Below are 240352 nucleotides of genomic sequence, written 5' to 3' on the forward strand. Positions count from 1 at the left end.
ATCGTAATCTTAAACCATACAGGATGTTCAAAATTCTACGCCAAACTTTCTAAAATATAAAATAATTTTTCTTCGTTTTTCTTAAATGGAACGCTCAGTATATATTTTTTTCAATAGATGGAGAATTAAAAAATGATTTTTCCTTTTTTTAAAATATTTCAGAATTTTTAATGGTTTCGAAGATATTCGCGGTTTTGTTTTATATTTCATATATTTCATTTTGAAAATAAAATTCCACAGTAAATTTTTATCAAAGCCACCAAATGATTTTTCTCGCGTAGTTCACCGTTGCAAAAATTACAAAAAATATTAATTTTTTAACTATTCATCTAATAAAAAAGTCATATACAATGTGTTCTATTTAAAAAACCAAAGAAAAATTATTTTATATTTTAGAAAGTTTAGAGTAGAATTTTGAACACCCTGTATGGTTTAAGATTACGATATTTATAGCAAAGTTAAGTATAGACCATCTAAAGTAAGTACCTAACATAGTTTTGATTTCAGGACATTTTGTATTTGTAATATTTTTTAAGTAATGAGGTTAAAAAATAAGTATTTTTTATTTATTTATTAATATCTCTGTGAAATTATCGAAATATATTAACTTATAACTTGTGATTGATTGTGTAAAAAAAAGAAAGCCAAAAATGCAATAATATACAGGGTGTTCCATTTAAAAAAAAAATCATCCCTATCCACTCACATTTTTTTAATCCATCCTATAGACGTTAAAATATACCTGCTCTAGCAGTTAGACCAAGACCAGAACTACTTATTCTACTGCAAGACCAAAGAAGTCTTACGGCCGTATTCATAGTCAATCGCCAGCCGCCCGCTGGCGGGAGCTTTCCCGAAATTCTTCGTTCTTATTTCAGAGTCGAGCGCTCTCCGAGTAACGCGTGCGCACATCCGTCATATAGAGTAACCGCTCTCTCGCCGGCGGGCGCACAGTGGAACGAGCTTATGGGAGCGGTTGGACATGAGGTTTTCTTCTCAACACTTTTAATCCAAAGGACGAAAAAATGATTTTTATATACCGTAATAATGTATAAACAGAACAATTTTAAATTTTAATGAAAGAAAGTGGTTGACTCATTACAAACCATCTACAGGGTGACCTAAAAATATAGTATGTTTTGGAAAAATCTTAGAATTTTTAAATGCTAATAAACTTTGCCAAACTGTCGTGAAATGTTTTAGTTTGGATTCTTTTAAAAAGAAATATCTTTAGATTTTACCACTGAAATCTAGGATTACTGATACCGTATTATAAAAATATGACGCATATATTTATGTGTATATGGTACACTGCTTATATTTTCCTATTTAATATAATTTTGCTAATATCTTCGGTTTGAAAGATATCAAGATGCGGTTTTCACTGACTTTTTAAGCTTTCATTACTCTTTACTGTCAGCTAAAATTACATATACCATCGCATTTAATTTTTTTGAAAAAACGCGCAATGTTTGTTAAATTGTAAGATAGCGCCCCCTAGCGTCTACGTTCAAAAGCTTACTATTTGTTTATATGGTATAATATAGAGTAAGAAACGCTCTTTTAAACGAGCCCCCATTAGTTGGATTCTGTCCATTCAGTCCGGAGTTATTAATATTTAAATAAAAACAGATCTAACCTTCCCCCACCACTTTATTTTGGCAGGTAGGGGAAAATGGTTCTAACAAATAATATTCAGAATTTACTGAAGATTATGAAGCTATTCTTTATAGTACCACTTATCTAGGCAAAATTGTGTAAAAACTCCATTTTCTTATTTTTCTATAGCAGTTCACCCTCTAGCGGCCATTCTACAAACTTGAAAATAATTTCCAGCAATTTCTCATAGCCTCTTTAGTTATGAATATTTTTTTCCGCAGGCCTCACGGCTAATACTTTCCGAGATATAGCCGAGAGCTATTCTTAGTGGGACACCCTGTACACTAACTTTATTATAAGCAAAGAATATAACAGTAAATCTACGCACTAGAATATTTTTAACACAAACAAAAAAGCTCAACGCTGCACTTTAACCCTTTTTCTTTTTCCAATAGTTTATAAGTTTTCCATATATTTGTAGCACCCTGTATCTGTTTTTGATTTAAGCGTCATTTTGTATTTATCCAATTAATAATTAAATATTAATAAATTTATAAGAAAATAAAGATAATTTGACTCTTGATAAAGATAATTTGATTTATTGGAATTGAAAAGGTTTTTGATTTTAGTATAGCATGTATTAGTAATATATTAAATGGAAATTTTTAGAGGGGGGCAAGCTGGGGCAAGATATTAAATTAGTTTCGTTATTAGAAAGGCTTAATCTACCTTGTGACATATATAAAGTATTGGCCAACTTGGCCATTTTTTTTTTTTTCTACATACATACATTTTTTTGCTACTAAATCTAGTATTTAGTAGCAAAAAAAAATGTTTATGTGTCTCTTATATACAATAATTGTTCTCCCAAACTTTTGTGACAATATATATCTTTTATTTTAAAGTGAAAACAATCGTTTGCACTAATATATGTATGGTTAAAAAAATTATTAATGTCTTTGCAACTTTTTATAAAACTAGGTTGTTTCACAAGAAATGAATACCATAATTAAGTCAGTGTAATATCTTCAATTGAAACTTTTCAAACAGACATATAATTAAAAATATTTTTTTGAGTTGGATAAAATATAACGGTCTGGACTTTAAGTAATTAAAATCTTCTACCAAAATTATTTAATTTAAAATTTTATTTTTAAGTCAATGTCCAACATTTTATATTGTGTCTTTCCACCGTGGGGCGGTTGGATATGCATTTTTTTTCCGTTTCATAGTCGATCTCCAGGCGAAGAACACTTGCGCAGTTTAAACCCCATCCGGTGATTTTCGGCCGGCGACTGGAGCATGTCCTTACCATCTCCGGACGGCCCGCCAGTTTAGTCTGGTTTATTTCTCTAGTTGAAAGAAGCACCAAGCAAACTGAATTAATTATGGATATTTATAATATTGTGACGGTTAACGAGAACGATGACATTCGTATTTTTGAGGCCATTACTCATTACATTTGAGGCATATGAATTCCGTCCGTCTATTTGACCATTTAAATGTTTTATCGTTTTGTTTTGTTATGTTTATGATTTTTTATTTTCCTATTGTTTTTACTTTTATTACATTAATTCTCTTTGTAATTTACACAAACTGGAAAAAATATACCAAATTCACAAAACATCAGTCATCTACACAAAACAAAAATAGAGCCAATTTAAAATATAAATTACTTCTACTCTGGTCATATTTTCCCTTAAAATAATTTTAAAATCCTTAACAGAGCATCAATAGGTTAAGGTCTATAAAAATTTATAAACGTAATAAAACGAATCCATAAAACTTTCAAATAACCGAACAGACCTATGGAATTCCCCATTATGTAAATTATTAACTTAAAATCCTTTTTATTATGACCCAAAAATACACCTAGCCAAAAAAATATGTATATAAAAAATTGTAAATCTTTTTACTATAAGTGAAGAATTACGAAGATATTATTCATTACTTTAAAACGAATTATAACAAAATAATAGACACATCAATAAAATATTTAAATTACCCAATATCAATAAAATATTTAAATTATTAATATTTAAATATTTAGAGAATGTTAAAGTTCGTATAACCGATTTTGTGTAGAAAAAGGAAGAAAACATGTTCCCTGTTGTTAAAACCCTCCACCCGAAGTGAAATTTTGTCGGCGACGCGCCGTCATTTTCGCCAGCCAGCGCACAGTGCTTCGAACATATGGCTCTAGAGGACAAAAATCCAAAACTTCTCTTTTATTGTAAGCAATTTATTCAAACTAGGTTTATTTGACACAAATGATGAGTACTCTCATTGTACTAAATGATGATGTTCTTAGTCCCACGTTTATGAAAAAAAATCTTATAAATAATAAAAATATTGGAGCTGTGTTCCATCTAAGCAAATAATAATTTATAGTATGAAAACGGTGTAAGTATTAAATAAATTCCTGTGATAAAAAAGAATTGAAATAACATTAGAACATGATTCCTACAATATAAGCCTAATACGTAAGATAAGATAAAAATGTTTTTGTTTAATGAAAAAGAAACATTAATGTTATATTTAATTAAAAAAAAAACTTAAGATACTATAAATTTACTTTAGGACAACAAAATGCATAGATCGTAACTACTTTGATTCAGAAGAATTACTGCTGACAGAATCTTCCAAATTTATAGTATCCAAATCAGGTAGATGAAGTATCCTCACATATAAGATATTTCTGTACATCATTTTCTAATATGTTACTTTTTCGCGTTGTTACTGTTCATTTTGTCGCTATGAGGGGTTCGGATGTTAATAGTTACCTCTTTAATACAGCATATCCATATATTATTTTTTCCTTTTCTTGGGTATGAGATTATATAATAAATTGAAAGATGGACACTTTTTTTATGCGACGTTTCGCTCCAACATAGTGGACTTTTTCAGGCACCAGTGGTGTCTCATTTGACTGGAAGGTTCATCAATATCTAATAAGAACATATTTTTTGAAATACAAATAATTTTGAGTTCTTGTCTTTATGATCAAGCCAAGTATTAGCCAGATCGGCATTGCTTATCAATTTTACTCCATCTGAAAAGTATTATAAAATAAAGTTCGTCGCAAGCAGACGCAGGTGAACTATACAAAAATTAAAAGTGTATGAATATGGGAACAAAAATATTCAATAAATACGATATGTTTTGATATGTTTTTTTTAAATGCCTTTTTGAAGTTTGAAAACGTAAAATTTTTATACCCATTTAAGAATCATCTTAAAAAATAAATAAGAACTAAACAATCACGAACTTGTTTAGAAATAAATTTAAAGTACATACCTTGTTTAACAATATCCATAGTGGCTTTCAATTAAGTACATACCCGTTTAACTTCATAATATACAGAACTACTATGAATGTTATTCTTTTCACTGATGAGATAATGATCGCAAAATTTATTTTTAGTGAAAATATTTGCTAACAAAAACGCTGTTTATGAAAAATAATATACAGGATGGTTATACATTGCTATAAGTATAAAATTATATATTCAGATATTAGTAAATTTTAACTTATTTTTTGATTTTTGTCCATGGGACGAAGCACTGTGCGGCGGGCGCACAGTGGAACGAGCTTATGGGAGCGGTTGGACATGAGGTTTTCTTCTCAACACTTTTAATCCAAAGGACGAAAAAATGATTTTTATATACCGTAATAATGTATAAACAGAACAATTTTAAATTTTAATGAAAGAAAGTGGTTGACTCATTACAAACCATCTACAGGGTGACCTAAAAATATAGTATGTTTTGGAAAAATCTTAGAATTTTTAAATGCTAATGAACTTTGCCAAACTGTCGTGAAATGTTTTAGTTTTGATTCTTTTAAAAATAAATATCTTTAGATTTTACCACTGAAATCTAGGACTACTGATACCGTATTATAAAAATATGACGCATATATTTATGTGTATATGGTACACTGCTTATATTTTCCTATTTAATATAATTTTACTAATATCTTCGGTTTGAAAGAAGATATCAAGATGCGGTTTTCACTGACTTTTTAAGCTTTCGTTACTCTTTACTGTCAGCTAAAATTACATATACCATCGCATTTAATTTTTTTGAAAAAACGCTCAATGTTTGTTAAATTGTAAGACAGCGCCCCCTAGCGTCTACGTTCAAAAGCTTACTATTATTGTTTATATGGTATAATATAGAGTAAGAAACGCTCTTTTAAACGAGCCCCCGTTAGTTGGATTCTGTCCATTCAGTCCGGAGTTATTAATATTTAAATAAAAACAGATCTCAGGGGAAAATGGTTCTAACAAATAATATTCAGAATTTACTGAAGATTATGAAGCTATTATTTATAGTACCACTTATCTAGGCAAAATTGTGTAAAAACTCCATTTTCTTATTTTTCTATAGCAGTTGCGCCCTCTAGCGGCCATTCTACAAACTTGAAAATAATTTCCAGCAACTTCTCATAGCCTCTTTAGTTATGAATATTTTTTTTCCGCAGGCCTCACGGCTAATACTTTCCGAGATATAGCCGAGAGGCTATTCTTAGTGGGACACCCTGTACACTAACTTTATTATAAGCAAAGAATATAACAGTAAATCTACGCACTAGAATATTTTTAACACAAACAAAAAAGCTCAACGCTGCACTTTAACCCTTTTTCTTTTTCCAATAGTTTATAAGTTTTCCATATATTTGTAGCACCCTGTATCTGTTTTTGATTTAAGCGTCATTTTGTATTTATCCAATTAATAATTAAATATTAATAAATTTATAAAAAAATAAGATAATTTGACTCTTGATAAAGATAATTTGATTTATTGGAATTGAAAAGGTTTTTGATTTTAGTATAGCATGTATTAGTAATGTATTAAATGGAAATTTTTAGAGGGGGGCAAGCTGGGGCAAGATATTAAATTAGTTTCGTTATTAGAAAGGCTTAATCTACCTTGTGACATATATAAAGTATTGGCCAACTTTGGCCATTTTTTTGTTTTTTCTATTATTACATATTTTTTTGCTACTAAATCTAGTATTTAGTAGCAAAAAAATGTTTATGTGTCTCTTATATACAATAATTGTTCTCCCAAACTTTTGTGACAATATATATCTTTTATTTTAAAGTGAAAACAATCGTTTGCACTAATATATGTATGGTTAAAAAAATTATTAATGTCTTTGCCACTTTTTATAAAACTAGGTTGTTTCACAAGAAATGAATACCATAATTAAGTCAGTGTAATATCTTCATTTGAAACTTTTCAAACAGACATTAAAAATATTTTTTTGAGTTGGATAAAATATAACGGTCTGGACTTTAAGCAATTAAAATCTTCTACCAAAATTATTTAATTTAAAATTTTATTTTTAAGTCAATGTCCAACGTTTTATATTGTGTCTTTCCACCGTGGGGCGGTTGGATATGCATTTTTTTTCCGTTTCATAGTCGATCTCCAGGCGAAGAACACTTGCGCAGTTTAAACCCCATCCGGTGATTTTCGGCCGGCGACTGGAGCATGTCCTTACCATCTCCGGGCGGCCCGCCAGTTTAGTCTGGTTTATTTCTCTAGTTGAAAGAAGCACCAAGCAATGAATTAATTATGGATATTTATAATATTGTGACGGTTAACGAGAACGATGACATTCGTATTTTTGAGGCCATTACTCATTACATTTGAGGCATATGAATTCCGTCCGTCTATTTGACCATTTAAATGTTTTATCGTTTTGTTTTGTTATGTTTATGATTTTTTATTTTTCCTATTGTTTTTACGTTTATTACATTAATTCTCTTTGTAATTTACACAAACTGGAAAAAATATACCAAATTCACAAAACATCAGTCATCTACACAAAACAAAAATAGAGCCAATTTAAAAATATAGATTACTTCTACTCTGGTCATATTTTCCCTTAAAATAATTTTAAAATCCTTAACACAGCATCAATAGGTTAAGGTCTATAAAAATTTATAAACGTAATAAAAACGAATCCATAAAACTTTCAAATAACCGAACAGACCTATGGAATTCCCCATTATGTAAATTATTAACTTAAAATCCTTTTTATTATGACCCAAAAATATACCTAGCCAAAAAAATATGTATATAAAAAATTGTAAATCTTTTTACTATAAGTGAAGGATTACGAAGATATTATTCATTACTTTAAAACGAATTATAACAAAATAATAGACACATCAATAAAATATTTAAATTACCCAATATCAATAAAATATTTAATTATTAATATTTAAATATTTAGAGAATGTTAAAGTTCGTATAACCGATTTTGTGTAGAAAAAGGAAGAAAACATGTTCCCTGTTGTTAAAACCCTCCACCCGAAGTGAAATTTTGTCGGCGACGCGCCGTCATTTTCGCCAGCCAGCGGTGCGCTGGCGGCCGACTATGAAAGAGCTTTTTTTCTCTCCCAATATCGAAGCGCTCGCCGAAGAAATCTTCGGCGAGCGCTTCTTTTCGGCGGGGGGCTGGCGCTCGACTATGAATACGGCCGTTAGTCTTGCTTTGCTCATCACTAATATAGGATCTGAAGGAAAAAAAATAAAACAAATTCCTAAGCATTTTATTTTTTACAGGTAAGTACAATAATTTTTAATTTTATCTAATTCAAGTACACACATAAAAGGTTTTTAAAAAATAAAGTTTACCAGGTGGATAAAAATACACTTGTTTTTTCAGCTGTTCCATATTGGTCTAAAATATCTTAATAACTCGGAAAGAGTAAAATTATAAATTAACCTAACTTTTTTAAACATAACAAAACAGAATTCTTATTTACATCGATAATATAAAAAATAGACTATATTTTGGAATGTTTGAGGTAAGGGAAGAAGGAAGCCTTGATTTGCTTCAGTTATAACTCTTTTTCGGGCCTGCTCTCTTCTTGCGTTTCTGACAGGTAACTACAGTAATACAATAAACAGCAATATGTTAAAAAAATATTCTTAAAAATCAACATATACGAGACGTAAACACATATAAGAAAAAAATCAGATCTTTGACGTTATCACATTACAGAAAATTAAGAAGAAACTATTGGTTTACTGACATATGGAGATATTCAACAAGGAATATCCTCAGGATTTTGTCCATATCCTCCACGGCGTTTATGTCTATGATGTTTCTGTTATCCATTGGTGTGTGCCATTCTTTCGGAAATGGCATAGGAATCAAATGTAAAATTGGAACATCTGTAACAAATAAACGTAATAAAATTATTGTACAAATAATATCAAAAAAAAAGGTTAACGTAGCGCAAAGTACGATAGAGTAGTCTGAACTATATTGAATAAAAATAACTTGAAGAGTAAGGGGAAAAAACAACAATGTCCATTTTATGGGCTTGGTGCATTTCAGTTGATCGGGTAGTAAAAATTAAACCAAAACATTTTTTAAAAATATAGAGAGTTCTACAGGGTGTCCCCAAAAAAAGTTACATATCAACGTTGTGTTTTTTGTAATGATTAGGTTGTAATATAGGAACACCCTATATATATTAATTGATTTTAGGATTCGGGGAGAAAAATAAAGGTGAGTTTTATAAGAGAAGTATATGACTAAAATGTAAGGTTTTTGACATATTTAACATTTTCTAGAAATAAAGAACAATTTTTAAATTACAATAAAACCTACCTAAATTGGAATTAACCCGGTATAGCCTAATATATAGTTAAATTAACTATTGTACTTTAAATCAAATTAAAACTTCCAATCCATCCAAAAAGTTCTACAGGATGAAACCAAATTAATATTGAACATTGGTCACCTTTAAAAGCATGTTACTCTTTTATTTTAAATGGAACACCCAGTATATTATTCCGATATTCAATGGAGAATTCATGTCTCTTCAAAATACTATTAATGTTGCCTACCCCTCAAACAAAGATTTTCCTAGATATTTTCATTTATATGATTTGATCTGAGTAGATCTTTATTATTTGATAAAATCTAGCTGGCTGTGATATGTCTGACGTTACTTCAACATAGCTGTCTAATTAGTCCAACTTTAACAACTAGCTTTAACTACCAACCATCATGCATTTTGTGTCATTTACAACAAAAAAAAATTCTCAGAAATTTGCCGAAAATGCAAACTTATCCTACATCAGAGAGAATGGATATGATTCTATATTAGTTGGTGAATGCATTGTATGTTAAATATTAATGGTTATTTACATGTTCTTTGACATAAAGATGAATAAATTAAGAACTGTGAGGGTGAAGGTGATTTGACATAATTTTTGCAAGAATTTTTCCTCCGATAGCCAATAGTGAAATTCCCCGGTAATTTCCGCAGTCTGGTGCACTTCCTTTGTTCTTAAATATATTCACTATATTCGCGTTGCAAAAGTCCTGAGGTACCTCTCCGCTTTCCCATATGACATCGAAGAGAGCCTTAAGATAACCAAAAAGTTCTTTACTTGCACACTTATAGATTTCCGCCGGGATCGCGCCACAGCCAGCTGATTTGTTGTTTTTAAGCTGTTTTATGGATGACATTATTTCCTGTTCTGTTATTGTAGGGGCATCCCTTAGTATCTTCCGTTATTGTAGGTAGGTTATTGTAGGTACCTTCCGTTATTGTAGGCGCATCCCTTAGTATCTAATACATCGAGGCTGTTATACTGAGGTATTGTGTTTAGTGCTTCCATATTGGGGTTGTTTTCTTGGTTAAGGATATGGCTGTAATGCTCTTTCCAGCGGTTTCTAATTTGCTCTTCCTCTTTTAGAAGTTCGCCATTTTGTGCCATGATTGGACAGCTTACCTTCCTGGTTGGGCCGTATACTTCTTTAACAGCCTCAAAGAATTTACCATAATCGTGATGCGTGGCGTACTCTTGAATCTGATTAGCCTTTGGTGACCACCAAAGCGCAGGTGGTTTACTTAGCGCAGATTTCTTCGAAGCGCGTTGTTGGCTGCTTTAAAGTTGTCTACCAGCCTTGGATTGTGTGGATCTGCAGTAACTGCTTGATGCGCTCTGTGCTTTTGTTCCAAGAAGGTCTGTATACGAGGTTGATTTTCGTTAAACCAATCTGGTTGTTTCTTTTTGTTGGACTTGCCCAGTACTGCTTCGCTAGTTTTATGAATCGCATCCCTTAATTGTGTCCAGCCTTGTTCAGCTTCCAAGATTGAGATTGAAGTTATCGGTGGAAGTGATTCTTTGATGGCTTCCCGGAGGGGGACGGCGGTATTTTTTGTCTCTAGACCCCGTACGTTCAATCGTCATGTTATTTTGCTTTTTACAGTGTGGATGTTTGGGTTTTAACTGGATTTTAATTTTTGAAATTAAAAGTCGGTGGTCAGTGCCGCATTCGGCATCTATTCTGGCTTTTGTGAGTCTGACATCTTTTAGATGCGTCCTTCGAACGATTACGTGGTCCAATTGATGCCAGTGACCTGATCTGGGATGTTTCCAGGTACCTTTAAACTTGTCCTTCAACATGAACCACGTGTTGGTGATGCATAGATTATCCTCTGTGCATGTTGTTAATAAGCGTTCACCATTGCTATTTACGTTTCCTATTCCATGTTTTCCCAATACGTCAGGCCATAGTTCGTGTTGTCTACCGATACGAGCATTAAAGTCACCTAGCAAAATGATTCGTTCGTGCTTTGGAATTCGTTGGAGAGCATTTTGTAGGGCTTGGTAAAATTTATCCTTTTCCTCAATTTTAGCGTCTAGGGTGGGAGCGTAGGCACTAATGGTGTTGCCCTAAGATTTATCTCATATGGGGTACCTTAGGGTCATAAGACGTTCGGAGACACCAATAGGTACTTCTGTTAATTTAGTGGCGATTTTGTTTTTGATTGCAATGCCTACGCCATGAATTCTCCTGTGTGTTGCGGGGTGACCTTTCCAAAAGAAGGTGTAATGCTCCCCAGTGAGACTACCCTCATCCGCGAAGCGGGTTTCGCTAAGAGCGGCAACATCTATATTTAGTCGGTGGAGTTCCTGAGAGACCAGTGCTGTTCTTCTCTCTGGTCGATTTGAATTTATCTTGTCCAGTAGAGTGCGGACGTTCCACGCCGCAAACGTGAAACATTGATGTTTTTTGTTTCTCCGATGATACGCTCGAGTAGGCACCCCCTCCCGGAGATCCGATTGAGGGGGTATTTTACCTCCGGATGATGATTGTGTCCCACTCGAATGTTCCATCATTGTTGTGTGTTAGCTGCGTGAAAAGGTTAAACTGTAACGGTTACGCTGCCGCACAGTTTTGGCTGCAACTGTAGCACGGGATGACTATGGCACAGTACTGTTTGACCAGCGGATCTGAAGCTACGGAAGGAATGCGAGAAAAAAAAATCGATATTGCCACGTTTATCTATAAAATTGTAAAATTGCCAGACATGAACTATAAATTTAATATATTTTTATTATATATAATGTGTTTAGCATATATTCTGACGTATATTACTAAGGAATTTTAACATAGTTCATATTTTTCGATATATTTTATTTAATAACTTATTTCTTTCATTCTGTATAATCTGCTTATTATGAAAGTTGAAAATTTTTCAACGATATCATTGGCAAACCGGCACCGCCGCGCATGGCCGCCTATTCATCGAACATGATTGGCGAGAGTATGTCACAGGATTTGTTACCAGGCAGTTGCCATGGCTTTTACGCCTTTCCTATTCGCTTGCTTTATCCCCAACTTCACGGTCTCTTCTGAAAAGAGTAGGAATATTGAATACTATTGAAATATCCAGTGGCGGTGTCATTTTTTTGATCATTATTACTTTATTTCATTATTTTATACCGGTTATCCTAAACTTTATTCCTAAATTTTTCGTATATTTGATAGTTAAGTTGTGTTTTATTGTTTTGTTATCTTGTTATAATGTTTTTCGTTCGTAGTTTTTAATTATTAATATCAAATTTGATCGTATATTTGTGTTTTAAAATGAATAAATTTGTTAAGGGTAAGACACTACATAGTCAGACAAGAGAAATAATAGCTAATTTGTATAGGTAAGTTAATAATAACGTGGATGAAATCTCATTTGGTTTATTTCATTGTGTTCATAATAGGGTTTGCGATGAAGCTACAGAGAGTTCGCTTAAGTTGCCGTTTAAACGTAAACTTGAGCGGATATTTCTTCAAACTCGTCCCCACAATTAGAAAGCTTTTGCAAAAATTGCAGGAAGAATCGAATTTTCCTTTTGCAGGGAAACGCTTAAGGGGTTATTAAAATCAAATGAATTTTTTTGGCGTAAATGTCAAAATAACTGATAAATATTAATGGAGCGGCCCATTATATTGCAGAGAGAGATATAAATATATACGCGAAATTCGAGAATATAGCCAAGTACCGTATGATCGAAAAAAAACGGCGTCCAGTTGGCTTGGAAATGACGATCGATGACATTTCCCATATAATTTTACATATAAAATGACAGCGATCTTCATTTCATAGCCATCGTTGACGCCGTTTTTATTCGATCATACGGTATTATCTATTTGGATGAAACACATAGACAATGACCTAACCTTTAAAAACTGCTGGCGGAGCGATACCATATCTGGTGTAATAGGCAATATTGGATCTATTGGTGAGTAAAATTATGTTTTGTTTGCGCTTCCAAAGTTAACTATTTTCAAGATTTTTTTGTTGGAAATAGTTATATCTATTATGTATTATAGAAAAAAATATAGTTAGTACAGATATATAAATAAATATACCTCAAGACTCAGTCTTGATCATCTGCTGATGGCAGACATGGTTAGCGAAACGTGCGTCCAGTGTAAAATTAAAAGTGTTTTGGTGTATTGTACTGATTTAGTGTTTTATTTTGGTGTGTAACACCAAAGGTTCCAACCCCCAGCTGTAATTATTTCTTCTATTATATTAACAACACAATAATAAAATGATTCAAAATATTTAAGGGAGCTTTAATAAAAGCTTCTAGTGTTTATCTGCTAACTCAACAGTAACGATTCAAACAGCATAAAGTTTTTTGAAAAAAATTATTAATCTGAGTATTATATTTATGATACACATTATTTTCATATAACACCGTACGCCCATGCCTATTTTATGAATGAAATTGGGCGTGTTTTGTTTACAACTGCGTTCCCCTGCCGATACCCCGTAGCTACAGATCCGTTGGTCACACTATAAGTAAGAGGACCGCGACAATAGTTCCCTTGAGCTACGTTCTCGGCCGGCTAGGAGTAGTTTACTACTCCACTACTCCTCTTCCCCAGAAAGATGGTAGGTCTGAGGATTGTAAAAGGTTATACCGCCTATACTCGGACGTCAGAGCCTCGTTTGTGTAAACAGGGTGCACCGCGTGAAGGTGAGATTGACTTTTGGGTAAAGTAGTCTATATGTATCGCTTCACTACCCCTTGCACCCCAATTGTTAGTATACCTATTATAAGAAGCTGCCAAAGAAGAAAGTGTTTTATTTATTCTTTAACTATAATCCCTATAATAATATACTTACTTCTTTTTAAGAAAGGTATGTGATCATCCTCTATACGACCATTAAAAAAGTTGGTTCTGATAAAGTATCTTGATGATTTCTGATTTAATAAGTTTAATTGGTGAAGCTTGTCCTCGATATCCGCCATTTTTGTGTGCCTGTAAAAAGCAGAAATATAAAAAAGCCGTATTTAAAGACTACATAAATATACAGAGTGAGTGTTAAATAAGTGCAAACATTTACAAAGCTGGTAAATCTCGATAAAAGAAACATATTTTCTCTTTACCGTTTTTCAAATAAGTCCAAAAAATATGTCGGTTAATATTTTACTTTGAAAATTAACAAAATAATGATTTTTCGTTTAAATTTTAAGAACCACTGTATCTTTTCTGGGTATTCTTTCTTGTAAATTTAGTCTACCCTCTAAAAATTAAAAAAAAATTCTAAAAAAAGTCCATATTTTCAATTTTTTTTCGCGAAAAAAACATCATAGTTGTAATAGGTTTAAATATACTACCCTTAAATATATTTGCACTTATTTAAGACTCGCCCTGTATATGTTTAGTGAACCTTTTTGCTAATTTAAACATATTTCTCTTACCACTGTCCAGTTTCTCTGAAGAAGTTGTAGAAATTCATGTTGCTAAAGCCCAGCAAATCCAACAAAACTAGCATGTCGATCTTTTGTATCTCTGAAACGTTTTCACCGGTAGATCGCACCACTGTCTTAGACTGTGAGTATTTTTTGGCCAAATGTCGAGCTCCGTAGATAGAGTCTTTGGGGCCCCAATTCTCGAAAGCTTCCTCTCCATCAAAGAACACCAGTTTTAGGCTTAAATCTGAATTAGATTTAAACACATCCAGGTCTTTTTTGAGTACTTTCGCCAGATTGAGCATCATTGCGCAGGGTACTGCGGAGTCAATTGCACCTGAAAAGAACAAATTATTATGATCTATCATACAAAAAAAATTAAAAATGTCAAAAAAAGTTGTTTTTATATGGCACGTGGCGTAACTACCGGTGTTCAAACGTGTTTAATGGAAAACGGACCTGGGCCCGCGGGAGGTCTGTTGCAAACCCTACAAATCCAGATTGAACAATATATTTACTGTAAAATACGAACTACAACCAAAGAGTAGAGATTTGCGACAACTACATATCTACATATATAAAATGCTAATGTTTATCTGTGTCGTCTCTACTGAAGTAACGACTTGCTCTAGAAAGCTGCTTTTTTACTAAAATATAGCTAATTGGCTCTTCTAAAAACTGTCGTCGCCGGATCTTTTGTTTTTCATTTAGTTAAAAAAAATAAAAAGTATTTTTTTTCCTGTCGTGACGGATGCGCCAGGCTTCAACTAGTATGTTAATATTTTCGTTATTCTAACTGTGCGACATTATACTAAATGGATTATAAAACTGTATTTTTGTTAATTTCCTTACTTCTTACTTCTTACTACATAAAAAATATTGTGCTGCTCAGAATCTTAATTTGGTTTCAAATAGCAGGAAGTGTCTCTGAAATTAGTAACTTTTTTGATTTTTGAAACAAATTTATGTAAATTTTATTACGAGGTGTTGAGTACGTATACCGGGTGCGTCTCAAAAGTGGCTCACCCCTAAGTATAACTTTTTTATTTTTTCAGATAAAAAACGAGATTTGGTATGTTAGTATATGACATAAATTAGGATTGATTGACGTATTCAATTGTTTTTGGTCACTTCCTGTTTCACCGGAAATGACTAAAACTTTTGATTTTTAAATGGCACCCTCGTATTTTTTTACTTTATTCGATAGAAAATGGCATTCTGAATAGAATGACATATTATTTTAAATTTCAATCTAGACTGCCATGGCTATGTTAAACAGTATAATTCTTAATCAAGGAGCCTTGGAAAAATAGCTTGGACGCCCAATGTTTCTAGTGTCTTGTCCTGGCCAAGACACTAAAAATCGTATTTTTGATCACATTTCAGTTTTTTTAAAATAGAACAAGGGTGGCTCATTAGCATATTTGGAAAAAGCATTTTTTACGAATAATTTGATACCACACACTTGGTATTTCGAGTCAAATTTTCGTTACGAACCGCAAGTTACAACATTTCAAATAAACCATACGCGAAAATGTCAAAAGTTGACATATGATATGTCATTCTATTCAGAGTGTTATTTTCTATCGAATAAAGTAAAAAAATACTGAGGGTGCCCTTTAAAAATTAAAAGCTTTAGTAATTTCCGGTGAAACAGGAAGTGACCGAAAACAATTGAATACCTCAATCAATCCTAATTTATGTCATATCCTAACATACCAAACCTCATTTTTTTAACTGAAAAAATAAAAAAGTTGTAGGGGTGAACCACTTTTGAGACGCACCCGGTATATATTCTTATAAACTTAAAATTTTTAAATTAACAGGAGATTTTCCGGTCTATAGGAAGTGGAAAGTAACTTTAAAATTTTAACGAAATATGTACTTTCAAACTATTCCGATGCAGGATTGGGACAGGAAGAAAAGATGCTTCAGAAGAAATATCATGAAGACATATCAGTAAAATTTCCAAAATATGTTTATATTTAGTGTGCATGTCATTTTTACCTATATGTTTTATGTTTACCTATATGTTATAATATAATAAACATTCTCTTCTTATTAAAAAATTAGAACAAAATTATTATTTGTTGAGGGCGCAAGGGGCCAAAAAAATATTTGAACACGGGCCCGCGACTTCATATTTCAGATGTTTTAGAAGTAAGTCAAAGTCAGTTTTGCAATAAATATTTACAGTACAGATTATCACATATTTTGCAAATGGAATATAAATTAACAATTTTAAAATGCCTACACGAAATGACATGATGCTGATGAATGCTGAGAGGAGAGAAAACATTTGCCTAAAATTTAATATTTTTTTATTATTAGATATAAATAACAATTACTTGATATTTTTTAACAGTTATTTATTATTTTAGCTGTTGTGATAATTTCTAGTGCTTATTAGTATTAACAATATACAGGGTATTTCTGATAAAATGAGGTAACGATTGCACCTAAATATGGTGACGATTTTCGAAAAACTTTTATTGCAAACTATAGGTATTCATAGCTACCCACTTAGCTTTACCAAGTTTCTAATTATTCAACCATATATTATAGTAACATATTTCTTTAAAGAGGAAATTGCAAGTATCCAATCCCTCATTACCAAAATTATATGCTTTCCCAAAAATTCATAAACCGGACAAGTCTATGCGCCCAATTGTTTCGGCTGTAGGTTCTCCGACTTATAATTTGGCAAAATGGTTATCATGAGAGTTCGAAAATTTACCTGATCATGAACCTTCTTTCGCAAGTAAAAATAATATTGAATTCATTAACAAAATTAAAGATATAACATTGCATGAAGGTGAAATTTTGGTCTCCTTTGATGTATCTTCGTTGTTCCCAAGTGTGCCAATTCCACATACTTTAGGCTACTTGAAGGAATTATTGAACGCAAATGGTCCCGACAACAAAACTGTGACTGAATATATTGAGCTTACATCGTTATGTATGAAACAAAATTGTTTTCAATTTAATAACAACTTTTTTGAACAGCGGGAAGGTACAGCAATGGGTATCCATTGTTTCCATTTTTGGCTAATTTATTCATGAGCAGGTTTGAAGTGGAGGCTAAGAATCAGTTTGACTATTTTCCAAGAGTATAGTTTAGGTATGTGGATGATATTTTTGCTGTTTTTGACACACATTCAGACACCATAGATAATTTTATTTCTAAGTTAAATAATCGTTTTCCTTCCATTAAATTTACGCATGAAATTGATAACAACGACAGATTACCATTTCTAGATGTATTAGTTATTAGAAATACTAATAATTGCCTGGAATTTAATATCTATAGGAAAAATACGACCACACGCAGATATATTCCTAATGAATCACATCATAGTGTTGAACATAAAATGGCTAGTTTAAATTTCCTAGTTCATAGATAACTTAGTTTCCCACTTTCCAAAGAAAGATATGAAATAGAAAGAGATTACATTAGGAATGTAGCTGAGTGTAATGGATATTCTCCTTCACTAGTTGATAAATTAATTAGAAAACGTAGGTATAGGTTAATGATTTCTGAAAATTCGACTTTTCAAGTGGAGAAAGACACGTCTAAATATTTTTCGATGCCGTTTGATAGAGAGTTATCCCGTGGTCTAAAAGGAATTTTGAAGAATGTAAATTATAAACTTGTGTATAGTGCTAATAATAAATTACAACAATTATTAGGTAATCCAAAGGATAAAACACCTCCACTGGAAAGGTCGGGTATTTATGAAATTTCTTGTAAAGATTGTAATCAGAAATATGTTGGGCAAACTAGAAAATCAATATTAACTAGATTTAAAGAACATTTAGCTCAGATAAGATATGGTAGACCGGATAAATCTTGCGTTGCCGAACATATTGTTGATAAAGAACATTGTATAGATCTTAATAATTTAAAATTAATTAAACAAGTCTCAAATTACAGGCAATTAGATGCATATGAAAGCATCAGAATTAATAAATGTAAAGATGGTATGAACAGAGACAACGGTCCAATTCCTTCAAGTTCTTTGTTCCTACTACTCTAGTGGCGGAAATCTAACTGTTACGCTCAGTGGGTTCTGACTCGGTTGGCTAGATTTTGCCACGGGCGAGTATATAAACGCTCAACTTGTAGATTGTACTTTAGTTTATAATCATCTGCTGATGATGCTAACATGGTTAGCGAAACGCGCGTCCAGTGTAAAAGTAAAAGTGTTTTGGTGTATTGTGGTGATTTAGTGTTTTTAATTTGATATTTCTTTAAAAACACTGAATTGCATTTTTTCCGGCTCCAATTAAAATTGATAAAGCTGGTTTTTGCCGTGTAGTCTTCAAACGATGTTGTTTTGGAATTTATGGATTTATACGAAAATGAGCCCTATGGATTATGGCCAAACATAAAGAACCTAGAAATCGTATTACAGTGTACAGGGTGGGTCAAATTCGACGCTTTTAAATGGAAACACCCTTCTCTATAGGAGATAGACGAAAACTAATATCGGTGTCTGGAGCTCAATTTTCATCAAAAATATGATGGTGAAAACCGCATATCAATATCTGTTACCGTTTCGGAGTTACGGGGTGTTTTTCAAAAATGTGCATTTTTAACAAATCGCTGTAACTTTTTTGTTATGGAAAATTTTGTATTTTTATGAAAACATTTCCAAAGCACCTTTTTACGTAGAATTTAATGGTTTAAGTATATTTTTTTTAAAATTAATAATTTAAGAATTATCAAAAGAAAATTTGATTTTTTATATGGGACACCCTGTATATTTTTAATTTATTGAAAAGGATTTAAAATTACCTTTCCAAAAATATAACATACTTGATATTTTGCTCGATTCCTCTTCGAGATATAGAGTATATAAAAAGTCGCCTGCTTTAAATAAGTAGGGTAGTGAATAAGTAAAAAAATTCTAGCTGTGAGCATCAATTAAAACGAAAATAATATTTGCTATGAGAGGTGCAGAATTTTATAATAATTTAAAATATATTTAACCAACATCAACACATTTAAACTATATCTAATAACAATAAAAATAAATAGCAAACCAAGACATGAGATTTTGCTACAGGTGTTCGACATATTAACCTTATATCTGTTATGGACAGACGGGGCAGTTTTTGAACATTCCTCGCGGAATTCATTAACTCACTGGGGGTGAAAGATACCCTTTCATAACTGCTAAGTATTTTTAATTCTTGTCTAGATTATACGGATGAATAAAGAACCTTTATTCGCAAATATATCCATAGGATTAGATCCATGGGCTCTAAGTCAGGCGGCCTCGACGGCCAACGGCTGGGATCTTGGTTAGCTATCCAATTATTCTTGAATTTGGCCGCAAAAATTTGCTAATAACTTTAGCGTTCAGAGGCGGTGCGTCGTCTTGCTGGAAAAATATGTTTTCGAGTTCCATTAAGGGCATATCATCAATAAGGGGTTCAAAGCCTACTAATTAAAAGTGGCGAACTTTTAAAAACTCTGTATTTCGAAGGGGATTATAACAAAATATCAAGTGTGCTATATTTTTGGAAAGGTAATTTTAAATTCTTTTCAGTTAATTAAAAATATAGAGGGTGTCCCAAATAAAAAATCAATTTTTCTGTTGATAACTCTTAAATTATTAATGTTAAAAAAATTATACTTAAACCATTAAATTCTACGTAAAAAGGTGCTTTGGCAATATTTTCATAGAAATACAACATTTTCCATAACAAAAAAGTTACAGCGATTTGTTAAAAATGCACATTTTTGAAAAACACCCCGTAACTCCGAAACGGTAACAGATATTGATATGCGGTTTTCACCATCATATTTTTGATGAAAATTGAGCTTCAGACACCGATATTAGTTTTCGTCTATCTCCTATAGAAAAGGGTGTTTCCATTTAAAAGCGTCGAATTTGACCCACCCTGTACAGTAAAAGAGCTTAAAAAGAAAAAAGAACCATTAGCAACGACAATTTCGGGACGACCGGTATCCATGGATGCGACTATACTGTTTACTTGCCAAGGATTTAAACAATGTTTGTGCTGGCGTACTTGTTAAAATGGGCACGTCGCGTCATGTGAGCGCCATACTTGCCAATGTTGTTTATAAAGTGGGAATACTTGCCAAGTACTCAAATATCAGCGTACTTTCCAAGTAGATGAGTCGTAAGAGTCTGTCTTAAGATACAACGGCGAATGCAGATTCTGTGGAGAAAATAGGGAAACACTAGAACATCTCATTACTGAGTGCGCCGAGAAGACAACCATTCATTTTCCCCTTCCCATACAATCTACATCTAAGTTAACTTACCTACGAATACTTCATTTTTGAAATATTTGCTATCGTAGTGACAGGCTAACACCAAAAACCTGTCAGCATCTGGGTTTAGAGTACCAACGATATTTTTAAACGTCAACCGACCAAAATTGGGTGCCGTATCTTGAAACTCATCTACTTCTACATCCCAGCCTAACTTTCTCAACTCCGTTGAGATGTATTTGAATACTTTTTCGTGGTTTTTGCTGCCTACTACTCTAGGAACAAGTATATTGTCTAGGACTTCATTGAAGTACTTCACGTTGGATAGACCTGCTAAGTATTTGTATTCGCCATTAGAGAGTTGTTGTGGAGTGTGATTTAGCTAAAAGATTATAAACATTTTACATTCTCCTTGTACAGGGTGAGTCAACGATAGAGTAAAGTCCATTATCTCATTCGTTTCGAGGTTTACAAAAAAATATTAAATATAAAAGTTATAGAGATGGTTAAGATACATATTTTAAAATTATTATACAGTATACAGGGTGCTTCCAAAAAGTGTGGCGAATATAACATATGTTTTTTTTTAAATGCAACACACTATTTTTTATTTTATTTTTAGATTCCGCGTAAAATTCCATAACTTTTTTATATATAACGTTATATACCTAAAATTAATAGTTTTTGTTATATTTAAATTTGTTTAAACAAATGTTAGAATGCAGTGGGTTAAAAAATTGTCAATGATGGCATTGATTCTGAAGTTGGACAACTAAAATTTGGTAGGAGAATTTTATAGAGATATAGAAAAAGACCTATGTAAAGATATTTTAGTTAGATGTTACAAGGTGTTCAAAATATATTTAGGAATTTCAACTACTTAAAATTAAGGAATTTCAATTTTTTTAAATGGTATACCCTATATATTATCATTTTTTCTGACAGATTTTACCAAACTCTTCAACTTTTATTAAGAATGTCATATACCTATTTTTATTAGTTTGCGATTTATTCCAATTTTTACCCATATTTTTAATACAATAACATCATAGTTGCCATGACAAAAAGTAATAATTATCACAATTTCATGTCTGTTAAGCAAGTTAAGAACAAAATTTGAATTGTAGTTTTATTTGTTGTAATAAGTATAAATGGTAGAGATAATAGTTACAGATTTTCTTGAAATGAATTAGTCAATGTGATTGATATACACGGACAAGCTTAGAAAACTACATTTTTTGGTTCAGTACTATATATTATATAGTACTATATATTATATAGTACTTTGCTAAGTACTATAAGAATAGATGTATATTATCTAGAAAACATCTTCAGTGTGTAATGGGACGGTTTCGCGGCAGTAGTAATATTGGCTTTACCAAATGAATTATAAACCAGAATTACTACGAGAAAAAACTTTACTGTATATTGAAGAAAATTCATCAGTAGTCTTCAGCAATTAGGTAATCTAGTATTACCCTAATCTGTGGCTATTCGCCCGACGAAAAATCCCAAGTGTCATTTTTCATAATATAGAAATACACCAAGAAATTCACTACTGCGATTTAGTTTATTTGAGTAAAGTTAATTAACTTTAACTAATACCAGCAATTGTAACTAATTATGAAGCTACTTGTTAAAGGTAAGTAATAAATAGTTTTGTTTTGTCATGGCAACTATGATTTTATAGGCTAATTGTATTGAAAATATGGGTAAAAATAGAAAAAATGGGAATAAATCGCAAACTATTAAAAATAGTGGAAACAATACATACTTATGCTTATGAAGTCGATCGGCTGACTATTTGATTGCATGTGAGTGCGGCTCCATAAGAATATATTGGTTAGACAGATGCAACTAAAAACTGCCGATTAAAAATTGCCTGTCAGCGCATAGCCTAGGCTACGCAATGTAATTCCATAAGAATGTATTGTTTTCACTTTTGCTAAACTAAATAATCGGGCGACTAAAAATTACATGTCAGTAGTCAGTGCGTACCCTAAAAACTCACAAGAGAAAGGCAGAAAAATATATGATTCATTTAGAAATATGTAATAATTATTTTTATTCAAATATGCGATAATTGTTTTGAGTAGTGTATTAGATGAATTTTTATAAAAATTTAAGCAGTGTAAGACAAGTTCTGAAAGACACCAGAAAGAAGTAACAAAAATTTATAAAAAATATATGTACTGACGCTGAAAAATATTCAGTTTTCATTTGCTCTGCAAATGTCTTTTTTGACATAAATTGGAATTATTTCAGAAACTAATCAACTTAGGTATATAATTTTATACATAAAATAGAATTGCATGTAGAATTAAAAAATCGAGAAATATAGGGGGTGCTCCATTTAAAATTAGCAAATAAACGCCATTTTTTGGTTAAACCGGAAGTGCCAGAAAGTTGAAAATAAAGATAACTACCTACACCCGGAAAATACCTTGACAATTATATAATATTCTTTGCCTCGACTTAAAATATTCAAATTCAAATCTGTATCTAAATTAGGTCCTAAAAAATAATATAGAAAATTTAATTTCTGTTAATATCGTCCTTAATAAAACCATATAATTTTATTTTCCTACAACATAATTCCTTTAATTTTATTTAAATGCCTTAATAAAAATACAACCAATAAATTAAAATCATTTTAGTTATGACAGAGTACACATTTTAATTTTGTAATAAATATTGTCCTTGTAAAAAAAACAATGTGAAATTTTAAAACAATATTGTTTTGTCCTACTTTACCTGTCGTCTTTTCAATTCACTAGCACAATGTACGTTAACAACAAATATCACAGCCAAAAACCTGGTTAAAATAGGTGACATATTAATTGAAAATAAACGAAATAAACAATAATATCAATATTTTATCTAGACATAACCACAAACTGGCAGCTTTCCTGCGAAGCGAAAACTGTCCACAAAACAAACTAAAAATCAGTTGTTCCTGCTGCCGCAGGAGTGAGCGTTGCAACGTTGCCAGATTTAATTTTATTCGGTGTTATACACTGACCAGTATGAAAAATGGACACCTGAAAATTTTCATGTAAGTTAAAGTTCAATATATTTTCTCCTACTGGACCGATTTTGATGATTTTTTAAGGAATTTGTAGCTAAATTATTTGACTTTTTAGCCTCTTTTCAATTTAAAAATTAAAGTTCCCGTCCGTGTTATACGAGGGAAAATGAAATGTTATTAAAAAATGTCTATACCTATGTGGCGGATTCATCTCCCCAAAAAATCCTATATGGGTAAACAAACATATATGGGTAAAAAAAAATATATATATATATATATATGGGTAAAAAAAAATAAATAAAAACACTAAATCACCACAATACACCAAAACACTTTTACTTTTACACTGGACGCGCGTTTCGCTAACCATGTTAGCATCATCAGCAGATGATTATAATGTACAATCTACAAGTTGAGCGTATATATACTCGCTCAGTGGGCACCGAGTGGGCGTGGCAAAATCTAACCAACCGAGTCAGAGCCCACTGAACGTAAGAGTTAGATTTCCGTCACTAGAGTAGTAGGAATAAAGAACTTGAAGGAATTGGACCGTTGTCTCTGTTCATACTCTTTTTACATTTATTAATTCTGATGCTTTCATATGCATCTAATTGCCTGTAATTTGAGATTTGTTTAATTAATTTTAAATTAATAAGATCTATACAATGTTCTTTATCAACAATATGTTCCGCAACGCAAGATTTATCCTGTCTACCATATCTTATCTGAGCTAAATGTTCTTTAAATCTAGTTAATATTGATCTTCTAGTTTGCCCAACATATTTCTGATTACAATCTTTACAAGAAATTTAATAAATACCCGACCTTTCCAGTGGAGGTGTTTTATCCTTTGGATTACCTAATAATTGTTGTAATTTATTATTAGCACTATACACAAGTTTATAATTGACATTCTTAAAAATTCCTTTTAGACCACGGGATAACTCTTTATCGAAAAATATTTAGACGTATCTTTCTCCACTCGAAACTTCGAGCAGGTTTGAAGTGGAAGCTAAGAATCAGTTTGAGTATTTTCCAAGGGTATGGTTTAGGTATGTGGATGATATTTTTGCTGTTTTTAGCACACATTCAGACACCATAGATAATTTTATTTCTAAGTTAAATAATCGTTTTCCTTCCATTAAATTTACGCATGAAATTGCGAACAACGACAGATTACTATTTCTAGATATATTAGTTATTAGAAATACTAATAATTGCCTGGAATTTGATATCTATAGGAAAAATTCGACCACACGCAGATATATTCCTAATGAATCACATCATAGTGTTGAACATAAAATGGCTAGTTTAAATTTCTTAGTTCATAGATTACTTAGTTTCCCACTTTCCGAAAAAAAAGATATGATATAGAAATCTCTAGTCTCAATATTTTTCGATACCGTTTGATAAAGAGTTATCCCGTGGTCTAAAAGGAATTTTTAAGAATGTCAATTATAAACATGTGTATAGTGCTAATAATAAATTACAACAATTATTAGGTAACCTAAAGGATAAAACACCTCCACTGGAAAGCTCGGGTATTTATGAAATTTCTTGTAAAGATTGTAATCAGAAATATGTTGGGCAAACTAGAAGATCAATATTAACTAGATTTAAAGAACATTTAGCTCAGATAAGATATGGTAGACCGGATAAATCTTGCGTTGCCGAACATATTGTTGATAAAGAACATTGCATAGATCTTAATAATTTAAAATTAATGAAACAAGTCTCAAATTACAGGCAATTAGATGCATATGAAAGCATCAGAATTAATAAATGTAAAGAGAGTATGAACAGAGACAACGGTCCAATTCCTTCAAGTTCTTTGTTCCTACTACTCTAGTGGCGGAAATCTGTTACGCTCAGTGGGCTCTGACTCGGTTGGCTAGATTTTGCCACGCCCACTCGGTGCCCACTGAGCGAGTATATATACGCTCAACTTGTAGATTGTACTTTAGTTTATAATCATCTGCTGATGATGCTAACATGGTTAGCGAAACGCGCGTCCAGTGTAAAAGTAAAAGTGTTTTGGTGTATTGTGGTGATTTAGTGTTTTTATTTTGCTTTATTCTATGTATTTTTTTTTGCTTCCGACGACGACGGAAAGAGATAAAATTTCCGAAATAACGTTAAGCATTTTTTTGTTCGTTAGGCAAATTTGTATATCTGTTTTAGCAAATTTGTATATTTGATCTTAAGATTTGGACTGTGCGATCAAATCGTTGTCTGTAGGGCTAATATTTCTATTTAAAGATTTGCAAAACAGATACTGGAAAAATCTAACATTGCAAGAGTAATTGTTACTACTGGCAACACTGTTTTTTTAAGGTAATTCCTGCTCGTGACGTGATAGAAACGGAGAATGACGTTATTTTATTAAGTTTCTGCACGAATTCCTTCTCCCATTCTTCTCTTTACGAGGTCTTAAAAAACAAACCCACCATTTCATATTGTCTTATTTAATTTTCTTTATTTTTTACTTTACGAAAATGAAGAGCTAGCCGGGTCTAAATTAGATTTTAAGATGCGGAGGTTTCGCTAAAAAGAAAACGTCTAGCGTAGGTGTCGGAGTAAATTTGTTTTTCCCTAGATTTTTGATAGAAACCATTTTCTTCAAGTTTTCTTTTTTGTCCTTGCGTAAATATAGTCCATTAAAATTCATTAGATTTTTTTCTGGCATGGTAAATTCAATACACTTACAGTGTAAAAATAAATATATGAGCACAAAATATTCAGAGTTCTGAATTCTTTCTTTCTTTCTTATATATTTCTTTGTTATAAATTTAATCTACTACCTATGTTGCCATATTATCAATAAATTATGTTTTTTAACTAAAAACTAAACAAATTTCCCATAAAATTTCCAAAATGTTTTTCAAAAAAATCCAAATTTTCAAAAAATAATTTTTGGTGAAAAAACCTCATATGTAATCCTATTTCTGGGGTCGAAATATACTACCCCTAAAAATACTTGCACATATTTAAGACTCACCCTGTATACAAGCTGGCGCATCTCATTCGACTCGGTTGATTATACGACCCTTTTATACGAAAACGGAAAGATGGTAGAAACAAAATATTTTGTGGGAGTATGTGGGGAGGCAATGTGCACAATTTAAAATTATTTTGAAATATACAGGGCGTTTCAGAACTAAGATCCATACCAAAGTTATATTTTTTCTTATGGAACACCCGGTATTTTATTTCATTTTTGGATTCTTGGGTCCAAAAAAGGCATTTATTATTAGGGTTAAATACCGTATGATCGAGAAAAAACGGCGTCAGCGATGGCTATGAAATGAAGATCGCTGTCATTTTATATATAAATTTATATGGGAAATGTCATCGATCGTCATTTCCCAGCCAACTGGACGCCGTTTTTTTTCGATCATACGGTATGTTTACAGTACGTCTGTCCGTTCTGTAGCTATGGGGTATCCGTGAGAGGGGAAACGATATATTCTCTCGATGTTTTTCGTAAAAAATTAGACGACGAGTCCCATCAATAAAAATTCGACAAATTTGCAAGTAGCCAATAAAATGAGTGGGCGGAGCAAATATATTGCTGCTTATTTAAATGTTTTTTGTGCGCATTCCTTTCATAGACACAGATCCAGCAGACATACTGTAAAATCTTTGGTTTTTGAGATATTTAAAAATATTTAAATTTACATGCTGCAATAGAATAGATTATTAACACCCTGTACATTACTTTTCAGAATTAATTCTTGTGCTGAGTTTAAAGGCAAAGAAATATATAAACTTTACTGAAAAAGACTTGCTAAATATACACCAAAAAACAACATGAGATATTATCTAGTACAATTTAAATAGAAGTGGCAAATAAACAAATATTTACGTATTTTTCTCACGTTTGTGTCACTAATTTTACTTTTTAATTAATTCAAAACGTTGTTTGAAGGTCAGAAAATAGCTTAAAATTATATTTTATCGATATTTAGATTTATCGGTATTTCTGCAACAACCCTATATTTAATATTTTGACATTTCAAAATATACCTTTGATCTATGGACATTTTTTGACAAGTCGACCAAACATTTATCAGGAAAGTTTTGTTTGTTAATTTTTTACATAATTATTTAATAAAAGCATTCTTTTTCGTATCAAAATGAGTCCAGAACCGAGGAAAGTTGATCGTAAAATTGTATGTATCGTTTTTATTTCGATTATTGCCTTTTTATTACATAGGATCAGTTCGGTGACATTGAACAATGAAACCTCGCACTTATCCTAGTTATTAACATATTCTATTTGTTTTTGAGAGATTATAAAATGATTTTTCAAATTTTTAAGGCCAATGTTATAATTATTTACTATTTTAGGCACCTTTATCTCCTCCTCCTATCATTGATATATCTGATGATGAACTGGTCTCAATCTCGGTGAGAGATCTCAACAGGACCTTAAAATTGAGAGGTCTCTCAAGAGAAGAAATTGTTAGAATGAAACAGCGACGAAGAACATTGAAAAATAGAGGTATTAGTGTACTTATTAATAGCAAAAAAAAAAGATTATGGTGATATTTTTATATTAGGATACGCTGCATCCTGTCGAATTAAGAGAATTGAACAAAAAGATGAGCTGGAGGTTGAAAAAACACAAGAATGGAGAGACTCACAGGTAATGAGAGATGAGTTACAGAGCATGAACGAAGAGATGGCTGGAATAAGAACTCGTTACGAGGCTTTGAAAAGATTTGCAGCTAATAATAAAATCCTTCTTCCCCCTGAACTAGAAACTTTATGATTGAACTAGAGAGTAACTTGTATATAAACTAAGTTTTTAAGGTAATACAGTGAACTATTTTCGCTATATAAAGCATTATTTTACAGAATTTTATTTAGTTAATGTAGCTCAGTACATTTTTATATTTGTGCACGTTGGTGTAAAGTATTATACATTCCTACAAATTTTCATATATTAAGAATAAAATAAGTATATTTTAATTTAGCAATACTGCAGTTTTTATTAAAAATTTACCTTAAAATTTCTAAAGATTCTGGCTGAATAAATTAAACATATAGGTTTCTAATAGTTTTATTAAATACGATACAACTTTGACATTTATACTATTACCTAGAACCATGTATTTTTGTTTATTACTAATATCAGAAGGGAAAGAGAATTTTTCAGGAAACTGCATCAACCTCGATATTTCTTTTGGAGTGAAAAATCTTAATTTTAGTGAACGAGCAAGGTCCAAATATTCGTCTTCATTATGTAATTCCTTTAATTGGGCTAATTTATTTTTAACATCGATTCTATTGATGCTTGTAAACACACTTCCAGTGCCCTCTGTAAATAAGTATATTTAATTATAATAAAAACATGTTTTTTTATATATTACCTATGTATCTTCCATAGGCTTTTGTAAAACAACAAGTCATTTTTGAGTCCAAATAGCAAATGTCCAATATATTAATTCTTTTCAGTAAAATACTGTCTGATAGTTTGTAAGTTTCAAAATCTAATTCATCCTCTAATATGTCTTTGATTTCAATATTAGTTGGTTCTTTGGACAAACTTGATGGTAGTGGTAAAGCCTCCATCTAAAATATGAGTAATAAAAAGTGAAATTGATATTAAGACAAAAAGTTGGCAGGTCTAGGAAATTTTCCTTAGGTTTAGGGATAATTTTCTATATAGACTAAATTAAATCTTACCAATGATGATGTTCTATTAAACTTAAAATTGTTTGGTTTTCTTTTAGCTAGGCAGTAATACCGATGACGACAGTTTGGTATACCGAATTGTGAAGGAGATAAAATAAATTCCTGATAAATAAAATCACACTCTTCCAAGACGTTTACCAAAATACTTCTCATTTCGGATACTTCAAACCCTTTCACATTTTCAATTAGTATATTTTCTATTTTACTTAATTTGGGTAAAAGACTTAGAAAATGTCTAAAAGAGTCTGTTCTAGAATCCTTAACATCGTTCCTGTTCCCGTTCCTCGTAAAGGGTTGGCAAGGAGGAGACATCAGTACGGTGTTCACATTGAACTTGTTTACTATATTTTCACTTAGGCCTTCTATGTTTAAATTAAGTAATGTTGTGTCAGGAAAATTGTATTTATATATACTATTTGCCACATTATTTATTTCAATTGCTGCTTTAACTTCACCTATTAAACCGCTTTCTGAAAATAAAGTCTTCAAAAATAATAAGTAAAATAAGTTAGTTGTATTTTTAGAAGATATGTTACCAGTAAAGGCCATATGCATGCCCCCAATACCACTATATAGCTCTAAAATATTCATTGTATAATTTGTTATGTGTACAGTAAATATATGTTAAATGTTCTATTAAAAATTACAAAGTTTCTAAATAAAAATTTGCTTCCAGCTGGAGGATTTTAAAATAAAGTTTGGTTAGAAATTTGTAAACATTAAAAAAAGATACCTGCATTTGAAATGGTGAAGTCTCCAAATCGTTAAATATTAGCATCGAAAAGGACCGATAGATGGAAGAAAACTATTTATTTTTGTGCAAAATTCCCCTAAATCTAGGGACTTTACTAGACATTATCGCTTAAGAATGGTATTTAGATAGAAAATATCGATATCGATAAATATAGAGGAAATACATTTTTCGATATTTTAATAATGGCGATTGTAACGAATAATTGATTAAGTATTTCGTATAATTTATTGAATATAAAGAAGGAAGAAAATTTAGGTTTATCAGTGGCGTTCTATTTTTTTTTAGTTAAAGTCCGCAGACTTTGCCTGTGACAGGCTTGGTCCGCCATAGACTATGTCTGGCCCACAAACGTAAAGATTTCATCCGGAGACCAAGTCGGAAGAACAAATCCGCAGGCCAAATCTTTTGGTGTATGGGGAGCTAATGAATTTGAGACCAGAAAAATACTGTGAAATAGTAAGTTGTGCATGTTACAGTGCACAGTGCAGTGTTTGATAAAAGCTTTTGCCTTTTCTGTAATGGACGTTCGAAAAGAAGGTAAAAAGAACTGTTTTATCCTTTTTGCACTTAATTAAACCTAAGTAATATTAGTTTATGGCAATTTATTTGAAGGTAACAAAAATAGTATTTTTACATTTTTGCTTGTCACTCTTTAAGACTTTTAACTACTTTCCCTTTCAAATCCTCTTAAACGGCATGAAAATACTTGTTATATATTAGTTATATTAGCATTCATCCTATCATCGCAACGAATCTTAAACCGAGACATAACTGTCGTACGGCAAAACCGTTACGTGTGTGGGTACATTTAGGCGCGCTGCTATCGCCGATTCCTTTTACACAGTGGTCCGCCTACTTTTTCTTGTCCTCGCGATCAACAAGACCTGCCTAATTCGGTAAATACGCAATGAATCAGCTTTGCCGCATTTTATTTAATGCTTTTTATCACTTAACTTAGTTCTGTCGATGCTGGTACTAACACCAGTTCACCATAATTGTACCCGTTTTCGTTGTTACAACTTTTTTAACATCTTCCAAACAAGACGCGCGCGTTTTTTTGTGTGAAAAATTACTAAAAACCAAAAACATTGCGATTGTTGTGTATTTTTTTTTTGGATATTACGTGAATAAAAGAAATTATAGAAGATATCTAAAGAATTTTAAGTGATATTTAATTGATATAATGTCGGTTTTACTGAACAATGTGACTAATTGCATTTGTTTGGCCTTTGAGTCGTTGCAGCAGGATCAGCTTGGATTTGTCAACAAGTCGAAACTTAAGGTTAATTTTTAGTTTTATTATTTTTATTTGTACATATTTAAACAATTTGTTCTTATATTTTTATTCTTTTTTTTAACTATTACTTTTATTATAAATAAATCAATAAACAAGCATCTGTACATAATGAATAACTAAATAATCTGTCATTTTGTCAAACGCATTCATTCATTAACTTATACTTTTTTGAGTGTAAAAAAAATATAAATCAATACATGAAGCTTGAACATTTTTCATACCCATTTTATTTTATCCCCTAAATAGTCAATTTTACCTGTGATTTTACCCTCTAAATGTTTCTAGTGCTCAATAAAGTCATTATTTAATATTTCATTTTTCTTGACTCCGATGTATCGAATTTTCGTATAATTTTTATACCCTGTCTCCATTTTGTCTCCCTAATAAGAGATTATTTAAAAAAATATTCTATTCTTAGTATTTTTACTGCCAGAACCATCGTGAACATTTCGACAACACTTCTAGACCAAAAAATAACCCATTTTTATACAAAATTTTATTTCCCATTTTACACTTGTGGCTAACAAAAGTGGCTCACTCCTATAACTTTTTTATTTTTTCAGATAAAAAATCGAGATGTAGTATGTTAGTATATAACATAAATTACGATTGATTGACATATTTAATTGTTTTCGGTCACTTCCTGTTTCACCGGAAATGACTATGATTTTTGAATGGCATCCACAGTATTTTGTTACATTATTCGATAGAAAATGACACTCTGAATAGAATGATATATTATAGTCAAATTTTCACATGACTTATTTGAAATTACAACATGTCATTCATAACGACTCCAAATACCAAGTGTGTGGTACCAAATTATCCGTTAAAAATATTTTTTTTCTAAATATGCTAATGAGCCACCCTCGTTCCATTTGAAAAAAAGAGATATGATTAAAAATACGATTTGGGTATCTTTTAACCGATCAGAACAAGAGACTAAGAACATTAGACGATCAAATCTATTTTACCCAAAGACATTTATGATTTTACCAAAGCTCCTTGTATAAAAATTAGTGGTTTTAACACAGCCATGGCACTCTAGACTGAAATTTAAAATACAATTTTGTTTAAAGCGAAAATTTCAAAAGTTGACATATGGTATGTCATTCTATTCAGAATATCATTTTCTATCGAATAAAGTAAAAAAAAAATACGGTGGCTGACATTTAAAAATCAAAAGTTGCAGTCATTTCCGGTGAAATAGGAAGTAGTCGAAAAGAATTGAATATGTGAGTCAATCCTAATTTATGTCATATACCAAATTACCAAATCTCGTTTTTATTTATCTGAAAAAATAAAAAGTTATAGGGGTGAGCCACTTTTGAGACGCACCCGGTATAAACTTATTATACACCCTTGCTTGGCTTAAAAGATGCGTTGCTCAAATTTTTATGCTTTTAACGCCAGCGCCAGCGGTTACGAAGTTTTTTCAATATGTTTTCAATAATATTCAACATACCTACTGTATTATCCGCGATACAGTAGACATATTGCTTTGTTTATAATTAATCGTTATTGTTTAAAAAAAAGTAGAAATAACATTTTCGGTCCCACGTCTAGTTCATGACATACTTTTCGTATATTATTATTATTCGGAAAATGATATTATTTAAACTATACAAATTAATAAGTCATTGTCCTGAATATATTAATGTGAATATCTTGTACAGGGTATATCAATGAGAGAAATTGTTAAAAAAAATAGAACGCAGTTTTTTGTGTTAAATTTTGCATTTTTCTGCAAAATCATGCCACAAAGTAGACCTCAAGTTTATTTCGATATGTCATAATATACAGGTTATTCAGAGAGCTGAACTAATTTTGAAATAAAAAAATCTAGCATAAATTTAGCAATTTCCGATAACTATTATCGCCCTTTCCGTAGCATTGAACTAAATAAATTTTGTGCTTCTTTAACATTTTAAAACAGCAAATAATATGAAGTTAATTTAACTTCTATATACAGGGTGTTTCAAAACAAATGCGAAAAATTTCAGGGGGCGATTCCTTGTTAAAAATAAAGGGTAGTTTGCTTTATAAACGTTGGGTCAAAAGTCAACCATTAGGGAGATATCGCGGTACAAAGATGGCGGAAAAATAATGATTTTATTTTTTATCTTGAAAACGAAAAGAGATAGACCAATGAAATTTTATGGAAGCATTACTGTTATGAAAACACACTTTCTGGTTATTTTTTCACTTTTTTAAAATGAGTGGAAGGGGTTGAAATAAACTACCCCTATCATTCTTGCTAACGAAATTTAAAGAAAAATATTATTAAAGACATGCAAAAAAATTAATTTGGATAGATTGGTTCATTTAGAAACTTTTTTATCTCTTGTGTTTTTTTGATAAAACTCACCGATTTGAAATTAAAAAATAAAATGTAAAGCATGACATGTCAAAACAAAAAAACATTTTTAGATGAAGAAAAAAGGCTTCGGAATAATTAATTGATCGTAAGATAATAACTTATTTCAGTAGAGTAATGTCAAATAAAATAATATTAGAAACTAATCCTAAAAAGTAACGGCGGCGTCTAGATTTTTTCCAAAAAAAATTACAGCAGCCCACTAGATTCTTTATCTAAAAATGTTTTTGTCCTGACATGTAGTGCTTTACATTTTATTTTTTAATTTCAAATCGGTGAGTTTTATCAAAAATACACAAGAGATAAAAAAGTTTCTAAACAAACTATACTATCCAAATTAATTTTTTTACATGTGTTTGATAAGATTTTTCTTTAAATTCCTTTAACAAGAATGATAGGGGTAGTTTATTTCAACCCCTTCCACTCATTTTAAAAAAGTGAAAAAATTACCAGAAAGTGTGTTTTCATAACAGTAATGCTTCCATAAAATTTCATTGGTCTATTTCTTTTCGTTTTCAAAATAAAAAATAAAAACTTTATTTTTCCGTCATCTTTGTACCGCGATATCTCCCTAATGGTTGACTTTTGACCCAACGTTTATAAAGCAAACTACCCTTTATTTTAAACAAGGAATCACCCCCTGAAGTTTTTCGCATTTGTTTTGAAACACCCTGTATATAAATATCTAAGTCCTGACTGATCACTGACTCATCAACGCCCAGACCAAACCCTTGACCCTAGAAAGCTGAAATTTTGCACAGGGGTTCCTTTTATGATGTTTACTTGAGATAAGAAAGGATTTTTTAAAATTCATCCCCTAAGGGGGTAAAAAGAGGAGTGGAATATTACTATATTTTTTATTTAAAAAACGGTTAAGTTTCCGAAAAAACGCTTAAACACGTATATTTTATTTTCTTTTTTTTACATATTTTAAGATTTTTTAAAAATGTATACAGGGTGTTTCGAAAAATCTGATAATTGATTAATCACGATCCTGCTTAAAGCGCTTGACATAAAAAGCTGATTTTTGGAAAACGGATTGACTTTAGGGTGTAGAGGTTCGATAAGAAGGTATTTTTCGAAACTCGAATTCTAAGGGGGTGAAACCACCCCTCAAATATTAGAATATTTTTTATTTAAAATCCGGTGAGTTTTTCGGAAAAATTCTTAAACACGTATATTTTATTTTGTTGTTTTACATATTTTAAGATTTTTTAAAAATGTATACAGGGTGTTTCGAAAAATCTGATCATTGATTAATCACGATCCTGCTTAAAGCGCTTGACATAAAAAGCTGATTTTTGGAAAACGGATTGACTTTAGGGTGTAGAGGTTCGATAAGAAGGGACTTTTCGAAACTCGAATTCTAAGGGGGTGAAACAACCCCTTAAATATTAGAATATTTTTTATTTAAAAACCGGTGAGTTTTTAGGAAAAACTCTTAAACACGTATATTTAATTTTGTTGTTTTACATATTTTAAGATTTTTTAAAAATGTATACAGGGTGTTTCATAAAATATGGCCATTGAGTAATCACGATTCTGCTTAAACTGCTTGACGTTTAAAGCTGATTTTTGGCAAACGGATTGACTGTGTGGTGTAGAGGTTCGATAAGGAGGGGTTTCTCGAATCTCAAATTCCAAGAGGGTGAAAACGCCCCTCAAATAATCTATACTAATATATAAAATTCTTAAGTGACTCACTGATTAATCACGATCCTGCTCAAACCACTCAACGTAAGAAGCTCAATTTTGGCATACAGGCTGATTCTAGGATGTAGTGGTTCGATAAGAAGGGATTTTTCGAAATCCCAGTTCCAAGAGGGTGAAACCACCTCTCAAGTATTACCATATTTTTTATTTAAAAAACGATCATGTTTCCGAAAAAACGCTTGAACACGTATATTTTATTTTGTTTTTTACATATTTTAAGACTTTTTAAAAATGTATACCAGTGTTTCGAAAAATCTTGTCATTGATTAATCACGATCCTGCTTAAAGCGCTTGACGTAAAAAGCTAATTTTTGGAAAACGGATTGACTTTAGGGTGTAGAGGTTCGATAAGAAGGTATTTTTCGAAACTCGAATTCTAAGGGGGTGAAACCACCCCTCAAATATTAGAATATTTTTTATTTAAAATCCGGTGAGTTTTTCGGAAAAATTCTTAAACACGTATATTTTATTTTGTTGTTTTACATATTTTAAGATTTTTTAAAAATTTATACAGGGTGTTTCATAACATATGACCATTGAGTAATCACGATTCTGCTTAAGCTGCTTGACGTTTAATGCTGATTTTGGCAAACGGATTGACTGTCGAGTGTAGAGGTTCGATAAGGAAGGGTTTCTCGAAACTCAAATTCCAAGAGGGTGAAAACGCCCCTAAAATATTACAATATTTGTTATTTAAAAAACGGTTCTAAGTCTTTCGGGAAAACGCTTGGACACGTATAATTTATTTTGTTTTTTACATATTTTGAAATTTTTTAAAAAATCATACAGGGTGTTCCAAAAAGTTGGGCAATTGATTAACCACGATTCTGCTCCAGTTTGTATGTTAATGGAAATTCTTGCTTTGCTTTATCATATCACCATTACAAATGATTAATTCGACGCGAACGAAGTCGCGGGTACATGCTAGTCTACCAATAAAAATGTAACAAAGAATGAAAACGAAATTATATTACAATAGAAAAAGCCTTTTGATATTTAGGACTTTTTAGAAAATTCAACTATATTTTTATTGTTTTCTATAATTTTCTCTCACACGGGTATGGATATTTGGAAAAGTATAAACGGAATTAACCATTTTAGAACAAGCAAATTTTTTTTATCAAAAATGCAATTTTCTCGAAATGTCAATAATAAAAATGTTTTTCCTCTTGTAAAGACAATCCCTGGACATAGTGTATATATTATAAGTATATGACGTTATAGTAAAACGTCAAATGAAAAGATTTTGTATAAAAAACTCTACTGAATTTTTAAAAAGTGTTTTTTTAATTTTAATTTTTTTCTCAATTATTAATTTTTACCCTGTATATAGATTTACAATCTTTAAATAAAATGTCTACATGTTTATAGTTGTTTTTTTTCTAATGAGAATAATAATGACTAATTTAAAAAAGGGAGTGCATTTAGATGTTAAAAGTAATAAAAATTAGTGAAATAAATAAATAATATAGTATATAATTCTATATAACTTGTTTAACTAGTCATTCTCTTTTAAGAAATAGTTATTTAAATTTTTATTTAATAAACTGTGGTTTTTGACTCATTTTGCTATCCTAAATCAGAAAGTAAACTATTTTAAGGCAGTTAGATTTTTTCTATTAATAAATAATATTTATTTTAAACTAATTTACGATGTATACTCACTTATTAACACCTTAACATTTTTAATTAAATAAAATTATTGATAAAAACATGACTTTTTCTTTAATTTGCTATTAAATAAATCTTCTGTATTTTATAAAGGCGCCATGCCAGTGGCCTCAAGAAGGTTGTAATTTATTTTCATATTGATTAAAAATGATTTTTTAATGGTGTGTAGTTTAAAATTCTACAATTTTTTTTTGGAAGTAGATTTGTGTGTGTCTGGAAACTTTCTATCCTTTTTTAATCATTGTATAATCAGTGTTTTTTTTGACAAGTTTTATCTCAATTTTCAACTGACGTCTAGAGATTGACCTCGCCAAAATTATTATCGATTGTCATTCCCAGCCATTTTTGACGCCGTTTTTTTTGATCATACGATATAATTCACATAAGAATTGAAATACAGATGTCACTGTCATGTATTCCTTCATTGGAGCGACTATGTGTTATTTTTTGTTATTATCATTAAATAACTTTATTTATTATTATTCTTAAAATGTAAAAAAAATCTTTAATCAAATGAAACAGAATTGGAAACCGTATAGTATAGAGAACCAGTCTTAAAAAAGAATACCTTATATAGAACGATTTGATTTAAAAATAAAATCTCTCCTTATTCAAGAACAGAATTTTACAAAGGTGTTCTTGTGTTTATGTCAAGGTATATAACAGAATTGGAAGGTTAGCAATAAGAAGAAAAAACGAGATCTTGATTGTAAATACCTATACGTAAATAAAATACAAGAAGTAATACAGTTTTAATAAGCAAATCGTTGCATTATTTAATAATGTGTCAATGTATAATATGTGAGGCGTGTATTAGTTAAAGACAATTTACTGTTATTTTTAAAGAGAAAAATATGTATTGAAGAATTTAAATTGTGTTCTATTTATATACCTGTATATGCATAATAATTAAAATATTTTAAGTATAGATATCTATCAAAAAATATCATCATTAACTAAAATATGTGGGCTGTGGTAGGGGTCGTAGGGCCCATTTTAAAATATTTCTGTCATTATACAGATACAGTGTTATATTATTTTCTTAGTTAATAGGATTTGCCTATTAAGTTCTAATATCCTAAAAATATCACACAGAAAAAACTGAAATTTTCTAAAAGAACTTCTGATATTATATTATTAATCTTTTTAACAACTGTTTCCCTATTTGCTTTCGAATCAATCTTCTTTATTTTTTTTATTACATAAAGTTATATACAGGGTGACAATTTGAAAACGAACATTATTTAATATTGCCTCTACCGATGATAGTATGAAAATTTGGCGAAACACTTCAATTTACATATCAAGGGGGACAATTTTTGAGGCATTTGTTGTCGTGTTACTTTCAACTCTTTGACCCCCAGGGCACCTACCCCTAAAATTTTAAATGGCAACCCCTATTTCTTTTACAATTTTTGTGTTCCTTATAAAATTCTCAAAAAAATTATGCAGTTTAAGTAGAATTCTATAAGAAACACAAAAATGGTAGAAGAAATAGGGGTTGCTATTTAAAATTTTAGGGTTAGGTGCCCTGGGGGTCAAAGAGTTGAAAGTAACACGACAACAAATGCCTCAAAAATTGTCCCCCTTGATATGTAAATTGACGTGTTTCGCCAAATTTTCATACTATCATCGGTAGAGGCAATATTAAATACTGTTCGTTTTCAACTTGTCACCCTGTATATTCATAAGCTGTGGATTTTTTTTTCTTATTTTTTATTTTCCGTAATGCATAATTTTATTTAGTTCAATACCGGGTGCGTCAAAGTGGCTCACCCTATAACTTTTTTATTTTTTCATATTACAGAACGAGATTTGGTATGTTAGTATATGACATAAATTAGGATTGATTGAAGTATTCAATTGTTTTCGGTCATTTCCTGTTTCATCGGAAATGACTAAAACTTTTCATTTTTAAATGGCTTTATCGATATTTTGTTACTTTATTCGATAGATAATGGCACTCTGAATAGAATGACTTATCATATGTCAACTATTGATATTTTCGAATATGGTTTATTTAAAATTGCAACATGCGGTTCATAACGACAATTTGACTCGAAATACCAAGTGTGTGGTACCAAATTATTCGTAAAAAAATGCCTTTTCCAAATATTGTAATGAGCCACCCTCGTTCCATTTGAAAAAAATTAGATATGATTAAAAATACGATTTGGTCATATTTTAACCGGTCAGGACAAGATACTAAAAACATAAGACGAAAATTATTAAGAAGAAAATTAGTGTTTTTTACACAGCCATGGCACTCTAGATTGAAATTTAAAATACAATTTTGTTTTAAGTTGACATATGATGTGTCACTTTATTCAGAGTTTGATTTTCTATCAAATAAAGTAAAAAAATACCGAGGGTGTTAATTAAAAACCAAAAGTTGTAGTCATTTCCGGTGAAACAGGAAGTGACCGAAAACAATTGAATACGTCAATGAATCCTAATTTATGTCATATACTAACATATCAAATCTTGTTTTTTTTATCTGAAAAAATAAACAAGTTATAGGGGTGAACCATTTTGAGACACATCCGGTATATTAGTATAAAAACTCTTTACTACAAAGCGGCATTTTTTATACATTTAATAATAGACTCAACATTATCTAATAAATTAAAACATCTTATTGTTATTTATAGGTCTTGACAGCCAATATTGGAACATTTCTTGACCTCTATGGCGTCGAAAAAGGTTTGGAGCACTTCAAAAGCACACCTCAGCTCAACTTCGACCAGTACAAGTACTACTTACAAAATGAAGTGTTTTCTTCATTGCCCGACAAATTACCCATGCCTGAGTTGAGAGAATACGAAAATAAGATTGCAGAGGTATATCAACTTATTATATACCCTGTATCTCCCTCAGACTAGATTGTAGAGTTATTATTAGATATTTTGATATTGTTGTTTTAGGTTTGCTGGCTAGTTTGTAAGAAAAAATACCTCCAAAGGGAAACCAAGTTGTTTAGTGAAGAAGCGATATTTCAAATATTTCGGATATTCTGCGTTTTAGCTGAAATGTCTTCGGATAGTATGGAGCATAGTTACCAAGTGTTTCTTCATCCATCAGAGGTATGTCGCCAAAATTTAGATATAATTTAAGTAACAGAAAAGTTCTCTTCAGTTTGTAGTTAATAACTGCATTGGTGAGTCACCTGGCGGTTTATATTATATTTATTTCTACCTCAGTAGTTATAGTGTCTAATATATTTTTCAGGTTAGTATTATAGCTCAAGCTTTAGCTAGCTCAGTTGGTTGTATATTTGACGAGGAAGATTTTAACAATTTGAGTATCTCTATGGGGAATTTTCGATTAGCTCCTTTTATAGCAGTGCTAGAATCTAGATGTATACCTACTGTGAAGGAAGATATAGCTATTAAGGAAGCAATCACGGACATATATCAGAGAATTGTTGAGGACGTCATCAAAAAAGGGTAAACATTTTCTTATTAGAAAATTATTCGGCAAAATTTTTAATATTGATCCTACACAGACTGCGCCAATATACCTACCAACTACTATCTATCTAAACGCTATTTTTTACATGTACATTTTTCAGTACATGAATTCGTCGCACTATTTGTTTGGTTTTCATTTCCTACTTAGTACAGTTAATACCAGTGGCGGTACGTGATCTTATACTTTAGGGTGCAGACCCTTAGCAGGGTCCTTTTTTAAAAGGTCCCTACTGCACAACTGCCCCACTTTGCCCCATCTGGGCTACGCCCATGGTTAATATAATCATGTTTTTAGCTATCTATCGAAGAAGGGGTACATTTTTCCCACAATGAAGGAATACTGGTTCGTACTGCGACCTTCTGAACTGACATACTACAAAACTAGATCAGAAAAAGATAAATGCGACACGTTAGTGATACAGAAAGGAAGCAGAATTGAACCGTTATCGACAGGATACAAATTTATCTTGCATACTCCAGCAGAAAAGCATTTTGAATTAGGTAAAGAAACTGCATTTATTTTTCATTTTTAAGCTTTGTCAGAGAATATTATAAATTTTAATAAAAGTTAAAACATTCTTTGAATTTGTTTATCAAGAGACAAATCAACATTTGAAAAATAATTCATACATTTAGGAAATACTCTTTATAAAGATGCCTTTGAAAGTTTTAAATATAGTTTGTAAACAAATCAATTAACATTTATTTAGAAAACAAATTCAAATAAAAACCTCTAAAGAAGATCGTACACTGTTAAAATTTAAAATACATTGTTGTGTAGATTTCCAACAAATAATATTTACATATATAAATATCAATATTTTTTTATATACAGGGTGAGTCTTCAATATGTGCAATTATTTTCAGGACTGGTATCTCGATAAAAAATATTTAAAAAATTGATTTGTTGATTAAATTTTGAAAATTTTTTCTGTTTTTTTTTCCTTCCTCTAAATATCTAAAAAAATATTCTACTACATAATATGTTGACATATTATCAAGATATTTTATTTTTAACTATTTTTGTTATGAAAACAACCTCATAGGCGTGTTCCTAGGGTCGAAATATACAATCACTAAAAATATTTGCACTTATCTAAGACTCACCTTATATATAGCGACCCATTGTTATGCAAAATCTCTATATTAGATTTCTGGTTTGAGATTTTGCTTTCAATCATTTTTTATTAGATAGTTAGAAACCACTCGGTATAGAATATGACATTCATTATATTATAATATTCTTGGTATGGGAATTTAATGATAAATCCACTGAGAATAATAAACAACTTTGGTTTGAAAATATCTTGAATCACCCTGTATATTGAGAAAACTATTTTTAAAATGTTGGCCATTGTCCAAATATGTTATAGAAAAGATTGCAGTAAAGATGTTAAACCAGAAACCTGATATACAGCTTTTTGGAACACCCTGTATCAAATATACAGAGTACTGCCACAGTCCCTGATTTCTGAGTTCACTTGTCCAGAATTTCCAAAAGCCTTAATGAAAAACCTATACCGGGTGCGTCTCTAAAGTGGCTCACCCCTATAACTTTTTTATTTTTTTTTTAGATAAAACAACGAGAGTTGATATGTTAGTATATGACATAAATTAGAATTGACTGACATATTCGATCCGGTTTCACCGGAAATGACTACAACTTTTGATTTTTAAATGGCACCCTCGGTATTTTTTACTTTATTCGATAGAAAATGACACTCTGAATAGAATGACATATCATATGTCAACTTTTGACATTTTAACGTATGGTTTATTTGAAATTACAACATGCGGTTCATAACGACAATTTGACTCGAAATACCAAGTGTGTGGTATCAAATTATTGGTAAAAAAATGCTTTTACCAAATATGCTAATGAGCCACCCTCGTTCCATTTGAAATAATTGAGATGTGATTAAAAATACGATTTGGTCATCTTTGAACCAACCAGGACAAGACACTAAAAACATTGGACGATATTTTTGTAGGCTCCTTGATTAAAAATTAGTATTTTTAACACAGCCATGGCACTCCAGATTGAAATCTAAAATACAACTTGTTTTTGAGCGAATATGTCAAAAGTTGACATATGATATGTCACTCGATTCAGAGTGTCATTTTCTATGGAATAAAGTAAAAAAATACCGAGGGTGCCATTTAAAACTCAACAGTAGTAGTCATTTCCGGTGAAACAGGAAGTGACTGAAAACAATTGAATACGTCAATTAATCCTAATGTATGTCATATACTAACACACCAAATCTCGTTTTTCTATCTGAAAAAATAAAAAAGTTATAGGGGTGAGCCACTTTTGAGACGCACCCGGTATAGTCTTGTATATTATTTTTCGTTTAAATATACAGAATTAAACAAATCAATATTTTTGGTATTTAAAAAGTAATTAGGATTTTGTTAACGGTTTTGGAGATACTCTTTATGCATATTATACCTTATGATAGAAAAAAAACAGCGTCTAGTTGGCTTTGAACGATCGATGACATTCCCCATATAAAATGACAGCGACCTTCATTTCAAAGCCATCACTGACGCCGCTTTTTTTCGATCATAGTGCCTTACGTATTGAAAAAAAATTGATTTTTTTCTAATAATTATACAGGTGCGCCAGATCACATGACTCGGTTGCAATGGATTTCATCCCTACAACTGGCCATAGATCACTCAGATCAAGTTCAAAGCTATCAAAGACTTCAAGCGTCTAAAAGACGTCTTCAAAGACAGGGAAGGATTCAAGAAATGATGAGAGCAAGGTAAAATTCTTTAAATAACATAGACGATCTATAGAAAATATGTTTTTGTTAAAGGGCTCAGTTGCAAGAAGAAAGAAATGCCAGACAGTTAGCTGAAGGGCAAGCCAAGGAATTGGAAGCTGTTGTTCGGGAAGACTCCAAGAAATTGTCTGAATTGTTGGATGTTAAAATTAAACTGGAAAAATTGTTGGAAGAAGAGACACAAGCCAAAAGGTGAGTTAATAAAAACCAGTGACTAAAGAATACAAGGACACGTAATGCCCATATACGGGCTGCAGCAGAATTTGTGATGTTAGATGCCATTTTTTTGGTTGTAAGTCATCAGCGACAATTTTAAATTTTAATATTTGTTCGATTTATTATACAGGGTCCGGCAATAGTGCGTCGGGCATCTGTAGCTCCTAGAATAAAAAACCTGAGAATTTTGTTTAAGTGCAAACCTAAAATGTGTACCAGGATGTATTTCAGGAAAATATTTTAACTTCTATAGGGTGGCTCAAAAAAGTGTGAGTGGTCCTGGATGATTTTTTTTAAATGAAACACCCTGTATATTATTCCATTTTTGGCTTCCTTTCAGATCACTTAACATAACCAAAGTTTACAGAATAAAATATAAGTTCGGTCACTTAGCATCGGCACTTTGAAAATCGCGTATCAAAAGCCAGAAGCCGCCTCGTCCGATACGCCGGATTTCGATGAAAAGAGGAGTGGAAGCCGGGGTAAATAGAAGCCGCATTTTTACCGATCGCAATGTGCGACAAGGTGCAGGGGAACGTGGGGTATTTCAAAAATACCTAATAGTAAATCTACAAAAGAAAAAATATACTATCAGTTTATTGGTGTTACATATAAATTTAAATTTATACTGTTACATATAAATATTTAGACATGGCAAGATAAAAAAAGATATAGCAAAAATAAAATAAATTTTAAAAACAAACACAAAAAATAAAGCTACACAGTATCAACAGTAAATAATGTAAAAGTATATTACGTAACGAGTGTTTTGGAAAAAATAATATTACGCACGAGCAGGGTTCGGAAAACTACATGTTACTTTTAAAAACTACATAAACTACATTACTTGTAGTTAATGTAGTTTATGTAGAGGGTGTAGTTTATGTAACCTATGTATTTTACCTTCAAATATCAAAGGTTTGAGGTGAGGTTGTAATAAGTTGAAGCTTTAAAAACACATAATGTATTTAATAAAACAGAAGAAATATGGTTTTAAATATAATATTTACATCATATTATCTCTATTACACCTCATACAAAGGAAAATTATTCATAATATCAATACATAGTTTATTAACGTAGTTTTCATGTAGTTAATGAACGGGAACAGACGTAGTTTTTGAAGAAAAACTACACGTAGTTAATCAGGTAAATTACGTCTTAATTAAGTACTTCCAAACCCTGCGCACGAGTGTAGTATTCCATGAGTGCGTAATATGGTTTTCCAACACGAATTACGTACACTATAAAATTCAAAGCTGAAACTATTAAATGTCAACAACTTTTGATGTTTAAATGGTATCCTCGGTATTTTTTTACGTTATTCGATAGAAAATGATACTCTGAGTAGAAAGACATATCATATGTCAGCTTTTAAGAGTTTCACATATGATTTATTTGAAAGTGTAACACGCGGTTTATAACGACAATTTGACTCGAAATACCAAGTGTGTGGCATGAAATTATTCGTAAAAAAATACTTTTTCCAAATATACTAATGAGCCACCCTCCTTCCATTTGAAAAAAAATAAGATATGGTTAAAAATACCATTTAGCTATGACACTCAATATTGAAATTTTAAAAGTTTTTTTTAAGCTAGAATGCCAAAAGTTGACATATGATATGTCATTCTATTCAGAGTGTCATTTTTTATCGAATAAAGTAGAAAAATGCCGAGGTTGCCGTTTAAAATTAAAAGTTGTAGTCATTTTCGGTGAAACCGGAAGTGACCGAAAAAAAATTGAAAACGTTAATCAATCCTAATTTAGGTCATATACTAACACACCAAATCTCGTTTTTTATCAGAAAAAATAAAAAGTTATAGGGATAAGCCACTTTTGAGACACACCCAGTATATGTTTTTTCATGTAAAAATAAAGTGTTCTTGAATAATTCTAATTAGATATTTTAAATAATTTTTTTTCCAGTGGCGAAAAACTCAATATTATTTTTAAGAAATAATAAAAATAATTATGCTTTTTTATAATAAACTAATAAATAATTAGCTAAGGCTAATGTGATCAGTAACACTTTGCAATGAAAATTAAATAACCACTTGAAAAATAATTCCATATGCATGCGAGACCACTCTGTAATAACGCCAAAATCAGAGTAATACGCCGAACGTGATCCGCCGTGTACGCTGGGTCCAAAGTCCACACACCAGGAATACACTGGGAAACACGTGCGTGAAGCGGCTTTTGATACCTGCCGCCGGCACAAGTGACGGAACTTATATTTTATTCTGTAAACTTTGACATAACCCTAAGATATGAATAAATATATTTCGATAGTTTCAGAGATATTAAAAAATAAATCAAAAATATATATTTTTCAGCCCTTCTTAAAAAAATTATTAAAATACAAGAACTGTTCTGAAATCAAAACTATATGAGGTATTTACTTTAGTCATGGTCTGTTCTTACTTTGCTATAAATATGGTAATCGTATATCAGACAGGATGTTCAATATTCAACGCCAAACTTTCTAAAATATAAAATAATTTTTCTTTGTTTTTTTAAATGGAACACCCTGTATATTATTTTTTTATTAAATGGAGAGTTTAAAGATGAACATTTTTTGTATTTAGAGTATTTCAAAATTTTAAACGGTTTCGCAGATACACGCAGTATTATTTCATATGGCGCTTTCAATGGTAAAATACGAGAGAAAAATCATTGGGTGGCTTTGATAAAAATTTACTGTGGAAAATGCCATATGAAATATAAAACCGCAAATATCTGCGAAACCGTTAAAAATTTTGAAATACTCTAAATACAATAAATGTTCATTTTTTAATTCTCCATCTATTGAAAAAATAATATACAGGGTGTTCCATTTAAAAAAACGAAGAAAAATTATTTTATATTTTAGAAAGTTTGGCGTAGAATTTTGAACATCCTGTATAATTTAAGATTTTCATATTTATAACAAAGTAAGTACAGACCATCTAAAGTAAATACTTAGTATAGTTTTGATTTCAGAACAGTTCTTGTATTTCTAATATTTTTTTATACAGATGCCCGACGCACTATTGCCGGACCCTGTATATTCACCAGGGACGTGCATATTCACCAGGGACGTGCATATGGGAATATCACTGGAATATTTTTCTAAAAAAGCAACAAACAAATGTGGCAACGGCCCAGCTATGGGCCAGCTACGTCGACACCGGTTCCCATTAGAACACCGAAGTTAAGCGACGTAAGGCGATACTAGTGGATGGATGGGTGACCGGTTCCAAACTCTGTATCGTGCTGTTGTCCAAAAAAAATGGCAAAAGTGTAAAATCTATTGACACACACTGCTCATTCACGCCGGTTCGAGGCCGGATGAGATCGGATATCTCGTGAGTAAGAGTCGATTTAGACACTTGTCAAGTCGGTAGGCCATTGACCATGGATATAATGGCCGAGGACCGCGGTTCAGATTCCGCGTAAACAAAGTAGGCCCCGTCCAGATTAGCCCTGGCAGCAAAAAGAAGATGTTAATTGAAATCTTTACTTTTAAAGTAAAGTAAAGATTTAAAAAATCAAAAGGCATTAAAAAGCATGTACGCCACTGACTTTTTTTCTCTTGTTTTATTATTAACTTGCGAAAGTTTTAAATAAGTACTCATTGATTCCTCATCAAAAAATATGAAAAAAAGTTCCTATAAACATGGGTATGGAAATGTATAGTTTTAGAGTTACAGGATGTTAAAAACTTTTTAAAATTGAGCGTCCGGATTGCACAACGACCTTAGCGCGTGGCCGCGGGCAGCCCAGTAGGCAGGCGAGACAGCGACGCGTTGTTGCGCGCCGATTTAACAAAATAAATAATTTTAAACCTGCCGTCATTTCGTTAATACTTATCGTATCGTGCTGATTTTTGCATAGAAATACTCATGAGTCTTTAGCGCTTCCGACAAGCCTAAATAACTGGATTATTTTTTATATTTTTGACTTGTTTACATTGCCCAAGCATATTATAACTTTGAGATAAAAATCTCTGTTATAAATTTTAAAACTGACAAATATGAATACTATTTAATAATAATCATTTAATTAGTTATACATTTAGTTACAACATATTCAAAATTTAGGTCTATCGGTTTATGCTAGCAGTAATAACGAGTATAAATAAAAAAATGGTCAGTACAACGCTTTTTTTAGCGCACGTTCAGCTTTGGTTTTAGTTTTAGCGCTATTTTTACAGAAATAAATTCTGAACTTTGATCAAATGACAAGAACATTATCATTGCCGATATCTTCTGGTTATAATGTAGTTCTTTTTTTAAAATATTGCATTGTTTTAGCTTAAAAAAACTTGAATTATCCGGCTTTTTTGCGAGAGCTACCGGCGCTGCTTTAATAAAGAGATGGCTATGTACGTCAATCGAAAGACAGTATTTGCGATAGTCTTTTGTTTACACGGAGTATAGAAAATTTTTGTCACCGCTTGTTTACTACCAGTAGTATTTTTGCGTTTTTTTAAATTATTTATTATTAAATAGAGGGAAATGCGACCGAAAAGAAAGGTCAAAAGTTAGTAGAAATTCGGATAAATGGAAGTGCAATATTTCCAAAAAATCTCGTGAAGAGGCAAAATTACAGTCTATTGTGGCTATGATTGACGTACATAGCCATCTCTTTATTAACGCAGCTCCGGTAGCTCTCGCAAAAAAGCCGCATAATTCAAGTTTTTTTAAGCTAAAACAATGCAATATTTTGAAAAAAGAACTACATTATAACCAGGAGATATCGGTAATGATAATGTTCTTGTCATTTGATCAAAGTTCAGAATTTATTTTCTGTAAAAATATTACTTAAACTAAACCCAAAAAGCAGAACGTGCGCTAAAAACGGCGAGCGTTGTATTGACCATTTTTTTAGTTATATTCGTTATTACTGCTAGCATAAACCGATAAACCTAAATTTTGAATATGTTGTAACTAAATGTATAACTAATTAAATGATAGTATTCATATTTGTCAGTTTTAAAATTTATAACAGGGATTTTTATCTCAAAGTTATAATATGCTCGGGGAAAGTAAACAAATCGAAAATATAAAAAATAATCCAGTTATTTAAGCTTGTCGGAAGCGTTAAAGACTCATGAGTATACGATAGATAATTATTAATGAAATGACGGCAGGTTTAAATTTATTTATTTTGTTAAATCGGCGCGCAACAACGCGTCGCTGTCTTGCTTGTCTGCTGGGCTGCCCGTGGCCACGCGCTAAGGTCGTTGTGCAATCCGGACGCTCAATTAGGTATTTGGTAATTATCTTATATACCATTATTTTGTTATTTGAAATTGCTGTAGGTTGGACTAATAGTAATAATATTAAATAATAAATTAGAGGCAAAATATATAATTTATTAATTGTGATTAATAAAATTGCTTTTATCTCATCAAGGAGGTCGAATTCGACAAAATATCAAGAGATAACTTTTAATTGGCATTAAACGGCCTACACAATTTTATGTGTTTTATATTTTTTTAGCATTAAAATATGTACCACTTATAGTAACTTTTACCCTCAAAATTTCATTCGAATCGCTAAAAGTAATTGGAAGAAAATTATAATAAATCTAAAGATTATTAATACTTTAACACCCTGTAGCTACGAAACAACGCAGAATCGATCCCTATGTTGATATAAAAATAAATCTTATTTTTACGCGAGGAATCTACCAACGAGAGATGGCACATGGTTTTTTGAAACACCCTGTATACGCAAATACTTAACAAAATAAAATATCTAAATTTAATTTTTAATTTTACAGGGATGAAGAGATTGTGAGAGCTTTGCAAGCGAGAGTTTTGGCAGAAGAATGGGAAAAGCGTGAAGAATTGGAACGGTTGCAGGAAGAACAACATAAGATACTCGAAGAAGAGAGAAAAAGACGCAAACAGTATGAAGAACGACAAAAAGAAAACGAAAAAGAACTGCAAAGTAAAGACCCTTACATTTGTAACTTTTTTTGTAAAGTGATACCGTATGATCGAAAAAAAAACGAGAGGGGGGGATTAATCTCCGCGACCTTGTAGATTTACTGGGTTGTAAATTCCTTGCTATTCAATTTTTTAATGACATTTTTTTCAAAGATTTCTTTAAAATAACTTCTAGGTGCTGCGAGTAAATTGGCAGAATTGGAAACCGAAAAGGAGTCTTTAGATGTGGAGCTCAGAAACGCTAGAGAAAAAATCGTGTTATCAGAAGGAAAAAAAGAGCTCTTGGAAACACAACTTAATCAGTATGCTTCCATATCTAGAAGTGGTAAGTTGGAAATTAATTCTCTTAAAACTGTCTAAAATAAATAGGCAATCAAAAATGTCTAAAACAATGTAATAAAATATTTTATTCTCCCTGTTTGACTTTAATTTTTTACGATAAAAATCAAGATACAAATTTTGAAAATAATTTTTATTTTAAGAGAAGTCAGTGGTGTACCACTTTTTTCTCCAAAAATATTCAATGTAAAATCCATATGGGCGGCACTGATTGAAATAAATAAAATTCTTTGTACACCAAAAAAGGTATTTTGATGCATAGAAGACGTGTATCAAGTTTAATAAAGATATCTGTAATAAAATCAGAGTTACTATGAAAAAGTTTTTTTTCTTAACATTTAACACCCTGTATCTCAGAAATTAAGATGTTTAGGACGTACATTCATATGAAGTTTTCTCTTAGAATAGGTCCAAGAATCACGTCCTTAAATATTAGCATGTCTCTAAAGAACACCTTGTAAATATCTACAGGGTGTCCCTCTCTTAAGATGGATACAAGCCAATATCTTGATTGTTTGTTGAGCGCAGAGGGCGTGGTTTGCTTGTGATCGCTGGTGAAGGGACGTTTTATTTCTGTATTATCGATGGAAGTAGAGAAGGACACACAACTAGCCTTCTTGGATGTACTAGTCAACAGACGACAAGACCTAAGTTTGGGATACAAGGTGTATCGGAAAAACACCCATACCGATCGTTACCTGCACAATAATTCAAATCACCATCCCGGTCAAAAAGGAGGGGTCATAAAAACACTTGTTGACAGAGCCCGCCAAAGAACCAAACCTCTACACATCACTGAGGAATTACAATACCTAGACAGAGCCTTACAAGCCAATGGATACCGAGAGCAGACGATCAGACGAGCCATAAGACCTAGGAAACCTGTTGAAAGGCAAGAGGAAAAAAATACACCTCCCAGTGGGGTAGCATTTCTTCCATACATCAGAGGGGTCACTGACCGCATTGGAAAATTATTAAGAAAGAGGAACATAAAACCGATCCTCAAACCCACTCGAAAAATACAATGTTGGTACTACGAAACGTAGTATTAATACACGTTTGACTGAGCACAAAAGATCTTCCTGTCTCGGACAAACAGAGAAATCAGCCCTGGCCGAACACACAATAACACAGGAAGATCATCAAATTCTGTTCAATAATATGGAAGTCCTTTCAACAGGGAATCACTACTTTGCAAGACTACATCGTGAAGCGATTGAAATCCACAAACATAAAAATAATTTCAACAGAAAAGAAGAAGGGCTTCACGTTAAAAAAAATATGGTACACGCTGCTCGATAATACAGAAATAATACAGCCTCCTGCCAAAAATGAAAAAGATCGCTCAACAAACAATCAAGATATTGGTTTGTATCCATCTTAAGTGGGACACCCTGTATAAGTTTTACGGTATATTTAATATAGTTTGCTACTATTGAAAAAATATGGAAATATGATTTTCTTTAAATTATAGGTGATGGGGTGAGAAGAGCACATTCGTTTATGCCCAGCACGAAAGAAAAACCAATTTTTCTAGAAGTTCGACCTTCAACATTAAAAAGACCAATAAAAAAATAACAGTGCCTGATATTTACTTAATTATTACAACATTTTTTATAGAAACTCCCATTATAAAACAAACTAAGGTTTAGAACTTTGTACAGGACATATACTGGATATGTGTAAATCAGCCTACTAAAAGAGTTATTGTTAACTTTAATTATACAAAGTTCTAAGCCTTGATGGTCTTCCCATGGATCACCCAATATAATCTGAAATATAAATGGATTATCTCTCTGTTTCTCCATACTTTGTAACTCTTTAATTCGATTTGTGATGACATACTTTATTTAATATTTATATTTTTAATAAAAGAAAATTTAAAAATAGTTCTAGTTATTTTTTAATTCCCATTTACAAACAAAAAGACTTTAGCAACTATTTTGTAAAAAAGTCTGCTGTATATCAATTAAACTTTCAGTTACGTAATCGAGGGCGCAATTTTTAAATCCATTGTTGCCAACTATAGTATATTCGTCGCCGAGCTGACTAATTGGAACTTAAATTTCGCGCTGGGAATTCAGGTGGTAGCACTGCTGTAAAAAATGTCAAGTTGCCGCAATCACTTATTTATTTCCTGACACTGTCATTCGTTTTGACACTTTAGTTTTGTATTGCGAGTTTTTGGTTTGGTTAAATTATTAAAAATCGGTTGAAATACACCAAGCCTATACTCAGTAGGCAGGTAGGTTAAACAAAATAAAACAACAATTTCTTGCTAACTTTTTTTATTCAAAGGCGATGACAAATGGTTGGACAAACTGTACAATAAATATGAACTAGAAATTTTAAATTAAAAAAGAAACATAATTAAAAAGGTACATGAAAATATTTAAACATTATTCAAATGAAAACATAACTAAAAGACACACATCAAATTGAAATGATGTTGTGTAATAAGTTACTTAGGTATGGCATCGAAACTATGTAGTTATTACTAAAATACTGTAACAGATTAAAATACTATATAAAAATAATTATATAAAATATATGTACAATAAATAAAGTGGAAATAATAATTAAAAATCAAATAACAAAGAAAATTCGTTATAATGTATACACACATGAAAAATGAAAACCAATTAAAACTACAGTTGCATACAAATTCCTTCAATTTTGAACTAAAATATAGCAAAAAACAAACTCATTTTGATTAAAAAGTTTTAATAAATTCTTATCAAATTTTTATATAATTTAATTAGAGAAATTATATACAATTAGATATACCATAACGTTCAGACAATATTATTTTTTACACAAATTAAAAGAAAAAAGTAAATTATTAATAAATTAAATAATTGTAGTGAATTCAGTTTGCACCACAATACTTATACAGAGAGTTAGTATATCATTAAAAACTTAAAATGCTTATAAATCAAATTTGGATAAAAAAATATGCTTAAATATACTTAGAGAAATTATTTACAGTTAATAGGCCCGTCTATAAAGTGAATCAATAGTATTTTTACACAAATTAAAAGAAAAAAAGTAAATTATCAATTGTACACACTATTTTAGTGAATTCGTTTTTTTATAATTTAAATTTGGATAAAAAATATAAATCAAATTTGGATAAAAAAATATGCTTAAATATACTTAGAAAAATTATTTACAGTCAATAGGCCCGTCTATAAAGTGAATCAATAGTATTTTTACACAAATTAAAAGAAAAAAAATAAATTATCAATTGTACACACTATTGTAGTGAATTCGTTTTTTTATGATTTAAATTTGGATAAAAAATATAAATCAAATTTGGATAAAAAAAATATGCTTAAATATACTTAGAGAAATTATTTACAGTTAATAGGTCTGTCTATAAAGTGAATCAATAGTATTTTTACACAAATTAAAAGAAAAAAAGTAAATTATCAATTGTACACACTATTGTAGTGAATTCGTTTTTTTATAATTTAAATTTGGATAAAAAATATAAATCGAATTTGGATTAAAAAGAATATGCTTAAATATACTTAGAGAAATTATTTACAGTTAATAAATCCGTCTATAAAATGTATCAATATTATTTTTACACAAATTAAAAGAAAAAAAGTAAATTATCAATTGTACACACTATTGTAGTCAATTCGTTTTTTTATAATTTAAATTTGGATAAAAAATATAAATCAAATTTGGATAAAAAATATATGCTTAAATATACTTAGAGAAATTATTTACAGTTAATAAATCCGTCTATAAAATGTATCAATATTATTTTTACACAAATTAAAAGAAAAAAAGTATATTATCAATTGTACACACTATTGTAGTGAATTCGTTTTTTTATAATTTAAATTTGGATAAAAAATACAAATCGAATTTGGATAAAAAAGAATATGCTTAAATATACTTAGAGAAATTATTTACAGTTAATAAATCCGTCTATAAAATGTATCAATATTATTTTTACACAAATTAAAAGAAAAAAAGTAAATTATCAATTGTAGACACTATTGTAGTGAATTCGTTTTTTTATAATTTAAATTTGGATAAAAAATATAAATCAAATTTGGATAAAAAAAATATGCTTAAATATACTTAGAGAAATTATTTACAGTTAATAGGTCCGTCTATAAAGTGAATCAATAGTATTTTTACGCAAATTAAAAGAAAAAAAGTAAATTATCAATTGTACACACTATTGTAGTGAATTCGTTTTTTTATAATTTAAATTTGAATAAAAAATATAAATCAAATTTGGATAGAAAAAATATGCTTAAATATACTTAGAGAAATTATTTACAGTTAATAGGTCCATCTATAAAGTGAATCAATAGTATTTTTACACAAATTAAAAGAAAAAAAGTAAATTATCAATTGTACACACTATTGTAGTGAATTCGTTTTTTTATAATTTAAATTTGGATAAAAAATATAAATCAAATTTGGATAAAAAAAATACGCTTAAATATACTTAGAGAAATTATTTACAGTTAATAGGTCCGTCTATAAAGTGAATCAATAGTATTTTTACACAAATTAAAAGAAAAAAAGTAAATTATCAATTGTACACACTATTGTAGCGAATTCGTTTTTTTATAATTTAAATTTGGATAAAAAATATAAATCAAATTTGGATAAAAAAATATGCATAAATATACTTAGAGAAATTATTTACAGTTAATAGGTCCGTCTATAAAGTGAATCAATAGTATTTTTACACAAATTAAAAGAAAAAAAGTAAATTATCAATTGTACACACTATTGTAGTGAATTCGTTCTTTTATAATTTAAATTTGGATAAAAAATATAAATCAAATTTGGATAAAAAATATGCTTAAATATACTTAGAGAAATTATTTACAGTTAATAGGTCTGTCTATAAAATGTATCAATATTATTTTTACACAAATTAAAAGAAAAAAAGTAAATTATCAATTGTACACACTATTGTAGTGAATTCGTTTTTTTTATAATTTAAATTTGGATAAAAAATATAAATCAAATTTGGATAAAAAATATGCTTAAATATACTTAGAGAAATTATTTACAGTTAATAGATCCGTCTATAAAATGTATCAATATTATTTTTACACAAATTAAAAGAAAAAAAGTAAATTATCAATTGTACACACTATTGTAGTGAATTCGTTTTTTTATAATTTAAATTTGAATAAAAAATATAAATCAAATTTGGATAAAAAAAAATATGCTTAAATATACTTAGAGAAATTATTTACAGTTAATAGGTCCGTCTATAAAGTGAATCAATATTATTTTTACACAAATTAAAAGAAAAAAAGTAAATTATCAATTGTACACACTATTGTAGTGAATTCGGTTTTTTATAATTTATGGGTATTCATCAAATATATGTATAACTACCGTTTCATACAAATTTCTGCAATTCAGAACTTAAATGAAGCACAAAAGACACTTTTTGAATTAAAATTTATAATATAGCTTGTATCAAAAATTTGCTAGAAAAATATGTATAATAATTTGCTAGTAAAAACTATGTATAATTTGAAAAATTACCTATTTTTATTAGCACGTCTTCTATAAACTTCATCAATATTATTTTTAGACAAATTAAATACAGTGAATTACTAATAAATGAAATAATTGTAGTGAATTTAGTTTGCACTACAATATTTATGCAGATATTTATTTATAATTAAAATTTTATAATGCCTATATCAAATTTTGTTAAAAATATCTTTAAATATACTTAAAGAAATTATTTACAGTTATACCCCAGGTCTATAAAGTTCATCAGTATTATTTTTACAAATATTGAAAGAAAAAGTTAATGATCAATAAGTGAAATAATTGTAGTAAATAAGTAATATTGAAAAAGTAGAGATTTTACTTTTTTTACTAAAAGTTTTCAAAATTATACTTAAATATCATTAAAAGAAATTATGTACGTTAGAGGGTCTGCCAGAAAGTTCATCAATATTATTTTTACACAAATTAACAGAAAAAAGTAATTATTAATATATTAAATAATTGTAGTGAATTCAGTTTTTCACTACAATATTTATGCAGAAATGTAATTATCATTAAAATTTTATATTACCTATTCATCAAATTTTGCTAAAAAAAAATATGCTTAAATATACTTAGAAAAGCAGTTTATAAAATTCATCAATATTAACCTATTGTATGTAATGTAATAAAATAATAAATAACTGTAATAAATTAAATTATTGTGGTGAATGCGTTTTTTTATAATTTATATACATACATGAAAAATGAAGAATAAAAACTACAATTTTATATAAATTCCTTCAATTTAGAACTTAAAGGAAACAAAAAACAAACACTTTTTGAATAAAAATTTATAATAAAGCTTATATCAAAATATTTGCTAGAAAAGTATACCTAAATATAATTAGAAAAATATTTATTTACATTAGTAGGCTGCATATAAACTTCAGTCAATATTATTTTTACATAAATTAAAAGAAAAAAGTAAAATATTAATACATTAGTTAATCAACTGTAGTAAATTCAGTTTACACCACAAGATATATGGAATAAAAATTATCATTAAAAATTTATAATATATAAATAAATATACATTAGCCTCGGTTGATTATACGAAAATGGAAAGATGTAGAAACCAAATTTTTTATGGGTATATGTACAGAGTCAATGTGCATAATTTAAAATTATTTTCAAATGTACAGGGTGTGTCAGAACTTAGATCCATACCAAAGTTATATTTTCTCTTATGGAACACGTATTTTATTTAATTTTTGGATTCTTGGGCATAAAACAAGTCATTTATTATAAGGGTTTAATATGTTTAACTGCTTTGGTTTTTGAGATATTTAAATATGCATGCTATAATAAAAAGTTTGTCAAGACCCTGTACATTACTTTTCAGAGTTAATTATTGTGCTGACTTTGAAGCCAGAAAAATAAACTTTACTAAAATATTTTATTGCTTCTTTAAATGTATACAGGGGTGTCAAAAATTGCTGGTCTATTTTAAATGTTTATTTTACATAGAAACTTATTATTTCAAATACAACAGTATTTATTTTTTTAAATAAATCGAAGCAGATTCAAATGCTCTTTCGAACTATATTACGCTTTCCTATACCTATCTAGCTCAGATTTTGAATAAAAAGCGATTTTTTAATAAAACAGTAATCAAGATGGCTGGTGTCGCCATGGCAATTTGCTAGTGAGAGTACACAGAGTACACATTTCAAAATAATTTTAAATTATGCACATTGCCTTCTCACATACATATATGCCCATAAAATATTTTGTTTCTACGTCTTTCCGTTTTCGTATAATCAACCGAGACCACCCTGTATATGGTGCGCCAACCTGTATATTAAATTCTACTCAAAAAATATGCTTTAATGTACTTAATTAGAGAAATTATTTACATTGGTAGTTGGTGAAATAGGTCTATGTGTTTCATCAATGTTATATTTACACTTATTTAAGACTCACCCTATATATCAAATTCTGCTAAAAATATGCTTAAAAATACAATTAGAGATACTATTTACATTGTAAGAGTTGTTTCATTAGGATTTTTTCGGATTACTTCATCAATAGTATATTTACACAAATTAAAAGAAAAAAGTAATGTATTAGTAAATTATATAATTGTAGTTGACACTACAATGCTTATAATAAAATGTCAATTTGTCTTAATATTTGTTACAATTATATTTTATAGCCTTGAAGGAAGACATGTTAAAATATTGTCTTGTTATGAACAAACAACTTTTAAAATTTATTGAACTACCTACAGGTAAACTTCGGAAGATTGTGTTGCTGAATGCATTGAAGACATTTTGGTAAAGTTATAGGTAGTAGTTGATATTAAAGAAAAATATCAAATATTTAGGGCCATGAATGTTTCATATTTTAAGCTTCATTCATAACCTCTAAATTAGTAGAATAAGTTAATGGTATCAATTATCGTAAATATAAAGTATATTTAAAACCATTCATTCTTTCTCTTTCGGTTCTGATAAAGCTTAGAACTTTGATAATTTACCTTTTCCCTAAAATAATTAGGTCAGTGATACATCTGAGCAAAACGTTGTGTTAAGTCCGAAATTACTTTAGTAACAATACGGAGACAGACAACATTGGTTAAAACACAGATTATACAGATTATAAACTTTGTTTTTTCTTTATTGTTTTTCGTGGTTCCAATTTTCGTAATCGGGCACTAGTTAGGTTACTGGTTTGCGCACATAGCACGCCCACTTATAGCCTCTAAAATTGTACACAGCGCCTGACCGGCACAGTTATTAGAGAGATATCGGAAAACCGAATAGCGTCATGCAGTATTTACGCATACCTTATCATGGTTACGATATGCGCGAGTCAATTTTTAACGCAACACCCGCTAATAACGTTACCGCCTGACGTAATTTGCGGATCAATTACATCAAGCGCTATTTCTAAATAACGTTTAAAAATTGCTTAAATGGGTATGTGCGGGTATTTGACAATCGGGGCCGGCCGGCGAGATCTTTTATTTTAGGTTATGTTTGAATTGTTTTGAATTATTACTTTAGTTTTATTAGGTAATTTGATATTTAAGTAGCTGGGATTAGTTTTAATTAAATAAATATGGCCCAAAATATGGATTCCACCTCTTCCAATATTAAAGAACCTATAAAGAGGCTGAGGTTTACAGCAGATGACGACTTAGCCGTTCTAAGAGAATTTGTTGCTTGTTGCCCTAAACCCACTGGCAGACGTTGAACAATAAAGCACTGGAAATAAGCACTTTAGCCCTTTAGTTTTAAAATACCTAGTAAACAAAACAATTTCAAAGTTAGGTTAAGTTTAAATAGCGGACGCGACGCGAACAGAATTCTTTCCGATCCGATAACTATAAATGAAGAGAGTTAATACCATCTCACGTAAAGGAAATAACACCTGGCCTTATTAACGTCCATGCACGCTATTCGGTTTAGCGATATCTCTCTATTACGCTGTTTATTGTTATTTTACGCGAGTTTATTTTTGCACACAGGAAATTTTACTCGTTTGCACATCGTCATAAAAAACAATTTTCGTACCACGAATTAGGGATAAGATTTTTATCTGTATACTTATAGGATACCTAATCTGGGGTTAAAATATATCTGAACACACTATAGAATCTTATAAAACGCATAAAAATATTTGTAAAAAATTTCTCATTTGTGAATATTCTAATATATTATCGTTAACTAATTCCCAATATTAGTTAGCATCAAAACAGATAACTGTCAATTTTATAATTATCATACTGTATTTAATGTAGTTAACTCTCTGTATAAGTCTTAAAATATATTAAGTAACAATGTACATTGGAAATGAGGTATATGTACTCGGAACTTAAAACTTAGCTGCCATTTTAAAAACCAAGCTTACCAAATTACGATGAGCTAAAACGACATGTGAATAATATGTACAGATTTAAAAGGCACTTATTTACGCACCTAATATATTATGTATGTATGTATATTTTTAATAATAAAATTTATTATGGTCACCAGCAAAGTTCGTATGCAATAATCTTTTCTTCAAAATAATTTTTTAATTTTCTAAAATTTTAAAAGATATGTCCAAATATTAGCCCCCATTGATTTTACAGCAAAGTCGTAAATAAGGTTTTTAAAGGTTTAGGTTTACTGAAATCACACGTCAAACTTGAACAATTTTGGGCAAGCCGTGTTTAACTAATTTAAGAAAAACTGTATCTTTTTTAAATAAAACTGAACCTAGGTAACAATGCAAAACAAAGGCAAAAAAAGGCCAACATACCTTAAGAGTCCATTTCACTAGTCCGAAAAAGTAGCAAAATAAGCGTTCGGCATTTAACGTTTTATGTAAAACTGGCTACGTATTTTAAGATAAAGGATTATACTATATCCGTATTGTGACACATTTTTAGATAACTTTTTTATTTTTAAGATTTTGATGGCCAAATTATGTTTGGACTAAATTTTCTCGAAAATAAAGACATAATTTAAAATTCCGTTACAATACGGAAATAGATTGAAGTTTTGTGATTACAATGATATATAATTTATATGGTTTTGTAACAAATTGCTCGTTATTTTATGGCAAATGCTGAAGCTCTGCAAACCGTAATCAAACCTTAATCAAAGCACGTGTGTTTGGAATTTTGGGTGTGGCTTAACACGACAGGATCGGGCTAAGCCTTAGCCCACGGCCACACAGAAAGCGTTTTTAGCGTTTTGCGTTTTTTGCGTCTCAAGCGGTTTTTGCGATTTTACCGTTTGAAGCGTTTTTTTCGATTTGTGTCCATTAAAAACACGCAAAAGACGCGGCAGGTCGATGTCACAAGATATCAGTTAGTAACTTCGCAAGCTCGTAAATTCCCGGCCCGTTCAACAATCAATCCTGTGAGAAAGAGATAGGCGAGATCGGCGCGGTTAGCGTTGAAGAGACGAAGAAAAAAGAGGTGGTGTGTGTAAAAATAATAATTATTATTTGCCATTTATTTTACGAATTTTAGATTATATTATGTGTATAATTTTTTATGTTGTAGTGTTGTGGTTACTTGTTATAATTATAATATAATATAATAAATAATTATAATTATATAATTGAATAGTAAATATTACTAGATGCTAATGCAATTTTAGGACATGGTTTATGAAAAAAACCATTTGTTACACGTAAAAAACTATTTTATAATCATACTATTTATATAAACATTATATTAACACTATAGTATAATCATACTATTTGTTACACGTAAAAAACTAATTTTTAAGCGTCAAAACTTATTGTTTCTGGTAAAAAACCTTTTTTACGCAAAAAAAATATTTTTTACGTGTAAAAAACTATTTGTTACGTGTAAAAATCTATTTGTTACACGTAAATAACTATTTTTTTACGCGTCAAAAACTTATTGTTTCTGGTAAAAGAACTTTTTTACGCCAAAAAATATTTTTTAAGTGTAAAAAACTATTTGTTACACGTCAAAACTAATTTTTACGCGTCAAAACTTATTGTTTCTGGTAAAAAACCTTTTTTACGCAAAAAAATATTTTTTACGTGTAAAAAACTATTTGTTATGTGTAAAAATCTATTTGTTACACGTAAATAACTCTTTTTATACCCGTCAAAAACTTAATTGTTTCTGGTAAAAAAACTTTTTTACGCCAAAAAATATTTCTTACGTGTAAAAAACTATTTGTTACGCGTAAAGAACTTAATTTATACGCGTCAAAAACTTATTGTTTCTGGTAAAAAACTTTTTTTACAGAAAAAAAATTACGTGTAAAAAACTATTTGTTACACGTAAAAAACTATTTGTTTCTGTGTTTTACGCCTTTTTTATGCAGAAAAAAAAACTTTTAGAAAATATTCCTTTAATTTATTACTTTTTCAAACTACATTTTTTCAAAGATTTCCTTCAAATATTTGAATTTAATAGAATCTTCCTAAACAGAGAGAGTTGATGTTCTTTATAAAAATATTTTTAGATAATATCCTAAAATGAAAAAAAAATCATACTATTTAATTTATTTTTATTGTATTGTTAAATATTACGTCCGCTTATGACGGGGTCTCATAGAAAACGCTAAAGATGCTACAGAAAACAACTTGATTTGTTTTCATTTGCGTTTTTTGCGAGACACGCCGAACGCTAGACGCTTTTGGTGGGGCCACTCCTATAAGCAGATTTCTGAAATATAATATATATTTCCTTCGGCGGCACGCCCGCTTTACCCGACCCCTGAGAGCGACCCGAAAGTACAGCGTAATAGACTCTTCAGTTGTCAACTTACAATTTGGTTAATGTCAAATTATATTTCCTAAACCTTAGGCTTTTGTTTAATTTGAACAAGTATTAAATTACAAAAATGCATATCGAGCACACTAACCTGTAGACAGCACAACAAATTGCATCATAGGTTGCATATGTATCATAAGTTGATACCTGAAGGTATGTCGACATTTGCCTGGTTTAGCATTGTTATCTGTTCAATTTTAATTTAAAAATAAATGCAGTCTTTCTTAAATTAGTTAAAAACAGCTTGTATAAAAAGTTTCAAATTTGACATGTGTATTTAGTAAATATATTTTAAAACTTCGCTATAAAATCAATAGCTAAGCCAATATTTAAAGTCCTCAAAATTTGCATTTGGTTTCCTATGTTTCCAATACCCGAACTTTATAGGTGACAATCTACAGGGTGTCCAAAAATTAAGAAAACCGTTTTTTTTTTCATTATATAGTAGTCTAAGAGCTTGCAACGTTTTCGAGAATGTATTTTAAGACGTCTGGCTCTTTGATATATCTTTTACTATGCTCTCTGGAACAGCATGCGGCCCGTCTGGCTGCCGATAACCGTTGCGTTCACTACTGCGCATCGGAAAAATATCCTATATTTTTTATTAATTTAGTCCTATAAATTCTAGTATTGAATATAAATCGAACATGTCTCCATAGCGCAGTGCGTAGAGTTTCCGACCACGAACAGATGATTCAGAGTTCGAATCCGGGTCAGGGCAAAGACTTTTTTATTTTATTTTCGTTTATATTCTGATAGTAAAATATTAAACAATTCTGGTAATTTAAAAAAATAAATATTTAATACTTTAATATCAGAATATAAACAAAAATAAAATAAAAAAGTCTTTGCCCTGACCCGGATTCGAACTCTGAATCATCTGTTCGTGGTCGGAAACTCTACGCACTGCGCTGTGGAGACATGTTCGATTTATATTCAGTACTAGAATTTAAATAACTAATAAAAATATAGGATCTTCTTTCAATGCGCAGTAGGGAACGCAACATTTACCGGCAGCAAGACGGGCCGCATGCTGTTCTAGAGAGCATAGTAAAAGATATATCAAAGAGCCAGACGTCTAAAAATACTTGTTTTTCCGACGTTGCTAGCTCTCGTAGTATAGCATGAGAGAAAATAACCATATTTTGTCACAGACTTCTTTAGTTCTTTACTTTTGTTGTTTTACTGTCAATAAGAAAAATTACATAATCAGATCTGTAGAATTGTATATCATTTACAAATGAATAAAAAAAAACATTCAAAAACAAAAAATACACAGAAAAGTGTTCTAAGCTTCAACCTTAGTGTATTATTAAAATCTAATATTATTGCTGTAGTTTGGTCAACGCTTTTATATATCATTAGATAGAAAATGTCCTAACGTTATTAGACATTATGTTTTATAGTAAAAAACATAACAAAAGGTTGAATTTACTAGATTATTAAATCGATGAAAGAACAAACACAAAAATAAAACTCAAAATATTGTTATTCTTAAAGGTTTGGGTATTGCTAAATTCAAAATTAAATTTATATATTATTTTTTTTTATAAAAATCCTTATTAAAGCTTAAAAACATTTCCTGTGATCCCTTACCTGTGTCCAGCATACAAGGTTTTCAAAATTTCCACACACTCATTTTAACGTTGTGATGTATGGTATAAAGTTTCAAAAAGTCTTAGAAATTAAAATCAACATCTTCAACAGGAGTGGTTTGAATTTTAAACACCCCGTATATACAGATCTGCAAAAACGATGGTTCAAGATTTAACAGAGCATAAGAAAACATTTTTTAACATACAAAAACTTGAATAAAGACATATTTAATATGCTCTAATTAAATTTTGACAATCCCTGAAAAAAATCCTCATTTTTTGTACTTCTAAATTGCCATTTATTTTTTTTCTTTTGAAAATTAGGGCCTTTGGCTAAATATATAAAAAATAGATCTTAAATTGCTTTTGTGTACATTCCTAACCACAACAAAATTCAAGCAAATGTTCTTCAGTGTCACACAATTTTGATGTATCTAAACAAGATTTTTCCCAAAGCTTTAAATTTTGCAAGAAACAGATTTTTCAAAATTTATTTTTGAAGTATGAACACTGGTTGACACTAAAATAAGATCACTTTAAAACAATTTCAAAAAAGAAACTATTTAGAGTGAAATAAAATTTCATATAAACTGGTTTTAGATTTTCTTTAGCCTCAGCTGAAAATGTTATGGTAGGAGTTTTATTTTTTTTCCAAAATCAACCTAAAATATTAATCAACTAGTAATTTCTTACTATAATAACTTTCAAAAAAGAAAATGGCTTTATATTTTGCAGAGGATCCATCTCTAATTTCCTTAAAATACGAATGAAATGAAAGGTGAAGCTTAAAAATATAGTTTTTAAAGCCTAAACGCTTAAAAAATCTCTTAATATTATAGGTACAAAACAGAATAAATTAGGGAAATAAATGTTTTAAAATAACAAAAACTTACGTAACTAAATAAGTGTTCCAGCTGTATTAGTATTTTCATACAAACGAGAACGTCTAAACACAGTTTAAAATAAATAACTTAAAACTAGAAATTTCTTATTGATAAAATCAGTTTTTTCTCAGTAAAATCATTAGTAGTTTAAAACTATTACAGACATTATTGCAAATTACTTAAAATAATAAGTAAAGAAAAATTACTTGGTCGTACTAAATCGTTTTGGTTACTTATATTGATAAAATTTCAACAATAATAAGTCTAAAAAATTATTTTTATCATTAATATATTGGCGCAGTCTGTAGGATCATCCTTATGCAATGTTATTTGTCTAGTATTTTTATATTTTCTGAAAAGTATAGCAATGCTGCCAAATTCAAACGCGATTAAATGCTTGAAAATTAAGAAACTTTTACTAGGTTGCCACACAAATCAATATGTCTATAGTGTTTATTATACTTTTTCCATGATATTAAATGATTACAATGAAAATATCCATAAGTTGCTTTGGAAAGCTCTGTCAATTTATATCTAAAGTTAAACGTTGAATGTCAGACTTTGAATAACAGATTAAATCTCTTACTCAGACAAATTTTACATCATTAATATATTGGCGCAGTCTGTAGGATCGTATATCTATACGTATTTTCCAATAGCTTTTATATTTCCTGAAAAGTATGGCAATAATACAACTTTGCTCAAAACATTTATTAGGTTTATTTTTTATTTTCGTTGTTGAACTCAAACTATTAATGATTTGTACTAAGAAAAAGACCGTATCTAAAAAACGAACTCATTTTTGTGTTGTAGACGATCGTTTGCATGCGTTTTTAGCCGGTCGGTTAGTAACTTAAAATAAAAACAAATAATATCAGTCGATCGGCTTAACTTGAGCCATTATTTTACCCTCGTACAGAGGTATTATATCGTTGTCGCTGCTGATTTCCTCCTGAATAACTTGGTTGCCAAGTTCTTCGCACACTGTTTTAAAGAAATACCTGCAAGAGAAGTAAACTTTGTAGGTTGGTTGGATTATGGGAAGAGAAAAAGTAAAAAAATGGTGTGTACTATGTGCGCATAATTCAAGTGAAACTTTTTACTAACAGCTATTAAACTGAAGGATTTGAATGATATATATTTTTTATGAATTTTCAAAAAAATTAGAGTTAATATAAAACCGTATACTATTCTAGCTTTATAATTTTATGTTTTTTTAATTTTTATTAATTTTTTAAATTTTATCACCTGGCCGGATAGCCCTGGCAGCTGTGGCCATTAAACCAAAATACTACTACACCTATATCTCTGACTACTACTAACTGCTACTAACCCAAGGACTGTATATTCTAAAGGACTATTCGATCGCGTCAAATCGCCGCTGTCGTAGTGGCTGTGGAATGCTACGTCATGCGCTGACCAGCGCTCCACAGTGCGGCGGATGGTTATTCTAGCGGGACAAAATCTCAAGAGCAATGTTTGGGACTTAAAATCTAAGAACGTAGCAAATGGTCTAATATATAGCAACTATATGGTTCAATTTATTTATTTATTAACAACTTAATTTATTAATAAATAAATACAAGATAATAAAACTATGATATTATTCGTACATGACACACAAAAACCGTATTGTAAACTATTGCCAAATACATAAAATTATGATATCAAAAAACTCTTTAGCAGTTTTTTTTTAATTAATTTGTAACCTTGTGACACCCTCTATAATATATTTTAAAAAAATATATTTTATTTGGAAAATAATAAATAAGATAGATATTTTAATTTTAATTTTAACACTCGGTAATTGTAAATTCATATATAGTAAGTATCTAAGACAATTTTTTAAACTCAGTGCCTTTTGATGGAGTTGTTTTGTTTTTATACTATCCGACTGAAATGAATCTTTTTGGGCATTCACCTGTTAAGATTGAACTCCCTGTGACTGTGACTACCTGTGTTGGTAACTATTGGTAACTCAAAAGATCTACATCATTCAATATATCGATATTTGAAAAAAAGTGAAAGTTTGATATCTGCAGAACAAAGGCACGAAGGATTTTAACAAATAATATATGTACAGTAGAAAAGTACATACCTTTGGCAATCTTCAACATAATTTGGCTTTCTAATAAAATGTATAAGCACTTGTAAATATTTTGTTTTCGTATGATCTCTGCCTTGCTGAGCAGAAAACGACCAAATTTGGTTGATAAAAATGTATCGAAATACAAAGAATATTCAAGCATTTTTGTATCAATTGGAATGTCTACTATTTATTCTTATCAGTATACATTTTTTGGCTTATTTCTAACCAAACGCTTTTGTCCCGCTAAATTTATCTTCCAACGCACTGTGCGCTCGTCCGTCAAATGCAAAAATAACTGTCTAAAATCTTTAGCGCCAACTTCAACTCGGTCAGTAGATGACGTAAAAAACTGACAGTGCAGGAAGATAGGAATCGAACTATCCTTATCTCTATAGTATCCTTGCTACTAACCAACAATTTATTTTGCGTGGTCTGTGGTCTGTTTTGTTTAAATATTTTGTTCATTATTCATGTTGGGATTTATTTTTAAATTAATGTTAATCGTTAGGCAAATAGAATATTATTTTATATAACCAAATTGTCAGTCTAAATTACTGTCTTTTTTAGACAGATGTCACTTGTCCTGTCATTATTCAATTCATTATTCGAATTCTCAGAATGTTGTTAACAAAAGTTTCATCTTAAAATAAAATTTTAATCAATCACAATTGTTTATCTCCATCATTTACCGGATTAATAATACAGAAATTACAGTTCAATTACAAACAATTTATTATTTATAGTGATTTACAGTAATTATATTAAACTATACGAATATACTCGTTGATTATTGGTTTGAAATAAATATGACAGTGTCCTCCAATGAAAATGAGAGTTACTAACTCTAAATTCTAATTCTGAGGTAGCAAATGAGCTAAATGCTTTACCTAGACCGTTATTCAGAAGCTACAAACCTATCGATGAAAATATGCATGAAAATTTACTTCCTAGCAAACAACCAGACCATTGGTACACATCAAGGTTGGTACAATATCAAGTTTATTATAGTGATTTTCTTAGCTGCGTATGGCACAGATTATTTTTATAGCGGTGTTAAATTGTTTTACAAAGGGGTAGATTTACCCTGAATGGGGTAGCTGTGGTAACACCGAAAAAAGAAGTTTCATTTCAATCAAGTATTTTAAGTTAACGTCTCATTTTTGCTGCTAAATATAGTATGCGATACAAAGTAATCTTACCTGTAATTTCCTTTTTTTGGCAAGTAATCCTTGAACTGCTTCAAGGTAATCTGCGACCCGGGTATCTTCGTCCGGTAAGGGAACTGTTCGTCGCAGAACGAGAAAACCACCGTGGTCAGTTCTTCGGCGGTCGTCGCTTGCGTGATCGGCAGGCTAGGCCTCTGCGCCCTCTGGGACTTCCTGAGAGTGGACTGGCTACTCTGCGTGAGGTCAGGATAATGTCGATTGGAAGACGACCTGAAAAAATAGACAAACGTTTTTTTTTTCATTGAAAGCTTCACTCAGAAAGAGGAATTAGTGTGGTCAATTATACTTCATGCTTAAAAGTGTACGATCATTCACCAAGCAACAGTTTGCTCTAGTCACTAGTCAGTTATATCTATAGAAAAAGCCTAATAATTAGCTTATGAACTTTGAATAAGAAGACTAAGGAAGGAGCATATCAAAAATCTTAGGTACACCGCGATGGGCCTCAAATATGGCCGACTTAAATTCCGGTTTATCAGTGTCGTTCTAATTTTATTTAAAAAATGTAAAACTATGATGTAGGGTAGACGTGGGGTAGACTCAATAATTTGTTGTTTTATTTTACGTTGTGAATAAATGTTGGTAGTTATTAAAATTGTTATAAAAATATATAATTCTAATAAAAATAAATAAGTTATAATAATTATTTATTAACACTAACATCCGATACGCTACTGAAGCAGGTAAGTCAAACTGACGTATCTAAATTCTTTGACATCTAATCTTTGACAAGTAATAAATAAAAGCTAAAATTCAAGAAAAATATATAATGTAGTTAATTTAAGTGAATTTCATAAATGATCGGTTTACTACACGTATGTATATTATATAGTTACTTACTAGCGAAAAGTTGTTCCATTATTTCACTCGATTTTTGCCGAGATCTACCGCACGCTACACAACCAACTATTTTAGAGTCTTTTTCGATTAATCGCGATAGTGTCACTGTTAATTTAAGTGCTGCCACAATTTCCATCTAGATTTACTACCTTTATACAACTATCAGTAGTAGAATAAATAATAAATAACATAAAATAAGCTCCGTAAAGACTGACAAATCCACAAAATTTCAAATCAAATTCAAATGTGTCAAATGAATCGGCAAACAGAACTGTCAAGGATCCCCACCCTAGAGTGCTTTTATGGCGCTTTTTCCGCCCACCATGCATGAATTCATGGATAGCATTATGCTCCTTCCTTAGTCTTCTTATTCAAAGCTTATGAACAATAACATTTTCTTTTTAATCACAATTTCTCTTGACGGATGAAAATGAAAGGCATTAGTCACAAATTTTGAAGTAAATTAGTGGCAACTACTAACTGAGAATTAAGCTTCAGTCAGAACCTGGCAATTAGTGGAATAATTTAGTGGTTTCAATTAGTAGAAAAAGTTATCAAGTTTTTGACATTTCCACTAATTATACTTCAAAATTTGCGACAAATGTCATTTTGGCCTTTGATTATCTTCCGTCAAGAGAAATTGTGGTTAGAAATCAAAAGTTGATTGTTTTATAAGCTAAATATTAGGCTTTCTCTATGGATACAACTGACTAATGCAAGCTGTTGCTAGGATCTTCTACTAATTTTAATTGTGTTTTTAACATTGTGAATGATCGTGAACTAAAAAGTATAAAATGTAATTGAAACCACTAACTGCGAGGTTCTGAATGAAGCTTTACTACCACTAACAACTTTTATGCTAATTAAAACCAATAATTTGTTCCACTAATTTTAATTAAAGACAATGAAAGTCCGAAATTCACTTAATATTGTTGCGGACCCATGTGGACTCGGCATAACCTAACTAACTAATATGTTCCGCCCCCATATGACTTTAATATCGCATTAAAGAATAGACACCGTCATGATTCATTTGAACGTTCGAGAACAATCGAGTTTCACTGGAATGGAGGAGTACATACGAGAACATTCTAAACCTTCTCTATGCACCTAATGATCTAACGTCTAACGGATTATTCGAGAACTGTTTAGCTGTGGGTATACCGTGCTGGCAACTGTTACTTTTGGGTCGGCATTTACATGGGTGGAAGTAAATCGCATAGGAATCTTATTAAGTCGGAGTGAGAGAAATGCGACCGACCGAGGCGACGCGCGACGGTGTGCTGTTGCGGCGTTGCCAATACGCCTTTCCCTATTAAGTAAAGTAAAATCACGATCGCAAACCGCTTATTTTTAAAAGACTTTTTTTTCAAGAGATAACTAGATAAAATCATTAGACATGGTTCTGAGCATCTGAAATGGAATTGTAAGGATATCGTTAGGGTGTCATTTTTTTATAACGAGAAAACGCCAGTAATCGCGAAAATTTAAAAACTCAACTTTTTTAACAGGCCATAACAGGCCAACACATAACAGGCCATAACTCAAGAACCACTTTAGATATTGAACCTTTTTTTTATTTTCAAGATCGGATATTTTACAATATGTTTACATAAGAAAAATTCGATAAGGAGCTTTTAGAGCATAGCAATTTTCAGCAATCGTGTAATTTTTTTATTGATAAAGATTTTCACATACTGTCTACAAAGAAAATACAGCAGAAAAAACCAAACAAAGTTCTTGGAAAAAACTACAATCTATTATTTCTAATAGATTTCGAGATATCGATTTTTGAATTCAGAGTTCTAATAGCGCGACCACTATCGAACACCCATTCAATTCCACTTATTTTTACCAAAAATGCAAGTGTTTCTAGCTTGCCCTTAAAAAAAATCAAGCTATAGGGAAAATTACAACGATTCGTTAATAAATGAACAAATTAAGTATCACGAAACGTAATTAAATCGTGAAGCTGTACGCATGACGTACACCTTTCCCTAGAACTTTAAGTACTGACAGAGGTATTGATTGGGTCGACCGGTCAACTGCGAGAAATCTGCTTATCCCCTTCCACGTCTCTTAGCGATGTGCACAGTTTCTCGGTTTATTTCATATGTTTAGCAACGTGTTTATTGTTCTCTCTTTGTTCAGTACATTATAAACGCATTGTACTCTTCTTACATACGGAAATCTCGACCCAAGACTAACCTTTGCCAGCCCTTAGTATAAGCCGACGCCTGGGGCCTGAGGAGGACAGAAATAAATAGACGAGAACAGTTGCCGCGCTAAATTCAAAATAAATTCTTTCTAGATAAATAGTTATAAATAGTTTGTAAATAGTCTGTTATCGTTATTGTTTTTGTTACATAGTGTAGAATAAATTGTGTTTAAATAAATTGTGACTTTCTATCCACACGGAACCGATGAAAAACGTAACAATATCTACCTCTACAACATTACAAGAATTTTCTATAAATAATTTATAGAAAATAATTAATTATTTATAGTTAAGTTAACTCAAAACAACTCAATATACCTGGATTTTTTCCTAACATCATCCTCCAGCCTTCTTCTCGCTTCCTCTAGCTGCGCCACTGTGTTGGGAATGGGCAAAGGCGGCATGGATGGATCAGCAACAAATGGTTGCGCAGGACTTACGGTGGCACCAGTAACGCTATTCCTCTCCACGGAACTAGACCTCGATCCAAAACCTGTAAAAAAGCATGACTTTAATTTAAACTGCATAGTACAGTAATAACAGGGTACTAAAAGGGGTAAATTAAGTAAAGTTAAAATAGAAAAAAGTAGAAAAATTAACAGTTGGCGCAGTGTGTGGGATAAAGAGTATAAATGTTTTTAAAAACTGAACTTTTAATGCAAAACATTCCCCGAAATGTAGCAGATGAGTTAGAAGTTAGCACTGCCTATAGTATTAAGAATAAAATCGTCTAAATGAAGCTTTAATCACTTAACACGATGTTTTTTTGATGATTTTTTATTACATTGCTTCAGTGTCATTTCCAGAGAATGTTAATTCAATTAATAAAATCAAAAAATCTGTCGATTATTTAGTAAACGTAGTAAGTAGGTATATTGGCGCAGTCGATAGGATCAACAATAAATAACCTTACCTTTCTTATGCCTATTTGAAATGGGAGACGTCGCGCTACTGGTCCTGTAACTACTGCTACGCTGTTTGATGGACATGTCGTTGTGACCCGACATCAACCAAGTCAAAACGCGGCTATCTTTCGACATGGCCACCGAAGGTACAGAGTCCGATACAACCGATACACCACTATCCGTAAGATCGGGTACCGCCTTTTTTGAGGAAGACCTGTAAAGTGAGAATAATAAGAATTATATAAAAATCGGTATATAAAAAACAAATATACAATCAAAAAATAAAATGCAACAATATAACAAACTAAATACAACGATACAGAAGAATATATATTTGGGAAAACTAAACTCAGCTCAGGATCTCTACTACCAGAAATCAACAAAGCAAGTCAAGCTCAAACACTCACACGGCACGTGGGGCGCTTATGGGCCCAAAGATATAAGTATTTGTTTCTGGTGTTTATCAACGACATTGCAAATCTAGACATTAGCGCATAAAATCTGCCTATTTGCGGACAATACTAGTTTCACTTGGAGCGGCCCAGATGTTACGGTACTATATAATACTATATCCAGTATTATATAGCAGCACCAATTTAACTTTTTAAACTAAATTCAACTTTTACACTGAACTATATACAAGTAATCACCAACAAACATACAACAGTCAACAACGTCTGTGCAAAAAGATAGTTAACCAGGGATCAGAGGATATACCGGAAATAACTACAGAAGAAATCAGAAACTCTTTAAAAGAAATGAAAAATAACAAAGCCCCGGGCGAGGACGGCATAGTGATTCAGGCTGTAAAACTCGGAGGAGGAACACTATTAAAATGGATTAAAGACTTATTTAATCTATGCCTTGAAAAAGGAGTAATCCCGTCTCAATGGAACAACGCCATAACGATACTTCTCCATAAAAAGGGCGATATCACCGAGCTTGAAAATTATAGACCAATAAGCCTTCTTTGTCACTTGTATAAGCTGTTTACCAAAATCATTGCCAAACGTCTCGAACGTAAACTAGATTTCTATCAACCAAGAGAACAGGCAGGCTTTAGGAAAGGTTATGGAACAAACGATCATCTTCAAGTAATTAAAGTCCTGATAGAAAAATCTGTGGAATACAACAGGCCCCTAGCATTGGTGTTCGTTGATTTCCAGAAAGCATTTGACACATAGAATTAACATCAATAATAGCAGCATTGGAGCAGGGAAGAGTAGATTATAGGTATACAAGGCTTATAGAATACATATATAGTAATGCCACCAACTGTAAAACTTCACGAAACAACAGATAAAATTGAGGTAGGCAGAGGAGTTCGACAAGGGGATACTATTTCGCCTAAAGTTTTTACAGCTGTCCTTGAATACGCAATGAAATCACTCTCTTGGGAGAATAGGGGCATAAATATCGATGGTGAAAGGTTGACACATCTATTCGCAGATAACATCGTCCTTGTCTCACATAACATCGGAGATTAAAGCAGATGCTCGAAGAATTAGTGCAGGCCTCATTAAAAGTCGGTCTCCGTTTAAATACGAGTAAAACGCAAATAATGACAAACTTAGTGCTGACACAGAACATCAGAATAAGTGACGCCGACATAAAAGAAACACATATATACAAATATCTCGGGCACGAAATACAAATCGGAAAGAACAACCAAACACACGAGATACAGCGCAGAATAGGTTTGGGTTAGGCTGCTTTTGGCAAACTGCGGGAGACCTTTAAAAGTGATATACCTATATGCTTGAAGAGGAAAGTTTATGAACAATGCGTCTTGCCGGTAATTACATATGGAGCGGAAACTCTAACATTAACGAAAAAGTCAGCAGAAAGTTTAAGAGTAGCCCAGAGAGCCATGGAGAGAGCCATGCTTGGAATAACTAAAAGAGACAAAATTCCTAATAACACTATCAGACAAAAAACCAAAATTAAAGACATAGTGGAACACGTAACTCGAATGAAATGGAGATGGGCAGGTCATGTGGCGAGAACATCTAAAGATAGGTGGACTAGAAGATTGTTAGAATGGCGACCTCGAGCAGATAAACGTAGCAGAGGCAGACCACCGACACGCTGGACCGATGATGTAAAGAGGATTGCTGGAAATTGGATGATGACGGCCCAAAATCGAGAGACATGGAGAAATATGGAGGAGGCCTACGTTCAGCAGTGGACAACGATGGCTACATGATGATGATGATGATGATAGCAGCACCATTAAATCTTGGTGCGATACTAATCTCCTATGCCTCAACCTATCAAAAACTAAAGTTTTGTCATATAAAAGTACCCAGATATACAACCTTTTGTACTTAATAACACCACTATTAACGTCGTGGACTCTGTGAAATTCTTAGGACTTGTTGTAGACAACTCGTTAAAATAGGACTTGCACATCGAAGCTTTATCAAAGAAACTAAGCGCTGCCTGTTTTGCGCTAATATCAGTTTCTAAAGAACTTAATTTAACAACCTCTAGAATAGTCTATTATGCCCTTTTTGAGTCGCATCTTCATTATGCCCTTCCATTCTGAGGTACTTGCTGCGCAACAAAATTTGATCGTATTTTCAAACTTCAAAAGAGAGCAGTTAAACTAAACCGTAGAACTCACAGCCAGAATTTCTTTTAAAATTTCAAAATATTGACTCTTCCTTCTTTATTCATTTTTGAATCCGTTTGCTTAATTCGCAAGCACATATCTGCTATTCCCGAAAGGCCATCTCACAACTATCCACTTAGGAATGCGGAACACGATCTTTATCTGCCAACCCCGAGCTCAGAACTAGTTAAAGGCTCAATACTCTACAATGCCAAAAAAATGTACAATCATCTACCTTTGAATATCAAGTCGCTTTCATTCTTTCCCGCATTTCGGAACGCTCTGAAATCATACTTATTGGAGAGAGCCCTATATGCGGTAAACGACTTTTTTGTTGATGTTTAATCATGGACAATTTTAAATTTTAAAATTTTGATCACCTCACACACTGGCTAAAAGTCTAGAATTTAATATTTTATGACTCTTAAATGATTATATTCATTTACAATTTTCCTATTGTAAAATTTTATTGATACGCCTTTTTTTGTGTTGTGCAATGTCCATGTATTAATGTAGTAATTTTAATGACGCAATTTTTTTTGAATTGTCTGATTTGTATTGTGTGATATTTTTTACGATTTGTATATTTTTTGTGTTTTTGTTTGTTTTGTAAATGCTTTGTCGATGAAGCTATTTTGTTTTTTTGTACAATAAAGAGTTATTTATTATTATTATTAAAGGTATCGGCGAGACTCGTCTGGGAATGCCTAGGTAAACAGGGAGCTCTGGCATAAAGGAACAGAATTAAATTATTTTGGATGCCGAGCCACAGCGGCATCAAAGGCAACGAAAAGCCGATGAGCTAGCTAGGCAAAGATCATCGGCATCCTATCTTGGTCCAGAGCCAGTACTGGGAATACTCAAATATATGGCCGTAGTGTATGTACTAAAACTCGGCATCAGGGAAAAGCAGAATGTCCACTGAAGAAACAGACAGGGACAGAGGCACAGCAAGGCTTTTATCCAAGGACCTAGCTCTAAAACCACAAAAGAACTGCTAATGCTTAGCAGGAATAAAGTGCGGATTATAACAGGCCTCTTGACAGCACGCATGGCTGTCAAGTGTTACCTGAACAAGCTCAACCTGTATCAAGGAAGTCTTTGCTGCAGACTCTGCGATAAAGATCCTGAAACAGCGGAGCACATAATATGTCACTGCGAGGCTCTGGATCGTAAGCGACATTTTTTATTCGGGATAGCTAGGCTAGAACCGAAGGAACTGTGCTCTCATCCTATCAAAGACTTGCATAAGTTAGTGCAGGGTACAAGGGATAGAAGAATGGGTGCAGATGTAAAAAAGGAACAAACACAACAGGCCTCCCAGGTCGCAGTGTTTCCGGCAGAGGACGACCCCTTGTTATTGAAAAAAAAACTAAAATGGGACCATGATATTAGGAAATTAGCACGGATAACTTGGGTCCGCATAATCAATAATAGATTACAAAGAGGTTATCTAAATACGTGAGTGAGGCTACATCATAATCGAAAATCGTTGAATAAAAAATATAAATACCTTCTTCCAACGCCTCCACGAAGGAATCGATCATCCTGGTACTCCGGCATGCTTTTTGACTTCACCATTCCCATTCGATGTTCCGAACCTTCGGCAAAATCATGGACGTTACCAGAATCGCAACTGAAAATGGACCCATCCTTTCTTCGACGTGAACTCTGACTATGACTAAATGGAAAATAAATTAAAATCAGATTCATCGCTAATAAGGTTGCACAAAATAACTCACCGTGTCCTGTGAGGCGTGGTGATACCTGGAGACCTGCCAGGCGTATCGGGAAACACGAGCGAGACGTGATCGTCTAGAATGGATTGATCATTTTCGTCGTCCAGTAGAAGCTTTTCTCTGATGTTCTGATTGTTTATTGAGGCTAACGTATCGCTCTGGAAAAAAATAAAATCATAATTAAATTAAATAAAAACAACACAGTTCATCAACGCAACACAATTCAATAAAAACAGCATCAGTTAAAATAGCCACTAGTTTCGGAGCTAAATAACTAAAATCAATTGATATAAAACATAGACATGTTTAGAAGATAGACTAAACATATGCCGCGTTGACAAGCCTCTTTCTTGGGCGGGTATTTACATGTGTGGAAGTAAATTGTTCTAGGAGCTAAGTCGGGGAGAGAAAAATGCGACGGTGTTTGTACCCTGTGCTGTTGCGTTGTCATCATTAGATATGATTGTGACAAATCGAGTGATATTTATAAACATCGCTAAAACATAGACAATACTATACCGTGCTGGCAACTGTTACTTTTTGGTTGGTATTTACATGTGTGGAAGTAAATCGCATAGGGGCTCTTATTAAGTCGGAGTGAGAGAAATGCGACGGCGTGCTGTTGCGGCGTTGCCGGTATGCCTTTCCCTATCAAGTAAAGTAAAATCACGATCACAAACCGCTTATTTTTAAGACTTTTTTTTCGAAAAGATAACTAGATAAAATCATTAGATATGTTTCTGATCATCTGAAATGGAATTTTAAGGATATCGTTAGGGTATCCATTTTTTTAAAACGAGAAAACGTCAGTAATCGCGATAATTTAAAAATTCAACTTTTTAACACATAACACGCCATAACTTAAGAACCACTTTAGAAACTTTTTTTTATTTTGAAGATCGGATCTTTTACAATATGTTTAAATAAGAAAAATTTGACAAGGTTGCTCTTTTCCATTCAAAATTTTTAAATAACCCATCCATTTACTTTTAGTGCATAGCAATTTTCAGCAATCGTGTAACTTTTTTATTTATAAAGATTTTCACATACGACGAAAATATAGCAGAAGTATTAAGAAAGTTTTTGAAAAAAACTACAATAATTTATTTCTAATAGATTTCGAGATATTAATTTTTGAATTCAGAGTTCTAATAGCGCAATCACTGTCGAACACTAACTCAATTCCACTTATTTTTACCAAAAATGCAAGTGTTTCTAACTTGCACTTAAAAATTTTTAAGCTATAGGGAAAATTACAAGAACTCGTTAATAAATAAACAAATAAAATGTCATAAGACAATCGTAAAACTGAACGCATGATGTACGCCTTTCCCTAGAACTTTAAGTACTGACAGAGGTACTGATTGGGTCGACCGGTCAATTGCGACAAATCTGATATATCCCCTTCCACATCTCTTAGCAATGTGTACAGTTTCTCGGTTTATTTCATACGTTTGGAAACGTGTTTACAGTTCTCTCTTTGTTCAGTACATTATAAACGCATTGTAGGTACTCGTCTTACATACGGAAATCTCGACCCAAGACGCATAGCCCTTTGCCAGCCCTTAGTATACTACTGCTATAGAGTTATTTTTAACCAATACTTACATCTTTTAACTTCTTCTCTAAGAGTTCGTGGGCATCCTGTTGTTTTTTGACAGCCTCTAATTTTTCAGTAAGTATAGCGGCAAACTGCATAGGATCCATCGGCTGACACTGTACTTTATCAACCCTCTGCGTCCTAGGGATCACTATTTGGTTCATTTGCGATTCTCTATTTAATGCCGCTTGTCGCCTAGTCCTTCTGACAGCTGATCTCCCATCGCTAAAATCATATTTATTGATTTTTTTTCAATTTAAACTAGTATAGTAAAAATTATAGGACTTGCCTTTGATTAGACGCTTAATATAATATACCAATCTAGTCATTGTAAAAGCGTGGTCTGGATTTTAACGTGTAAGACAGTGATGTAGACAGCGTAATGGAAAATCAAGTGTATTAACAAGAGATAAAGATATGGCTGATATATTTCTTCTATGCGGTATTGCCGAATTTTACATCAAAATTTCAAAGCGCACGAGTAGACGTTTATGAAAAATGTGGCATAGGGTCGGAATTTTATTTTTCATAATTAGTTAGTAATTTTACTACAGCTGTAATATAATTAGCTTAGATATATTATTTTCATTTCAGTAGTGTACATGAAAGTTATTAAAATAGTTTATTTTTTCTACACACATCTTCCTACACTCGTAAAAACCAGCAACACTGTATTCCGCTTTTTATTTTGTCTCTCTGTCTGTTAACCTGTCATTTATATTTATATCTATCGCATGTATTAAATTTGCGATAACTACAAACCACGCAAATGAAGTGTCCAGGACGGTATAGTGGTATAAATATACTTAGCCAAAAGGAATAAGTACGTACTCTGGTAGGTACTGTTTTGGAGTCCCTTATTTAAAACTCTTAAAATTATATCTGAAATTTGTACCAAATCAGCAGTTACCATTTATATCTTAATGTGTATCTCTTCAAAGGAGCCGAAGTCTGACGACACCTTTGTATGTCACTTTGTCAACTATTTTTATTAAGTCGTCTGTAAGTTTTGTAATCTTTGTAATCCATCCACTTCATTTTTTGTTTAATAAATACTTATAACGTAAACACTACAAAGAGTTTTTATTTAACAAAAACATATTAACTTGAATGAATATACATTAATCTTTTTTATTTAACCTATTTTAAACCTTTAGTTTTTTTGTGCCACATCGCTACTTTTTATTAAGTACAATTAGCAATATTTTAGGCTAGCTTTATAGGTTAAAATCCAGACCACCGATTTAAGATGACTAGGTCTGTATATTTTAATTAGTTCATATAATTCTTTCGTTACCACTTGGTATACAAAAACTCACTGTGAATACCCACGATTACAAAATTCATTTCTATATGTTAAAAAAAATAAGTACATATCAGTATTACAGAGGTCAGAAATTTGTCTAACGATACTTGTTTGTAAATATAACAATAATAAATAATCTAATAATAAATATTCAACTAGTCGTTAATATCTAAATATTAGTTGTAATAAATACCCAATAAATATTTCTATTAATTTTGTTAACTCAATGTTTACATAATTTAATTTAATAATTAATATCAATCAAGTTTTTTTTAATATCATTGCCAATTAATCTAGTATACCTTTTTTAGAAAATACATTGCAAATATTAATACAAAAAATTAAACGCATACAAAAGTGTAATGTTTGCATGTTTACTAATAAAAACTACATTAGGCATAACTAAATTTAAGCTTCAAAACAACATGCATTAAAATTAGTAAAAAATTAAATTAAATTAACAAATGATAAAAAGAGCAGCATGCTTAGTAATACAATACCTTTTCGATTTAGTATAATAGTAGTACGCTATATCACTGTGTTAAAAATAAATCTATGTACTTTTGATCAAAACCGTTGAACTACTGGAGCTGAGATTTATTGTTCAATTAACTTATCTGATATTGAGATTATTAAACGTGATAATAATCCTTTAATAACTTATAATGCAGTTAGTCAACAAAATTGCAAAGTAGGAGTGATATATACTTTTCATGAATGTCTCTATATTTAATCATAAAGATATCTAGTATTTTTCTATTTAGATATTTAGTTTCAATTATCAATCTTAAGGTTGTGTGCCGGTGTTTAATTAGTAACCACTCCATATTGGACCATTTTATAAAAATGATAAAACTTATACAATGTCTTATTTAAAATATTTAACATACAGAGTAATCAGCTCCCTGTTAAAAAAATGCTCTCTATTAGGTTTCTAGTCTGAGATTTTCACACCATTATTTTTTTATAAAATTATACTGGCCTATATTAAAGTGGGATATAAGTGTAGTGCATATTTTAAAAATATTTTGCCAATACGCAGGTTGATTCAAATATATTTTGAAATAGGGTTCAGAACCGGGAAATCCCGGTTCTTTTGACACATCAGACTCGGCATTATTAATTCCCGGTTCTTTCGGTACTTTCGGGACTCGGTAATAACAATTGAAGATATTTTTTGTTACGTGCGAAAGACTTTTGATACTATCTAGCGGTCGAAATCAAATTCTTCTAGATAAGTAATGATAGCTATTTCTTATTGTTCTTGCTTCTTTTCTCTTTTGAAGTTCCTATAAGATTTATTATGTTATGTTTTAATAGATATTAGCATTTTTAATTCAATATTTTAAGGCTTTTGTCTCAAATTCAGTTAAGGTTAATGTTGTTTGATGTGAAATATAAGTTACCGTTACTTTTTATTATGTGAAATATAAGTTACCGATTACTTAATAATTTGATATTATTTTCATTAAAAATCTCAGTTTTTTATCCGTTTTACTTTGAAAAACCATCCCTGGTTTTCAAATAATTGATGAAGTGCACCACCATTGAACAAAAATTAGTCAGTACCAATAGTACCCAAAAAACCGGGAAATCCCGGTTCCTAAGAGGTACGGTACCGAAATTCCCGGTTCCGAAAAACGGTTCCGGTTCCGGAAACCCTATTTTGAAACAATTAAAAACGTTTTATATTTTTAAATGGAATGTGTAACAAATAAAACATTCTACGGTCTCTTGCCAGTATAGTAGTCTAACCTAACCTAACCTGACCATCCAAAGGTGTTGTTGCGTATTAGTAGATTCTGAAACTCTTTTTTATCACATGTATAACCCGTTATTATTATTATCTCTTTTATTTCACTATTGTATTTGGCGCCCTATTATATTTGGCGCCCAACGTGGGGCAAGTCAGAATTGACGAATCGATAAAAATATAGATTTTAAAAGAGATAACGTCGGCAATTTCGACTCTTCCAAGCCCATCTGAACATTCGAAAATATTTAGGATCCTGAAATTATATTATTACGATTGTCTGATTATTATAATTAGTCAGTACCAATAGTACCCAAAAAAACGGGAAATCCCGGTTCCTAAGAGGTGCGGTACCGAAATTCCCGGTTCCGAAAAACAGTTCCGGTTCCGGAAACCCTATTTTGAACAATTAAAAAAGTTTTATATTTTTAAATGGAATGTGTAACAAATAAAACATTCTACCGTCTCTTGCCAGTATAGTAGTCTAACCTAACCTAACCTGACCATCCAAAGGTGTTGTTGCGTATTAGTAGATTCTGAAACTCTTTTTTATCACATGTATAACCCGTTATTATTATTATCTCTTTTATTTCACTATTGTATTTGGCGCCCTATTATATTTGGCGCCCAACGTGGGGCAAGTCAGAATTGACGAATCGATAAAAATATAGATTTTAAAAAAGATAACGTCGGCAATTTCGACTCTTCCAAGCCCATCTGAACATTTGAAAATATTCAGGGTCCTGAAATTATATTATTACGATTGTCTGTATACTTACACTGAACTGTCAGTTAGCGACATGGTATCCGACTCCGTCCTGGCATCCGAATGACTACTGAGACTGTGCAGTTCGCTATCCTGGCGCGAGACTGGATTGTACGAACTGTAGGCAGCATGCACGCCTAGTCCGGCGCGATAAACGAACATACTATTCGCACGCCAAAAATAAACAGAAAATCAAATACGTAACGAAAGAAAATCAAATAAAAATAAGGCGAGTACGCGATTTGAAAAAGAGAATACCTTAAGCTCATTTTTCAATATCAAATATGTAAGTAGGTAGCTCTAATATAGGGTGGACCAATTTTTAATACCGGGAATTTTACAAATTCGATTTATATAAAGACAGATCATCAGAACGTCAAGGTTAAAGAAATGTATCTGTGAAAAAAATAAATAAATTTGTGTTTTTTGACAAATATGTAATCTGTGCAGAAAAGTTAACTGAGAGGTTAAAACCCAGAGATTCTGTTTGCAGCATATTTTGCAGTTACTACTTAAAATGTCTTTATCACGTATATCTTTATCATGTCACGATCTCTATATCTATTTTCTTTTTCAAATCGCATTTTTCTCTTTGTACTACAAAATAAAGAACTATGCAAGCTGAAAAACAGCCGCAAAGCATGGTAAAAATCAAACTTATTTAATTCTTACTTGGCAAAAGTTTCCGATTTTGATCGGTCTACCGCTCGCCGACTTTGAGACATGAGCAGCACATCTTTGGTTAATCTTACTGGAGGACCACCTATGTTAGGTGTATGGTATCCCGTACTCATAGTTCCTGTTCAAAAGAAAAACTAAATTAAACGGACCATGTAATAAAATAATATACAGGGTATCCCATTTAAAAAAAAAACATAAGTTTGACTCCTATTTAAAAAATGACAGCTTCCAGCGAAAATCTAGTTACGCCACTGAATTCTACGTGGAAAACTCTATAGAATTCAGTTTTCGCCTTTTCGATAAGTTATAAGATAACTTATACTGGGTGCGTCTAAAAAGTGGCTCACCCCTACAACTTTTTTAATTTTTCAGATAAAAAAATGAGATTTGGTACGTTAGTACATGACATAAATTAGGATTGATTGACGTATTCAACTGTTTTTGGTCACTTCCTGTTTCACCGAAAATGACCAAAACTTTTGATTTATAAAATTTTTGAAATGGCACTCTCGGTATTTTTTTACTTTATCCGATAGAAAATGACGTTCTGAATAGAATGACATATCATATGTCAACTTTTGACATTCTCGCTTAAAAAATCCTATTTTAAAATTCAATCTAGAGTGGTTATGTTAAAAACACTAATTCATAATCAAGGAGCCTTGGAAAAATAGATTTGTTCGTCTAATGTTTTTAGTGTCTTGTCCTGGCCAGTTAGAAAATGCCCAAATCGTATTTTTAATCATATCTCAATTTTTTCAAATGGAACGAGGGTGGCTCATTAGCATATTTAGAAAAAGCATTTTTTTCGAATAATTTGATACCACACACTTGGTATTTCGAGTCAAATTTTCGTTACAAACCGCAAGTTATAATTTCAAATCAACCATAAATATGCCAAAACGAAAGTTGATATATGATGTCATTCTATTTAGAGTGTCATTTTCTATCGAATAAAGTAAAAAAATACCGAGGGTGTCATTTAAAAATCAAAAGTTGTAGTCATTTCCGGTGAAACAGGAAGTGACCGAAAACAATTGAATACGTCAATCAATCCTAATTTATGTCATATACTAACATACCAAATCTCGTGTTTTAACTGAAAAAATAAAAAAAGTTATAGGGGTGAGCTACAAAGGAGGTCGAAAAATTCAACATTTTCAAATTCGTCTTGTATTACAGGAACTAAAAGGGCTAGAACAAATCTGTGTAGCATCTTTAGCTTCATAAAAAAATAGCACATTAATGTGAAAACCGCATCTTTGTACCTCTACGCATAAGCGAGAAATCCTGTAAAACACACGAAAATAGGACACCCTGTACACTAAAGGGGAAGTACGAAACAATTTGCCAATCTAATTCCTGAAAAAAAAACGCGTATTAAAGATCGCGCACACTATACCTACACGGACCAGTACGTACCAGCACAGCACAAACCTGCATCCTGCATGACGTCGCACACTTTACCGCCACAGACCAGCAACATAAGCGAGAGTTTCGAAAAAAGTACAGTTGTCAAGGCTCAACTACTAGAGCGTGCAACATAGAAGTATTGAAAATGAGTAGTTCAGACGAAGAAATTATTATTTTAGCCATGTTGTGTGAAGAAGAGGAGGAAGAGAAGGAAGCTAAGAAAAACAGAAGATTTTGGGTTCACCCTATAAATCAAAAGAGAAAGCAATATGGCGAATTTCATCATTTGTTTCCTGAATTAAAAAGATTCGAAGAAAAGTTTTTCCAATATTTTCGAATGTCACAAATCAAATTTGATTATTTTTTTTGCTATCGACTCCCATATTGCATCTTTTCTTTCTTGGTCTCTATATATAAAATGCTTGGCTCGTATCGCACAGCTCTGGATACTTTTGTACCAGTAAAATAAGCTTTTCTTCATTAATATTTAAAACGATTTAAATGTTCGAACTAAAATAAACGAAATCTAAGCTACATCATGCGACTTGAGCCAGCTAGGGTACTCGAAATACTGACGAACCCTTCAATATTTGCATGTTTGTGGAGGTGTGCTGGTTCGCCGGTGCGCACATTAGGTCGGACCAGCACGACCAGGCATAAATATTGCCGGTCATATTTGTCCCTGACCGACACGACCTGTTTTGACGGTCGTGGCTTGTGGCGGTACGTGCTGGTACTGGTCTAGTGTGCTCTACTCTATTAAATAACACGGTCACCTTCACCGGTAGATTTTACTGGTCTGGTCCGTGCTGGTCCGTGTAGGTATAGTGTGCGCGATCTTTTATAAGCTATAGCTAACGGTAGTTACCTGACGCGTGGCTGATATAATTTGGTGGATTCATTATCAACTCCATATCTTCATGAACTGTGGGCAGTGGATCTAGAGCGCTAGCCATATTAGATATGTCATTACTGAAATCACTACTATCACTACTACTAGACGTTTGCGTATTCTAAAACAATATCAAACAGGTTTATTAAATTTGTTTCAAAATGTTTGGGTACAGTGGGTATATCAATACACCTGTTCTAATGAAATACAACACCTCAGTTGCATAGAAAACAAGAAGCTTTAATAACTCTTTTATTTTTAAACACTACCTTGTATTATGTTACCTATGGGATATTTGAAATAAACTTCCAGTTCCCTTTGAAGTCTGTCCATCGAGTTGGAAGATTTCAACAAACGACATTGAAAAAATACAGAATAATACATTTTATCTAAAACGAAAGACAGAACTGTCACTGTCATGTATTCTCTTGATTATTGTCATGTATTCTCTTGATTTATTTATTTATATATAAACGTGACTAAATAAAATTTCGGCAAAAATGTTTAAATTTGTTGTACAATCTAAGATACCGAGCAGCTCTTCATTTTACTTTATAGAGCAAATGATTGTAACATATATTTTACTTCGATTAAAACTGCAAAAATTAGTTTAAACCATAGACTTAAAATAAAATATAGACTGAGCATCTCATTCATAAATAGCTGGAACATGCGGTCAGACAATATCTTGTTATTATTGTGTTATTGTTTCAGGTTATAACGAGTGCGACACGAGCGATAGATAGGTAGTCTCTGTCGTAACGTTCGTTCCCTGACGACTCTGCCGAGAAACACAACACTGTCTTTCGTTTCTCAAGTACACCTGAACTCTCCGTATCATAGCCGGGTAAATTTTTTATTTTAATGAAGCTATAATTAAATTAAAAATATATCGTATTTAAACTTTTTTATATTTTATTAAGATTTAGGACAGGTTTTTTAAATAAAATTTTTTAGAAAAAAACGTCTTAGAGTCCAAAAAGGATAAAAATAATAAAATACACGTTATAGAAGAAATTTTATAATCGAAATTACGTAATTTTTGAAATTAATAATAAATTATTAATTTTAGTCAAACATTTACAACCCCTAATATTAATCAAAACAGGATCTATTCCACAGATATAATAGAATCGGCGACAGGGAGAGAAAAAAAAAAAATGATTGTTGTAATTTTTTCTGGTTAAGTGATGTCTTATTATGTAAATTAGAGAAAACATAAATCTGTTCCATTAAAGCAAGGAAGGTGATAGGAAGTGGATAAAATGAAAACTACATTTATTTAACTCGGTACTGTCTTTATTATACCGGGTGCGTCCCAAAAGTGGCTCATCCCCATAATTTTTTTATATTTTCAAATAAAAAAACAAGATTTAGTATGTTAGTATATGACATAAATTAGGATTGATTGACGCATTCAATTGTTTTTGGTTACTTCCTGTTTCACCGGAAATGACTATAACTTTTTATTTTTAAACGGCACCCTCGGTATATGTCTACTTTATTCGATAGAAAATGACACTCTGAATAGAATGACATATCATGTGTCAACTTTTGACATTTTCGCATATGGTTTAATTGTAATTGTTAATACGCAGTTCATAACGACAATTTGACTCGAAATACCAAGTGTGTGGTATCAATATATTCTAAAAAAAATGCTTTTTTCAAATATGCTAATGAGTCACCCTTGTTCCATTTGAAAAAATTGACATATGTATGATTAAAAATACGATTTGTGCATCTTTTAACCGGCCTAGACAAGACACGAAACCCATTAGACGATCAAAACTATTTTTCCAAGGCTCCTTGATTAAAACTTAGTGTTTTTAACAACACCATGGTACCCTGGATTGAAATTTAAAAGTTGACATATGATATGTCATTCTATTCAGAGTGTCATTTTTTATCGAATAAAGTAGCAATATACCGAGGGTGCCTTTAAAAATCAAAAGATGTAATCATTTCGATGAAACAGGAAGAGACCAAAAACAATTGAATACGTCAATAAATCCTAATTTATGTCATATACAGTACGTCTGCTAGATCTGTGTCTATGAAAGGAATGCGGACAAAAAACATTTAAATAAACAGCAATATATTTTATACGTCGACTTGACGAGTACGTCACCGCAAATAGCTCCGCCCACTCATTTTATTGGCTATTTGCAAATTTGTCGAATTTTTATTGATGGGACGCGTCGTTTAATTTTTTACGAAAAACATTGAGAGAATATTGTTTCCTCTCTCACGGATACACCGTAGCTACAGAACGGACAGACGTACTGTACTGTACCTACTAACATACAAATCTGTTTTTTTATCTGAAAAAATAAAAAAATTATAGAGGTGAGCCACTTTTGAGACGACCCGGTATATTAAAAAATATTGTTTCATAATGTAAAATCATTTTAAAATTCTTGTATGTTATTTTAGATTCTGAAGATAATTTTAGAATAAACCGGAATATATTTTTAATAAAAACATTATTAATTATTAACAGGGTTATAATTATGATTTTGTTACAATGTAAGTAAGTAAATAATTTAATGTAAGAGAAAAAATTCAGATTTTACATTTTACTAAAATATTATCTAAATAAGCGCCTTTCTACAACGCCACTGACCCCCAATGGGTAAATTGAGAGTTGCCTAACGGTCGAAAGTCGTTTCAAGACTTAAATGGATTATTTAAGCCAAATTTCTTGCAAATTTGGCACTGGCGAACCATATTTTATAGTTCTTGAACAGAACAAGTAAATAAAATAAACATTTAAGGACTACAAGCTAAGAAAATGCGTTAATACAGCCGGGGACATAGCGGCAACAAAGCTTTACCGCACACGTGCGACGCGTACTACAAGGTAATAAATGAATGAATAGGCTCCCTCGCCTCTAATCGGTGTTGTCATATTGTAAAGAACTTATCCTTTTTAAACAGTATCCGACTTATAATTTAGTAGTATAAGGACTATTTAATATATCTATGGAATATTAAAACCTACTTTATTAAAACTGTAATATTAATATCTCAATATATGTGTATAACAAGAAAAAAAATATTGATAATATTAAAGACGTGACAACATAGGCTGGATGAGGAAGGCTCGGTCGACTGTACCCAGAAGTAAACATGTGTACAAAAAAGCTTGTTTGACCGCGTTGAGATGTAAATAGTGTAGTCTATATTTTATTTTAAGTCTATGGTTTAAACCGAATTTTATTATCGCTATGTTGGTCACATTGCGCCGTGTTCAGCAATGTCCTTTATTATTTGACAATTATCCTAGTGTCAGTCATTATTTTGTTTAATATCGTGTTGTTGTTGAATCTTTGTGAGTAATTCTCGTTTTTTGCCTATTTTCATAGTTTTTTTTAAATTGTACTTTTAAGCACAAAAGGTTCTTTTAAGAACTAAATTTTCGAGTTTTTGTATAGCATTTCTTGAAATTGTGTGTTGAAAATATGCTGAAGCACAGGGGCGCGCCGACCCCTGGCAGCGCCTGTGTGCGAAGCCTATAAAGCGCCTTTTTTGTCGTCGTTATTCGACATGATTATTTTTTTTATTTTTCAAATTTGGACCGAAAGATGTTCTCCAGTTTTATATAACTTTTAGATATAGTATTTTCCTAAATAGTTAAAAACGGTTCGCTTCCGCTTGTCAATTACTACCATTTATAGTACTGCCATCGTGTTCATAATCAACACTTGTCGCCAACACAGCGCGCCACTTGAATAGATAATCGTACAGAAGGCTAGAAAATACCTATTTTAAACTTTTTAGTTTCTGTGTTAAAATTGACAAATCTTATGATGTTGCAAATTTGCTCTAGATAAATTTGAAAAATAAATATCAATTCGAAATAAAATTTGGAATTACATAATAACCCATATAATAATCTTCATAATGAACTAGTTTTTGCCAATAATAAGTAAAATAAGCTATAAAACTAATAAATCAATTAATCACTAAAATATTAGTTATTAAATTAAAAATAAAACGTAAAACTCTTTAAAAAATGATATAATAAATATGTTGTTTGTCAATTTTAAATTAAGATTCATCTCATAAATCCATCACAATCTGGCAGCGCTGTCGCCATCGCTTGTCACTCAAAGTAGAACACGTGCATCGGAAATTGTTTTGCCATTACTTTGAATAGGAAGACTAAGGAAGGAGCATATCAAAAATCTTAGGTCCACCGCGATGGGACTCAAATATGGCCGACTTAAATTCCGGTTTATCAGTGCCGTTCTAATTTTATTTAAAAAATGTAAAACTATAATGTAGGATAGACGTGGGGTAGACGCAATTTTTTTTTTATTTTATGTTGTGAATAAATGTTGGTAGTTATTAAAATTGTTATAAAAACATACTATTATAATAAAAATAGATAACTTTTAATAATTATTTATTAACACAAACATCCGATAAGCTACTGAAGCAGGTGAGTCAAATTGACGTATCTAAAATTTTTGACATCTAATCTTTGACAAGTAGTAAATAAAAGCAAAAATGCAAGAAAAAATATATAATCAGTTAATTTAAGTGAATTTCATAAATGATCGGTTTACTACACGTATGTATATTATATAGTCACTTACTAACGAAAAGTTGTTCCATTATTTCACTCGATTTTTGCCGAGATCTACCGCACACTGCACAACCAACTATTTTAGAGTCTTTTTCGATAAATCGCGATAGTGTCACTGTTAATTTAAGTTCTGCCACAATTTCCATCTAGATTTACTACCTTACAGCACTAAAAAAAATCAAAATTTTAAGAATACAAATGAGGTATTCCATTTGAAACAGGCGTACTGAAACACCCGGGAGATGAAGGTACTTACCTCTAAATATTGCAGGTACATATCACTTTTAAGAAAATTGGGGTAAGTCGTGGTTACGATTAGATTCTCGATTTGCGCTTGCGCTTTGTCGTAGAGAGTTACTGGAGGCTCAAGGCACTGGGAAGACTTAAATAATTCTCCGATTTCTCTTCGTAACTCATCGCTTATTGGAAGAGCGGACTTCACAAAATATTGCCTAAGATAATAAGAAATATAGTTTACAAACAAGAACCTCTTGCAATGTTAAGCTGCGTCCACATTGCTCGCGAGCAGGCCTAACGAACACGTGAAACACGAAAAACATGGCAAACAGTCGGAGCGAGATGTTCGCGGCGCTCGCGGATCCTATGAAATGCCTGTTTCGACTGTTCGGCTCTGTCGCGGTACATCAAAGAGACGCTTTGGAGCTATGCGAGCATACTTCACGGCGCACAGTGGTTTCGGCAATGGAAAAAACGACTCAAAAAAGAGGGTGTTAAATCGGGTTTAAATTATCCTATCTTACATCGAGTTAGTTCAAAGACAATATAATAATATTACTTTTTTAATTTAATTACTAGTTTTGAATTTACAACACCTCCTTTTAGACCATTTTCTTAATATACAAAACGCGCAAAAGTAAAGCGAAAACAAGTAATATTTTACAGCCCTTCTTTTAATTCCTAAAAATCGGTATTACCCAGGAACTGTTTCGTTTATCCATGGGCATTAAAAGTAAAAATCATATATATATATATATATAATATACCGTGCCTTTGATGCAGTTTAGTTTGAATCTATTTCTAATAAAATTACTTTACTTCTTACTTTAATCAGACTAGCACAAAAAAGTTTTACCGAGCTTTGGTCTTGGATTAATGTGACTAAAAAAAGCAACTGTTAAAGTAGTGATTCTATAAATTTTATCGCCACATTCGGCCACGTTTGTTAAAAATTTAAAATAAAAGATAAAGAGTGTGGAAAAAAATGAAAACTACATTCTTCATTTTTGCGGATGCCGATGAATTCATTTAATATAATTTACTTTTTTTGCCACTTAAAACTATATAAATATCATTATATTGTATAAGATTTAAATGTTATAAATTATAATAATTTGAACCACAGTGTAACTAAACTGAGCATCAATTGAAGCGTAAAGTGCAAATTTTTGCATTAAGTTTAACTTCTTGTATTTTTTTAAACTTTTGAAGGGATTTTGAATTTGCCAGCCAGATTCTAAAACATTGTTTTATGGACTATCGAACCGTTCTTTGTAGTTTTCTTCAATTATTGGTTTTCAACCCACAATACAGGGTAAAACAAAAATGCGCGCATTTTTAACAAAATTTTAAGTGAGCCTCATTTTGTGGAGGTATGGAGAAGATCCATTTTTTGTGGGTGAAGTAGGTGTTTTATACCTCGGGACGTTTATGAGTTTTTTTGGCTATCGCTCTCCATTGCGATGTTTTCGATATTCTTATGATTGTCGGTAGAGTTTTAATACTAACAATTTTATCCCATTTTGAAATGAAGATATCGTATTTTTAAGCATTATGCATTTTAATGTATAATTAAATAAAGCAAACAAATAATTTTATAAAACTAAAAAGTGTTACAGTTATACAGGGCGTTAAAATTTATCTAGCTGGTATATTTAAATTATATGAACATTTTTTATTATGTATCTTGGCATAACAAAAAAAGCATTTAACACTTTTTCATTAACGATACAGTATAATCACTTAGTATAATTATTAGTTAATACGCATAATACTAAAAAATACAATATATTAATTTTATAATAAGATAAATTTATTAGAATTAAAACCTTACCGAAAATCATAAAAAACGGAAAACATCGCAATGGAGAGCGATACCCCAAAAAAACTCAAAAACGTCCCAAGGTATAAAACAGCTCTTTTAAAATACCCACAAATAATGAAAATCCTCCATCCCCCCACAAAATAGAGGTCACTTAAAATTTTGTAAAATTGCACGCATTTTTACCCTACGTTTTACCCTCTATTATGGGTATTGGCCAATAATTAAATAAACTGCAAAGAAAGGCTCGACAGTCGATAAAAAAGCGTTTCGGAATCTGGCTAGCAATTCAAAACGTCTTCAATAGTTCAGAAAATACAAGAAGTTCACTTGATGCAAAAATTTTCACTTTACGTCTCAATTGGTGCTCAGTTTACTTTTAAATAAATTTATTAAACTATGTTATTTGATGTATTTTAGTAAGCTGAATCGAATAAAATCCGTCCCAAAGCAATTGGATTAACGGTTTAGGAAATATAGGGTTTTTTCGTTATATTATCAGTTTCACGCGACTGTGCGACGGCGGCGGTTTGAAGCGCTCGAACTGTTTACGTTGTTTGTTAAGTTTTTAGTTTGGTTTCATAGAATTCGGTATTTACTGCAGTATGATGACACTACCATGATTTTTCTTATTTTATTTTGTTCAGAATTACAAATATTTTTGTTTTGTTCTTGGATTAGTATTAAATATACCTTTAATAAAATATAACTCTCACTATATTTATAGTGCCTACCTATCTTAATCTGATCTTTGAGAACTTTATTTATATTTTGACATACGCCTGGTATTATTTTTGAAATGCTTTGCTTGGAAACTTTGAATAAATAATCCAAACTGGTATGTGAGTCTCTAGTTGCAAAGAATCTTAATGTTATGGCCAATCTTTATTTAACTCTTTCTTTAACCGGAATACACTTCCTAAAAGTTGTATTTTTCCTTTCTATGCGGGGGCCAACTAAGTTAATAAGTCTCTCAAAATCGGTAGAGGACATGCGATAAAAAATATTAAAAAACATTATGTATGTTTGTAAATCACGTAGATGTTTACTTACACTGTGCTGGGATCTACTTTTGAAATTATTAGACATCCAACACCGCCTTTTTTCTCTTTGTCTACTTCGTTTTGCAATAACGATCGCACTAGTAGCCGCTATTAAAAATACTTGGGTATCATCCAAGTCCGAACAGCACGAACGCAAGCACTACATTACAATGTGAACGCCGCGCCGTTGCTTGCGAGCCGGAAGATCTTGAGAAACACGACAAACAGGAAGCGCAAGCAACGCAAGCACAATCAGAAGCAAGAGCGCGAGCAGGACCACGACCATTGTGGACGCACCTTTACATTTGAGAAGAGTATCGGTTGAATAAAATTTAATAAATATGATTTGCTTACCTATAAATTACTTTAACAAGTTGCATAATTTTATCTGATCCCTGCTGTTTTCGTAGCCCTTCGCATGCGAACCAGAAGTCCAGAGTGTCAGCATGCTGTTTACCTTCCGAATGAAGGTACTGTAATAAAGAAAATGTAACATTAACAATGCAATATGGAATAAAATATCCACTAAGACTGATAATACTTAATATTTGATATCATTTAACCTTTTAGTTTTGTTGATGTAAATAATAACTATTTATACAGGGTTATTCACCACATACGACACGGAGTATTGTAGCTAAACGATTAGATTTTTACAAATTATAAGTTTTGGGTTCGTTGAAGGACTATTAGAGCTACAATTTAAAAATATTTTTACAATACACAGGGTGTCCCAAATAAATAAAAAAATATCAAAGTTGTATTTTTTAAACGGAACACCCTATATATTATTACATTTTTAGTTTCTACGATTAAAATAAAGGTAAATTTGATTAAGGTTTATCACACTTAAACCTTACCGTTTTTGAAATATTTACAATTTTGTGAAATTGCAGTAAAAATTTTAAGGCTTCATTTCTCCAAGGACATCAAAAAGTTTTTAAGACTAAATATTTACTGAAGTTTAATTATTGCTCAGTGATTGTGTCGCAATAACAAAAATAATATTACCTCATACAGAGTGTATAAAAATTTATTTTAAAAAATTTCTAGCTTTAAACGGCAATAACTTGTTTAATTTAAATGGAACACCCTATATATTTTAGGAGAATCAGAAGCACAATTTAATTGTCTATCAAATTGTATTATACCATTTTTACCTATCCCTACAAGCACAGAATATCTAGCTACGCAACAGAAGCCTCGTTACATGTATAAAATTGTAGGTAGCAAAAGGAGACAGGCTTTAAAAGCCTGTCTCCAAATCAGATATTTTGATGTGGTAGTTTCGCTACTACATAATAGAGGGCAATAAATTTAAAAGAAAACAATTTTCTACAAACAAAATTTAAAAGAATTTTGTGCAGTGTTGCCATTGTGTAATTCATATCGTAATACTTCCTGATAAAGCCTACCTTCAAATTTGCTACATCATTTAAACATATTAAAATAGATCAGAGCTGTTTTTTTCAATTTGTCATGTTAGTTGGAATTAAATCTTATGAGCTAAATTACAATCACTTCCTGACGTTTGATTGTATAATTGAATCCTGAATTTTCATTGTAATTCGGCGACAATATAATAAGTATTGTTCTACTATTATGATACCACTTCCTGACGTTCAATTGTGTTCTTACCAAGTTCATATCGTATAATCGGGAAAAAACGGTTCGATAGCTATGAAATGAATATCGCTGTCATTTTATATGTAAATTTATATGGGAAATGTCATCGATCGTCCTTTTTCAGCCAACTGGACGCCGTTTTTTTCAGAAGCATATCAAGTGATACCATAATATAGTACTATATTACGATACATGGCGTTCGATTGGGCTTAAACTTGGTATACTATATCTTCAGTGACATTGTAATATCATGGTACCATGGAGCATATAAAGTGGTACCTTCTATAGTACCATATTTGATGACATAGCAATATTAGGTACATGGCGGCAATAGGGCTTAAACTTGGTATACTACGTATTTTCAGTGATATTGTAATATTATGGTACCATGGAGCATAATACGAGGTACCATAATATAGTACCATATTACCATGCCATTTCCTGGCGTTCGATTGGGCTTAAACTTGTTATACTACGTATCTTCGGTTACATTGTAATATGATGGTACTATGATGCATATAAAGTGGTACCTTAATATAGTACCATATTTCAATACCATTTCCTGGCGTTCGATTGAGCTCATATTTGATATATACTTGCGTATTTTTGATGACATTGCATTATTATGGTACCATGAAGCATATCAACTGGTACCATAATATAGTACTATATTAGGTACATGGAGTTCGATTGGGCTTAAACTTGGGATACTACGTATTTTCGGTGACATTGTAATATGATGGTACTATGATGCATATAAAGTGGTACCTTAATATAGTACCATATTACGATACCATTTCCTGGCGTTCGATTGGGCTCAAACTTGGTATACTACGTATCTTGGGTTACATTGTAATATGATTGAACTATGATGTATATAAAGTGGTACCTTAATATAGTACCATATTACGATACCATGTCATGGCGTTCGATTGTTCTTAAATTTGGTATACTACGGATCTTCGGTGACATTGCAATATTATGGTACCTTAAAGCATATCGAGTGGTACCATAATATAGTACACTATTATGATATTATTTCCTGGAGTTCGATTGGGCCCCAAATTTGGTATACTTGCGTTTCTTTATAAAGATTTGTTTAATTAATAATTTTAATTTATTTTACGAATTTTAATTTATTTTAATTTATTGTTCGATGTCGTGACAGCAACTTTTATGCCGAACTAATATATTATTAATTGTACCTGTGTCACTTTTTAAAATCTACCTAGGTCTATATAAATAACGTGGCAAACGGAAGAAATTTGTTATTATAGTATTTTTTAGTCAGTTAACATTTTTTGTACTGCATTTTAATAAATTATTTCCATTATTATTAAACTTATATTTCATTACTAACGTTCCAGCATTAATAAATATCACTATCAATCGCCCTGTCTATTATTAATTTTAAAGGTAATTAAAGGTATTTTCTTAGTTAACATTATAAGGTAGTGTATATAAAAAATGTATATGTTTTGTAATAATATACTTAAAACTATTTTAATAGCCAAAGGAATAATTAATATAAGTGTATCAGACAAGAAAAGATGAATAGAAAGAAACACATACTGCATTATACATAATAAAAAGAATGGGATGCCAATTCAAGTCTTTTTGAATCTGGCAACTGTGCATATTTAGCCGAGCTATAAGGCCGTCGACGAGCCGTCGATCCAAAACCGAAAGTTCAAAATTTCTAATTATATTCTGATTATGACATTGTCGCGCCATCTAGTATTTTATTTGTGCAATTTTAGCTCTTTCATTTCGAGTATTTTTCTGTTGCGTAGCTAGATATTCTGTGCTACAAGTTTTCGTAGAAAGAACATTTTCTCATTTATGACCTCATTTATCAATATCTCTCATGACCTCATTTATCAATATACCCATGGAATATTGACATTTTAGTTTGTTTTTAGAGCAATAAATGTACAAAATATACAGGTGCTAATAACGACAATATTACTAGTCCATTTGTATAAAAAAAGAAAACTATTTAAATCTTTATAAAAGAGTATAACATTAATTAAATATACCACCATTATTTCCGCCCAAATATTAATTAATTACATACTTAATTGTGTTAGTTAATAAATTATTCTAAATATATGTAAATTTGAATCAGAAATAAATATAATAATAAGTTATGACAATGAACATCTCTGCTGTTATAAATAAGCATTCTTCAAAAAATAAAATAAAATTTTTAAGGTGTTACTTTTTACCACACTGTCTAATACACATACAAAATTCAGTTTTTTAGTATTTGAAGCTATTATTATTAATCAACGCAAACAGTTAATTAATGTAGTTTGAATACTGGGATCATATTAATTTTTTCTCTTTAACAAATATTTAAACAGTTTTTTTTTATTTTTTAATTAAATAAACGAACTATATCGACAATATTTTAAAAATAATCCAAAATGTCAATATTCCATTGGTGTATTGATAAATGAGGTTTAGATTAAAATGCGGTAAACCTTAATCAAATTTACCTTTATTTTAATCGTAGAAACTAAAAATGTAAAAATATACAGGATGTTCCATTTAAAAAAATACAGCTTTGATATGTGGATTTATTTGGGACACTCTGTATCTTGTAAAAATATTTTTAAATTGTAGCTCAAATAGTCCTTCAACGAACCCAAAACTTAAAATTTGTAAAAATCTAATCTTTACCTACAATACTCCGTGTCGTATGTGGTGAACAACCCAACCCTGTATAGTTATAATTAATTTCTTTGTTTTCTAAAATATTTTAATTAAAAGAAAATATATAAAAGTGGCAACGCTGTGCCGGTCAAACTTAATCACGTGACTAAAAGTTGTTTGGTATCAAGAACAGTTAACCTAGTAGGACTGCCCATTCAGCCAAAAGTGTCTGCCAGATGCATGCAAAAACTCCTCGCTTTGTGACGTCATTGTAGTCCTTGTCATGGTTATTCAATGGTTATTAGTCCTTATCCGGCAACCAATAATACACACACGTGCATTATTGGTTGCCGGATGCAAAATGTTCATTATTTAGTTTATTTATTTAAACACCTTATATGTATGCAGTATAGAAAATTAACTGTATAAATTGTATTAAATACTCGGATAATGCATTTTTAAGAACAGCATCACCTTTTGCAGTCATTCTTTTTAGAGTACTTCCATAATTTGCCTTAAAATAATTAATAAACAATATTGTAGGCACTTAGTAAGCACTTTGTCACAATCCACAACACAAAATGAACGTATTTATACACTCTATAGCTCTAAAAACTTTAAAAACACCTTTTTCACATTTAAAATTGACAAAATAATTAACTCAAAATTTCTCAGCTGTTATTTTTATAAGTTTACCATAGGCAACTAATAATACACACTATCATGACAAGGACTACAATGACGTCACAACTGTCAGCTGAAGCGCGGGAAGAGGCGAACGTACGTCTTATGAGGATGAGCAATCCTATTAGTTTATCGTTCTTGATTTGATATGAACTGTATATTTAATTTTGGAATTTTACACAATGTTTCTCTTATCAAGTACAAACTAAATAAGTCCAAGCAAGTCTTAAATAAGTCCAAATATTTTCAAGGCTGGTAGATCTCGATAAAAGAAACATATTTTCTCTTTACCATTTTTCAAATAAGCCCAACATAACCGAGTTATTTTATTTTGAAAATTTCCAAAAAAAAATGTTTTCTGCTTAAATTTTGAGAACCAGTGGATTTTTTTCTGGGGTTTCTTTCTTGTAAATTTAATCTACTACCTATGTTGCCATATTATCAAGAAATTATGTTTTTTAACTAAAAAAAATAAAACAAGCTTACCTGTCTAAACAGCTTGACCCCGTCGCCATCTTGCAGCAAGGCGTGCAGTGAGTTTGCCCACCGCAAGCAAGATGGCGGCGACTTGCTGCCCGCCTGAGTTTCTGTCGTTTTTTCCATGACACGGTTGGAGGAGCAGGCACCATCGTGAGCTGTGGAAGAAGCCGACATGGACACTGCAAAAGATAAAAAAATGCTTAGTCTACAGTATGTCCCCGGATTGTCTTTACAAGAGAAAGCGCTTTTTTATTATTGACATTTTGAGGAAAATGCATTCTAACCTAGTTCATAATTCTAAACTAGTTCATATACAGGAAAACACTTTACTTTTTTTAAAACATATACGTCTAAAAAAACCGTTGACGTTCTGTTAAAATGACATTATATCAAGTTAAACTTCAAAATTAACAATTACTACCTGATAACAATTACTTATAAGATAAAACCAAAAAGATTCAAACTTTCTGTATGATTATTTTTAATTTGTTTTTAATTTTTACGTATGTTATGTTCTTTAAAATCAAAGGAGTGTTTGCCATACATAACTAACATCTACAGATGCATGAGCAATACATTTATTTTTATTAAATTGTATTAAAAAAGCCTCTTTTATTTTTCTTTTAGAGGCTATCGCTTCTTTCATTATAATTTTGGCGTGGTTAAAATTTATTCTGTGCCCTGTGTCCCATGAGTACTGACAAATCTTAGATTTCTGAAAATCTCCCTTTTTAAATAATCTTTATGTTCTTTAATTCGAACATTTAATGGTATAGATGTTTCACCAATGTAAAATTTATCGCATTCACATGGTATTTTGTATATTACATTTTTTGTTTGTTGTTCAGTATTCATTGGTTTAGTGTGTGATAAAATGGATCTATGTAAGTGTATTTTGTGTTTTGAATGATGTTTATTCGTATTTTATATTGTTTTCCTACCCTTCTTATTTTAACATCTTATCAATATTATCTTATCAAAAAATAACTATGTTATTTTGTAGATTTTCTTGCAGTGGCGAAATCCGAAATACCCATATATGATTTTTTGGAGAGATGAATCCGCCATATAGATAGGTATAGACATTTTTTAAAATAATTAATTACTATTTACCATTCTGGAAAGTGGAATTCCTTTTGGTGGTTGGGGAGTAGGGCCTGGCGAACTTGCCCCCCTCCACCTGTGCCTGCTCCCCATCCCAGTCGGACACGTAGTGCCTCTTCTCCTCGCCGGGGATGGGCGGTCTCGGAGTCGTATGGTCGAAGGAGACCCCATGGACGTGGTGCTCCTTGTTACTCATAATGGAACAAATACTGGCCCGCGGGCTGAGGCTGGAACGCTATTTGAACAACACGGCGAATGCTTACTGGGCGAGAGCATTGTTTCTCCACCTGCAACACCAAGAAAAACAATTGTGAAGGAAGATCGAAAGAAAATTTATTTAAAAAAAATTATGACGTCTCTTCTACACTTATATTTTATAATTTCTTTTTTATCAAGTTTAACAATACAAGAACAATATTGATCGATATTAAGTTTTAATTTAATATATTTGTAGTTTATTCCAGCATACATAATTATACAGGGTGTTCCAAAAAACATGTGCCATCTGTCGTGGGGAGATTCCTCACGTAAAATTAAGATTTATTTTTCATAGCAACATAGATCCGATTCTGCTTTTATTTGTAGCTACAGGGTGTTAAAATCTTAATATTTTTTCGATTTATTATAATTTTCTTCCAAGTACTTTTAGCGTTTCGAATAAAATTTTGAGGGTAAAAGTTATTATAAATGCGACATATTTTAAAGCCAAAAAAGTGTCGACATGTTCTCCAGGGACGTGCATATGGGTTATCACTGGAATATTTTTCTAAAAAAAGCATGTACGCCACTGACTTTATTTTCTCTTGTTAGCGAAATAGTATAAGCAGTTTAATGCCAATTAGAAGTTGTATCTTGATTTTTTTCCGATTTCGGCCTCCTTGATGAGATAAACGCAATTTTATTAATTTGCCTTGGTCCAAGTCTAATAACAACCTTTAAAAAATGTAATATTTTTAACTTGCGAAAGTTTTAAATAAGTACTTATTGGTTCCTCATCAAAAAATATGAAAAAAAATGTCTATAAACATGGGCATAAAAATGCATAGTTTTACAGGATGTTAAAACTTTTTAAAATTAGGTATTTTGCAATTATCTTAAATACCATTATTTTTTTATTTTAAATAGCTGTAGGTTGGACTAATAGTAATATAATAACTAATAGTAATAATATTTAATAATAAATTCAGTAAAATATATAATAATTAATTAATTTTATTTTTATTTCAGTTTTATTAATTGTGATTAATAAAATTGCGTTTATTACATCAAGGAGGCTAAATTCGACATAATATCAAGAGATAATTTTTAATTGGCATTAAACGGCCTACACAATTTTGATATCAAAAGGAAAAAAGTCAGTGGCGCAAAGTTATTATTATTATTATTATATGCTTCCACAGGTAGATAATTTGAAAACCACAATTTAAATATAATAACACAATAGTTTTAAAATATAATCAGTATTAACTATAACACAAAAATTTGTACTGCACAAAAATTTAAAAAAATTGGTATCATATTTTAATCAATTATGAAGACATTCACAAAAAAGTATGTATCTAAAGCTAATACAATAAATTTATTAATCCCCCTAATTCCAATTCAGATTTAGAACCCCAAGACCTCTCCGTAAGCCATATTCCACTCCGATCAATAAAAAGTCTGACTCACACAAAGAGTGCTTCGAAGGCTTGCGTACTATGCCCATCAACTTCTATATTGATTACGGGCAAACAAAAGAAAGAAAAATAAATTTGAGAACCTCATAACATTATTAAGTCAAAATCTTAAAAATTAATACAGGCCCAGGTAAAAATTCTCTACATGTACCTATAATATTACATGGAGTACAATGGGCTTAGGCAAACTCACTGAGGTGGAAAATCTGAACAATACCATCAAAAATATGAGCAAAAATAACGTTAGGCATGCTTTTAATATATCTAAACACACACACATATTAGTTTTATATATCTAAAAGAAAATAACTCGAAACACATAACGTACCCTCTAGCAGTGTACCCCATGGTAGAGCCCGGTGAACAAAGAGAATATAAAAAATGAAGATACTGGGATATAATGGGTATTATTTTTTACTGATGAATTATGAAAAGCTGTCAGTTTTAATAACTGAGATGTTTGATGATAGACAGTCGAATAGGAAGTAAGCGAAATGCGTAGTGAGAGAAACCGAAAGCTCTTCGATCGAAGTCTGAATACTGCAGTGGGGGTTTAGGGCTTTTGTTAGACCTGGGGTTATATAAAATCAATCATTTGGTGATTTAGAAAGCAAATTACAATTCAAGAAAGAAAAAAAAGAAAAAAATTTGAAAAAAAAATTACACAAATTATTAAAAATACCAGCAGAAATTATGAAAAAAAGCACTAAAGAAGTAATTTTAAAACAATCAGATTCCTTAAAAAAATAATAGAATTTTTTTATAAGACAATTTTAAAAAAGCAAGTATTTTTGCAAAGTAATTTATTAAAAAATCATATCAAATCCAATTCTAAGATATCAAATTCATTTTATAAAAAATAAATTATATTGTATAAAAGGATTTAATAACCGTTTTGATTTAATATGTATAGACAAAAAATATTATAAAACAATATAAATATTTTATATATAAAAATTAAAATCAGCGCATTCGCCAAAACGTCAAGAAATGTTGTATATGTGACGAAACAACTCTTAACAGAATTTTATTTATTTTGTAAATCAATATTTCTGTACTTTTTGAACTAAAATGGTTGTAACTAGTGCTGAGCAAATACAAGACTCAAGACCAAGACCAACATTACCTACCTCAACTGTAATCTTGGCCTTGGTCTTTCTCAAGTCTTGAAGTTTTTTAAAGAGATTTTGACTAGAGGCACATTCTACATAGAAAATATTTAAATAAATATTATTTCTAGTAATTTGTTACAAATAATAAATATAGTAAAAGTAAAATATAAATTATTAGTTCACAATTATATATGAAAAAATTCAATGAGAAAATTAAAAAGAAACTTCAATACAAAGACCATAATATAAGATATTTTCTAATATACATAAAGATAATCTAATTTTGCAATAGTGTAAAATACCTACAATTAATCAACAATTAACAATTACAAAATTAATGAAAGACATGTTTCATTCATTCATGCAAATTAATACAAAATACAAGCGTATCAATAAAAAATCAAGTTTTATATAAATAAAATGACTAATAAATGTCAACATAGAAAAAAAAAATAAACACGTACGAAATAAAGCATTAAAAATAATAAAAAATAAAATAAATATTGAATATCAATAGTAATATTATTTAAACAATTCTAAATAAGCAATAAAAATTATAAGATATGAAGAACAATGACAAAAACACATACAACACAATAAAAAATAATAAAAGGTATTAAAAAATTAAAAAGAATATATTCATAGTTCATTGAAAGGGCATCAACAAATATAATTCAAAAAATTATTTTATTCATTTAAAGTCATTCAAATTAGCGGTAAAAACTAGAAATAACTGCAAAAATTTATAAAGAAAAAGAAAGAAAAAAATGACACCATACAAAATCATAAAAAGTAATATAAATGCTGAAACGAAAAATAATGTATTCTTCATTTCCTTCAATTAATATGTTCATATTAAAGATGTTAATAAATATAAGGTAAAAATTTTAGCAATAAAACACCTGACAAACCTACAATAAAAAAAATTATTAAATTATAAAGAATTTAACTTTATACATTCTTTCAAATAAATAAAAAATAATGCAAAATATTGCAAAATATTTATATATTAAAATATAAATTAAAAAAAAATAAAATAAACAACACAAAGAAAAAAATATGTAAATACCTACAATGCAACTAAAAATTTAATATAAATTATTAAATTAAAAAGTGCAATAATAAATATATTAAACTTTTTAATTTAATAAATTATATTTATTCCTTCAAATAAATATAGGCAAATTAACAAAAATTAAAAAAAAAACAAAGAAAATAGTGCATAAAATTAATAATAAAAGTGAATTAGCTGCCTAAACTATAAACAATAAAAACAAAAAATATACATATACAAACATTTAGAAATAAAAGTAATAAAAATGATAATACTATTAGAAAATAATACATTCAATAATATAATAAATTAATAAAAACTTAAAAAAAATAAAAATATAAATGTACAAAGTTTTAAAAATAGAAACAAAAATAGCAGTGCATACCGACGCCATACAATGTAATTAAAAAAATAGCAATAGCATAACCTACCCATAAAATGTAATTAAAGAAATAATAACGATCGTTTAATTACACATAATAAATCACAGTATAGTAAAAATTATTAAATTACACAGAAGATACTCTTCATTTATTACTTATTCATTTAAATAAAGAAAGCCAACACAAATATTGTTTAAACTATTTCTATTAAGCCAAAGAACTAAAAATCAAAACCCAGAATTTTTGAAAAATAAATGGAAGAAAATTTGATACCAAGAAAAAACAACAAAAATGCAATAACGTAGAATGCATAAAAAATTAAGAAAAATAATAAAATTAACGACGAAGAAAAAATGAAAAAAGACAACACGATAAAAAAATACTTCAAATTAAGAACGAAAAAAAATATTTCTAATGAGCACAATACAAAAAACTTACGACTTGACATTTCAATTTAAACGCAAAGTCACCCACCTCATGATTGAGAGTATTCCAATATGGAAATGTCTGGCGTGTTATGTAACGTGAAAGCTTCAGACAATACAAGAAAACTGCATTAGAAAAGTCCCGAAAATTCAATTTGGCGTTTTTCTTGCGCACGGATTCAAATCCCAAACCCTTAGAGAATAGAACGGTTTTCGATCTACCGGGTGTAATAGTCCAAATTAAATATTTAAAAGCAGGAATTTAAGGATATACAGGGTATGAGTGCATTAGAAAATTAAATTGCTAAAAAAATAAATGATATATATAATATTTCAGAAATCTGCCTAAGACTTATCCGAATCCTGTCGTGTTAAGCCACACCCAAAATTCTAAACATACGTGCTTTGATTAAGGCTTGATTAAGGTTTGCAGAGCTTCAGCATTTGCCATAAAATAGTGAGCAATTTGTTATAAAACCATATAAATTATATATCGCTGTAATCACAAAACTACAATCTATTTCCGTATTGTAACGGAATTTTAAATTATGTCTTTATTTTCGAGAAAATTTAGTCCAAACATAAGGAATATTTTTTTGATGTTTGACCATCAAAATCTTAAAAATAAAGAAGTTGACTAAAAATGTGCCACAAGCCACAATACGAATATACACACATGACCAAAATTATTGCATATAACCATATTTTTATTTTATTTTGGACCTAATATGATTCTTTTTATACTTTTGGAGATATTGGCTTACTACACGACTAACTAATATAAAATTAAAAATCTAAGTGCAACTAGACTGTTATTATAATTTTATTTCATAACGACTGAAAATCCACAAAAACAAATTTCATTCTAAACAAGAAATATTTAAAACAATTTTAATTATTTCTCACAGCTAATAGTCTGTATTGCCTCCTCGAGCCTCAATGCAAGCTGTGAGACGACGTAGCATGCTCTCAATTAAGTTGTCCAGAAGATGTTAAGGAATGGCTTCCCATGTTTCGCGCGCAGCAATTTTCAATTAATTTGAGGTACGGGAGGGGGGGGGGCGTTTTAGCATGTCCCAAGCATGCTCGATCACATTTATATCTGGAGACATCGGTGGCCACCACAGTTTTCTTATACCCTCTTCCTCACAAAATTCGCGAACCGCTAAATTGCGATGGGGAGGAGCATTATCGTCCATATAAACAAATTCATCCCCCATTGCCCCTCGAAATGGACGCACAATAGGCTCTAAAACGTCTCTAAGAATTGAGGCACCTGTCATTGTGCCATCAATAAAAACAAGAGGAGTTCGAGGTCCATGCATTATACCTACCCATACCATAATGCTTCCACCTTGAAACGGGACACGGGGTTGAGCTGCATTCAAGCGTGCTGGTCTTCCAGATGCTCTCCAGACCAAAGTTCATCGCGAGTCTGAGAGACACTCTAGGCCTATTCTTGTTTCATCACTAAACATCACGAAATTCCAGTTAGGTCCATTTGCTCTCATCACCTCAGCACATTGTAGTCGAGTAATTTTGTGCTGTAAATTAAGCTTCGGAACACGTAGAGGCCTCTTTAAATATAATCCTCTGTCATGGAGTCTTCTTGCTATATGGTCTTTCTTGAAACATTTACTTCCTTCAATGCGAGCTAACTCATTTTTAATAGCAGTACTAGAAAGTAGGGAATTGCGTCGTGCAATTAGGGATATTTGACGGTCTTGCACAGCAGTAGCACAGGTTAGATATCCTATAAGTATACAGATAAAAATCTTGTCCCTAATTGCCCAGCAGTTAAATGTGACCAAACGAGTCAAATTTCCTAATGCTTCAAAAACCAACTCGCGTAAAATAATCGGGTGTTAGGGTAATAGAGAGATAATTACGCTAAACCGAATAGCGTGCATGGACGTTAATACAGGCCAGAAATTTACGCTTTCGAGAGGTGGTATTAACTCTCTTCATTTATAACTATCGTTATCGGCATAGTTATCGGATCGGAAAGAATCAAGCGCGCGTCCCCGATTTAAACTTAACCTAACTTTCAATTTAAAATTGGTCAAATTGTTTGTTTAATAGGCTTTTTTAAAACTAAAGGGCTAAAGTGCTTATTTCCAGTGCTTTATTGTTCAACGTCTGCCAGTGAGTTTAGGGCAACAAGCAACAAATTCTAGCTAGAAGGGCTAAGCAGACGAACACTCTGCTAACTGGAAACCAGAAGCCTCTTTATAGGTTCTTTAATATGGTAAGAGGGCGGAACTCCATATTTTGGGCCATATTTATTTACTCATCACTGAGTGCGCCGAGACGACAACCATTCGTGCCATGATGTTTTGGTACGACTGATATTGGAGATGGAGAACTACCCTCTCATAAAAACCGTCCCAGATACTGGCTTTTGTCAAAGCCCTGGGACTGTATGATGAGTTATGATTCAAGAAAGGGGGACACAATGGATCTGTAAGGTCGAAGTGATTAAAACTAGTGTTCGACCATTGGCTTTTTAAAAAATACCGATAATCGGCCGATATCGATATGTTTCTTGCCGATCCCTATATATCGTGATCGGGAAATTTTCTTTTATTGCCTTAAAAACGAGATAAATTTCCAGTCTTTTGATATTTAATAGCAATAAAAAAAACAATGGATTATTCTTATTAGTTAATATTAACTAAACCGAATAGAGTCTGGTTTTTATTTATTCCAGGTGTTTATCTTTTTTACGTTATTTTAAGGAAATCGTCCGGTTTGTAGTTATCGGCAAAGCTTTTTTACGGATTTAAGGAAAGAATTTTTTCGCGTTTTTGTTTTAGTTAATTTTAACTGTTTATTATTTTAAAACTCCGAAAGTTGTGTTCATATATGTTTAATAAAGTTGTTCCTAAAAAATCAAGGGCTAAGTTAATTTTTTTGATTCCTTTTTCGTGAATAATCAATAAAATAAAATATCGGCCGATATACAAATGTATATCGGTCGATACCGATAATCGGCAAGATGGCCGATATTTTCATATCGGTATCGGTATCGGTCGATCACTAATTAAAACTAATCCCAGCTACTTAAATATCAAATTACCTAATAAAACTAAAGTAATAATTCAAAACAATTCAAACATAACCTAAAATAAAAGATCTCGCCGGCCGGCCCCGATTGTCAAATACCCGCACATGCTCATTTAAGCAATTTTTAAACGTTATTTAGAAATAGCGCTTGGTGTAATTGATCCGCGAATTACGTCAGGCGGTAACGTTATTAGCGGGTGTTGCGTTAAAAATTGACTCGCGCATATCGTAACCATGATAAGGTACGCGTAAATACTTCATGACGCTATTCGGTTTTCGGATATCTCTCTAATAACTTAGAGGCCATATAAGTGATAAGTGGGCGTGCTATGTGCGCAAACTAGTAACCTAACTAGTGCCCGATACCGAAAATTGGAACCACGAAAAACTATAAAGAAAAAACAAAGTTTATAATTTGTATGATCATTGGCAGCAGTAACTCTCTTTCTACCTCTTCCAGACCGGTCTGTAACCTCGTTTGTCTCCCTAATTTTTTTTAATATTCGCGAAACATCGCTTCGGTTAACTCCTACAATTTCAGTTATTGCAACTTGCCGGTAGCCCTGTTGAGACAGTGTTACTATTCTGACTCTATTAAACTGTGAAATAATGTTTTTAGGCATTATAAGTCCAAAACAATGGTCAAATTTCTTCTTAAACCCAAGAGACCACAAATCGAAATGTGCAAGAATTTGTAATAGTATTGGGTCTGAACGATAAACACTGTTTACCATATCCATTTTAACAAAAAAAATGTTTATTACAGATTATCAAAGCTATGTATAAAAAAAGATTCTTTAAATTCCTTTCCGTATATTTTTAAATGATATATGCAATAATTTTGGCCATGTGTGTAGTATAATCCTTTATCTTTAATTTCCTTCTTCATTTGTGTAAAAATAGCTAGCCAGTTTTACATAAAACAATAAATGCCGAACGCTTATTTTGCTACTTTTTCGGACTAGTGAAACGGACTCTTAAATAGAATCATCCATATTTACGAAATAACCCCAGCAGATTCCAATTATCTTCTTCGCATGACTTCCCCCGTGTAATAGATACATTTCTTCCGAAAATTACATTGCAATTATTCCCAAGACTAGACCATTTCGAATGGTATTTCTTCTCTTCTTGTCGGTCTCTTCGCCCGCCCCGTTTCAGTACCTGAAAACGGTTTCTAGAACCCAGAAATCTCGAACCGCCGCAGTACCGAGAAAATCGGTACCTGGAAGAGCTTCGGTCGGACGCAGGTAGCCCGAGGAGCCCGAAGATCGACCGTCGCTGTTAGTAGGGATGGCAAAAAGAACCGGAGTATCGATATACGATATACAATAATACAGTTTCAATTATTAATATATCAAAATGCGATATCGTTGTATTCGGAATATCGCGTAGCGAAAATATGTATAGATATGTAGAAAAGATTTAGACTAATCATATAGGCTTGGGGTATTTCAGTTGATTTCAACCACAGACTTAAAATAAAATATAGACTACACTATTTACATCTCAACGCGGTCAAACAATATTTTTTGTACACATGTTTACTTCTGGGTACAGTCGACCGAGCCTTCCTCGTCCAGCCTATGTTGTCACATCTTTATTATTATCAATATTTTTTTTCTTGTTATACACATATATTGAGATATTAATACTACAGTTTAATAAAGTAGGTTTTAATATTCCGTAGATGTATTAAATAGTCCTTATACTACTAAATTATAAGTCGGATACTGTTTAAAAAGGATAAGTTCTTTACAATATGACAACACCGATTACAGGCAAGGGAGCCTATTCATTCGTTTATTACCTTGTAGTACGCGTCGCACGTGTGCGGTAAAGCTTTGTTGCCGCTATGTCCCCGGCTGTATTAACGCATTTTCTTAGCTTGTAGTCCTTAAGTGTTTATTTTATTGACTTTTTCTGTTCAAGAACTATAAAATATGGTTCGCCAGTGCCAAATTTGCAAGAACTTTGACTTAAATAATCCATTTAAGTCTTGAAACGACTCTCGACCGGTAGGCAACTCTCAATTTACCCATTGGGAGTCAGTGGCGTTGTTGCACTTATTTAGATAATATTTTAGTAAAATGTAAAATCTGAATTTTTTCTCTTACATTACATTATTTACTTACTTACATTGTAACAAAATCATAATTAACCCTGTTAATAATTAATAATGTTTTTATTAAAAATATATTTCGGTTTATTCTAAAATTATCTTCAGAATCTAAAATAACATACAAGAATTTTAAAATGATATTACATTATGAAACAATATTTTTTAATATACCGGGTCGTCTCAAAAGTGGCTCACCCCTATAACTTTTTTATTTTTTCAGATAAAAAAAAACAGATTTGTATGTTAGTAGGTATATGACATAAATTAGGATTTATTGACGTATTCAATTGTTTTTGGTCTCTTCCTGTTTCACCGAAATGATTACATCTTTTGATTTTTAAAGGCACCCTCGGTATATTGCTACTTTATTCGATAAAAAATGACACTCTGAATAGAATGACATATCATATGTCAACTTTTGACACTGTCGTTTAAAAACAAATCGTATTTTAAATTTCAATCCAGGGTGCCAAGTTTTAATCAAGAAGCCTTGAAAAAATAGTTTTGATCGTCTAATGGGTTTCGTGTCTAGTCTAGGCCGGTTAAAAGATGTAAAAATCGTATTTTTAATCATACATATGTCAATTTTTTCAAATGGGACAAGGGTGACTCATTAGCATATTTGGAAAAAGCATTTTTTATGAATATATTGATACCACACACTTGGTATTTCGAGTCAAATAATCGTTATGAACCGCGTGTTACAATTACAATTAAACCATATGCGAAAATGTCAAAAGTTGACATATGATATGTCATTCTATTCATTTTCTATCGAATAAAGTAGAAATATACCGAGGGTGCCGTTTAAAAATTAAAAGTTATATAGTCATTTCCGGTGAAATAGGAAGTGAACAAAAAAAATTGAATGCGTCAATCAATCCTAATTTATGTCATATACTAACATACTAAATCTTAAAATTATGGGGATGAGCCACTTTTGGGATGCACCTGGTTTATAAAGTTAGTACAGTACCCAGTTAAATAAATAATGTAGTTTTCATTTTATCCACTTCCTATCACCTTCCTTGCTTTAATGTAACAGATTTATGTTTTCTCTAATTTATATAATAAGATATCACTTAACCAGAAAAAAAATTACAACAATCATATTTTTTCTCTCCTGTTGCCGATTCTATTATATTTAATATTAGGGGTTGTAAATGTTTGACTAAAATTAAAAATTTATTATTAATTTCAAAAATTACGTAATTTCGATTATAAAATTTCTTCTATAACGTGTATCTTATTATTTTTATCCTTTTTTTGGACTCTAAGACGTTTTTCTAAACTTTTATTTAAAAACCTGTCCTAAATCTTTAATAAAATATAAAAAAGTTTAAATACGATATATTTTTAATTTAATTATTAGCTTCATTAAAATAAAAAATTACCCGGCTATGATAAATTTCAGGCCATAAAATAAAAATAAAGAGTTGTCATTTCCATAGTCAAAGTGGGCAACACGTTTAACGAGGATCGATTGTAGCGCACCCTTATTATTTAACTGAACTAATCGAAATATGACAGACGTTATCGGTAAAATAGGTATCTGCATTGCCTACCACAAAAAAGGCGGGCTGTTTAAATGTGCATTAAAATCCAGGTGGGAGGTAAAATTTCACCAAATCAGAATATAAAATTTTATGTATTTTTAAAAATATTACGAAATTAAAACTGCAAAAATATAATGAAAGTTTATTTTTAAAAACGGAATATTTGAAAAGTATAAACTATTGTACACTTTTCAAATGCTTACAGTTAAATGCTAAATTAAATTTGATAATATAAAAAATATATGCTGAATTAACTTCGAGGGGTAAACTCCTGATGAATTTCTACACTAATGCAAAAAGTATTGCCAAATAATTTAGTACTAATACCAATAATGCAAATCTGGTGTACACCATATACACCAGCATTTTACCCTTCGATTTACCTATAGTATTATAAAACGTATTTAACAACGCCACTAACAAAGCATATAAGATCGCAGGGTTTGCAATCTATGCTATTATAACAGATAAAGATTTAAATAAGACATCATCAAAAAATTAATTCACCTTTAAGTTGAATTTATAAACTCACAGTCAGATTGAAGTTCAGTTGAGGACCTTCAGTTCGTTTTACGTTCACAGAGTTCAGAGATGGGCAATGTCTTTACATATCGAACTTGCTTTGCATGATACCCTTTCCTGGATCGTGTTCAAATCACATCATCGGCTGAACAAAATATTACATGATGATGCAAAACACAGCACAAAATATAAAGTTCAAATCATAGAAATATAAAATCTCTGGTTCCTCGAGGAAATAAAACTTCGTCCATAATTTCTGTACGCACAAACACAAAACAAACAAACAAAGTTTATGCTACACAAAATAATAACAAAATTCCAAAATTCAAAACAAAATTGTAAACAATTGCAAAATACAAATAATTTGCTGTCATGTCACTTGTCATTCTTGTAATGACACGTGACAGGTAGCAAGTGGCGACTTTGGAGCCCTAACTGAACTTATGCAACATTATGGCCAAGTTAGACAACCTTTCAAACACTCTTTTATTTTAGTTACTTTATGGTTCAGGCGTACTTGAGAAACGAAAGACAGTGTTGTGTTTCTCGGCAGAGTCGTCAGGGAACGACCGTTACGACAGAGACAACCTATCTATCGCTCGTGTCGCACTCGTTATAACCTAAAACAATAACACAACAATAACAAGACATTGTCTGACCGCATGTTTCAGCTATTTATGAATGAGATGCACAGTCTATATTTTATTTTAAGTCTATGAGCATGCATTTTTAAATATCTTTAACTATCTCAAAAAAAAGAGATTTTAAACATATTAAACCCTTATAATAAATACCTTTTTTTGAACCCAAGAATCCAAAAAAACAAAAATTTAAAACATAAATAATTGGTACTTTTTCAATTTTAACCCTGTTGATTTCTGGCTCCAATGTCCCTCAATTTTTATTATTTTTACATAAAATAGTGAAAATGTGAAATCCCCCAAAAAATCAAAAAGCAAATAATCAGAACCCATATCCTTCTTATTTTAGCAAATTTTAAGTATATCGATGATTAACCTTGTTATAGTTTTTCTAAATATTATTCGGAATCTACAAGTATATTTTATATCCCCTTTTAGCACTCGATGAAAATACCAAACACAGATCAAACGAGCCGCATCTTAAGTATCCCTTTAAATAACAAGCTAATTCAATTAAATTTATTTTGATTTAAATGCATCGGAAAAAATGTAGAGAAGCGCGAGTCGTGTTTACGAAAATTAGTTCATTAAAATTGTTTGATCTCCCGATCATTTCGAAAATAGAGATCAAAGACCATGCGTGCCGTTATTTTTAATAAGGCGACTTAAAAAAAGTTAAGTGTAATCGAAAAGAGAGATTTTTGGTATAAGCCTCGTAGAAATTATGATAAAAATTAGATTCAAAGAAAACTATAAATGTACAGGGTGGACGCTTTTAAAGGGAAACATCCTTTTCTATTATACAGGGTTGTTCACCACATACGACACGGAGTATTGTAGCTAAACGATTATATTTTTACAAATTTCAAGTTTTGGGTTCGATGAAGGACTATTAGAGGTATAATTTAAAAATAATTTGACAAGATACAGAGTGTCCCAAATAAGTAAAAAATATCAAAGTTGTATTTTTTTAAACGGAACCCTGTATATTATTACATTTTTAGTTTCTACGATTAAAATAAAGGTAAATTTGATTAAGGTTTATTATACTTAAACCTTACCGTTTTTGAAATATTTTCAATTTTGGGAAATTGCAGTAAAAATTTTAAGGCTTCATTTCTCCATGGGTATCAAAGTTTTTAATACTAAATATTTACTGAAGTTTATTTATTGATCAGTTATTGAGTTGCAATAATAAAAATAATACTACCTTATACAGAGTATCTAAAATTTATTTTAAATAATTTCTAGTTTTAAACGCCAATAACTTCTTTAATTTAAATGGGACGCCCTATATATTTTAGGAGAATCAGATGCACAATTTAATTGTCTACCAAATTGTATTATACCATCTTTTACCTATCCCTTCAAGTTTTCGTAGAAAATGCATTTTCTTATAATTTAGACCCTATTTATCAATATACCCATGGAATGTTGACGTTTTAGACTGTTTTTAAAGCAACAAATGTACAAAATGTACAGGCACAAGTAATATTATCGTTTTTAGCAAAACGATAATATTACTAGCTTATTTGTAAGCAAAAAGAAAACTATTTAAATCCTTATAAAAGAGTATACCATTAATTAAATATAGCACCATTATTTCCGCCCATGTACTAATTAATTACATACTTAATTGTGTTCGTTAATAAACTATTCTAAATAAATGTGGATTTGAGTCAGGAATCAATATAATAATAAGTTATCAAAATGAACGTCTCTGTTGTTATAAATAACCATTTATTAAAAAATGAAATATCATTTTAAGGTGTTACTTTTCACCACACTGTCTAATACACATACAAAACTCAGTTTTTTAGTATTTGGAGCAATTATTATTAATCAACGCAAACAGTCAGTTAATGTAGTTTGAATACTGGAATCATATTAATTGGTCCCCTTTAACAAATATTTAAACAGTTTTTTTATTTTTTAATAAAATAAACAAATTATATCGACAATATCAGTATCTGTACTCTTTAAAAATTTGGTACATTTTTAAAAATAATCTAAAATGTCAATATTCCATGGATATATTGATAATAAGTTCTAAATTACAAGAAAATGCATTTTCTACGGAAACTTAAAAGAGATAGGTAAAAAATGGTATAATATAATTTGATAGACAATTAAATTGTGCATCTGATTCTCGTAAAATATACAAGGTGTTCCGTTTAAATTAAACAAGTTATTGCCGTTTGAAGCTAATAATTATTTAAAATAAATTTTTAGGCACTCTGTATAAGGTAGTATTATTTTTATTATTGCAACAAAATAGCTGATCAATAAATAAACTTCAGTAAATATTTAGTATTAAAAACTTTGATACCCTTGGAGAAATGAAGCCTTAAAATTTTTACTGCAATTTCACAAAATTGAAAATATTTCAAAAACGATAAGGTTTAAGTATAATAAACCTTAATCAAATTTACCTTTATTTTAATCGTAGAAACTAAAAAATTAAATAATATACGGGGTATTCCATTTAAAAAAATACAACTTTGATATTTTTTACTTATTTGGGACACTCTGTATCTTGTAAAATTATTTTTAAAATGTACCTCTAATAGTCCTTCATCGAACCCAAAACTTACAATTTGTAAAAATCTCATCGTTTAGCTACAATACTCCGTGTCGTATGTGGTGAACAACCCTGTATAGGAGAAGACGAAAACTAATATAGGTGTCTGGAGCTCAATTTTTATCAAAAACACGATGGTGAAAATCGCACATCGATATCTGTTACAGTTTCGGAGTTACAGTGTGTTTTTCAAAATTGTACATTTTTAATAAATCGCTGTAACTTTTTTGCTATAGAAAATTTTGTATTTTTATGAAAACATTTCCAAAGCACCTTTTTACGTAGAATTTAATGGTTTAAGTATATTTTTTTTAGATTAATAATTTAAGAATTATTGACAGAAAATTTGATTTTTTATATAGGACACCCTGTATATTTTTAATTCAAATTTAAAATAATTTAAAATTACTCTTCCAATAATATAGCATACTTGATATTTTGCTCGGTTCCTTTTCGAGATATAGAGTTTATAAAAATTCGCTCACTTTGCTTTGAACGGCGCCAGCTGTAATGCAAAAAAAATCTAGCTGTGAGCATCAATTAAAACGAAAATAATATTTGCTATGAGAGATGCAGAAATTTATAACAATTTAAATTATATTTAACTAACACCAACAAATTTAAACTATTTCTAATAACAATAAAAATAACCAAGACATGAGATTTTGCTGCAGGTGTTCGACATATCGACCGTTTTCTGTTATGGATAGACGGGGCCGTTTTAGAACATTTCTCGCGGAGTTCATTAACTCAGTGGGGGTGAAAGATACCCTCTCATAACTGCTAAGTATTTCTAATTCTTGTCTAGATTATACTGGCAATTTAAAAATAAGAACCTTTATTCTTCCGCAAATATATCCATAGGATTAGATCCATATGCACTAAGACAGGCGGCCTCGACGGCCAACGGCTGGGACCTTGGTTAGCTATTCAATTATTCTTGAAATTAGCTGCAAAAATTTGTTGATAACTTCAGCGTTCTGAGGCGGTACCTCGTCTTGCTGGAAAAATATGTTTTCGAGTTCCATTAATGACATATCATCAATAAGAAGTCCAAAGCCTACTAGTTAAAGTGGCGAACTTTTAAAAATTCTGTATTTCGAAGGGGATTATAACAAAATATCAGTGTATTAATTTTAAAAAAATTATACTTAAACCATTAAATTCTACGTAAAAAAGTGCTTTGGAATGTTTTCATAGAAATACAAAATTTTCCATAGCAAAAAAGTTGACAAAAGTGATTTGTAAAAAATGCTCATTTTTGAAAAACACCCCGTAACTCCGAAACGTTAACATATATTGATGTGCGGTTTTCACCATCATGTTTTTGATGAAAATTGAGCTCCAGACACCGATATTTTCGTCTCTCGCCTATAGAAATTTCCCTTTAAAAGCGTCCAATTTGACCCACCCTGTACTTACTACCCTATAAATATCGTAATGTTGAAGCATACAGGGTGTTCAAAATTCTACACCAAACTTTCTAAAATATAAAATAAATTTTCTTTGTTTTTTTAAATTGAACACCTTGTTATTGTATTTTGTTTTTGATTCGCTGTTTAACTTTCTGTATTTCTAAATAAATACTAATATAGTATTCTTCTTAACTAAACACCACATAAAGAGCGTCTTTCTAAAGAAACCCACCGTTCTTTTCTCGATCGACATAAATAAAACCGAAAACATTCTCAAAACATTCCCCCTGCCCACGAAAAACTATTTTATTTCCTCTCCATTTACCGCGCTCGTTATTCAAAACGCCCTAATAACCAGGGATGAGCACCGTGTATCGATGTTTCAAATGTATCGATACATAAATGATGAAATAGTAGAAAATTAAAGTAAAAATTTACGGTGCGTAAAATGTTTAGCAAATTATGTCAATTATTTTGGCTTTTCTTTTCCTTCTTGTAAATTTGACTTTTTAAAATTTCAAACTTTTGGCTTTATTATTTGAGTAATTTACGTAGTTTTCATTGTAAAAAATACTGTTTTTGAATATAAAAAAAATATTTTAAGTTAACATCTTCTTTTTGGTAAGGCTAATCGGGACAGTTTACAAAGCAATTTATCGTGCTATTTTGTGAAACAGCACGAGGCAATCAAGGTCAACCGTTGTTTTGGCTTCAGAAAAATAAGTAAACATGGAAAAACTGATATAAAAACAGTTACCGATGGTAAATTAAATTGGCTATTCCTCGAAGGTACAAGAATATTTAGTTTTAATCATTGTCTAATATTATTAATTACAATATAGTAAAAAACACATAAAACAGTGATTAACTAGCGGTCTACCATTTATCGGCTTCAATGACTAAAGAATATAAGGACATGTAACGCCCCTATACGGGCTGCAGCAGAATTTGTGCCCTTTTTTTTTGTTTTGGTGGCAAACAATGAGTCATCATTTGGTCACCAGCGACAATTTTAGCGATTTTTAATAGTTTATGTGTAGTAAACTTTGTATAAACTTTATTACAATGGTGATTAGTTGTTCAGCTTTCAAGTGTAAAAGCAGCAGCGATAAGAAAGAGCCAGGAGTTACGTTTCATAGGTAAATAAACAGTCCACTCCAACTTTTTAGCGTTTTCTTATTGAATTCGATCATTATTCTTCAATTTTGATTGATTCAATTAACATCTATATGTACTTAATATGTGCTATACGTCGATACTAGTTTTGTCCCTTTTGTTAACATTTTAATACGTTTTTTTCGTAATTAATTAGGATGATACACCATAGGCGTAGTCAAAACAATTATCAAAAAATATAAATATTGCTTCAAACAGCTAGGTTAAGAAAAATATGTGCCACGGCACTGTTTGGTGTCATCGTCACAATTTGCTCTCGGGTGTTATTTGTCCTTGGATTCTTTAGTCATTGATCGGTTTATAATCCACGGTATTGCGCCTCATGAATAAAATATACACAAAATTATTTAAAAAAATCGTCTAATTATCTATTATTTCTGTTTATAGTAAAGTAACATTTCTACTGTAGCCTGTAGCAAAGTTTAATTTACAAATTTGGTTTTGTTTTTCTAGTTTTAATTGTCTAAATCCCTTAATAATAGTACTAGTTGAATGGATTTATACCATCCTGGGTGCTAATAAAAGTATCGTTTGCAGATTTTTCTTAAGCACAATAAAAGAACATTGCTTTTAAATAATGTGCGCGGACCATACTTTTGTTGACATCGGGTCAATTAATAATTTTCACAAGCGGATATATTGATAATGTTACTAGTATTACTCATCAAGCAATACTACTGTTATATTAATCAATAAAGGCCGTAAACAAACATATATAAAATTTTATATACTATTTCATTATAATAAAATTAAATCATAAAAATATTGTAATTATATTCCTGCAGTTTAAGTGAAAAGTTTTGTTATACGTGTGTTCAAATATTAATTCTGTGGAATATATACAGGGTGGCCCATGAAAATTCATGAAAATGAAAACCAGCAAATTGGTCGAAGGAATTTATCCTTATCATTTACTCTGATAAATGTTTAAATAAACTTTTCAAATTTCAATCCTTCATATTTTCTCAATGACCCGAGAAAAAAGCCCTTTTCATTGCGGTACCACTTGAAGCCCCTTCCCATTTGAAAAAAGTTGGGGGATGACACCCCCGCTTAGAGGGTTGAAGATTTTGCAATCATTTTTGGGGCAAAAGTTGTCCCCCTCACAAACAAAATTGACGTGTTTTTGGATTTTTTGAAAAAAAAAATATCCTGGTTGTTACGCCTTGCGGAACGTTTTCGAATGGCCACCCTGTATCAATATAACATAAAACTAGATGTAATTAACGAAATATCATCGTAACAACAGCTATTTTAGAAACGTCTAGGTTTACTTATTTCAATGAGATTTATGAAAAAAAATCCTTTGCCTCCGGTACAGATACCGCCACGTTTTGGAAATAGTTCAAAACAAAACAAAATTGAACGAGACAACAAAAACGCCAAAAAATCCCCCCTCGCCCTCCCCACGAGTAGTTTTCAGGCGCTTTTAAGAATCGAAAGTAGGTCGAGGCAAACCAAAGTGGATCAAGACAACTGGAAATAAATCGAAATGCTTTCAAAGTGGGGCGACGAATTACGACCTTGACATGTTTCGAATTGTTTCTGGCACAATGTGTACACTGTTATACGATTTGGAAAATGCTTGCTTTTCATTCTTTATTCAGTACGTCTTAATCCCAATCATCACTCATCGCTGATGCGGTTCGTCGATGTGATTCGTTATTTCTTTTAAAATTCGTCCATTGTGTTTGTGATATTTCCTTCCATGGTTTGTCCAAAAATCGACTTCGTACGAAGAATTCTGAACCAATCTACTGAGCACATTGACTGTATATCAAAAACGTATACCTGAACAATTTCAAAATACTGTTATCCAGGAAGTAAAGAAAGAGAATGGAACAATGTATAATGAAGAATGATGTAGGATACGTACGGAGAGTGTACGAATGTTTCCGATACTTCCTATCCAGGATAAGTTCTACGCATCTTAGATAGGATCTTCAATGCTGGGGTTCGGAGTATTTAGTTTTTGACCCAAATACTCCTATTCCTCTCACTGCTTTGGTTTTGGAAGCATTATAGTATGGTCTTTAACATACTGAGCAAACGTTTCTCTCTGCCAATCCTTTTTATTGCTCCATACAACAGTGAGGTGTTTTCAAAGTTCCTTATAAAGCTTTTAGAAAATGTTAATTAGTTCCAATAGTTCCAATCTATAATCTAATCCTTTCAAAGTTTGTTCGAAATATTAAAGAACCCAAGAATTATATAATTCGGTTGAGTCATTAACGATATGCGGTACGTGCTATGTGGCGCCCTGTTTGTTTACTCGGGTTGTCAACATTGATTTTTGCATTATTTCCCGTCACGTCGCGTCGTCGTCCCGCTGATATGAACAACGATTGTCAAACAACCTGATATCAGATTTAAGAAGAAACGTCAATATTTACATTGCGTGCTTGTTGTTTTGGTGTACAAAAATGTCGATCGATAGCTTTGTTCGAGGAAATAGTTACGAATCCGCCCAAAAGCAAAGTTTACAAGCTAACTTCCATCGGTGATAAAAGAAGACACTCGTCAAGAAAAACGTTTCAGACGAAAAGGACATCCGAATGTAATTCTTCTATAAGTCAGTTGAGCATGAATTCCCACGACTCTTTTTGTTCGCATGCCATATTATTAGAAATATATGTGTTGTTTATAACACCTCTTTTTGGAAAACGAATTGGAAAAGAGGTTACAATCTACCTCTTACTAGGAGGGGAGAATTACCGCGACCTTACAGATCTACTGTGTACTGTGTACCCCCTTCTTGAATTATAACTCATCCTACAGTCTCAGAGCTTTAACAAAAGGCAGTATCTGAGACGGTTTTACAGAGGTTATTTCTCCATCTCGGATATCAGTCGTACCTAGGGTTCCCAACTTGAGCTTCGGCGATTCCGGGACATTTATTTTTAAGCTTTTAAATAATTGAAGCAAGACATTAAATATTAGAAAATTAAATATATTATGTGTGTAGTACACATTTTTTTAATTTCCAGGTCCCGGCCAAGGTAAAACTTTCGCCGGCACAAACTTTCTCTGATTCCTGGTTAATCCCGGCCAAACCGGGACGGTTGGGAACCCTAGTCGTACCAAGGTTTATGGCACGAATCGTTGTCGTCTCGGTGCACTCAGTGATGAGGTGTTCTGGTGTTTCTCCATTTTGCCCACAAAATCTGTATTCGCCTTGTTTTCTTAGCTTCAATCTACTGAGGTGTTTATAACACTTACCAACCAATCGTTTAATTATATCCAAGAAATATCCAAATAGCAAACTTCATATTCCCTCTAAAAGATTTCACTAACACAGTTAAGTATCCCACAATTCACAACCACTAAACCACTACAATCACAATCAGATGATGGATGCATAATGAGTACCTTCATAAAATCAAGCTAGGTGGTATACCACTCTGTAGGAGATAAAAACAGGAAGATGAGAATGAAAGGTTTCAACGTGAGCCATGCTACCTTCTTTTTAGAAACTAGGTTGAGTTGCAGTCTTTTTGGACTAACCACCAATCATGTAATGACTGAGAAAAACACAGAACTAACACGATCAAATACCTATAGAGCCAGCTCATGTTTTGTCCATTTTTCTCTTTAAACAATTCTCACACTTACCACTCTTGTTCGATTAAGTAAATCCAAGAAAAATCCAAATCATATTCCTTCTACAAGATTTCACAAACACACTATAACACAAATCACAACCACTATAATCACAATCGGACGATCGCCGTATCTTGACGAATCTTACGCGCCGAAAACGGTACTACCAAACGAAAAAGAGACCGAATCGGTACTCTTGTGGAGATGTGAAGCGACGTACCGACGATGCAGTGAGTTATTGGCGAGAGAGTCCGGTGGGTACCCTTCGAGAGGAGCGCTGCGAGGGTCAGCAACCGCGGTACCACTGAGAGCTGTGCGGGCCTCAAAGGAACGCCGGCTACCGCCGCCTTTCCGTACCCCTGCGCCCTCCGCACGCCCCTGGCAGGCAGGCCGGCCGTTCTTCGGCACCGCTGCAGCAGCGTCGAGGAAGAACGCAGTGACGTGCCGACCCTAAATCGTTTTAAGAAAATACAAGTACCTTGATAGGTCTCGATACTACAGAGAGGAATCCAGTTTCAGTGTGTCATTCGACAGTGATTTTTTCTGTTAATTGCTAAATTTTTCCTTGTCAAATCCACCTGGCTACAAGAAATATGCTCAATACTCGAGTTATTTGACTTAGAGATCTCTTGATTCATGCACTGATAAAAAAGATAGACTTGAACTAAAGTCGTCGTAGTAACAAAAATACGCTAGGAAGTACTTCATTCAAGAAACATGGCCATTTTTCCAATAGCTAAATACTCTTTTGATGAAAAATAATAACGACACGCAAAGACTATGACAAAGGACGGTATATACAATCAGTCGGCAGTCCGATCAGTCTCACGTCGCATTTCATAGGTAGCACATCATAGTACGCACGGATTTTGTTGCTTGGAATTTTCCACTTGGAATTTTGCATAATCGGATAACAAATTAGTGATCGTTATTAACATGCATTTGTCATTTTTTATGGACAAAAAAGATTCTTTAAAGAAGTTTCTGAAAAAATGGAAATTAGAGCAGTTATTTGCTATATTTGATGGTGAGAGACATTCACCTAATGCCCCTGTTTAGATAATGCATGCGTGACTATAGATAGAATAAGAATATAGGTATCGATTTTTTTGTGCAAAAATTTTAGAATTTCAAGTCGTCGTATTAAAAAATTCAAAATGTGACCAAAGCTTATAATTTTAATAATTTGTTTGCTTTACTTTGATTAATCGTGATGTAACATTTTTTTGTAATTTGTAGAGTGATGAACCACCCCAAAAAATACCAAGGAGTGAAGAAGCAGAAATAACTACCTACTATCGAGGAAAATAATATCACTTTACTTACTACAGACTAGGAAAACCTAAATTTATCAGAAAATAATATACCTCGTAATATGCCTGTATATGATGTATAGACTTCTCTTAGATCAAAATAAATTTTAGTTGAGTCAATGGTATTCGCTATTGGTTTAAGAAAAGTTTCTCTTTGATCAAGAAATGTCCCTTTTCAATCAAGAATTTTTGCATGAATCAAAGAGACTATTGTTCTTGTAGCAAGAACTTCTTTGCATATTAATTTTGGGACAAGAGTGAAATACTTTGGACAGATAGATTCTTCTATTTTCTAAAATAATTTTTTAAAGCTTATGAAAAGATAGTTAATGCTTTGGGCAAAGAAACGTCGTTCTTGGCCCTATTGAAAAGCGCCAATCTTTTGGGTCAAAGTCATATTCATTTCGACTGAGAGATCCTTTTTTTCAGTGTGTTGTCAAGATCGAAACCTTACAAGGAATGAGAAAGCCGATTCTGTGCGTTTAAATTCCGAGGAATCTTATACAGACTGTCATCCTCGATGCTGGATCTGAGATTAAGGTCGCTACCACTCTTAATAGTGGACAAGGGTATCCTTTCGCGACTCCTGAGCTCTACAACTTCAGTATGACTACCGAATCTCTCCGAAGCATGATATTTTGGTTCTTCAGCTTCACCAGAATGGCTTGTTTTTCGTAATGTCGTCTCTACTGAAGTAACGACATGCTCTAGAAAGTTGTTTTTTTACTAAAATATAGCTAATTGGCACTTCTAAAAACTGTCGTCGCGCGTCGCCGGATTTTTTGTTTTTCATTTAATTAAAAAAAAACAAAAAGTATTTTTGTGATGTCGTGGCGGATGCGCCAGGCTCCAACTAGTAATAGTATATTATTCAACGAGCATATAATGGTGGCTGTTATTCACGCGGATGAAGTTTATGACACTAGCCGCAGGCGAGTGAGTATAACGAGATAATATTAATATAAGTTTTTATTTTTAATGCCAAAAAAATATTGAACGAGTATAACGAGTGAGTAACATGGAAACAAAACATTGAAATTTTCTTTATTTTGTGCGTACAATCGCATTCCAAGCCGGTTTGGATCAAGCACAGCCCTTGTTTGGAGTTTGGATCGAGATATCCGTGGAAGCGGTGAATAATAGCGATGGGAACTATCGAATGAATTAGACTATCGAATGGTTAATGAATGAATGATTTCAACTATCGAATGGTTTTATTCGAATAAAATCATTCATTCATTTGTATACAAAAGCATATGTGACAACCTCGCCGTGCGACTAAATGGTTATCGTTGAGCCACGACTATCGAATGCTTTTGATAAATGAAATTTAGTATTCGTTTGATTTTTGTATGCGTCAGTGCATTATTAGTTCTTCCAAATTTTTATAACTTCACCGTATAAATACTGTGCTATTTTTGCGTTTACTAAAATAGTTAAAATACTAAAATAGTAGTTATTTTTTAATTTTATTTATTGACGATTGTGTGCATGTGCAGGTGGTCAAAATTTTTCCGAAAAGTTGTGTGGTTTTCCGTAGTCCGATCTTTCAATTATTTAATTTTATATGGTATATGGTCTATTTTTTAATGGGAAATTTTGAGAAGTAGCAATTTTTAAGAGAGATGAGATGAACTTAAATTAATTTTAAAAGTACATATTTGTATTTTAGATGTTTTAATAATATGAATTAGTTGAACTTAATAATCATATTAAAGTAATGTGGTTAAGTAAATGGTTATCGAACTCAAACTATGGGGTGAGAAAATTAAAATGAAAGTTTTACAGGTGCCAATTTTAAAAAAAAGTTAACGATTTTGTATTTTGTTTATGCTAATTCTCTTACATGTAGTTTTTTGCGAAGAAATATTTCATTTATTTTTTAAAGTAAATGCCAGTAAAAGTAAATATAATTTTTAAATAGAAATATGAAGCACCTAATATAAATAATTTTGATTTCTAATTTTTTATTTATATTTTCGTTCCATTACACTGCATGATTAGAAAATTAATAAATGTTTATATTTCATGATTTTAAAATTTGTTGTTAATATAACAAATTAGTTCTGTAATTATTATTATTCAATAAACCAACGTTGCCAAAAAATTTAGAGACTATATTATTTTTAAATAGGATCTAATATAAATAATTTTGACATCTAATTTGTTGTTTATATTTTGCTAATACTTAAAAAAAATATTTATATTAAATCATTTTAAATTTTGTTGTTAATAGGTATAACAAATTATTACTGTTATTATTATTTATTAAACCAGTCTTTGCTTAAAAACATTAAAAATCATTTTCTTACATCCAAAATAACAAGTATTATTGCAATGTAACAACAGGATATTAATAAAAAAAAATGCAGAATATATAGACATACTATCCCTAACTAACTAAAGCCAAACAATAATATTCTTTGCTAATATCAACTAATACCAAAATATGGCAACAGCGCCCTTCATAATGTATTTTCTGTGTAAATACTAGCACCTCAATAAAAAAAATAATGTGTCCTTATCTATATCTGACTCCGCAAAAAATCAAAGATGCCGGCTTCTTTGCCACCGACCGCTGTCGGGTTTCTCGGAAAGAAGCCTACGTCGCCGGGCGACAACTAAAATCCAGTTAATATTTTATTATAATCGATCCTGACGAATAAATGAATTTCATAAATGAATGAATTTTATAAACGAATGGTTTTTGCTGCCGAATTACTAGAATACAATATTTCAAGGCAGATGACGGATCCATTCGATAATTTTTATTCGAATAGTTTTCAACGAATGTTTTCTTACTAACTATCGAATTATTCGAATGAATTGCAACTATCGAATGTTTCGATAGTATGCATTCGATAGTTCCCACTACTAGTGAATAATGAAACCATTATTCACTCGTGAATAATGAATATTATTATTATTTCATAAACTCATGTATAATAATCAAATTATAGACGAGTCGTGTATTGTGGATAAAAAAATTAAATGTCTACCGAGTTTCGGTACGCCACTGGTGTTCTCTTTCTTTTTCCTTCTGACCCTTTCGGATCAAACTTTTTAAAATGCAGTTAATTTGACAAAGGCGCGCTAATTCTTTAAGGCAAGCCATTGGCTATAAATGCCCGACAGTTATCTGTGTACCCAAGACAATAAATTCTTAATAACATCTTCTGGTACTGCTTTATTTAATCCCCAATCCAAGAGGTAAAAGTTGTAATAAAAAAATACAACACAAATAAAATCTTGCTACTACTAAATTATTTATATATGTATTAAAAAAATAAGAATTTTGAATAGGAAAACCAGATAAAAAAATAGGAAAATCATCAGATAATTTAATGTCTCCCCGGTATTTTAGGTAAATCGAAAAGACTATGGAACATGTTTTTTTTTTGGTTTCTCTGCGTGTCCAAGGATTATTGGAAATTGTTGCGACCGTTTCCAAAATCGAAGATTTTTATTAAATTTTCTAGGAATTTTATATCCAGGTGATGCCCCCATATTGCATATTTAGAATTTTATATGACTGGACGACAAAATTCTGCAGGCACATAATTCAGACATATAGAGAGTGTTTCCAGCTTATCTGGTAAAAACAAAACGAGTAAAAAAATATTGGATATTGAAAAAATTGGCGCACGGGAGGCACGTATAGCCGCTGATACTAAAATATGTTAATAAAAAGTTGGTAGGCAGTTCTTTTAGTTTCAAAGTACAGGAATTTTTCCAATTTTGGTCAGCGGTTATTTCCCCTATCCGCCACCTGGGGTCGCGTCCGATGGGAATTTGGAGTTCTCCACAAGGATTTTCTCAAAAACGGACTACGGAAAAACGGAATATCTCAAAAACTGCGACTTTGATTTTGATGTTATTACAAATTTTGTTGCAAATATTATTCCTAATCTTAAATTAGTAGCTAGCGAAAACCGCGTTTCGTTAGCTACTGTAATTTACGAGCTACGATTTTTTTAAATTTTTAACCCCCTACCAACCTTTTTTACCTACGCTCTGTTTTTTTACATTAAGAACGTGATATTTTACGGCAGACGTAGTGTTATAATCCCGTCCTCATTTTAATTAAATTTGTAATATTAGTTTAGGAATGTCCCATCTCAAATAAAAACCTTCATACCTCTGAGGTCATAAACGACCCTACAATATTATTCTAATTGATAAGTTTTACTATTACCTTTGGGAATTTTGATCATAAATTTATATAGCTTTTGCAGACGTCTGTCTACCTAAACAATGTAATTTTAGGGCAGTGTAAGTAAGGCAGTAGGTTTTTAAACATCTGGTCTAATCATCGGCGTCTGCACCCCCCCTACTCACGCTAAAATGATAGTGTGGTTTTTAATTCTGTCAACTTTGGCGTGGTTGACAAATGACAAATCGCCTTTTGTGGATTGACTCGTTTTTGTCTTTCAGTTTTTTGTGGCTTTTTCTTTAGGTCGTTTTTTATTTTTATTAGAGTACATAATATTTAGCACCGAATAATAATATAGCAAGAAGAGTCACTCTAAATCCCGCCCTATTTTACGTTATTTCCACGTGGCTGTGTTTTTTAGCGGAAGCTCTTATTTGAAATCGGTGTTTTTTTGTACGGAGTATATTTATTAAACTTGTTACCTAGCTCTATTGGTAAAAACTTACTAAATTGAGATCATCCATCTTGACGTGATGTTCTTTTTAAAAAAAAATGTTTTTATTTGTCTATTTATTTTAATAAAAAAACGTTTATGTTCAAAAGTTAAAATTTTTAGATTATTTTGCCTCGGATTGTGCTTTTTTAGGTCATTAAGTTTGTTATTATTTTAGTTTTTGTTCTGTGTAAATAAATATACACAATTAATATATTTATGTAACATAATATGTTTGTTTATTATACGTTATCCTATTTCAAATACATACCGACCAGACTTTATACTATTTACACTTAATTCCATTCGCCGCGTCGCATTTATTTGTGAAGAAACCCCGTATTCGAACGCTCGACCCAACGGCTGCATACGACCATAAAATTTTTCCATAAAAAGAATCCGAATCTCTGGATAACTCGAAATTATTTACCCATTTAAAAGCCTTTAATCATGAAAGTGGCACTTATGGGAGTTTAAAATCGCCAAATGAAAAATTTGTTCATTTTATTTACAGACTGGAAAAATTATTTACATTAAATTTTGATGAGTTTTGCACCGAAGAAAACATTTCTCAGGCGCTGTTTGATATAAAGAAAACTATAGAATTTGACCACCCATGTGAGAAATTTCCTCTTATTTACATCATTAAATTATTTATTAGATTGAAAATATTGTATGCATTAAAGTTTACAAATAAAGATTTATATAGTCAAAAAAAGTCCGATAGAACCAATAGAAAAGTAACTATTTTGTCACATCTTTAATTAAATTTTGTTAAATAAATTAATGTTTTTATACTATAAATATCTTTTTTTTCCCTAATTTCCTACGAACTGATTAGAATTTTTTTAGAATTTAGAATGAGTGGGAGGGGGGTTAATCACTTCGATCTTACAGATCCATTGTGTCCCCCTTTCTTGAATCATAACTCATCATACAGTCCCAGGGCTTTGACAAAAGCCAGTATCTGGGACGGTTTTATAGAGGGTAGTTCTCCATCTCCAATATCAGTCGTACGAAAATTCATAGCACGAATGGTTGTCGTCTCGGCGCACTCAGTGATGAGGTGTACTGGTGTTTCCCCATCTTCCCCACAGAATCTGCATTAGCCGTTTCTTCTTAGTTTCAATCTACTGAGGTGTTCATTGAGGAGACAGTGTCCTGTTAAAAACCCCGTGACAATCCGAAGATTGTTCTTACTCAGACCCAGGAAGATCTGTGATTTTTCTTGATCATAAGCCCCTCGTGAAACTTCTTCGAGTGTCTTTGACCATTGCAAGATTTTCATTCCAGGTTGCGGATGGAATCTTCCCAAGTTCTTGAGTTCCGCCTTGAGTTGGTTACCACTTGGAAAGCAGAACGGTTCTGGTCCAGTTAGTGGAGTGTCTGCTCCTTTCCTAGCTAATTATTTGCTTTTTCATTGCCTTCTATCCCTTGGTGAGCAGGCACCCAGGGTAGGAGGACTTTGTTTCTTTGCCTAATTTATTCAGCTTCTCTATGCATTTTGACCAATTTCGAATTGATTGATACTGAGTTGATCGCCTTTAACGCTGCTTGACTATCAGATAAGATGGCTATTTCTTGTTTCCAATAGTTCCTATCTAAGATAAGTTGTACGCATCTCTCGATAGCGTAGATTTCTGCCTGTAGGATACTAGGGTAAGTGCCCATTGGTTCGGAGTAATTAGCTCTCGGCCCAAACACTCCGATCCCTGTTCCCGTATTGGTTTTGGAAGCATCAGTATACCAAGTTATGGTATGGTCTTTTAACTGCTGGGCAAGCGTTTCTTACGGTAAATTACGAACTGATATATGTGTGAGATTATATGCCTCGATACATATTGGTGCAGATTATTTTAACCCAAACAAATAATAACGCAAACTATACATTGATGCGGATTGTCTATGAACTCTTTCTGAAGGTCACAGAAACCGAAACGCGGAATTCGGTGTACTTTCGCATCTGTTATAGTTAATTTGTGACACTGCCCTGTGATGCGGTGTTCAAATTTCTGTAGTCAGTGCTCTTTGCCCTGTACGAGAATTATGATCTTTTGTTGGTCTATTTGAACTACAAAAAAATTTTCGTCGAAAAAGTAAAAAGGCAAAACGTAGATTTTGAATGCGTCCAAGTTTAAAAAGACGAGGGAACTAAAGTGGAGTAGACCTTAATACAGTTGAAGGCATTAGAAGCATTCACAGTTCCTTTCGTGACTTTAATCGATGACACCAACATATTTTGAGGAGCTGCCGTGCTTAATCGGTCCAAAAATAGTAAAAAAAAACAGAGGTGCACAACATCAGAGGTACGATTTTAGTGACTGAACGATTAATAATAACTCAACGATTTTTGGAAGTGGAAGATTTCCATTCCATAAATTCTCTTCCTTATGGTAAAGCCCAATCAACAATACTATGCCGGGTCCAGACCAAGACCACAGAAAGTGAACACGATTTTTGATATAAGTTACTTTGACAGATCTAAAAATGAACTGTAAAAGATTTTTTAAATTCACCCCCGAGGAGGGGTGAAATACGTAAATAACGTAATTTTTCGCAATTTCGGAGAAACAGTAAAGACTAGAAAAAAAATTTAAATAAAAGTTGCAGAGTGTAATTTTATATAAAAATGATTTTTATACTTTTTTTGCTCAAATCAACAATAACCGAGATAGGGGGGGGGGCTAGAAGCTAGGGGATGATAGTAGAAATTTAAAAAAGATCATAAGTTGCTGAAAAATTCATATTTTCTCTCAATTTGCTCGAAAATTATAAACTTCAATTCAGATTCTTTTAAATTCACCCCCGGGAAGGAGTGAAAAATTATAGTGCTTTTTTTCAAATTTTGGGAAAGTGACCAGGATTAGAAAGAAAAAATCCAACTAAAAGTCGTAGAGCGTCAAGTTCTCCATTAAAATGTCATTACTTTTTTTGCTCAAATCAAAATTAACCAAGATAGGGGGATTAGAAGCTAGTGGATGATAGTGGAAATTCTAAAAAATTAATTTATAAAATAAGTTTTTTTTTAATTTGCTCAGAAAATTATAAACTTTAATTGTAGAGACAAATGTTTTTAATTGTTTGTAACAAAGGTATAAATTAAAAATTTCATTTTAAAACTAAACCAGCTTTCCTCGATAAAATTATTTTTTTACGAATTCTGTAATTACTTCATAAATTTACCGTACGCGTTAGATGTTTGTTTACTTGTCATCTTCAAATAGGTATAAAATAATGGAAAAATATTTTTTGGAGCGACAGATTTGCAATTAATTTTAAGTACCTAGGTACCTTTCGCGCATGAGTCAATCTGTCCAATGGGCTTCTGTGAAGAATCTGAATTGAAGTATATAACTTTCGAGAAAATTGAAAGAAAATGTTTAATATATGAATTTTTCAGCAACTTGTGATTTTTTTAATTAAAAATGTAAAATTTGACGCTCTACAACTTCTATTTGAACTTTTTTTTCTAGTCCTTACCGTTTCTCCGAAATTGCGAAAAAATACTTTATTTACGTATTTCACCCCTTCTCGGGGGTGAATTTAAAAATCTTATACAGTTCGTTTTTAGATCTGTCGAAGTAACTTATATCAAAAATTCAAGTTTTCCCAAACATTCGTATTTGAAGGCCTATTTTCTTGGACTACTAAGTTCTAACAACATTTTTACTTTTCTCCAAAAATCTACATACATATATAAAATGCTAATGTTTATCTGTGTCGTCTCTAATGAAGTAACGACTTGCTCTAGAAAGTTGCTTTTTTTACTTAAAGATAGCTAATTGGCTCTTCTAAAAACTGTCGTCGCTGGATTTTTTGTTTTTCATTTAATTAAAAAAAATAAAAAAAAAATTTTCCCTGATGTCGTGGCGAATGCGCCAAGCTTCAACTAGTTAGGAATAAACTGCGTGATCAAATGTTCGAGTCCCCAAAAGATGCAGCCATCGCGTTCAAAAACGCAATTTTACAGAGTTTGGAGTAGTTGGAGTTTTATGTTATGATTCCTCGGGTGATCATCATTATTTGGAATCCTCAATCTAATTTCTATCCTCAGCACTATTTTCCACAAGCTTTGTGATTCCAAGTCTGAATCCAGCTTCACAGTGCGCTCGAACTCCGAAGCCAGCTTTCCACCGTCAGATACTATTATACGGGTCCATTCGGCAACAGGTGAGAACGTCGTCGGGCCGGCTGCTGCCGCTGCCTCGATTACCCGCGGCCGCGGACAGGGAGGCGAGGGGGGCGGACCTCCCTCGAGGCCGATGCCGCGCCGCCTCTGTCTAGATCAAAGGCGCCGCCGACGGTGGCGTCAAACGTCGGCGGCGATGGCACAGACGACGCAGATGGAAGGCGCGGCGGACAGAGACGCGGGGCAAGAGAGAGCGGGAATTATCGCGGAACCGGGCCCGTTGCTGCGGGTCTCGGCCCGCTCTTTGACCGACACCGCCGACGATGCCAAGGTGCGCCAAGACAGATCCCTTTGTACGATTTGTCGTACTGAAAAACGTATCACTGTGTTACGGGTGTCCCACTAATACCGGGACCACACCAAACTGTGCAACAAATCCGGCAGCCTGTGACGCTGCCAAAAGTCGTAAAAAATGTCTATACCTACATATGTGACGGATTCATCTCTCCAAAAAAATCCTATATGGTATTTCGCCACTGCAAGAAAATCTACAAAATAAAATAGTTATTTTTGGTAAACACTGCTGCTTTAATCCAACGGAGAGTCAGCAGTTAGGTTTACTGATAAACAAATTTGCCCAACGAACAATAAAATTCTTAACGTTTCGGAAAGTTTATCTCTTTCCGTCGTCGGAAGCAAAAAAACAAACAATAAAGAAAAAAACTCTTTAAACTATTTAAAATCAAAGATCATTTCTTTAAAATCAAAGAAACTCTTAAATTAGAACATTTAAAAAAAGAACATAAAGCTTATTTAAGAAAGGGCGACTTTCATAAATCTAAGATTTGTCAGCATTCATGAGACAGAGGGCACAGAATAGATTTTAACAACGCAAAAAGTATTATGAAAGAAGCGATAGCCTTTAAAAGAAAAATAAAAAAGTTTTTTTTAATACAATCTAATAAAAATAAATGCATTGCCCATGCATCCGTAGATGATAGTGATGTATGGCAATCGCTTCTTTGATTTTAAAGAACATAACATAAATAAACATAATATACGTAAAAATTAAAAACAAATTAAAAATAGTCATATAGAAAGTTTGAAGCTTTTGGGTTTTACCTTATTAAATAATTGTTATCAGGTAATAATTGTTAATTTTCAAGTTTAACTTGAGATAGTGTCATTTTAACAGAACGTCAACGATTTTTGTAGACGTACCATATCTGTTTTTTTTATCTCAAAACTACCTACCAACTTTTTATTAACATATTTTAGTATGGGCGGCTATACGTGCCTCCCGGCGCCAATTTTTTTGTTTTCGACGACGGAAAGATACAAACTCTCCGAAACGTTAAGTATTTTTTTCTTCGTTAGACAAATTTGTTTATCAGTAACAGGGCCGTCCTTAGACAGTTGGCCGCCTGGAGCAAGCCCGAAAAAATGCGCCCCCCCCCTCCTACAGACAATCGTTTTTTTATTAGTGCGAAGTTTGATCCGAAGAATCAGGTGTAAAAAAATTTATGAAAGTTGCGCCACAGATGGTAAGAAATATTATCAACCGCTTTCCTTAAATATTGTAAGATTTTCAGAATTGGCATTTAAATTTTGTATTTAAAAGGAGCGTCACATGGTACCTAACAAGAATAAAAAAACATTATAAAGTACATTAGCCAAACTAACACCTAAAACTAGATAATATAAATTATTAAAACAAAATTCGTAATAAATACATAGACATAATCCTGAGAAACAAAATTCCTAACATGGACAAAACTAAAACTTTTTTCTTGCTTTTTTTTTCGGCAAACTCTGAAATAAAATCGTCGATGTTTAGACTGTTCGCTATTTCGTGCTTAATAGATATTAAAGATAATCCACTTAATCGTTCTTGTGTCATACTACTTGATCTCAGGTAATTCTCAATTATTTTGAGTTTAGAAAAAACTTCTCTCTCCGGTTGCCACTGAAACCGGTAATGTTAATAAGATTCTTATGGAGATGTAAATATTTGGAAAGTTTTCAATCAGATCGTAAATTTTTAAATATTTTAGTGTTTGTTTTAGATAACTGAAGTTTTCGGCATTATCTGGTGGTATTAGAGCAATTAGTGGTAAAATCTCGTCCCGAAGCTCTAGGCCATTAATAATATCATGTTTGTCTCCGTCCGTTAAATAGAGATGAAGATCCATAAAATGCTTTGTTATTTCCTCTCGGTTGATATTCCTGAGAACTGCGAAGTCGTATAAAAACGAAAAATAGTCCGAATGAGCTTTTAACAGGTCAAACCTTTCCTGGAGAGCCTAATGGATTGTATCCAGGGCAACAAAAAAAAAATCGATTTTAAACTTTTCCTGTGGATCTAGAATTGGCTCATCCACTGATTCATACAAAAACTGCCTCGATTTTTTTCTGGGACGAGCTCTAATGCCGTTAGTAAAAACTGCTTCAATTTCCAGCTCTTCTGCCAGCCCTCCAGCATCTACTAATATTTCTCTAAAATGGTCGTCAGTCCTTATTTTGACAAAATAGTCGTCGATAGCTTTTAGAGCTTTTGTGGACTCAATGATGTCGAGTTTTTAATTCTGAAGCAGTATACTAGTTGCATTTATACTGTTGGAAATTTCGTAAAATGACCATTTTTCCAAAATGTAGTACTGACGTACCGAATTTGGTGAAAATGTACCGAATTCAGTACAATTGTACCGAAACGGCCACCCTCAAATTTGGCCGCCTGGAACAACTGCTCCTCTGCTCCACCCCTCAGGACGGCCCTGTCAGTAAACCTAACTGCGGACAGTCTCCGGTGGATTAACGCCAGCAGTGTTTCCTAAAAATTACTATTTTATTTTGTAGATTTTCTTGCAGTAGTGAAATACTCAAATAGGATTTTTTGGAGTGGTAAAAGTCGGCGAGTCAAGTTGCAGAAATTGCTGCAGTTGTTTCCTTTCAGAAATGGATAAAGAAAAAAACAGTATAGAACCGGAGTGGAATGAAAAAAGTCATATTATTGATTATTTACTATAAAGAAGTTGTCAATTTATGGAATCCTAAAAATGAATATTACAAAAATAAAAATAAGTGGCATGATTCACTGATGTCAATATCAGACGCTTTGCAAATTTAAGTCAGAAATTAAAGGTAAAGCAAGACATCATCATTTTCGTACATGGCAAAGAACACCAACGACAGAAAGTTGCTCATCGCTGCACACGGCAGTGGTCCATGAACACGGGGATACTTCGGATAAACTTATTTATTTAGTACGTTAAAGAATCGACAGTAGTACATAAATTTTCCAAAACACAACCATGGCCACTCAAACCGACTCCACTGTCTGTCTTGTTCTTGTTCGGTCTCTCGGCTCTTCTTTGGACCGATCCTCTTTTTTTATTCTCCGGGAAAAAAAAGACGACCGTTTGTCGAATACAAACTGATTTTTAAGAAGTTTCCACTTATAGATGTACGAAAAAATAAGTGAATGTTTGATCAATTGTTTTTCGTCCAAAAAATGGATAATTATAGTTTCTTTCCACAAATACACATAATATTATGTTCTTGATGTCAAGGCTGGTCTAGATGGTAGATTGTATAGGAGGATAGAATTTAATCACCGCGACCTTATGGATCTACTGTGTCCCCCTTTTTTGCCAGTATCTGTGACGGTTTTACAGAGATTGGTTCTCTATCTTCGATAACAGTCGTACCAAAGTTTATGGCACGAACGGTTGTCGTCTCGGCGCAATCAGTGATGAGATGGTCCCATTTTCTCCACAGAATCTGCATTCACCATTGTTTCTTAAGCTGCGTCCACATTGGTCGCGAGTAGGCCGAACGAACACGTGAAACACAAAAAGCACGGCAAACAGTCGGAGCGAGATGTTCGCGGCGCTCGCAACGCTCGCGGTGCTCCACGTGCTTACGATCGCATAATATGCCTGTTTCGACTGTCGCGGTACATCAAAGAGACGCTTTGGAGCCATGCGAGCACACTTTACGGCGCACATTGGGCCAGAAACAACTTAAAATGTGGAATAATTCAAAAAAATAAAATTGAGAAAACCCCTTTATGTTTAATTAATAATATTTAAGAAAACTCTAGAGAATCATCAAATAATAAAATAACTGACATAGATTACCATGGTACGTGTATGTGCACTGAAAACGTCGAAACGTGGTTTATGTTATTCCGCTTATGCAAAGATTTTGTTTACAAAGTACAAAGTGATTCCAAATATTTTAGAAGTTTGTGGCAGGTTTACAACGGGTGATACAAGTACTGTTAAGTTTATTTTATTTATATGTACTTAATTTTAAACAATATGTAACATTATGATCAGGGTTTAATGTAAAAAACGTATCATTATAATATACTGATTGTTTTTCTTTTTTAAAAATATAGAAAAATAATCCTCAAAGGGCCAGGTGTCTGGGTTATGTTTTTATTTCCTCAAATAGTGTAGTTTTCAAAATTAAATAGAGTTACTGCGACTTTTTGCGACTTCGTAAGATATGAACAATTATGTACATCAATACTATACAAAACACTGTTTGTATTAGCTGTAACTGGGAATAATTTCCATTCCCATTTTTTTGTATCTATACTATTTTGGAGTGAATTAAACTTAAGAAATCGATAGAACATCAAAAATAATGAAAAAGGTTCCTATAAACATGTGTCCGGATCCGGAAATGCTTGCATATACGTTTCGAGATTCAGGGTGCCAAAATTTTATTTTTACTTTCGTTTTCATTGTCTAATTTCCTACATAATTTCGATATTTAGATGAAAATTGGTATCTAGGAGTTTTTTGACGTATAACATGCATCGATTATTTCAAATCCAAATAGAAATATTATACAAGGTCTTACAAAAAAGTCACGAAACTTTAAATGAATGAAAATATATGTAGGCGGTGTTCCCCTCAAGTAAGAGTAAAATTAGGATAAAATTTAAATTTCTTATGTCAAAAAACCTCTAGATGCCAATTTTCATCTAAATATTGAAATTATATAGAAAATTAGGCGAAAAAAATAGAAATACAAATACAACTTTGACACCCTGTATCTCGAAAACTATGCATTTCCGGACACATGTTTAGAGAAACTTTTTCATTATTTTTGATGTTCTATTTATTCCTTAAGTTTGAATTGCCAAGTCTAAAACACCCTGTATATCGATTAACCTTTAGTCTGCTCTATATAAAATGTTTAATTTAAGTGTTATTAATAAAAACTAACGATTTAAAAAAATATATTTGTTCATTTAATACGTAATTTTAGCCTAAAAAGTTCATCAGGAATGATACACAAGTTTTTCAATATTATTGGTTCATTAGAGCCCACTGGGCGGCGCCGGCGCGGCGGTTCGAAGCTGTTTGCGTTGTTTGTTAAGTTTTTAGTTTGGTTTCATTCATAGAATTCGGTATTTACTGCAGTATGATGACACTACCATGATTTTTCTTATTTTATTTTGTTCAGAATTACAAGGTATTGGTTATGGCCAATCTCTATTTAACTCTTTCTTTAACAGGAATACACTTACTAAAAGTGTATTTTTCCTTTCTATACGAGGGCCAACTAAGTTAATAAGTTTCAAAATCAGTAGCGGATATGCGATAAAAAATCTTAAAAAACATTCTGTCTGTTTGTAAATCGCGTAGATGTTTACTTTCACTGTGCTGTGATCTACTTTTGAAATTATTAGACATCCAACACCGCCTTTTTTTCTCTTTGTCTCCTTCGTTTTGCAATAATGATCGCACTAGCAGCCGCTATTAAAAATACTTCGGTATCATCCATGTCCAAACAGCACGAACGCAAACACTAGATTACAATGTGGACGCCGTTGCTTGCGAGCCAAAAGATCTTGAGAAACACGACAAACAGGAAGTGCAAGCAACGCAAGCACAATCAGAAGCAAGAGCGCGAGCAGGATCACGAGCAATGTGGACGCACCTTTAGCGATCTACTGAGGTGTTGATTGAGGAAACAGTGTCATGTTAAAAACCCCTTTCATAATCCGAATATTGGTCTAACTTAAATGAAGGAAATTTCAATGAATTTGAAATTTCCTTGATTTTTCTCGGTCGTATGTATTTGATAAAATCAATAGAAGTCCAAAATCAATAGTGAATCATCTTTGCCTTACAATTTTATACACATAATTTAATGCTTCACACAAGATATAGGTAAACATAAAATTAGCTAAATATAAAGCTGTTATTAGCGTTCAAGTTCCTTCAAGCCTGTCACCTGTTGTTAAGGAACTATTAAATAAATAGCGGGCTTGGTTACGATATGTATGGGCGATTCTCCTTTAACTGTTACTTTTTTGGTAATTTTCCTCAAGTCCAGAAGTTGATCTCTACCGTGTTCAATTAACGTTGAGTCAAAGTTGGTTAAGAAATGACTCGAGAAGCTGAACAAATTCTGCTTTCCAAGTGGAAACCAACTTAAAGCGAAATTCAAGAATCTGGAAAAGTCATCCTTAACCTAGCCAAAGATTTTCCTTGATATAAGTAGGAACAAACTTCGGACTGTCACGGGTTTTCTCCCCAACGAATACCTCAGTAGATTGGAACTAAGTAACAACGGCGAATGCAAATTCTGTGGGAAAATGGGGAAACACCAGAACATCTCATCACTGAGTGTGCCGAGACAACCATTCTTGCCATAATCTTTGGTACGACTGGATATAATAATAATACTAATAAAATGGTCTTTATTTCATGAAAAAAAAACATATTACAAGTAATGCAAATGCATTAAGTAAATGTATTAAGTAGAGTGGCAAAGTTTAGCTTTGCTATTATTACACTTAACCACTTGTACTTAATAGATGTTAGATATCACACATAAATAGTGTTGCACAAGAGTCTTGAAAAAGTCTTGCAAGACCAAGACTCTTGCAAGAAATTCAAGACAAGACTTTCAAAATTTCTCGTCTTGAATTTCAAGACAAGACAAGACTTTAATATGCAAGAAACTTCAAGAGTCTTGCAAGATTTCTTGAAAGTTAGAAATGATTATAAAAAAAACTAACGGTAGTTGAAACTAATGGTGGGTTCGTGGAGCACGCTATTTGCGCTATTCGGTACTACTTTTCATGCACGAAATTGCTCCGCGAACAAAAAGTAGTATCAAATAGCGCAAATAGTACACTAGCATGACCTTTCCGCACAACAAGCGGGTAACCAAAATAGAACATAATAACCTAACAAGAATTAACAACTAGAAATGAATGCAGAAGGTTAGATACGAAATAAAAACCCAAAACCCACAAATCGATACTTATTCAGCTTTTATTTGGTAATGGCTCCTGTTTCGTCAAACGGGCGAGTTGACGTGTAGTTCGTTTGCGGTCCGTTAAGATTGTTTTTACTAAAATTAGCATAGTTGTTGTGCATTTTTCCGTATTACATTTTGTATACGACGCCTTCTATGAAATAAAATATAGAAATATTATTACCTTTTTGTTAGAATGTAAAATTTTTCAAGACAACAAATTTCAAGAGTCTTGCAAGACAAGACAAGACTTTGCCATTCAAGAAATCTGCAAGACAAGACTTTGAAAATGTCTTGTCTTGAATTTCAAGATAAGACAAGAAAATGAGATTTTCAAGACAAGAATTCTTGTCTTGTGCAACACTACACATTAATAATCAAAAACTACTACTAAGTTTGATTGATTTTTGGTTACAAATAATAATATATAATAAAAATTATAAAAATGTAGAATTATAAAAACTAAAAAGAAAATAAAATACAATATTCAGAAATCGAGATATCAAAAAAAAACAATAATACCAAAAAAGACACATGCAATGGAAGTAATAATTAACATAATTATCTGCCTATATGTAACGCTTTAATTTTTTTCGAAATCCGGCCACTGATAATTGTTTGACATCATTAGAAATATTATTCTAAAATTTAGGCGCAGTATAACTAAAACAGCGATGAAAAAAGGAAGTGCGATGTTTCACAGTGTACAATAGAGATCCTAATAATAATATGTCTAATATTCAAATTATGAAGTTCGTGTCTACAAATAAGTTTCTCCCTCAAATATTCTGGCTTTGAAGTTGTTATTATTTTGTGAATAAGAACTAATGCGTGATACTCAGTAAGGCTTGACAGTTTTAGCCAAGACAATTCAGTATAATTATGAGAAACATGATCAAAGCGCTTAATAATAATAATAATAAAAATATTTATTTCAAAATGATCTAAATATGTACAATAAAATTACAAATATATAGACATATTGAAATATTGTCAGCGGTGAAGAGACTTTTATATTAAGAATTCATTGATTGAATAGGGTTCCAATTCAATTAAGAGTTTTTTCAACTATTTCTTATAGGTTTCTTGACTTTCGATTGCTCTTATGTCTTCAGGGAGGCTATTGTAAAACTTTACACACATGTATACTGGATTTTTTTCAGTCAGGGTGAGACGATGTGAGGGGGACTTGGCATCACTGGACATTGTTTGGTATTCATGAGATTTTTCCATTTCAAATAGGGACTTATGTTTGAAGATGAATATTAAACACTCATATATATAAAGAGCTGGAAGCGTCATAATTCCGAAGGATTTAAAGTGTCCTCGACAGCTTTCTCTGTACTGAAGTTTCTTTATAAGTCTTATAATTCTTTTCTGAATCACAAAAATTTTTGCAGTTTCTGAATTTGATCCCCAGAGAATAATTCCATATCTCAGCAGTGCCTCAAAATTTCCACAGTATAGTGTTTTCATTGAGTCTGGGTTCACATAACTTGACACAATTCTCAGACCGTAGGAAATTGTGCCAAGTCTCAAGCATAGCTTATAAATATGTTGGGTCCACTTTAAGTGCTCGTCTATGTAAATACCAAGAAATTGCATTCACCACCAAGGCTGACATCCATTTCTCCAATTTTCAAATTGCTCGCTAATTCAATTTTCTTCTGTTGTGTTCGAAAAATTAGTGTATTAGTTTTTTCTTTATTTAGCATTAGTCTATTTGCATCAAACCATTCCTCTACTCTTATGAAAGCCTTGCTGCCATTCTCCTTCAGAATATCTTGTGTTGTTCCGTGAGTAAGTATATTAGTGTCATCTGCATAGCATGTAAGGCTAAAATTTGCATTTCTTGTTGTTTGACTAATATCGTTTAAGTAGATGATAAAAAGTAGTGGCCCAATGATACTGCCTTGAGGTATACCAATATTCAATTTTTGTATACTGGACTTACTAATCTTTTCGTCTTTTCTCACAATAACTTGTTGTTCTCTATTTGTCAAGTATGATGTAATCCATTTGAGTGCTGGACCTCTTATTCCATATTTTTCGAGTTTTATTAGTAGTAAATGGTGGTCTAAAGAGTCATATGCTTTTGATAAATCAAGAAATATACCCACTGCCAGATCTTTATTTTCCAGATGTTGTATTATTGATGTAGTGAAATCGAACAATGCAGTAATGGTACCTTTCTCCTTCAAATACCCATGTTGTATATTCTGAAACAGTTTACAACTATTCATGAAAGTTAATATTCTGTTTGCAACTATTGTTTCAAATACTTTTGAAAAGCTTGGCAGTAAGCTAATTGGTCTATAATTATTCAAATCAGAGTGATCTCCTTTTTTGTAGATTGGTTTAATAAATGCCAACTTCAGCCTGTCTGGGAAGATCCCATATTTTAGCGAATTGTTAATGATATAGCACAAGATATCATCAACATATTTCAAACAGAATTTTACTATAGATGTTGGAACCTCGTCCACACCGCTGCTATGTTTATTTTTTAGACTTTGACCAATTTTTTGAATTTCCTCTATATTCACAGATTTCAGTCGCATTGACTCATTGTTCTCACTTATGTTACAGATGAATGGTACTTTCCTAATACTGGACAATATATTTGGCACAACACTGATTAAGTGATTGTTGAATTCATTTGCTAGAACTAGTGGGTCTTGATCTATAAAACAATCATCCTTTGGGGAATTTTTACCAGTTGTTTCCTTGCAGATTGACCATAAACACTTCATTTTGTTATCAGATGATTTCACTCTTGCGTCATACTTGTTAGCTTTTTCCTTAACTAATAATCTGTCATATTCTTTCTTTGTGGCTCTGTAAATATCTTTATATTGATCGTTATATCTTGATAGCATTAGTAGTGTGTCTAATCTCTCTTTGCATTCTGTTATTTCCTTACTTTTGTATATTGATGTTTTCTTTCTTGTTTTATACACAGGTTTAAGTGGAAAGTGTTCCTCTCTGAAAGTTCTTTTGAAGTTTTGATAACCTATTTCTTTTTTAATATGGATTGTAACTTGTTGAGCAGTGTGGTCTGATATATGGTTGATTAGCACACAAGCTTCATAATCTTCCTTATTTGTAAAGATGTTGTCAATACAACTACCTCCAGTGTTTGTAATTCTAGTATTTTCAAAAATTGTTCTTTTTAAATTGAAAGAACACATTATGGACAGAACGTCTAGTGCATTGCTGCTTTCTTCAATGAAATTTATGTTAAAATCACCTGCTAGAAATATTGAGTCCAAATATAAATCTAACACAATTATTTTGCATTAATTGCAATCGATTTTTTGTTTGAACATCCAAAAATGGAAAGTATACCACGTTGCAATGTCACTCTTTACACAATAAGAGATTCGCACAGCTTTTTTCGCAGTTTGTAATTTAGAATAAATTTATTTGAATACAATAATCTGAGCTTTATGTACATTTTTCTAAGCAGGTTTTTAACATGGCCAGTAAAACTTAATTTTGAGTCCATGGTCAAGCCCAGTATCTTAACCGAATCAGAAAATTTTAAATTAACTTGTCCGATTTTTAAATTGAGCAACTCTCCAACTCTATATCTCTCACTTTCTGAACAAAATAGAATTATGCTATTCATATTTAGTAAAAGATTATGCTTTTCAGAAAATGCACGCACCCTTTCAATGTCACTGTTGAGCGCCTCTGTGGCGTAATTTATATCATCCGGAAAGAAATAATGACCTAATTGTGTATCATCCGCAAAAGAATGAACCTCCGAGTTATCAACAAAACAAGGCAGATCAGAAACATATATCAAAAATAGTAAAGGCCCTTAAACGGACCCTTGTGGCATCCCAGAATTAACCTGTTTCAAATCAGAAAACGCGTTCTTCCACTGAACACATTGCAACCTGCTAGACAGATATGATATAAAAAATGAGACCGATTTATTGTCAAAACCGTAATATTTTAATTTAGCCAATAAAAGATTGTGATTTATTTTGTCAAACGCTTTTGAATAATCTATAGAAACAAGTGCTACAGCCATTCTTTTGTCTAAAGCTCTGACAATATTATCCGTTTTTTCCCAAAAAAAAACAGCAATCCTTGAAATTTTGAAAACTGTTTTGATGGTATCTTGGTGAACATCCCAAAGTGAAATTTTGCCCCAATTTAACCGTGTTCGTATCTATTAGGGATTACCGTGTTCGTATCTATTATCTATTACCGAATTTGTAGCACCCTGTATTTCGATAGCATGACATTTATCTTCTATTTATGAAATTCCTAATTGCTTTTGGCGTAAATATAGATATTTATCAGTTTATTTTTGTTAGTTACCGAGGACATAAAAATTAGAATTATAAGGGAATCCCCCATATCTGCGAACGGCTCTCTCCGTTCCGCGTTTGTCGGCGTACATCAAAAACACCGTGCTCGCACACACTCTCGCAGCGATATCTGAAAATTTAAAGGCTTTTCGTATAAAATAGAATTTAGTAAATACGCGCGGCGCGGAAAGGATGTCGGCTCGCTTTGATCTTTCGCCGTTCGTTTCGCGCCGCCACGGCCTTGACACTGACTGACGGACCTACGCCATATACAGGGTGAACCAAATTATATAATATAAAGGGTGGTCCGAACTGTATTACGGAAACTTTGGCAGCATATTCTGCACATAAAAATAAGTAATAAAGCTCGTATAAATGTCCTAAAATGCTTATATAGTTTTGGATATACAGGATGTTGAAGTTTCATTTTATTTCGATTTTTTCACTTATAATATCACAAGAGCTTAAATTATTTTCGGAAATTTTTTTGAGGGCACGAATATTTTACACGACTCGGGATAATTTTCCTAAAATATTCGTGCCCGAAAGAAAATTTCCAGGAATAATTTAAGCTTGCGTGGTATTCGGTAAGAAAATTTCACACCTAAATTTGAAAAAAAATATTAATCCAACATGACATTTTAAAATAATTTCAATTTGTTAAGTTGGCCAAGGTATTGATGTTTTTGACATATTATGTGTTTTGTCATTTTTGTTTGCGATTCTGTCATTAAGCTATTACTAGTTTTAAAACGTCTGTACGTAGAGTAAGAAGTGTATAGCGAAATGTCGCGATTTGGAAAAGTAAACCAACAAGTCATTAAAGAAGAAATTGAAAATATAAAACCAGATAACACCCGAAAATCAAAATCAAGTGTATGGAAACAGTTTGTTGAATTTTGTGATGAAAAGTCGTATAATATTCATGAGTGTATGAGTGTAGTACAGCTGGCTACTATACTGGAGGACTACGCATTTAATATGAAAAAGAAAAATTTTGAAGATTATAAGGAAAGTGTGGTCAAAGTGATGTGGAACTCTACTGCTAAGCAGTTGCAAGAAATTTATTACGAAAAATATAAAATAAAATTTAATCCGTTTTCTGATGTGGAATTTGTGACCGCCAGAGCTGCACGCGATGCTAAGCGCAAAATACTACAGAGAGATTCAGCAAAAAGAAAAGTGAGTGCTTCAGCCTTAACCAGTGACGAATACAAAAAAATTATTGAAATGTGGGATGAAAATACTCCAGATGGGTTGCAGCGTAAATTTTTTCACATAGTTTCACATGAGCTGGCATGGAGAGGAGGGGAAGGACATTCTGCTTGTATCCAATACTTCAAAGAAGAAACTGATAATTTCGGAAACCCAAAAGGTCGGATAGAATATAATCCAATTTTCTCTAAAACCACACAAGGTGGTTCTAAAAAACTGTCGGATAGTAAATGGTTGATTAGAAATTTCGAAAATCCACAAATGTGTCCGGTTCGCTTGTTTAGAAAGTTGATGGAAAAAAGGGGAAATCTTATTCAAACCGACAGACTATTCTTAACACCAAACCCATACTGGAATCAACCCAATTCGAAAGGATGGTACAAGAATAGCCCAGTTGGTAAGAACATTGTATCTTCATGGTTTAAATCAGCAGCTTCAGATATAGGAATTGACACTAAAAAAGTTAAAATAACCAATCATTCTGCAAGAGCAACAGCTGTTTCGAATTTGGCCAAGAAAGGAGTTGGTGAACAACAGCTCATTAAAATTACTGGACATAGTAATAGTCAGTCGATCAAACCTTACTTACAGTTGGACGCTGAACATCATCAACAGATGATTGAATCCATGAGGAGCATTTCATCAAGTACTAGCCAGTTCAATCATGATCAGAGCACAATGCAAAATAAAACAGAAAATACCCAGATTCAAACCACCAATTCAAGCCAGCCTACAAACATTTACAATAATTGTGTTTTTAATATTAATAAAACCTATAATTACTAAATGTGTTTCGTTATTATTTTGCTATATTAGTCGATATCATTAAAGATTTGGCATTGAAGATAATTCAACATGAAATAAATTCTAAAAAAATCATATAGATATATCCATCATATTTCGTTAAATAGAAAAATACCAGCTTTAGTTAAATAAAGGCGGCAGAACTATATTTTTTAGAACATGGCAATTTCGAAGAAATTCATATGTAGGTATATCTAACATATTTCCTTAAATAAAAAATATTACCAACCTTAGTTACATCAAATGCTAAAACTCAAATGGGTAATATTTCAATATATAGACATTGTAGTTCATTCACATTATGATTGTAGATCTTATGTTTACCTTTTCAACTGTCAAAAAATTTCCACTAAAGTTTCGTGGCGCCTCGAAAAAATTTCCGGAAATTTTTTCAGTTGCCATGGTAACTAGTCAACATTAAAGCATGTTATTGGTTGAAAAGTAGAGGTGTGAAATTTTCCAAATAATTTCTGAAGTAACGGATGAAAATTGGTGTCTGTCAGTTTTTTGAGAAGAGAAATTTGATTTTGATGTCAGTATGCTACACCTGTTCGGTGTTGATTGTTGAGAATTGAACACCGGTGTTTCAGTCGGTGTACCGGTGTCAACACCGACATCGGTGTTTATCTCAACACCGGTATTCATTTCAGCACAGGTGTTTAACTCAACACCGGCGTTCATCTACAATACCGGTGTTTATCTTGACCGGTGTTTATCTAAACACCGGTGTCGAGATCAACACCGGTGTCGATGTCAATGGTGCCGTTTGTTTTTTTTTTTAGTTTTTTTAATGTAATATTTTTTAGTTCATTTTACAGCTACGAATTTTTGTTTCTTTACGTTTTGTGTCACACCGGTGTCGGTGTCGACACCTGAACACCGGATAGCCTATATTTGGCCACCGGTGTCAGTCCAACACCAGTGTTGAAACGGTGTTCCGGTGTTTGGAACAAGCCTAAGTATGACTCCTACTTGTAGAGGGCGCCACCCACATATTTTAACTTGTTTAAAGAGTAATATAAATGTGGATATATTGTATAAAACTACTGAGTAAAAAAATATACATTTACGACGATTTTTACGTAAAAAAGTATCTTAGTAAAAATCGGCTACGAGTAATGGTTCTCAAGATATTTGGAATCAAAATTATCAATACCTGTCTATGCAAAAAAAAGAAATGACGTTATAAAAAGGTATTTAGTTTTTTTTTCTATATAAAATCTTGAAACACATATTATATTTTTTAGTTATCCTCACCTATTATAGTTTAAATTTATTCCCATTTGTGTAATGCTGCAAAACATAAGAAAAGTATTCCATATTTTTTGACCCAAGCCAGTGTAGTTTATAATTACCAAACCAAACCAAGAGCACTTACCAAGGCTTTTACTAAGACAAGTAACTTCCTATACTGTCCATAATAGTATATATTTATCAAAGGTGCAGTAAATTCTAAACTATGGTAGATAAGTGTCTGCAATTGAATATTTAGTTTATATTGCTATTTTCTGTCATATTTTTCTGGTTATTTCTTTTTCCGATGATTTTGAACACTCTATATATGCTACCTCAAGTTTGAATATTTACACACTAGTACACTACCTACCTATTTTCTGAGAAAGCAGACCTTTTTATAAAAAGTAATTAACTGATGTTTTCATAAAAGTAATAAAACAAAAAATTCCATACTTATGTGGAGACTTTAGACTTCCTGTATATTAAAAAATTAGTGAAATATTACGTAATCTAACCCGACATTTGTGTGAAAAATGTCTATTTGGAAATAAAACAGGTTTTAAAATACGCGCCAAATAAAGCACTTCTAACTCCGCCATATTGGAAAAGGTTGAATGGCCTTGTGTGGCGCTGGTGGTGGGTCAGCATGGTGGCCCGGCCGTGTTGTCGCTTTTCAACATGCCAGGTGTGACGTATTAAAAATAAAGTGCGGATTTTTATTCTGGGCTTTTTTGTTTTTATTTATTTTCTTAAGAACGACTTCAAATTTTTCGAGTGAAAGAAAAAAGTGAGATAGCAGAAAATTCCAGAATTAATTGCTTTATTCAATTATGCTAATTCCAAAATATAGTGAAAGAGCCTATTATCAAATTCAATAAGAAAACGCTAAAAAGTTGGAGTGGACTGTTTATTTACCTATGAAACGTAACTCCTGACTCTTTCTTATCGCTGCTGCTTTTACACTTCAAAGCTGAACAACTAATGACCATTGTAATAAAGTTTATACAAAGTTTACCACACACAAACTATTAAAAATCGCTAAAATTGTCGCTGGTGACCAAATGATGACGCATTGTTTGCCACCAAAACAAAAAAAAGGTCACAAATTCTGCTGCAGCCCGTATAGGGGCGTTACATGTCCTTATATTCTTTAGTCATTGATGCCGACTATATGTTGAGGAAACTTGAGGAAGAATACGACAGATGGGGACTCAATATCAACCTCACAAATACCGAATACCTGAAAGTAGGAGAAGAACAAACTGAAGATCCTGAACTACACATACATGAAATTAAAAGGTGTAGCGAATATAAATATTTAGGAAGTATTATATCTGAAGAAGGGAACTCCAAGAAAGATATACATAGTAGAGTTCAACAAGGTAAGAAAGTAATCCGTCTTTTAAACCATCTCCTGTGGTCAAATAAAACATCCATCCAAACAAAGATAAGGATTTACAAAGCAATCGTAGAGCCAATTTTAACATACGGTGCCGAATGCTGTCAATTTACAGCAAAAGAAAGAAGGATGGTCGAGTCAGTGGAGATGGACTTTCTCAGAAGAGTATGTCGCATATCAAGGATGGCACACATTAGAAATGAGGAGATCAGGCAAAGAACAAGGCGAATATATACCAGCACCGACAACATCGAATCGAGACAGCTACTATGGTATGGGCACGTAAAAAGAATGGGAGAGGAAAGATGACCAAAAAGGGCAATGGAGTATCGTCCCCAAAGCAGAAGGAAAAGAGGAAGACCTACAACTACGTGGTTAGATGGAGTAGACCAGTATATGAGAGACAGAGCTATTAACCAGGAAGAATGGCAAAATCGAGCAATATGGGGTCGAATATATATATATATATATATATATATATATATATATATATATATATATATATATATATATATATATATATATATATATATATATATATATATATATATATATAGTTTTGTATTATGAGTTTTAGTTTAAATGAATTGTGTTGTGATAGTTTAAGGTTAACAAATTTGACTGGCAGACCTTGCAGTTGAACATTGTCCTTTTTAGAACCTCTTTTAATGCGAAGTTTACAAGATAGGTTAATAGCCGTAAAAACTCATCGTAACATCATTAGGATATTTTGAACGGGAAATGGGTAGTAATGGCCCTTTATGTCCCTTAAGTGCTGTTAAGAAGGTGAGTTTTGTTGATGTAAATAATAACTATTTATATATTTATAATTAAGTTATTTTTGTTTCCTAAACTAATTTGAATAAAAGAAAATATGTAAAAGTGGGCAACGCTGTGCCGGTCAAGCTTAATCATGTGACTAAAAGTTTATTTGATATGAACTATATATGTTTAAGTATAATTTAGTTAGTAGGAGAAAGAGATACCTAGTAGAATGAGATAAACTAAATCTTATTTCCAATTTCTTTAAGTCAATCTCTGAATCGAATCATCGGTAAAAATAAAAGAAGTCTGCTCCAGACAGGCTTCAATGAAGAGAACTTATCAATGTCGACTGATAATTCTTGATGTCTCTAGATCTCTATAGTGTGAAAATGTAAATAATAAAACATTGCTTATCTTCCCAAGTCTCAAACATTCCTTTTTCTCACCCTGTATAAAATGTTTACTGAAAATAATGAATATTATAGACAATTTTATGACACAAAAATAAAATTAAGTAGGTAGCCACTGGAAATAATGTAGAAATAGACATTTAACTCTAGAAAGAGGAAAAAGCAGTATATAAGCTAAAGGTTGATGCAAAACCATTTCTCAATACAGAGCTCAATAGTAAATGTCAAAGGCCTTTAATTTATTGTATCTTTAGAACAATGACTGGAACATATAAACGTTTGTATTATGTTTTCAATAATATCCTTTGAAGCGAAGAGGAAAACTTTTGGAGCAGGAGAATTTTCATCTGTCATTTTCTCCATCCTCTTACAATAACAATAAATATAACCCTATTTATTTACAAATATGAAAAATCTTCAGGAAAACTTACCTTCTATTGAATAAAACCGTTTTTTTACAAAACCCAGCAGTATATTACGTTACTCTTGTGCACCAAACATAAACACAGCACATATTTTAGAACAACTCGAACATTATTTACTTATAACAATAAAGTGTATAAAAATGATATACTATATATCATGGAATAACGTTGCAATATTTGAGGCACTTTTTTCGGGAAAACTAAAACGAAATAGTCATCGGAAAAAACAAAAAAAGTTAACTCGTGAAAAACTAAACCTCAGCTTCCACAACCCACAACTCACTTCATTAAATTTTGCTCCATCTGGAAGCCAACTGTTGAACTAATTAGTAATTTTGACATTAACCACAGATTCCACTAAAAAAAATATATAATTATTTTTTCCGTTTTTTCCCTAAGATTTTTCCATATAAATAGAATTTAAATAGATATTTCAACGGCGATTAATATGTATTGGTAATTACTAAAAAACAATATAAGAACCTTTAATTTAATGATTAATCCTAGATAAACGGAAATTTTTGAAATTTTTGGCATGTGCGGTAAAAGCCCCAGTTAATTTTTCATCAAAAACTAAAAGAAGATTAAACGTCAAAATAAGTTCTAACCTGATTTTGCTCTGGTTTGTGCTCTGGTGATATTTGATTTGTTTATATCACGGGTTTATATTCTGATTAAGCATTTCTTATTTTTTACAAATACAATTATTTTTGACTGAAAATGTCGACTGTGGGTTGTGAGCACTTTCAAGAATTTAAATCCAATCCTAATAACTTGGACACGTTACGATGGGTTCATTCGGTTTTTGTCGTAGGCTCAAGCAAAGATAAAAGAACTGGCTTAAATTATAATTATCACCAAACTAAGGTATAGCGAATTTTTAGTTTCCTACTAATTATATTTGTAACATTTGACCTGTTCTATATCACTTCGTGTGATCCATTGAATTAATAAATAAATTTCTGTTTCTATTTTTTTAAATTCTTTTTTAAAAAAGTATACTTTTAATTGACATTCTGAAGATATCTTAAGTTTATTGTTAGATTTTCCTAGATCAGTCGTATTTTATTTTAGATTATGAACTCCTTTTGTCACACGTGTAATAATCGTGGTCCAAATTTACACGCATGCATAGATTGTGTTTTTTTTGGATGCCTACCACATATTAGAGAACACACCAAGGAGGAACACCACGATTTCTCATTAGAACTAACGTATGGACAAGTTCATTGCACCAAATGTGGGGATTATATTTATGATTCTGAACTGGATGAGATTAATAAAACAAATAGAAAACGCAGCGATACCTTTCACAGAAGGTAAATGTCATCAGATAAGTAAGGGGTGTCCGTTTTTACAAAAATTCAAGATTTTCCATAGCAAAAGAGTTACGGCGATTTGTTAAAAATGCACACTTTTGAAAAACATCCTGTAACTCCGGAACGGTAACAGATATCGATGTGCAAAGCGATGTGAAAAGGGTGTTCCCTTTTAAAAGCGTCCAATTTGGCCTATCCTGTTCATTGATACAGTAATAACTTTTACTTTTAGACTTTTTGAATGTAGTACTTGGAATCCGACGGAGGAAGAGAAAGACCTGCTCACTCTTTATACACAAAGGGTGTGCATTACGGATAAATCTCAGATAGGTTTAAGAGGACTGGTTAATTTCAGGATTACTTGCTATATGAATTCTGTTGTTCAAGTACTGATGCACACTCCGCTACTCAGGGACTATTTCTTATCGGAGAGGCATTTCTGCAAGACAGATTCAGAATCTTGCTTGATGTGTATACTGTCAAATGTCTTTCAGGTAAGAAATGCTAAAACAATATTCAGGATCTGGCAATAGTGCGTCGGGCATAGAATAATTAACTGCAAGAAATGAAAATTCCAATGTTAAGAGTCTATTACGCTGTACTGTTCGGGCCACTCTCAGGGGTCGGGTAAAACGGGTGTATAGCCAAAGGAAATATACATTATCTTTCAGAAATCTGCCTAAGGCTTAGCCCGATCCTGTGGTATTAAGCCACACCCAAAATTCCAAATACACGTGCTTTGATTAAGGCTTGATTAAGGTTTGCAGAGCTTCAGCATTTGCCATAAAATAGCAAGCAATTTGTTACAAAACCATATAAATTATATATCACTGTAATCACAAAACTTCAATCTATTTCCGTAGTATAACGGAATTTATGTCTATATTTTCGAGAAAATTTAGTCCAAACATAAGGAATATTTTGTTGATGTTTAACCATCAAAATCTTAAAAATAAAGAAGTTGTCTAAAAATGTGCTACAATACCGATATAGTATAATCCTTTATCTTTAATTTCCTTCTTCATTTGTGTAAAAATACCTAGCCAGTTTTACATAAAAGGTTAAATGCCAAACGCTTATTTTGCATATACGTATTTTATTTTGCTACTTTTTAACAGCTAGATTAAGAAAAATATGTGCCACAGCGCACTGTTTGGTGACATCGTCACAATTTGGTCTCGCGTGTTATTTGTCTTTGGATTCTTTAGTCATTGAGTGAAATGGACTCTTAAAGCAGAGATCTTAAAGCTTGGAAACCAAATTGGAAACACGCGCTCGCCGCGATCCAAGCAGGCTGCTGGCAGAACTAAAGGTTCGCGCCATTTTTTTAAATGAACGTGTACTGCCAGTTCATAAGTTTTTTACTTATATTTGGTAATTTCAATCTAGATTATTAATTTCATTGTAACAAAACATTTTACAAAATAAAAATACTGTATTTTTTGATACAAATAAATTAATAATCTAGGTTGAAATCATCCCTGAAATTAGAATAAAACACGAAACATTTGTAACTTGATTATTTTATTATATCATTGTTAATAAAATTACAACATACAAGTACATACAGGGTGGTCCGAACTGTATTCCGGAAACTTCAGCAGCATATTCTGCAGATAAAAATAATTAAAAAATTCGTATAAATGTATGTCCTAAAATGCTTAGTTTCGGAGATACAGGGTGTAGAAGTTTCATTTCTATTTCGATTTTTTCCAAATAATTTATGAAGTAACGTCAATATTTGGATGAAAATTGGCGTCTGGGAGTTTTTTGACATGAAAAATTTGATTTTGATGACTCCTACTTGTAGAGGGCGCCACCTACATATTTTTTAACAGGTTTGAAGAGTAATAACTTTTTGTCCATACCTGTATAAAACTAATGAGTAAAAAATATACATTTACGACGTTTTTATGTAAAAAAGATCTCTTGGTAAAAACACAGATTAGGTATCCTATAAGTATACAGATAAAAATCTTGTCCCTAATTCGTGGTACGAAAATTGTTTTTTATGACGATGTGCAAACGAGTAAAATTTCCTGTGCGCAAAAATAAACGAGTGAAATTTACGAGTGTAAAATAACAATAAACAGCGTAATAGAGAGATATCGCTAAACCGAATAGCGTGCGTGGACGTTAATAAGGCCAGGGGTTATTTCCTTTACGTGAGGTGGTATTAACTCCCTTCATTTATAGTTATCGGATCGGAAAGAATTCTGTTTGCGCGTCCGCTATTTAAACTTAACCTAACTTTGAATTAAAAACTTTGAAATTGTTTTGTTTACTAGATATTTTAAAACTAAAGGGCTAAAGTGCTTATTTCCAGTGCTTTATTGTTCAACGTCTGCCAGTGGGTTTAGGGCAACAAACAACAAATTCTCTTAGAAAGCCTCTTTATAGGCTTTTTCATAAATTTCAATGAAGAAAGCAGCAATGCACTAGACGTTCTGTCCATAATGTGTTCTTTCAATTTAAAAAGAACAATTTTTGAAAATACTAGAATTACAAACACTGGAGGTAGTTGTATTGACAACATCTTTACAAATAAGGAAGATTATGAAGCTTGTGTGCTAATCTACCATATATCAGACCACACTGCTCAACAAGTTACAATCCATATTAAAAAAGAAATAGGTTATCAAAACTTCAAAAGAACTTTCAGAGAGGAAAATAAAAAACAATTTGCGGACACACTAAAGGAAGAAACTTGGGAGGAAATATATCAGATACCAACATCTGATGTCAATGAACAATGGAAAATTTTTGGCAATACCTTTCACCGCATTTTTGATCAACACTTTCCACTTAAACCTGTGTATAAAACAAGAAAGAAAACATCAATATACAAAAGTAAGGAAATAACAGAATGCAAAGAGAGATTAGACACACTACTAATGCTATCAAGATATAACGATCAATATAAAGATATTTACAGAGCCACAAAGAAAGAATATGACAGATTATTAGTTAAGGAAAAAGCTAACAAGTATGACGCAAGAGTGAAATCATCTGATAACAAAATGAAGTGTTTATGGTCAATCTGCAAGGAAACAACTGGTAAAAATTCCCCAAAGGATGATTGTTTTATAGATCAAGACCCACTAGTTCTAGCAAATGAATTCAACAATCACTTAATCAGTGTTGTGCCAAATATATTGTCCAGTATTAGGAAAGTACCATTCATCTGTAACATAAGTGAGAACAATGAGTCAATGCGACTGAAATCTGTGAATATAGAGGAAATTCAAAAAATTGGTCAAAGTCTAAAAAATAAACATAGCAGCGGTGTGGACGAGGTTCCAACATCTATAGTAAAATTCTGTTTGAAATATGTTGATGATATCTTGTGCTATATCATTAACAATTCGCTAAAATATGGGATCTTCCCAGACAGGCTGAAGTTGGCATTTATTAAACCAATCTACAAAAAAGGAGATCACTCTGATTTGAATAATTATAGACCAATTAGCTTACTGCCAAGCTTTTCAAAAGTATTTGAAACAATAGTTGCAAACAGAATATTAACTTTCATGAATAGTTGTAAACTGTTTCAGAATATACAACATGGGTATTTGAAGGAGAAAGGTACCATTACTGCATTGTTCGATTTCACTACATCAATAATACAACATCTGGAAAATAAAGATCTGGCAGTGGGTATATTTCTTGATTTATCAAAAGCATATGACTCTTTAGACCACCATTTACTACTAATAAAACTCGAAAAATATGGAATAAGAGGTCCAGCACTCAAATGGATTACATCATACTTGACAAATAGAGAACAACAAGTTATTGTGAGAAAAGACGAAAAGATTAGTAAGTCCAGTATACAAAAATTGAATATTGGTATACCTCAAGGCAGTATCATTGGGCCACTACTTTTTATCATCTACTTAAACGATATTAGTCAAACAACAAGAAATGCAAATTTTAGCCTTACATGCTATGCAGATGACACTAATATACTTACTCACGGAACAACACAAGATATTCTGAAGGAGAATGGCAGCAAGGCTTTCATAAGAGTAGAGGAATGGTTTGATGCAAATAGACTAATGCTAAATAAAGAAAAAACTAATACACTAATTTTTCGAACACAACAGAAGAAAATTGAATTAGCGAGCAATTTGAAAATTGGAGAAATGGATGTCAGCCTTGGTGGTGAATGCAGATTTCTTGGTATTTACATAGACGAGCATTTAAAGTGGACCCAACATATTTATAAGCTATGCTTGAGACTTGGCACAATTTCTTACAGTCTGAGAATTGTGTCAAGTTATGTGAACCGAGACTCAATGAAGACACTATACTGTGGGAATTTTGAGGCACTGCTGAGATATGGAATTATTCTCTGGGGATCAAATTCAGAAACTGCAAAAATTTTTGTGATTCAGAAAAGAATTATAAGACTTATAAAGCAACTTCAATACAGAGAAAGCTGTCGAGGACACTTTAAATCCTTCGGAATTATGACGCTTCCAGCTCTTTATATATATGAGTGTTTAATATTCATCTTCAAACATAAGTCCCTATTTGAAATGGAAAAATCTCATGAATACCAAACAAGATCCAGTGATGCTAAGTTCCCCTCACATCGTCTCACCCTGACTGAAAAAAATCCAGTATATATGTGTGTAAAGTTTTACAATAGCCTCCATGAAGACATAAGAGCAATCGAAAGTCAAGAAACCTATAAGAAATCGTTGAAAAAACTCTTAATTGAATTGGAACCCTATTCAATCAATGAATTCTTAATATAAAAGTCTCTTCACCGCTGACAATATTTCAATATGTCTATATATTTGTAATTTTATTGTACATATTTAGATCATTTTTGAAATAAATATTTTTATTATTATTATTATTATTATTATTATAGGTTCTTTAATATTGGAAGAGGTGGAATCCATATTTTGGGCCATATTTATTTAATAATCCCAGCTACTTAAATATCAAATTACCTAATAAAACTAAAGTAATAATTCAAAACAATTCAAACATAACCTAAAATAAAAGATCTCGCCGGCCGGCCCCGGTTGTCAAATACCCGCACATGCCCATTTAAGCAATTTTTAAACGTTATTTAGAAATAGCGCTTGGTGTAATTGATCCGCAAATTACGTCAGGCGGTAACGTTATTAGCGGGTGTTGCGTTAAAAATTGAGTCGCGCATATCGTAACCATGATAAGGTACGCGTAAATACTGCATGACGCTATTCGGTTTTCCGATATCTCTCTAATAACTGTGCCGGTCAGACGCTGTGCACAATTTTAGAGGCCATAAGTGGGCGTGCTATGTGCGCAAACTAGTAACCTAACTAATTCCGAAAATTGGAACAACGAAAAACAATAAAGGAAAAACAAAGTTTATAATCTGCATAATCTGTGGTAAAAATCGCTACGAGTAATGGTTCGCGAGATATTTGGAATCTAAATTATTAATACCTATCATCATTGACAAACTAAACATGTTTTCTTAAGCTTGATTTTCATGCATCCGTTATCCGACGATACGATGATACGATATTAATTTTATTGGTTGAATTTAAAGACTTCGATTGCTTAGAAACGGTTAACCAATCGAAGTTTTTAAAACGAACCAATAAAATTAATACCGTATCATCGTATCGTCGGACAACGGATGCATGAAAATCAAGCTTAAATAGTTATTAGACTAAAACTATAAATTTGAAATGTTTTTGTGTCAAAAGTTCAAAAGAAACTGTCTTATCATCATTTTTTCGCAAAAAAAATAATTTTAAAAAAAAGTACCTAAATTTATTATTTCAGCCAAATAACTATCAACTCGACGTGTTTATTTTTTGTCAATAATGACATTTTTAACTATTTCCATTCTAAATATCTTGAGAACAGTTGCTCTCGTAGCGATTTTTACCAAGAAATATGTTTTACGTAAAAAGTTACGGAAATGTATATTTTTTCACTCAGTAGTTTTATACAGGTATGGACGAAAAATTATTACTCTTCAAAACAGTTAAAACACATGTAGGTATCGCCTGGAGTTATATTGGCATCAAAATCAAATTTCTCATGTCAAAAAACTCCCAGACACCAATTTTCGTCCAAATATTGACGATACCTCAGAAGTTATTCGGAAAAATAGGATTAAAAATGAAACTTCTACACCCTGTATCTCCGAAACTAAGCATTTTATGACACACATTTATACGAACTTTTTTACTTATTTTTCTCTGCAGAATAAGCTGCTGAAGTTTCCGGAATGCAGTTCGGACCACCCTGTTTAGTACCAGCAGTATCTCAGAAACTACTTATCGTATAACTTTGGGAAAAAATTCTAATTAGTAAATCGACCAACTAAAATCGCTGGAAATTATTTTCAAGTTCGAAAAATGTCCGCTAGGGGGCGTTTTTCTGAACACCAATTAGAAAACAGGATTTTTCTGAAAAATATGCAGGTGAACTACTATAGTAAACGCCACGAATGTTTGGGAGTGATTCATCGGTCGCTACCATGTGAACTAATCTGTTCAAGGTCATATAAAACTTAATTCCAGTGCCGTGGTGTTTCAAGTCATATAATAATTAATATATAATCTGTTGTAATTTGTTGTTTTAACTGTCAAAGTCTTGTCAAAACATATATTTGGTTATAAATATAAAATGGAATGCCCCATTGGTCGCACTGCAAGCACACCAATGGACAGACGCACAAAAATCGATCAAAGAAACGCGATATAGTATCGTCTTTGTCAATCACGCTAACATTTTAGAATAAGTAGGGGGAGCGCAGGCAGATGATTAGACCGGGCCTTTAAAAACCTACGTCTGCGGTAAAGATTTACGTTTTTAATGTAAAAATGATTGCGCGCGTGTCGATTCTAACTTCATCAAGCGATTAATCACTCCCAAACATTCGTGACGTTTACTATAACTACCTATGTATAATTAACCAAGACATTCATAAAAATTATGTGGATGGACGATAATGTTACATAAACACGTTTAAAAAAATTTATGATAGTTCCCACTACTAGAAAACGCCCGATATTCGGATGCATGAAAACTGAACTTAAACGTTTTGATATTTTGACTTAACCAATTTACCTCTTTTTGTTTCCTAGCCTACTACTATAATTTTTAGACTATATAATCCTAAGCGGCAGCCTAACATAATTTGTTCTCTTAATATCTCCGGTTAGAGACAAGATAGAAAGTTGGTTTGCTCTGATATTTTCGAAATTTTATGCTCTATTTAACTTTGCAAAGAGAAATATAGCCTCCTAATTAAAATTTTAATGCAAAAGCGCAATATCTGTTATGATGTCAAACAGCGCCCTCTAGCTACCACGAAAAAAATTATGGAAACAAAATTTATACTGAAGATCATTAAGGAAGAAAAGCTCTTTTAAACGAGCCCTAGTTTGTTTAAATCGGTTAACCCAGACCAGAGTTATCCTTGTTTTAATAAAAGCAAGTTTAACCTTCCCCCACCACTTTATTTTATGAGTTAGAGCAAAACACTCTATATTAAAAAAATTACAAATTTCTCGATGATTACAATAGTAATATTTAAAATACCTCTTTACCTGCATATTTTTGAGAAAAACTCTGTTTTCTGATTGGCTATCAGAGAATACTTGACTAATAAACTTGAAAATAATTTCCAGCGATTTCTCTTGGTCGATTTACCTATTAGAATTTTTTCCCAAAGCCATTCTTGGTTGGCCACCCGGTACATAGTATAATACAATGACAATACTACTTACTAGTTTTTATTTAGCAGCGAATAATATAATTTATTTACTTTATGTTTAGGAGTTCTATAACGGAGACAAGGTACCCTTGTTGTTGCACAAACTGTTACATTTTATATGGACGCACGCGCCACACGTGGGTGGCGATGTTCAACAAGACGCTCACGAATTTTTCATCGAGACCCTCGGACTGTTACACAAACACTGTGCGGAAAGCATCAATCATACCAGTCATGCTGTAGTAACTAACAATTGTTCTTGTATTATACATGAGAGCTTCACAGGGAGTTTGCAGAGCGACATCGTTTGTCAGAAATGCAAGTATGTACCCGCTTTTTCATTTGTTCGCTATAGGCTTGGTGAATTCTCCGTCGGTGCTGCCACCATCCATGGGGAATAGGGTTTCCGCAACCGGAGCTGTTTTTCGGATCCGGAAATTTCGGTAACGCGCCTCTTAAGAACCGGGATTTCCCGGGTTTTTTTCGACACTTTCGGTACTGGCTAATTTTTGTTCATTGGTGGTGCAGTTCATCAATCAGAAAGCAAGGGATGTTTTTTTAAAGTAAAATAAAAAAATGGAAATCCCATGTAAATTTTAATGGGGTCATTTATTGACTTCCCTAATTATTTTAGAGAATAATTCTATTTAGGTTTATTGAAGAGCACTAAAACCCACATTCAAAAGAATAACTTTAGATATTTTTGATTAGCCCGTTTACGAGTTATCGCCGATTTCTTTTTAAATATTTCTCCTTTCTTATGGCCCCGTATTTACTTATGAGCACCAGTCAAGGTAAAAGCATGGTAAAAGATAACTGTCAAATGAAGTCGTCATTTCAGAAATTTATCTATTTAGTGCTTTATTATTATTATTAAAAACTCGTACCTACATCGAAAATATTAGCCATAAATTACACTACCGAAGAAAAAGTATTGATGATTAAATGGTATTGTCAAGGAAATAGTTATCAAAAGGTGTCGGACAAGTTTGCTGCTCTGTATTCGAATAGACCGATACCTGGAAAATCTACAATCGCAAGGAATATCCAGAGATTTGAGACCAAAGGTACCCTAATAAATAACTGCAGATGTGAAGCAAGGCAGGAACAAAGAGAAGATGCAAGAAATGATACCGACTTGGAAGTTTTATTGTGCGTGGAAGAGAACGATGGAAAGATCAGCACAAGGAAACTTGAGGATGAAATAGGAATAGATCACACTACAGCGTTTCGAATTTTGAAACGACATAAATACTATTCCTTCAAATATGAAAAGCACCAAGAGCTACGAGATGGGGACGAAATACGGCGGCAGGCGTTTTGTTTTGATATGATGGAAAGAGCAAACACGGATAGGGAATTTTTAAAAAACATATGTTTCACTGACGAATGCACGTTTACCTTAAATAATGAACCCAATGTTCAAAATTATCGATATTGGAACAAAGAAAACCAACACAGGTTTGTCGAAACAAGGACGCAATATCCACAGAAAGTAAATGTTTGGGCAGGGATATTCGGACACAATATTATCGGGCCATTATTTCTTACGCGAAATTTAAATGCAGAATATTATTTGGAACTACTCGAAAATCATATTTGGATGATCACAAATGGATGGCTGCCCGGCACATAGTACCCTGGCTGTTCGGGAATATTTAGACAATAGTTTTAACGGAAACGTTATTGGCCCAAATCATACAGTAAATTGGCCAGCAAGGTCTCCTGATATTTCGCCAAATGATTTCTTTCTCTGGGGCCATTTAAAAAACACGATATACAAGGATAAAAAATACCCAAATCTAGACGAGTTTAAAAATGCTATTTTTGCCGAATGTAATAGAATTTCAGTTTACCAACTAGCGAATGTAAGAAGAGAATTTTATGATCGCCTGGGTTATTGTCTAGCAGTCGATGGAGGAATATTTGAACATATTCTTAAATCCTAAATTTCTAACAATTTAATAGTACCTAAATTAATAAGTTATTGAATATTGTAATAATACTATAATTAACCTTGTAATTGATTACTTTATTTTACTTTAATTCATATTAATTTGTATTTATAAATACATCTTTAAGATTTCCGATGTAGGAATGAATTTTCAATAATAATAAAAAGTACTATATAGGTAAATTTCTGAAATGACAACTTCATTTGACAGTTATCTTTTACCTTGACTGATGCTCATAAGTAAATACAAGCAAGGCAGGAACAAAGAGAAGATGCAAGAAATGATACCGACTTGGAAGTTTTATTTTGCGTGGAGAGAACGATGGAAAGATCATTTTTAGAGGAAACTTGAGGATGAACTAGGAATAGATCACACTACAGCATTTCCGAATTAATCTAATAAACATAAAGACTATTCCTTCAAATATGAAAAGATTCAAGAGCTACGAGATGGGGACGAAATACGGCGGCAGGCGTTTTGTTTTGATATGCTGGAAAGAGCAAACACGGATAGGGAATTTTTAAAAAACATATGTTTCACTGACCATATCAAAACATATGTTTCACTGACGAATGCACGTTTACCTTAAATAATGAACCCAATGTTCAAAATTGTTCAATATTGGAACAAAGAAAACCAACACAGGTTTGTCGAAACAAGTGACGCAATATCCACAGAAAGTAAATGTTTGATTTTTTTAAATATTCGGACACAATATTATCAGAAAGGATTATTTCTTACGCCAAATTTAAATGCAGAATATTATTTGGAACTACTCGAAAATCATATTTGGATGATCACAAATGGAAAACTGCCCTGGCACATTGTCACCCTGGCTGTTGGGAATATTTAGAAAAAATACCTTTTTAACGGAAAATTTCGCCAAATGATTTCTTTCTCTGGGGCCATTTAAAAAACAGGATATACAAGGATAAAAAAATACCCAAATCTAGACGAGTTAAAAATGCTATTTTTTGCCGAATGCAATAAATTTCAGTTTACCAACTAGCGATGTAAGAAGAGAATCTTATGATCGCCTGGGTTATATGTCTAGCAGTCGATGGAGGAATATTTGAACATATTATTTGAATCCTAAATCTTCTAACAATTTAATAGTACCTAAATTAATAAGTTACATGAATATTGTAATAATACTATAATTAACCTTGTAATTGATTACTTTATTTTACTTTAAAAATAAATCCTTTGAATTCAAATATAAACATAAAAAACATTTACAGCAGAAAAGGCGAAGGCGCTGGGTTAAACGTAGTCTCCACTAAAAACACGGAGGGGCGCTTTGACCCAAAATTTTACTATTAAGTTTCATATCTATCTTAATAGTAGATTATTTTCTTTTATCTATGACCTTGACTGATGCTCATAAGTAAATACAGAGCCATAAGAAAGAAGAAATATTTAAAAAGAAATCGGCGATAACTCGTAAGCGAACTAATCAAAAATATCTAAAGTTATTCTTTTGAATGTGGGTTTTAGTGCTCTTCAATAAACCTAAATAGTATTAGGGAAGCCAATAATTGACCCCATTAAAATTAAAATTTACATGGGATTTCCTATGTCCCGTCCGACGATGCAACACCCAGTATATTATAATAAAGAAATATTATTATATTATTAAAGAAAAATATATAGCTAACTTAAATTTCACATCAAACAACATAAACCAACATAACTGAATTTGAGACAAAAGCCCTAAAATATTGAATTAAAAATGCAATTATCTATTAAAACATAACATAATAAATATTATAGAAACTTCAAAAGAGGAAAGAAGCAAGAACAATAAGAAATAGCATCATTACTTATTTAGAAGAGTTTGATTTCGACCGCTAGAAAGTATCAAGGGACTTTCGCACGTAACAAAAAGTATGTGTTTAATTATTGTTACAAAGGCCCGGTTCTGTGATGGCCAAAAAGATCTGGATCCTAATTGGTAGTATTAATTAGATTTTCCAGAACCGTACTAAAATATTTTCGTTCAACGATTGTGGAATTCGTTACTTAGCAAGCAAGGGATGGTTCTCAAAAGTAAAACCTTAAAAGATAAAAAATTGAGCTTCAAATAAAAATAATATCAAATGATTGAGTCATGAGAAACTAAACATGAACACAAATAATGAACACAAGCGAAAAAAAAGAATAAAAAAAAAATCGCATAGGTAGCTTAAAAATTATATCAAACAACATCAACCAACCTCGAAACCAACCCCCTTAACTAAATTAGAGCAATTAAAGATGCAAATGCCTATAAAAACATAACATAAAAAAATATAACTAATATATTCAGCAATATTATACCAAGTCATAAATGGATTTTTCTGAGCAATCCGCAAAATAGTTTTATCAACTCTTCTTCCTGTATTTTTTGTAAAAAGCTTATTTTTGGCAAACGGATTTTTCGAAAGTCAAATTCCAACGAGATGAAACTACCCCTCAAATATTACCAAGTTATATAATAATAAAATTATATAAGAGTTTCTTGCCTTGAACTGCTAATATAGAAATTAATTCCACGCTGTGTTCGACATAATATGGATCAACCTGCTCTCACTACCGGTTTCGGGGCCCTACCCCATCATCAGGTGAGCTTGGGTATTTCCACAATATGTCGAGCACAGCGCAGAGCGGGACTTAATATCTTACCGCTCTTATCTCGCGATGCGGGACTTAATATCTTACCGCTACTTTACGACAAGTCGTGTTATACTCTGCGCTGTGCTCGACATATTGTGGAAATACCCAAGCTCACCTGATGATGGGGTAGGGCCCCGAAACCGGTAGTGAGAGCAGGTTGGTCCACATTATGGCGAACACAGCGTGGAATTAATTTCTATATTAGCAGTTCAAGGCAAGAAACTCTTATATAATTTTATTATATACCTAAAAACTGCAAGAAATTTATTTTCCGTTATATAATAATATCGCCATATTGTTTTTTTCTCATGCTGACATAAATGTGAGAAAATTTTATCCAGTTTGTATGTTAATGGAAATTCTTGCTTTGCTTTTTCATCACCATTACAAATGATTAATTCGACGCGAACGAAGTCGCTGGTACACGCTAAGACTATAAGAGCCTCTAAGGACCTTTATTATAATGGGAGAATAGTCAATTCTGGTAATGTTGCTAAAGAAACATGGTCTGTTGTGAATGAATTGAGAAACAAAGCTTCTTCGTCTAGCAATATCTAGCCGAACCAAACCTGAGAACCTTAACGATTACTTTGTAAATGTAGCGAAAAACTTAACTAATACCATATGTCCTTCTCATGATCCACTTTCTTATCTCTCTAATGATAATGTAAACTTACACAGTTTCTTTTTTTCGCCCTTAGTTTTAGAAGAGCTTCGCAGTACAATTAATACCATCAAAAATAAATCCTCTTCTGGGACCGACGGGCTAACTTTAAAAATGTTTTCAATCTGCCAGAAAGCACTCTGAATCACCTAACAACTTTGATAAACATTTCGTTCCAAAATGGTATTTTTCCAAAAATGTCTTAAGACGGCAATAATCATTCCTCTGCATAAAGGAGGAGACAAAGATGAAGCTTCTCAACTATCGCCCAATTGCACTCCTTCCAACGCTATCTAAGATCATAGAAATGTTGGTTAAAAGAAGGCTGGTATCTTTTCTGTTTAAGTACAAAATACTTACTGAATATCAATTTGGATTTCTAAGCAACAAGTTCACAAATGACGCTATGTTTTCCCTCCTTAATAAAATTTACTCCAGCCTAAACAACCATCATTCTACAGCAACAATTTTCTGTGATTTTTCTAAGGCGTTCGATTGTGTAAATCATAAGATCCTAATTAATAAACTTCAGCACTATGGGTTCAGGGGATCATCTCTCGAATGGTTTAAGTCGTATCTGAGCAACAGAAGTCAACTTGTGAGGGTGGATACCACGTTGTCTTCTAGCAAGTCAATAGAATGTGGAGTACCACAAGGCTCAGTACTAGGCCCTATTTTGTTTCTTCTTTTTATTAACGACATTGCTAACATAAACATCAGTGGCAAAATATGTCTTTTTGCGGACGACACTAGCTTCACTTGGAGCAACAAGGACATCACGGCACTTCATAGGATTATATCAAATGACTTAATCACCATTAAATCTTGATGCGATTCGAACCTCCTGAGTCTCAACATTTCTAAAACTAAAGCTTTGTCGTATAAAAACTCGTTGCAGCCTTTTGTACTTAACAACACCACCATTGACGTCGCAAAATCTGTAAAATTCTTAGGGCTTGTTGTGGACAATTCTCTGAAATGGGACATACATATCGAAGCTTTGTCGAAAAAATTGAGCTCTGCCTGTTTTGCATTAAGGTCTGTTTCTAAGGAGCTTAACTTGTCACTGGCTAGAACTGTTTATTATACACTTTTTGAGTCGCACCTCAGGTATGCCCTTCCATTCTGGGGTACGTGTTGTGCGACTCAATTTGACCGCATTTTCAAGCTGAAGAAGAGAGCTGTTCGATATGCACTGGGACTAAACAGCAGAACTCATTGCCGGGACTTTTTTAAAGAATTAAAAATATTGACTCTTCCTTCCTTATTTATATTTGAATCCGTTTGCCTAATGCGTAAACATGTATCAGCTTTTCAAGAAAGGCCATCTCACACTTATCCACTCAGGAACGCGGAGCAAGATCTTTATCTACCTACCCCACGCTCAGAGTTAGTTAAAAGTTCTATATTATACAAGTTGAAAAAAATGCACAATCACCTGCCATTTGAAATCAAATCCATAACATCATTTTTTTCATTTCGCAAAGCATTGAACTCTTATTTACTAGACAAGGCTTTCTACGCCGTAAATGAATTATATTTTGAAAATCGAATTTGATCTTGTAAACACTGGTCTTATGTTTGCTATTGCTATATTTACTAATGACATCGAAATAAATTTATTTAGAGGTCATTGATATTTTACTATAAACTAACTAAATATTTTTGAATATTATTTTTATTTTTTTTGTTCTTTGACATTGTAAACATTTATAAATGTTTATTTTAAACAATAAGACTGACAATATTATTTGTATAATGTTTTGTATTATCTTTTGTTTGTTTGTTTGTGTACCTGGTTTTTTTTACTTTGTTTGTTTACGTTTGTCTACAAATTGAAAAATTTTTTGGGCAATAAAGGTATTTATTTATTTATTTAGTATTTTATATAACTTTTAAATGATTATATCCATTTACAATTTCCTATTTTAAAATTTTATTGATATGTCTTTTTTTTGTGTTCTGCAATGTCCATGTATGTTGTATTTGTAATGTTAATGACGTAAATTTTTTTGAATTGTATGATTTGTATTGTATGATATTTTTTATTATTTGCATATTTTTTGTGCTTTTTGTACAATAAAGCGTTATTTATTATTATTTTATATGTCGTTTTATCTAAATCCATCCATCTTATTATTATTATTATTATTATTTTTAGAGGCGTCAGCACGACAATCGAGCCTATCTGGGATTTCGCCTTGGATTTAGTGCCCGGGGCACTAACTTTAGTGGAATGTCTGAAGCATTTCACCAAAGCGGAACTTTTGGACAACTTTTCCATGTGCGAATCTTGCGGCCTGCCTCGGCAGGTTACGAAACAGCTCAGCATTAAGACTTTGCCCACAGTAGTTACTTTCCAGTTGAAACGATTTAAGAAATCTGACGAGGTAAGGAAAGAATAAGCATAGAGCAGACCCGGCCGCATTTTCGTAACGAGCGTACGCTATCGCAAAACAATTTGAGCCGAACTCCTCTTCATATCGAGCGTTTGATATCGTAAGCTTCTTGCTATCCTGTACGCTTGATACAATGATATAGTCTATAAAATGAATAACTTTGAATTTTGACCGTTATTTTTTACCAACATGGCAAATATAAAAGCCCTCTGTCCAAAAAGTTACTGATATTCTTTAAAATGAGTGCCTGAACGAATCAGATAGGTAACTCTTTTTACTTTCGTGAAATAGAAAAGAAAAATTATAAAACAAGTGACAGTTCTTCCTCTTCTTGCAAAAATCAACGCGAAATGTCATAATTGACAAAAGTAAAATGTCATCAGCCTTTGACATTTCTAAATATCAAACCAATGCCGTCTCTAATAGAACAGCCTTGGAGCGAGATTTATGACGTCACGCTAGTTAGATACCACGGATTAATACATTTGTTGTAGAATACACGGAAAACATAATTATTCCTCGTATTTTTGGTTTGTATTTTAAAAATGATATAGTTTACATGAACTATACATAATATACAGTTAATAAATACAATATTGGGGTTTGAAAATCGATCTAATTTAACAAAAAACATTCAATATCTACTAATAGTGATGTATTATTATTTGCATTCACAAAATTTATATGTATATTTTGCAAGCATCAATGTGCGAAAAATTATATTTGCAAATAATACAATATCATAGGAAAAAAAGGCGTCAGCGATGGCTATGAAATGAAGATCGCTGTCATTTTATATGTAAAATTATTCTAAAATTTTCGATTTTTGGGATTTAGGTTCGGGAAAACGCTGATTAAGTTTGCATTTGGTTTTTCATTATTTTTTTTTTGTTTAAAAACGTTATAGCTAACGTTTATAGCCTCTCATCAGTGCTGTGTCATATGAAAAAAATGTCGAATGTAAATGTGTCGAATATAATCCAAAAAATTACATATACGAGGAATGTTTTCCATGTATTCTACAACATAATTAATCCGTAGTATCTAACTAGCGTGACGTCAGAAATCTCGCTCCGAGGCTGTTCTATTAGAGACGGCATTGCATCAGCATGGCCCGCAAGTTGCTAACCTAATAAAACTAACACTAGAAAAGCCCGCGGAACTGTCAAATTCAAAGTTATTCGTTTTACAGACTATACCTTTAAAACAACGAAAGAACCAAAATATATTTTTTGTCAGGTGTGTAAAATTCACCTGTAGAGTGTTTTCAAATTAGTAAGATTTAAATGTCATAGAAGTGCTTTTTAATTAAAATTTGGGGTGGATCCAGGATTGTATATATTCTAAAGGACTGTTCGATCGCGTCAAATCGCCGCTGTCGTTGTCGCCGTGGAATGCTACGTCACGCGCTGACCAGCGCTCCACAGTGCGGCGGATGGTTATTCTAACGGGACAAAATCTCAAGAGCAATGTTTGGGACTTAAAATCTAAGAACGTAGCAAATGGTCTAATATATAGCAACTATATGGTTAAATTTATTTATTTATTAACAACTTAGTTTATTAATAAATAAATACAAGATAATAAAGCTTTGATATTATTCGTACAACACAAAAACCGTATTGTAAACTATTGCCAAATACATAAAATTATGATATCAGGTGAAATACTTACAAAAAACCCTTTAGCAGTTATTTTTTAATTACTTTGTAATCATGCGACAACTTCTATATTTTATTTTAAAAAATTATATTTTATTTTAAAAATATTAATTAAGATAGATATTTTAATTTTAACACTCGGTAATTGTAAATTCATATATAGTAAGTATCTAAGACAATTTTTTAAACTCAGTGCCTTTTGATGGAGTTGTTTTGTTTTTATAGGTACTATTCGATTGAAATGAAACTTTTTGAACATTCACCTGTTAAGCTTGAACTCCCTGTGACTGTAACTACCTGTGTTGGTAACTGTTGGTAACTCAAAAAATCTGCATCATTCAATATATCGATATTTAAAAAAAGGCGAAAGTTTGATATCTGCAGAACAAAGGCACAAAGGATTTTAACAAATAATATACGTACAGTAGAAAAGTACATACCTTTGGCAATCTTCAACATAATTCGGCTTTGGAATAAAATGTATAAGCACAAAATATTTTGTTTTCGTATGATCTCTGCCTTCCTGAGCAGAAAACGACCAAATTTGGTTGATAAAAATGTATCGAAATACAAAGAATATTCATGCATTTTTATATCAATTGGAATGTCTACTATTTATTCTTACAGTACACATTTTTTGGCTTATTTCTAACCAAACGCTTTTGTCCCGCTCAATTTATCCTCCAACGCACTGTGCGCTCGTCCGTCAAATGCAAAAATAACTGTCAACTTCAACTCGGTCCCCAGATGACGTAAAAAAACTGACAGTGCAGGAAGATAGGAATCGAACTATCTGGGGGTGGATCACCCTTATCACTTAGGGGTATAAATATAGATAACCTATCTCGGACCTACTGAATATACATATAAAATTTTATCAAAATCGGTTAAGCCGTTTCGGAGGAGTACGGTAACAATTTTTTTTTAAATCTATAAATAAATAGGGGTTGATGGTAGAAGGGTGAAAATTTAGGGTTGTATGTACCTTGTGTGATCCCCATCCTAGAGCCCTTTGTCCGTCTACTTTGTATGAATACATGGATAGAATTAGACTCCTTCCTTTTAATCTTTTTATTCAAAGACATGATCGAATAAAAACGGCGTTAGCGATGGCTATAAAGTTATATGGGAAATGTCATCGATCGTCATTTTCAAGCCAACTGGACGCGGTATCATGCGGTATATCAAGGATACTATAGAGATAAGGATAGTTCGATTCCTATCTTCCTGCACTGTCAGTTTTTTTACGTCATCTAGGGACCGAGTTGAAGTTGGCGCTAAAGATTTTAGACAGTGACAGTTATTTTTGCATTTGACGGACGAGCGCACAGTGCGTTGGAAGATAAATTTAGCGGGACATAAGCGTTTGGTTAGAAATAAGCCAAAAAATGTGTACTGATAAGAATAAATAGTAGACATTCCAATTGATATAAAAATGCATGAATATTCTTTGTATTTCGATACATTTTTATCAACCAAATTTGGTCGTTTTCTGCTCAGGAAGGCAGAGATCATACGAAAACAAAATATTTTGTGCTTATACATTTTATTCCAAAGTCGAATTATGTTGAAGATTGCCAAAGGTATGTACTTTTCTACTGTACGTATATTATTTGTTAAAATCCTTTGTGCCTTTGTTCTGCAGATATCAAACTTTCACCTTTTTTTAAATATCGATATATTGAATGATGCAGATTTTTTGAGTTACCAACAGTTACCAACACAGGTAGTTACAGTCACAGGGAGTTCAAGCTTAACAGGTGAATGTTCAAAAAGTTTCATTTCAATCGAATAGTACCTATAAAAACAAAACAACTCCATCAAAAGGCACTGAGTTTAAAAAATTGTCTTAGATACTTACTATCTTTGAATAAGAAGACTAAGGAAGGAGCATAATGCTATCCATGTATTCATGCATGGTGGGCGGAAAAGCCACAATAAAAGCTCTCTAGAGTGGGGATCCTTGACAGTTCTGTTTGACGATTCATTTGACAATATTTGAATTTGATTTGAAATTTTGTGGATTTGTCAGTCTTTACGGAGCTTATTTTATGTTATTTATTATTTATTCTACTACTGATAGTTGTATAAAGGTAGTAAATCTAGATGGAAATTGTGGCAGAACTTAAATTAACAGTGACACTATCGCGATTTATCGAAAAAGTCTCTAAAATAGTTGGTTGTGTAGCGTGCGGTAGATCTCGGCAAAAATTGAGTGAAATAATGGAACAACTTTTCGCTAGTAAGTGACTATATAATATACATACGTGTAGTAAACCGATCATTTATGAAATTCACTTAAATTAACTAAATTATATATTTTTCTTGCATTTTAGCTTTTATTTATTACTTGTCAAAGATTAGATGTCAAAGAATTTAGATACGTTAATTTGACTTACCTGCTTCAGTAGCGTATCGGATGTTTGTGTTAATAAATACTTATTATAACTTATCTATTTTTATTAGAATTATATATTTTTATAACAATTTTAATAACTACCAACATTTATTCACAACGTAAAATAAAACAACAAATTATTGAGTCTACCCCACGTCTACCCTACATCATAGTTTTACATTTTTTAAATAAAATTAGAACGACACTGATAAACCGGAATTTAAGTCGGCCATATTTGAGGCCCATCGCGGTGTACCTAAGATTTTTGATATGCTCCTTCCTTAGTCTTCTTATTCAAAGCTTACTATATATGAATTTACAATTACCGAGTGTTAAAATTAAAATATCTATCTTATTTATTATTTTCAAAACAAAATAGAATTTTTTAAAATAAAATATACAGGGTGTCACAAGATTACAAAGTAATTAAAAAACAACTGCTAAAGAATTTTTTATTAAAGTATTTCACCTGATATAATTTTATGTATTTGGCAATAGTTTACAGTACGGTTTTTGTGTGTCATGTACGAATAATATCATAGTTTTATTATCTTGTATTTATTTATTTATTAATAATTTAAGTTGTTAATAAATAAATAAATTTAACCATATGGTTGTTATTTATTAGACCATTTGCTACGTTCTTAGATTTTAAGTCCCAAACATCGCTCTTAAGATTTTGTCCCGCTAGAATAACCATCCGCCGCACTGTGTAGCGCTGGTCCCTGCGTGACGTAAGCACCCACGGCCACTACGACAGCGGCGATTTGACGCGATCGAACAGTCCTTTAGAATATATACAGTCCTTGGCGGTATGTTCTTTAATATTTACATTCAAAAAAAATCGCATTTTTTCGCGAACTTTTTCGCACACTCTGTACTTGCATTTGTTACAGGGGCACGGAAAAGTCGCTACCAAGATACAATTTACCGAAATGTTGGACATGACTCCCTTCATGAGCACGAAGAAAGCCGATAGTCCTTTCCCATCGGACAACATGTATTCGCTGTTTGCCGTGATCAATCATCAAGGTACTCGACAGAAAACTATACAGAGTGATTATTATACAAGGTGTTTAAAAAAACATGTGCCATTTCTCGTGGGGAGATTCTTCACGTAAAAATAGGATTTATTTTTCATATAAGCCTTCATTTTTTTTCAATTTATTATAATTTTCTGCCAAGTGCTTTTACTGAATCAAATGAAATTTTGAGGGTAAAAGTTACTATAGGTGCTACATATTTTAACGCTAAAAAAGTGCCGGCAAATTCACCAGGGACGTGCATATGTGTTATCACTGGAATCTTTTTCTAAAAGAGACATGAACGCCACTGACTTTTTTCTCTTGCTGGCAAAATCGTGTTTAATGCCGATTAAAAGTTGTATCTTGATATTTGGTCGATTTCGATCACCTTGATTAGTTAAACAAGGCCGGACAGCTGTGACGTAAAAATCTCGTGACGTCACCAACTGGAGGCCCAACTCTATTTAGCAGCGTTGATAATTACCCGATAAAAGTTGAAATTGTGGATCTTTTTTCACTCACCAGATATATTTCGAAGTTTTAAAATGTCTTTTCCGAGTTTTTAAAAGTATTATAGTATATAAAAATAGTTTTAATAGAATACGGAAAAAATCATACCAGTCAATAAATGTTTATCTCTCACTTTTTGTCAATCAAATTTAATAAAGGAGTATTTTAAGTTCACAATAGTGTGTAATATGAGAAAAAAAACAATAAAAAAATAGATATTTTTTATAGTATATATCGTGGGCGTGGATTTTCGCTGTACGCCCACGATATTATGTATTTTATCGATATTTCACGCCCCCTGCTTCGGGGCTGTCGTAGCGCGTAGCGGAGTTGACAGCACAAATCACATACAAGTTGACAGTCATCGATTTATCGGTAGGTGTGCGGATGTGGTAATTATAATCGATAATAGAAGGGTGAAAAAAGTTATAAATTTGTAAAAAGAGGTGTTTAAACTATAAAGTGATTATAAGTGTGTGCAATTATACAATTTAAAAGGTATAATGTCTAAATAATAAGATGTGAATATTATGTTACTATGTACTTATGTTACTACCCAAGTAGCATCTATCTGACTTCGAACTAAATCTGACCTGAAGCGATGTCAGACTTTGTGCAAATTTAGGTCGGGTGCTGGTGATACAACCTGTGACGTCGCTTTCCTATTAAAAGCGACGTCGTTGGATCCGAGTCGGTAAATCCAACGATCTGTCGACGTACAAAATAACAACGTACCATTTTTATTAATTTCCCAATGTCGTTCCCACGTTGGCTTGCACGACGTACATATACTTGAACTAGCCCGACGTCTACCCGTTGTCCGAATAGGATACGTCTCACTGATAATCCCTAAAGTAGAGTTAAAAAAAAAGAGTTTAAAATATACTTTTTCTTTAAAAATTTTATTATGAACTTATAACGCCATTACACAATTTTAATATTATATAAAAGCTTGTCGCGAGATTTCTCTACATCGATAAACAAGTAAATTAACTAAAATCTGTGTCTACCCTGTCTCATTTTCAAAGTTTGTGTTATGATAGACCACTAGACCAGGAATTACAAGATAAAGTTTACGTACCAGCTTTTTATGGGTGCAACTGTACACTCAAATCTCGCGGCAAGCTTTTATATATTAATATTAAAATTGTGTAATGACGTTATAAGTTCATAATAAAAGTTTTAAAGAAAAAGTTTATTTTATTCTTTTAGTGTATTTAAATAAAAACTTGTTTTTAAAAAAGATTTTTTATAAAATGTATCAGAACAATTTTGAAGAACTTTCCTTAAATGAAAATATTTTATGTAAATTCGTTAAATTATTTCAGACAATTAAATTCAACCATCTTTGTCAAAATTTTCCTATAATGTATTTTTTGTTAAAATTATACGCAAAAGTTAATTTATTAATACCTTAAAGAATATTAATAAGAACTTAAATGTAGCAAACAAAAACCGAAAGCTCCTAATTTGGAAACATTCGTAAATAACTATAAGTAATCAATGTACCTATTTCATTCTGCTGTTATTTCTAGAAATAAATTAATTGATTTGTTTTTTAAATGTTTTTCTTTGAGAATGCATATTTATTTAAAGTAACAATTTAAAAAACGTGTATCTAAATTATGTTCTAGCACCAGTCGAATAATTTTTTACGTCACGTGTAAAATTTTTTTGAATACATCTCTGGGCTGACTGGCGCTTACGCGGCTATTGGTTTTGGCGAGAGAGCTCGCCGCTCTAGTGTTCTCCCTCTTTCGAATCGCAAATCCGAGCGTAAAAAGATCAAAGCGGCACGCTACACTGTCCGAGCTGTTTTTTACTTAAGCTGTGGTATTAGTATATTATACAGGTACCTGTCAAAAATGTTTTTCTTTTAAATTGATTAGATTTATCAACTTACAGTTGAGGGTTGGAACCTTTGGTGTTACACAGCAAAATAAAAACACTAAATCACCACAATACACCAAAACACTTTTACTTTTACACTGTATTATCAACTTGTCAAATTGTTTATATTGCAGGTGAAACTTCGTATGCTGGTCATTATATTGCTTACGTCAGACAACTAAAGGATCATTGGTACAAGTGTAATGACGAAGTTATCTCTAGAGTTGGATTGGACGAAGTCTTGTTCTCAGAAGGGTAAGTTGTAACCCTAGATCATATAGTTCGTATCAAATAAACTTTTAGTCACGTGATTAAGCTTGACCGGCACAGCGTTGCCCACTTTTACATATTTTCTCTTAATCAAAGTATTTTAGGAAACAAAAATAAATTAATTATAAATATACTAGCGTGTACCCGCGACTTCATTCGCGTCGAATTAACTATTTGTAATGGTGATGATACATCAAAGCACGAATTTCCATTTACATACAAACTGGATAAAATTTTCTCACATTTATGTCAGCATGAGAAAAAACAATATGGCGATATTATTATATAACTTATTAATATTTGAGGGGTAGTTTCATCTCGTTGGAATTTGACTTTCGAAAAATCCGTTTGCCAAAAATAAGCTTTTTACGTCAAGCAGTTTAAGCAGAATCGTGGTTAATCAATTACCCAACTTTTTGGAACACCCTGTATGATTTTTTAAAAAATTTCAAAATATGTAAAAAACAAAATAAATTATGCATGTCCAAGCGTTTTCCCGAAAGTCTAATCGTTTTTTAGATAACAAATATTGTAATATTTGAGGGGCATTTTCACCCTCTTGGAATTTGAGATTCGAGAAGCCCCTCCTTGTCGAACCTCTACACCCCACAGTCAATCCGTTTACCAAAAATCAGCTTTAAACGCCAATCAATTTAAGCAGAATCGTCATTACTCAATGGTCATATTTTATGAAACACCCTGTATAAATTTTTAAAAAATCTTAAAATATGTAAAACAACAACATAAAATATACGTGTTTAAGAGTTTTTCCGAAAAACTCACCGGGTTTTAAATAAAAAATATTCTAATATTTTGAGGGGAGGTTTCACCCCCTTAGAATTCGATTTTCGAAACACCCCTTCTTATCGAACCTCTAAACCCTAAAATCAATCCGTTTTCCAAAAATCAGCTTTTTACGTCAAGCGCTTTAAGCAGGATCGTAATTAATGACCAGATTTTTTGAAACACCCTGTATACATTTTTAAAAAATCTTAAAATATGTAAAAAAACAAAATAAAATATACGTGTTTAAGCGTTTTTTTTTTCGGAAACTTGACCGTTTTTAAAATAAAAATTATGTAATATTTGAGGGGTGGTTTCACCCCCTTGGAACTGGAATTTCAAAAAATTCTTTCTTATCGAACCTCTGCACCCTAGAAATTTTTTTTTTAGAATTTAGAATGAGTGGGAGGGGGGTTAATCACTTCGACCTTACAGATCCATTGTGTCCCCCTTTCTTGAATCATAACTCATCATACAGTCCCAGGGCTTTGACAAAATCCAGTATCTGGGACGGTTTTATAGAGGGTAGTTCTCCATCTCCATTATCAGTCGTACCAAAATTCATGGCACGAATGGTTGTCGTCTCGGCGCACTCAGTGATGAGGTTTACTGGTGTTTCCCCATCTTCCCCACAGAATCTGCATTCGCCGTTTCTTCTTAGTTTCAATCTACTGAGGTGTTCATTGGGGAGACAGTGTCCTGTTAAAAACCCCGTGACAATCCGAAGATTGTTCTTACTCAGACCCAGGAAGATCTGTGATTTTTCTTGATCATAAGCCCTCAGAAACTTCTTCGAGTGTCTTAGACCATTGCAAGATTTCCATTCCAGGTTGCGGATGGAATCTTCCAAGTTCTTGAGTTCCGCCTTGAGTTGGTTACCACTTGGAAAGCAGAACGGTTCTGGTCCAGTTAGTGGAGTGTTCGCTCCTTTCCTAGCTAGATTATTTGCTTTCATTGCCTTCTATCCCTTGGTGAGCAGGCACCCAGTGTAGGAGGACTTTGTTTTCTTTGCCTAATTTATTCAGCTTCTCTAAGCATTCTTTGACCAATTTCGAATCGATTGATACTGAGTTGATCGCCTTTAACGCTGCTTGACTATCAGATAAGATGGCTATTTCTTGTGTCCGATAGTTCCTATCTAAGATAAGTTGTACGCATCTCTCGATAGCGTAGATTTCTGCCTGTAGGATACTAGGGCCCATTGGTTCGGAGTAATTAGCTCTCGGCCCAAACACTCCGATCCCTGTTCCCGTATTGGATTTGGAAGCATCAGTATACCAAGTTATGGTATGGTCTTTTAACTGATGGGCAAGCGTTTCGCTCTTCCAATCCTTCTTATTGCTCAATACTACATTGACATGTTTGTCAAAGTTGTACGTTCTTGGCATATCGTCCACTGGGAGTTGCAGGAGTGGTACTTCCTTTTTGAGGGTGTTCCAAGCCCCTGATCTGACAATTCTCCCAGTACTAATTCCGTTAGTGACCATTCTAATCATTGTCGCATTGGCATATCTACCAATGACAATGTGCAGTGGTGTTAGATCTAGAATGACCTCCATTGCTGCTGTTGGACAGGTTCTCATGGCTCCTGTGATGCAAACACATGCTAGTCTCTGGACTTTGCATAGGTTTAGCCTTGCCGTCCGTTGCTCTAGTTTTGTGTACCAGGCAACTGCTCCATAAGTAATCATGGGTCTTACTATCATGGTATACATTCAGCGCAAAATGTTAGGGGAGCAGCCCCATCTATTTCCGCCCAGTCTTCTGCATATCATGAGAGCCTTTATGGCTTTGCTGGTAGTGTTCTTAATATGCCTGTTCCACAGGAGTTTACTGTCCAGGGTTATTCCCAGGTATTTAACTTCCTGTGTTGGCAGTTGGATTGGAACTGGAAGTTCCCCCTTGGAACTGGAATTTCAAAAAATTCCTTCTTATCGAACCTCTGCACCCTAGAATCAACCTGTATGCCAAAATTGAGCTTCTTGCGTTGAGTGGTTTGAGCAGGATCGTGATTAATCAGTGAGTCACTTAAAGATTTTATATATTAGTATGGATAAACAGTTATTAATTACATCGCGCCCTCTATTACGTAACTAAAAGTTTAATTGGTATCAAATATATACATATTTTAATGAAAGCTTCATTCAGAAATTAGTGGTTTCATTTATACTTAATTTAAGATCATTCACTCAATGTCCAAAAAAAAGAACAATTAAAATTAATACGATATCTTAGCAGCAGCTTGCGGTAGTCAGTTGTACCAATAGAGAAAGCCTGAGCCTAATATACTCTGTTTTTTTTCTCAGGTAAGATTTCGACAGACGATGACAGAAAAAAGCAGTTCACGTCCATATCAATCTATTTATTTCACTAAAAAAAAATTCTAATATTTTTTAAGTTCACTATGGATGTGATATGATATGTTTATACAAAGATATTTAAACTCAAGAGATACAATTGTTTACCTTTCTCCTTCATCAGCCATTATTCTATCCTTATTTTCCCATCTCTCTTACACCGAAAACATTTGCCAGATTTACCTGTATATTGGTATTAGTATTCGATTAAATACCACAACCAATTATTAAGTATTAAATAATTTCGTTATATTTTTGTAATATATCAACTACATTAATTTGCTAACGTCAATTTTTTCATTTAATGCTTAACTGCTTTACTATTTTAAATTTTATAATGGAATAAAAATATCATGGTCGTGTTTCTTTTAATAATAAATAGCAGTTTGGCAACGTCAGTTTTAGAAATATGCCGGCGTAGTACAACGCATGTACAACGTATTTCGAGGACGAATGGAAAATCCTAGATTCTCCTTTTACGTTGCGATATTGCTATGCCGCCGATCAAGCTCCATATTCTTTATTTGCAGTATTATAGTATTTTTGCGTTATTTTGTGGACTTCTGTGGACATTAATTTGAAAATATGGTACATTCATGTATTGTGTACAAGAGAGTGTATCATTTAAATCCAAATTTAACTTTTCACCGGTAAATACAAATAAATAGGGTTAGGTATATTACTATATCCTTATTCAAAGACTATATCCTATTCTCTGTAGATCAGATGCGTACATAGACATAAAAAATAGCAGATCTCTAAATTATATTTTTAGGTTTATTTTTTAAATCATATATTTATTATGTTTTTTAAATTATATATTTATTAATTAAATTATTTGTAGGAAAAAGGTATATGGTACATACTAATTACCAATAAGTTAATAACAATTTCTGTTTTCCTTTTAAGAAAGGGTATTGAATGTTAAAAATTAAATTTAAGTTCTATAAACCGCCTGTAATTTATAAACAACATCTATTTTCGAAAAACCGTACTTTCTTATAAGAATAGATCTAATCTAGGTATCTACTTGGGTTTGACAAACCATGAACTACCTTTTGTGAAAATTTTATTGGGGTGTACCAAAGATGGAATTTTGCGGCCTTACTTTTTTTGTTGCCGTTACAATTTTATACGGCTTTTGTTTTAAATTTTGGTTGCTATAATGCAAATGGGCATCTTTTGACATACATATAATTAATGTTCTTATTACATGAATTTTATGACTTTCTTACATTTTATTGTATTGAAATTCTTTGCACATGCACTTTTTATTATTTATAAACTGAATAACTGAATAAATATGAATTTTCCTTTGCAAGCCAGAGAAAAAAAACTAAATATTTTTTAAAACTAAGAACCATTTACTAAACAATCACCATTTTATTTTATTTATGATTTTGTAAAATTATCGCTAGACTTTTCTGATGACTGTGTATTATAATATCAAATAATTTTGTTTAGATATACACATACCGTATGATCGAATAAAAACGGCGTTCAGTTGGCTTGGAAATGACGATCGATGGCATTTCCTATATAAATTTACATATAAAATGACAGCGATCTTCATTTCATAGCCATCGCTGACGCCGTTTTTATTCGATCATACGGTATAATATACATCTTGTATTTTCAGTTCTGATTTACTGTGTTTGAAACATCCCTAAAATGAAAGTTAAGGTAAATAAATGTTGAATTTTCTTACTTCTTATTCCCTTATTATTGAACAATTGTGAACTAATAAAAATTATAAGGCACATTTTAAATTTTATTCACTGTTTTTTATTGTAGTTGTAAAATTCATATATATATATAATAATAAAGTTTTTATCAAAAATATGTGAACTCTACAAATATTGGTTTTTGGTAAAATATTGTGTTACTAGGTTAAAATAACTATTTTATTTTGTTGTTCCTAATAGAGGGAATCTCATTCGCCGGAGACGAACAAGGTTTGGAACAAGATATTGAAACTGCATTTACTAATACACCTAAAATTTGATATTTTATTTAATAAAATAAAGTAAAAAACGCTTATTAATTTTTTAATCGTTATTCTTGTGCGAAAAGCCATCTTATAATAAAAAATTATGCCGGTTTTTATTTTATTTCGCTATCCTCCCTCAACTTATTTTTTTTACAATTCGACAAATATGTAAGATGTAAGTTTTATTATTATTTTATGTTAATTTATTAAACAATTATTTTAATTTCCTTAAAATACTGTCGGTCGATCGGCACGCCACTGGAAATTGACCTCAAACGTCTAATCTTTGTACACAACTACATTGTTGCCATCGAGCAGATACCCCTATTTCCTTCTCTATCCATTCTCTCTTGCACTCGTTGATTTTCGCAAACCAATGTGTGATGAAGCTTTAGAGCGTTTTATGAATGGATCATTGTATCTCCCGAGTTTAAATATCTTTGGGTTTATATCTTTGAATAAGAAGCCTAAGGAAGGAGCATAATGCTATCCATGTATCATGCATGGTGGGCGGAAAAAGCACCATAAAAGCACTCTAGGGTGGGGATCCTTGACAGTTCTGCTTGACGATTCATTTGACACATTTGAATTTGATTTGAAATTTTGTGGATTTGTCAGTCTTTACGGAGCTTATTTTATGTTATTTATTATTTATTCTACTACTGATAGTTGTATAAAGGTAGTAAATCTAGATGGAAATTGTGGCAGAACTTAAATTAATAGTGACATTATCGCGATTTATCGAAAAAAACTCTAAAATAGTTGGTTGTGTAGCGTGCGGTAGATCTCGGCAAAAATTGAGTGAAATAATGGAACAACTTTTCGCTAGTAAGTGACTATATAATATGCATACGTGTAGTAAACCGATCATTTATGAAATTCACTTAAATTAACTAAATTATATATTTTCTTGCATTTTAGCTTTTATTCACTACTTGTCAAAGATCAGATGTCAAAGATTTTGATACGTTAATTTGACTTACCTGCTTCAGTAGCGTATCGGATGTTTGTGTTAATAAATACTTATTATAACTTATCTATTTTTATTAGAATTATATATTTTTATAACAATTTTAATAACTACCAACATTTATTCACAACGTAAAATAAAATAACAAATTATTGAGTCTACCCCACGTCTACCCTACATCATAGTTTTACATTTTTTAAATAAAGTTAGAACGGCACTGATAAACCGGAATTTAAGTCGGCCATATTTGAGGCCCATCGCGGTGTACCTAAGATTTTTGATATGCCCCTTCCTTTGTCTTCTTATTCAAAGGTTTATATATAAATCCGCCATGCGTCATCTCTTGTTTTTTTTAACCAGTTTTATTGGTTTATTTCAAAAATGACAGATCATATTTCAATATTATTGAAGTGACGGAACGATGAACGAATCTCGGACGCAGATGCCTATAAACCCGCCTTTAGATTTTTGAGGCTTGTCAAAGTCTTGTCAAATTATAGGTTATAATTTTGTGTCAAATACACTGCGTTTTGGGTAATGATGTATTTTGGTTCGTGTTATTACACGTGTTTTGTGTCTTTTGAAGTTAAGTGAAGGAAAAATCGGGGGGAAATTAACTGTAGACCCAGAACACAGTTTATAGTTAATATTCGGTACCCAGGCAGAGAGTTTTATACGCCGCGGAAACCGCATACCAAAATCTCTGCTTCACGGTGAGCTTGTAGACGGTAAGAGGATGCCGGGTGGACAACTGAAAAGGTACAAGGACATTTTCCACGAAAACTTAAAGGGGATTAACATGCAGAATGAGTGGGAAAAAGCAGCTCACAATAGAACTCAATGGAGAAGAATTGTAAACTCAGTTAACAGCGACAACCAAAAGGTAAAGAGGCAACAAAGCAATGAGATTTTTGAATGTCCGGAGTGCGGTAGGCAGATAACATCACGTCTCGGACTTTTCAGTCACAGAAAAGCTCATGACAGAAAACGCCTTGTGGGACCATCTTCTGATGCGTGTCGAATACTCGTCAGCGAGTAATGGCAGTATGTATGTATATGTATGTATGTTATACGCCAATAAAATTACCATTAATAAATTTTGTATACTATCTCGTCGTAGATAAGTGCATCTCGTATATGGTACAAGGATGGTACTAAACATCATCTAAACATATATAGTCTGTCCAACGAGAAGATCCTTGACAGTGATAGATATGTCTGTCATTTTAATTACAAAGTGGTTTATTTTATTTTACAAAGAAATAAGTTGGTACAACTGGAACGCATAGCAGGAATTTAATATATGTATTTAAAATTTGACTGACAAGTAACTTCAAAATATTGTGAAAAAAACTGTATAAAACTGAAAAAATGTAATCGAGTTATTTCATTTAATAAAAAACGGTATGTGTTAATACAAAACAAACAAAAACTATTTCTTATTTTCAAGCTTTATGAAACTTCCCGCATTTATGATTATATTTATCAATATAACTTATGTACAAATACAAATTTGTAATATTCCGCAGGAATAAATAAAACAACATAAATAAAACAAACTATTTTATTAATAATAACACTTACCAAATTTTATACCTCACAGGTTGATTAATTAACTTTAATCTTAATTTTTTTAAACCAGTACCTTTTGACATTATTTTTCTGCAGTACTAAAATCCATTATTTACCTATCGTGTGATGTCGATATTTTACAGCTACTCCAGTTTTTAGTATGGTTCTTCTACCATATTCGAGATGCACTTATCTACGACGAGATGGTATACGAACTTTATTGGTGTATCTGTATAAGACTTTCTGCCTGGGCAGCGACTATTAACCATAAACTGTGCTCTGGGTTCTACAGTTAATTTTCACTCGATTTTTCCTCCACTTGACTTCAAAAGACACAAAACACACGTAATAACACGAATCAAAATGCATCATCTTCCAAAACGCAGGGTATTTGTCAAAAGTTGTCACAAAATTATAACCTATAATTTGGCAAGGCTTTGACAAAGTCAAAAATCTAAAGGCGAGTTCATACGCATCGGCGTCCGTTTGTCGTTCATCGTTCCGTCAAACCAATAAAATTGAAATACGATCTGTCATTTTTGAAATAAACCAATAAAACTGGTTAAAAACAACAAGTGACGACGCATGACGAATTTATATTTAAACCCATCCATAGTTAACTTAAAAATTATTAGAAACTTTTTTAGTATAATAAATAGATTGGTATGGGACGTCATCTGCTTTTCTTCTGTCATCGTCTGTCGAAATCTTACCTGAGAAAAAAAAGAGAGTATACTAAAAACTGGAGTGGCTGTAAAATAACATCACACGATATAGTTCAGTCATTGGGGATTTTTGCTTGGAAAAAAGTCCGGAAGTTTTGCAACGTTTGGTTTATAGGTTTTGGGGTCCCTAACTAAAATCCATAAAATGCACATTTCCAGACTTGCCGCCGGCGCCGTCATCTTACCAAGATGGCGCCCAAAATCGGTACTTTGTGAATATCTCGAAAACTATGCGTTTTTCGCGAAAATTTGAGGAGAGCAAAATTAAAGAGAATAATATTATTAAAAATTTTCGCTAAAGTCAACCGTTTAGGCCTGGAAATTTTACAATTTTGCGTAAAATATGATATACTCGTATTATGTATAGGTAGTCGATTTTCCGAAATCAAATGTCGATTAGGGTTCGCTAAAACTACTTTTAGTTTAGTTTCTTCAATTTTGTCATGAAACAGTGGCGTATCATTAATTCGCTCATTAATTTATGAATAATTAATTATAATTATTGAAAATGTGTACTTGTTTCCACACCACCCAAGAGGTAAAGTACATGGGGCGTTTATTTTAACGTGGTTTCTCTAGAGGCCTACTCCACTAGGTAAATTAAAAACTTTAGCTTATCTGCACAAGCCCGACGGATCCACTCATTGATGTCAAAGTCGATCGTGTCTGCTGTGCTGGGCTCATCAGGGTGGTCTCTCAATACGTCCAACTCTTCATCTTCAGCCGCCAGAGGGATATCTACAGGCAAGTCCAACTCGTCTTCATCGGATTCGTGGAGTGACACTTCAGTGACGTTGTCACAGGATTTCCCATTGCAGTATGCACAAATCATTGAACATTGTAATCCTGCTTTTCCGCATCCGCAGGCTTTACCACAGTTGTTGGTTTTGCATTTACAGGATAAAAATAATAGGGATTTTGGAGCTGGATCTTTCAACGTTGTGACTGGAGTAATGCCTGTTTTTGTTTTCTTCGAACCTCATTCTTCGGCATCTTTGGTACAACCAGACCAATGCTGAACCTGGTGGTAAGTTCGCAATGAATGCTGTCCAGCACGACAATTAATAAAATTATTCATAAATTATTAATGAGCGAATTAATGATACGCCACTGTTTCATGACAAAATTGAAGGAAACTAAACTAAAACTAGTTTTAGTGAACACTAATCGACATTTGACTTTGGAAAATCGACTATATGTATATCACACTTTACGCAAAATTGTAAAATTTCCAGTGATTTCCAGACTTTAATTTTGCTTTCCTCAAATTTTTGCGAAAAACACATAGTTTTCGAGATTTTTACAAAATACCGATTTTGGGCGCCATCTTGGCAAGATGACGGCGCCGGCGTCAGGGTCGTCCGAGCTATATTCCGGAAAGTTCGACAGTATATTCTGCAGATAAAAATAAGTAAAAACGTTCGTATAGATGTATGTCCAAAAATGCTTAGTTTCGGGGATACAGGGTGTAGAAGTTTCATTTTTATTTCGATTTTTTTCCAAATAATTTCTGCAGTAACGTCAATATTTGGATTAAAATTGGTGTCTGGGAGTTTTTTGACATGAGAAATTTGATTTTGATGTCAATATAACTCCTACTAGTAGAGGGCGCCACCTACATATTTTTTAACTGGTTTGAAGAGTAATAACTTTTCGTCCGTACCTGTATAAAACTGCTGAGTAAAAAAATATACATTTATGACGCTTTTTACGTAAAAAAGGTCTCTTGGTAAAAATCGCTACGAGTAATGGTTTTCGAGATATTTGGAATCGAAATTTTCAATGCTTGTCATCACTGACATAAATAATTGAACATGTTGACTAAAGCCCCGTACTCACACTTCGCTCCTTCCTCGCCTTACTTCCTCGCGTTCCTTCGTCCCTTCGCTTCCTTCCTTCGTCCATTCGATGCTTGGAAATTAGTCAGCTATGCAACAACACACCACAAAATATTTTTAATAAAGCAGCTACATGTTTAATACGAAATATCTAGTAACCCCTAACCTAATTTTTAAAAAATCCGAAAGGCGCATATTTTTTATTTTATAAAACTGCAATTCTTTGTCGTGTCAAAAATAAAAATTGAATTTTAACAATATATTTTTTTTAATAAATCCGAATATTTCAGTATCATGTACAAGGTATATCAGTATGAATGTACAAGGCGAGTCAACAATAGAGTAAAGTTTATTATGTAATTTATATCGAAACCATGAAATATGACATACTAATTAAACGTTAATGATGCCAATCCCCATTTCTTCAGATATTTTTGTAAAGGCATCATGCACATTATTTCTATTTTTTTATTTTTGCCGCTACGATTACATAAATATTGACGTGCATTTTTTCACAAATATGAAGACAATATTGTTTTTTTCTTCCATTTTTTAGACTATTGTGTGTGAATTATTTTTATATCGACTGGCGATTGCTAGATGTACAGGATGTCCCATTGGTGTGTGTCTTATGGGGTTTCTGGTTTATGAGTAGAGATATAAAGATGCTGTTTTCACATCATTGTTCTACTTATTATGAAACTAAATATGCTACATAAGAAATAAGTAACTATTAACTAAGAAGGCTAGATAAATATGTATTTATCCTAGCCTTCTTAGTTCAAAAGTTATTTCTATTTCTTTTCTTTTACTTTTTTATTTTTTAATTAGTAGAAATTTTTGCATTTTTCGATAACCTTTGTATCTCGATTATCTTATAACTTATCGAAAAGGTGAAAAGGGTCAGTGATGGGCGGTGGGTAAGTACCCAATTTGTAGATAAATAAAATCTGGGTATATATGTGTATACCTGTAGATTTAGATGAACATCTTAATTTTAATAAAAGGAGTTTCCGACGACCGTATAGTAAATACCCGGTATAATACCGGGAATAGCCACTATAGCCAATAACCACTATATAATATCTACAATATATACAGGGTGTCCCAGAAATAAGTGCAGATATTTTAACTGGTAGTATAGTTCAACCCCAGAAACACGCCTATGAGGTTTTTTTTGCGAAAAAAAAATGTTGAAAATTTGATATTTTTCTTGACATTTTCCGGAAAATGTTGAAAAACTTTTGAGTGCCACTGTTCACTCCCCGGGAAATTCGTTTAGCGGGCATAGAGAGTGTCGGAGAGAATGCAACGTTGCCATCTCCTACCATACCCACATTCTGCATGTTTATCTATAAATTCAATTATTTTAAGTTGCTACAGAAAAAAATACGAAAATTAATTTTATTCATATTAGTGTAGATTGCTCTACTAATTCTAGTGAAACGCGCAATATTTTAAATACTTTTTACAGTGGAGTAAACTGAAAAAAATAAATCTTAACAATTATAGCTTCTTTTTTCGCCATATTAGAAAATATTTTCAATCGTTTCAATAAACAAGTATAACCTTTAATGTTTAGTTAGAGCTTACCCTTTTAATGAAAGTGTTTTTATCCAGCACACATATACGCAAACACATACACACCAAATATCTATTAAACTGAAAATCACAAACCTATCACATGCTTATCACTTTTAAAATATTATTTAAATTTTTTCACATGATAATAATCAAACACTAAACTCATAAATACAATAAAAAATGTTAAAAAAAACTTGCTTTAATAACTACTTATATCCGGCTGCTGATGGTAGACAGTCCGGGGTTTTCTTCGACATTTCTTCAAAACCGACGCAACCCCGATTTCGAAAACACTGAAGGAATTACAAATTACAATTTTTTATTTGGGAATTTTTTGACTTAGCGTCCTCTACTGGACTGATGTATTACTATTATGGGTCAACGTTTTGGTGGTTGTATAAAGATAGATAAATCAATTTTCTAAATGTTTAATGTATGGAGTAGGGATATCCCAAAAATAAAATAAAAGTACAAGAAAGGGTATACCCAAGAAAGAATTAAGGTAAAATCAAAGAGTATTCTACGTTATCTAAAATATAAAAATATGGGAAGCCCCGACAAAAATCTGACACCTGATATCAAAGTGATAAACAAACATCGGCGCATGCGGCAGCGAGCACTTACACTTAATTTTTCAGTTCATTGCTAGATGGCCTTTTACTAGGGATGCACTGCAAACAAATATTCCAGCAAAACTAAAGTGTTTTTTCTTATTCTAAATTCTAACAAATAAATAAACCTGTAAAACTGTATAAATAAAATCGGTCTTCGATTTAAAAAAAAAGATCGATTATACCAAAAAATCGTTTGATAAAAATCACGTCGATTTGATAATAATCGATTCGAATCGTACATCCCTAGTATGGTGTGTAGTTTAAGGTTATGTTTAAGGTTAATCGTGGGTTATTAAACTCGCACAAAAACAAAACAGAAAACAACAAAAAACAATGCAAACAATGCCAAATAAACCTGTAAAAAAGTACTTTTATTATTCAAAATGAAATATCATATAATTCAGTTGGTATACGAATATTTTTTGATTTATTTATAATGTTTGGTGTCAAAAATATGTGAGAAATGAGGTAAACAGTTTAAATGTCTTAATAAATTCGTTTTTAATTTATTAACCTTTCAGGTATCTACCTAATGGTAGGAAGAAATTAATTATGTAATGGTAGGAAAAATAATTTCACTTTAATTATGTATTAGAAAATCAGTAATCTTAAATTAGGAGCATCAATGGAGAAGAAGGCAATTGTAATCACAATACAATAACAGATCTACAAATACCAAGCAATACATTAAATCAAAAATCTCAGTAACACTGTTGTAATAATGTACTCCCTGTGGTCTTATTAAGTATAAAGTTTTGTTTTACATGAAAATAATTATCCCATTTAATTATTCATTAAATTTTAGTGTCAGCTTATTGATAGCTCGATTACCAGTCAAATAGTTTCGATGTTTTCTATACTATGAAGAAAATTTGATCTGATTAGATTAATTCAGATGTAAATTTATGTTATACGGTAAGATATTTTTAAACAAACCAAGAAAGTTCTCTTCAGACAAGTTCTGGTCTGAAATTGCAAATATTAATGAAAAAGTTATACATGTAGTTTTCTATTCATAAATGATATTATTGATTTTATTCTAGGTGAATGTATCGAGTCATATTATATTCTGCAGAATATATTGAGAAAAATGGTAAACTAACTAAAAGTGCTAACAAAATTTCTTAGGAAGTTATCGATATACCTAATTATTAGAAGCTGTAACAAATGTTCAAAGAGTCAGAGTATACTTTATTAGAAGTGTGTTAGATAGAATTATACACTTTAAAGAAAATATCTTTTATTATTGCAGGTAATGCATATTGTGTAATGCATATAATATGTGAAATCTATTATTACATACAAAGATTGAAAATTATTTAAACAGCTACCTGTATGTTGTCTCACAATCTCATTTAGTGAATGGGTTATTAAAAATTGAACATATTTACACACAGAATATTGTGGATATGGATATCTGGAAAGCATGTTATAACCATTTTTATTTTTAGGATTTATGAAATGATTACATAAATATACTAACAACAAATTGCAATGCATCTGTATATTAGAGACAAAGATGAAAGAGAGTAACAAGAATATATGTATTCAAAAGAAAAATATCAAGACCATTTGTAGTAATTAAAATTAAAGAATAAAATACATAAAATGTACCATATGATCGAAAAAAAAACGGCGTCCAGTTGGCTGGGAAATGACGATCAATGACATTTCCTATATAAATTTACATATAAAATGACAGCGACCTTCATTTCATAGCCATCGTTGACGCCGTTTTTTCTCGATCATACGGTAGTTTATGTGTGAACAAATTCTCATTTCATATAAAAATTGGAGCTCTATCTAGAGTATATTTGAATATAAATGTTTTTATGTATTGGAAGGGGGACTGTAGTTTTCAAATATAATAAAGAAAATAGACTAAAAAAACATGTGTGTAAGTTCTTTTTTAAACTATTCTGTAGTTACGTAAATGTGTTTCAAATAGGTTGCTTTTCACAATAAAGTCAATACACAGTAATTATGCTTTACTTTTTCAAAACACACTCTTGTTTTTTATTATCAGAGAGTTATTAATATTAGAAAATTTAGTTACATGAATATAATAGGAGTAAATATTATGTTTCAAGTTTCAAATAATTAGAATATGATATGAGTCATAAATAGTCTTAAATATGATTGCTAATAAAATACCTAGTTTATACACATTTAGATATATCTCTTTAAATATAAATTGGTAATGGTGTGGATCCGGTGGCTGACCTTGAAACGAGTTTTTGCTGCATATAGTCACAGACACTACGCATGCGCACATCTTCGATGTTGCCAGATTGCAAGTTATTTTGGAATTATTTTCAGTAGAAAACAAATATGTGCTTTTCAGTGTTTTTTTGTCAATATAATATACCGTATGATCGAAAAAACGGAGTCCAGTTGGCTGGGAAATGACGATTAAGGACATTTCCCATATAAAATGACAGCGATCTTCATTTCATAGTCATCACTGACGCTATTTTTTTTCAATCATATTACGCGGTATATTATTTATGTTATTATTTTAATATTTCGCACAACACGTGAACGCTTTTTATGTATTTTCATAGTCAATAAAATTAAATAGAAATAAAACTCTAGATTCCTATAATTAATCTAATTGCTCTAGATTATTATGCTACGTTTAAAAAGGGCTTTATTAAAAATTCGGGAAATTAAAAGGGATGTGTCCAAGTTTTTTCTTTTTTTTTTAATTTTTAAATGCTGTAGCTCCATGTCATGTTCATAATAGTTTTTTTTAACATTCCATCAAAACTACGGAGGCCTTAATTTAAAAGGCCTTTTAGCCTCCGTAATTAAAATGGTAGAATCAGCTTCAGCAACATTAACAGTTACCTTGTTTAATCTATATATTGCATTAATTTTTCTGCTACCTTAAGATTTCTCTATTCTTACACCTAATTTATGTGATTTTCTTAGCATATGTGATATATGATTTATAAACCATTTTTTTCCTAATGGAAGGATGGAATAGGATATGCAAAATTAAGATATTTTAACATTTATTTTCCAGACAAAGCATAATATAGTATTAAGATTAAGACATAACAAATATAAGAAAGATCTTAATATAAATCACAAACTGTCTTAGTTTGGTCTTGTATAAACACAGGTATAAAACTAATAAGATCAAAACTCAACCTTCACCATATTGTCAAGATTTGGCATTATAGGAAACAAGAAATTACAGTAAATTAAGAAAAGAATATCAAAGTATACGATATTAAATACTGTAAAGTATTCTACGACACAAACCATCTCCCTTCTAAAGAGAAAAAGATAAAACATAAAGCTTATTTTAGACTTATCACCACAACTCTTCGATAAAATATGTGTCTAAAATTGCTATTAATCCACTTAACTTGATATTTTTAAGAAATTATGATACCAACATTATAATCAAAGTATATTATATTAGTAACATTATAGGTAAAATGTTACCTCTATCTCCCATTGACGTGTATTGTTCTATAAGACTCGTCATGGTAGTACTTCAATACATCAGTATATATAATCAAAACTATTGTTGCCTGTAAATAACTAGAAATAAAATAATTCTAATAAGTTTAAAACCATTAAGAAAAAATCAGTAAATGATAATTTTTAATTCTAATGTAAATTTATAAATAAATGTTTTATTATTATTACAATTTTTTATATTCAATTTTATATATCATTCCTTAATTTTGGATATCAAGATAAATCTGAAATTATAAAATTAATTATAGAATTTGTATTATTATTGATCAACACTCAAAAAAAAATTTTCAACTGCAAATAATTCGCAAATAAACTGCAATTTGGCAACCTCGACGATATGCGCTTGCGTAGTATCGATGATCAAAAGCAGCAAATATGGGCTTCAAGGTCAGCCACCGGATCCACACCTTTACCTATAAATTAGTATTGCCACCATGCGATTAATGGGAAATACAATATGGTTGTGAAAAAAAAAACGGCGTCAGCGATGGCTATGATATAAAGATCGCTGTCAATTTATGTGTAAAATTTTATGGAGAATGTCACCGACCGTTATTTTCAAGCCATTCTGGACGCCGTTTTTTTCGACCATACGGTATTTCTAGGTATGGAATTATGTCTCTAATATGTAGTTAGGTAATTTTTTCCATTTGCCTATTGTTAATTATAACGTCGTCAAACTATAAAATTTGCTATATTTTTTAGTTAATTTTTTTTAGTAATATCAAAACATGTTTTGAATAGTTTAATTAGTAATAAAGCTACTAACATATTCAGTTATTCTTTTTTCTATAAAGCTTTTTTGATAAAAAAATGAGTATACCTGCTAAGACGTTAAATTGCCTGAGAAATTACGATCGATGCCATTTACCATCCACTTTTACACAATAGAATGCCATCGATCGTAATTTCAAAAGCAGAAAACTTGCCGCCGTTTTTTCCAATGAAATGGGCGGTGGGGAGAAAATTACAGATTCCTGTATTATATTAACGACTAACGACATTATTAATCGAGTGTACACAAAGCATGTACACTATTAGAAATCGATCTAATTTCTAATAGTATCGAGCTTTTAAAATTCGAGAAAGTGATCGGAGATTGTGTTTAAAGTGTTGTGAAATGTTCGTTAGTGCATATTTTTGTGTCGGTAATCGGTATCGGTATAGGCAAATCGCGATGAAGTATACAAATCCGGAGAAGGTGGATATGCTAAGACCATAGGTACTTAGCAGGGGAAAGCGCTGTAGAAGCTCGGAGACTTTATTCCGAAGAGTATCCGAGTAGACAAATCCCTAATGCTCGAACCTTTGTAAGTATGGTTCAGCATTTGAGGGATTCGGGAAAAGCAACGAAGAATTGCTGCAAAACGTTAAAAATTCCATGCTCAGAAGAAGGAGAGCATGTATTGGAAATGGAGGTCGTCATTTTGAACAATTATTATAATAGCATGCAGTCAAGAAGCAAGGGTATACCGGGTGGTGCATCATCGTTGGAAATATAGGATATCCCATGCAAATTTTGAACTGTCGAGATATTGGATCCCCTTGTGCAAATTTGTAATGTATCTTTAAAAACCATTTACGATTTAGCTCTAAAATTAATAGGGGAGCCAATATTTCCACAGTTGAAAATTTGCATAGTGTTGTTAAGAATTGTAGTGAAGTGATGTTATTAAGTGTAGTGTTATGTGCAGTTTTAAGAGTGGTAAAATGGAAAAAAAGAAAGCTCTGCAGTTGTATCTCTCTGCTATAGGGATATCTTTTTTTATTGTTTGGTAAGTTTTTTTTCTTTTAGTTTATTTTGTGTAATGTGAAAAGTAGGGCTACTGGCGATCACCCACTTAAAAAAAGTAACGCACCTCTGCAGAACCTCTTGGATGGTGTGGGATTTTGCAAGTACTTTTTAAGTCTTTCTAGTCGATGTGGCAACAGCGGGCGGCGAACAAGCTGAGATCCGCGAGATCTCTCCCCCGCGCCGGGGGATCCGCGAGATTCCCCGGCGGCTCTCAAAATGTCGCAATTTTTTTTTTTAACTTTCAAAGTTAAATAACTCGGTTATTTTCAATCTATTTTAAAAATGGTAAAGAGAAAATATGTTTCTTTTGGCCAGATCTACCACCCCTTAAAATATCTGCACTCATTTCTGGGACACCCTGTATAAGAAATATTGTAGATATACTCGTATTCCTGATATTACTGGTATTATATCGGGTATTTACTATGCGGTCGTTGGAAATACCTTTTATAAAATTATACTGTTCATCTAAATGTACAGGTATATACCGGATACCCTGATTTTTTGTTTTGTTCTACCCATTGTGTACTTACCCACTGCCCGTGTCTCGTTTTCAGGTAGAATGGCAGTGACGAAAGTGGTTCTTCGTTGGGTGCTATCTATTTCGAAAAATGACTCAAACTTATGTTCTTTTTTTTAAACAGGTCACTCTATATATTATTTTTTATTTTATTTGCCTTGTTATGAGCTTTCGAAAATTATAATATACTCTATATTTATTTATTTAGGTACTGCTAAACTGCGAAACGGCTCTTATTTTATTTAACTTAATTTTACCAGATAATTTTGCTTTGCATCGTGATATTTTGATAAACTACACGGAAACTGAACTTGTGCTGCTTTTAAATAACATGCCAATAACCAACATTTTACGTCGAATAAATAGTTGATTGTTTTGATTACCTAATTTAAACCGGTCGACTATGTAATAAAATTAAATCATGCATTTTTACCCCGTTTATGAAAATAAGTATTTTAGAAAGATCGTAACAAGGAAAATAAAATAATATACAAAATATCGTATTTAAAAAACATATAAGTTTTAGTCAATTTAAGAAAAGACAGATTCCAAAGAAGAAATAGTTATGTCACTGCATTCTACGTGAAAAACTGTACGGGAGACCGTTTTCGTTTCACCTTTTCGATAATTTATGATACAAAGGGGATCAAAAAATGCAATAATTTCAGATTCGCCCTGTATTTTAGGAAGTAAGAGAGCTAGGACATATCTGTATGTAGCATCTTTAGTTTCATAAAAAAGTAACAGCTTAATGTGAAAACCGCATCTTTGTATTTCGACTCATAAACGAGAAACCCTGCAAAACACACGAAAAGGGGACACACTGTACAGACGTACTGCCCAATCAAGAAATCAACTACGAATGAAATCCAAGATCGATTTATATATTTTATATATTTTAATATTTTTGTGTTCGTGATGAATTTCGCTGCTACTTCCTTCAAAAACCGACAGTACGTGGAAGGAGCGTTTCGAGGAGGTAAACGGACGAAGTAGCGTTTTGACGAAGGAGGAAGGAACACACAGTCGCATAAAATCGACATTTTCCCATAGTAAATATATCATTTTTGGACGAAGGGACGCGAGGAAGGAACGAAGTGAAGTAGCGAAGTGTGAGTATGGGGCTTAAATAGTTATTAGACTGAGATCATAAATTTGAAATGTTTCTGTACCAAAAGTTCAACAAAAACTGTTTTATCATCATTTTTTTTTGCAGAAAAAATTATGATTAATTTAATCAATCTACTCAACGTGTTTATTTTTCGTTAATAATGGCATATATTGACTATTTCCATTCTAAATATCTTGAGAACGGTGGCTCGCTTAACGATTTTAAAAGAGATATTTTTTACGTAAAAATCACAGAGATGTATATTTTTTTCCCTCGGTAGTTTATACATGTACGGACAAAAGGGTATTACGCTTCAAAACGAAGTTAAAACACATGTAGGTGGCGCCCTCTACTAGTAGGGTCATATTGACATCAAAATCAAATTTCTCATGTCAAAAACACCAATTTTCATCTAAATATTGACGTTACTTCAGAAATTATTTGGAAAAAATCGAAATAAAAATGAAATTTCTACACTCTGTATCTCCGAAACTAAGCATTTTAGGACATACATTTATACGAACTTTTTTACCTATTTTTATCTGCAGAATATGCTGCAGAAGTTTGCGGAGTACAATTCGGACCACCCTGTATATTAATCTTTATTAAAGACAGAAATATTTTTATAAATATGTAAAATATTGTTCAGAGAAAATGGTATCAAATAGAAGATAGTAGTAGATGAAATAGGCAACCTTATGTAGTATATACATACATACATCTGACGTCAACGCAAAAGCATAAACTGAACAAGCCCGTAATTAAAAAGTATTGATTTCTTGAAAAACTAATAAAGGGCAGCTGTAATTACAAATGCGGGTGTTAATCAAAGTTTCTATTATTGTCGCCCCCCTGCAAATGCACTCTCCCAGTCGATATTTGCTATGTCTCCTGGAAACTGGCTAAATAGCGAAATCGAATAAGGGAGATGACCAGGGGCGTCCAGCGCTGACCCTCGAAAAGTCATTCCTTAGATCTACCGTTCGTTTTGTTGGTTTTAAACCTTTGGCCATCAAAAGTCGTGATTTTTTTCCTTGTCAATACAATAAAGATTACAGTTGAGGGTTGGAACCTTTGGTGTTACACAGCAAAATAAAACACTAAATCACCACAATACACCAAAACACTTTTACTTTTACATTGGACGCGCGTTTCACTAACCATGTTAGCATCATCAGCAGATGATTATAAACTAAAATATATCTACAATTGGAACGTTTATATACTCGCTCAGTGGGCACAGAGTGGGCGTGGCAAGATCTAGCCAACCGAGTCAGAACCCACCGAGCGTAACAGTTAGATTTCCGCCACTAGAATAGTAGGAACAAAGAACTTGAAAGAATTGGACCGTTGTCTCTGTTCATACTATCTTTACATTTATTAATCCTGATGCTTTCATATGCATCTAATTGCCTGTAATTTGAGACTTGTTTAAGTAATTTTAAGTTATTAAGATCTATACAATGTCCTTACATCATTATGTATGAAACAAAATTGTTTTCAATTTAATAACAACTTTTTTGAACAGCGGGAAGGTACAGCAATGGGTAATCCATTGTCTCCATTTTTGGCTAATTTATTCATGAGCAGGTTTGAAGTGGAGGCTAGGAATCAGTTTGAGTATTTTCCAAGAGTATGGTTTAGGTATGTGGATGATATTTTTGCTGTTTTTGACACACATTCAGACACCATAGATAATTTTATTTCTAAGTTAAATAATCGTTTTCCTTCCATTAAATTTACACATGAAATTGAGAACAACGACAGATTACCATTTCTAGATGTATTAGTTATTAGAAATACTAATAATTGCCTGGAATTTTATATCTATAGGAAAAATACCTATAGATATATTCCTAATGAATCATATCATAGTATTGAACATAAAATGGCTAGTTTAAATTTCTTAGTTCATAGATTACTTAGTTTTCCACTTTCCAACGAAAGATATGTAAAGATATGAAATAGAAAGAGATTAGCTGAGTGTAATGGATATTCTCCTTCAGTAGTTGATAAAATAATTAGAAAACATAGGTATAGGTTAATGATTTCTGAAAATTCGACTTTTCAAGTGGAGAAAGATACGTCTAAATATTTTTCAATACCGTTTGAGAGACAGTTATCCCGTAGTATAAAAGGAATTTTTAAGAATGTCAATTATAAACTTGTGTATAGTGCTAATAATAAATTACAACAATTATTAGGTAATCAAAGGATAAAACACCTCTACTGGAAAGGTCGGGTATTTATGAAATTTCTTGTAAAGATTGTAATCAGAAATATGTTGGGCAAACTAGAAGATCAATATTAACTAGATTTAAAGAACATTTAGCTCAGATAAGATATGGTAGACCTGATAAATCTTGCGTTGCCGAACATATTGTTGATAAAGAACATTGTATAGATCTTAATAACTTAAAATTACTTAAACAAGTCTCAAATTACAGGCAATTAGATGCATATGAAAGCATCAGGATTAATAAATGTAAAGATAGTATGAACAGAGACAACGGTCCAATTCCTTCAAGTTCTTTGTTCCTACTACTCTAGTGGCGGAAATCTAACTGTTACGCTCAGTGGGTTCTGACTGGGTTGGCTAGATCTTGCCACGCCCACTCTGTGCCCACTGAGCGAGTATATAAATACTCCAATTGTAGATGTATTTTAGTTTATAATCATCTGCTGATGATGCTAACATGGTTAGCGAAACGCGCGTCCAGTGTAAAAGTAAAAGTGTTTTGGTGTATTGTGGTGATTTAGTGTTTTATTTTGCAATACAATAAAGACAAATTTTGGGCGAAATAAATTTACTTTTTGGAAAAATTCCGTATTTGTTAGATGATTTACTACCCCGATATTCCTGAATTGAGGGAAACGCCGCATGAATCATACTTCCTTGTCATAGTCCACTCTCACAAATATTTAATGATTTCGCCATTAGCAAGACTTTTCTTCCTGTAGTGTTGTCTGCGAATACAGACCGAACGTTGAAATATATGTAGGTTGTGGCGGCGCCGGAAAGTCTGGACATATGCATTTTATGGATTTTAGTTAGGGACCCCAAAACCTATAAACACAGTTTGAAGAATATAAAATATATTTTATATTCTTTAAACTGTGCTATAAACCTGCAAAGTTTCAAAACTTCCGGACTTTTCCAAGCAGACCCCTTTTTTGATCCCCAATGACTGAACTAATAGGTAAATAAGGGATTTTAGTACTGCAGAAAGATAATATCAAAAGGTAAGGTGGTTTAAAAAAATTAAGATTAAAGTTAATTAATCAACTTCTAAGATATACAATTTGGTAAGTGTTATTATTAATAAAATATTTTAATTTATTTATGTTGTTTTATTTATTTCTGTGGAACATTACAAAATTTTATTTGTACATAAGTTATATGTTGATAAATATAATAATAAATGCAGGAACTTTCTTGAAGCTAGAAAGTAAGAAATAGTCCTTTTTTATATTTTTTGGTGTGGTGTTTTGTTCTTGTTTGTTTTGTATTAACACATGCCTTAATTTTTTTTTGAAATAAAATAACTTGATTTGATTTTTTCAGTATTATACAGTTTTTTGTTAACAATATTTTGAATTAATCATTTGTCACTCTAATCCGGTGTTTAACCATAGTAAATATTTGTTATTTTTAATATAAAATTCAATTAAAGTGATTAAAAAGTACTCCTTCAATACAAAAAGAAATGCGAAAACGAAGTTACAATTAAGGAATAAATAATAAATCAAATTCAATACAAATTTCACTGGTTTGAAATGACGCGTAGAAAATTGTGACGTCACCTATCAGCATTTGACTGAATAGTTGACAGAGGGCGCTCCACCCTCTGAAGAATAAAGGTGGGTTCATACAGCCAAATAAAATAAAATAAGAATAAAATAAAATAAGAAATAAGGAATTCTTATTTGTGTGCGTTCATACAGGCAAATAAAATAAAATAAGAAATATATATTTGCTCATGCGCAGTACGATGAGGCTGGATAAAAGTTAACTTTTACGATTGTTTATAGTAATTTTACTATTTATAGTATATTTATTTATTCGTTGCCTACTATATTATACATTTTACTTATGCGAAATTAAAAAATAAATTAAATCCAAACTGAAAATATTTGTAGGTTAGAATTAAGCGTGCGCAAAGCCGTTTTCACATAAAATAAAACAAGAAGTTAAAAGATAAAGACTTTTTATTTTATTTGTTATTTTATTTGGCTGTATGAACGCATGTACGGTATCCCATATAACCAACTTTCTTATTTTATTTTATTTTATTCTTATTTTATTTTATTTGGCTGTATGAACCCACCATAATATTATGGCGTGTCTAGTTCTCTGCTACCGTATTTACGCCATATATCTTAAAATCACGTTAGATTTTTCTTTTTTTATTAAAATCGTTAAAAAATACGTTTTTATGTGGGATTATTCTTTATTACCCCAATATTAAATTTACTTTTATATTTTTCACTACTAGAAATTAAAACTTAAATTTTTATAATTAACAGGTTACTGCCATTTTTATCGAAGCATTAAACACTACCAAAGTTGTTCGGATGTTCGAGGCGTTCGAGATAGATTTGTATTTTGTTGATTTTGCGTTTGGCGTTAAATACTTTGAGCTTTTAATTTTGTTTTCTTGTACCCTCTTTATTATTTTTGTAATGAAGGGTATTAAAGTTTGTTTTGTGAAGGGCTATCTTATTGGCTTAATAACTCTGAAGGGTCTTCAGAAAAAGTTTTTATAACTGTTCCTTTGGATGAAAGCCGTCGAAGAGCCTGGTTTGAAGCGGCAAGACAACAATATGTCAGCAAAAGTACGAGATTTTGCTGTGAAGATCATTTTAACGTAAGTTCGTTAAGTTTTATTTTACAATTAATTTTATATCTACTTTAAAATACATTTAGAAAAATGGTTTTTATTTACCTTTGTACCTGGTGGCAAACCGTGACACTTTTGATAGGTGACGTCAGAGATTGCAAAAGTGTAAATTTGAAATTCTTAATATCGATTAATTTTTTTAAAAAAATGGGATGAAATTGAAGTAAAATAAAAAAATACGGGTGTCATAAAATTGTATGAAGATTGATTATTTGCAATAAAAAAACTATGGTTAAACTCCGGATTTTAAAAATATATTAATTTCCTACTATGCGTTCCAATTGTACCAACTTATTTTTTCATAAAATAAAATTAACTACTTTGAAATTAAAATGACAGACGCATCTATTACTGTCAAGGATTTTGTCGTTGGACAGACTATAATTAGCTTGTAAAACAATAATCTTTTCATTTCTAACCACAATTTCGTTGATGATAATCAAAAACCAAAATTACATTATTCGCTAATTTTGTATAATTAGTGGAAAAGTTAAAAGTTTGTTAGCTTTTTCTACTAATTGAAAATTACTACTACTAATTTTGACGTTCTGAATGATTACATTGAAATTAGATGAACAAAAACTTCTACGTTAACTGAATCTACTAATTTCGGTGGTTCCGAATGAAGCTTTATAGTATATTATAATAGATTAAATAGGTATTAATATGTTATTATTCTTTCAGGTATATCCTCTTCTACCACAAACACGTCCTTGGATACAAATAATGTTAGTTTATTGTTTACAAGATACTTATTTAATTTTTACATTTACCTACATTTATTAATAGTACTTTTTACGAAAAAAAAATTTCTTCAATATTAGAACCTTATGTGTTTTATTCCTTATAAATATATTCATATTTATTTAAATCTCCTTAATACTTATGATTTGCTCTATGAGGTTACCCTATATTAATCAGATATGTGTTTAAAAGTGCCCAAATCGTCATTCTAATCATATCTCATCAGGTAAAAAATGGTATAATACAATTTGATAGACAATTTAATTGTGCATCTGATTCTCCTAAAATATACAGGGCATTCCATTTAAATTAAAGAAGTTATTGCCGTTTGAAGCTAATAAATATTTAAAATAAATTTTTAGACACTCTGTATAAGGTAGTATTATTTTTATTATTGCAACACAATAACTGATCAATAAATAAACTTCATTAAATATTTAGTATTAAAAACATTGATACCCTTGGAGAAATGAAGCTTTAAAATTTTTACTGCAATTTCACAAAATTGAAAATATTTCAAAAACGGTAAGGTTTAAGTATAACAAACCTTAATCAAATTTACCTTTATTTTAATCGTAGAAACTAAAAATGTAATAATATACAGGGTGTTCCATTTAAAAAAATACAACTTTGATATTTTTTACTTATTTGGGACACTCTGTATCTTGTAAAATTATTTTTAAATTGTACCTCTAATAGTCCTTCATCGAACCCAAAACTTACAATTTGTAAAAATCTCATCGTTTAGCTACAATACTCCGTGTCGTATGTGGTGAACAACCCTGTATAATGACCGCACTGCTTCCCAAGCTCGGTCTACGACCGTTGTATAAAAAATTAGAATAAGCATGGAAGGATTCAGTGGCGGATACAGCCCATGGGGCCAAGGCCCCCCTAAAAACCATAAATTGGGTTAAATATTAGGTTTTTGGGTAAAGAATGGGCGCTCTAAAAAGCATATTCTACATTATTTTTTATTTGGGCCCCCTCTAAAATAAATTCCTGTATCCGCCCCTGGAAGGATTCTACCATATCTTCTAAGAATTATAAGTTTAATTTTTAAATTATTTTCATATTTATTAAGTCCAAAATGCCGCTACTTCAGTTCTTTAAAAATGTATTAAAAATTTATTCGTTTTTGGACTTGTACGTTTTGCTTCTAGACCGACGATATTATAAATATATGGTTATGAATATCATATTTTTTAAATTTAATTGATTATTTCTAAATCTGTTTGGGAATATTCAATTCCATTTTCAAAATTTCAAACAATAAAGGTTGTTATCTCCAGAAGTATATTTTTATTTCTTATTTCTGCAAGACGGATATCTGCTATCTCCCTATTGTGTCTGAAAAAATGATGTAACACGAAATATTGAATTTTATTGTTTCCCAGCAAATAAAATTCTTATCTCTTTATCATATTAACGCATGAAAATACTTCCTACATGTGTACATATTTTTTTGTACCGTTTTTTTGCTCTCCCGTAAAATTAGGAATAATGGAGTTAGCAGCAGTTTATCACATTTCACCAACGATATGCGAAAATGTCAAAAGTTGACATATGATATGCCATTCTATTCAGAATATATTTTTCTATCGAATAATGTAAAAAAAATACCGAGGGTGCCATTTAAAAATCAAAAGTTGTAGTTATTTCCGGCGATACAGGAAGTGACCAAAAACAATTTTAATACGTCAATCAATCCTAATTTATGTCATATACTAACATACCAAATCTCGTTTATTTATCTGAATAAATAAAAAAGTTATAGGGGTGAACCACTTTTGAGACGCACCCGGTATAGTATTCCATTTAAAAATACACAGCTTTCGTTTAAAAACATGTTTGAATCACCCTGTATGTTGACAAAAATATTTTCAAAATGTGCGTTACCATTGCCCCCATATTACTTAAAATAAATTAAACTCACAAACCGACATTCTAATATAGAGCTTTTTTTGGTTGCCTGAGTCACCCTGTAAATCTACAAGAATATTCATAAATGTTACACTTTTTAAAATTAAAAATATTTATAAAGAATACACAGTACATAGCTATAAATAAAACCATTATCAAAATGTTTTACTGTCTATTTTGCATACAATTTTTGACAAAGGTCAAAAGATATTGTTTCCAGTAAAATGAAGAAAAAAATAATAATATTAGGCAGTGATTTCATTCAACAGCCATTCCTAGAATACTATCCTGTTCATGATAAAGATTATTCAATAAATCGTATCACGTAGAAGTCCACATATAACGATGACATCATAATATATATGTCATGAACAACCAGACAAATGCAGGACTGTAGCGAGAATTATTTTGAAAAAAAAATTGTTGTTAGGTAAGTAGAATAAGGCTTCTAAGATGCAGCGAGTGCACTATATTCTGATATGATTTCATTCTGATCTTTTCCCATTGGTACCTTTATACAGGGTAGAAGTTACATACATATTAGATATAGTTTTCTTGTCTTGTTTATCTTGTTATATTGTTTATTTAGTTTTGTGAATTTGTTTAGTATTATTTTTAGATTGAAAATAGCAAAGGTTCATTGAAAATTTTAATAAACCTATTTCGGTAAACGTTAAAGGTTTATATGTATTTATTACAAAATCTATTGGACAGACATTGACAGTGAACGATGTCTTGAACGAGACGTGAACGATGTCTTGTATTTTTTTAAGTTTTTTTCGCAAAAAAATACTTATTTTAGTTTAATAATAAATAATAATACCAATAACGAACGGTAGCGTCGGTAACAGTAATAATTGTTGATGAATGATGTTGAGAGTTCAGAGCAAGATCATCAGACTATTCATTGTTTTATCAGTGGCGGACTAAGCCTATCGGGGGCCCGGGGCGACGAAGCTAAATGTGGCCCCCGGTCTGTTCAGATAATGATATACTTCTAATGCACATTTTGTAAAAATTAAATGACTGGTCATATCATGGTTGACAAAATTGAAGTATTTATACAGGGTGTCCCCGGCTGAGCCTGCATTAGAAGTTTCTAGAGAACTACAATATCTAGATCCGAGATTTTGTGCATATCATTGTTTCACAACGAGATCTATCGATTAAAAATATTTTCAATATGGCGGCACTTTCGGAAGTACCGGAAGTTGACAGCAACTTTCTTATTTCAAACGTGTGACCGCATTTTTTATTACTGACTTAAATTCTCTGTAAAATTTTATGAATTTTGATATTAAACACTCTAACCTAACGTTAACCATTTTTGAGCAAAAAAAATATTTATAATTTTTGGAGGAAAAAACTGCCTGTCAAAAATATGTGTATAGCCTAAACGTCAAATTTAGTGATTGCCACAGCCACTATACCATAAAAAGAAAACATGTGGCTATCTATGCCAAAAATTAAATAGTCCGAATGTCATATAATAATGGCCGCAGCAGATGTCATGGAATTGAGCGATTAAAAAATTATCATAAATCATTTTTTTTTTCAAATGGAAATCCACTTTTTATATTTACATCATTTAAAATATGAAAGTTTCTGTCAAATTCCGGTATTTCCGGATGTGTCGCCATGTTGAAAATATTTTTAATCGATAGATCTTGTTGTAAAACAATAATGTGCTCGAAAAACTTCGATCTAGATATTGTGGTTCTCTAAAAACTTCTAATGCACGCTCAGCCTGGGACACTCTGTATACTGTAATAATTATAATAAAAATCGATATAGATATAAATATGTTACTCATCAACAGTGCCGTCTTTACGTAGGGATCTGATGGGCCCTGGCCCCAGTAGTATTAAGGGCCCCAGCTCCAAAAAGGCTGCAGAAAAACGATAACATCAATTTTTTAAAGCTTATAATATTTTCAAATTGAAAAACGAATGCAATTTGATAGAATAAAACAATGTTTGCATGTATTTAATGGCAACTTATGATGACAAAGTGATGAAAATACTGGCTCCACATATGACCCGCATTACTTTCGCTACCGTTCCAGGGAAATACCGCGACAAAACATCGCGATTTTGTAAGTCTTCCAAGATCCGAGGGGCTCCTTCTCTGTCTCAGGCCCGTGGCCCCCGTTACACTAAAGACTTCACTGCTCATCATCAGTTAAAGAATCTTGAATACAAGTTATGCTGTGCATTGGATGTAATTTAAAATGTTTATTCAGTAAAAATAAATAATGAAACCATTGAAAAATAACTTAAAAGCTAAAATAAATAAATTCAGTCTCAAAATATATAAAAAATAATTATTATTCGATATTTTAAACAAAGAAAATTATCCCTTTATTTAATTTCCTAAATAGAAAATGCCAATCACAACTACTGGGGCCTGATAATTGATAATTAAGTAAATATCTGCTTCCATTTATATTGTTTATAGTCGGCGTATAAGTATGGTTTGCATAGTCCACCTACAAACTGCTTCCTAACTACTGAACACATATTGGCCTTGTTTGCCAGTTGATTAAAAAAAATTTACTAAGATTTGGAGGCCCCCTAAAAGAAGAGGCCCGGGGCGGACCGCCCCTTCCGCCCCCCCTTTAGTCCGCCACTGTGTTTTATTAACAAAATGAGTTAAATCACTAATTGTTTCAAATCGTTAGTGAAGATTTAAATCATGTAATGATATAAGTGATTTAAATTAACAAAAAAGGATTTAAATATTTTTGAATGATTTAAATACATAAAAAGTATCTTAAATATTTTCTAAAAAGATATAAATCACAAAATGATTTATATTCTAAATACTCTCTTATTGATAAAAGTATCATTGATTTAAATGATTTGTCCAAATGAAATATATTTTTGGTCTTTGATTTAAATAAATATATAAGTAATAAATAAATAACGCTTTATTGTGCAAAAAGCCAAAATAGCCTAACACAATACAAATCATACAATTGAAAAAAAAAAATTAAGTCATCAATATTATAAATAGAACATACATTGACATTGACAATTATTTCAGAACACAAAAAAGGCGTGTCAATAAAACTTTACAATAGGAAGATTCTAAATATATACAATCTTATACAACTCTTATAGAGTTATAAAATATTAAATATTTGACCTTTGACCAGTGTGTGAGATGATCAAAATTTTAAAATTCAAAATTCTTCATTGATTAAACATCAACAAAAAAGTCATTCACCGCATATAGTAAGTATGATTTCAGAGCTTTGCGAAATGCGGGAAAGAATAAAAGCGACTTGATAAGCTTTGTTCGGGTTCTTGTTATTACCGATTCTGAACCGTCCTTGAACTCTGCAGCGCATGCGCAAATGAAATAATGTCTTCATATTTCCTTCTGCGCATACGCATCACAGTTCTAGGACGGTTCAGAATCGGTAATAAGAGAAACCCGAAGAAAGCTATATTCAAAGGCAGATGATTGTACATTTTTTTGGCATTGTACAGTATTGAACTTTTAACTAGTTCTGAGCTCGGGGTTGGCAGATAAAGATCGTGCTCCGGCATTCCTGAGTGGATAGTTATGAGATGGCCTTTCGGGAATAGCAGATATGTGCTTGCGGATTAAGCAAACGGATTCAAAAATGAATAAAAAAGGAAGAGTCAGTATTTTGAAATTTTTATAGAAATCCTGGCAGTGAGTTCTACTGTTCAGTCCCAATAAATATCGAACTGCTCTCTTTTGAAGTCTGAAAATACGATCAAATATTGTTGCGCAGCAAGTACCCCAATGGAAGAGCATAACGAAGATGTGATTCAAAAAGGGCGTATTAGGCTATTCTAGAGGTTGATAAGGTAAGTTCCTTAGAAACTGATCTTAGCGCAAAACAGGCAGACCTTAGTTTCTTTGATAGAGCTTCGATGTGAAAGTCTCATTTTAACGAGTTGTCTACAACAAGTCCTAAGAATTTCACAGAGTCCACAACGTCAATAGTGGTGTTATTAAGTACAAAAGATTGTATAGTACTTTTATATGACAAAACTTTAGTTTTTGATAGGTTGAGGCATAGGAGATTAAAAAAAATCGTTTAAATGGTTTTTTAAACGATTTGTGACAGCTCTGCTATTGTTTCTTAGCTTCAATCTACTGACGTGTAAATATATAAATTATATAATATATTTATAAAATCATTTTTTTATTTACACAATTTTTTTTTCGTATTTTTTGATGGGGAATTACCCTCTGAAATTTGGCAGTGCATTGTTCCACACACGCTGTGTGTTCTGTTACCATACAAAAGATGATACCTGCTTATTTCGGCTCTGGAATGTTATATTCTTTGGGTAAAGCTGCGATGTTGCCGGGTACTCGCAGAAAAATCAGGAGAGGTTCGAATTCTTCCATGTTGATAACGTAATTTTATTATGACACATAGTTATTAATTATTATGAGTTCTTATGCTTAGTAATGTAATTAGGACTAAAAATAGGATGGGCAAATAGCAGAAATGAATCAAGTGTGATAATTGACTTGTTTATTTAACGAATGTAAAGGAAGAAAAAAAATTCATGTCGATTTTTGTTTTTTTTTATAAATTTGATGTATGTATATACAAAGTCTCTTAAATAAGTGCAACTATTTTCAAGGGTGGTAGATCTCGATAAAAGAAACATATTTTCTCTTTGCCGTTTTTTAAATAAATTTTCGAATATCTGCAATAAAAATGAAGATATTAAGATGAATCAAGAAACAAACTATCGAGAAAAGATACATCTTGATTATGAAGTGGTTTTCAAACTCCTTACTTTGTTAAACCATTCCACAGAGTGTTTCAAACTTTCGTCAAAATAGCAATATTTTGTTTTTCGTTCCTCGTATAATATACAAAAATTGGTAACTTTAATTTTTAATTTTAAAAATTGGATAAAATGTCAAATAATTTAGCTACAAATTGCTTAAAAAATCACAAAATTCGGTCCACTAGAATGTAGACACATGATTAGTGTAGACTGTAGATTTGGTATAAAAAAAAACAAAGTATTTTATTTTGGAATACTTTGTAAAAATACATTGTTTTTTCAAATATTTCTGTTTGTTTATCGGTACACCCGAATTTAAGTTTAAAACACTTAATCTCATAAGTAATTCTCGTTAATAGCTCATTATCTAAAACGTTTATAGCATTCATATAAGTGATTAAAATAGTCCAGGAGGCAGTGAATATTATCAGTACTTATTTTCCCAGTCAGCAAACACCGATAGAATCATTCGGTATCATACTTTAAGCAAATTTCATATATACAGGGTGGTCCGAACTGTATTCGGGAAACTTCAGCAACATATTTTACAAATAAAAATAATTAAAAAAGATTGTATAAATGTATGTCCTAAAATGCTTCGTTTCGGAGATACAGGATGTAGAAGTTTCATTTTTATTTCGATTTTTTCCAAATAATTTCTGAAGTAACGTCAATATTTGGATGAAAATTGGTGTCTGGGTGGTTTTAGACATGAGAAATTTGATTTTGATGTCAATATGACTACTACTAGTAGACGGCGCCACCTATATGTGTTTTAACTGTTTTGAAGCGTAGTACTTTTATCCGTACCTGTAAAAACTACCGAGAGAAAAAATATACATTTTCAACATATTATATATGATATTTTTTACGTCAAAAATATCTCTTTATAAAAATCGCTACGAGCCACCGTTCTTAAGATATTTAGAGTGAAAATAGTCAATCCATGTCATTATTAACGAAAAATAAACACGTGTAGATACCTATAGTTATTTCACTGAATTAATAAATTTGGGAAATTTTTATATTTTTTTAAATTAATCATATATTTTTCTGCAAAAAATGATGATAAAACAGTTTCTGTTGAACTTTTACACCAAATCATAGACACAATGACAGGGGCGGATCGTGGATTTGTGGGGCCCTGGGCTGAAACTACTTAGAGGCCTACATAAGTACTCAACTAATAGCCATATCAAAAAACTGTTTCTATAATGATATATTATTATTCTTCTTCTTTACGTGTCGTCTCTTTCGTGGAGGGTGGCGATCACATTGGTAAAATCTTCACGATTCTCGGCTTTCCTTATGAGTTCTTCAAAAGTTAGGTGAGTCCAGTTTCTGATGTTTCTCAACCAAGATAGTTTCTTCCTGCCGAGACCTCTCTTTCCTTCAATCTTACCCTTAACTATCAATTGTAAGACGTGGTATTTTTCATTTCTCAATATATGCCCTAAGTATGATGTTTTTCTTATTTTTATTATATTGAGCAATTCTCTTTTTCTGCCTATTCTGCTGTAGACTTCGGTATTTGTGATATGTGGATTTAAGTAACATAAATGTTACTTAAATCTACGCAAGTATTAGTTGTACAAAAGGCGACCTTATTGCTGTGGTAGCAATCTCTTCCAGGCAAACTTTGGGTGAGAGAGAAACCGAAATAGTGATATTTTATAAGAATATAAAAAAACAATAAAACAATTTTATTTATTTACTTATTATGAATTAGTAAAAGAAATTGATAGGTTGTAGTCACAGAAATTGACAGTTATTTGGTCATCACATTCCAAGTCTTTTGATGGTCTTTTGTTAGATCATTTATGGAAAGAAGTGATAAATTATTTAGTCGATGGTTCGACATTGTTGTCCTATATTTATTTTCTACATAGGACATCTTGGAGAAGGAGCGTTCTGCTTCACAGCTAGTGATTGGCAATGTTAAAAAAATCTTTAAAATGGTATAGCAGTTAGGGAACACGTTAATAAGTTTATTTTCATACATGAGCATAAAAATGTCACTGCAAGAGGTGTAAGACTCAGACATAGATTGGAGTAAGTACGATTTTAATTGAATGCACTCATTCACTAAATGCTCGTCTACGTCATCGGGATAGTAATCAATAATATGACGTGCAATTTCCAAATCTATGTTTTCGATATTTTTGTCTTGCAAATCCATTAAAAATTTGAATTTTTTGCTATATGTCTCATAGACTTGTCTCCTTTTATTTAAATCCATAATCAGCTTATCCAACGCAACTTTTAACGTGTCTCTTTAAATCTTTCTGCGCCGTATACTGAGAATTCACCTGTAGACTTATCTGAAAATTTTGGGATAATGCGTCTCTTGTTTATGTAATTGTAGTCTATTATTACACTAGTACTTAATTTTTTAGCTTTTTCGTCGTATTCCTGTAACATTTGATCTGATTGATGTCGTATGTTGCTCACAAAGTCTTTTAAAGAAACAATTAACTTGTTGCCTTCACAAATGTCTAAACCAGGGCTCTGTATTTTTTTATTAACTAAATGAAATCTCTCCAAAACTTCTTCCCAAAAGATAATCAAAATTGCAGTCTCGAGTTTCGCCATTTTATTGAATAAATTTCGTGCCTCTTTCCGGAAATCAACTTTCTCAACCTCATTTTCGCTGAAACTTTTGAAAATTTTCATAATGTCATCATAATTATTTTTTAAGGCTTTGACAGCATCATAGTGGCAAGGCCATCTTGTCTGGCTTAAACTTTTTAACCTGAATTTTAATTTTATTTCACGATTCAACAGTTCCCACCTATGGGTCTATTGTTTTTCGCGGGGCCTGGGGGCCCCTTGTAACCTCGGGGCCCTGGGCTGCAGCCCAAACAGCCCGTAGGTAGATCCGGCCCTGCACAATGATAGCAATACACAATATATACAACTTACAATTCCATACATACGAGGCGTTTCGGAAAAAATAAGAAGGATAGGAAAACAATATAACATACGAACATCTTTCAAAACACAAAATACACTTAGATCCATTTTATCACATACTAAACCAATGAATACAGAACAACAAACAAAAAATGTAATATACCAAACCAAACCAAATACCCTGTGAATGCGATAAATTTTACATTGGTGAAACATCTAGACCCTTAAATGTTAGAATTAAAAGACATAAAGATTATTTAAGAAAGGCAGATTTTCACAAATCTAAGATTTGTCAGCATTCTTGGGACACTGGGCACAGAATAAATTTTAATAACGCCAAAATGAAAAATAGTTGAATTTAAATATTTTAAATAGTTTTTTTCTTTATTCTTTGTATTTTTTTTGCTTCCGACGACGGAAAGAAATAACTTTCCGAAACGTTAAGCATTTTTTTTCTTTGTTAGGCAAATTTCTTTGATTTTAAAGAACAATAGATACAACAAGATAAATAAACATAATATACGTAAAATTTAAAAATAATCATACAGAAAGTTTTGGGGCTTTTGGTTTTACCTACCTTATTAAGTAATTGTTATCAGGTAGTAATTGCTAATTTTGAAGTTTAAATATCAAGTTAAAAATGTCATTTTAACAGAACGTCAACGGTTTCTTGTAGACGTATCTGTTTTTTTCTCAAATAGTTGAATTTAAATATTTTAAATAGTTTTTTTCTTTATTCTTTGTATTTTTTTTGCTTCCGACGACGGAAAGAGATAACTTTCCGAAACGTTAAGCATTTTTTTTCTTTGTTAGGCAAATTTGTATTACCGTAAACATAACTTCTGACAAGTAGCGTCCGTTTAGGTTTAACGCAGAAGAGTTTACAAAAAATAATTGTTTTATTTTGTAGATTTTCTTGCAGTACAGTGGCGAAATACCCATAATGGATTTTTTTGAAAACTTTTTTATTATAGCATGTATATTTAAATATCTTTAAATATCTCATAAACCAAAGCTTTTAAACATATTAAACCCTTATATTAAATGCCTTATTTTATGACCAAGAATCCAAAAATGAAATAAAATACCGGGTGTTCTATAAGAAAAAATATAACTTTGGTATGGATCTTAGTTCTGATACACCATGTACATTTGAAAATAATTTTAAATTATGCACATTGCCTTCCCACATATACCCATAAAATATTTTGTTTCTTCATCTTTCCGTTTTCGTATAATCAACCGAGGCGAATGAGGTGCGCCACCCTGTATAGTCACCCATTGGGAAAATAATTACAAAAAGATTTCACTGCCTCCTGGACTAAAAACAAAAACAATCCAATCTAAAATTAAATCCTGCACGCAAGTGTAAAACTGCACGATTTGACAACGTCGGTGTGTGGTTCAGGTAAAGAAGCGAGCTTTTCCACATAGAGGCGTATTCGTGCATCGATTTTGTGTGAAAATTCACTGCACGCAGCGTCAGTTTGTGTTATTGTGCGTTTCAAATAACAAACAAGTGCGACTTTTAAAAATTAAATGGCCATGGCGATCAGTCGATTATCCATCATCAAATTTTTGGAGTTGGTAAGTTTTATTTTTAAGTAAACATTTTAAAAAACGAGTAATATGAAATGTTTGTTTTTTATGACAAAATCTTGTTATTGTTATTTTTCTATAACAATAAAGATGTGTCAGTAATTATTTTTCAAAAATTAGAACACCAGTAAATATACAAAGGCATCGCAGGGTAAAATTTCCAAATTTAAATATAATCTAAAATGATCATAATATGTAAGTGGTTTAGAATGGTGAATTTTTGTATTTTTTTTTTGTTTCTGATGGTAGATTCAGGATTAACTTTAACAATAGCAAATAATATGACGTTAATCAAAATTACTAATAACCATCTATCCAAGAATGAAATCGAAAATATATTACCACCGAAACGCGTTTTGATTTTTAGGACTTGAAAAAATTCGATCATATTTTCATATTTTTTTATTTACTCTAAAACGGTATGGAAATTTGGAATAGTATAAACGGGATTAACCGTTTTAGAACAAACCAAAAATTTTATGAAGAATGCATTTTTCTCATAATCTCAATAATAAAAAGTTTTTCCTCTTGTAAAGACAATCCGGGGACATACTGTATGTTTTAAAATTTTGTATTTTTTACCATATTTCGTGTCATCCTGTATATTGAAGTAAAAATCCAGATTCTTTTAATATTATTTCTTTCAAAAAAGTTTAAAAAAAATTATTATTTATTAAATTATATTTATATTACTACTGCACTTTTGTTGTTGCTGTGGAGAAGAATTTAGAATCAATCTTAAACAAATAATAATATATATTTGCACAAAAACAAAGCCATCGTTCATAGAATGTAACGCAATACATAAAAAATAGTGTTATAAATATGCAATATTTTAGTTAAAAGAAAATTAGATAAAGAATGCATTGAATATGCATCTGGACTGAACATGTTAGCAATGTGTTGCTGTCGTTTTTTTTATTATTTAAAAATTAAGGTATGCAACTCAAAAAAAACGTATTAGATACGTAAATTTTTCAGAAAATAATAAAAAAAACATTTCTATGAATTATTACAAACATCGCAGAAATAGTTTCTTTCATTTTGTGTTTCTGCACCATAAAATTGCAGCATAGATTTAAAATAGAAGTTATTTCATATCCTCGCGTGATATGTTTACATCATGAGGCACGGGCAGTTTTGTACGGTGACGTCATATATTACCATAATGACCAGAATGACCGTGAATGAGAAATCGTTATCATTTTACCGCCAAAATTTGTTTTTTCAAAAGTCACGAAAGTATTAACTTTTGCGACGTGATTGGCAATATAAAAAAGTCATTTTAACGCCTAGGCATAAAAGTAAGGCACTGTTACGACTAAGCATAAACGTACGAAAATATATTATTAAACTGACATAAAGTGTTAAATTCAACGAGCGTAACCATAGTTTTTCGATATAGTGACTTTTAAATGTTTTATATTAATTGGAATTATTAAAATTGTTTAAAAAATTATTTGTGGCGTTTGAAAAAAATAGCATGTTCTATTCTGAGTAAAAACGACTTTTTGTGCCTCGGCTGTATGTCAAACGTGCAGCCTCGCCACAAAGTCTCATGTTTACTCCTTCCAAGTAGCATTTTCACGACTTGCGACCACATGTTTACTAAACATAACGTTGGATTAGTTACAAAAAATAGTTAGCTCCCTACCTTGGGTATTAAAATAAATTTAAACGTTTTTATAAAGTTGTGCCGACGTTGGACTAGTACTACAGCAAAGTAGAAGCTTCTGCGACGTCGAATAAACGTTGTCTTGTAACCTTTTTTGCTTAAGTCATCTTTAGGTGATTCGGACAACGTAGTTACAACGTTGGACAATATAGAGTTTCCGACGTCAGTTTCAGGACCTATTCTAACGTTATGCAAATGTCGTCTGTTTTACTAATTCCAACGTTGTTTAGATTTCCTTATTCTTACGTTGGTAGGACGTCGAGTCACTACCTTTTTGCAACTGTATTGAACCATAACCTTAAATCTTAAATTTTCACTTCATTGTTCTGTTCAGTCAGACAGTTCAGTGCTGTTTTTGTTTTTATAAAAAAAACTTAATTAAAATGGGACATAAGAAAGGTACATATAAAACTAAATTTAAATATACATCGACATATATTACCGATAGTTTATCCACTCCCTCGTTTATTTAGATTATAGAGGGCGGTACAAGCTAGACCCTAGGATGACTAAACAGGGTTGCTACAAGAAAATTTTTGATTGTGCAGAACTTGATCTTAAAAATGTGTAGCATTGTGTAGCAATCCATGACCAATAATTGTAAACTATCCAATAAGACCAAGAATAAGACGTAAAATCACCAAATTTTAAAGCATAATTACGAATCTCGATAAGAGTCTCACTTCCACTCGTTTGTATACGTCAATATATTCATTTTCCATTTCATTTCTTCTCATTCCAGCAAATACTGCAATGACGTCAAAATTGATGTCGCGAAACTAACGATTTTATGGAAAAATTAGACCGGTTATGGAGTCTGTTTAAAAACTGTAAACAATTCAGGACTGTTTAATCGGCCAAATTTGTCCATAGAAACTGCAGTCCTTGCTGATATGGGAGGAAAAGTGAAATAGGAATTGAATATTATTCACGTATGCCAACGAGTGGACCGAACTCCAGTGAAATTTGGCCTCTGAATTTGGCCAAAGTACGTGTTATGTATTATTTAAGGAATTAAGCAATCCTGTCTATTTACCGTTTTTGACTCGACCAATAGATGACCGATAATGATATTTGTCAGTTCAAAATTTAAAGTTCACTTGCTTTAATGTAACTTAGATAACTTAAAAGCAAAAAAAAAATAGCTTTTGTCAGCTGATTTACTGTTCTGGTATTATTTTTTATAATAAATATGTAAATTCTCAAAATGTGTAGCACAGGCCATTGTGGTGTAGCTGTGCAGTCATGGAAGCAAATGTGTAGCAAAATACACAATTGTGTAGCTTGTGGCAACCCTGTGACTAAATTAGGCAATCTTGCGACTAGTATACTACCTGTTAAGGCTGAACCTGGCTGAACTGCGACTTTATTAGTCCAGTATGGTCCAGTATGCGACTACTCGAACTACTCCATCTTAATCTCCAAAACAACAAAGTGAAAGCCGCCATGTTGTTAAATAAGAAAATGTTTCGTTCCTAAAATAGCAATTCCTGCTTTTTGAATACATTGAAATATTTGACCCTAAAAAACACGCGGAAATAATTTTTTCGACTGCGAATAAATTATTCTCATTTTACAAAAAAAAAATCAAGAAAATTTATAAAAACTGCTTTAATTTTAAGGCCCATTAGTATTTTTCAAAGTAGAAACAATACATTTATCAATAAAGTGGTTTGCGTTTAACTTTTTTGCCTTGGGTAACGAGTTACAGAGTCGGTTAAAGTGTTTCAATAATTATGATCTTCAAACATCCTCCACACTTAAATACTTTTGTTTTCCTTCACTGTCATCTGACATATGTCTCTAACTATATCATAAAAATAATATTTTTACTATAATTATCCCAATTTAGGATAAAACGCGACTTAGACGCCATATTAATTTTGTATTTCTGTGAATTAGGATTTTAAACAACGTTGGCAGTTTGTACTAAATTAGGCTTCTAGCCAACGTCGGTATCCAACGTCGTTTCGACCCAAAAATTATTCTCCAAACTAGTGCAGACTAGGGTTGGCACGAGGTTGTGCCGACGTTGCGCCCCGACGTTTGGTCGCGTGACACAACGTTGTCCCAACGTCCAAATGCTGGTTGGGAATAAAAATAATATACTATTATTCTTAAGTCCCATCTACACTAATGTTTTACCTGCCAGTTTTACGTGTCAGGTAAAACGGAAGACCGTCTAAAACTAGCATATACACTGTGAAACCTGCGGTTTTATCAATTAGAGTATAAACAACTTTATATGAATTTTCATCTATATCACACAAACACAGGGATCCGTCTAACAAAAACTAGTTTCAGCTGTCAATTCAAAAGCCACTGTGACATCGTTTTTTTTTTCAATTATATGGACTTTCTTACACTGCGATTGGCTCACTCTGTACAGGGTGTCCCATTTTCGTATGTTTTATATGGGGTTTCTCGTCGTTTATGAGTAGAGATACAAAGGTGCGGTTTTCACATCACCTTACTACTTTTTTATGAAACTAAAGATGCTACACACCCACACAGATTTGTCCTAGCCCTTTGACTAGCCTTTCTGACATACAGGGCGAATCTGAAAATGTTACTTGTATTTTTTGACCCCCTTCGTATCTCAGTTACTTTATAACTTACCGAAAATGTGAAAACTGAGTTCCATAGAGTTTTTCACGCAGAATCCAGAATCCAACTAGTTTTTTGCTGGGAGCTGTCATTTTTGGAATGCGACCCAAACTTATGTTTTTAAATGGAATGCCCTATATATTTTTTTATTTTATTTATTTGACTTGTTATGAGCTGAATCTGGTGTTAGCTAAAAGCTGCACAAGTGTATTTCGCTGCAGTTCATTTACTCTATAAAACACACGAAAATGGGACACCCTGTACATACCGATTTTATCATGCCCACATTTATTTTGAAACAAAACGCGTAACTCTTTTAATTACACAGATTAACTTCTTGAGAAATCGTTATTAATAGAAATAAAAATTATTCGAAAATACCCAAAAATATTCGTCATCATAATATTATAGTTTGTTTATACAACCGTATAATAACTCCCACACAATGTATTTCATTTTGGAACTTCATAAATCTTTACTATTCTCTATTTTTTCGTATTAAATACAAAACAAAAGTTTATTGCAATGTGGAATTCTTGTTTAATATCGAAAAATAAAAAAAAATGTATAGATCATAAAGTCTCTAGAATTCTCTTGGCAGAATAAAAAATTGGACATAAAATACAATAATTATTATCACTGGTCATCTTGGGTTCAAATACTCAGGAATTTTTTAATTTATTTATTCAAACTGTTGTAATTTTTTGCAAAAACAAGGCTTTTGAATAAAAGCTGATAATGATTTGAGGATGCTGTTCGTCGAAAATAACAATAATAGTCATCAGAATATTCCTTAAACGATAATGAAAACAATATCGTGTTTACTAACAATAAAACGCGAAAACATATCGTAACCGTTTATACCTAAAAAGATATTTTCGTGGATTTTCTGCTTGTTAAAATTGATATCATGTCTATTTTTAGATAATCGTTATGTGCTTATTTAATTTACTTTTATTGACACACATACATTTGCATTGGCTTGCTTTTAGTCCAATTTGCGAATTATAACGAATCGTGCATAATTGGTCAATTTTCTAAGAATAATGAACGCTACCAAAACAAATGCTAAAGCACTGTACCCTGCATAATGCTGCACACCCTGTATAGTTTGTGTGGCCGACTTCTTGTCCTTTTTTGGTTAATGTGTGTGTGTCATAAGTCTTAACCTTAACCGAGAAAATAGCAATTATGTCTTCTTATGGCATCAATCTGACCTTGCTCGAAACGCGTATATGTCCTTCTGTCCAAATGCGGATAGTTTATATTCTTTTGGATGTTGAAATTTGTATGCAATAATTTTCTTTAGATTAGCCGTATACGTGGTATTAATTACCATAGTACAATTAAGTTATATTTTTTATAATAGCATAAATATATTGGGTGAACCAATGGGAGTTATTTTTTAAGTTATATTCTCCAATTCACTGATTTATTTATTCCTAACATTATATTAGATTCTGCCCGCAACGAGCCAAGAAAAACTACAGACAGTATTCAAAAAATGACAGTAAATATAATTTAACTCTGAATTAAAATGACAGACAATAACTGTCACTGTCTTGTATTGTCTCCTTGGACATAATTTATACCACACGATCGAAAATAAACCGCGTTAAAGGCGGCTAGAACTGGAGAATGACAGTTGATGATAATTTTGGCGAGGTCAAACCCTAGACGTCACGTCATCAGGTCTTAAGAAGGTTGTAATTTATTTTTGTATTGAGAAAAAATGATTTTTTTAAAAAATAACGTAGCTTACATTTCGAGAAAAAGCATATTTTTGGAAATAGATATGTGTGTCTGGAAACGTTATATCCTTTTTTAATTAGGTAGTGTTAATTTTTGACATACTTTATGTTAATTTTTAGTAAATGACGTCTAGAGATTGACCTTGCCAAATTATCATCGATTGTCATTCGCCAGCCGTCTTATTGTTGCCCATTATTTTTCATGTTTATTTTTGGGAACGAGCGCATCCTGCAACAAATAACTATTTTTGTAGCTTCGATCTGGAAAGTTCTGACACGATATCTTTCCAGAATTGTACACTTTGTATAAAACGAATTATGGCTAAAGCAAGAAATAATACAAAACAAACACAGAAAAAAGCAACGAACTCACAGAAATTTTAATAGTTGTATTTGCTTTCTTTGTTAGTCATGTTTGATGGATTTATCATAATTTCTTAGAAGTCCTAATGGTTTTTTGATAGTACTGTTTGTTCATCGATTGAGAACAGACGACTTCCACCAAAAAATTTGTTACCAAATTATAAATAATATGAACACTAATATTACATTAACGTTGATACATTATATTTATTTTATATGAAGGCAACTAATATAAATTCAATATTTCTTTATTGTTTACAGCTTGTGGCGATAGCATGCATTGGTCTTCATCACAAGAGCGCTACTGGTGATTGGAATGTTGACACTCTATCTGCAGCTACATTTGGTGGCTTTGTAATCATTCTTATTGGAGGATTTGCAGGTAAAATTAATATATTTGTTTATTTTTTGTGTTATTCTTGTTCTTACTTAACCACCTAGCCTAGGTGTATATATAAAGAAGTTATTCAAGTAATCCAAATTAGTGTTCATCAAAAATAATCAGGGAAAATTAGAGTCAGGAAAAATTTTGACAGACGATATCCAAAAACGAGAAAAAATACAATTTACGGGTGCAGACATAACTGTCACTGTGATCAAAGCTGCAAGCTCACAAAAAACACAAAAAGTGTTTTTTATTTAAATAATTTTAATGACTTAAGTCATTTTATTTTAAGTCATTTTTAGAAAGGTGACTTAAGACTTAAAATTCTTCATTATTTGTCAATAACTCGATTTCTATCAACTTAGTGCAAAATCAGGGGCGGGAAAGTGAAATAGCAAAGGCGGTTCCACCGTTTCCACGGAAATTTCAAATAAAATAGTTCCAGCCTCAGGCGCTAGGTGGTAGTGCAATTAATTTTTAGGTTAAGAAGTTGCTACTAGTTATTGCCAGATGGCGTTAAATCAGATTTTTTTATAGTTTCCATAGTTTCCAACGGCCATTGTCATACTATTGTCAAATTCAAAAATATTGTCGTTGTCATCGCCAATCATAATATTATCAAATGATTATCAAAACGTTTTTCAAACTATAATTTGTTATATGTGTTTTAATTAGACAATTCCTTTTGTTTGTGGCCCAAAAATATAATGTAAGTCTTTTATTTTTGTCATTTAAGTACATATTTATATTTACTCCATTTACAAAACTTTGGGCGTATTATGTTGGTCTTGTTTTATTATAATAAACGATGTTTAAATATTTGATTTATAAATAAAAACTTTAAATAATAAATAATATTTACACATGTTTGCCTTTAATTTTATTTAATAATTGTATAAATTATACTGTTAAATCTTATTTTTTACACATCACAACAATACTTGTTATTAGTATTGTTGAATTTGTGTAAAAGATAAGATTTAATAATCAAATTTAATTATATATTTTAGAGTAAAATTCAATAAATACGCTCATTTAAAAAGCCCGCGCTACGATCCATTTAAAACAAGCCCTACTCAATAGATGGCGCCACTTCTGTAGGACCATTTTTCAGTATGGCAGAGTCCATTCTTTTTCTAGCTAGGTATATTCTTTGGTGCAAAATATGTAGAGACGAAAATTAAAGAAGAGGAAAAACTCTATAAAAAACGTTGTATGGTTTTTTTTCGTGCGACTACCCAAAGTATCGAATTTTACGAAAACAAAATTAAAGTTTGATATAATGTACGTGTTCAATATATCCGGAGTTAACTGTACTTGTTTCCACACCACCTTGAGCAGCACTCTCGAGACATAAAGCCTAAAAACTTGTTTGCTACCAGTTGGCAGTAGCCTGCTGTCGCGGTCATAATGGAAGAACGCAATTTGCATTATGACCGCAATAACGGACTAAATTTTTATTGTTGCGCGACTGGTGGAAAATCAAGTTTAACCGCCTTATCTCTCAGGAGATGCCTTGAGGTAAAGTACGCAGCGCGGTTTTTTTTTGAGTGGTATCCCCATTTCCAGTAGGCCTAATCCACATGTCGTCAACTTAGGTTTCTTTTGAGGTGGAAGGTTCATGAGAGTTCCTTCGTTTTTTTGATGTTACTGGCTATTCAATATAATCTTCCGAATGTCTTCCACATCTGTATCACATTCCGGATCTGGTTATTGATATTCCCCTGGTATTTGATCTTTATCGAGAGGAAACTTGTCCTCGTACTCATCTTCGTCTAATTTTGCCACCTCCAAACTATTCGAAAATGATTTGCCAAGTGCACACATTACCGAGCAAAGCAAACCTGCTTTGCGGCAACTACAAGATGTATTACAACCTTTGGCACATTTACATGATATCAAATTTAATAATCCTTGGGGAACTGCATCTTGGGAAGTAGCAATGGGCATCAACCCATTCTTTGAATTTTTCCATTCCCAATCCAGAGGTGATTTTCATTTCCATACCATAGCTGTACCTGACTGTACGTACGGAAGGAGTGCAAGCGAGCTGCGGATTTGGTCGGTGGTAATGATGCTAGGTTTGGTAAGCTTTTGGTAATATATTTTAATAAACACTGGTATTTGTACTTATCTAACGAATCGCATTTTTTGGATCCATATAGATGAAGAAGAAATCGTTCTCCAGCTTTTTCTATATCTTCTAGGGATGCGTTTGGGTCTTTGAAAGTTTGTGCAGCTGTCTATAATAATTCTTTTTCTTTCTGTAAAACTTTAACGAATTTAATTTTTCCTTGTCTGTATAATGCGGATGTGGTGTCGCAGCCACTAAATGCGTGGAGAAATGAAATGTTGTCCATAACTGAAGCATCTACATTCATATTATGGGGTGGCATACGTTCTACTTTGCGACTTCTCCTTGCCTGGCTTTAGAAAATAAATATTTGACCGAGACCCATTTAAGGCCAGTAAGAATTACAAGTAAATCGGTATCTTCGCCGACTATAATTATTACCGTTTCATTGTGATTTGATTCTTCAATTGCAGTGTTGACAATTAATGTGTCGGCATCTTCATCAGCCTGGCTTGACTTGGAAGCCCTCGTTCGTCAAACGATTATATATCATTGATATTATTCGACATTTGTTCCTCTCATTTGATAAGAATTTTCCCTGAGACACTCTTGACGCCATTTTTTCATCAAAATAAATTTCCGGTGATGAATTTTAATAATGGAGGAAATAATAACTGCTTATAATATATTTAGCGTGTTTAAACCGAGATAACTTGGCAACGCGTCGTCACACGGAAAAAGTATATAGAACGTTTTTTATAGAGTTTTTCCTCTTCTTTAATTTTGGTCTGTGCATTTTTTACACTAAAGTTGATAGAAATCGAGTTATTGACAAATAATGAAAAATAAACCGAATTTTAGTCACTTTTCTCAAGATGGCGGCCAAAGCCGGGCTTTGGGGGTGGTGCAAATTTAACACGTGGTTCCTTACACTAAACTAAACAAAATAAAATTTATTCTAGCTTGTCCGGATTTGCTCCCGCCATAAGCTATTTTTTAATACTTGGCGACTGGCCTAGAAAGACTTAAGTCATTAAATAGATTAAGTCTTTTTATAAAAGATTTAAGTCAGATTTTTAAATATTTTTATGATAAATCTTTAACAGCAGCATTTCCTTTAAAACTGGTAGCCAAGCACTAGAATAAAAAAAAACAATGCTTGGTGAGTTTGTTGTCTTTCAAGTAAACAAAAATAATAGTATAAAAACTTGACTTGAAATAAAATGACCTAAGCCAAAGAATTGAGATTTAAATCATTTAAACTTTATGTTGAATTTGACTGAAGACTTAAATCATTTTGATTTTAGAAATGACTTGACTTAAGTGTTTTTAAAACACTAGAGACACTATATTAGTTGCTTGCTCGAGTTCTTGTTAATTTTATAATCATGTACGTATCTGCGGTTTTACTGATTGTGGTTGAAAAATAGCTTTTGCAGCCTCTGATAACTTATAGAAATTCGAAATTTTATACAATTATAATAATTGTAGATAAAAGCTGTAAAAATTGATTAAATCTACATGTTTTTTAAACTATATTTTTGTTTTCTTGATAACTTTCAGTTACTTCAACCTGTATAGACTCTGAATAAGTGTTGAATCTATATAGGATGTCGCCTGACTTTCTAAGATTACAACTACCCATTAAATCTATTATTAGACTTTTCGAATTTCCTCCTCAGATGTTTTAGATTAGAAATTTCTCACGTCTTCTTTGGTTATTTATATGTTTTTTTTGTGTATAGAAAACATTTAAGAACTTTTAATAGAGTTTTTAATATAACTATGATATAACAAAAAAAATTGTGTGAAACTATAAGTTTCAAATATATTTTTTTGTTTGGAAATACAAAATCTTTTCGATTATTTATTATTTCCCTATGTTGATTTTTTTCACTAATAATAGGTCGCAGTCATGTTATAAAAAATGATGTTTACAAAGCAATATAATTAAAAACAGAGCAGAACAGGAGAATAGCCAAATAGTATAAGCTTCCCATACACTACGGTTATTTTGCCCGGTTTTAACCGAACACTGTTCAGTTAAAAACGTTGGGGTAGTACTAGGGCGATACTAGGTGGCATCCCCAGTATTGTTATTCTGCCAAAATCACAAAATATGGTTTTGTTATATATTTTTTTATTTACAGGATACCTTCTAAGCGCACCCATCAGCAAGAAAATCGACATTTTCTACAGCTTGGCTGGCTGTGCCCTCTTTGTAGCGGCCGGGGCACTAAACATTAAGCACTTCGAAGACTACAGCAAGTCAGAATGGAGGGACTACGGTTTGGCAAAGGGCTCCCTTGCCATCATCAACGGAGTCTTCTTTTTGCTTGACGGGCTCATCACCTGGCGTGGAGATTTCTAAGCTGCTTCTTTCATATTTCACCACATTTGTACATTGAAAACGAATATTTATATAAGTTACCGGCTATACTGAGGTTACAAAAAAAGCACTTGTGTCTAATTGGCTTCCATACAATGCTGTATTATGCATTTTGTTTGAATAGTATCTAACAATTACGATAATAAATTTAGTCAAGTGTTTTTTGGGTCCTCCTAATAATAAGGTGGTGATCGAAAATGTAATTTAAGTCACAGAAAGTTTAGAAAACCTCTCTATGTCTATCAGTGAAGAACTTGACTTCAGATGAATTCCCAACAAAAATTACTTTACAAACTACATATTTATATTTTTCTGGTGTAGTAGTAAGATGATTCTGCCAAGAAATGTATAGATAGACATTGAAACGTTACTTCAGTGCTTACTGTGACGGATTTTTTTCCGACCATACGGTACACATTAAGTAGTGATATTTTTTTCTGTACTATACAAACATTTATTTAACAAAATATTGTCTAAAACCACTAATAATAAATAAAGTTTTCAAAATATGTATCTACATTATTATTTATTATAAAAGCAATGTTCATATTTATGTGAAAATAAATCCAACATCATGTGCAGTACAAAAAAATATTACTATTAAGATTAGTTTTTAAGTGTTGCATTTTCACTAAAACCACACATTTTTATATGTAAACCTGAAAAAAGCCTAGTTTATAGTAACTTTTAGATCGATGTATTTTTTTAAAACCAACAAATGTTGTTGCAAGCTTTAAATAGACCAAAATGACTATAATATAAAAACACTAAGATATACCTCATCTCTGTGCATTATATATAACGTAGATTTATGATATACAGTGCCTGTTGTGCTATATATATTTTTGTTATACTTATATCATTTCTCTTTTTAAAAAGAAAACAGCCTAAAATATATATATTCTATACACAAAAATTAATATTTTTAAAAGATGTATTTTGTATTTATTGAAATCTCTCTATTGCTATATATGTGTTATTTAGGCTTTAATATGATATTTTTATAGATATCTAGACAATATGATATACTCTATTTAATAAACGTTTTTTTTTATAACAATATTATATTTTAGCACAGTGTTTTTTTAAATTATTTTTGTAACAGTGTTCGTGTATTTTTGTCTAGAAAACTAAAAATAAAATTTGATGTATAGTCGTTGTTTTAGATTACAGTTGAGGGTTTGAACCTTTGGTATTACACAGCAAAATAAAACACTAAATCACCACAATACACCAAAACACTTTTACTTTTACACTGGACGCGCGTTTCGCTAACCATGTTAGCAACATCAGCAGATGATTATAAACTGGTTTATAATCATCAAGCTTAGGTGCGATTTCCACCAACCAATTCGCCGATTCTTGAGATACACAATCTATGAGGATCATGCCCACCCGAAAATGTATCCTCGCAAAACGCAGCTGACCCACATTTTGTGTTGCGATCCGATGCCACTACTTCGTCCAGTATAGCCTCTTCTAGAGACGTTTGGTCGGTGGTCAGAGCAACCTCTGGGAAATCCTTTGGCAGCACCGCCATTTTCACTTGTCCAGCAATAGCGGCAAAGCTGGTGATACGTCCCTGCTTGCCTCCCGGTGTTGCTTTCCATCCTAGCTTTTTTCTCTCCCTACCGGAGAAGAGGTGAGAGGTTCTCGCTCCCTTTCTTGCCCTTTGATGGAGATGAGTCAGGTTGTTTCTTGGTTTCTTTGCTCTCCCCTTTTTGGAGGAGTGTTTTCGCTTTTGCTTCCTCTGGAGCAAGTCCTTCGTGGAGCAGTCGGAGGTATCTCCGTGCTTCTGCTCCGCTAAGACCTACTCTCAGAGGATCGTCTAGCTCGCCTGGTTGACCCAGGCCGAGTAGACGAAACAGTAGCTTATGTCGCTTATTGGGTCTAGAGGTAGGCTCCCGACCCTTGCTGGAGAAGGTGGTAGCTTGTGTGCCACTTATGGAGGATGATCCCAAGCAAATGTCAGCCGCCCCTCTTGTAGTTTCCTTTGGATTTGGTCCCTTGTAACTTTCATTTGTAATGTTCCCAATGTCGCTAGGGGGCTTCCCCACAGCTTCACAGGTGGTGTTTTTAATACTAGATCTCATAGTGTCCCCACGAGTTGCTAGGGATAGTCGGTCCACTTCTATAGAGCCCCGCATGCAGAAGTAAGGGGTAAATACAATGGGGTGCCCCCTGATACCCCAAGGTTGAGGCCAGTAATGGCTAGTCCTTTATCTAGTCACTCATCCCTTTAACCTTTTTTGGTGAGGTTGTCTCCTCTTGGTCCAGGCGGTTAAGCCAAGACCCCCCCACACCCTCTACCCGCGAGACATGACCACAGTCAGTAGAGGGTGCCTGGTATGACGGGTATGACCCGTCCGGCATCGTTATATGTCTTGGTGCAATTCCCTGGCCATGACACTACAGCCAGGGACAAGACAATGAGATGCTTCTTAGACCGAGCTAAAGTGCTAGAGGAGATTCCTCCAGCACCTGACAAAGAGCTTCCCCACCAACGACAAGCTCTTGCATCTCCTAGGGGAAGCTTCCTGTGATGGCAGTATTTCGTTTCCATCTAGATGGATTCTTCAAGTTTTTCAAACTTCGCTTTTTGGCGAATAGCACTACCGCGGTCGAGACAGTTGCCCAACTCAAAGAGGATGCGAATGCCAGCACCAAGTGCATTGCTGTCAAAGACAAAGATTGACAGACACAACTGTCACTGTCGTACCCTCTGTACCGTTGGACAGACTTATGGCCTTTAGGTTATCAAGCTTTCTTTACTTTGATTTGTCTATATCTTATATGTAAGATCTGAAATTATAGATTGCTCAGTGACATATCATTAATAAAATTTGTTGGAGGTCTTAACTGGTACTGAATAAAAAAACAATTTTATAAGAAAAAAATATTTAATATTTTTTCAATTCGTTGTATTTACATCTTAAACGTACTAATGGACAATATATTTACACTCTGTGTTTACATCACCTGTGTAACTTACATAATTTATTATAAATAATTTAGATACAATTGAATTAACTAGTTTTTAGCGTAGAGTTGCGCTTTCCGCTTCCGACTAGCCAGCATGTCGTAGAAGGGGTTGTGACTTATGCTTTGCGTCAGTCGGTGGATCCATTCCCGCCTCTCTTCATCACTGCTTGCCGACATCCGGTAAACCGTGTGTTTTCCCTCGACAACTTTGCCCTCTGAATCAGTCTTACACGCCTGAAACATGAAAAAAGAAAAAAATTAAGACAGGTTGTTACTTAACAACTGTTATTTAAATAACAGTTTGTTGGTATTATCACAGATTAGGTATACTATATGTATACAGATAAAAATCTTGTCCCTAATTCGTGGTACGAAAATTGTTTTTTATGACGATGAGCAAACGAGTAAAATTTCCTGTGCGCAAAAATAAACTCGCGTTTAAACAGCGTAATAACTGGGCCGGTCAGGCACTGTGCACTGTGCACAATTTTAGAGGCCATAAGTAGGCGTGGTATGTGCGCAGACTAGTAACCTAATTAGTGCGCGACTGCGAAAATTGAAACCACGAAAAACAATGCTTTTGACGATAAGCTTATAATCTGTATAATCTGTGGTATTATACAGAGTGGTCAGGGTGGCAGATAAAAATAAGTAAAAAAGTTTGTAAATGTATGTCCTAAACTGCTTAGTTTCGGAGATACAGGGTGTAGAAGTTTCATTTTTATTTTGATTTTTTCAAAATAATTTTTGAAGTAACGTCAATATTTTAATGAAAATTGATGTATGGGAGTTTTTCGACATGAGAAATTTGATTTTGATGTCCATATGACTCTTACTTGTAGAGGGCGCCACCTACATATTTTTTAACTGATTTGAAGAGTAATAACTTTTCGTCCGTATCTGTATAAAAGTGCTGAGTAAAAAAATACACATTTACGACGTTTTTTACGTAAAAAAGGTCTCTTGGTAAAAATCGCTACAAGTAATGGATCTCGAGATATTTGGAATCGAAATTACCAATACCTGTCATCATTGACATAAATTAAACGTTGACTAAATACCGTATGATCGAATAAAAACGGCGTCAGCGATGGCTATGAAATGAAGATCGCTTTCACTTTATATGTAAAATTATATGGGAAATGTCATCGACTGTCATTTCATAGCCATCGCTGACGCCGTTTTTATTCGATCATACGGTAGTTATTAGGCTGAAATCATAAATTTGAAGTGTTTTTGTTCCAAAAGTTGAACAGAAAATGTTTTATCATAATTTTTTAGGACTTATTTTATTTCTTTAACATTCTAAATATCTTGACAACGGTTGCTCGTATCGATTTTTACAAAGAGACATTTTTTACGTAAAAAATCACGGAAATGTATATTTTTCCTCTCAGCAGTTTTATACAGGTACGAACAAGAAGTTATTACTTTTCAAAACAGTTAAAACACGTGTAGGTGGCGCCCCTAAAAATAGGAGTCATATTGACATAAAAATCAAATTTCTCATGTCAAAAAACTCCCAGACATTAATTTTCATCGAAATATTGAGGTTACTTCAGAAATTATTTCGAAAAAATCGAAATAAAAATGAAACTTCTACACCCTGTATCTCCGAAACTAAGCACATTTTAGGACATACACTCATTTTTTTACTTATTTTTATCTGTAGAATATGCTGCCGAAGTTTCCGGAATAGAGTTCGGACCATCTAATGTATGTCGCAGGCATATCGAATAACTCGGTATTTTGCAAAAAGACTAGGCTTATTATAAAACGCCGGCGTTTTTAACAAAAGAAGGATATTTTACAAAGAGCCTATCTGTTTTCAGTCGCTTTGCAAAATGCCTAATGAAGACTAGTCGGACTGCAAGGCTATATATCCCTTAAGTGGTCAGGGAGGTCAGTTTAAAAGCCGTTGATGTCCTTTGACAATAGTTATTTTTTATACAAGACGATAAAATGGTATTTTATCGTCGATCGAAAAGATTAATTCACGAGCGATGAAATCGCGTGTGAATTAACTTCGGGAGACGATAATGACAATTTTATCGTCGTGTATAAAACAATATTTTTTTCCATAGCGAGTTACGTTTTAAAAAATAATCAGAAAGTGTTATTTCAAGAAATTTATTACAAGTAGAAAAAATATTGTGCTGGGTTGGCGGTTGGAGTTGGTTTCTATGTAATTTGACAAATAAATAAAGCTGTCTCTTTAGTTGTCAGTTTTGAGTCAATAATTTTTAATTCTCTTTCGTGTCGATTGCTGATTGAATTGGAGCAGGAAATGGCTCAAAACGAGATAAGTAAATTACCAACAGATATTGAGGCTGAGGCGACAAACGCCATATCCAAACTACTTCCATTTAAATCCCGAATAACTTATGAAAAGGAATACAAAAATTTTCAAAAATGAAAGCAATTAAAAAACGTGCGAGAAGAAACCAAGTTTTTAACCTATCCTTGTTGTTAAAGTATCATTTAATCTACCCTTGTGGTTAAAGTACTATTTTATCTACTATTTTTGATAGATATAAAGCAATTTTAACAGTTGCTATGGAAAAAATACTTTTACACGTTTATAATGAATTCATTTTGTTTCGTAAAATATTTTGATTAAAGGAAAATATGTATGAGTGGGCAACGCTGTGCCGGTCGAATTTAGTGACGTAATTAGAAGTTTATTTGGTATAAATTATACTCCACTGTGTCTGTCTTCAACCGCAAACTCACTAACTCACCTTAATGAAGTCCGCTCCGCCGCTGGCGTACAGCTCGAAGCAGAACTGTTTCTGTCTGTCCTGACACTCCCGGATTGATATGTTCTCCAGCGGTATAATACCTCTCGGCTCCTTATCCGTCGTGTACTCAAAGTAGTACAGGCAGTTGTCGTTGAGGATGAACCACCGTCGCTTCCAGCTCTTGTAGCGACCGCCCTGCTTCCAAAGCCAGCCCTCTTTGTCCGGGTTGAAGAAGGTGTGCATCAGATCGTTGCCGTCGTCTTCGGGGATTTTGAACGGTTCGGCCTTGATGCTCTCATATAAACTCTGTAAGAATTGAACGTCTCGTAAGCTTTCATTAGTATAAAATATAGACTAATATATTCTGTTTTTTCTCCGGTAAGATTTCGACAGACGATGACAGAAAAAAATCAGATGACGTCCATACCAATCCATTTATTTCACTAAAAAAAGTTTCTAATATTTTTTAAGTTAACTATGGATGGGTTTATATATAAATCCGTCATCCCTTGTTGTTTTTAACCAGTTTTATTGGTTTATTTCAAAAATGACAGGTCATATTTCAATATTATTGGTTTGACGGAACGATAAACGACAAACGGACGCCGATGCGTATGAACTCGACTTAAGATTTTTGAGAGTTGTCAAACTCTTGCAAAATTATAGGTTATAATAAATGATAAATATTTTGAAATTTGCATTTTGGACAGTGTTATTACGTGTTTCGTGTTTTTTAAAATTAAGTGGAGAAAAAATTGGAGGAAGTGTTGACCCAGAACATAGTATACAGTTAATATTCGGTGTCCAGAGATCGCCAGACACACAGTTTGCCAGAGCCTATGGTCAGACAGTTGTATTAGCCACAATTAAAGTTTGTATTCTCGTATATGGTACCAAACACTGGAGTATCTGAAAAGTAACATCACACGATAGGTAAATAATAAATTTTAGTACTGCAGAGAGATAATGTCAAAAGATACTGGCTTAAAAAATTAAGATTAAAGTTAGTTAATCAACTTTTAAAGTATAAAATTCAGTAAGTGTTATTATTAATAAAATATTTTGTTTTATTTGGGGTTGGCTAAGCTTAGTCTTGGGTCGAGATTTCCGTATGTAAGAAGAGTACAATGCGTTTATAACGTACTGAACAAAGAGAGAACAGTAAACACGTTGCCAAGCTCACGAAATAAACAGAAAAACTGCGCACATTGCTAAGAGACGTGGAAGGGGATATCGCATATTTGTCGCAGTCCACTGGTCGACCCAATCAGTACCTAAAGTTCTAGGGAAAGGTGTACATCATGCGTTCAGCTTCACGATTTAGTTACGTCTCGCGATACTTTATTTGTTTATTTATTAACGAGTCGTAATTTTCCCCAGAGCTTGAAAACTTTTAAGTGCAAGTTAGAAACACTTGCATTTTTGGTAAAAATAAGTGGAATTGAGTTGGTATTCGACAGTGGTCGCGCTATTAGAACTCTGAATTCAAAATGAATCGATATCTCAAAATCTATTAAAAATAATTGATTACCCTACCAGATGCTCAGAAACATATCTAATGATTTTATCTAGTTATATTTTTGAAAAAAACGTAGTTTAAAAATAAGCGGTTTGCGATCGTGATTTTACTTTACCTGACAGGGAAAGGCGTACCGGCAACGCCGCAACAGCACACCGTCGCATTTTCCTCACTCCGACTTAATAAGATCCCTATGCGATTTACTTCCACACATGTAAGTTCCGACCCAAAAGTAACAGTTGCCAGCACGGTATTGATAAATGTAATAAAAACTGCAGGAAGTTGCTTGAGCTCGAAAGTAAGAAATCTTTTTTATATTTTTTCTTGGAATGTGGTGTTTTCTTTAAAATACATCCTTGCTTGTTTTATATTAACACATACCGTAATTTTTTTTTAATAAAATAACTCGATTAGATTTTTTCAGTTATACAGTTTTTACGCAATATTTTGAAGTAATCATTTGTCACTCAAATTATAAATTATTAATTTTCATGCGTTCCAATTGTACCAACTTATTTCTTTGCAAAATAAAATATAAACTAGTTCAAAATTAAAATGACAGACACATCTATCACTATCAAGGATTTTATCGTTGGACAGACTATATGCATTGATTTGTTTTGACCCAACATCCACTCGCAAAATAACCGTTTGTTTAGTTAGAATTTGATTTCACTACAGACTTGAGAATATCCAACGATCGTTCAATGTTACGTCATCATTATTTTTGAAATATGCGTTTTAGGGTGTGGCTGAGACAATGTTGCCATCTCAGTACAAATCCTATTGAATTTAGTAGTTCTCGCAAAAGCCTCGGTAGGAAATTTTATCTTTAGTAAGTTAGTAGAATTATTGCTAGAACCAAACAATAATAACTAACACTAAACCAAGATTGTTCTTACAGAACTGTTCTTAGAACAATAATTGCTATCAACTGCTTCTTCAAATAATAGAGACATTTTAAGAAAAGTACCATGGGGCCCGGGCCCCCCCTAAAACATCATGTTTAAACAAATTGTGTTAAATATTAGGCTTTTGGGTAAAAAATGGCGCCCTAAAAAACATATGCTACATTACTTTTTATTTTGCCCCCTCCCCCCCTTCAATAAATTCCTGTATACTAATCCCTGAAACTAATACTTCAAAGGCAACTTTTTTCCAAGGTCTACCATCACTTTACTGAGGTGTCGTTTCTTTTTCACTGTCATTGATGTCTTAATTATTAGATATTAATACATCTGGTATTCTGGTATATGGTCGATTTTAGAGTAAACTAATTGTTTCTATCTTATTTTTTATTAGAATGGTCATAATCAAAAGGGCTATTGATCTGTGATATAAAAATAACGTAATTAAGGGCTTATTTTTTCGTATTTATTATAATTTTACTAATATCTTCGGTTTGAAAGAAGATATCAAGATGCGGTTTTCGCTGACATTTTAAGCTTTTATTATTCTTTATTATCAGCTTACATACTGTCGCGTTTATTTATTTGTTAAATTGTATGAAAGCGCCCCCTAACCTCTACTATTAAATGCACATTATAATTGTTTATATGGAATTATATAGAGTAACAAACGCTCTTTCAAATGAGCCCTCGTTTGTGAACATTTAAATAAAAACACATCCAACCTTCACCCACCACTTTATTTTAGCAGATGGGGGAAAATGGTTCTAACAAAAACAATCCAAAATTTACTGAAGGTTATGAAGCTATATATTTATAGTACTATTTATCTAGGCAAAATATCGTAAAAATTCCATTTTCATATTTTCCATAGCAGTTGCGCCCTCTAGCGGCAGTTCTACAAACTTGAGATAGTTTCCAGCAATTTCTCATGGCCTCTTTAGCATTCTCCCTGCGCCTAATACTTTTCGAGATACAGCCGAAAGCTATTGTTTGTGGGACACCTTGTACTGTACTTGATAATAATTGTTTAATAAATTAGTTAAGTGTACTATCGCGTATTTAAATATAAGGGCCCATGGAAGACATAACAGTATTTCCCTTATAGGTACTAAAATCTTTACAATAAAGAGTTGTTAGAATTGAAAATGTCGCATTGGATGGAATAAAAATATGGAATAAAAATGCAAAATTAGTTTGCTTATGAAATACTCACAGCTAGGAGTTCCCTTGGGAGATCTTGTCCCTGGTTTATCCCCCTGTTCATGTTCACGAACTGTTCGATGGTGGGTTTCTCTTTCACGCTGGGATTGTGCAGACTAGTGTTCAACATAATGATTGCGAACGAAAGCACGTAGCAGGTATCGGAGTTTTCAAAAACGTTGTTCTCGCCTTGACAGTCGCAGTATCGTTTCGCGAAACATTCCATCATCCTGTCGATCTTCTGAGCTTCGCCGGGCAGTCGAAAACTCCATAAAAATTGTCTGCAACATAAAAAATAATAGATATTTACAACAGTCCGGCATATCAACTTTTACAGTATGAGTGAGATATAGTGGCGATGGGCGTGGCTAGATAGAAGACTAGTCTTTATTGATCTCAACCAAAGACATCTAAATAAAGGGAGACAAAACAATTTACATTTTATCGCGATCACGAACCGTGTTCCGCAAAAATCGATGACAGATTTACGCGGTATGTGATAGAATACGGTTCGAGTTCCAAATGTTATTATTGTTATTAATGTTCTTTGGGTACCTATAGAAACGTTAAAACTAAATATTTGTATAGGTATATAACTTTAATTAATATACATAGATTGTGCCAGGATTATACCTTTGAAACTATTTTTAGTTTTCTAATTAAATTATATTAGGGAAATTACAATGACAACTAGCAGCATCGCTGTGGATTCATCTTTACTACGAAATTGTCGAAATCTGTAGGAATTATGCTGACATTTGTCGTTTTCATTTGTTTTCATTCAACTTATATTTGACAGCGCGCGGTTGTGAATTTTCTGCGGTAGTTGAAAGTTTTTGTAGCTTTTGAACAACTTTTTAATAATTATTAGTGTTTATTGCAAAGAAAACTATTTAAAGTACTTTTTAACTATCTACGATGGTTCGCCAGTGCATAGTTTGTAAAAAGGTGGACTATTCTAACTCGGAATTGATATTTCGACAGTAAGTGTCATTACGTTTTTTTACCTTTAGCCATGCTTACAGTAGCGTATTTAGATACTTTTAGTTATAAGTAGATTATTACAAAAATACGTATATTTTCTTATTTGTTGGCGCTTTCGATTGTGAAATAAAATTAGAGTTACCCTCAGTTAGACCTCAGGCAAAACTAGTTATAATGGAAAATTGGTCTGGGACAATCCCAATCAATTTTTGATAAAATTCATCAATTTTGATAAAAAAAACATCACGCCACCGATAGAGCCAAATGACAGAAAGATAGACGAAACTCAACAGTGTTGTCATATTTATGTACGCATCTCTTTTAACTCTCATAAAAGTGTCAAACCATGTATGATTCTGAAAAATTGAGTTTTATGAATGGAGTGTTCTGTCTACCCATTTAGATGTCTTTGGTCTCAACCTTGGAGCACCAAGTTGGCGGCTCAAGTTGGCGAGTCATCGAGGAAGGAGAGCCACGGTCCGGTCCACAATATGCATTGATCTCAAATTCAAGGAGGGAATAGAGAAGAGAGAGATATATCCTTTGTTATAGAACCGGGACAACACCGGCATCAGTTCTAAGGAGAGACCAAGTTAAAGAGGTGGAGAAAATGGAGATAGATTATCCAGCCTCCAGCTCAATAAGCTTTGCTCCTTTTTCGGACTAGTGAAATAGACTCTTAAGAGGGAAAAATAATAGTTCTTACCTTAAAGCTTGGACTAGAATTAAATCTTTGAAATCGTGGAGATCCACGAACGATTGCAGAACTTTTTCGTTGAAATCGTTTTTCTCGCCCAGGTAATCCCCGATGGCTGTTTTATTGAGGCCTTCGCCTTTGTGAAGGAACTGCGCCACACTTTCTGGGGTGTTCTAAAATGACAAAAAAATTATGAATGTACAGGGTGGTTCAAATTCGACGCTTTTAAATGGAAACACCCTTTTCTATAGGAGATAGGCGAAAACTAATATCGGTGTCTGGAGCTCAATTTTCATCAAAAACATAATGGTGAAAACCGCACATCAATATCTGTTACCGTTTCGGAGTTACTGGGTGTTTTTCAAAAATGTGCATTTTTAACAAATCGCTGTAACTTTTTTGGTATGGAAAATTTTGTATCACTATGAAAACATTTCCAAAGCACCTTTTTACGTAGAGTTTAATGGTTTAAGTATAATTTTTTTTAAATTAATAATTTAAGAGTTATCAACAGAAAAATTGATTTTTTATTTGAGACACCCCCTATATTTTTAATTAACTGAAAAGAATTTAAAATTACCTTATCAAAAATATAGCACACTTGATATTTTGTTATAATCCCCTTCGAAATACAGAATTTTTAAAAGTTCGCCACTTTTAACTAGTAGGCTTTGGACCCCTTATTGATGATATACCCTTAATGGAACTCGAAAACATATTTTTCTAGCAATACTACGCTCCGCCTCTGAACGCTGAAGTTATCAGCAAATTTTTGCAGCCAATTTCAAGAATAATTGAATAGCTAACCAAGATCACAGCCGTTGGCCGTCGAAGCCGCCTGACTTAGTGCCCATGGATCTAATCCTATGAATATATTTGCGAAGAATAAAGGTTCCTTATTCTTCCGTATAATCTAGACAAGAATTAGAAATACTTAGCAGTTATGAAAAGGTATCTTTCACCCACACTGAGTTAATGAATTTCGCGAGAAATGTTCAAAAACTGCCCCGTCTGACCATAACAGAAGACGGTCGATATGTCGAACATCTGTAGCAAAATCTCATGTCTTGGTTTGCTATTTATTTTTATTGTTACTAGATATAGTTTAAGTGTGTTGATGTTGATTAAATATATTTTAAATTGTTATAAAATTCTGCATCTCTCATAGCAAATGTTATTTTCGTTTTAGTTGATGCTCACAGCTAGAATTTTTTTTTGCATTACAGCCGGTGCCTTTCAAAGCCGATTTTATTTAAAGCGAGCGAATTTTTATATACTCTATATCTCGAAGAGGAATCGAGCAAAATATCAAGTGTGTTATATTTTTGGAAAGGTAATTTTAAATTATTTTCAATAAATTAAAAATATACAGGGTGTTCCGTATAAAAATCAAATTTTCTGTTGATAATTCTTAAATTATTAATGTTAAAAAAATTATACTTAAACCATTGAATTCTACGTAAAAAGGTGCTTTGGAAATGTTTTCATAAAAATACAAAATTTTCCATAGCAAAAAAGTTACAGCGATTTGTTAAAAATGCATATTTTTGAAAAACCTGTAAATCCGAAACGGTAACAGATATCGATATGCGGTTTTCATGAAGGTGAAAAGGGTTTTTGACAAAAATTGAGCTCCAGACACCGACATTAGTTTTTGTCTATCTCCTATAGAAAAGGGTGTTTCCATTTAAAAGCGTCGAATTTGACTCACCCTGTACAGAGTGTAGCAAATTCGAGCTTTATTATTGGGATCTCGGAAAATAGAAGAAAGTTGCGTAATTTGATCAAAATGCCACCGTAAAATCTTAAAAATTGCGAATACTTCGAAGATTTTTGAAATAAAAAAACAATATTGGCGTTTTCTATTTGAGCAAATATAACAAAATAAAGTTCACAATCTTATTACTACTTTTTTTGTTACAAGACGGTGTTAATTTTAAGAGCTTCTAAGGCCCAAAACCAATGACGGATATATCGCACTTATTCGAAAGAATCATACTAACGATTCCCTACCACTCATGAGTACATACTCAATCAATATTACGGGTATAACCGTTTTATTTTTATCAATCCTTTTTTATAATTAAAATCAAAAACTAATGCAGAAGTCAAATTTCATCTAAATCAATTGATAACAAAAATGTTTGTAAACTTTATCTGTGGTATAGTCATGAATAATATAATAACACATGTTTATCTCTTCTAACCAACCGGAAATTGATATCAAATCACATTTTGCCTCTGCTTTTACTGAATTTCGATATCGTTTCATTTACATTGTTTTGTATTAATTAGAATAATTTAAATGCTATCAACAATATGATAGCATAATGTAATATGTAAATAATACATTAATTTTACAGTATATTAAACATGCAATATATTAGGATTTAAAGCAAATTAAATTTAGTATGTTTTTGTTATAATTTTCGTCAAATTATAAACACCGATTAAGCACAGACAGAAAGACTGTCAAAGCTATAGCTTGTAGTCTCTAGAAAATCTATAGGGTTGAGGCATTTTCTCCGATGGTGCCACCATCGGAGAATATCGTAAACAACTAGAATACCCAAATACACGGGCTTAAAAAGCGAGAATACGAAAATTTAATAAAAATTATTTTTTTTTTATGTTTTTTTGTTATCAGGTAGTAATTCAAAATAAAAAATAAAAAATTAAATATTTTGATATTTCTAGAAGGTCTAACTTGTACTATAATTTATTACTCTAGCTAAAAATTTTCACCATCATATTTTTGACAAAAGTTGAGCTCCAGACACCGATATTAGTTTTCGTCTATCTCCTATAGAAAAGGGTGTTTCCATTTAAAAGCGTCGAATTTTACCCACCCTGTACATTGCAAAATACTGGCGGGTAGTGCTACTGCTCAGTAGTTGGGGTGGGGAGCGAACCATACAGTGACCAGCTTGTCGTCAAACATGTACTAGTATCCTGAAACAAAGTATATTGTTACAAAAGTTATAGTCTAAGAGCTACCAGCGTTTTCGAGAAAGTGTTTGAAGAGAGTAATAAGTTCTCTTTAATAAATATTTTGTTATGCTCTCTGGAACAGCGTGTGAGTCGTCTGGCTGCCGATAGACGTTGTGTTCACTACTGCGCATTGAAAGAAGCTCTTTTTTTTAGTCCGTTAAATTCTAGCATTGAATATAAATCGAACAAGTCTCCATAGCGCGGCGCGAAAACGGTCCGCCTATAAAGCGAGAAGTCCCGAGTTCGATACTGGCTCGGGGTAAACTTTTCTTTATTTTATTTTCGTTTATGTTCTGATAGTAGAGTATCAAATAATTGTTTTTTTCTAATCACCAAAGTTAGTTAATACTATTTACTTAAAATATCTTAAAATATGATTTTATTTTTTTTAAATTTTATACCCTGTAACGGACAAACGAAGCATTTTTGTATAGAGGTAAATAATTGTGTCCAATGATATTTTGATTGCAAAAACACGCAGTAGTTCTATGTCCAGGGAATATTGGTACACCCTGTATTTTTATTACCTAAGAAAAACCAGCAACTACTTCACTGACAACTGTTTCAACTGCTTCAGCACAGTCTCCAAAAGCTTTTTCTTATCCCTTTCATTCTTATTCAGCACAGTAAATATATTCTTCCTATCACCTTCCTTTAACCTACAAAATATTTTTATTTAAACACAGCTCTAGATTTTTTTTGGAGAAAACATACTTTTCCAGTAATACTATAGCAATATCAGGCTGAAATTTTTTGTACTTGCTGGTTTCTTGAGCATAATCGTGAAAATACGTAGGCCAGTCCCAAGTAATGAACAAATCTAATAATTCTCTGAGTTTGGCAAAGTATGCAAGCAATTCGTCTTGCTGTAAACCTTTCACAGGCTCAGATGCAGCAAATTCTAGAAAATAAATAATTTTATTCAATTAAAACAACTTTAAAAATATTTTTTTTACGTTCACACTGTAGTAAATCTAAGTTCAATTGATTCAGAGCACCCATAGATATTTGCCTGATCTCTGTATTCATCAACATAGCAAACATGGACTTTGCTATATGCTCACAAGCCGATCTACAAGCAACCTGCGCTACTTCGGGCTAAAAAAAATAAAAAACTCTATTTTACTTATAATAATTTAAAAAAAGTGGGGTTAAGTTACCGGTAGGTGTGTGAAACTATGAAAAGTAGTCTGTAAAAACGCTATAATGTCTGATATAAAGCTGGAGGCGTGTCCTTTAGGTTCTACTAGGGTCCAGTCGTACGTTTCCAGTTCTAGGAATTCGTTAAGTTTTTGGCGCAGTTTTTCGCTGATTTGCCTCACTGCGTCCTCTCTGGCTACTCGGAACATGCCATACTGGCCTTGGATGGTGCCCACTGTGGCACCTCGACTTTCCTCGCTTGGAAAAATATTCAAAAATCAGGTTAAAAATATTGGTAAAATTAAGTTAAAAATGTTTAAAAATCAAGTTAAAAATATGTATTCGAAAATCAAGTTAAAAATATGTTTCGACGTAGCTTGGCCGTTGTCCCAATATGTATCAAAAATTAAGTTAAAAATATTCAATTAAATAATATATAAAATATAAAATATAATAGTGCAATATAAATAATATATACAATATAAAATTAAATTAAAAGTGTTTAAAAATCAAGTTAAACGTATGAATTCGAAAATCAAGTTAAAATATTCAAAAATTAAGTTAAATATATTCAAAAATCAAGTTAAAGTATTCAAAAATTAAGTTTAAAATACACAAAAAATCAACGAAAATAGGTAGCTCGGCCGTTGTCCCAATATGTATTCAAAAACAAAGTTAAAAATTAATATTCAAAAATCAGTTTAAAAATATTGGAAAAAGTATGTTAAAAATGTTTAAAAATCATGTTAAAAATATGTATTCGAAAATCAATATATTAAATGAATTTGAAAAATATTCAAAAAATCAAGTTAAAAAATATGCATTAGAAAATCACGTTAAAATATTAAAAATTAAGTTAAAAATATTCAAAAAATTAAGTTAAATATTAAATGAAGCTGTAAAATATGCAAAAAATCAAGTTAAAAAATATGTATTCGAAAATCAAGTTAAAATATTTAAAAATTAAGTTAAAAATATTCAAAAAATCAAGTTAAATATTAAATGAAGCTGTAAAATATGCAAAAAATCAAGTTAAAAAATATGTATTCGAACATCAAGTTAAAATATTCAAAAATTAAGTTAAAGATATTCAAAAAAATCAACGGGAATAGGTGTTTCGTTCAATATGTATTCAAAAATTAAGTTAAAAATTAATATTCAAAAATCAGTTTAAAAATATTGGAAAAAGTATGTTAAAAATGTTTAAAAATCATGTTAAAAATGTGTATTCGAAAATCAAAATATTAAATGAATTTGAAAAATAATCAAAAAATCAAGTTAAAAAATATGCATTAGAAAATCACGTTAAAATATTCAAAAATTAAGTTAAAAATATTCAAAAAATCAAGTTAAATATTAAATAAAGCTGTAAAATATGCAAAAAATCAAGTTAAAAAATATGTATTCGAAAATAAGTTAAAATATTTAAAAATTAAGTTAAAAATATTCAAAAAATCAAGTTAAATATTAAATGAAGCTGCAAAATATGCAAAAAATCAAGTTAAAAAATATGTATTCGAAAAGCAAGTTAAAATATTTAAAAATTAAGTTAAAAATATTCAAAAAATCAAGGTAAAAAATATGAATTCGAACATCAAGTTAAAATATTCAAAAATTAAGTTAAAAATGATTAAAAAAATCAACGGGAATAGGTGTTTCGTTCAATATGTATTCAAAAATTAAGTTAAAAATATTCTAAAATCAAGTTAATATATTCAAAAATCAGTTTAAAAATCAAGTTGAAAAATATTCAAAAAATCAAGTTATAAAATATGTATTCGAAAATCAAGTTAAAAATATTCAAAAATATAAAAAATATCCCTTACCCAGTTATATTTGATATAAACTGATCCAAATATACGTTGGCATCTTCTAAATACCCCGTATCAACGATTATTTGTGTTATTTCCTGCAAACCGACATGAGGACTTCTGAATATCGAAGATAGGCAACCGCTAAAGCTTCTAGTGAGCAGGAGATTCATCGATTTTCTGATCATTTCATCCACTTCCACTTGGCTAGAGTTTAAAAAATATACAGAGGGCAAAATAATAATAGAACATTTTTTTTATAAAACCTGAGATTTAAATCTTCAGAAAACTTCAAACAGGCGTAGATAAACTCTTTGACCTGCTGGTAGATTTTGGGTACCATTCTGGAAAATGGAAAACTATACGGAAAAGTGACATCATCAGGCAAATCTCCATCCCATGGAAATGTTAGTAAAACATGCTCAAATTCTTCTTGATTGTGTACCTAAAATACCACAAAATTCATTAAAAAAACTATTTTCTTCCTATAAAAAAAATAAAACATAAACATACATCTATTGGTTGGTAATCTTCTTTGGACAGAATTTCTCTAAAAACTTGAACCCATCTTTGCATAAGAACCTCTGTATAGTGATCTCTTAGCTCTCTTACTAATTCCCAAAGTGGTTTCACAGAATACCCATAATTCCTCAATGTCGTGCAAAACAACATAATTAGATCCTTAATACGTAAAATTAACGTAGCGTCTGTGCAATATGCCTAAAAAAATTGATTTCAAAATATGCAAACTATACCATATAATATCTCAGTTATACAGGGTGATTTTTCAAGTATTTTTAAGAGAAAAAGTTCATATAAGCTTGTATCTTGTAAAATGCTTCGTTTTCGAGATACAGGGTGTGTTTTTGTCTTCAGAGCTACTTCATAAAACGTTTTTAAGAGTAAAAAATAATTTCACAGGCTACTGTGACGCTATTTTTTTCGTCGTTAATACCGTTTTACAAAATAAAAATTACTGAATGTGTCTGTAAGGCCGTCGTTATTTTTGACAAAGCCATACTCCACATACCCTCCAAAAAAGCTTTAATATTACACGTAAAAAATAACTTCAAAGGCTACCATGACACTGTTTTTTTTTCTCGATCATAGAGTTTTACAAAATAAAATGAGTTTTTAATTACTGAATGTGTCTGTAAGGCCCTAGTTATTTTGGACAAAGCATATCCTCAAAAAATACTTTAATATTACACGTTTTTTACACATAAAAAATAACTTCAAAGGCTACCATGACACTGTTTTTTTTCTCGATCATACAGTTTTACAAAACAAAATGAGTTTTTATTTACGTGTCTGTAAAGCCGTCGTTATTTTTGCCAAAGCATATCCTCAAAAAATACTTTAATATTACACGTTTTTTAAACATAAAAAAAATTAAAGGCTACTATGTCACTGTTTTTTTTTCTCGATAATACAATTTTACAAAATAAAATGAGTTTTTATTTACTGAATGTGTCTGTAAGGCCGTCGTTATTTTTGACAAAGCATATCCTCAAAAAATACTTTAATATTACACGTTTTTTAAACATAAAAAAAATTAAAGGCCACTATGTCACTGTTTTTTTTCTCGATAATACAATTTTACAAAATAAAATGAGTTTTTATTTACTGAATGTGTCTGTAAGGCCGTCGTTATTTTTGACAAAGCATATCCTCAAAAAATACTTTAATATTACACGTTTTTTACACATAAAAAATAATTTCAAAGGCTACTATGACACCGTTTTTTCTCTCGATCATACAGTTTTACAAAATAACGTTTTTTACACGAAAAATAAAATTTCAAAGGCTACTATGACACCGTTTTTTTCTCGATCATACAGTTTTACAAAATAACGTTTTTTACACGTAAAAAATAATTCCAAAGGCTACCATGACACTGTTTTTTTTCTCGATCATACAGTTTTACAAAAAAAATAAGTTATTACTTAGTACTGAATGTGTCTGTAAGGTCGTCGTTATTTTTGACAAAGCCATACTCCACATATTCTGAAAAAATGCTTTAATATTACACGTAAAAAATAATTTAAAAGGCTACTATGACACCGTTTTTTTCTCTCGATCATACAGTTTTACAAAATAACGTTTTTTACACGTAAAAAATAATTTCAAATGCTACCATGACACTGTTTTTTTTTCTCGATCATACAGTTTTACAAAATAAAATAAGTTATTACTTAGTACTGAATGTGTCTGTAAGGTCGTCGTTATTTTTGACAAAGCCATACTCCACATATCCTCAAAAAATGCTTTAATATTACACGTAAAAAATAATTTCAATGACTACTCTATGACACCGTTTTTTTCTCAACATCACAGTTTTGCAAATAACGTTTTACATCGTAAAAATAATTTCCTCATGACTGTTCTTTTTTTTTTTTCTCAACAATAGTTTTACAAAATAAAATTGCTATTACGAATTCGAATTTGGCCCTGTGGTGGTCGTCGTTATTTTGGGATAAAAGTTTCAATTCCACATATCCCAAAAAATAATATTTACACGTAAAATAATTTCAATTTCATCACTCTATGCGATAACTCGTTTTTTCCTTGATCATGTTCTTCCATAAAATAACGTTTTAAGCACGTAAAAATAATTTCCGCTACCATGACACTGTTTTTTTTCTCGATCATACAGTTTTACAAAATAAAATAAGTTATAACTTGCTGAATATGTCTGTAAGGCCGTCGTTATTTTTGACAAAGCCATACTCCACATATCCTCAAAAAATGCTTTAATATGACACGTAAAAAATAGTCTCAAAGGCTACTATGACACCGTTTTTTTTTTCTCGATCATACAGTTTTACAGAATAAAATGAATTATTACTTACTGAATGTGTCTGTAAGGCCGTCGTTATTTTTGACAAAGCCATACTCCACATATCCTCCAAAAAAGCTTTGGTAATAAGCCCCCTGCCGGTGTTTAAAACATGATCCTCCAAAATAAAGAACCCTAGCACTGCGTAGATATAGTTTCTATAGCTCTCTTCAGATTCATGCTAAAATATAGACACATTTTTGTAATAAATTAACATTAAAAACATTGTAAATTTACCATATTTGTTGGTGGTTGAAGAACTAACCTAGCTTGTTTAGTTCTTTCTGCCCTGTAGTACGCTTCAAAGTTTGAAACTTTCCCTAAGGCATGAGCTATGTGCAACCCCCTGTATATCGGAGAGAAATCTATCAACTCTTGGGCGCTTAAATCTTCTTCAGAGAAGTTTGTGGTTGAATCTTAAGCAAAAAGATTTTTTTTTTTTTAAAAAAAATTTATAATAAAAATAGAAATACATACCTTGGTTTGTGAGATTTCGCTTTTTTTTTCTACCAATCACTGTAGGATCTGTGGCAAACAATACGTAACTGG

The 240352-nt window shown here is 31.9% G+C and overlaps 10 protein-coding genes across 13 annotated transcripts; 5 read left to right on the plus strand and 5 right to left on the minus strand.

The window, feature by feature from the left end:
* Positions 1-8151: 8151 nt before the first annotated feature.
* Positions 8152-23839, minus strand: LOC115883438 (glutaminyl-peptide cyclotransferase-like). The gene is made up of 6 exons (XM_030901802.1): positions 23635-23839; positions 20932-21262; positions 14643-14970; positions 14063-14199; positions 8654-8795; positions 8152-8507 (listed from the first exon to the last, which is right to left on the minus strand). Exons 1-6 carry the CDS (start codon positions 23713-23715, stop codon positions 8459-8461), a joined length of 1068 nt encoding a protein of 355 aa, XP_030757662.1. The 5' UTR covers positions 23716-23839; the 3' UTR covers positions 8152-8458.
* Positions 23840-27938: 4099 nt separating this feature from the next.
* LOC115883442 (transcription factor MafK) lies at positions 27939-28887 on the plus strand. The gene is made up of 3 exons (XM_030901805.1): positions 27939-28080; positions 28259-28412; positions 28471-28887. Exons 1-3 carry the CDS (start codon positions 28045-28047, stop codon positions 28680-28682), a joined length of 402 nt encoding a protein of 133 aa, XP_030757665.1. The 5' UTR covers positions 27939-28044; the 3' UTR covers positions 28683-28887.
* Positions 28888-28926: 39 nt separating this feature from the next.
* Positions 28927-30320, minus strand: LOC115883430 (tRNA (cytosine-5-)-methyltransferase). The gene is made up of 4 exons (XM_030901792.1): positions 30145-30320; positions 29600-30078; positions 29284-29485; positions 28927-29231 (listed from the first exon to the last, which is right to left on the minus strand). The coding sequence occupies exons 1-4, from the start codon at positions 30197-30199 to the stop codon at positions 28927-28929; spliced, it is 1041 nt and encodes a 346-aa protein (XP_030757652.1). The 5' UTR covers positions 30200-30320.
* Positions 30321-30676: 356 nt separating this feature from the next.
* On the plus strand, positions 30677-52065 carry LOC115883436 (switch-associated protein 70-like). 2 transcript variants are annotated; one of them, XM_030901799.1, is made up of 10 exons: positions 30677-30899; positions 40072-40260; positions 40345-40503; positions 40649-40866; positions 41186-41391; positions 43511-43661; positions 43716-43874; positions 49671-49840; positions 50015-50164; positions 51653-52065. In XM_030901799.1, exons 2-10 carry the CDS (start codon positions 40222-40224, stop codon positions 51754-51756), a joined length of 1356 nt encoding a protein of 451 aa, XP_030757659.1. In that variant the 5' UTR covers positions 30677-30899; positions 40072-40221; the 3' UTR covers positions 51757-52065. The 2 variants fall into 2 exon arrangements, with proteins under 2 accessions (XP_030757659.1, XP_030757658.1); XM_030901798.1 differs by lacking the exon at positions 30677-30899 and adding an exon at positions 31276-31644.
* An 11130-nt stretch (positions 52066-63195) lies between these two features.
* Positions 63196-148302, minus strand: LOC115883444 (axin). 3 transcript variants are annotated; one of them, XM_030901810.1, is made up of 15 exons: positions 148046-148302; positions 98763-99040; positions 97656-97828; positions 92556-92674; positions 89356-89551; positions 84482-84626; positions 82192-82318; positions 81533-81682; positions 77703-77919; positions 76098-76252; positions 75869-76036; positions 71750-71955; positions 71155-71329; positions 67752-67988; positions 63196-65464 (listed from the first exon to the last, which is right to left on the minus strand). In XM_030901810.1, the coding sequence occupies exons 2-15, from the start codon at positions 98947-98949 to the stop codon at positions 65338-65340; spliced, it is 2382 nt and encodes a 793-aa protein (XP_030757670.1). In that variant the 5' UTR covers positions 98950-99040; positions 148046-148302; the 3' UTR covers positions 63196-65337. The 3 variants fall into 3 exon arrangements, with proteins under 3 accessions (XP_030757670.1, XP_030757667.1, XP_030757669.1); XM_030901807.1 differs by having other exon boundaries at positions 81533-81694; XM_030901809.1 differs by lacking the exon at positions 148046-148302 and adding an exon at positions 120098-120331 and having other exon boundaries at positions 81533-81694.
* Positions 146212-146748, plus strand: LOC115883432. Its single transcript, XM_030901793.1, has one exon. It carries the CDS (start codon positions 146212-146214, stop codon positions 146746-146748), a length of 537 nt encoding a protein of 178 aa, XP_030757653.1.
* Positions 148303-148646: 344 nt separating the features above from the next.
* Positions 148647-197604, plus strand: LOC115883443 (ubiquitin carboxyl-terminal hydrolase 22). Its single transcript, XM_030901806.1, has 8 exons — positions 148647-148906; positions 149114-149358; positions 149591-149852; positions 157159-157418; positions 164532-164760; positions 169725-169860; positions 172388-172508; positions 197463-197604. Exons 1-8 carry the CDS (start codon positions 148760-148762, stop codon positions 197503-197505), a joined length of 1443 nt encoding a protein of 480 aa, XP_030757666.1. The 5' UTR covers positions 148647-148759; the 3' UTR covers positions 197506-197604.
* Positions 197605-208463: 10859 nt separating this feature from the next.
* LOC115883445 lies at positions 208464-220759 on the plus strand. Its single transcript, XM_030901811.1, has 3 exons — positions 208464-208732; positions 215402-215522; positions 219750-220759. The coding sequence occupies exons 1-3, from the start codon at positions 208685-208687 to the stop codon at positions 219968-219970; spliced, it is 390 nt and encodes a 129-aa protein (XP_030757671.1). The 5' UTR covers positions 208464-208684; the 3' UTR covers positions 219971-220759.
* A 2115-nt stretch (positions 220760-222874) lies between these two features.
* On the minus strand, positions 222875-231196 carry LOC115883446 (cytohesin-1-like). The gene is made up of 4 exons (XM_030901812.1): positions 231032-231196; positions 229355-229622; positions 225712-226017; positions 222875-223204 (listed from the first exon to the last, which is right to left on the minus strand). Exons 2-4 carry the CDS (start codon positions 229568-229570, stop codon positions 223019-223021), a joined length of 708 nt encoding a protein of 235 aa, XP_030757672.1. The 5' UTR covers positions 229571-229622; positions 231032-231196; the 3' UTR covers positions 222875-223018.
* A 2611-nt stretch (positions 231197-233807) lies between these two features.
* LOC115883433 (exocyst complex component 6-like) lies at positions 233808-240348 on the minus strand (the record flags this gene model as incomplete). Its single annotated transcript, XM_030901794.1, has 11 exons — positions 233808-233974; positions 234541-234672; positions 234728-234914; positions 234970-235111; positions 235174-235411; positions 236980-237171; positions 237231-237409; positions 237478-237684; positions 239817-239984; positions 240041-240219; positions 240281-240348. Coding segments are annotated over 10 exons (1675 nt in total), but the record flags the coding sequence as incomplete, so codon positions are not given.
* Between the last annotated feature and the right edge of the window lie 4 nt (positions 240349-240352).

The sequence above is a fragment of the Sitophilus oryzae genome, unplaced genomic scaffold (assembly GCF_002938485.1).
Source record: "Sitophilus oryzae breed Bouriz unplaced genomic scaffold, Soryzae_2.0 scaffold_1902_pilon_pilon, whole genome shotgun sequence".
Taxonomy (NCBI): Eukaryota; Metazoa; Arthropoda; class Insecta; order Coleoptera; family Curculionidae; genus Sitophilus; species Sitophilus oryzae.

Bases quoted from the DNA above. Each gene is read 5' to 3' on its own strand.
- LOC115883438 (XM_030901802.1), bottom strand. From the start codon at position 23,715: ATGTCACCTATTTTAACCAGGTTTTTGGCTGTGATATTTGTTGTTAAC. The intron at 14,200-14,642 runs GTAAGAGAAATA...TGCTTTTTACAG, and splicing joins TTCAGAGAAACTGGACAGTG to GCACACAAAAATGGCGGATA. The intron at 8,796-14,062 runs GTAAGTATATTA...TATTTGTTACAG, and splicing joins CATACCTTTCTTAAAAAGAA to ATGTTCCAATTTTACATTTG.
- LOC115883442 (XM_030901805.1), top strand. From the start codon at position 28,045: ATGAGTCCAGAACCGAGGAAAGTTGATCGTAAAATT. The intron at 28,081-28,258 runs GTATGTATCGTT...TTACTATTTTAG, and splicing joins GGAAAGTTGATCGTAAAATT to GCACCTTTATCTCCTCCTCC. The intron at 28,413-28,470 runs GTATTAGTGTAC...TTTTTATATTAG, and splicing joins AAGAACATTGAAAAATAGAG to GATACGCTGCATCCTGTCGA.
- LOC115883430 (XM_030901792.1), bottom strand. From the start codon at position 30,199: ATGAATATTTTAGAGCTATATAGTGGTATTGGGGGCATGCATATGGCC. The intron at 30,079-30,144 runs GTAACATATCTT...CTTTATTTTCAG, and splicing joins CATGCATATGGCCTTTACTG to AAAGCGGTTTAATAGGTGAA. The intron at 29,486-29,599 runs GTAAGATTTAAT...CTCATATTTTAG, and splicing joins TTAATAGAACATCATCATTG to ATGGAGGCTTTACCACTACC.
- LOC115883436 (XM_030901798.1), top strand. From the start codon at position 31,546: ATGTCGGTTTTACTGAACAATGTGACTAATTGCATTTGTTTGGCCTTT. The intron at 31,645-40,071 runs GTTAATTTTTAG...TGTTATTTATAG, and splicing joins TCAACAAGTCGAAACTTAAG to GTCTTGACAGCCAATATTGG. The intron at 49,841-50,014 runs GTAAAGACCCTT...AATAACTTCTAG, and splicing joins AAACGAAAAAGAACTGCAAA to GTGCTGCGAGTAAATTGGCA.
- LOC115883444 (XM_030901807.1), bottom strand. From the start codon at position 98,949: ATGAGTAACAAGGAGCACCACGTCCATGGGGTCTCCTTCGACCATACG. The intron at 67,989-71,154 runs GTATATTGAGTT...CTATTTTTTCAG, and splicing joins GATGTTAGGAAAAAATCCAG to GTCGTCTTCCAATCGACATT. The intron at 65,465-67,751 runs GTAAGATTACTT...CTTCTCTTGCAG, and splicing joins CCAAAAAAAGGAAATTACAG to GTATTTCTTTAAAACAGTGT.
- LOC115883432 (XM_030901793.1), top strand. From the start codon at position 146,212: ATGTTGAGGAAACTTGAGGAAGAATACGACAGATGGGGACTCAATATC.
- LOC115883443 (XM_030901806.1), top strand. From the start codon at position 148,760: ATGTCGACTGTGGGTTGTGAGCACTTTCAAGAATTTAAATCCAATCCT. The intron at 148,907-149,113 runs GTATAGCGAATT...ATTTTATTTTAG, and splicing joins ATAATTATCACCAAACTAAG to ATTATGAACTCCTTTTGTCA. The intron at 164,761-169,724 runs GTAAGGAAAGAA...CATTTGTTACAG, and splicing joins GATTTAAGAAATCTGACGAG to GGGCACGGAAAAGTCGCTAC.
- LOC115883445 (XM_030901811.1), top strand. From the start codon at position 208,685: ATGGCCATGGCGATCAGTCGATTATCCATCATCAAATTTTTGGAGTTG. The intron at 208,733-215,401 runs GTAAGTTTTATT...TATTGTTTACAG, and splicing joins TCATCAAATTTTTGGAGTTG to CTTGTGGCGATAGCATGCAT. The intron at 215,523-219,749 runs GTAAAATTAATA...TTTTATTTACAG, and splicing joins TCTTATTGGAGGATTTGCAG to GATACCTTCTAAGCGCACCC.
- LOC115883446 (XM_030901812.1), bottom strand. From the start codon at position 229,570: ATGATGGAATGTTTCGCGAAACGATACTGCGACTGTCAAGGCGAGAAC. The intron at 226,018-229,354 runs GTGAGTATTTCA...CAATTCTTACAG, and splicing joins TCCCAAGGGAACTCCTAGCT to AGTTTATATGAGAGCATCAA. The intron at 223,205-225,711 runs GTGAGTTAGTGA...TTCATGTTTCAG, and splicing joins GCGGAGCGGACTTCATTAAG to GCGTGTAAGACTGATTCAGA.